Source organism: Phacochoerus africanus, chromosome 8 (genome assembly GCF_016906955.1).
Source record: "Phacochoerus africanus isolate WHEZ1 chromosome 8, ROS_Pafr_v1, whole genome shotgun sequence".
NCBI classification, from domain to species: domain Eukaryota; kingdom Metazoa; phylum Chordata; class Mammalia; order Artiodactyla; family Suidae; genus Phacochoerus; species Phacochoerus africanus.
In genome coordinates, this window is record NC_062551.1 from 165,473,181 (window position 1) to 165,734,895 (window position 261,715).

Sequence of the window (261,715 nt, forward strand, 5' to 3'; positions counted from 1 at the left end):
AGCTGGATAGCTGCATATAAATCAATGAAGTTAGAACATTCCCTCACACCATACATAAAAGTAAACTCAGAATGGCTTAAAGACGTAAATATAAGACATGATGCCATTAAGCTCCTAGCAGAGATTATAGGTGAAACATTCTCTGACATAAACTGTACTAATGTTTTCTCAGGTCAATCTCCCAAGGCAATAGAAATAAAAACAAAAATAAGCAAATGGGACCTAATCAAACTTACAAGCTTTTGCACAGCAAAGGAAACCATAAACAGAATGAAAAGACAACTTACAGAATGGGAGAAAATATTTATAAATGATGAAACCGACAAGAGCTTAATTTTCAAAGTACACAAACAGCTCATACAACTCAAAAACAAATACAACAAAAACCCAAAACCGAACAACCACATCACAAAGTGGGCAGGAAGACCTAAACTAGACATTTCTCCAAAGAAGACATATGGCTGGCCAGCAGGCACTTGAAAAGATGCTCAACATCGCTAATTATTAGAGAAATGCCATTCGAAGCTACAATGAGGTACCACCTCACACTGGTCAGAATGGTCAGTCACTGATAAGTCCACAAACAACAAATGCTGACGAGGGTGTGGAGAAAAGGGAACCCTCCTGCCCTGTTGGTGGGAATGTAAATTGGTACAAACACTATGGAGAGCAGTATGAAGTTTCCTTAAAAAATTAAAAATAGAGTTGCCAGATGATCCAGCAATCCCTCCTCTGAGCATATATCTGGAGAAAACTCCAAATTCAAAAAGGTACATGCATCCCCATGTTCATAGCAGCCCTATTTATGATGACTGAGACATGGAAGTCACGCAAACATCTATCAGCAGATGAATGGATAAAGAAGATGTTGCATGTATATGCAATAGAATATTATTCAACCACAAAAAAGAATGAAATGATGCCATTTGCAGCAATATGGATGTACCTAGAGATTATCATGCTAAGTGAAGTGAGTCAAAGGCACTAAGGATATCACTTATATTGGAATCTAAAATAGGATACAGAAAGTTCCCTGGTGGCTAGGTGGTGAAGGATCTGGCATCACTGTGTGGTGAGGGTTTGATACCTGGCCTGGGAACTTTTGCATCCCTCCCATGTGGCCCCTACAAGAAAGATACAAGTGAACTTATTTACAAAACAAAAACAGAGTCACAGATATAGAAAACAAACTTACGGTTACCAAAGGGGAAAGGAGGTGGGGGAGGAATAAATTAGGAGTTTGGAATTAGAGGATGCAAACTACTATATATAAAATAAATAAACAAGGTTCTGCTGTATAGCACAGGGAACTATATTTACTGAATTACTACCCCAAGTCCAAATTTATTTATTTTTTTGTCTTTTTTAGGGCCACACCCACAGTATACGGAAGTTCTCAGGCTAGGGGTGGAATCAGAGCTACAGCTGCTGGCCTACACCACAGCCACAGCAACAGGGAATCCAGGCTGAGTCTGCAACCTACACCACAGCTTGTGGCAATACTGGATTCTTTTTTTTTTTTTTGTCTTTTTTTTGTTGTTGCTATTTCTTGGGCCGCTCCCGAGGCATATGGAGGTTCCCAGGCTAGGGGTTGAATCGGAGCTGTAGCCACCGGCCTACGCCAGAGCCACAGCAACGCGGGATCCGAGCCGCGTCTGCAACCTACACCACAGCTCACGGCAACGCCGGATCGTTAACCCACTAAGCAAGGCCAGGGATCGAACCCGCAACCTCATGGTTCCTAGTCGGATTCGTTAACCACTGCGCCACGACGGGAACTCCTGCAATACTGGATTCTTAACCCACTGAGCAAGGCCAGGGATCCTACCCATGTTATCATGGACACTAGTTGGGTTCGTTATTTTGCTAAAAGTCTTTGTCTTGTCGATTCTCCTCACAAATTTACTGTTTGTGTTTGTCCAGAAGGTATAAAAATTGCCCTCTTTTGTTACGTCTTTGGGACCTATACTTATAAGAACTCTGCATGTAAAAAATTAATTTTTTTCCTCCTGCTAATTTGTTTTCTGTTAGTTTAATTATTATACCAGTCAAAAGAACCAAGAGGAGTAGGGGGGAAATTTCTCTTCCCTGACAATGGTATGTTAACATATTTAATTCTTGTTTTAATTTGCATTTTAATTTTCAGATTTATTAATTTTTTATTTCATGCTTAGAACTTTTGGAGTTTTGTTTAAAATCCTTACCATATACCCTGAGGTCAAAAATAATCTCCTGTATTTTCTTTCTTTCTTTTTTAAAATTTTATTGGCGTAGAGTTAACTTACAGGGTTGTATTCGTTTTGGCCGTGTAGCAAAGTGACTCAGTTATAATATACATATATCCATTTTTTTGCAGATGCTTTCCCCATGTAGGTTATTGCTGAAGAGTGTGTAGATTTTCCTGTGCTCTACAGCAGGTCCTTGTTAGTTATCTATTTTACAGACAGTAGCATGTACATGTTAACCCCTAACTCCTAACTTATCTCTCCCCCTGACACTTCCCCTTTGGTAACCGTAAGTTTGATTCTGAAATCTGTGAGTCTGCTTCTGGTTTGTAAATAAGTTTGTTTGTATTATTTTTTATTAGATTCCGCATGTAAGTGATATTTATCTTTCTCTGTCTGACTTACTTCATTCTGTATGGTAATCTCTAGGTCCATCCGTGTGGCTGCAAATGGCATTATTTCATTCTTTTTTATGGCTGAGTATTATTCCATTGTACATAACATGTCTTCTTTATTCATTCCTCTGTCGATAGACATTTAGTTGGCTTCCATGTCTTGGCTATTGTAAATAGTGCCGCTCTGAATATTGGGGTGCATGCATCTTTTTGAATTATGGTTTTCTCCAGATATATGCCCAGGAGTGGGATTGCTGTATCAGGTGGTAGTTCTACATTTACTTTTTAAAGGCATCGCCATACTGTTCTCCATGGCGGTTGTACAATTTACATTTTCACCAGCAGTGTAGGAGGGTTCCTTTTTCTCCACACCCTCTCCAGTATTTATTGTTTGTAGACTTATTATTATTATTTTGGCTGTGCCTGTGGCATACAGAAATTCCTGGATCAGAGATCTAACCCATGACTCAGCAGTGACCCGGACCACAGCAGTGACAATCCTGGATCCTTTAATAGCTAGGCCACCAGGGAACTCCAGTTTGTGGACTTTTTGGTGATGGCCATTCTGACTGGTGTGAAGAGATACCTCATTGCACTTTTGATTTGCATTTCTCTAATAATTAGTGATGTTGAACATCTTTTTATCTGCTTTTTGTCCATCTGTCTGTTTTCTTTGGAGAAATGTCTATTTAGAGCTTCTGCCCATTTTTTGATTCAGTTTTTTTTTTTTTTTTTTTTTTTTTTGAGAGAGAGCTGCAGGAGATGCTTGTATATTTTGGAGATTAATCACTTGTTGGTTGCTTCGTTTGCAAAGATTTTCTCCCATTCTGTGTTTTTTTTTTCTTTCTTTTTTCATGATTTCCTTTCCTGTGCAAAAGCTTTTCTGTTTAATTGTGTCCCATTTGTTTATTTTTTTTAAAGTTTTAATTTTTTAGGAGGTGGATCAAAAAAGATATCACTGTGATTTATGTCAAAGAGTGTTCTGCCTATGCTTTCCTTTAAGAGGTTTATAGTATCCATTTTGAGTTAGTTTATTTATTTAGGCCACATTCAAGGCATGTGGAACTTCCCAGGCAAGGGATTGAACCTGGGCCACAGCTAGCAGCGACCCAAGCCACTGCAGTGACAAGGCCGGATCTTTAACCTGCTGAAACACAAGAGAACTCCCAGTTTATTTTTGTATATGATGTCAGAGATTATTCAAATTTCATTCTTTTACACGTAGTTCAGTTTTTCCCAGCACCACATTTTTCCCCCCTTTTTTTGGCTTTTTATCTTTTAAGGGCCACACCTGAGGCATATGGAGGTTCCCAGGCCAGGGGTCGAATTGGAGTTGTAGCCGCTGGCCTACACCACAGCCACAGCAATGCCAGATCCGACCTGCGTCTGCGACCTGCACCACAGCTCACGGCAACATCGGATACTTGAGCCACTGAGCAAGGCCAGTGATCGAACCTGCAACCTCATGGTTCCTAGGCGGGTTTGTTTCCGCTGCGCCATGATGGGAACTCCCCCAGCACCACATATTGAAGAGACTGTCTTTTCTTCATTGTATATTCTTGCCTTCTTTGTCATGTATTACTTGGCCATAGGTGTGTGGTTTATCTCTGGGCTTTCTATCCTGTTCCACTTGTTTATATTTCTGTTTTTAGGCCAGTACCAACCTGTTTTGATGACTGTAGCTTTGTAGTATTGTCTGAAGTCAGGGAGCCTGATTCCTCCAGTTCTGTTTTTCTTTTTCAAGATTGCTTTGGTTATTCAGAGTCTTTCGTGTTTCCATGCAAATTAAAAATTTTTTATTCTAGTTCTTTGAAAAATGCCATTGGCATTTTGATGGGGATTGGATTGAATCTGTAGGTTGTATGTCAATAGTATAGTCATTTTGATAATATCAGTTCTTCTAATCCAAGAGTATGGTTTATCTTCCTATTGGTTTGTATCATCTTCGATTTCTTTCATCAGCATCAAGAACACCTTGTTACATACCAAGTTTCCATTGAGGTGTAGGGCTCTTTCTGGGCCATTAATTCTATTTTCTTTGCAGACATTTAATCCACATCTAGACTTCTTGGCATTTGATCCTGCTGAACATTATTCTCCTGACCTCAGTAATGGTTCTTGTCCTCTCTCCTTTCTCTGATTGCCATGTAATTGTTGGTTTTTCCCAGCGGCCATTCTCTGTCCACGACTTTTCTTACTCTACACCCATGGAGAAAAATCTTTTTTGCCTAAAAGCTAACTCAAGGGAAACACATTTACTGGCTGCATTCAAAAAATGTACTTTCTATTTTGCAATCGTTTTAGATTTGCAAAAAGTCTGCAAAGGTAATACCGGTTGTTCTTGTAGCCCTTACTCAGTTTTCCTACCACGAACATCCTCTATCACCATGATGCATTTGTTACCACGATGTAACCGACATTGGTACATTACCATTAACAGAAACTGTTTGTTTTCCACCACTTTTCCCCCAAAGCCCTTTTTCTGTTCTATGATCCCATCCAGGATTCCATATTGCATTTAATTATCATGTCCCTCTAGCCTCTTCTGGCCTGTGACAGTTTCTCATACTTCCCTGTCTTTGGTGACCTTGGCAGTTTTGAGAACTGGCTTGGTTTTCTTGTAGAATGTCCCTCAATTTGTGTTTGTTTGATGTTTGCTCATGGTTACAGTGAGGTCGTAGATTTGGAGGAGAAAGATCACAGAGGCCAAGGGCCCTTCTCATGACATCAGATAAAGTGTACGTGTTATTAGCATGACTTATCTCCAGGGCTGTTAACCTTGAGCATCTAGCAGAGGTAGTGTTTGACAAGTTTCTTTTTTTAAATTTGTATTCAAGTATAGTTGATTTACAATGTTGTGCCAATTTCTGCTGTATAGCAAAGTGATTCATTTATATATATATATATATATGTTCTTTTTTAATATTATTTTCCATCATTGTCCATCCCAGGGGATTGGATATAGTTCCCTGTGCTATACTGTAGGACCTTGTTGTAGTTTGCATCTACCAACCCCAAACTCCAAGTTTGTCCTACTCCTTCCCTCCTCCCCCTTGGCAACCACAAGTCTGTCCTATTTCTGAGTCTGCTTCTGTTTTGTAGATAGGTTCATTTGCACCATATTTTAAATTCCACATGTAAGTGGTGTCATGTGGTATCATATGTTGTCTTTCTCTTTCTGACTTAATTAGTATGAATGCTGCAGATGGCATTATTTCATTCTTTTTATGGCTGAGTAGCATTCCATCACATATATGTACCACATCGTCTTTATCCTGTCATCTGTTGATGGACAATTAGGTGGTTTTGATGTCTTGGCTATTGTGAATAGTGCTGCTATGAACATAGGGGTGCATGTACCTTTTTGAATTAGAGTTTCCTCTGGATATATGCTCAGGAGAGGGATGGCTGTATCGTATGGCAACTCTATGTTTTAGGGGTTTTTTTAAGTTAAAATGTTGTTGGTATTTCTAGTTTTTTAAGGAACCACCATACTGTTCTTCGTAGTGGTTGTACCAATTTACATTCCCACCAACAGTGTAGGAGGCTTCCCTTTTCTCTACAACTTCTTATGTAGACTTTTTGATGATGGCCATTCTGCCCAGTGTGAGGTGGTACCTCACTGTAGTTTTGATTTGCATTTCTCTGATAATTAGCAGTGTTGAGCATCTTTTCATGTGCCTACTGGTCATCCATATGTCTTCTTTGGAGAAATGTCTATTTAGGTCTTGTGTCCATTTTTCAGTTGGGTTGTTTGGTGTTTTGCTGTTGTTGGGTTGTATGAATTATTTGTATATATTGGAGGTTAAGCCCTTGTTTGTTGCATCATTTGCAAATATTTTCTCCCAATCTGTAGCTTGCTTTTTCTTTCTTCTTTTTTTTTTATGGTTTCTTTTGCTGTGCAAAAGCTTCTAAGTTTGATTAGGTACCATTTGTTTGTTTTTGTTTGTATTAGATGAATTTCAAAAACTCAAATGGAATGAAAACTGCAATGAAAGAATGAAATAAATCTTTGTTCAATACCATGCAGAAAAAAATCGTTTTGATTTACTCACTTTATTGACCAGAAGATCATCACGAAGAAATCAACATTCCTTTTTATCCATTAATATTTTAATTTCTAGGCATATTTGATTTATCACTTATTCTGGTCTCAACTGTACCTGTATGCTGGCGTCTTACAGATCTTTCCCAGTCCTGATCTCTCCCCAGATCTGCCACTTCATGTATTCAAGCTCCTGCTGAATATTTCCCCTTTGATGTCTCAGAGATACCTCAAATTCAATGTACCCTAAACTGAAGATTTCATTTCCCCTCCATCACTCCCACATCTTCTTCTTCGATGTTCTCTAGCTCGGTAAACGGCACCAAGTCTACCCATTTGCCCAGGCCCTAAGTCCACCTTCACCTCATAGCCTGAGAGGTCTCTATAGCACCTTTCTACAAAACCTGCCTATAGCACCACTTCCATGGTTTAATCCCATTCCAGGCTTCTGTTTCCCTCTTTGGTCTCATCTCTTAACCACTCTCAGCCTGGAGTTTACCCTTCATGAATAACGAAAGGCATGTAGATCTTTGCCCTTGCCCTGTGATTTTATGCCTCTGAGTTTTGGTTCAGGCTGTTACCCTGCCTGAAAGAGTTCCCTCCTCCAACTCTGCTGACTCTCCTCTAATCCTTCAAGACTCAGCCTAGATATTTCCTCTTTGTAAGCCTGAAGGCATCTTACTCCATTCAGTCTCTGGCACTAGCCTGTGAATCCTGAGGGTAGGACCGTATACGACTCATCTTTGTACCCATGCCCCTGTCAGCTCTGCCTCGTGTCTGCCAGTCAGGCTAAAGTCGTTCAGAAGATGTGTGTGCTTGAGCCGTACTTGCATCGTGCTCTCAAGACCCTTTGAGCAGTCGTTACCTTGTGCTGTAGTAATTAGCCAGGATGTCTGCTGTGCCACCGAGGAGATGAGCTCCAGGAAGACAGACTGTGCCTGATTCATCCTAAAGGACCAGTGTTTGGAATACACTAGATGCTTAATAAGTGTCTGTTGAATGAATGTTCAGAGTGGGAACATTAAAAATTGAATTGCTATGACTCTTCAACAAAACTTTGGCCAAACTTTGTACTAAGCGAAGTTTGGTCTTTGTCAGGAAGGCATGACCCAATATGCCTGACGAGTATCCATGAGGACGCAGGTTCGAAGCCTGGTCTCGATCAGTGGGTTAAGAATCTGGCATTGCCGTGAGCTGTGGTGTAGGTCGCAGATGCGGCTTGGATCTGGTGTTGCTGTGGCTGTGGTGTAGGCCAGCAGCTGCACCTCTGATCTGACCCCTAGCCTGGGAACTTCCATATGCCATGCATGTGGCCCTCAAAAAGCAAAAAGAAAAAAAAAATACATAGCTAAAAATGATGTGAAAATTGCTAAATAGATAACATAAGCCTCACTAGGTGAAAAAAGGTAAAGCTAGATTATTTCTAAGAAATATAACATTACAAAATAAATGTCAATTTCCCTAGCCAACTGGAGTAATATACAATAAGACAGTATTAATTCTATGTCTTTTTCCTGTTCAGAAAAAGCAAAAAGATAATTGAAAAATGGAAAAATTCAGCAACTGGAATCAGGAGTGCTCCAAGAACTGGGTTTAAAAGAGACTAAGAGTCCAGCACTCAGAAAAGGAGAGGCAGGGGAGTTCCTGCTGTGACTCCGCAGGTTAAGAACCCTACACTGTCTTTCTGAGGATGCGGGTTGGATCCCTGGCCTTGCTCGGTGGGTAAGCTGCAGTGTCGGAGGCAAATGCGGCTCAGAGCCTGTGTTGCTGTGGCTGTGGACGCAGCTGCAGCTCTGATTTGACCCCTGCCTGGGACGTCCATAGGCCCTGGGTGCAGCGGGGGCGGGGGGGGGGGGGGGAGCAAGAGAAAAAACAAAAGGAGAGGCAGGGCATGCATAGGAGGAGGTGAGGGTGGGGGTGATGCAAGACTAGAAGAAGGCCTGGCAGTCAGGAGAGGAAGGAAGTAGTTTGAGAGTGGAAAGTGCCTGGCAAGTAGAATGAGAACCTGGCAAGGGAAGGACAGGTGATGCATCAATTACAACAGACCTTGCCTGCTGTTGTCTGGGCTTCGGAAATAAGTTGATGAGGTTTGGATGGAATAAATATTAAAATTCTAAGAACACTTAAGAACTGCCAGGGGAGGCTGTGGAACCATCAACCTATGAGTGGATTTCTAGGCTAGACTAGACACCCATCTATTATGGATGGTTTGAGACCAATACTTCCATCCTGCTATACCTTAGAGATAATTTAATGACCCTGGCGGCCTTCTTTTTCAACTTCTGAGAGGCTGGGGTGGGCAGGGAAGAAAGTTAAATGCTGCTTCCGTTCTGCTGCTTTATCAGATCCCCTGCTATGATTATTATATTCATTCAGATACAACTGACAAGTCTTTTCTCTCTAAACAAAAGAAGAGAGTTAGTTGTTGGTCTTTATAGGAACATTGCTGTCCAGTCTTTATACACCTTGATGTATGGGCATGGCCCTCCATTTACATACCTATAACAGAGTGAGATTCCACTTGGTAAGTGTATTTGGAATTTGAAATAATTTGAACAGAGGCTGGGTTAGAGTTGAACTGTGCTTAGCAAACCCCTCCCATCACAGATTAAAATTCAGATTTTATTTTATTTTTATTTTTAGGGCTGCACCTGTGGCATATGGAAGTTCCTGGGCTAAGAATTGAATCAGAGCTGCAGCTGCAGGCCTACGCCACAGCAACACCAGATCTGAGCCACATCTGTGACCTATGCTGCAGCTTGCAGCAACGCTGTACCCTTAACCTACTGAGTAAGGCTAGGGATCAAACCCACATCCCTATGAACGCTATGTCGGGTTCTTAACCCTCTGAGCCACAATGGGAACTCCTGAAATTCAGATTTTTTTTTTTTTTGGTCTTTTTAGGTCTGCATCTGCATCATGTGCAAGTTCCCAGGCTAGGGGTTGAATCCGAGCTGCAGCTGCCAGCCTACACCACAACCACAGCAATGCTAGATTTGAGCCACATCTGTTACCTATGCTGCAGCTTGCTGCAACGCCGGATCCTTAACCCACCGAGTGAGGCCAGGGATCGAACCTGCATCCTCATGGATACTAGCCAGGTTCATTACTGCTGAGCCACAACGGGAACTCCTTGGCATAATTTTAGATTTGCAGAAAAGTTACAAAGAGAGTACGAGAGTTCCCACATACCCCTCAGCCAGTTCCCCGCATCGTCAAAACCTGATATCACCCTGGTTCATTTGTCCAAACGAAGGAACTAGTATTGGTACTTCAGAGTTAACTAAATGCAAGACTTTGAGTTTCACCACTTTTTACGTTAATGTCCTTTTTCTGTCCCAGGTCCAATCCAGGGTACCACACTGCATTTTGTTGCTGGGTCTTCTCAACCTCTCTGGTCTGTGATGGTCTCTCACGTTGTGTTTCTCGTGACCTTGAGGGTTTTGAGGAGGACTGGCTCATTATTCTGCCGAACGGCCTCCAATCTGGGTTCGTCCGATGCATTTCTCATGATCGGGCTGGGCTCATGGGCTCATGGGCTTTTGGAAGGAGTAACACAAAGTGAAGGGCCCTCCTCCTCACACTCCTTTGGGGTAAAGGATCCTCAGATGGCGTCTCTGAAGATGTTCAATTTCATCCCTTTGTGTCCCCACTGGGAGAGGTCAGGTTTGACAGCTTTCTCCACTGTAAAATTAACTATTTTTTCCTTTCCCTGCTCTGTCCTTTCATAGAGAGTTAGGAAGTATAGTCCACTGTCAGCGAGGAGTGGGCAGGAATTAAGCTACGCATCCTAAGGATGAGACATATGCAGCCACATCATGATTTGGAATTCTTCTGAAAGGGAGAGTGACCGTTATTTTAATTACTCTTTTCCCCACATCTAAAATTTCTGTGAAGGGCTTACCTTCACTTGTTTTTTAATTTTATAGTCCCCCAGAAGATGTTTAAATTCTTTTTAAATCATGTGGTAATTTGCAAATTCATATGACGACTGGCGAGGCTGGCCCTAACCGTACATTAAGCGGGGCAGGACTGACCTCGAGGCGCACGGCACCTTCTCCATTTAGTCGAATCCTCCTTTGACCTCTAGGAATTATCAGGTGCTAATCACTAGGTGGTGGAAGCACATAAGCAGATATGCAAGAATCTGTTTTGTAATCAGACACTGTGGTTCTGCAGCCTGACGCTCAGTCTGAAGAAGACTGAAATGACGTCCAGGCTGTCCCGGGGAAGAAACTTATCAGAGATACAAAGCTCGAGGTTGCTATTGAATTTTGCTACATCACAATAAAATGTACAGAAAACAAGATCATGAAATTCAGAATGAGGTGTGGGGAAAAAGCTGCCAAAACATGCGTTCAGTGAGGTCAAGGACCAGGTTTGATTCATCTTTGTATCCCCGCCTCCAGCACATACTGACCCACGCAAACACTTGCTGAATGTTGAATAAATGAATAAATAAGTGAAAGAACATTCACTGACAGTTCTGGCCTTAAATTCTTGACCACGACAAAAATATGTTTTGATCGTTATTATGATACACCGGCTTCCATGGATGATTCACTTTACGTGCTCATATTATTTGAACAGCTTTCACTAGATGTTTCATTTCACATTCAAGTTTAAATGATGATAGAATCACTATAAATGACATAGATTTAACTGCATTAAAAGTGTGCTTTCTATCAGTACACCATATTGAAACATAATTCTATGGAAGGTTATATTTATTTTATTTTATTTTTTTGTCTTTTTGCCTTTTCTAGGGCCACACCCATGGCACATGGAGGTTCCCAGGCTAGGGGTCTAATCGGAGCCATAGCTGCCGGCCTACACCAGAGCCACAGCAACATGGGACCGGAGCCGTGTCTGCAACCTACACTACAGCTCACAGCAATGCCAGGTCCTTAACCCACTGAGCAAGGCCAGGGATGGAACCCGCAACATCATGTTTCCTAATTGGATTCGTTAACCACTGCGCCATGACAGGAACTCCTAGAAGGTTATGTTTAAAAAGCAGAGTATAGAATCACATCCAAGCTGTGATTATAATGAAGAAAAAAAAAAATCGTTTGCACACATTACAGGCATATATTGTTTATACTGCTTAGCATCCATTTTCTTTTTTCCCTAAGAGCACATATGTTTTATTTCAAAGGAAACCACTTCTTGCTAGTTCTCTGCCCTGTGTTGGGACCTGATAATTCAAGTCGATCTGAACTTCACCTCCCTGCCCAAATGGCTGGCTCAAGGAGGGGCAGGTACCCCAATCAGAGCCCATTTGCTATGGCTTGGTGAGGTGTGAGGATGTGGGATCCAGAATTCTGCCTCTGTTTTCCTACCGCACTGGGAGGGCTTGGAACTTGCTAAGGTCACCATGTGAAGCCTGAGGATGAAGCAACACAGTAGCAGGAAGAATAACGTAGTTGAAAGAAACTTAGTGCCCACTCGGTGATTTAGTTCCGTCTGCTAGGTCAGGCCTCACCTGAAGCTGGACTTGTCAGCAATTCCTTTATTGTTTAGTCATTTGCAAGGAAATACCTGGTAGATATACAGGTGAGGACTTGAGGGGAACATGGGAAAATGAAGGTAGTTTTGATTCGTTGCTGTGGTGAGAATGAGAGCAAATTTCTCTTTCCTTGATTTCTTCCTAATGTTTATATCACTGTCAAGGGTTTTTGGATGTTGAAAAGAAATCTAAAAGACAAAAGGTGATCAGAAGCATAATATTATAAATGTTATGTATTTGCGATATTCCGTAATTTTGTAAATATACATATTATGACAGTTTTCTTAATCCTCTTCTGTGTTAAGCATGAACAGGTAGGGACTCCGTGGTAAAGCACATGTGCTCAGCTGTAAACCAAGTGTAATGGAAAAAATAAAAATCACTGAAAAAACCCAAACAAACCACACGCTCTCACAATGGAAGCAAGGCCCCTTCACAAGCGGGTGCAGTGATTGCATCGCTTCCTGGTGACCTCACATACAGCCCTTTTCAAATCATCATAGAAAAATAAAGACCATAAGCAGTAAATGTGGGCTGGTCAGTTCACCTAGTGTCAGGACGCTGGAAGAGCAGAATGCACCACAAACATTTCACAAGTAACCATGCGTCTTCATTTTCCTCTCAAATCCCTGTGTCGCCGCCACCTCCGTGGAACCCCAGCCCCAGTGCCCAGGAGTCAGGGGCTGAGCCCCAATGTCTGGCACCCCCTATGCAGTACGATGCAAGGTAGACCCTCACCTCCTTCACTGCGTTTCAAAGATCCTTTTGGTTTCTGATTTACTCGGGAGAAGAGAGAGAATACAAGACAGAAGAAAGACTCCAGGGACAGAGAGAGGAGCAAAACGTATCAAGAGCCTCTTTATGTAGAAATGCTTAAAGTGAAGGACACTAAGAAATGACAAAAATGCCTTAAGCCTTTGCAAAGACAAGGCAGTTTATAAAGACAACACAAGCATCTCTGAAGCGTTTTTGGAGTTTGTGAGCGCTCTTCCCCCAAAACACAGTATGCATAAATTCAACTGCAAGAAGTAACCTTAGGAGTGAAAAAGACAAGACTTTTAAATTTCAATTCCTCCACTTTGTGTGTGGACATTAGCCAAGGTGCCTCTGGACGCGCTGGGCAGCAGAGCCACGCCACCCGCTCTCTGGGCTGCGTCTGTCTCATTTATGGCCACCACGCTAGGCACTTTGAGGTTACATTTTGAGTCTGACTCATTCGATTTGATTCTAGCACCAAAGCCTTTATCACTTCTCCGTGAATCAATATTTCTATTAATATTTATGTTTCAAACTCAAATATCTAGGCCCTGTACAAAAACCACACTGCAAACTTGTACTCTCTTTGAACCAAAGCTTGACTCAAATAGTGCATGGTTTAGTGAGTCACAGAGTATGGAAGGACCTGAAAATGTAAGTTTTCTTCAAGTTTGTTTGTAGAAGTTTCACGTTTTGTTTTGTTTTGTTTTGTCTTTTTGTCTATTTAGGCCGCACTCACAGCACATGGAGGTTCCTAGGCTGGGGTCTGATCGGAGTTACAGCTGCCGGCCTATATCACAGCCACAACCACAGGAACGCCGGATCCTTAACCCCCTGAGCGAGGCCAGGGATCGAACCTGAAACCCCACGGTTCCTGGTTGGATTCGTTTCTGCTGTGCCACAACAGGAACGCCAACAAGCATTTTTTGATTGCCCATTTTGTCCAATCCTTGACTGCTAAGTATTTGCAGTCTGCTGAAGGTATGGTCAGGTAAGCAGACTATTTCCGTGCAAAGTGACAGAGATAGGAAAACTGTGCCCAGGGGAGGGACACCTTCCCAGGCCACAGGATTGGGTAGAATAAATGGGAATTACTGAAGGAAGGAAGGAAGCAGGGCCTTTGGAGTCAGAAGCAGCAGCATAGAGGAGACTTGAGAATTAAGTTCCCAGAACTCATGGGTGCTTGTTGCTAATTTAACAAGGCCAAATCATAGCTGCAGGAGTGGGGACAGGGTGGGTAGTGGCAAAAATTGCATTTTACTCATTGTTTTTTGAACTGCCCAAGACACACGAATGTGTCATTAAAATAATGTATATTTTTTCTTAGTTCCCATCATGGCTTAGTGGTAACCAACCCGACTAGCATCCATGAGGTTGCGGGTTCAATCTTTGGCCTTGCTCAGTGGGTTAAGGATCTGGCATTGCTGTGGCTATGGTGTAGGCTGGTGGCTACAGCTCTGATTTGACCCCTCGCCTGGGAACTTCCATATGCTGCAGGTGTGGCCCTAAAAAGACAAATATATATGTGAGTGTATATATATGTATATTTTACATATTTATATGTTTTTTTTGATAGAATAGAAAATATCAGAACACTTTCCATGCAGTAAGTGTAACTATTGGAATGTGAATTTGTGGTTTTATATTTGTGTGTGTGTGTGCGTGTGTGTGCACACACGCACCGGGTTGCAATGTAAAATATATTTCTTACTGTGGGACATGGTGAGAACAGTTTGGAAGTCCTTATGTACAGCATAGGACGTTTTATGAATGGTTTACAAGGTACTTTTAGCTATTCCATTTTTATTACGTGGCCCTGCCTCCATCTTTGTCATTTATTCACTCCTTGGATATTTCCCAAGTGCATATTTTATGCCCAGTGCTAGGCAGCTCTCTGAGAGGAATTCATAGCCTATGAGAGACAGACAAGTGAGGAAATAATAACAACAGCCACTGTTTATCACGTCCTCAAAGCGCATTTCGTGAACCGTCTACTTTGGAATCCCAGGGGGACGTGCTTATTAAAGCCTGAGAATGGGGCTGTGCATAAGGCCCACGGGGTCAGAACCTCTGAGTGGGGTTCAGGGATTTGCATGTTTAATTAGAGGTTCTCAAAAAACGTGTCAAACACATTCAGTTGGGAAAAGACCCATTTCCTGAGTTGCTGGAAGACCACATGCTGTCCAGCCAACAGGTCTTTCTTGGCTTCCTTGGAGAATCCAACACTTCCCTACTCGTTCTCTGTGTCTGGTCTGGGACCCTGTCAGGCTTCCCCGGCCAGTTTTAACCACCCAGCAGGCCTCATTCTAACTGTCACTTCCTTGGAGGTGTTTCTCATTCCCTTGGCTTTGGTGGGGGGCTTTTGTTATGTGCCGCCTCGTGGCAGACACTGCAATGGCGCTGCTCCTGCAAAAGAGGCTGTTAGGAGCAAGGCCAGTTCCTAGCCTCCAGCTGGGAACTCCTTCATGTCCACCTCAGCTTTTGAGAGGGGATTACACTCTTCTCTAATGGCCTCAGCCTGCATCTCCCGTCATCCTCCAAACCCAGATACTCAACTCTCTGCTTTATTTATTTGTCTTTTCAGGGCCACAGCCTCGGCATATGGAGGTTCCCAGGCTAGGGATCGAATTGGAGCTGTAACCACTGGCCTACGTCACAGTCACAGCAATGCAGGATCCTTAACCCACCACACCAGGCCAGGGATCGAACCCATGTCCTATGGATACTAGTTGGATTTGTTTCTGCTGTGCCACAACGGGAACTCCTTTAGACGGTTTTTGATAAGAAGAGGATATCAAATGCTGTCAAGTGTCCAAGCAGGTAAGGACTGAAAAATATTCTTTTGTTTTAGTGACCTGGAGGTCATCGTTGGTCTTAGAGCCATTTCAATGAAATGGTTCAGGTGAAAGCCAGACTGCAGTGGACCAGACAGTGAGGGAAATGGAACAAGTTGGAACAATAAATGTCACAACTTTTCCAGGAAATTTTGTTCTGGGAGTTGCTGTTGTGGCTCAGCAGTAACAAACCCGACCAGTATCCCTGAGGACGCGGGTTCAATCCCTGGCCTTGCTCAGTGCGTTAAGGAGCCGGCACTACCGTGAGCTGTAGTGTAGGTCGCAGATGTGGCTTGGATCCTGAGTTGCTGTGGCTGTGGCTTGTGGCATAGGCTGGCAGCTGTAGCTCGAATTCCACCTCTAGCCTGGGAACTTCCATTTGCCATGGGTGCGGTCCTAAAAAGACAAAAAATAAAATAATAAAATGAAATTAAGACATTAAAGAAAAAAGAAATTCAGTTCTGCAGGAGGAGGGCAGTAGTTAGGGGGAAATACAGAGACAGGGTTTTATGTTTTGCTTCGTTTTTAGGAGAGAGGAGATTTGAGTGTGGTTGAATTTTTTTTATCTCTTTCAGGTGGCCGTCTAGTGTTCTTTTTTGTTTTGTTATTTCTCCCAACACAATTTTTTTTCTACTGTACAACATGGGGACCCAGTTACACATACATGCATACACATTTTTTTCTCCCACTGTTGTGCTCTGTTGTAAGTATCTAGACATAGTTCTCTGTGCTACCCAGCAGGATCTCATTGTTAATCCATTACAAAAGCAATAGTTTGCATCCATTAACCCCAAGCTCCCAATCCCTCCCCCGCCTCCCCCCCTCCCCAGGCAACCACAAGTCTATTCTCCAAGTCCATGATTTTCTTTTCTGTGGAAAGGTTCATTTGTGCAGTATATTACATACCAGATATGAGTGATATCATACGGTATTTGCTGTTCTCTTTCTGACTTACTTCATTCAGTATGAGAGTGTCTAGTTCCATCCATGTTGCTGCAAATGGCATTATTTCATTCTTTTTCATGGCCGAGTAGTATTCCATTGGGTGGTTGAATTGTGATGGGAAGGAGCCAGAGCAGGAGAGAGAGGAGAAAGTGATAATCAAAGGCACAGGATCTCTGAGAAAGTGGGGTGGCGGTGGGGACAGGGCTCTGGGGCCCTGGCAGGGGGACTGACATTGGAGAGATGTGCACTCCTTTCTTAGGAACAGGAGGGAAGGAGAAAGGCGTGGATGCAGAGCTGGTGGAGCTGTAGGTTCAGTGGTGGGAGGTACCTTGGAAGCTGGAGGAGAGTGGAGGAGGAGGTTCAAAATAGTCTTTAGTGGGAAATGAGGTTTTTGAGGGACTACAGGGTGTCTTAGGAAATGTGGCTGCCTGGCTAATTTAAAAACTTTTAATTATGAAAAATGTCAAGTGTATACAAATAAACAGAATAGTAGAATGAATTCAATGTAACTATCACCAGCTTCAGTTGTTATTAACAGTCTACCCATCAAGCTTCATCTGTGCTTTCACTCACTCACTTCCCACTGTTGTTCCTATTATTTTGGGTTTTGCGGTTATTTTTAAGATTTATACATAGTGAAATGCAAAAATGTTTAATTATATAATTTTGACACAGAGATACCCCTGTGTAGCTCACACTCCTATCCTAAAACAGAATGTTAGATCTCCCCCCAAAGCTCCATCCTGTCTTTTCTCCATCAATCCCTCCCTCTGTCCCCCAGAGGGAACCACTGTTCTGATTATTTTCACTTTGGATGAGTTTTGCCTATTCTAGAACTTACAAATGGAGTTATACAGGATATACTCTTTTGTGTATACTTTTTTTGCTTAGCAGTATGTTTGTGAGATTTATCCATGTTTGTGTATCTAGCAGCAGTTGTCTTTCTTCATTTGAGTCGTTTGCTGTTTTATGCTATTGTAAATACAGCCGCTATAAACATCCTTGTACCAGTCTTTTTGTGGATACAATTTTTTTCTCTTGGCGAAATACTTAGCAGTGCATTTTCTGGACAAAGGCTAGATTTATGACTTTATAAGAAATTGCCAAACACATTCCCAAAGTGCTCCCTTCTGTATTTCTACGAGTTCTCTTTGGTCCACATCCTTCTCAACATTTGGCGATGACCAGTTTTAGAAATGTTTAGCCATTGTTGTGGGTGTCAGTTGCGTTTCCCAGCGGTTTAAATTTGCACTTTCTTAGTGAATGGTGAGGTCGAGCACTTTCACGTGTGCATATTGGCGTTTCATACATCTTCCTTTGTGAAGAATCTGTGCAAATATTTTGCCTACTTATAAATATTAATTTTTGGAATTCTTGATATATTTTGACTCTAAGGCCTTTGTCAGATATATGGCTTATGTATATATTCTTCCAGTCTGTGACTTGCCTATTTTTAAAAAAATTTTACTGAAGTAGAGCTGACTTCCAATATTGTATTAGTTTCAGGGATACAGCAAAGTGGATCAATTATACATATATCCATTCTTTTTTCCCATGTAGTTATCACAGAATATTGAGTAGCTTTCCCCAAGCTATACAGTAGGTCCTTGTTAGTTATCTATTATGTATATATTAGTGTGTGTATGTTAAACCCATCCTCCTAATATATCTCTCCCCTCAACGGTTATCCTTTTGGTAACCACAAGTTTGATTTCAAAATCTGTGAGTTTGCTTCTGCTTTATAAATAAATTCATTTGTATCATTGTTTTATTAGATTACACGTAAGTGGTATGTCACTTAGTATGATTATCTCTATCTAGGTCCATCCATGTTGATTGATTGATTGATTGATTGTCTTTTTAGGGCCACACCCGCAGTATATGGAAGTTTCCAGGCTAGGGTTCAAATTGGAGCTGTGGCCACCAGCCTACACCACAGCCACAGCATTGCAGAATCCAAGCTGTATCTGCGACCTACACCACAGCTCATGGCCACACCGGATCCTTTAACCCACTGAGCAAGGCCAGGGATCAAATGCATCCTCATGGATACTAATCAGGTTCATTACCACTGAGCCACAACGGGAACTCCTATTTCATTCTTTTTTATGGCTGAGTAATAGTCTATTTTATATATATGTATATATATCACATCTTCTTTATCCAATCCTCTGTTGATGGACATTTAGCTTGTTTCCATGTCTTGGCTATTGTAAATAGTGCTACAGTGAACATTGAGGTGCATGTATCTTTTCAAATTATGGTTTTCTCCAGACATATGCCCAGGAATAGGATTGCTGGATCGTATGGTAGTGGCAATTATTTTCTTAATGGCACTTTTGATGAATAGGAGTTTTACCTTTTTTCTTCTTCTTCTTCTTTTTTTTTTTTTTGCTTTTTAGGGCCACACCCACGGCATATGGACTTTCCCAGGCTAGAGGTTGAATTGAAGCTACAGCTGCCAGCCTACACCACAGCCACAGCAGTGTGGGATCTGAGCCACATCTGTGAACTGCAACATAGCTAAGGGCGATGCCAGATCCTTAACCCACTGAGCGGGGCCAGGGATCGAAGCTGCATCCTCATGGATGCTAGTCTGATTTGTTTCCACTGAGCCTTGATGGGAACCCCCAGAAGTTTTAAATTTTAGTGAAGTCTCATTTATCACTTTTTTCTGTTATGATGATTGATTTCTGTGTCATGTCTAAGGAAAGTTGCTTATTCCTATGTCTTTTTTTTCCCTAAAAGTTTTATCGTTTCAGGTTTTACATTTATGTCTGTCATAATTAATTTTTACGTATTGTGTGAGGTAGGGGTTGCGTTTCATTTTCTTCATATGGATATTTATATATTCTAGCTCTGTTTGAGAAAGGATTTTCTCTTCTTAATGGATTACCTTGGTGCCTTGACTCACCATAAACAGGTGTGTCTATTTATGTGTTCCATTGATCTACATGTCTGTTCATACATATTCATATATGTCTATGTGCCAACACCACTCTGTCTTAATATTGTATTTTTATAGTAGTTTCGAAGCCAAGTAGTCTAAGTTCTCCAGGTTGTTTCCTCTTTCAGGATTGTTTGGTCCATTTTAGGTTCTTTGCATTTCCATGTACATTTAAATGAGTTCTCAATTTCTAAATAAGAACCACCACCACCACCACCACCACAAAAGCCCTCCATAAATCTATTGAATTGATTGAATAGCTTGGGGAAAATTAGCATATTAACAACATCGAGTCTTCCTCTTTTTTTTTTTAAAGATTAACTTTTTTTAAATTTAATTTTATTTATTTATTTTTTTTGTCTTTTTGCCATTTCTTGGGCCGCTCCCGCGGCATATGGAGGTTCCCAGTCTAGGGGTTGAATCGGAGCTGTAGCTGCCAGCCTACTCCAGAGCCACAGCAACTCAGGACCCGAGCCGTGTCTGCAACCTACACCACAGCTCACGGCAACACCGGATCCTTAACCCATTGAGCAAGGCCAGGGATCGAACCCGAAACCTCATGGTTCCTAGTCGGATTCGTTAACCACTGCGCCACGATGGGAACTCCCATCGAGTCTTCTGATTCATGAACAAGGTTCTCTCTCCATTGAATTAGCTCTGATGTAATTTCTCTCAGAAGTGTAGGTTTCGGTGTACAAGTTTTGCACATACTTTGTTAAACTTATACCTAAATATTTCGTGTTTTTTGATGCTACTGATAATTCTTTTAAACCTCATCTTCTAATTACTTATTTCTATCACGTGCATGGAATTGGTCAGATATTCCCAACAACCATGGAATTTATACCGTAGGCTTGTTCCAGGGTCCCGCGGCCAAGCGTTAGTGGGTATAGTGGTGAGCATAGCTGCCTTCCAGGGTCCTCTGGCCACGTTCCAATTCTAGGAAGGTGGCCTAGAGATTGGATTCTCCCTGGCCAGCAAGGTATTCTTTCATGGGATTACATGCCATTGGGTCACCAGAATGGTGTGGACATGATGGTTTTGGGTGAAATAAATAGTTTCTATAGACAGGGGTCTTATCAAATTTTTTTCCCAGTCCCTGGAATTCCCTAAGGGGCAGCTCCGATAGGGGCATGGTTGTCCCCCTTCGAGGAGGGGAGAAACAGCATATCAGAGGCGTTCTCTCCTCTCCTATTGTGATATCATTCATTCTGACAAGAACCACTGCACTCTGGGTATCGCTGAGACCCGAGAGGAGGGTATTTCACTCTTGGCCGGCACCACCACTGCCCACAAAGCCTCTGAAATGGGTCATTGTGGGAAAATAATTATTCCAAGGTCACACGGCATCACTGGTTCAAACTTTACCCCTTATTTCTATTTAAGAACTCATGATAATATGGTGAAAGTACATTTCAGGAGAGCTGGGTTGTCACCTCTGCAGCATATGCCATCTGCTGCACAAGAACTAGTTATAAATCTGAAGTGTGGTTGGGCCCAGTTGAGTCTGAGTCTAACTTTCCCCCTAAAATAAATAACTTTCCATCACATTGAAATTTGGAGATGTTTTAAGTCTGTGAAGTTGAGGTGGGACCCATTATGAAAAGTTAATGCGACTGTTCTTTTTACTCATGGCTTTTATATAGTTTATTCATGCTCTTTTAGGCTAGCACAATTATTCCCACATTATTTTAGTATTTCTAATTAACCAAAGCAAACATCACTGGTAAGTGCCAGGACCTCTCCGCTAAGGATGCCTTTACGCTGAAATCAGCACCACTCCGGTAACAAAGAAAAAGACTCTAAGTCTGTTCTTGGGCACTGATGAGTACCTTTCTGGATTCTTACATGCTCTTAACTTTTGTTCCTAGGAGGGAAGAGCAGTTTTTTCCTATGTCCAAATATGTATTTTACCTGTATTTTATAATATATAAAATATATTGATATTAGGGTCCATTGATTCTCATGGAACTTGTGGCTACAAACAAACTGCATCTGAGATAACTACAAAGGAATTATCTGCCTAGATACTTTTTAGTAAGGAATCCTGATGTTCAAAATCAGTCTTCTTTCCAAACAAGGCACATGAGACAAGTGAAAACCTATGGGGTTCCCTCTTCTCAAATGAATCCCGTGCCCCCTTATATTTTCAGCATTTCAAATCATATTGATTTGGGATAGAGAGACCCAACACTCATGGGAACAACTGGCAAGAGTGGGTTCGTGTGTGTCAGTGGCAGTGAGAGACTGCTTCATGCTGCCTACTGCTTTCGGTGGTGGCCGCAGCCTGGAAGGAAGGAGCAGACAGAAAAACTTCCTGAGCAGTGTTCAGCCTCCTACCATCCCCTTCTTCCTCTGGCAGAGGGTGGGCAAAGCCTCAGGCAGTGAAATTTTTTTTTTTGTTTAATTAAAATTTTTTATTTTTAAAAACGTCTTTATTGAGTTCAAAAAGTGATGGACTTACAAAAAGCTGTATATATTTTTTGTTAAAAAGCTGTATGTATTTAATGTATACAACTTGATGAATTTGGAGATAAATATATACCCATGAAACCATTGCTCCAAAAAATGCCGTAAACATACCCATCAGCTCCAGAGAGCAGGACTCCGAGGTAACTAGCCCAGTTTTGCTTGAAAACTTGGCAATAACTTGACCAGGGACAGATGCGTTATAAAGGGATGTGCATTCCCTGCAAGAACCACCACGATCATACCTGGCTGCAGCCAGAATCATAAGTAGGGTCAAAACTCAGTCTGCTCTTGGAGTTCCCATTGTGGCGCAGCAGAAAGGAATCTGACTAGTAACCATGAGGATGTGGGTTCGATCCCTGGCCTCGCTCAGTGGGTTAAGGTTCTGGTGTTGCCATGAGCTGTGGTGTAGGCTCTAGATGCGGCTCAGATCCAGTGTTGCTGTAGGCTGGTAACAGTGCTCTGATTCGACCCCCAGCCTGGGAACTTCCACATGCCTCAGGTGCAGCCCAGAAAAGCAAACAAAACAAAATAAACAAACAAACGAACAAAACCTCAGTCTGCTCTAGGGAGTCTGGTGTTAGCTACTCCCAGAAAGAAGTAGCTAATACATCAAATGAATTATTACAAGGTCGAGCTAATATATATATTATAGTAGAAGCCTGAGAACATGTACAGAAGTGGATTCTAAGAGTATCAGGCCAAAGAAGGCAAAATTTAACTACATCAGGAAGAATTCATTGCTATGGGGCCGTTTGCTAGAGTTTCCAGGTTTTTTGTTTTTGTTTTCTAAATTATATACATCATATATACATGATATATATAAAATATATGTATGTGTTGTTGATGTACAATGTTTCAGGTGTACAGCAAAGTGATTTAGTTTCATATGTGTATATATATGTGTGTGTGTATATACATATTCTTTTTCAGATTCTTTTTGAGATTCCAGGCTTAATGTGTTAATTTTTGTAGAAGGAGGTGGCGCTAACAGCTCAAGGAGGGGGTGGACTCAAGTTCTGACTCACTGGTGGCCAGTGTTTACAATGTTTAAAGAGTTCACCAGAGCTTCAGGGCATGGAAAACAGAAGGGAATATAACACTTAAGGAGATTAGCAGAGTGGAGTGGGTTTATCATGTGCAAACTGCATACTCATCCCCCAACCATAACTCCTGAGAAGGCCTAGAAGGCACTCTTGTCACGAAGGCATTGAGAAATAAAAGAGAGAGGTCTGTGGTCGCTTTCCTTTGTGGAAAAGGTACAACCATGCACGATGCTGCCTTTGAGATGAACGGCCTGATTTCCCTAGAAATGATGGGCTCTCAAGCAGCAAAGGTCAAGTGGCAGCACTTAGCCGTAGAATACAAGGTATGTGTGTTTACTGCCAGGGGAGCCGAGTCGTAATAAGAATGCTTTGGCCCATCGGGACCTTTGGCTGTGGCTAGTTGATCATGATGTCCCTTGGAGTGAAACAATGAACAGCTGGTCTATGCGTGGTGGCCGCAAACCCGACTTGAGTTACCGCAATGGAGAGTCGTGGTCTCTTGTCCAGTTTCCCCCCTTACGCCGGCTGACTAGTGTAGAGTTCCTTAATTGACTGGGAGGATTCTTTCCCTTTCAGGAATGACCTTGCAGCATTGCTGCATGAATACATCATAAATTCTCCCCCAGGCCTTCTCCAAAGGGATCTTCACCTATTTGCTCAAGTGGTTGTGCACTGGGGAAAAAAAAAAAAAAAAAAAAAAAAAGGAATATCCAGACCTTTCAGACATTAGTGGACACTGCCTCTGAATTAATGCTAATTACTAGGGATCCAAAATGACACTGTGTCTCACAGCGGGGGCTCTTGTTGGTAGGTGGTAGATGGAGTCTTGGCCTCATGTGAGGTGGGACCATTTGGTCCACAGACGCATCCTATGGTTACTTCCCCAGCTCCTGAATGTGTAATTGGACCAAACGTGTTTATGGGCACCAATGTGATAGAAGGGATAGGGCTCTCTACTAAATCAGCCAACCAGAAATAAACTGCATCCCTACAGAAACTGAAGATACTATGCCACCATCAAAGACCTCAGACATGCTGGGATGCTGATACCTTTCACACCTCATGAACATACCTATTGGCCTCTGCAGAAGTTGGGTGGATCTTGGCAAATACTGGATCTTCAGCACTCTAAGCTCTGTTGGTTTGGAGATCTTTGTTCCTAACAGGGAATACAAACGCAAGGATAGTGCCATGGAATTAGAGGATGAAACTCCATTTGGGCTTTGTTTGTTAAGCTTTTTAGGGCTGCACCCATTGCATAAGGAAGTTCCCAGGCTAGGGGTCAATTTGGAGCTCTAGCTGCCGGCCTATACCATAGCCACAGCAATGCAGGATCTGAGCCATGTCTGCAAACAACACCACAGCTCATGGCAACACTGGAGCCTTAATCCACCGAGCAAGGCCAGGGATTGAACCCGCATCCTCATGGATACTAGTAGGATTCGTTTCTGCTGTGCCACAACAGGAACTCCCTATTTGGGCTTTTTTTTAAAAAAAATAGATTTTATTGGAGTATAGATAACTTACAATGTCATGTTATTTTCAGATGTATAGCAAAGTGAATCAGCCATACATATACATATATCCATTCCTTTTCAGACTCTTTCCCCATGTAGGCTATCACAGAGCCTGGAGTAGATTTCCCCAGATTTTTCCAGTAGGTCCTTGTTACTGATCGATTTTGTATACTGTAGTGTGTATAGGCCAACCCAGCCTTCCAGCCACCCCTCACTACAATGTTTCTCCTTTGGTAGCCATACATTCGGTTTTGAAATCTTTGAGTCTGTTTCTGTTTTGTGAATAAGTTTTTTTTTTTGCCTCATTTTATTAGATTCTACATATTAGTGATCTCATATTCTATTTGTCTTCCTCTTTCTGACTTACTTCACCTAATATGATAATCTCTAGGTCCATCCATGTTGCTGTGAATGACATTATTTCATCCTTTTTATGGCTGAGTAATATTCCATTGTATGTATGTACCACATCTTTATCCAATCCTTTTTTTTTTTTTTTTTGTCTTTTTAAGGTTATACCTGTGGCATATGGAGGTTCCCAGGCTAGGGGTCAAATCGGAGCTGTATCTGCTGGACTATCCTACAGCAACGTGGGATCTGAGCCGTGTCTGTGACCTACACCATAGCTCATGGCAAAACCTTAAACCACTTAAGCGAGGCCAGGGATTGGACCCACATCCTCATGGACACTAGTCTGGTTTATTAACCACGGAGCCATGACGGGAACTCCTCCAATGCTCTGGAGATGGACATTTAGTGTGGTTCTAATTGGGCTTCTTATGTCACTGAGCCAACAGGCAGATAAAAGAATTGCTCTACTGGGTGATAACTTCCTGATTACCACTGGTAAATCAAGTCGTTGCTATACTGTGGAGCAAAAAGAATAGTTCTGGAAACAGGGGAGTCCCTGGGGCCACTCTTTTTTTTTTTTTTTTAATGAATCCTTTATTTATTTATTTATTTATTTATTTTTGTCTTTTTGCCATTTCTTGGGCTGCTCTCGCGGCATATGGAGGTTTCCAGGCTAGGGGTCTAATCGGAGCTGTAGCTGCTGGCCTACACCACAGCCATAGCAATGCAGGATCCGAGCCGCGTCTGCAACCTACACCACAGCTCATGGCAATGCCGGATCGTTAACCCACTGAGCAAGGGCAGGGATCGAACCTGCAGCCTCTTGGTTCCTAGTCGGATTCGTTAACCACTGTGCCACGACGGGAACTCCCTGGGGCCACTCTTAACACTTCTACACCCAAGTAAAAGTTATGGAAGACTCTAGCAATAAAAAGGTGAGGACTATTGAGGATCCTTTCAGAATGAATGTTCAGATCTCCCTGCCTCATAAGAGACCCGAATGCTTAGTGGTGTCAGTGGCAGTCGGAAGTATCAGCTATGGCCTCATGGCCAGTCACCAAAATGGGGCCTGTGGTCGCTTTGCTGATTATGTGTATATTTATTTGTATATTTAACTTTTTTTTTTTTTTTTTTTTTATGGCTGCACCTGTCGCATATAGGAGTTCCTGGGCCAGGGACTGAATCTGAGCCGCAGCTGTGACCTGTACTGCAGCTGTGGCAATGCCAGGTCCTTTAACCCACTGCGCCAGTCTGGGGATCAAACCTGCACCTCCACAGTGACCTGAGCCGTGGCAGTTGGATTCTTAACCCCGCTGCACCATGGGGGGACCTCCTATTTAACTATTTTATTCTCTTCTATTCCTTTATTATTTTCTATACAAATTGGTGGAGGTTAACTTTACAGTTGCATCGTTAGGCAGCAGACGATTCAGTGAAACTGTGGCTGCGTTCGAGGAGTAATAACTATAACCAATGATGGATATGACTGATTAAACTAGGTATCTCCTCATTTCGGGGAGAGCGTGAGATTTTCACTTGTATGAAGAATAGCTGTTGCTTGAGAGCGTGAAGAAGGGGGCATTTGGAAATCCAAGGTATGAGCTGCCGCAGTTATTAATCTGTTCCTTCTCAGATCCAAATGCACTTGTCTTTGTCCTTGTGTTTTGTTTTTGTTTTTATTGTCTTTTTAGTCCATACCCATGGCATATGGAGGTTCCCAGGCTAGGTGTCTAATCAGAGCTGTAGCTGCCGGCCTACACCACAGCCACAGCAACACCAGATCCGAGCCGCATCTGCGACCTACACCACAGCTCACGGCAACAACGGATCCTTAACCCACTGAGCGAGGCCAGGGATCAAACCCGCAACCTCATGGTTCCTATTTGGATTCATTTCCGCTGCACCACAGTGGGAATTCCATGATCATCATAATTGATATTTGTTTCTATTTTTGATACTTAAATATTTGGCTCCTTGACATTTAATTTCTTTACTTTTTGTCATTTTATTGAACTGAACTTCCAAATCAAAAAGGATAATTTGGGAGCAAAGACAATGTTTTTCTGTTGTTGTTTTATTCAGTGCTTAATTCTTTGTCCGTAGCCCAGCAAGAGCTCTGAACTAACACTGCATACGTTCAAATAATGTCTCTGTCGTTTACCAACCATGTTACTTTTGGCAGGTTATTTAGCTTCCAAATGAGCTTCCTCGTCTGCAAAATACGTACAAAGAATTTAGCACCTTACCGATGCACAGTAAGGTCACAATTTATGTTAATTATTGTTCTTTTTCTCCACGTTTCCCATCTATCTCCAGCCTCTTATCTGCCACGAGGCATTTGAGGACATTGAAAAATGTTTCCAGCCCAACTTGGTGGTTCACTATAAGTCCAGGAATCTTCTGAGAACGAACTTGAACTCGGCTTGTGTTTGAGTTCTGGCATGTACATCTCTCTCTGCAGGGCAGGACTGGGGGGAAGTTCGTAGAGCTTCTGAGAGAAAAACAGTGAATGAAGTCTGGCGGGGGGCTAGGCAGAATTTCAAGCCCTGGAGAGTGGTGGCAGTAGTGGTTGCAGGTGTGGGGAAGGTCTGGGCTGATCAGGATTGAATCCAGCCCTCTCCAACCCCTCCGGGAGTGCCTCTATGTTCTGGAAAGGAAGGGGCTGAAGAGAAGAAAATCCTGCATAATAGGGGCCCATCAGCTCTGCTGAGCAGCTGGTCCTTGGAAGGACCAGCCTATTGAGTTGGCAAGGCAGGGACTGCTGGAAGTTGGGACATGGGCAGTGTTGTCTGGGCAGCTCGGAGGCTAGCAGTCTGAAGGAAGTCAGCTACCACGCAGACAACAGACTGCGAGCAGCAAACCGGTGGCGGATTAGGAGAATATAATCTTATCTTCTAAAACTATATGCACAAGCTTTTATTAGTTATTTGTGTTTACATGCCCTGTTTCTTCCCCTCATTCAATCCTTAATATACTAACATCTGGTGTATGGCCTACCGCAATGTTGAAACGGAATCTCTCTCTTTTTAAATTTTTATAGCTGCACTTGCAGCATATGGAAGTTCCTGGGCCAAGGGTTGAAGTGGTGTTCCCCAGCCACAGCCACACTAGATCCGAGCCACATCTGCGACCTATGCTGCAGCTTGTGGGGACACCAGATCCTTAACCCACCAAGGCCAGGGATCAAACCTGCATCTTCACAGAGACAACGTCGGGTCTTTCGCCTGCTGAGCCACAACAGAAACTCCAAAACTAAATCTCCTCATGGTCCAATCCAATTTTGTTTCCTGCCCTTAACCGATGTGATTTCTTTAATGCTTCTTTGTTTCGCCTTTTTCCTTCTTAACGTTAGTTCTTCATTTGGCTTGTACGAGCCCATTCTCTGCTCCTTGTATTTCTCCTCTCTCCTCTGCTTGTGTTCATGCCTTAATTATTGGTGATCACATGGTTTCATTCTAATTCCTCTCCATCTCCCCTTCACCTCCTGTACTTGTGCTGGGTGAAGCCCGTGTACTTATTCTGGGTGATGCCATTTCCTGCATAAGACCCCAGCTCCTACCCTCACCAAATTCTGCCTTGTCCGAAGTTATCCTCCCATCAGGTCGTTTACAACTGGATGTCTCCGAAGCCCCTCAAACCGAATACGTCCCAATGTGAACGCCTTATCTTTTCCTTTAAATTTCCTATTCCGGAATTTTCTATTTTTGCTTCCTGACTTTAGCTTTTCTTGCGCCCTCCACATTAGAAACCTGGAAAACATTCTCTTCTTTATTTTCCATCTCATTTGCTTTATTGCTCCAAGTCTACCTAGTCCACCTCCTAAACAGCCCTTAAATCTGCTTCAAGAGTCCTTTCCTAACCACCTTACATAGCTTTGGAACGGTCTGCATTGCCAATAGCCTTTCTCCTCTGCACACCATTGTTCATCCTACCACCACCTTTCCCCCGCTTAACACACGATCTAATCTGTTCATGTTCGACATGAAAATCTCTGCGGGCACCCAAGTGCCGGCAGGATAAAATTTTAGCCCCTTGGAGTGGCTTAAATGGTCCTTTACCCGGTGGTTCTGACCTTAAGCGCCAGTTGCTTCAGACTTTTTTGCCATGGCCTTTTCAAATCTAGAAATTCATGTACCTCAATTCTGGGAAATTTTCTTGAAACATTTCATCAATATCTTCCCCTCTGCCTTTTTCAAGCTGCCTATTATTCTGATGTTGTACCTTTTGTACTGGTCACCTGATTGTTTCATCTCTTCTGTCCTATTTTTCATCTCTGACTCCTTTTGCACTATTTTTAAGAGACTTCAAATTTATCTAGTAATATTGGATTTCAGTTATTACGTATTTAATTTCCAAGAGGTTTTTCTTTTCTTTTTTAGGTTTAACCGACATACCACATTCTGTTATTTTCAGGTACAGTTGATATTTGCATATATTGCAAAATGATCAACACAATAAATAAGTCTAGTTAACATCCATATCATACAGAGTTGTGGAACTTTTTCTCCTTGTGATGAGAACTTCTGAGATTTACTCTTAGCAACTTTTCAAATATGCAGTGTTGTTAACTGCAGTCACCGTGCTATACAGCACATCCCCATGACCCATTTATTTTATAACTAGACGCTTTTACCTTTTAACTTGTTTATTAATGATGTTCCTTTTTTTTTATTTTTATGGCTGTACCCACAGCATATGGAAATTCTCCGGCTAGGGGTCAAATCAAAGCTACAGCTGCTGGCCTACACCACAGCCACAGCAATGTGGGATCTGAGCCTCATCTGTGACCTACACCACAGCTCATGGTATTGCGAGATCCCTGACCCACTGAACGAGGCCAGGGATGGAATCTGCATCCTCATGGGTATACAACAGGAACTCTGATTCTTATTCTGATTCTGATTCTTAAGAATTCTGATTCCTATTCTTATTTTATGGATACGTCGTTCTCTCTTCTTACTGAGAAATTTTCTTCTCCATGCAGAGGCTTTATTTTCTTCCTTCCTTTTTTTTTTTTTTTATTTTTTGGTCTTTTCTAGGGCTGCACCTGCAGCATATGGAGGTTCCCAGGCTAGGGGTCTAATCAGAGCTGTAGCCACCGGCCTACGCCAGAGCCACAGCAACGCCAGATTCGAGCCACGTCTATGACCCACACCATAGCTCACGGCAACGCCAGATCCTTAACCCACTGAATGAGGCTAGGGATCAAACCTGCAACCTCATGGTTCCTAGTCAGATTTGTTAACCCATGAGCCATGGTGGGAACTCCGAGGTTTATTTTCTGAGAGGTGTTTTTTCTTTGTGTATTTGGTTGTTTTCGTCTATGTCTTTCATGTCAGAGGCTTTCTTCAGAGTGAGGATAATTCTTGGTTGTCTGCTCATTATTATAAGTTAAAGAGCTGATTGGAAGCTTGAGCATGAGGTAGGTTTAATTGACTTCAAGTCTCCCTGTGGACAGATCTGGACAAGACATTGGTTGGGGAAGCCCCTGATGTTCGTGTCTTTAGGTCTTTCTCTTGGGTAGTCAGATTCCCCAGAGAAGAATCTTATTTCCTGCCTCAGGAGTGGAGGTCCAGTGGCTGCAGGTGTTCTGAGAGCAGGGTGTTGTGTGTGTGTGTTGGGGAGGAGTGTGTGTGCACTAGAAGAGTCTCAGCATCTAGGATACAACACATGTGGTCACTTGACCCCCCCTGTTTTTTCAAGGAACCCAAGCCCTTCACTATCCCTGGCATCCACCAAGCCAGAGGTCCTCCCATAAGTTCTTCAGAAAATCAGCCTCCAGACTCCTGCTATGGCCAAGGAGGGACAGTTGTGCAGCTTCATGGAATTTGGGAGGAGGTCTAGGGAAGTAGTCACTTCTCAATTAGCTTTTAGCCCACCCTCCCTTATCCCTGGTTTCAGAAATACTTGGTGTGCCAAATGCCTGGACTCCAGGGCATTAAGGAGATAGTGGCGAGGTGGTAGGGACGTTAACTGTATCACATTTATTCAGAAAGTGTGATAATGAAAAGAGAGTGTGAAATATAGCAGAAGTTGGAGATAACTGAGGAGTCAAATTGTAAGCAGATACAATTTGGGGGGGTGGAGGTCCCCAGAGAAAGAGAACCAGGAATGGCTTTCTTGACATGAGAAAATTGATTTTGGCCTAAGTCATTTTGTGATCTAAACCTGGCCACAATGCTTGCCTTTGAACCGGTCTCAGTAATTAACACACTTAAGGGAACAAAGGAACGCAGGAGCCAAAAGAAGAATAAAAAAGGCAGTCGAACCGATAGCGCAGCGATAAACAGAGTTCTAGTTCCTCCTCAAGGGATATACATCATAATTCTGAGTTCTGCCAGAACCAAGACCCCCTCCCGGGTGGAGGATGGAAGGATGTTGATCCTTGTGCTTCCAGCAACTAGAACGTGGACGAAGTTGGCCTTTGCCTCAGTTCTGTGCTGCATTGTCTTCTGCTCAGTCCCCTTCATGAATATGCATGTACCCTTAGCTTAAAACTTCCCCAGTTTTGCTGTTAGGGAAACGCCGCTTTGGGAGAGATCCTGGGTGTTTTCTTTCCTTTTGCTGCAAGCAATAATAAATCCTTCCTTCTCCCGGGCTTTGGCTTGGTTGTGCTTATTGGCTCAATACCCACCAAGAGGCAAACGCAGATTTCGGGTAAAAATTGGGGGCTCCCTTCCCCTCTGAGTAAGAGGTTTTGTGCATATTTATAGAGGCAGAAAGAAAAGATCTGGTGGAGAGAGAGAAATGGAGAACACCTGAAAAATAGGGCATCATTGTGGCAGAAAGATCCTAAAGGATCCAGAGAAGGTAGGGTTTTTTTTGGTTTTTTTTTGTTTTTTTTTTTTTTAGGGCCACACCTGTAGCATAAGGAAGTTTCCAGACGAGGGGTCAAATCAGAGCTGCAGCAACCACATCAACGTGGGATCCAAGCCACATCTGCTATCTATACCACAGCTCACGGCAATGCCGGATCCTTAACCCCCTGAGCAAAGCCAAGGATCGGGTACCGGTCAGGTTCATTACCGTTGAGCCCCCTGGGGAACGTCCAGAGAAGGTAATATTGGGGACCTGAGGCAGAGAGCTTAAGCTTGGCAGGAAGCAGAGTGAAAGGAGAGCAGGATGCTGTAATCACTAGGGATGGAGAAGAGAAGAGGTGGGAGGCCAGCCCTATGTCCTGCTGTTTTTAGTAGAACAGGCAGAGAGCTCACCGTATGAGAACGGTAGGTTGAGAGATTTAAATAGAGTCTTGGCGAAGATTTGGAATGGCCACTGTGGAAAGCAGGTCAGAGAACCAACCAAGCTAAAAAATATTTTAAAGCACAAATCAGGGTTAAGAGGTTCTGCTTCCATGTCTGCACAGACTTTCTTAACATAGGGAGTGTAAAAGAAATGCCACAAATTTCAAAGATTCCCCCACCATTGCCATCTTTCAAGAAGACTGACTCTGCTAACTATGGTGGCAGTTCTTCCTGTTCCCTCATTGCAAGCAAGATCCTATTTGAGGAGTCACCAACTTAAAGGCAACATAATTGGGGATAGTGTTACCGAATTGGTTGACCGGACCCGAGTTGGTTGGTGTCCCAGCCCACTTGGGCCGAGACTCCTTGTCTCAGCCAGGGAGATTCTTTTTCTGATCAGATTCAGGCAGCCAATCATAAAAATGATGCTGAAACTGGAACAGCATAAGCTTTATTCAGTGGCCAAAGAATGGAGACATGGAAGCCTAGTTTGCATAGCAACCTCTCAACCCAGCTCAGGAGGAGACTCAGATATATAGAAGGGTTAAGTTAAAAGGGAGGGGACTGGAGGAGTTCCCATGGGGCTCAGCCGGCGAAGGATCTGGTGTTGTCACTGCCGTGGTGGGGGTTCAATCCCTAGCCCGGGGAACTTTTGCATGCCACAGGTGCGGCCAGAAAAAAGAGGGAATTTGAAAGCGTGGGAGAAATAGTCATTTCTTGAGTTATCTGGGAACAGGGATGTGGTTTGGACTCAGAACTGATGTAACGCTCCTTTTAAGTCTTGCATGGGCTTTTCTGGTTGTTATCATGGCAAGTGTCAATGGTCAAGGCTCTGGCAAGTGTGTCATTTAGCACCTATGTGTTACAATGAGTTTATAACGAGGCGCGAGGTGCGCTGGAAGTCAGATCTTCCGCCGTCTTGGGCCTAGTGGGTTATAACCAATTTTTGTTTTTTCTATTTGTAGCTTCCTTCTGAAACTTAGATAACAGTAACTGGTTGCTATTGGAGGGGCAGGGTGTGATTCTGGGGCAGCAGCCTTAATAATAGCAGTTACATTGGTAGTCCAAAGCAGGAACACAGCTATATGCCACTGGAACTTTTGGTGAAATGATCAGAAGGAAAAATAGAGAAATTTGAGATCTAAATTTTTCAGTTAATAACTGTACCACGCAGAAAGGAAGAGACAAGAGAGAGCAAGAAGAAGCCAGCATCCTTAGGTTTTCCCGGACAAAGGACTAACTCTGAGTACTTTTTTTTTTTTTTTGCCATTTTTTGGGCTGCTCCCTTGGCATATGGAGGCTCCCAGGCTAGGGGCCGAATTGGAGCGGCAGCTGCCGGCCTACACCGCAGCCACAGCAACACGGGATCCGAGCCCCATCTGCGACCTATACCACAGCTCACAGCAACGCCCGATCCTTAACCCACTGAGCAAGGCCAGGGATCGAACCCACGACCTCATGGTTCCTAGTCGGATTCGTTAACCCCTGAGCCATGACGGGAACTCTGTACTCTGGGTACTTTGATGTGATCTCTCCTTCCTTTCTTTCTCCTCCCTGGGTCCCTCCTGGACCAGCATTTTGTTCTCACCTGCTGGGCATCCTTCTCAGGCTGCCCTTTCAGCAAACAGAGCCCTCACTATTACACAGACTGTGGAGATTTCTGAGGAAGCGATGCCATGACAAGCCTGTGAAAACTGAACTTGACGTGAATAGGTGAGAATGTGGCTTAGTACTTCTCCAATGCTGTTGACTCTTGTCTTAGAGGCCTCTTGGATTAGCTTCTCAACAACAGTAACTGCTCAACCACTCTCCAAGTTGCAGTGGAGTTTTACACCACAGTGGGGTTGAGGGGATGTAAATGCTGTCCAAAGCAGAGGACATCGAGTAGAAGTCTTTGATGCTCTTTGAGATGCACGATGGGTTTTTTTGTTATTGTTGGTTGTTTTTGCCCGCCCTGTGGCATGTGGAGTTCCCAGGCCAGGGATCAGATCCAAGCCACTGTCACGACCTCGGCTGCGTCTGTGGCAACACCCGATCCCCAGCCCACTCTGCCAGGCTGGGGCATCGAACTCACATCCCAGCACTCCCAAGATGCCAGCAGTCTCGTTGCGCCACAGCGGGAACTCCCAGAAGACTTTTTTCATGGCGTGTTTGGGAGGTATACGATGAATGAGAGCAAAGGCTTGGAGTCAGACATGTAGTTGTGAATTTTAATGCACCTTAATTGTGTGTGATCTTGGCCAGGTCAACCTCTTCAAACCCGTTTCCTCATCTGTTATAGCTGAACTAGGCCGAATTAGGCTGCTGTATGAGATAACATTATGAGTGCTTAGTATATTGTATGACACACAGGAAGTCCTCAGTAAAGTCTAGCCGGTGGTGCTGTTTAAACCCTGTAGCAGAATCTTAACTAGTTAGCTGATATGAGGGCTTTTTTTTTTTCCTTTTACAGTCACATCTGAGGCATACAGAAGTTCTGGGGCTAGGGGTCGAATTGGAGCTGCAGCTGGGGCCTAGCCACAGGGCAACACCAGATCCAAGCCGCATCTGTGACCTACACTGCAGGTTGTGGCAACCGAATCCTTAACCCACAGGTCGAAGCCAAGGATTGAACCTGCATTCTCCCAGAGATAACATTGGGTTCTTAACCCACTGAGCCACAATGGGAACTCAATGGCTGGGGCCTTCTTTAGTCCACCTGTAAGTTCATCTATGCGGCAGCTCTCGGAACGCATCAGGTCCCAGGAGCTTTTACTGATTTAGGCCTGGGGTATCTTGTTCTTGATCTCTTTTTGTATGTGGTTCTGGTGATTATTCCTTACTCATTTTCAGAAACAGAGAAAGATCTAAGTTTTGTGTGTCCAGGAGCCTGTGCAATCTTAGGGGTTCTGTTTAAGCAGAAGAAAACAGGAGTTCCCTGGTGGCTCAGCAGGCTAAGGATCTGGCATTGTCACTGCTGTGGCTCGAGTCAGTGCTGTGGCACGATTCCCTGACTCGGGAACTTCCATATGCTGCAGGTGCAGCCAAATAAATAAATAAATAAACACCAAAATGAAATAAAAAGTAATGACGTTTTGCCCAATTTTTTTTTTTTTTTGGTCTTTTTGCCTTTTGAGGGCCGCTCCCGTGGCATATGGAGGTTCTCAGGCTAGGGGTCTAATCGGAGCTGTAGCCGCCGGCCTACGCCAGAGCCACAGCAACACGGGATCCAAGCCGCGTCTGCAACCTACACCACAGCTCACGGCAACGCCAGGTCCTTAACCCATTGAGCAAGGCCAGGGATTGAACCCGCAAACTCATGGTTCCTAGTTGGATTCGTTAACCACTGAGCCACGACGGGAACTCCTTGCCCAATTTTTAGACCTGAGCTAGTTTTGAGACCTGGAATCTGTTGACCGAAAGGTGATGAATTCCCAGGGAGAAGGTCTGTGCTACATCATAGCGAATATATATGGTCATGATTCTCCCATAGCCATTCTTCATAGCCCTTTATTTGAATAACTAGGGGAATATCCAGATAGCTTGAGGGCTTTGGGACACAGAATTTGAGCTAATGTTGATACTCAGAGATCTGAGGTTCATCATGATCCCCATGCCAGAATGAGGGCACATGGGGGCCAGGTAATCAATGGAATTTTGGGCAAGTTCCAGACGCAGCGGGGTCCTAGGGGACACGGAGCCATCCGTCACTTCTCGTCATCTCCCTGCTCCTCAAATGTATGACTGGAGTTGATACACTTGGCGGCTGGAGGAACACTCACATCGGGTCCGTGGCCTGTGGGATGAGGGTTGTCTTAGTGGGAAAGCTTCTGAAAATGCCCTACACCCCGCATCCTTATGGACAGGGATAGGGTGGGGGTGGATGGAAGAAATTAGTGCAGCCGAGTCACCACCTCCTACTGCACCATTTAATTGGCCAGTGTGGCCCTTGAACTAGAGGGATTTTACAGGATACGTGTAGATTATCACAAACCAAGACTGGTTTGTAGGTAGCAGCCCCAATTGCAGCTGCTATACCAGATGTGGTATCGCTAGCAGATGAAATTCATATGGTTTCAGGCACATACTGTAGAGCCATTGAGTTGACATATACATGCTCTTTCAATCAGAAAGGAGGATTAAAGGCGTATTCTTGTGGCACAGTGAGTTAAGCATCTGGGGTTGTCACTGCAGCAGCTTGGGTGGCTGCTGTGGTAGGGATGGGTTCCATCCCTGGCCTGGGAACTTTCACATGCCATGGGCGTGGCAAAAAAAGAAAAAGAAAGAGGAGCAGAAAGGGTTAAGTTCTTGGGAAACAGTTATGGTATTAGGGCTCTCCAGAGAAACAGAACCATTAGGATGGAGGATTTACGTATATATTTGATTTTTGATATATGTATATATATTTATATATATATCAATACATATCGATATATATATATATCATAGCGGATTTCATACAAGTTTTATCATAACGAATTAGCTCACACGACTGTGGATTTTGAGAAGTCCCAGGATCTGCAAGGTGAGTCAGCAAGCTGGAAACCCAGGAGAGCAGATGGTGGCATTCTCATCTGAACACGGCCAGCCGAGACCCAGGAAGAGCTGAGGGTTCAGCTGGAGTCCAAGGGCAGGGAAAAAGCCAGTGTCTGAGTTCAAGGGTGGTCAGGCAGAGAAGAACTCTCCTATCTGAGGGCAGGCCAGCCTTTCGGTTCTATTGAGGCCTCCCATGGTTGGTGGAGGCCTACACACCTTAGGGGGGACCACCTGCTTTGGTCGGTCTGCAGATTTAAACAGGAATCTCCTTCAAAACACCCTCACAGAAATACCCAGAATAATGTTTGACTAAATATCTGGACACTCAGTGGTCCAGTCAAGTTGACACCGAAGACGAGCCATTACAGTTGCGTCCGGTTTTGCTCTGGGACTATGCTGTTTCCTGCCTGCTCTCATGGTGCAGGGCGATCCCGGTGCTCACACAGAGTCACGCTGGTTCATCACGGTGCTGACATCGTGCCTATTGGACAGAATTGACGGGCTGCCAGGATGAGGGTAAAACAAAGGCTTGGAGACAAGCGCTGCTGTGAAGTAGGGACCTGCCATTTTGGTACGTGTTTAGGGGCCCAGTTGCAGGGCATCCCAGGGTATCTTTTCCAAGTGAAAGACGAAATTGCTGCCTCTTGTGTCCCCCAACACACAAGAAGTACAGTGCCTGGTAAGCCTCCTTAGGTTTTTTTTGTTTTGTTTTGTTTTGTTTTACTCGAATTTCTCACATCTGTAGTTGTATAATGATCATAACAATCTGATTTCACAGAATTTCTATCCCACAGCCCAAGCCCATCCCCCCACCCCCCAAACGGTCTCCTCCAGAGACCGTAAGTTTTTCCATGTCTGTGAGTTGGCATCTGTTCTGCAAAGAAGTTCAGTCTGTCCTTTTTTCAGATTCCACATGTCGGTGAAAGCATTTGATGTTGGCGTCTCATTGTATGGCTGACTTCACTTGGCATGATAGTTTCTAGGTCCATCCATGCTGCAAAAAATGCTGGTATTTCGTTCTTTTGATGGCTGAGTAATATTCCATTGTGTGTATGTACCATATTTTCTGGATCCACTCCTCTGTCAGTGGACATTCAGGTTGTTTCCATGTCTTGGCTATTGAAAATAGTGCTGCAATGAACATCGGAGTACATGTGTCTTTGCGAGTCGTGGTTTTCTCTGGGTAGATGCCCAGGAGTGGGATTGCTGGATCGAATGGTAGTTCTATTTTCAGTTTTATGAGGAATCTCCATATTGTTTTCCACAGTGGTTGCACCAATTTACAATCTCACCAGCAGTGTACTAGGGTTCCTTTTTCTCCACACCCTCTGCAGCACATATGGTTTGTAGACTTTTGGATGATGGCCATTCTGGCTGGTGTAAGGTGGTACCTCATCGTGGTTTTGGTTTGCATCTCTCTAATAATGAGTGATGTTGAACATCTTTTCATGTGTTTTTTGGCTGTCTGTATGTCTACATTGGAGAACTGTCTGTTTAGATCTTCTGCCCATTTTTGGATGGGGTTGTTTGTTTTTTTTGGTATGGAGCTGTAGGAGGTGTTTATAAATTTTGGAGATTAATCCCTTGTTAGGCCTCCTTAGGTTCTGAAGGTAACACAATTCCCCACCTAGGAATATTGCCCTGGCCCATCTACTGAGGTAACAGTGTAACTGAACGCAGCCAGATCTCGCTGGGGTCTGAAGTAGGAAAAGGCTCTGCAGCAGGTCCAAACTGCAAGGTGGGCAGCCTTGATGCTTGGGCTCTATGATCCAGTAGGCCCAGTTGGAGCTGTCCGTAGTGGGGAAAGATACAATGTGGAGTTTTATGGAGAGATCCAGTGCGAGAATCACAATGCAGACCCTGGGATTCTGGAGCGAGGCACAGCAGTCATAGGAGAGGATTATACCCCCTGTGAGAAACAGCTCCTGGTGCATTATTTGTCCACACATCACTATGGGGCCCCCAGTAGCTTTGAGTATGGAACGTCCCATTATAAGTTGGATTCTGTGGGGCCTGCCAAGTCATACATTCAGGCACACCCAGCATGTGTCTATCACAAGACGGAAACAGTACATCCAGGATTCGAGGAGCCTAAGGAGGAACAGAGGCCATGAGCAGGAAGTCCAGAGGGTCGTATCACCTCGTGCACCATTGCCCTTCTCTCAGTTTGTACCTAGGACTGTACAAAGGAAGTCTTTGGGGAAGGAGGTCTGATATGACAGCTGAAAGAAAAAGGAAAAAACCCCTGAGGTTTATGGGTGAGTCCGTTTGGAATGTGGGCGTAAAAGCTAAAAATGGATAGTCGTTTCATTATAGCCGTACTCAGTAGTGGCATTGAAAAACCGTGAAGAGGAAATATCTTCCAAGCAGGTAGAACTGGGAGCAATGCATCTGGTTGTTTGCTTTGTGAGGAAGGGAGAAGTGGGTGGATAAGTGAAAATGTACAGAGAGTCCTGGGCAGTGGCCTAGGCCTGGACCATCTGATCAGGAGCTTAGAAGGAAAACAATATTTGTACTACATGCTAATGCCCATGAAAGAGACACTGAACAGCCAAGCAGACAAAACGACTGGCTTTGTCATTAGCTACCCCAGAACTGGCATGATGGGGGCATGAAAGAGTGATCATTGTGGCAGAAGTAATAGCAGGACTTACCAAGACTGATCCAGCTTTTGCTTCCTTGAATGTCCAACCTGCTGGTAACCAAGAGGAATAATTAAGCCTCTGATATGGCACTGTTCCTCAGAGACCAGCTCCATCAGAATCATCTGGCATGGAGTTCCCATTGTGGCTCAGTAGGTTAAGAACCTGACAGTGTCCATGAGGATGCAGGGTCAATCTCTGGTCTCGCTCAGTGGATTAAGGACCCGGCATTGCTTCAAGCTGTGGCATAGGTCACAGATGCAGCTTGGATCTGGTGTTGCTGTGACTGTGGTATAGGCCTGCAGCTGCAGCTCCGATTTGATCCCTAGCCTGGGAATTTCCATATGCCACAGGTGCAGCCATAAAAAGAAAAAAAAAAATAAGAAAAAGAAGAAAAAGACTCATCTGGCATGACCATGGAATCCACTGGTCATATCAGATGACACATTATCCAGAAGCAGCCAGCCTCACACTATTGGTAAGGCCTTCTACAGGTGCATTTGAAGTGCTCAGCTCAGAGATAACATTCTAAAGGGATGGGTGCCATCCTTTGAGATGCTGTGTATGCATCAGATTAGGGATGTCTATTTAGTGCTGTGTCAGAGTTCCCATTGTGGCTCAGTGGGTCAAGAACCCAACTGGTCTCTATGAGGATGTGGGTTCGTTCGTTCGATCCCGGCCTTGCTCAGTGGGTTAAGGATCTGGCGTTGTTGCAAGCTGTGGCATAGGTCATGGATGCAGCTTGGATCTGGCATTGGCATGGCTGTGGTAGAGGCCTGCAGCTGTGGCTCCAATTCAACCCCCTAGCCTGGGAACCTCCACAGGTCGTGGGTGTGGTCCTAAAAAGAAACCCCCTCACACACAGAAAAAAGATTTAGTGCTGGGTCTCTTTTAGGCAAGAGACATAGGTCCTGAAACTAAGGAACAGAAGCAAGAGTGGTCTCATTTATCATTGTCCCCAGTGACCTTGTGGGGGGGTTTGTACTTCCTGTCTCCACGGTGCTATGTTCTGCGGGATTACAGGCCCCGGTTCACTATCCCATGTACTGCAGCAGCTACCAGGGCACCACAGTCTTCTTAGGCTCAGAGACTAGCAGGTGAGGAGCCCCTGACCTTTAAGCAGGAGGAGAAAGTGTTCCTTTTGCACAGTGGGGTCAGAGAAGAAACAGGTAGAACCCAAGAGATCAATGTGAGTGCCTCCTGGTGCTCCCTTGCGCCCTGTGACTGCAAATGCACATGAAACGATCCGGGCCTGAGAAAGACATAATGACCAAGGGCTCAGAACCCGAGAGACTGAAGGTTTGGGTCCCACACCAAGCAAGCTCTCAGAGGATCGCTGGGGGTGGGGTGCCTCGAGGATGGATAAGTGGAGGAGGAAGAAGAGGAGCCCTAGTGGCGGCCGCAGGGTCACTTGTAGCCATGAGGTCGTCACTCACCCACCAACCTTCCGCTTCCCAGTCTCCTCTCGGAAAGAGGACTCGGGAAGATCTGTCCCCTGACCTGCACGGAGAGGTAAACCACAGGTACAAGGGTGGACGATGGCAGCCGTGAACTTGCTCTTCTTGGGTGTCTGGTTGCAAGGAGCATACTTTATGGGCCATCTTGATCGCTCTACTGGGCTCTCAGATCCAACACTGCCTTCACCCAGACGCCCTGGTTTCCACAGGCTGCTCTTCTGACTGAATGCAGGAGAGAGACTGAGGCAGGCCTGTTCCTGGGACATGCAGGAACTCCTCTGATAGGTGACCAGTTTTGTATTTCTTTTACTTTTTTTCTTTTGGTCTTTTTAGGGCCGCACCCACGGCATATGGAGGTCCCCAGGCTAGGGGTAGAATCGGAACTGTAGCTACTGGCCTATGCCACAGCCACAGCAATGCAGAATCTGAGCCGGACCACAGCTCACGGCAACACTGGATCCTTAACCCACTGAGTGAGGCCAGGGATCGAACCCACAACCTCATGGTTCCTAGTCGGATTCATTTCCACTGCGCCACAATGGGAACTCCCGAGCATAACTTCTAACAACACCCTTGTACATCTACTCCTTCTTAACTAACACGCCCCCAGATGTCCATCAGAGGGAGAATGGATAAAGAGAATGGACACGTGGTGCATTTGTATAATGGAATTCCACTCAGAATGAAAACAGAACAAATGCTGATACATGGGAATAACATAGATGACGCTTAAAAACATGTCCTGTGAAAACAGCCAGACAAAAGAATGCATACGATCTGATTCTATTTCAGTGAATAATGTATATTTTGACTGGAAAGGGGTACAAAGGAACTTTCTGGAATGACAGAAATAGTCTATATTTTGATGTGTGCATTGGCTTTATGAGTGTGTACTATGTAAAGAGTCATTAAGTTGTACACTGAGGATTTGTGTTTGTTTTTTGCTCTTTAGGGCTGTAGCCGTGGCATGTGGAAGTTCCCAGCCTAGGGGTTGAATTGGAGCTGCAGCTGCCAGCCTACACCACAGCCACAGAAACGCAGGATCCGAGCCATGTCTGCGGCCTACACCGCAGCTCACTGCAATGCCAGATCCTTAACCCCACTGAGCGAGGCCAGGAATTGAACCATATCCTCATGGATACTAATCGGGTACGTTACGGCTGAGCCACGACAGGAACTCCAAAATCTACATATTTTCTTTCCCTTAAGGTTTCTAGTATATCAGCTTCAACCCAACCCTTGCATTCCTTGCATGCTACCAGCAATCTCCTTTTCCGTGTCAGAGCACTCAGAGAATTGCTTCCACAAGCTCTCTTAAAAGACAACATTTGTTTCCTGGAAATTGCCAGCAAACCACATGTCTCATTGGCCTAACGGGTTATGCTCATTCCTGAACCAGTCGCTAGGAAAGGGAAGTGCCATACACTGATTGGCTTACAGCTGCCTATCCCTGAATGAATCATTTTAGAATCAATCCATTAGGCAAGTTGCAGCTTACCATTTGAGCTAAATTCCTCTAATTTTATGGTTGCTCTCTACTGGAAGAAATATGGCAGAGTTGGGTAATAGGTCCAATCGATTTAATTTTTTGTTGTTGTTGTCTTTTTGCCTTTTCTAGGGCCACTCCTGTGGCATATGGAGATTCCAAGGCTAGGGGTCTAGTCAGAGCTGTACCACAGTAACAAGGGATCCGAGCTGTGTCTGCAACCTACACCACAGCTCACGGCAACGCTGGATCCTTAACCCACTGAGCAAGGCCAGGGATCGAACCCGCAACCTCATGGTTCCTAGTCAGATTCGTGAACCACTGCACCATGACGGGAACTCCCAATATTGTTTTAATCCTGGTTTTCCTTCCATTTCCCAAATATCTTTCCCTATCCTCAATTTATGCAGTATTTTGTACATACCCAAAGTTAGCATTTTCATTAAACATAAGCATCCATCATTTCCACCATGAAATGGAAACCAGAATAAAGTCCATTACTAAATAAATGACTCTGGATTGCGTGTGGTTTGCTTGCTAAGTGATAACTAAATCCTGACCTCTGGTTCTCCGTCTACCACCCCCCATCTCCTCACTGAGTTTTGATCTATTCCTGAGGGGTCGAGGATGTTGCACACATGCAATTTTAAAGATGTGTTTTTAAGGCTGGCTCAAAATTTTTCTGACATCAAAAGAGCTGTCATAAAATGTCATGTATTCTTCCCGGTCATTGATTCTTGTATTTGTGTTTTCACTCTGGATATTGCAGTGCTATAAAAGAAGTACCTTTTGACTTCCGTCTCTTTGAAATGGGTCAGTTCTCTCACAAGAGGAGAGAACAAACAGGATAATGCCCACCTAGGGTCACTGCCTATATGGCTCCTTGGTAAGAATTAGAAAGGCACCCAAAGGCAATGTGTTAGGTTCATGGCCAGGCAACTGGAGTGCAGGCTGGATTTCAGCCCCTGTGTCTAAATGTTGTGTGTCTTCTATAGGACTTTTCCACCTCCTTCTCACATATTGCCTTAGCTTTCTAACTCATCCTTGCCTCCAGGTTTTTAAGGCTGCACCTATAGCATATGGAAAGTCCCAGGCTAGGGGTAGAATCAGAGCTGCAGCTGCAGGCCTACACCACAGCCATAGCAACATGGTATACAAGCCACACCTGCAATGTATGCCTTACAGCAATGCTGAATCCTTAACCCACTGAGCAAGGCCAAGAATCGAACCCACATCCTCAGGGATACTAGCTGGGTTCTTAACCCACTAAGCCATAATGGGAACTCTTGCATCCAGATTCTTATTCTTCTCCCCATTGATCCTGCACACATCTGTCTGATTCATCTTCCTAAGACACTGCTTTTTTTTCCTTCCTTTTTGGCCACTCTGCAGCATTTGAGTTCCCAGGCTAGATCCAAGCCACAGTTGTGACTTACAGTGAAGCTGTGGCCACATTGGATCCTTAACCAGCTGTGCTGGACCACGATGGAAAGTGTTCCAACACTCCAGAGAGCGTGCTGATCCCCTTGCGCCACAGCAGGAACTCCCTAAAACACTGCCTTTTATCATCTTATTCTTCTGCTCAAAACACCCTTATCTGCTTCCCTCTGCCAACCTAAGAAACTCAGCTTTCTTAAGTTAGCAGAGCAGTTTAAAGCTTTTCCCAAGTCTTTCAAATCTCTTTTCTAGTCTTTACCTGCTACTTCTCACCACAATCTTTGTGTTCCATTTAAAGTTCCTGCTCTTCCCAACCATATTTTATATATTTCCTAAAGCCTTATATGCCATGTTATTACCATCTGCATTTATACGTTTGTTTAGTGTTTGTTTTCCAAACTAGACTATAAGCTCCACGTCATAAGTTGACTTTTACATTTAGAGTATTAGCACAAAAATGCAAACATCAGCAAACCGGTATTATTTTCATCTGAACCCAGCGTTTAGGCTGATCGAGAAAAGAGCTGAGAGATGTCACCAATGGTCTCATATCGTTCTCAGTAACGCTGTTTACTCCCCCCAAGCCATGTATCAACAAGGTCTGATTTGGGGATCTCGGTACTATTCCACTTGCCGATATTTCCAATGTATTGGGGTTTCTTTCTTACTGCAAGTCATGGCTGCTTTTCCTTTTCATCTTCTTGCTTCTCCTTCACCTTTCTCTTGTTCTGGCCCTCTCTCCTTAAGTTTCACGATTTGACTGTAGCCAGTGGAATAGTTCTCATGCTTTATCAAGCAATCCATTTGTTTATTCCTGTCTAAGTTAATTAATCTGAATTCCCTTTGCTGGCCACATTTGGGTCCCTGTCCAGAAGCGAGAATATGTGGTCAACTTTGATTCTGTTCTTACAAATACTTGGGTTCGTAGGTGAGACGATGATGGTATAGAAAGGAGATTCCACTGGACTCAGAATTCAGCAACATGGATTTGAGTTCTGGTTCTGTCCCTCACTTGCTAGGGAACCCCGATTATGAATTTTTCTGAGCCTTTCTTCATAGGTAAAGTGGAGAGAGAGAGGCTGGTCAGTTGGTGCATGTAGGTTCCACATAGAATTAGAATGAACTTAGTATCCTTGGCCAGCACGATTCAGTGAATTTTCTTCAGCAGTGCTTTATTTTCTAGCTGGAAACTGTAAAGCACTGCAGCAGATTGAAGTATCATGATTGTTAGACGTCCCTGCCGCCTTTGTAGTCCTACAACTTCCTCTGTATCAATTCCCAGGTTCCGGGTCCCAGCTCAGGCTCGTGTGTGGTTTCTTCCAGTCTCAATGCCCAGACTGTCTTAAGCAACCCCATATCCTACGCTGCATTTAACGTACAATGCCTTACAAATGGTAGCTAATTTATTTGTATCTGTTTAAAAATGGCAAATATACCAGAACACACAAAATGTAGCCTCGTGGTCTACTAAGAAAAAAAGGTACAGTATGGATGTTAATATTAATTGCTTTTTTTTGTCTTTTTTTGTCTTTCAAGGGCCACAACTGTGGCATATGGAGGTTCCCAGGCTAGGGCTTGAATCGGAGCTGCAGCTGCCGGCCTTTGCCACAGCCACAGCAACGCGGGATCCGAGCCGAGTCTTCGACCTACACCACAGCTCACGGCAACGCCGGATCCTTAACCCACTGAGTGGGGCCAGGGATCGAACCTGCAACCTCACGGTTCCCAGTCAGATTCATTTCTGCTGCGCCACGATGGGAACTCCAAATTGAATCCTTTTTTAGGAACAATAGAGCAGAAACATTTTATTCAAAGAAATTCCTCTTTTCCTACTGTCATCTGAAGTGTGGCCACTAAATTTATGACCAGATTATTGGAATAGGTACCTAAAAGGTTTTTATGTCTCCTTTGAATAGATTCTCCATATCACAGCTGGATCATGCATTCATTCATGAAATATTTATTGATCTATTATGTGCTAAGTATAAACCTCTTATTAATGGGAGAAAAGGTGAGGAAAACATAGGATATGTTCAGTGTTATCATGTTACATGGATGTCTAACCACCGTCACTGCCTCCATTCCCACTCTGCCCACACAGTACACTCACCTCTACCTTCCCTAACCGGCCTTTAATACTGTCCATAATTTGGCTGTAACAATTTTTTTTTAGGGCCACACCAGAGGCACATGGAGGTTCCTAGGCCTGGGGTCCTGGCAATGATTTTTAACCCACTGATCGAGGCTAGGGATCAAATTTGCATCTTCATGGATACTAGTTGAGTTCGTCAATGCTGAGCCACAACAGGAACTTCCATCATTTGGCTTTAAAAGACCTTTATAATTTTTATTACCCACTTCTATAGTGAAACAGATTTATTCATTCATTCATTCATTCTCTTTTTAGGGCCACACCCACAGCATATGGAAATCCCCAGGCTAGGGGTTGGATTGGAGCTGTAGTCAAATCCGAGCTGCAGCTGCTGGGCTACGCCACAGCCACAGCCATGTCCGATCTGAGCCACATCTGCGACCTACACCACAGCTTGTGGCAGCACCAAATCCTTAACCCAGTGAGCAGGGCAAAGGATCAAATCCGAATCCTTATGGATATCAGTCTGGTTCATTACTGCTGAGCCACAACAGGAACTCCCAAAACAGATTTATTTTTAACTGTTCTGTGAGGCTTTCGTACTTTTCAGCTTTTGTGTTTTTACTGAAGTTGTTCAACCCAATTGAAATTCCCTCCCCGAGCCCTTGGGCCTATTTGAATCCTATTCATTCTCCAAGATCTAGATGAAAAAAGACTATAGTAGAGCTTCCTCTCTCAATTTCTATTCAAACTGGTCTTTCTTCTCATTCCCCAAATAAATACTACTTCTTCAAATTACTTGACAATTCTCTGAAGCGATTACATTTTTTGGTGTTATTTCAGTCTTTTACTGTTATTTAACTTTTCATGTTTCATCTTAACTAGATGTGAGTTTGTATCTTGTTTCATGATATTTTGGGAAAGATCCAGCAATCACTAGGGTCACAAAATAAATATAAGAATAATAATAAAATATTTAGGAGTTCCCGACGTGGCGCAGTGGTTAACGAATCCGACTAGGAACCATGAGGTTGCGGGTTCAGTCCCTGCCCTTGCTCAGTGGGTTAACAATCTGGCGTTGCCGTGAGCTGTGGTGTAGGTTGCAGATGCAGCTCGGATCCCGCATTGCTGTGGCTCTGGCATAGGCTGGTGGCTACGGCTCCGATTAGACCCCTAGCCTGGGAATCTCCATATGCCTCGGAAGCGGCCCAAGAAATAGTAAAAAAATAAAATAAAATATTTAGTTCTTTTTAAAAAGGTTGGTAAAGAACACCCATCTAAATGAAGAGATGCGCAATTTATGAAGACAATCATAACTGTCCCCAAATTAATCTATAAATTCAATATAATTCCAAGAAAAATTCTCTGTAGGACTTTTGGGGATACATAGTAAAGTTGACTATAAGATTTATATGGAAGGATAAAAAGGTGCGTGGATAGCTAAGAAAAAATTTGGAAAACAAGGACAAAGGAGAATTCATCTTACCAGTCATCTAAATATTTCCAAATTTGATTACATATTACCAAATTTAATTTTTTTTTTATTTATAATTTTTTTTTAAGGCTGCACCCACAGCACATGGAGGTTCCCAGACTAGGGGGAGTAATTGAAGCTACAGCTGCTGGCCTACGCCACAGCCACAGCCACACCAGATCCAAGCCAAGTCTGCGACCTACACCACAGCTCACGGCAACACTGGATCCTTAACCCACTGAGCGAGAACAGGGATTGAACCTGCAACCTCATGGTTCCTAGTCCGATTCGTTTCTACTGTACCACAACAGGAACTCCTAATTATTAATTTAAAAAGTATATCATTGTAATGCAAAGAGATTAAAAAGTGAAACAGAAAAAAAGGCTTAGAAACAAATCCATGCATATAAGACAAATTGGTATATGATAATCACAGATCAATGGAGGAAAGGCTGAACAAGTGGTTTTAGAGCAATTAATAATTCTCTTTTAAAAAAGAATTAAAATTGGGAGTTCCCATCATGGCTCAGCAGTTAATGCATCTGAGTAGTATCCATGAGGACACAGGTTCGATCCCTGGCCTGCTTAGGGGGTTAAGGATCTGGCCTTGCTGTGAGCTATGGTGTAGGTTGCAGATGCAGTTCGGATCCTGCATTGCTGTGGCGTGGTGTAGGCCAGCAGCTATAGCTCTGATTTGATCCCTAGCCTGGGAAACTCCATATGCTGAGAGTGTGGCCCTGAAAAAAAAAAGAATTAAAAACATTCCAGATAGGAAAAAAACCTAAAACTTAAAAGAAATACTAGAAAAAAACCCATAGAATATGGAAGTCTTCCTTAAAAAAAGATATAATGTGTATAAAACGCAAAAGAAAAGTTAGGTAATTTGATTTAATCAAAATATAGCAAAAGAGTTGTTCCCATTGTGGCTCAGAGGGTTAAAAACCCAACTAGTATCCATGAGGATATGGGTTTGATCCCTGGTCTCACTCAGTGGATTAAGGATCCAGAGGTGCCACAAGCTGTGGTGTAGGTTGCAGATGTGACTCAGATCTGGTGTTGCTGTGGCTGTGGTATAGGCTGGCAGCTGCAGCTCTGATTTGATCCCTAGCCCGGGAACTTCCACATGCTGCAGGTGTGGCCCTAAAAAGCAAAAGCAAAAAAAATATATATATATATACATATATATATACATATATATACACATATATATATATAGACATAGTAAGATTAAAGGATAAGAGATGTATTGGAAGACAATATTTGCAATGCATATAACAAAGGAGTACTATCCAGAATATATGAAGTACTACAAATCAAGAAAATGTCAAACAATCCAGAAGAAAAAAAAGTAAATAGGCAGTTAACAGAAGAGGATGTCTGATGGCCAAAAACATGCAATGCTCAACCTCACCAGTAAGCAGATAAAAATAAATAAAAATGATGAAGCCTGACAATATTGCATGTTGGTGAAGACATGGGGAACCAGTACGCTTACTCAGTGCTGGTGGGAGTTGGTTGTGGGAGCCCATATCCAACATGGCTTCCAGGGAACCTTGCCTCCTCCTGGGGTTTATGCCTCTGTGGTCTTCTCCCACACTGAATCAGGGTTGGCCTGACAGGATACGGTAGAAGTGATGGTGTGTGACTTCCGAGGCTAGGTCATAAGGCGTTGCAGCTTCTGCCTTGCTCTCTGATTCCTCTGGGGGAAACCAGCCATGCCACAGGGTATGAAAACAGCGCATTGGAGAGGCTCGCCTGGAGATGAACCCAGGCCTCCTGCCAGCAACTAGCACCAACTTACCAGCCGCTGTGGGAGTTTAGCCCCAGTTGAGTCTTCAGATGATCGCTGCCTCTGCCAACATTTATTGCCAACTTCATGAGAGTTCCTGAGCCAGAACCACATGGCCACACTGCTGCCTAATTCCTTACTCATAGAAACTGCGAGAGAGAATAGATTACTGATGTTATTTAAAACTTCTAAGTTTTAGAGTTGTTACTCTGCATTAATAACTAAAACCCTGGGATAGCTACATTGGTACACAAATTGACAGCATTTAGCAAAACCAAGTGTTTGTATTTTATGATTGGTAATTCCATTCTGGCTATCTATACCACAAGAAAAAATTTCTAGAATATGCACACAAGGAGATGCTCATTGTAGTACTGTTTGCAATAATTTAAAAAATTGGAAACAAGTCTAAATGTCCATTAATATTTTTTTCTTTTGGCCACAGGCTGCAACATGTGGAAGTTCCCAGGCCAGAGATGGAGCCTATACCATAGCAGCAACCTAAGCCACAGCAGTGACAAATTCTGGGTCCTTAGCCCACTAGGCCATCAGGGAACTCTAATAAGAAGTAACACTTATTAAGTACTTAACCACGTGCTAGGTACTAATCCACATATACATACATATATTTTAATGTATCTTTTCTTTTACCTTTATTTATTTATTTATTTATTTTTGTCTTTTTGCCTTTTCTAGGCCCACTCCCTTGGCATATGGAGAATCCCAGGCCAGGGGTCTAATCCGAGCTGTTGCTGTGGGTCTACACCACAGCTCACCGCAACGCCAGATCCTTAACCCACTGAGCGAGGCCAGGGATCGAACCTGCAACCTCATGTTTCCTAGTCGGATTTGTTTCCGGGGCACCTGAAGGGTAACTCCAAAAGCAAATTTTTTTGAGCATATTCCATGTGCGTGCACTATGGCTCTCACTTAGAAACATTTTCTGCCCTTATGTAGCTCATAATCTAGTCAAGGAGAAAGGCATTAAAGGAATACTCATCCCCAAAATAAACTCTGATAAGTTCTAGGAAGGAAAGCAATGGGTGCCATGAAAGCCTACAATTGTACCGGATTTAAGGGGGTGTAGGGAGTATGCTACTTCACAATAATCCATTTAGATATCTACAGATACGAAAGCATTCACAAATATAAATATGTGTATTGAGTACATACTATAGTGAACACACACTAGTTTCTTTTTTTAATTTTTTCTAATAAATTATAAGTGTAGGCATTATTAGTAGCTCCCTTTTCCAAATGACTTGAGTCATGTTTAGGGTCACACAAGTAGCAAGTGCGATTCATACCCAATTCTGACTCTATAGTCTATGCTCTTTAATTCTGAGAATATAGCAAAACTAAATTACTTTGACCCCTATTTGTCTCCAATCATTTACTTCTTATCCTTAATTTTTATTTATATTATTTAAACGCAATACATTTTATTATACTTATAGTCTCACAACAATCATCACACCCCAACTTTACATCATGTCCATTCGGAACCCCCAACCCATCCCTCCCCCACCCCAACTTCTTGTCCTTATTTTATACTACGCTCTAGAACGCACTCGTTTGGAAGGGAGAATGCGTCTGAAGGAACTGGTCAATACACTTCTCGGAACATTTTAACGTTTTAGAGATTCGTTTGTGAGCAAATCTGAAATAATCCAAGTTTTCTTGACTCAGCAACATATTGTCACTTACAACTCATTCCTTTCTATGGAGGAGTTAGTGGTGAAGTTGCTGTAGGTCGGAGGAGAAATTATCAAGAAAATACACATGATCCTTGCTCTCAGGCTCTTGCTCTCTTACAGTCAGTTGGGCAGTCAAACATTACACAAATATATAAAAAGATGCGTGCAACTCGTTATCATTAATATGATGGTGTAGGCAGACTGAGGTAGGCGAGGGGGAAAAAAAAGACTGGAGGCAGGGGATCAGTGAATTCTACCAAAAACGACAGGAAAGGTGTTTTGTTTCCTAGGATGCAAGAAGGTGCTAAAACGCTCCAAAGCATTGCATCTGCCTTGGCAGTGAGACTTGGCGCCCCATTGTCCGAGGGCTGGTGGGACTTTGCCCGGCTCTGGAGGGGACCGCCAACTTTATTCTACATTGCCGTTGGGTGAGGAGCGTTTTCATCACTAAAACGTCCCGATTTTTTACGTGTCTTCCTAGCGTCTTCCTACCAGCTCCCTCGCTCGGCTGCCACCGTCTCCCGTCTCGTCCACGTATCAGCGGAGCCTGATTTGAGTTCTCTCTCTCCCCCTGCCCCGCCAGCCTCGCGCTTCGCGGCGGCTCCTCGCTGAGCCCGTGCTCCGCCGTTGCCCTTGGCCGCCCAGTCCACTCCCCTCCCTCCGGCGGCCGGCGGGTCGGGGGCGCGCGGGCTGGCGACGGCGCCCGGCGCTCCTCGCTCCTGGGTGGCCCCTAGGTGGCCGTCCGCCCCGCGCGAGCGCTCGGCGCGCGTCCCCGGCCGTGTGCGCCTGGCGCGCGCCGCCGGCCCGCGCTCGCTCCCGTGCCTCCTCGCTCTCGCGGCGGCCCGGACAGCGCGCGCCGCCTCGCGCTTGTCCTCCGTCCGCCCCCGTCGGCCGGGCCCAGGCGCCCCACTCGGGCCGGCCGGCTCGCGGGCTCGCTCGCCCCGCCCTCCAGCCCCCCTGCCCCCCGCGCCGCAGCTGGGCGCTTGCGCGGGGCGCGTGGCTGTGGCCGGGGTCTCCGCAGCCGCCGGTGCCGCCGTCGCTGCAGACGCCTCAGTCAGTCAGTCAGTCCCCAGCAATGGCGGAAGGAGGTGAGCGAGAGGAGCTGCTCTCGCCGCCGCCGGTCTCTCCGGCCAAGCGCCTGTGCTCGTGGCCCAGCCCGCAGGCTCACCACCCTCGCGGGGCGCCAGGGGCGGCGGGCGGCGGGGCGGGGGGCGTCGGCGGCAGCTGCCTGCCCCCGGGGGCCCGCCCCCACCTGCAGCCGGAGTCCTTGCTGGACTGCGCCGCCAAGACGGTGGCGGAAAAGTGGGCGTACGAGCGGGTGGAGGAGCGCTTCGAGCGGATCCCGGAGCCCGTGCAGCGCCGCATCGTCTACTGGTCCTTCCCGCGGAATGAGCGGGAGATCTGCATGTACTCCAGCTTCCAGTACCGCGGCGGCCCTGGCGCCGGCGCGGCGGGCGGCGCCGCGGGGGCTCTGCCGGCCGAGGAGGGGCCGCCGCCGCCGCCCCCCGGGGCCGCCGCTCCGGCCGGCTCCGCCCCCGGGGCCGCCGCGGCGGGGGCGTCCCCCGGGCTGGGCTCCGGGGCTGCAGCGGCCGGCGGCGGGGGCGGCGAGGGGCTCCCGTTCCGCCGGGGCATCCGTCTGCTGGACAGCGGCTCCGTGGAGAATGTGCTGCAAGTCGGTAGGTGCTCGCTCGGCTGCTCTCGGGTCCCCGGCCTCCTCTTCCGCAGGTGCCTTCCCCGGCGCGAGCCCTGGGCCGAGACCCCGGCTTTCTCCCAACTCCCTTTTCCCTGCCGAGGGACAGACGAGTCACACAAAAAACTTTTCTCAACATTTCGTTCGGGTCCACTGCTGCTCTTTCCCCCCCTAGTCCTCTTCCCCCCATTTCTTTTTGTTCGAAGAGCGAATGGGTCTCTTTTTCACTCTTCATTCCACCCCTCACCCCCACAGCCAAAAGGATGGGTGGGGAGGTGCGTGCCTTCTTGGATGTAATAATTTTCTGAAATGCGTTTTTCTAATTGAAGTTGAGAGAGGGGAGAATTGTTGGAGAATCCGGAGCAGGCGATCTTACGGGGGATGTTTGAGGGACAGGCTGTCAAAGGCAATCTCGAATTCGCAGGTTGAAGCTGGGTATAATTAACTTTGAAAATGGGAAACACCAGCCAAATACGGTGCATTTCAGGCAGTTTTCATGATTGGCTTTCCTGTTCCCCCCCCTGGACCGGTGATACTTGGGAATCCAGGCTGTGGACTTAACAATGACGGAAGATGGAAATGTGACAGCTCCTCGTCTCCACACCCCCACCTAAGGGGAAAAAAGGCACACAATCTGGAGTGGGGGTGGGGTGTGTCTTCCTTGTCAGACTGGGGCAGATCAAAAGCTGGTCACGTTGGGTGTTTCCAACGCTTCTCATTTAACAAGTCTTCATATTTGCTTTTGTGTTATCTTTTTGTTTCTGGGGAGAAGAAAAGGGGTTTCTTTTCCTTTTACTCCTTCAGAGCTCCTCGTCAGTTTGTTCGTCTTACTCAGTATAGAAATACAGTCGTCCTGATGCGTGGAGGGTTGGGGAGGAAGGGAAAAAAAAATGACATTGTTTAACATTGACTTGCTCTGTGGGAAATGAAAACACTGATTTTTTAAGAAAATTTGGATTATTATAGCATTCTGAAGTGCACATTACCTTTATGCATTTTCTTGTACAGTATATGCTGCTGTTTATTGAAAAAAAAATACTGATTTTTGAAAGGAGTTGGAGAGGGGTTGGTTTTAGAATTAAACAAGCACAGGCACACGCACACACACGAACCCCAACCATTTAGCTCTCTTCTTCCCTGGGAGAACTGACGTATGTGCAATGTTTTTCTTTTGAAGAGTAGTGCATTCTCGTGTTTCCTGTGAAGTAATCTACCTGTGATTATTGGGAATCATTGGATCCTGTGTTTCTCTTTAAAATAGCAGTATGCCACAATTTGTTTTGCAAAAGTAAAATGTAAATTTATCAAAATCTGTCCTGTGCCGGAATACAGTGACAGTGGATTTAGAAGGTTTTGTTTATTTGAGGCTAGTCCTTTGTGTATTTTTGAAATATTGAATGATCAGTTAATTAAGGTGTACCGCTTTAATACTGAAATACTGAAAACATGAAAATGAATGTAGGCCTGTCTTTTAAAGCCTGTAAACCTTATTCTTTGTATGATTTAGATCAGTTGACTTTTAAGATTCTCGTTTAAAATATTTTGAATTGAAAAGTGTCAATTCAAGTAGTCGTTTTGTAGTCAGCAATATTGGATTTGGAAGAATTTTCAAACTTTGGGGGGCAGCTGAGGGAGAGGAAGAGTTTTAAAGAGGTAGGTATTTTGAAAATGACTATGTCAGGTTCTGAGTAAAATCAGATTTTGTGGGTGATCCAGGTCATGTTTCAGTCAGATATTTTTCTTTCATAATGTATATGAAATATACATACATAATGCACGCGTATTAGGGCGATGAGCTCTTGTCTGATAGTTTTCGGGGCTGGAGAAAGGACACAGAGAATCACATTTTCTGATTCTCATTTCGCATTTCATAGATAAAGGTAGAATGAATTAATCACTTTGAGTAATGCTATTTGAGAACCATGAGCTGTGTAATCTTTATTTTTCTGAACTTAATTTATGCTAAGTGTGGAAGAGAAGGATATTCCATTCTGTATCATTCTGAGTTCTGTATCTTGGCATGAACCTTCTTTTAATATGTAAAATTAGAGACCCATCCCTCGTCACTTAAATTGAAAATGTGAGTATGTGACTTAATCTAGATGAGAGGTTTTATAAAAGTCTTGCCAAGAAATGAGTGAGGAAGTGATTTGTATATTGCAAGATAGCAGTCGTGTTCTTTATAACTTCATTTCAGACTCAATTTAATTAGTCAGTGGTACTATTAAAAATTCTGCATATTTCCTTACTGTGTCCAAGTCATAGTTAGAACCTCAGAATGGAGAAGCTGTTGAAGGCTGATGCTTTAGGAAGCAAGGGAAGTTAGGGGATTTTTTTATAACAACATCCTTTTAAAGAAAAGTTTCATAAGGGAATTTCGGTGAACAAAACAAGAAGACCTTAACATAAAAATAAATACATAAATTTTGAAATAAAGAAAACAGCACACCACCAAATCAAAAATGTGAAGGAAAACAAATTAGACCAACAACAAAAAATTGGTACAAAGTGTTGCTATTTTAAATTCAGTAACTTTAGATGCCTTTCTGCGTGGAATCTGATAATGGGGAGTCGTGGACGGATTGAAAAGCAAATGCTCTGTAGAAAACATCACATTTTGAATCAGAACTAGAACTTTCCTAGCTTGATGTAAACAAATGGGAGACCTGTATAGGTTGTTTTGCTCAAAGGACACATTTCTTTTACATGACAGTAATGAATCAGGAGCATTGTTCCTTTTAAAAGGGGAAAATTGTAAATTAGTCCTTTCATGGACATGTGTAAATCTGAAGCTCTGTGAATAGACTTAAAGTCTGATCTCTCAGTATTATGAAGGTAATAGGGTTCAGAGGTTTTAAGCATCTGCATTTCTAACCTGTTTCAGAAGCCCGTGGTAGTACAGACCTTGGGAAAATACGTATTCAGGAGTCTGCAGATGGTTTAAGAATGGTACAGCTAGAATTTACTAATAATTTTAAGATGTTGACCCTTTTTTGCTATCCATCCTATTTTAAATTAATTTCTCTGTGTTTGGTAAAACTTAAAGGATGTTTGTGCCTTCTCAGGGAAATCTGAATTGATTAAGGGAAAAGAAGCATTAACCGTGTTTCTCTTGTAAGAGCAGAGATATTATATTTATTTGACTATTTAGATTTTCAAAAATTGAGTAAAGTCGTAGGGACCTTCAGTGCTGCTGTATCTTAATTAAATAAATGTTTATCCAGAAATTATCATAGATTCTGACAGTTGAACCGTATTTTTATCTTTATATATATATATATATATTTTTTTTTTTGTCTTCTGAGGGCCGCAGCCATGGCATATGGAGGTTACCAAATTGAAGCTGTTGCTACCGGCCTATGCCACAGCCACAGCAATGCCGGATCTGAGCCGTGACTGTGACCTACACCATAGCTCCTTAACCCACTGAGCGAGGCCAGGGATCGAACCCATAACCTCATGGTTCCTAGTTGGATTCGTTTCCACTGTGCCACGATGAGAACTCCCTACATATTTTCTAATAAACACATAATTTGTATGTGGATAGTCTTTTTTTTTTTCTTCTGTCTTTTTAGGGTCACATCCATGGCATATGGGGGTTCCCAGGCTAGAAGTTAATCAGAGTTTCAGCTGCCAGCCTACACCACAGCCACAGCAACTCCAATCCTTTAACCCACCCAGCGAGGCCAGGGATTGAACCCACATCCTTAGGGATACTAGTCAGATTCATTTTTTTTTTTAAGGCATACTCCTTTTTATTCTATTTAAAAAAAAATTTTTTTTTGGCTTTTTAGGGCTGCACCCATGGCATATGGAGTTTCCCAGGCTAGGGGTAGAATTGGAGCTGCAGGTGCTGGCCCGTGCCACAGCCACAGCAATGCAGGATCCCAGCCGCTTCTGCAACCTACAATTCAGCTGATGGCAATGCCGGATCCTTAACCCACTGAGCGAGGCCAGGGATCGAATCCGCAGCCTCATGGATACTAGTCAGATTCCTTAACTGCTGAGCCGTGACCAGAACTCCCTAGTCAGGTTCTTAACCCACTGAGCCACAGTGGGAACTCCCTGGGTGTGGATAGTCTTGACTATGCTTAGTATTACTTTATGTGGAAGAAGTGTGATAATAAAGATGTCCATTTCAGGAAGTTATCCATAGCTGACATGTTAAATAGTAAGTTTATAATTATGAGCATGTGTATGTTATCAATAAAAACATATCACTCATATCTGTGAAATTTTTCTATAGTATAACTTTTGTGAAATGCAGCAGTAACAAGTATTACAGTTGTTGATTTTTGTATGTAATTTGTTTTTAATCTGTTTTATTTGGGGGAACAAAAGATATCCTCACCTAAAAAGCCTTATAGGTATAGGTTTTTTTGTGTGTAGGTGAGAATAGATATAAAATCATAATAAAATTTCATTGTGGGAAAAAATGACTTAATTTATACGTAGGATGAATATCCTACAGCCGTTGCGTACTTTTAAGGGATAAGTGGTAACTTTTTTTAAAGTATAAACTTAACCAAGTTTTAAAATCATATTGCTCTTTTTAAAAGAAGGCAGTTCTCTCCTTCCTCCTCCATCCCAGTGCATCACACACACATCTTAATATTTAATAAATGTTGGTTAATTTCCAAAACATGCAAACAGCTCATGCAGCTTAATATCAAAAAAACAAACAGGCCAATCAAAAAATGAGCAGAAGATCTAAATAGACCTTTTTCCAAAGAAGACACACAGATGGCCAGTAGGCACCTGAAAAGAGTCTCAATATTGCTAATTATTAGAGAAATGTGAATCAAAACTCGAGTGAGGTCTTACCTCACACAAGTCAGAAGGGCTCTCATTAAAAAGTCTGCAAATAACAGATGCTGGAGAGGGTGCAGAGAATAAGGAACGCTCTTGCGCTGTTGGTGGAAATGAAACACAGTAGGGACGTTCCTTAAAACACTAAAAGCAGAGTGACCGTGTGATCCTGCAATCCCACTCCTGGGTGAGTATCTGCAGAAAACTCTAATTCAGAAAGATACGTGACCCCAGTATTCACAGCAGCGCTGTTTACAATAACTAAGATATGGAAGCCGCCTAAATGTCCCCTGACAGATGAGTGGATAAAGGAGATGTGGTGGTAGTTCCCATCATGGCTCCGTGGAAGCAAACCTGACTAGTGTCCATGAGGATGCAGGTTTGACCCCTGGCCCCACTCAGTGGGTTAAGGATCTGGCGTTGCCGTGAGCTGTGGTGTAGGCCGGCGGCTACGTTTCCAATTTGACCCCTAGCCTGGGAACCTCCATGTGCCAAGGGTGCAACTCTAAAAAGACCAAAAAAAAAAAAAAAAAAAAAGATGTGGTACACACACACTGGTGTGTTACACAGCCCTAAAAGAGAACAAAATAATGGCATTTGCAGGAACATGGATCGTCCTAGAGATTCTCATACTGAACGAAATGTCCGACAGAGAAAGACAAATACCACATGGTATCACTTATATGTGGACTCAAAAATGATGCAAATGAACTTATTTACAAAATAGAGACAGACCACAGACATAGAAAGAACGGTTTCCAAAGGGGATAATCGCAGGGGGATAAATTAGGAGCTTGAGATGAACACATACACACTGCTGTGTATAAAATAGGTTAACAACAAGGACCGACTCTAAGGCAGGGAACGATACTCAATATCGTGTAATAACCTATAATATAAAAGAGCTTTAAAAAAGTATGCAGATACATACACACCTGAATGTCATTGTACGTTTGAAACTAGCACATTGTAAATCAACTATAATTTTTAAAAAGTTTGTTGAATAGTGTATGTTTAGAAGTTTTTTTGCTGCAGCTGCCAGCCTACTCCACAGCCACACCAGATCCGGGCCTTATCTGCAACCCACACCATCGCTCTCGGCAACGCTGCATCCTTCACACCCTGAGCAAGGCCGGGGAGGGATGCTGCATCCTCACAGATACTGGTCCGCTTCTTAATCTGCTGAGCCACAGTGAGAACTCCTAAGTTTAAAACAGACTTCTCAGTGTTCTAAGACTAAAAGAGAGAGAGAGAGAGGCTTGAAGTTTTATAATGAATGCGGTGTTAGAAGATATGGGGAAAACGGCGTACTTGTGCATATAATAAGCTGATAGCAGTAAGTAGTGGTATGAGTGTTAAAACGTATATATCTTTTATGTTGAGTATCTGTTTTGTATGAAGAATGGTGGTTTGTCGGTTTCTTCACATCAGAGCTTTAGATGAATCCTTATTAAAGGTGACTTTTTTTTTTTTTACTTTTTAGTGCTTTAAGCATTATTTCATTTTAGTTGATTCATTTTGCATGGTTGATTATTTAATATTTTTAATACACAGGGGACTTTTTTTTTCCTCTTGACAAATAAGTGGTCATTTAAAGGTTAAATGGGAATTTCCAGGCTAGGTGTTGAAACTGAACTGCAGCTGCTGGCCTGTACCACAGCCGCAGTCACAGCAACACCAGATCTGAGCCATGTCTGCAACCTACACCACAGCTCACAGCAATGCCAGATCCCTAACCCACTGAGTGAGGCCAGGGATCAAACGAATCTGTGTCCTCTTGGATACTAGTCGGGCTCATTACCGCTGAGCCACAACAGGAACTCGGAAGGTGACTTTCTCAAGGATAGAGCTTTAGATTTTAAAGATAATGAATAAACTAAAGATAGTGGACTTTTTTTTAGAGGTTATCTATATTTTAGGATTTTAAAAATGTGTTATTGAAGTGTGAGTAGAGTCTAAATAATGAAAGGGCTAGAAATTTACTTATGCCTAAGTCAGTTTCATTGCTCTTGTTTTAACAATGGCTATTAAAAATCAAGACATTAACTGTCAGTATCTCATGATTGATGGTTATATGAGTATAATATACATGTGTTAAAATGTATAGAACTGTACCCAAAAAAGCCTCTATTATTTTAGAAAATTATTTTTTATTTTTTATTTTATTATTTTTATTTATTTATTTATTTTTATAAAAAAATTTTTTTTTGGTCTTTTCTTGGGCCGCTCCCATGGCATATGGAGGTTCCCAGGCTAGGGGTCTAATCGGAGCTGTAGCTGTCAGCCTACACCAGGGCCACAGCAACACAGGATCCGAGCCGCATCTGCGACCTACACCACAGCTCATGGCAACGCCAGATTCTTAACCCCCTGAGTAAGGCCAGGGATCGAACCCGCAACCGCATGGTTCCTAGTTGGATTTGTTAACCACTGCACCACGACGGGGACTCCAAAAATAATTTTTTAAAATCGAATATGTCGACAGTAAATTAATGTACAAAAGAGATACTGAAAATTCTGTATTAGTTTCCTATGGCTGCTGTAACAATCTGCCACAAACTGGGTGGCTTGAAAAAACAACAGAAATGTACTGTCTCAGAGTTCTGGAGGCTAGAAGTGTGAACTCAAGCCATCAGCAGGGCCATGCTCCCTCTGAAACCTAGAGGGGAACCCTTCCTTGCCTCTTCCTAGCTTCTGGTGGTTTGCCAGGAGTCGTTAACATTCCTTGGCGTATAACTACTTAACTCCAGTCTCTGCCTTCGTTGTCACATGGCGTTCTTCCTATGTGTCTGTCTTCACATGGCCTTTTTATAAGGACAGCAGTCATGTTGGATTAGGGGCCCACCCTGTTCCGGTATGACCTCTTTTTAACTAATTACATGTGCAATGACCCTCTTTCCAAATAAGGTCACGTTCTGGGGTCCTAGGGGTTAGGACTTCAACATACCAATCTTGGAGGGCACAGTTCAACTCATAACAGCTTCTCATACTTGTTTCTTGTTGTGTAACAGAGTTTCTTATGTATTTTAAACTTTTATACCTTGAATATGGCTTAAATTAGAAATCACCACTACAATCAGGGAACTATATGTAGTCACTTGTGATGGAACATGATAGAGGATAATGTTAGGAAAAGAGTATATATATATGTATATATATATATATATGTATATATATATATATATATATATATATATATATATGAATGATTGGGTTACTTTGCTGTACAGCATAAATTGAGAGAACATTGTAAATCAACTATGATAAAAAAATGTGAGAAGAAAGAAATGACCCAGTAAAAATAAGTAATCATGGGGGGAAAGGAAGAAATCACCACATTCACTCTATTAGGGAAGCATTATTTCAATTCAGTTGATTCAGTTTGCATGATTGATTATTTAATATTTTTAATACACATGGGACTTTTTTTTTTTTTTTTTACAAATAAGTGGTCATTTAAAGGTTAAACCTGTTATTATTCTTAATAGGAAAATGATGACTGTGCAGTACAGCACTCAGGGTATACATGCGTGGATGAACAGATTACTGTGGGATTTTTTTCCCTTGCGTACCACTTATAACTCATCTATAGAAACAGGTAACCCTGTTGTCCACAGTCTCTTTAGCATTTCCCCCTTCAGTCAGGTTACCTGTGGCCTGAGTGTTCTGCCAGTTTCACGTAATTTGCTGTATAAGAAGGTAGGAGACCTCACCGATAGTTTATGGGCACAAAGATCACAGTGCATGAAGCTTATTGTGGAGAAACAGGAGGACAAGCTGGAGATGCTGTTCAGGCACATCCCAGGGGAAGACAAGAGCCTGAGCAGGGGGCATCCTATATGGACTTTCTCTGTCATATGCACGGGGAAGTTCAGCAGCAGCTGAGCTAGAGCAAGTGGATAAACAGCGCAGGGTCCCAAGCCAGCTTCCAGAAAATACCCCAGGAGAGCAGAGAAATTGGGACAGTTGCATATCTTATAAGTCATGTAAGCTGACTGAGTTTCTTTGCAGGGAATGGGAGGTTTAAGGAGACACCTTCTTTCTGGGCTTAAGTATCCTACCTTTTGTCATGCCCTGCTGATGGAAGATGCCCCTACCTCCTGACTTTACCTTCATTTTCCTGCTCATCCTCTGGGAATGAATGTAGTTTCTCAGTTCACTTTATTTGATCAGTGTTGGGGAATTTGGAGACACCCAGACTCTGGCAATATTATGTGTCCCTTTGGGCCAGCCTCCAAGAAGAGAGGGGTAGGCAGGAAGGAGTGGGTGGCATTCCAGAGTTACCACAGGGGGAAGGGCTTCTAATTCAGCTTACTATCAGCAGCAACTTTCTACATTAGGGATAAAACACCATGTGTGTAAGAGCTGAGGTATAGACCATAGGTGATGGATGGAAAAGTGGTCAGTTCTTCTTGGGCCTGGAAGTCAGCAGCCATGTCGAAGTTACTAAGGGTGGTTGATTAGCTTTCTCTCCCTCCTTCCATTGTTCTTTCTCCTGCCGTGCTTGGTGATCACTCCATGGAGAGAGTTGTAAAATATTTTAAGACCTGGGAGAAGTACCAGCCTTCTTTCCAGCTGGGGAGGCCCCAACACTGAATGGTTCTATTCAGAGCCTGATCATCGACTTGCAGTACCTCACTGAGACAGCCCATATCCCACTCGGAGCTCCCACTGGAAACACTGCTTCTCCACCCTGGGGATTGTTGGGGAGAGAGGCAGAGGTGGCTGGAGCTGGTCTCCTTTTTTTTGGCCACACCCACAGCACAGGGAAGTTCTTGGGCCAGGGATTGAACCCACACCAGATCCTTAAGCAGTTAGGCCCCTCGGGAACTCCTGGTGTCTTCTGATGGGACATTACTTGGGCTTTGGTATTGACAGAGTGGCTGACAGTTATCCTCCAGCCCAAACTGACTGGGACAGGACAAGGGCTGGGCTTGATGGTGACCAGGCTTGCCTTCGCCCAACCTGGAGTGTTCCTGCCCTGGACCTCTCATTTCCTTTCATTGGTTTATTTTTGATGCATCTTTAATTTGTAAAGAAATAAAGTAAACTAGGGTTATAAAAAAAGAAATAGGTAACTTCGAAAGCATATGCACCATGTCTTAACCTGTTTACAAACCCCATGTTAATGTGTGGTCTGGAATGGTGTGTGATATTAAAAATAGACTACAATCTATTCCACATGGCTTTTATGTGAATTTTCTACCTTGTGGCTTATTTATAGGCTTATTTTTTTCCTCATATAAGCAGCATGCTTTTTGGCCACTTTTAGCCTGTCATGGAGTTGGTATGCTAAGAAAATCACACTCATTTTAACATTAGTTTTAGCATTACATGAGCATAAGCTAAATTACTCTGATACTTTTTAAAAATATGTAATGATTTTTTTTAATTATAGCTGGCTTACAGTGTTCTGTCAATTTTCTACTGTACAGCAAAGTGACCCAGTTACACATACATGTATACATTCTTTCTTCTCACATTCTCATGCTCCATCATAAGCGACTAGATATAGTTCCCAGTGCTACACAGCAGGACCTCATTGCTTATCCATTCCAAAGGCAATAGTCTGCATCTGTTAGCCCCAAGCTCCCAGTCTGTCCCGCTCCCTTCTCCTCCCCCTTGGCAACCACAAGTCTACTCTCCAAGTCCATGATTTTCTTTTCTGTGGAAAGGTTCATTTGGGCCATATACTAGATTCCAGATATAAGTGATATCATATGGTTTTTGTCTTTCTTTCTGACTTAATTCAATTAGTATGAGAGTCTCTCGTTCTATCCTTGTTGCTGCACTTGGCATAATTTTGTTCTTTCTATGGCTGAGTAGTATTCCATTGTGTATCTATACCACATCTTCTTAATCCAGTCATCTGTCGATGGACATCTGGGTTGTTTCCACGTCTTGGATATTGTGGATAGTGCTGCAGTGAACATGTGGGTGCATGTGTCTTTCAAGGAAAGTTTTGTCCGGATATATGCCCAAGAGTGGGATTGCTGGGTCATATGGTAGTTCTGTGTATAGTTTTCTAAGGTACCTCCATACCGTTTTCCATAGTGATTGTACCAATTTACATTCCCACCAACAGTGCAAATAACACTCCCTCCAGCATTTGTTATTTGTGGACTTATTGATGGTGGCCATTCTGACTGGTGTGAGGTGGTATCTCATGGTAGTTTTGATTTGCATTTCTCCAATAATCAGTGATGTTGAGCATTTTTTCATGTGCTTGTTGACCATCTGTATCTCTTTTTTGGAGAAATGTCTATGCTGGTCTTTTGCCCATTTTTCAATTGGGTTGTTGGCTTTTTTGCTGTTGAACTCTGATATTTTTTATAATCACTTATAGTCAGCTGATTAATTTTTGGTTCTCAGTATTGAGAAAAAAATTTTTGTCCTCTCACAATATATAATGTGACATGCCCTAAACTGTTGCTTAGTAAATCCTAATCCTTGCTTAGTAAATCATATATATATGCATGCCACATCCATGGCACACAGAATTTTCTGGGCCAGGGATGGAACTCTTGCCACTGCAGTGACAATGCTGGATCCATAAACCTCCTGTGCCACAGGGGAATTCTCCTGTTATATATTTTAAACAATATTTATGTAGTTGAGTTCCCACTGTAGTGCAGTGGGTTAGGGTTAAGCTCAAGTTGTTGCAAAGGTGCGGGTTCAATCCCCAGCCTGGCATAGTGGGTTAGTAGTTGTGCCTCAGATTCCATTCCCTGCCCAGGAACTTCCATATGCCATGGGTGTGGCCAAATACGTAAATAAACAAATAAAATATTTATGTAGTATCAGCATCTCTCTTCATTGATAAATGTGTAATTGGAACCTAGGAGATATACTGGCAGTTTGTAGTTTATGCATGTTTTTGATTTTTAAAATGTTACATAGATTTAAAAAATACCATTGAAGCTTATCATTAACTAATTCTTTTTTTTTTTTTTGCTATTTCTTTTTTGTTGTTGTTGTTGTTGTTGTTGTTGTTGCTATTTCTTGGGCCGCTCCGTGGCATATGGAGGTTCCCAGGCTAGGGGTCTAATCGGAGCTGTAGCCACCGGCCTACGCCAGAGCCACAGCAACTCGGGATCCGAGCCGCGTCTGCGACCTACACCACAGCTCACGGCAACACCGGATCCTTAACCCACTGAGCAAGGGCAGGGACCGAACCCGCAACCTCATGGTTCCTAGTCAGATTCATTAACCACTGTGCCACGACGGGAACTCCGTAATTCTTGATTCATTCATTGAACATTTAGTCACTTGCTTTATGTAAGACTCAGTAAATAATCGTTTACTTCTTTTAGGTGGAAATCATTCTAAAATACTTTGTGTTTTCCTACCTTAGAATACAAACCCAAGTTGGACACTAAAGCCTGTGCGTCCAAGAACTACATTGTGTTGCCATCTTTATGTGGGGGGTTGTAAACTGAGTGGGTACTTGACTCCAAGAGAGTCTCTGAAACCTGTTTGGCAAAGTTTTATATGTACATGTTTTTGGTCATTTGCTTCTTTCTCATTATAAAGGAGTGATGAATGTGCTATGGCTGGCAGTGTAAGTTTGTTGCCTTCTTTAAACATAGATTATCGAATCAAAAGATGAAGTACTCTTCTCCCTCATGCTTTTCTTGCCTTAAAAACAGTTGTTTATGGGAGTTCCCTTGTGGCACAGTGGGTTTAGGATCTGGTGCTGTCACTACAGTGACTCAGGTTGCTGTTGTGGTGTGGGTTAGATCCCTGGCTCAGGAATTTCCACTGCTGCAAATGTGGGGAAAAAAAAAAAAAAAGGAACATGAGTTCCTGTCGTGGTGCAGCAGAAACAAATCCAACTAGGAACCATGAGGTGCGGGTTCGATCCCTGGCCTCACTCAGTGGGTTAAGGATGCGCGGCGTTGCCATGAGCTGTGGCGTAGGTTGCAGATGCGACTCGGACCTGGTGTTGCTGTGGCTGTGGTGTAGGCCAGCAGCTACAGCTCTGATTAGACCCCTAGCCTACCATATGCCGTAGGCGCGGCCCTTAAAAGACAAAAAAAAAAAAAAAAAAAAAGGAATAGTTGTTTGTATACTTCTATCATTTAGTCATTAGGGAAATAAAAGTTATAACCCAAGGAAACACTATACATGTAGTAGAATGGCTAAAACTAAGAGACTGGTAATACCAAGTGCTGACAAATATGTGGAGCAGGTAGAACTCTCTTCCATTGCTGGCAGGAATGCAAAATGATACAGACACTTTGGAAAACAGTTTTTTATAAAGTTATTTATATACTGAATATAATCATGAGACGGAGTCATGAGATTCAGCACCCTATTCCAAGGTATTTATTTTAAAGAAATGGAAACATGTGTTCCTATGAAAATTTATACTAGAATATTCAGAACAGCTTTATTTAGAATAGCCCTAAATTGGAAATAAACTAAATGCCTATGAAATGGGTGACTGATAAAAAAATGGTATATTCACACAAAGGAATACTATTCAGCAATAAAAAGAGCAAACTGATAGCCTAGCAACATGGGTGATGCTCATAAGCATTATGCTGAGTGAAGGAAGCCAGACCAAAAAGAGAACATGCAATACAATTCCATTTTACAAACTTTAGAAAGCCCTAAGCTATATCGACAAAATGTAAATCAGTGGTTGCTAGGGATAAGGAAGTGGGGTCTGAGGACACTCTGGGTGATGGAAGTGTTGTATATCATGATTATGGTAGTTGTTACATGGCTGTATGCATTTGTCAAAACTTACTGAGTTGTACACTTGAAACTGGTAAATTTTATTTACAGTAAATTATGCCTCAAAAAACTGATTTTAAGGGAAAGGATGGTGGGTCCACTTCTGATTTCACATTAAAATCACCTGGGGAGGAGTTCCCGTCATGGCTCAGTGGAAATGAATCTGACTAGCATCCAGGAGGATGCAGGTTCAATCCCTGGCCTCACTCGGTGGTGAAGGATCCGGCGTTGCCATGAGCTGTGGTGTAGGTTGCAGACACGGCTTGGATCTGGTGTTGCTGTGGCTGTGGTGTAGGCCGGCAGCTCTAGCTCCGATTTGACCCCTAGCCTGGGGACCTCCATGTGCCATGGGTTCGACCTTAAAAAGACCACAGAAAACCAAAAAAAAAAAAAAAAAACCCAAATCACCTGGAAAGATTTTTTAAAGACAATGCCAAGGTCTTACCCCAAATTAATTACATCAGAATCTGTTGAAAATGGTGCCTGACCTTCAGAATTTTAAAAATGCTCCTAGGTTTTATGTGACGCCAAGTTTGAAAAACATTGTTCTGGAAAAATGATTACCTCTATCAGTATTGTCAATGTCTTAAAACTTACTGTAAGCAGTCAAAATATTATGTAATATTTATTACACAAATGCTGTGGACTCTATAAACTTTCTTTCCTACTTTGACAAATTCTCTTACGCCTATCTTTAGGTTTATTAATGGATCTCAAGGAAAAGTCTTCTCTTATTTAAAAAAATGTGTGTCTGTTTTGAAAAGGTCTTATGCAAAAGTATATAAATTCTTTGTCATTGTTACCATCGAAACAAACTTGTATAAATGTAATGTGAACATACAGTTTTATTCATGTTTGTTCACTCATTTGTTCATTTATAAAACTTATATTTAACATTACAAATATTCTTTGCAGAACAGAACATACTTTCTGCATTTAAACAGTATACAGTTTAATATAGGATACACATTAAAATAGCATTTAATACATGTTTTGTAATAATAGAGGTAGTTACTATGGAGACAAAGAGTAGAAAGTGATTAACCAGAGAAATGAGGACAGCTGGATAATTGCTCTTTATTTAATATAATCCTAATTACAAGAAATATGAAAATTATGTTTAATTTTAGAATAAATGTTGAAAACATTAGTTATTACTCATAAGTTAGACTAATCCTTCATGAAATTCTTTCTGTATTGACATTTCTCTGCCTTGTAATACGCTAGTCCATAGTTGGTTCAGAGGAGTGATATTGGCAGGTAGGAAGATGACAAAATACTGCTAGATGCTCTTGTTTTTTCTCAGAATAAATTTTACAGATTTCTGTCTTTAGAAGAGCTGTTATATCTTCATAGAATCATGTTCCTTTTTCTTTTTTTAAAATTACTTCTTTTTTAAAGTACGGATATATGATAGAGCTAATGAGTAAAATAGATTTTGGTCCATCCATCCATTCATTCTCTCGCATTCTGTAAGCCACAGGAGAATGTATTATGCCTTTGAAAGCCTTTGGAGATAATTACGTTTTTTCCTATTCGTTCATGATTTTATTGAATGGAAGCCTGCCAAATTCATACATTTAAGAAAAGCCAGCCTATTTTTATTTTGCTTAAATCTATCAACACCTGATAAACTGACATGACTGTCAGGCATCACCAGCATACATTGAGGTTAGCGGTATAAAATCCTTCCCCATGTCATGGCTCCCTATTGTAAAAAAAAAATAATCTTGCTAATCTTTTCTCTCACTCAATATATTATATTATTATTTTAAATTAAAGTATAGTTGGAGTTCCCCGTCATGGCTCAGTGGTTGACGAATCTGACTAGCATCCATGAGGACACGGGTTTGATCCCTGGCCTCGCGCAGTGGGTTAAGGATCCTGCGTTGCCCTGAGCTGTGGTGTAGGTCGCGCACCCACGGCTCGGATTCTGTGTTGCTGTGGTGTAGGCCAGAGGCTACAGCTCCGACTCGACCCCTAGCCTGGGAAACTCCATATGCCGTGGGTGCGGACTTAAAAAGACAAAAAGACAAAAAAATAAAATAAAATATAGTTGATTTACAGTTTATATTAGTTTCAGGTACACAACACAGTGATTCAGTTTTTATAGGCTATATTTTCAATATTATTGTACTTTTTACTGTCACATATATTTGCATGTATCTGCCATATATATTACCTCGTATATTATGATATATGTAAAATGGTTATATTATACATTATCGCGTATATGTAGGAGTATCCAGCAGGTGGCCTCAGAATCCTGGCTCCTCACTATGTCTCCGTTTCCTCAACTGTGAATAAAATGATGGTACTAATGGTCGTTTTGAGGATAAGTTAATTAATATGTTAAGTATTTAGAACAAGGCCTGGCACTTACTAAGAATTATGTAAATATTCCCTATTATTGGAGTTTCCTGGTGGCCTGCTGGTTAAGAATCTGGCCTCCTCACTGCTATGGCTCAGATTTAGTCCCTGGCCCCAGAACGTCTACCTACCATGGGCATGGCCAAAAAAATTCAGTTATTTTACCAAAATTGTTGGGTATTTCATATATGTTACTTTTCCTTCTTCAGCCTTCTTGCCGTCACTGGAGGCTTTTCGCTCAGTGTATTAAAATTGGTCGCTTAAAGGTTACCAGTGACCTCATGGGAAACACCGTGTTCTTTTTCCAGTCCCTCATCCTTCAGGACCTCTGTACAGAATCTTCTGTAGTCGACTGAATCTTCCTCTTGAAATTCTTCTTCCTAGATTTTTGTTTTTCTTTCTGCCTTCTTTTTTCATTCTTTTATCCCACGAAATTAGGATTACCTTCTTGCCTCAAGTTTTCTAATTAAGCAGTGTTATTTCTAGAGCTTCAATTACTGTTTTGTGAACATAAGATAGCATCATATAATATAGTGGTTTCAAATTTGTTTAAAGCAACTCTGCTTATCTTTTTTTTTAAGTTTTATTGAAGTATGGTTAATTTACAAGGCTGTAATAATTTCTGCTGTACAACAAAATGACCCAGTCATCCATAGACACACATCCATTCTCTCTCAGATTCGCTTCCCACATAGATCACCACAGTCTGCTTATTTTCAAAGGGAGTCATAGATGATATTCTAGTTTTTGCAGCAGAAAAATTTGAGCTGTTTTGGGAATTGGGATGGGGCCCAGAACTCAGTCAGCTTGGACAGCTTCTTACCTTTGATCCCTGAGCCACTTCCAAATAATTTTAATCTTGGGGTTTGAAGTCAGGAGATCTGTCTGAGTTTTCTCATCTGTTAAAGTGTCAGGATTTTGGGGAGATCCTAAATTAATATATATGAAAGGACTTTTAAATGTCACTGTGCAAATATGACAGTTAAACCACATTGCTGTTTCTCCTGCTTGAATTCAAGATAAGCACTTTCATTTGCCTGTTGGCTATTTTTAAATGGATACCCTACCAGCCACTCAAAATTAGCATGTCTGATCAGGGATTAATGTCCAGAATATATAAAGAATGCCTATAAACTCAACAACAAAAAGCAAACAACCTGATTAAAAAATGAGCAAAGGACTTGAATAAACATGTCTACAAAGAAGATATGCAAATGGCCAATAGGCAGTTAAAAAGATGCTCGACATTACCAATCATTAGGAAGGGGCTAATCCAAACCACAATGGAACATCGCTTCCTATCCACTGAGATGGCTCTTATTAAAAAAAAACAAACAAACAGAAAACAAGTGTTGGCAAGGATATGGAGAAATTGGAACCCTGTGCCTCTCTAGTGGGACTATAAAATGGTGCAGCTTCTGCAGAAAAGAGTATGGCAGTGCCTCAAAAAACTAACGTAAAATTACTTGATCCATCAATTCCACTTCAGGGTAAATAACCGAAAGAGTTGAAAGCAGGAACTCGAACAGATATTTGTATACCCACATTAGAGCAGCATTCGTCACAATAGCCAAAAGGCCCAAGCAACCCAAGCTTCCATTGACAGATGAATGGATAAACAAAATTTAGGGTATGCACACAATGGAATATTATCCAGCCTTGGAAAGAAAGGAGATCCCAATACATGCTACCACATGGATGAACCTTGAAGACATTATCCTAGGTGAATAAGCCAGACACAAAAGGGACAAAAAGTATATGATTCCACTTATATGAACTCCCTAAAAGAGGCAAATTTATAGAGATAGAGGTAAAATAGAGGTTACTGGAGGCTGATGGAAGAGGCGAATGGAGAGAGATTATTTAATGGGTACACAAGAGTTGTTGTTTTCTCTTTTTTGGCTGTCCCACGGCATATGAAGTTCCTGGGCCAGGGATCAGTTCTGAGCTGCATTGCAACCTCTGCCACAGCTGTGGCAATGCCAGAACCTTTAATCCATTGTGCTGGGCCAGGGATTGCACCTGTGTCTTGGTGCTGCAGAGACACTGCGGATCTCCTTGCCCCACAGCAGGAACGCCCAGAGTTTTATTATGGGATAATGAAAAAGTTCTGAAGACGGATAATGGTCTGGCTGTATGGCAGCGCGTATGTACTTACTGCCACTGAACTGTACACTTAACATGGTTAAATAGTCCATCTTATTTATATGTTACCGCAAGAAATCAAAGCCACATACCATATAATTCAGTTTACATAAAAAGTCCAGAATAGGCAAATCCTAAAGACAGAAAGTAGATTAGTAGTTTCCAGGACCTAGGGGTAGTGGAAGTAGTTGCTAATGGGGATGGGGTTTCCTTTTGGGGTTATGGAGATGTTCTAAAATTAGATAATGGTGATGGTTGCACAGATCTGTGAATATCATAAATACCACTGAACTGTACACTTTTTTGAAAGGGTGAGGTTTATGGTATATGAATTATATCACAATAAAGCTGTTACAAAAAAAGCAAATAGTCCAAATAGAAACAAAAACAAAAACAAAGCAAAAAAACCTTCAAAGATGTTCACTTTCTTAGGAAATGATGTCTGAATCCCTAAGCCTTATTTTTGGGGGTGGGGTTCAAATCTCAAATCTCATTACTTTCTAGCTGTGTAACCTTGGATGACAAGTTACCTAACCTCTCTGTGCCTCAGTTTCTTCTTCTCTAAAACAGAGACACAATACCATCTCAGAAGGTTTATATCATAGTGAAATGAGATAATGCCTTCAAAGGCAACTTGGAATTTCTTACACATGGGAGGGGTCCTGTGAATACTAGTTCTCTTTCTTTATCCTTACCTGCCTCTTAATAATCTATACATCTATTTTTTAATGTGCCATTTTCTTATCCACTTAGTGGAAATAAAAACTTTTCTTCCATTTTAGTCCTGTGCGTTATTCAGCACTTGTTTATTGAGTACCTACTATTTGTTAAGCTCTGGTCCAGCCACTGGAGATGTGGCAGTGACTAAAACAAAATTCTTGCTTTCATGGAGCATACATATTAGTGAGGGGACAGACAGCATTTTCTCCTTTCAGCTTGTGTTATAATTGTTTGTTTTAGGCTTTATTTTCTTTTCCAGTCCATAAGCGCTTCCAGAGCAAAGACCGTATCCTACAATATATTCAGCATTCAACACAATACCTACCTAGCAGGTTTCATAATGGAGTTGTTTGTTTTTGTTTTTGTCTTTTTGCATTTTCTAGGGCCGCTCCCACAGCATATGGAGGTTCCCAGGCTAGGGGTCTAATCTGAGCTGTAGCCACCAGCCTACGCCAGAGCCACAGCAACGTGGGATCCGAGCCGCATCTGCAACCTACACCACAGCTCACGGCAATTCTGGATCCTTAACCCACTGAGCAAGGGCAGGGACTGAACCCGCAACCTCATGGTTCCTAGTTGGATTCGTTAACCACTGCGCCACGACGGGAACTCCTCATAATGGAGTTTTTAAGAGGTCTTTGTGGAGATGAATTGAAATCATTATCTTACTAATTTCTATGATTTTTTTTTTTTTGCTTTTTAGGGCCTGCACCTGCCCTAAAATATGGAGGGTTCCCAGGCTAGGAGTTGAGCCAGAGCTGCATCTGCCAGCTTATACCACAGCCATAGCAACGCGGGATCCAAGCCATGTCTGCGACTTACACCGAAGGTCACAGCAACACCGGATCCTTTACCCACTGAGCAAGGCCAGGGATTGAACCTGCAACCTCATGGTTACTAGTCAGATTTGTTTCCACTGCACCTTGATGGGAACTCCACTTCTATAATTTTTATAATAGTGATTCCCAGAATGGCTGCTTTATAATTTACTGAACTCATTTGAGGTGCTTTGGTAAAATACAGATTCTGGGCCTCCATTTTTGGAAATCCTAACCAAGCTTAGAATGGACCTCAGGAATCTATCTTTGACAGGCTCTCCAGGTTTAAATGTTTGGGATCCACCATTTTATACCACTTAGCACAGCGATTGACATAGAATGTGCTTAGTAGATGTTGGTTAAATTCGTTTATTGATTGACTTATACACTAGCTTTTTCCAAAGCAGATTTGAAACTTGTGAGTCAAATTGAGTTAAATGGATAGACTGGTTTCAGGAAAGAGTTATATGAAAAAGTCATTAGTCTCAGCAACACTGCAATTTGCTATTAGGGAAATCACTAGTATCTACCCCTTGTCATTTTAAAATGATAGTTCTTAAGATAGTTTATCCAGGAGTTCCCATTGTGGGGCTCGGCGGTAACAAACCCAACTGGTATCCATGAGGACATGGGTTCCATCCCTGGTCTTGCTCAGTGGGTTGGGGATCCGGCCTTGCTGTTAACAGTGGTGTAGGTTGCAGATGTGGCTCAGATATCACATTGCTATGGCTGTGGTGTAGGCCGGGAGCTGCCACTCCGATTCGACCCCTAGCCTGGGAGCTTCCATATGCCACAGGTGCAGACCTAAAAAGCAAAAAAAAAAAAAAAAAGTTTATCCAAAATAATTCTCTACATTTTAATAGGTACGTACATTTTTGAAAAGGCATTGAAAATCTGGAAGGATTTATATCAAACTGATAAATAATCTCTGTGAAGAGAAAGGAGAATGGGTGATGACCAAGAGGAAATTTAGTTTAATCTGTATTGTTTGAATTATGTTATGGTGAGAAGCTATTTACATATTTATTATATACTAATGTAGTTAAGGTAAGTTAAAGATAATATGGTTTATTCAGCTGCATTTTTGGTCTGCATCTTCTGTCTTTTTTTTTTCTTTTTTTCTTTTTTTTTTTGTTGTTGTTGTTGCTATTTCTTGGGCCTCTCCCGCGGCACATGGAGGTTCCCAGGCTAGGGGTTGAATCGGAGCTGTAGCCACCGGCCTACGCCAGAGCCATAGCAACGCGGGATCCGAGCCGTGTCTGCAACCTACACCACAGCTCACGGCAACGCCGGATTGTTAACCCACTGAGCAAGGGCAGGGACTGAACCCGCAACCTCATGGTTCCTAGTCGGATTCGTTAACCACTGCGCCACGACGGGAACTCCATGCATCTTCTGTCTTTTAAATTAACCTGGGTTGGAGAGATGTCATTTTACCTTTTATACACGATTTAGGTAAGGAATTCTTTACATGGCACTTGTAAATGGCTTTCAGGGATCTGTGAACTTCTGAAACTATTTTCAGATTTTATAAATGTGTATGGACATTTTTCAAAAAAGATAGTCCTTACTGACTTTCATTTGATACCCAGAGGGATCCAGGACTCAAATAAATTCAGGAACCACTAATTTATGCAGAAGAATCTTCATTTGATAAAAATTCCACAAGTTTCTCTATTGTCTTTGAGCCTTGATGCATACAATATGGGTAGATGTGTTTCATGAACCTTTTTTTTCAAAATTTCTTTAATTTTTAAATTTTTTTTCTAGGGCCGCGGCATATGGATATTCCCAGGCTAAGAACCCAGTCTAATCGCCAGCCTACACCACAGCCACAGCAGCGTGGGATCCAAGCCACATCTGAGACCTATACCACAGCCCATGACAACACCAGATCCTTAACTAGCTGAGAGAGGCCAGGGATCCAGCCCGCAACCTCATGGTTCCTAGTCAGATTCGTTAACCAGTGAGCCACGGCAGGAACTCCTCATGAACCTTTTTTTTTCCTACCCATTTTCAGGTTAAGAATGGAACAGTTATGTTATTTTTTTAAAGGTTAGCACAATTCTATTATTTGCTATTTCCGCTAGTTAAATATTTCAGTTTTGCATCTCTGATATATTTATCCTGTTTTGCTACTTATTCTAAATGCTGCTGTGTAAGTTCCTTTTTGTTTGTTTGTTTTTAACAGAATGATAGCTTGATGTTATTTGTGCCATAGACAGCTAAGTTTTCGTGGTTTGCACTAGCTGAAATAAAATAATAGCCTGTGAGGTTACTGAATAGAGTAGGTCATAGCTGCTGCTTTATTGAATCTTCCTATGGAATCAGGTTTTTTAGGTTGTGTTCCCTGGGAAATAGACTCTGAGAAGGAGATTTGCTTGCAAAAGGCTTGTTGAGAAACAACCCTTGTAATAGAGTGAGGGAAGCAAGATTAGGAGGGCAGCGAGGTTGAACCGATGGGGTTGCAGCAGAGGCTCGAGGCAATCCTTTTGAGAACCCTGGAGCTTGGATGATACTTCGGAGCCGTCTAGAATTAGATGTGGGCTGAGCTGAGAGGGCAGGGACATAACCTTGGGTCGGCCTGTTTCTTTCTGCGGTAGAGATGGAGCTACATGGTTCTCCTCCCAGCGACAGGGAGTTCTTTCAGCAGGTGGTGTCCAGCTGTCTGCTTCTTCGGGGTCCGCCTCAGCTGCAGTGAGCTGCTTCACCCGCGGTCACAGTCTTCTAGGGGCAGCTTGCAAGTGGCTGAGCAAGGTGAGAGTATAAAGGTCCAGCTACCTTTGACCACGATGGAACTCTGGGACAGGCAGTGCTTGTTCCAGAGGGCCATACGTGGATGTGAGGCCTGCATTACAGTTTTACTTCTTCCTTGTCTCAGTCCTGCGTCTGCTGCCTTTCCTTCACAGGTATTGACGTCTAAGACGTATCTTGCATCCCAGACTCCATCTCTGTGTCTGCCTTCAGAGAATGCAACCCATGCGACTCTGATTGAGAGCAGTTTGTGGCTGTAAGCTGCTAGCAGCCAGCCCCCTAGTCTATCCAGGAGGTTCCCGTTGTTCCCGTTGCGTCCGGGAAGTTAGAGGAATGACTGTTTTGGTCTTGAAGGGAGTATCTGGACACTGTACTCCTTGTGCCTCTTGGATTCATTTTATGGAGTAATTTCACGCCGTATGGGAACAACTTCTCCAGCCTTCTGGTTGGTCTCTTATAAAGTGTGGGGAATTTACAAGAGTGAGATTAGTGGACAAATTACAATCTCTGCCACTACAGCTAGTCTCCAGATCACAGCTGACACTCACTGTCTCTCTCCCCTCATCACCCGTCTAGACTCTTAGCCAGAATCTCTACTTGTCCAGGTGGCTTACCAGATGGGTGGCTGTCATGACTGAGGAGTTTGAGCCTAGTTACCATGCCTTTTTTAGGTCTTGGTCACTCTACTTGTTCATTTTCTGTCGGCACTGGGCAAGGGAGGACCAAGAGATGCCCCAGTGAGAACCTTGGCGCTAAATGTCATCTACTTCCTGATGTTACATTTCTTTGTGTTGGTAAGTCTGCTTTATTTCATAAACATCGTATGTTGCTAAGGTAGCACCCACATTATGCAACATTAAAATCAGATCTATTATGTAGGTTTTAAAGATCAAATATAACCTTGTTGAATCTGCTTCGTTAATGTTTCTTTGGTACATTGTGGGGCTGCTAATTGCAGAGCTGTGTAGATTGCCACCTCTTGTCGCTTGCAAATATTTTTAATATATCATTAGGATAATTAGCAACAAAAATCACTTAATCAAAATCTTATGTTTTTATTTCTAGTGTTTTAGTGTAGTTTTATTTAGAACTTTATTTAGGCATGAGTGGTTTTATTTTTTATCACCTACTCCCCATTACCTATTCACTTAGAGATTAGAATTGAAAAATTGAGGAGTTGAATTTTAACTTACTCCAGTTATATAGCCATGTGATAATTATGTCATTTAGCAAACCATCATGACAAGTTTGTTTTGCTGGAAGGTTTTAGTAAGGAACGTTCCTTCTGCTTTGAGCCCAAGGCTGCTCGATGAGGCCTTGAAGATGAGAGAGAATCAGCGGGGTCCCTGAAGAGACTTAGTATTTTGAAACTAGAAGCTCTCTTAGCAGACTTTCTTTCTTCTTCTTCTTTTTTTCCCTTAACACTTTTGGTAAGATATAACTCGCACATCATACAACTTACCCATTTTAAGTGTAGAATTAGATCTTTTTTAGTATATTCACAGATGTGGGCAGCCATCACCACAGTCAATTTTAGGCTATTTTTATCATCTCAGAAGAAAACCTGTAGGAGCTGTCCTGGGGTGCAGCAGGCTAAGGATCCGGTGTTGTCATTGCAGGCTCACTGCTGTGGTGTGTGTTCGATCTCTGGCCCGGAAACTTCCACATGCCGAGGGCACAGCCAAAAAGCCTCCCAAAAACAAAGAAAAAGGAAACCTCTACTCTTCACCATTGCTTCCCAATCTTACTGTCCCCTGTAGCCAAAGCAACAACTGATTTGTCTCTCTGCCTATTCTAGACATTTCAAACAAATAGAATTGTTTAATATGTACATAGTCTTTTGGGACTGGTTTCTTTCACTTTTTCAAGATTCATCTGTGTTGCAGCATGAATTCCTTGTTTTGGTTGGATAATATTCCATTGCATGGATATACTACATTTTGTTTATCCATTCATTAGTCGTTGGACTTTTGAGTTGTTTATCTTTTGGTTGTGAATGATGCTGCCAACTTTTGTGTGGACTTACGTTTTCACTTATTTTGGGAATAGAATTGTTGCATCAAAGGATAACTCTCTGTTTAACTTCTTGAGGAACTGCCAAACAATTTTTCAAAGCGGCTACACCATTGTACAGTTCCCCCCAGCAATGTGTAAGGGACTCAATTCCTTTACATCCTTGTCAACACTCGTGGTTTTCTGTCTTTATTCTTGCCATCCTGGTGAGAGTGAGGCGGTAGTTCATGGTGGTCGATTTTTTCTTTTCTTTTTTTTTTTTTTGCCATGCCTGTGGCATGCAAAAGTTCCTGGGCCGGGGAATGAACCTGCACCACAGCAGCAACCCAAGCAACAGCAATGACAATGTGGGATCCTTAACCTGCTGAGCCACCAAGGACTTCCCATTATGGTAGATTTTAATTAGCATTTCTCTGATAACTAATGATGTTGGGCATCTTTTCATGTGCTTATTGATCACTTGTATATCTTCTTTGGAAAAAATGACTATTCAGATCTTTTGCCCATTTATAAATTGGACGTTTTTATTGTTAAGTTTGGAAGAGTTTTTTATTTATTCTAGATAGTAGTCTCTTAGTAGAAATATGATTTGCAAACATATTCTTCTAGTTTGTGTGTTGTCTTTTCACTTTATTGGCAATGTCCTTTGAAACACAAAAGTTTTCAATTTTGAAAGTACAATTTATTTTTTCTTCATTGCTTTTTTTTGATAACATTTCTAAGAAACTATTGCCTAACACAAGAACATGAAGGTTTATGCCTATGTTTTCTTCTATGAGTTTTATAATTTTAGCTCTTCTGCTTATGTCTCTGTTCCATTTTGAGTTAATTTTCGTATATGGTGTCAGAAAGGTCTCCAACTTCATTATTTTGCATGGGGCTAACCAGTTGTCCCAGCAGTATCTGTTTAAATGATTATCCTGTCCCCATTGAATGGTCTTGGCACACTTACTGAAAGTTAATTGATCCACCTCTTAGAGTAATGACAATAAAACAAAAATAAACAAATGGGACTTAATTAAACCTAAAAGTTCCTGCACAGCAAAGGAAACCCTAAACAAAATGAAAAGACTACCCACAGAAGGGGAGAAAATCTTTGCAAATGAATCAACTGACAAGGGATTAATCCCCCAAATTTATAAACACCTCCTACAGCTCAATACCAAAAAAACAACCTCATCAAAAAATGGGGAGAAGATCTAAACAGACTATTCTCCAAAGAAGACATGCAGATGGCCAAAAAACACATGAAAAGATGTTCAACATCACTCATTACTAGAGAAGTGCAAATCAAAACCACGATGAGGTACCACCTTACACTGGCCAGAATGGCCATCATCAAAAAGTCTACAAACAATAAATGCTGCAGAGGGTGTGGAGAAAAAGGAACCCTAGTACACTGTTGGTGGGAATGTAAATTGGTGCAACCACTGTAGAAAACAATATGGAGATTCCCCAGAAAACTAAACATAGAATTACCATTTGATCCAGCAATCCCCCTCTTGGGCATCTATCCAGAGAAAACCACGACTCAAAAAGACATGTGTAATCAATCCAGTGTTCGTTGCAGCACTATTTGCAGTAGCCAAGACATGGAAACAACCTAAATGTCCATCGACAGAGGAGTAGGTCAAGAAGATGTGATACATACACACAATGGAGTATTACTCAGCCGGTAAAAGGAAAGAAATAACTGCAATTGTAGCAACATGGATGTACCTAGAAATTAGCATGCTAAGTGAAGTCAGTCAGACAATGAGACACCAACATCAAATGCTATCACTTACATGTGGAATCTAAAAAAAGGACAGATGAACATCTTTGCAGAACAGAAACTGACTCACAGACTTTGAAAAACTTATGGTCTCCGGAGGAGACAGTTTGGGGGGTGGGGGGATATACTGAGGGTTTGGGATGGACATGCCTTAAAATTTGTTTGTGATGGTTGTTGTACACCTATAAATGTAATAAAATTCATTAAGTAATAAAAAAAGGCCAAAAAAAGGAGAAAGTTAATTGAAAATTAATTACGTTTATTTCTGGACTCTCGATTCTGTTCTATTGGTCTATACATCTTTCTTCTTCTTCTTTTTAGGGCCACACCTGTGGCATATGGATGTTCCCAGGCTAGGGGTCAAATTGGAGCTATAGCTGATGGCCTATGCCACAGCCACAGCAATGCCACATCTAAGCCATGTCTGTGACCTATGCTACAGCTCCCGGCAGTGCCTGATCCCTAACCCACTGAGTGAGGCCAGGGATCGAACCCACATCCTCATGGATCCCAGTCAGATTTGTTTCCACTGTGCCACAACGGAAACTCCCTGTATGTCTGTCTTCATGTCGGTATCACACTGTTTTGCTCTCTCTGGCTCTGTAGTACGTTTTGAAATTCATAAGTATGAGTTTTGAACTTTGTTCTTTTATTTCTTTTTCTTCTACCAGCTTTATTGAGATAGTTAACCTATGACATCATTGCAAGTTTAAGGTATACAGTGTGATTATTTGATACAAGTATATATTGTAAAGTGTTTACACAGTAAAGTTAATTCACACATCCGTCACCTCACATAATTACCAATTTATTCTTGTTACGGTGAGAACGATAAAGGACTTTTCCCATCGCAACTTTCAAGTATACAGTGCGGTATTAACCATGGTCACCCTGCTTATGTTAGATTTCTAGAGCTTATACATCTTATAACTGAAAGGTTGTTTGACTGACATATTCCTTTTCCCTCACCCCTTAGCCCTTGCATCCACCATTCTGTTCTCTGTTGTGTGTGTGTGTGTTTTAAGTTATGGCCTACTATTTTATTCTCTGGTTTTTGTTTGTTTTAAATTTTATAGTCACACCTGTAGCATATGGAAGTTCCTAGGCCAGGAATCAAATCTGAGCCGCTATGGCATCTGAGCAGCAGGGTAAGTTGGAGCTGTGGCTTAACCCACTGCACTGGGCTGGGGATTGAACCGGTTGAACTGGTGCTGCCACAGAGATAAGCTGGATCATTAACCCAGTGTGCCACAGTGGGAGCTCCTCTATTCTCTGTTTCTATGAGATGATATTTTTAGATTCCACATATAAGTGAGATCATACAGTATTTGTCTTTTTCTGTCTGACTTAATTTCACTAAGGATAAGGCTGTCACGGTCCATCAGAGTTTTCACAAATGGCAGGATCTCCTTCCTTTTTTTTTTTTTTCCCCATGGCTTCATCCATGCCATATGGAAGTTCCTGGGCCAGGAATCAAATCCGAGCCAGAGGTGTGACCTATACCACAGCTGTGCCAGTGTTGGATCCTTAACCCCCTGTGCCATAGTAGGAACTTTTAGATTTTTTTCTTTCCTATGACTGAATAATACTTCCATACACACACACACACACACACACACCTCACATTTTCTTTATCTGTTCATCCCTTGGTGGACACTTAAGTTGTTTCCATGTCTTGGCTATTATAAGTAATACTGCTGTGCTAATATCCCTTCAAGGTAGTGATTTCGAAGTTCCCATCGTGGCACAGTGGAAACTAATCCAACTAGGAACCATGAGGTTGAGGGTTCGATCCCTGGCCTCGCTCAGTGGGTTAAGGATCCGGTGTTGCCGTGAGCTGTGGTGTAGGTCCCAGACTCGGCTTGGAGCCTATGTTGCTGTGGCTGTGGCTCAGGGCAGCAGCTGTAGCTATGATTCGATCCCTAGCGTGGGAATCTCCATATGCCGCAAGTGCGGCCCTAAAAAGCAACAACAACAACAAAAAAAGGTTTTTTTTAAAAAAAGATAGTGATTTCATTCCTTTGGATATACACACCGAAGTGGGATTGCTGGATCATATGGTTGTTCAGTTTTTAATTTTTTGAGGAACTTTCATATTGTTTCTTGTGACTGTACCAGTTTACATTCCTACCAGCAGTGCACCAAAGTTAAAGTTCCCCTTTCTCCACATCTTGGACAGCATTTGTTGTTGATTTTATTTTGATAATAGCCATTTTAACAGGTTGGGGGGTGATATCTCGTTGTCATTTTGATTTGCATTTCCTTGATGATGCTGGATGCCTTTTCCTGTATTTGATGGCCATTTGCATGTCTTTAGAAAAATGTTTATTCATGTCCTCTACCCATTTTTTAATTATATTGCTTGTACTTTTGCTGTTGAGTTGTATGAGTTCCTTACACATTTTGGATATTAATCCCTTATCCAATATATGGTTCGTAAATACTTTACCCCATTCCATTAGTTGCCTTTTCATTCTGTTGATTATTTCTTTTACTGCACAGAAGCTTTTTAGTTTGATATCGTTCCAATTGTTTATTTTTGCTTTTGTTGCTTGTGCTTTTGGTGTGATACCCAAAAAATCACTGCCAAGACCAGGTCAAGGAGCTTTTCCTCTATATTTTCTTCTCAGGGTTTTTTAGTTTTAGGTCTTAAGTTTAACCTAAGTTTTTTGTTTGTTCGTTTTTGTTTTTGTCTTTTAGGGCCGCATGCTCAGCATATGGAGGTTCCCAGGCTAGGGGTCGAATCAGAGCTGTATCCGCCAGCCTACGCCACAGCCACAGCAGCGCAGGATCCGAGCTACCTTTTGACCTACACCACAGCTCATGGCAACACCGGATCCTTAACCCACTGAGCAAGGCCAGGGATCGAACCCGAACCTCATGGTTCCTAGTCGGATTCGTTTCCTCTGCACCATGACGGGAACTCCCTAACTCAAGTTTTGAGTTAATTTTTGTGAGTGATGTAAGATAAGGGTCCGATTTTTCTTTTGCATGTGGATATTGTTTTCGCATTACCATTTATTGAAGAAACTATCTTTTTCTCACTAAGTAATCTTGGCTCCCTTGTCAAATATTAGTCTGTGCATGGGTTTATTTCTGGGCTTTTGATTTGGTTTCATTGGTCTGTATGTCTGTTTTTATGCCAGTGTCGTATTGTTTTTATTACTGTTGTTCTTCTTTCCCAAGATTGTTTAGCTATTCTTGTTCCCTTGAGTTTCTGTATGAATTCTAGGATCAGGTTGTCGATTTTTGCAAAAAAAAGCCACCTGGGATTTTGATAAGGATTGCATTGAACCTACAGGTTAATTTGTACAAATCAGTATTGCCATTTGTATTAGTTTTCTCTTGCTGCTGTAACAAGTACCACAAACTTGATGACTTAAAACACCACATGTTTAATATCTTACAGTTCTGAAAGTAAGTCTGAAATGGGTCTTTCTGGACAAAAATCAATTTGTTGGCAGAGCTTTGTGCCATCTGGAAGCTCTAGGGGAAAATCTCTTTCCTTGCCCTTTTCCAGCTTCTGTAAACTGCACCCACATTTTGTGGCTCATGGCTTTTCCTCCGTTTTCATAGCCTGTCACCCCAGTCTCTGCTTCCACAGTCACATTCCCTCTCTCTGACTTCAGGCCTCTTGCCTCTCTCATAAAGACCCTGTGATTGCGTGGGGTCCATTCAGATAATCTAGGGAGTCTCTGCATCTCAAGAACTGTAATTTAATCACATCTGCAAAGTCTCCTCTGCTAAGTTCAGGGAATCAGGATGTGGACATGGATGTGGACATACTTTTTTGGGAGGAGGACATTATCCTTTTCATCAAACTATTTTAACAGCATCTTGGGATATTTTCCTATTTATTTGGACCCGCTTTAATTTTTTTTCAGCAAGTTTTGTACTTTTTTTTTTCTTTTTAGGGCTGCAGATGTGACATATGGAAGTTCCAGGCCAGGAGTCAAATGGACGCTGTAGCTGCCAGCCTATGCCGCAGCCACAGCAACTTGGGATCCCAGCCACATCTGCAACCTAAGCTGCAGCTCTCAGCCTTGCCAGATCCTTAACCTGCTGAGTGAGGCCAGGGATTGAACCCCGCATCCTCACGGATACTAGTCAGGTTCTTAACCCACTCAGCCACAATGGGAACTCCTGTTTTATAGTTTTCTAAGTACAAATTCTCTCCTTGCTTGGTTGAATTTACTGTTAAGTATATTTTTCACTTTTATGCTATCATAAATGGAACTGTTTTCTTAATTTCATTTCCAGATTGTTCATTGCTAGTATATTTAAATACAATTGGTTTTGGTATATTGATCTTGCATTTCTAACTTTGTTGAACTCATTTATTAGTTCTGTCAATAGATATAAACTTTCTTTTTCCTTTCCAGTCTAGAACCTGTGGTCCTTTTTTTTTTTTTCCCTATGGCCTCACCTGCGGCATATGGAAATTCCTGGGCCAGGGGATTGAATTCAAGCTGCAGCATCAACCTACACTGCAGGTGCGGCAACACCAGATCCCTTAACCCACTGTGCTGGGCCGGGGATTGAACCTGCTTCTCTGCCGCAGTCCCCGCCATTGCACTCAGGTTCTTAACCCACGGCACCACAGCGGGAACTCCATGCGACTCTTATTTCTGCAAGTCACAAAACACAGTGTTGTTTGTGCCATAGAATTCATTGAACTAAGGGAGATTTCCTGCTTTTTGTTGCATTTGGAAAGGCTTTTTAGTGTAATAATAAATCATGCTATTAGAGAATGGAATCCTAGGGATGCCAGAATGAAAGAAAAGTAAGACAGGAGAGGAAGGAGAGGCAATGTAGGTGTGTTATAAAGCTAGTTACCATTTGGTGTCGAGTGGCCAGTGACTGCACGGGCTCCCTGAATTGCCTTAGAGAAAGGGCAGGGAGAATATCGTTGGGGTTCCATTTCTCACTTAACGAGCTCAAAGTTGGGAAATGTTTTGCTATTAAAGGTATATTTTGCGAATCCCTCTCTAACTGTAACTGTTACTGAGTTTACAGTTTGGGTTGTAGGGAATTGTAGGGTTATAGGAATTTCTCTATTGCCGTTGTTATTCTGCATAGCCTCCAGACTTAAGTACCTTAAATTAACTGAATGCTTAGTGTGTTTTTTTCAATTGCAAGATGAGAAAAAAGGGATTGGCCATAGTTCATAGCCTTATGATAATAATCTATGACAACTCTTAATAGCTGGGGGCATAACATAAAGTAAGATTTTGTAAGATTTTTTGGCTGCACCCATGGCATATGGAAATTCCTGGGCCAGGAATCAAATCCATGCCACAGCAGCAACCAAGGATGCTGCAGTGACAACGCTGGGTGGATACTTAACCCACGGCACCAAAATTCTGTTTTTCTTTTCTTTTAGATTCAATACTTTTTAAAATTTTTTTTGATTTTTTGATTTTTAGGGCCACACCTGCAGCATATGGAAATTCCCAGGCTAGGGGTTGAATCGGAGCTGCAGCTGCCAGCCTACATCACAGCCACAGCAATGTGGGATTGGAGCTGTTTCTGCAACCTACACCATAGCTCACGGCAATGCCAGATCCTTAACCTACTGAGCGAGGCCAGGGATCAAACCTGCATCCTCATGGATACTAGTTGGGTTGGTTATCGCTGAGCCACGACCAGAACTACTAGATTCAATACTTTTAACAAATTTTTTTTTTTGTCTTTTTGTCTTTTAGGGCTGCACCGGCAACATATGGAGGTTCCTAGGCTAGGGGCCGAATTGGAGCTGTAGACGTTGGCCTATGCCAGAGCCACAGCAACCCGGGATCTGAGCCGCATCTGCAACCTACACCACAGCTCACGGCAACGCCAGATCCTTAACCTACAGAATGAGGGGAGGGATCAAGTCTGCGTCCTCATGGATGCTAGTTGGGTTCATTAACCACTGAGCCACAATGGGAACTCCCAAAATATTTTTTTCCCAAAACTTTTCAGTAGCATATTCTTTTCTCTTCCCTATGATTTTTCTGTACTGTGTGTATTTTCTATTTTTGAGATAGGTTTTGCGAACATAAAGAATTGTAGTATAGCAAAATTGTACAATACTGTAAGATGATACTTGCTCTTCCTCTTTCCTCTTCTGTCTAGTTCAAACCCTGAACCATTTCTCTCTTCTGCCTTCTTTTCCTGAAAAATTCAGACTAAACCTTTCGGAAGCAAATGAGAAAGTGAGACAGGGTAAGAGAGAAAGTGAGACAGAGTAAGAGAGTATAAGCACCAAGTGGCAACAGCCTCAAAGGTAGTGGTGGAGCCCAGCCACTTCCTCTCAGATGGGCCCCTACAGGCCATAGATTATTTGGGAATCTAAAAAACTCAGACTCATAGAACCAGAGAGTAGAATGGTGGTTGCCAGGGGCTAAGATGTGAGGGAGCAGGGAGATGATGGTCCAAGGAGACAAATTTTCAGTTATAAGACGAATAACATTTACAGATCAAACATACAGCATAGTAAGTATAGTTAATAATACTGTTTGTGTGCTTGAAATTTCTGAGAGAGTAGACCTTGTGTTGTTACCACACACACACACACACACACACACACACACACCCCAGTGGTGCTCTGTGAGGTGATGGATGTTAATCGGTATGACTGAGGTGGGCATTTCGCAGTGTACGTAGGTATTAAATGATAACATTGTGCATCTGCAAACACGTTGTACAACCTAAATACGTACAATCGTTGTCAATCACACTTCAATAAAGTTGGGGGAAAAAATGAGCAAATATTCCCTTCTCCAAAAAATAATTTAATTGTGCTTGCCACTATTTTGCAAGTTTGTGATTGTTTCAAAAGAAAAAGTAATAAATAAATATGACATTTAATCTCCTACGAACTTTATTGAACAGTGCATGCTTTCCTATTACTTATTTTCATATGAGCTCCTTAAGAGAATTTTTTTTGTTTCTTACATTTCAAAACTCCAGAGTTACTTGAATAGGAATCATTTTAAATACTTTAGTTTTATTTCATGTTCTTTTTTTTTTTGTCTTTTGTCTCTTTTTTTGTTGTTGTTGTTGTTGCTATTTCTTGGGCCGCTCCCGGGGCATATGGAGGTTCCCAGGCTAGGGGTCGAATCAGAGCTGTAGCCACTGGCCTACGCCAGAGCCACAGCAACGCGGGATCCGAGCCGCGTCTGCAGCCTACACCACAGCTCACGGCAACGCCGGATCGTTAACCCACTGAGCAAGGGCAGGGACCGAACCCGCAACCTCATGGTTCCTAGTCGGATTCGTTAACCACTGCGCCACGACGGGCACTCCTATTTCATGTTCATTTTAAAGGTTAAATTACCAACACTATAAATACATATCACTCATCGCTTACTTTAAGTGGTACTTGGTTATTATTCAAATGACAAGCTAAAGTTTTGAGCTTAAAAAATTACGTCTTTCTTGGAGAGTTCCTGTCGTGGAGCAGCGGAAATGAATCCAACTAGGAACCATGAGGTTGCAGGTTCAATCCCTGGCCTTGCTCAGTGGGTTGGGGATCCAGCGTTGCCGTGAGTTGTGGTATCGGTCGCAGATGTGGCTCGGATCCCGTGTTGCTGTGGCTACAGCATAGGCCAGAGGCTACAGCTCCAAATTAGACCCCTCGCCTGGGATTCTCCATACACCACAGGTGTGGCCCTAAAAAGACAAAAAGACAAAAAAAAAATATGTCTTTCTTGATGTCTGAACTTATAGTCTTCTAATTTTTTTTTTTGTCTTTTTGCTATTTCTTGGGCCGCCCCCGCGGCATATGAAGGTTCCCAGGCTAGGGGTTGAATCGGAGCTGTAGCCACCAGCCTACGCCAGAGGCACAGCAACGCGGGATCCGAGCCGCGTCTGCAACGTACACCACAGCTCACGGCAATGCCAGATCGTTAACCCACTGAGCAAGGGCAGGGACCGAACCCGCAACCTCATGGTTCCTAGTCGGATTCGTTAACCACTGTGCCACGATGGGAACTCCAGTCTTCTAATTTTTAAAGCTTTGTAAATATTGATATTTAATACAATCTCACTTATTTTGCATAGCAGTGGCAGCAACAGTAATATTAATAGCTAATGCATATGTAGCGAACATTTATATATATGCCAGCACTGTAAATAACATGTTTTAACTTATTTAAGTCTTAAAATGGTCTTTTGAGGAATGTACTTTTATTATTCCAGTTTTACAGATCAGGAATTGATGCCTATATAAGAAATTTGTCTGGGAGTTCCTGTCGTGGCACAGTAGTTAAAGAATCCGACTGGGAACCATGAGGTTGTGGGTTTGATCCCTGGCCTTGCTCAGTGGGTTAAGGATCCGGCGTTGCCATGGTGTAGCTTGCAGATGCAGCTTGGATCCCTGTTGCTGTGGCTCTGGTGTAGGCCGGCGGCTACAGCTCCGATTCGACCCCTAGCCTGGGAACCTCCATATGCCGTGGGAGCGGCCCTAGAAAAGGCAAAAAGGCAAAAAAAAAAAAAAAAAAAGAAAAAAGAAAAAAAAGAAATTTGTCTGAATACACATAACTAGGTAAGTGGCAGAGCTGAGGTTAGAACCTAGGCAGTTTGATACCTGTGTCCAAAATTTTAATCATTATGCTATATATTCAGTTATGCATAGTAAAAAATAAAATGAACAATTTAAGTCCAAAAGAATGTTTGGGAAGAGCAAATCAGTTAAGTGAAGTCATTATGTACTAAAATTATTTTTCTTTTCCTGTCCATAAATACGATAATTCAGACATAGATGTTAAATATAGACTGAAAAATTTTTGTTGCGTTTAATAACATACATTCTTGCCTTCTACATTATGTCACATCTTTAATGCATAGACTTAAAAAACTGTCCATTGCTGTACTAGAATAATAATTCTGTTATTGAGCCTAGTATATTAAATTACTCTGTCATGGATTGGTTATGTATTCTTACAAGCTTAGGTTTTTCTCCAGTAGTATAAAATGACTTCAATTAATGATGATTGTAATTTAAACCAAGGAAATAATCCATTCTGCAGTACAGACAGAAAAACAGAACAAGTGACCTCATAAAAGGGGAATATATTTTTGATTTTACTCGTTTTTAATTGTTTTCATGGTTTACCTATAGCAGTTGATAAAACGTTTTCAGAGTGATGTGCATGACGGTTGTAATCTAAACATGGGGTTCAGGTGCGACTGCGCTAGACCTTGCGGTCCTACCTAGAGGTTCTGGGAAGATTATAAGGACATGCCACGGGAGAAAGAGGTGTGCAGCAGCCTCTGTAGCTCCTTTTATGGGAGAATATTTTCTTCCAGAGCTCAGCTGCAGGAGGTAATCCGAAGTGCTCGTTGAAGTAGAAAGTTCTGGATGAGTGTTAGTAGTGATGCGTCTAAGATCATGTGTGGTAGATTTGCTGCAGAACTGTAAATTAACAATTTTCTCAGTTTTTTGCATAGTAAAAATATTTTTTAAGAACATATTTTGTTCATTTTAGCTCACTCCACAAAGAATATATTTGTAGGACTAATTTGGCACCAGGTTCTTCAGTTATCATAACGTTGCTTTTAAAGAACATATATGCTATTTATTACAACTGAAGTTGGCATTTCATCTCCTTTTTTGGGGCAGATTAGAGAGTAAAGCATGGTCAAAGTGAAGTATAGGGTATCCCCTAAACAGAATCCTGTTTGTTCATTTTCACAACTGGGTGACATTTTGGATTCAGAAATGAATCATCTTTCTTTTAACTTGAACCTTACGTCTGAGTGCACACCTATAAGCATTCTTATACTATAAATAGATACAGCAAATGAGTGGAAAAGGTTAATTGTTACCTCAACAGCCTCATTTAAATCTCAAATATCAGGGTTCCCATAGTGGCACAGCGGAAATGAATATGACTAGGAACCATGAGATTGCAGGTTCCATCCCTGGCCTCACTCAATGGGTTAAGGATCTGGCATTGTCATGAGCTGTGGTCCTAAAAAGCAAAAACAAAAAAACTCAGATATCTTTTACCTTCTTTTGTGTTATAGAAACAATTGTAATTTCTAATAATTGTGTAAAAGTTTTGCTAAATAATGTGCCAGGCAGTTGGTTAAATTTCTTTTAAGGTATGTGTGTTGAATTTTCATAATGAACAAAAATTGGTTACAGCGATATGTTCCATACAGCATGTAGTATTTCTCAGCATTCTTCTTCGTAGTATTAGTTAATGTTCATGCTCATGAAGCCCTTTAGATTATGCTTTTATTTCTTTGTAATCATAGTTTCTCACTTTTGTGATACAGGGGTATGCAATATAATAATATGACCTTCTAGCTTGTAAGAGTAGATTGAACTGTTTCTGAAAGAAGTGTAATAGCAGAGCTGCAGCAAGAGAGGCTTTCACATGGTTGATAGGCTGTGAAACTGTTCAATGGACTTTGGTTTCAGAGACATCTGTTTTAAATTAATCTTTGTCAGATACATGCCACTGTAGACAATTCTAATGCAACTGACTTTCTGATGTTAGAACAAAGAAATACCATACAATAATTTTTTCAGTATAAAATAATTGTTTGAGTCATAGTTGCTCTGTTATAGTCCTAGAGCTTGTTGAAAAGATAGTGGAAGGGGGAATTTGGCATTTTATTAGTTTTTTAAAGAAAATTTGATTTTAGGGAATTGAAAATGTATATGACAGAACATGGGCCATGCTAGAAGCTAGTAGTTCTGCTGGCAGAATTTTTCGGTAACTGATACAACAGTTAATTGTTTGAGTTAATACTTGTGTTGAAATTTCTTAGTTCTACACCCTGTTAAATGTGTTTTTTTTTTTAAACATTGCATCTAGAGTAGATGTGAAATATATGTGATCTCTGAAAACGTGGTTGTTTCTATTGTGAGATAATTGTGATTACTTTTGTTAAATACTGTAAATTCAGTACTATACTATAAATACTATGCTATAAATATTGATGACTTTCCAATCATTTTTAATATAATAAGTTATTTCAGGGCTTTCGTTTGAGTATGTAACATATCTTTCTAAAATGAAAACTCTCTTCTAATTTATGTAGTTACCTATTCTTAAGACTTTAATATTTACTTCCCAAGTGTGGTTCAGCATGTTTTTGAGTGGGGTGGGAGGGATTGTGATTAATCCCTTTACTGTTGAGGGTTCAAAAATAATTATTTCTTAAAATAGCTTGAGCTTCGTTGTTTTAAAAAATTACGTACTAATTAATTACAACAAAATATAAACATTCAGAGAAAAAAGGTAAAATTCATCTAAGCATCTTTCTAGACAATTCTCCCAGCATATAGGGACAGAGATACATGTGTACAATTTTTTGTAAATAAGTTCATATAATAGGTGCAATCTTTAAGGTCCTTTAGTACTTTTTTTTTTTTGGTCTCACCGTGTGGCATGTGGAAATTCTCAGACCAGGAATCAAACCTGTGCCACAGCAGTGACCTGAGCTGCTGCACTGACAATGCCAGATCCTTAACCCACTGTGCTACAAGACAACTCTTTAGTACTTTTTTTTTAGGGCTGCGCTTGCGGCATATGGAAGTTTCCAGGCTAGGGGTTGAATTGGAGCTACAGCTGCTGGCCTACGCCGCAGCTTGGGGCAGTGCCAAAATTGAACCTGTATTCTCGTGAATACTAGTTGGATTCTTAAAGCACTGAGCCACAACGGGAACTCCAGTACTTTTATGTTTAAAATGGAATAAAATACTTTCCATACACACACATATATGTCTATACACATAGATGCTGCTGAGTTTTAGTATTCTATTTAGTATTAGCTTAGAGATAATAATATCATGTGTGGGGAGAGTAAAAGCTGATAGTGCTTATATGTATATCACAGATTTTAATACGTTTTTATTTGTGCATGCTGTGCATTAAGATTGATGATTTGGGAAATGCTAAAGAAACCACTGACCCTGTCATTTAATACAGATTATTAATACAGTAGAAGTTCTCTCATCTATGTATGTATTCATTCCTTCTATAATACGAGTTGAATTAGTTGAGACCACATTAAATTTGTATTGTGGCTGAATTGTGGTAAGCAGTTAGGAATATAAAGTAGAATGATTTGGGTTTGTTGACAGTAGGGAACTATTGGAGGTACTTGAATGGACAAGTGACATGATGAAATATATTAGGAAAGTTAATTTGGCAGTTCTGTATCATTTGAGTCAAATAAAAAGAGATAGTATAGCCTGGTGATAATAGCATGGACCTCAGAATCAGAACGATTAGGACTCAAATTCTCTATGTCGAATAGAGAGCCCAGAAATAAACCCACACACGGAAGGTCAATTAATCTTTGACAAAGGAGGCAAGACCATACAATGGAAAAAAGACAGTCTCTTTAGCAAGTGCTGTTGGGAGGGTTGGACAGCCACATGTAAATCAGTGAAGTTAGAACACATCCTTACATCATACACAAAAATAAACTCAAAATGACTTAAAGACTTAAATATAATAGATGATACCATAAAACTCCTAGAAGAGAATATAGGCAAAACATTCTTTGACAAAAATTGTAGCAAGGTTTTTGTAAGTCAGCCTCCCAGGGCAACAGAAATAAAAGCAAATGTAAGGAAATGGGCCTAATCAAAATTAAAAGCTCTTGTACAAAAAAGGAAACCATAAAAAAAGCCCAAAAAAATAATCTATGGTATAGGAGAAAATATTTGCAAATGATGTGACTGACAAGGGCTTGGTTTCCTAAATATACAAACAGCTCATACAACTGAATAACATAAAAACAAACAACCCAATAAAAAAATGGATAGAAGACCTAAATAGACACTTCTCCAAAGAAGACATATGAGGGTCAATAGGCACATCTTGCTAATTATTAGAGAAATGGAAATCAAAACTACAATGAGGTACCACCTTACATCAAAGATGCTCATCATCACTAATTATTAGAGAAATCCAAATCAAAACTATAGTGAGGTACCACCTCACACCAGTCAGAATGGCCGTCATTACTTACGTCCACAAATAGCAAATGCTGGAGGGAGTGTGGAGAAAAAGGAACCCTCCTGCACTGTTGGTTGAAATGTAAATTGGTACAACCACTATGGAGAACAGTATGGAGGTACCTTAGAAAACTATACGTAGACCTACCATATGACCCAGCAATCCCACTCTCGGGCATATATTCGGACAAAACTTTCCTTGAAAAAGACACATGCACCCGTATGGTTATTGCAGCACTATTCACAGTAGCCAAGACATGGAAACAACCTAAATGTCCATCGGACAGATGATTGGATTAAGAAGATGTGGTATAGGTACACAATGGAATGCTACTCAGCCATGCAAAAGAACAAAATAATGCATTTGCAGCAACATGGACAGAACTAGACACTCTCATACTAAGTGAATTAAGTCAAAGAGAAAGACAAATACCATATGATATCACTTATATCTGGAATCTAATAATATATGGCACTAATGAACCTTTCCACAAGAAAGAAACTCATGGCCTTGGAGTATGTATGTACTTGTAGTTGCCAAGGCGGAGGGGAAGGGACTGGGAATTTGGGGTTAGTGAATGCAAACTATTGCCTTTGGAATGATTAAGCAGTTAGAACCTGCTGGATAGCACTGGGAACTATATCTGGTCACTTATGGTGGAGCCTGATAATATGAGAAAAATAATGTATATATTATGTATATGTGACTGGGTCACTTTGCTGTACAGTAGAAAACTGGCAGAACACTGTAAACCAGCTATAGTGGAAAAAATAAAAAACATTTAAAAAAATTTTACAAATTGGAGTTCCTCTTGTAGCTTAGCAGGTTAAGAACCCGACTGGTATCCATGAGGGCGTGGGTTCGATCCCTGGTCTCACTCAGTGGGTTAAGGATCCAGTGTTGTCCCAAGCTGTGGTGTAGGTTGCAGATGTGACTTAGATCGATGTCTTGCAAGCAAACTATATTTATTAGTAATCGTATTACCATAAAAGTTTAATTGCCAATTATAAGTGCCTGTAGGCATAATTATGCCTACTGCATTTAAGTTGATGCAATCCTAGTTCATAGTAAACAAAACAAATCTAAACCTGAAGTCGTAATTAGCTTTTGTAATCTTAATGTAGGTATAACTACAATAAGGAAAAGTGAGTGTATATACTTTTTATTACTACTCAAATTAAATCTAGACAAAGAAGGGAAGATAAATCAAAGAAATATACTTTGAATCAGGAGAGTTCTGATTTTCTAATCAGTTCATTATGTCAGTCTCAAACATTTTGGTCTCGGGACCTTTTTACATTATGAAAAATTACCGAGGCCTCCCCAAAAGCACTTGTTTATGTGGGTCATATCTATCAATATTTACCGATTAGAAGTTAAACTTTAAACGAAGGGCCTGTTCTGGAGAGTAGGTCTCTCTGAGAAAGTGACGTTTATGCTGAGCTCTGAAGAATGCAAAGCATATAGTCTGTCAGTGTTTTCCAGTCAGTTTGGCAGATGAATCATTATTTCAGTTAACTCTCTAAATTGGAAAATATGAAGCCCAGACTAGTCACAGAAACTTAGAAAAAAACTTGACTAACATACTTGGGCAGCAACTATAACAAATACCTAATATTTACTGACGCTTACTACATGCTGAAAGTATTCTGTGCTCAGGGCATCATAAGCTTATCTCATTTAATTCTCACAGCAATGATATAAAATAGATATTATTATTATTTATTATTTTCACTTTACAAATGAAATTTAGACAAATTAGCTAACTTGTCTAGTAAACTAAGGGGACAAAATTCAGATCCAGAACCTGAACTTTTTTATAACAACAAATAATATAGGGACAGAAAATAATAAATCACATTCTGTACTGCATAATAACAATTACAGTAATTACCATAACATATACTAACCTATAGTAAGTTATTAGCACAACTCACCTTTAAAGTATTATTAACATGTTGAAGTTATTCCCTAAAAATACTTTTGGGTTAAGCCTATTTTTCTTTTCGGCCACACTTGTGGCATGTGGAAGTTCCTAGGCCAGGGATTGAACCTGTGCCATAGCAGCAACTCAAGCTGCTGCAGTGACAATGCCAGATCTTTAACCCACTGAGCCACAGGGAACTCCAGGTTAAATCTGTTTTTATATGTGAATTTCTATAAGAGATGAAATACAGCTAACTCTGGTATAGATAGGATTCAGTACAATTGTATTGCAATAGCATGTCATTTAAATTTTCTACATGCTGTAACAGATGACTCAGCTCAACACAATTTGAATTTTCACCCTTTTCAGATGAAATTTGAGTTTTTCACCTGTTTCTTTTCAATTTCACCTCCAGATGAATTTCATTTCATTTGACTACTTTTAGGTTCAGCTTTGTTTTGAATGTATTACTGAACTAGAATAATAGACACTGTACTCACTTTCCAGGAACCCTAATTTTTTCTGGTCTCCACTATTGCAGTGATTTTTACCATTGTGAAAATTCAAATTTTTATAGAGTTTTATAGTGTAAGAATTGCAGTTCAGCTATTTAAGGCAGCAACTGCCATATTATTGTAGAATTAAAGTCAGAAAAGAACAGAACTAACATTTATTGAAACCCTTTGATGTGCCAGATATGTGATGATATAAATCATCACAACAACCCAAAAAGGTAAGCGTTATCTCTGTTTTACAGATGGGAACATGCCCTCGAAGTTAAATACCTTGCTCAAATTCTAGTTTTAGGTAGTGTCAAGATTTAAATCCAAATCTGTTTGATTTGAAAGAGAGACGTTCTATAAATTACTTAAAAACTGTAAGCAATTCAGTCAATAAATACTTGTCACTTGGGATAATATTTGCCAAATAAATGCTTAACTAAAGATTGGTATCTAATACTTACCTGGCAGGGGAGATACCATGATCATGAAGGTTGGTATCTAAGAGATATAAAAAAGTCTTAACAATTCAGTAACACCCAATGTAATATGGGCAAAAGATGTAAACAAACACATCACCAAAGATTATGCTATGCAGATGTCTAGTAAACATATTAGAAAGCACTCAGCATCGTTAGTCATCAGGGAAATGTAAATTAAAACCACAGTGAGATAGTTCACTCTATGCCTACCAGAATGGCTAAAGTTTAAAAGCGGAATGTTGGTTAGAGTGTCAGGCAATGAGAACTCTTACACATCCTTGTTGGGAATGTACACTGGTATAGCCACTTTTGGAAAACGATCTACAGATTCACCTACGCCACGATCCGGAAATTCCACTCAAGTATTTACTCAAAATAAATGAAAGCACACTTCAACAATATCAACAAAAAACAATGCACAAGAATGGTCATGGCTTTAGTTGTGGAAGCCTGCAAACTGCAACCAGCTTGTTGTACATAAACAGAAGAATGGCTGCATCAGTGGGTACTACTCAGCAATAAAAAGAGGAGACTCCTGATACAAGCAACACCATGAATAGAGCTCAAAAATATTATGCTAAGTAAAAAAGCCTCACTCAAAAGAGTACATGTTGTTTGATTTCATTGCAGCAAGTTCCATTAAAAAAAAAATCAGCACAGTAGTTGCCTCTGTAGGGGATTGACTAGTAAGGGGCATGAAAAAACTTTCTGGGGTGATGGAAAGGTTCTAGATCTTTGATTTTTTTTAAATTGTTCATTGCAAGTGCAACTCATTTTTATATGTAGCATGTATAATTATGTACATATAAATAAGTATAACTGACTTTTGTATATTGATCTTGTAACCTTGCTGAACTTGTTTGTTTATCTCTAGTAGATTTTGTGTAGATTCCTTAGGATTTTCTATATATAAGATCATGCTCTCTGTGTGTAGAGATAGGACTTTTACTTTTTTCCTTCGGTTTGGATGCCTTTTCTTTTTTCTTTTTTTCTTTTTTTTTTCCTACTTGCCTTTTCTCGGTTACCTTTGCCATCTGGTTCTATTCTGTTCAACCTTGGTATAATTAACTGCCTTCTGGGTATGTCCACTTGCTTATCTTCTTATTAGATCATCCAACTCACTTTGTCCAAGACTGAAACTCATCTTTTTTTTAATCAAAGTCTTCTTCTGGAGTCCACTGTCTTGGAAGTGATAACATCTAACTAATTGTTCACCTGGGAAACAGAATCATCCTTGACTCCTCGTTTTCCTTACCCATCATCTGATCCACCACTAAGTCCTGATTCCTAAGTATTTCTTTTTTTTTTCTTTTTTTGCCTTTTCGCCATTTCTTGGGCCGCTTCTGAGGCATATGGAGGTTCCCAGGCTAGGGGTCAAATCAGAGCTGTAGCCTCCACCCTACGCCAGAGCCACAGCAACGCGGGATCCGAGCCGCATCTTCGACCTACACCACAGCTCATGGCAATGCTGGATCCTTAACCCACTGAGCAAGGCCAGGGATCGAACCCACAACCTCATGGTTCCTAGTCGGATTCGTTAACCACTGCGCCACGACGGGAACTCCCCTAAGTATTTCTTGAATCAGTCTAAAACTTACTCTTCCTATTACCACTACCCTTGGCCAAGCTATTTTGTTGGGATCATTGCACTTACTTAACTGGTCACTCCAGAAGCAACTCTTGACTTTCTCTTACCTATTCTTCACATTTCTGTCAGCATAATCTTTCTGAAAAGACAAATGGGATATGTCACGGCCCTACTTAAAACTTTCGGGGGAGTTCCCGTCTGGCTCAGTGATTAACAAATCCGACTAGGAACCATGAGGTTGCGGGTTCGATCCCTGGCCTTGCTCAGTGGATTAAGGATCCAGCGTTGCTGTGACCTGTGGTGTAGGTCACAGACGTGGCTCAGATCTTGTGTTGCTGTGGCTCTGGCGTAGGCCGGTGGCTACAGCTCCGATTCGACCCCTAGCCTGGGAACCTCCATATGCCGTGGGAGCGGCCCTACAAAAAAGCAAAAAGACAAGCAAAAAACAAAACAAAAAAAAACCCTTCTGATGGTGTCCTGTTCAAGTCCAGCATGGCTCACTTCCTGTTACTTTTTGTATAAAGATCAAAATACAGTCTGCAAGGCCCTGCAATTAATGGCCTCTGCCTACTTTCCTGGACATTGTTACACAGGCTTTCTTGAACTAGACACCTATTGAACTTAAAGTACCAAAGGGCAGGGATCATATACCAGTGAGTACTCAGGCCTAACTAATTATTAGTTAAGCAAGTACAGGTTATGTACCAATATGGAGGTGGATATGTTGATTCCCTTAGTTGTGATGATGGTTTCAGGTGTGTATGTCGGGACTTAGTCAAACTTAACACATCAAAACGTAACCTATTGTACACTTTAAATAGGTACCATTTATCACATGGCAGTTTTTGCTCAATAAAGTTGCTAAAAAAAAACGGCTGTTCCTTTTTAGGGTCTTGGCACATTCTTTTTATCTGGAATCTTCTTTTGCTCTTCTTTGCCCACCTAATTCCTACCTATTCTTTAGTCTTTGCTTACATATATTTCCTCAGGATGAAGCTTGGAATCCCCTTCACATCCCATTAGATTAGTTCTTCCTGTTATATATCCTGTACTTTCCTTCAGAGTATTTCTCATAATTATACATATGTATGTAATATTTGTTTAATGTCATCTTTCCCCCTAAAGCTTCATGAGGTTTGGGACCCTGCCTTTTTTTTTTTTTTTGTCTTTTCTAGGGCCACTCCTATGGCATATGGAGGTTCCCAGGCTAGGCATCTAATCGGAGCTGTAGCCACTGGCCTACACCACAGCCACAGCAACTCGGGGTCCGAGCCGCGTCTGCGACCTACACCACAGCTCACAGCAACGCTGGATCCTTAACCCACTGAGCAAGGCCAGGGATCGAACCTGCACCCTCATGGTTCTTAAATATTTGTTGACTAAATTAACATAAAATATGTATCCACTTATTTATTATATACACATCCATTGAGCCCCACCAGGAACCAGGTACTATTCCAGGTTCTGGAGCTACAGCAGTGAACAAAACAGACCAAAAAAAAAAAAAAATCTCTGCACTCGTGGAACTTATATTTAAGGGTCAAGATACATACAGATGGTTAGGTGGTGGTAAATGCTCTGGAGGAAAATAAAGCAGGAAAGAGGAAAAACTGGTGCTGAGGCATATAGGGTATTTATCTCATTGCCCATAGTGACATACAGGTGTTAGAATCTGGGCAAAGAGGGATGATCTAGGCCTTCTGGACTCTTTGTTGGGGCATGAAGGGGATTATGAGATTGGTCCTGAAGGTCTCAAGGAAATTAGTTTAAGTTATGCGTGTCCAGCAGTGGGAGGAACAGGAATTCCTCTGGTTCATCCTGTGCTGGTGATGTGAAAGTTTTGGTGTTTTATCTAGAGCACATAGAGTGCTGGGTGTTTCCCTTGATTGCCGCTGATAGATTCAGAAAGTACCAACCATCCGCAAGATCCTGCGGGAAAAATAAAAATAATCTACCTGGCTTTCCTCTCTCTCTGCTCTCAAGGAACTCACCATCTAGTTGGCAAGACGTACATGTGGAAAAGTAATTATGCTGTAAAGCAGAATGTAGTTAGAGTAATAGCGGAGTATAAATGTACCGAAGGATTGACGAAGGGGAATAATTGCAAGGGGTGTGGGGGCACAGGGAGTTGGATGGTAAAACCAGGTAGAGGAAGGACAAGATTTCAGCCAGCAGAAAGGACAGGAAGCGCATCTTAAGCAAATGAACATCATTTGGATGCCTTTGTTCTACCCCCAAACTCAGCATACGTGTAAAGCCAGTTATTTCCCACAAGCTCAGATCTTTCTTCTCATTCCTTGTTCGTGGTCCTTCTCCCTCATCCTCAGACTGCACCTGTTGTGACCCCCTTTGCGTCTCTCTCCCTCTAAAATAACAACCACCACAGCGACTGCCGTTGCAGTGAGCCAGACTCTGTGCCAAATCTTTTACATACATGATGCAGCTGGTATGATCTACTTCATAAAACTGAAAGTGAAAATGCATTTCTCTTTTACTCTCTAAATTAAAGCCAGTCTAAGGCCCTTTACGCTATATTTAGCAGAAAATCAATATCACCCTTTCTCACGGAATATCTGAAATATAGACATTTCCCTTTCCACTGTGTATCTGAAAGCTTCAAAGGGGTTGTTCAGTCTAAACAGAAGATATATCCGATTCCCACTTCTAAGCAGGGGCGAATCTTTGTGACTCCCTGGTATGACTGTTGTGCTTTGTTGCTAAGTGGTGCAAGTGTCAAATACTCTCTTCCATCACCTGGTGCTGCTGGTCCCCAAACAGCAAAATTTCACTGGCAAGAAGCTTTTGGGAAAAGCTGGTGAGGTCCTCTAAATGACAGTGATTCCGTGGACAGAGTTACCTCTCGGTGCTCAGCTGACCGAGGCTACCCTCGCTATGCACCTTTTGTTTCCGATCCTTTCAGGCGTGCACCACAGTCCATTCTCTTCTGAGGCTCTGTTGTCGCAGAGAGGTTGTCCCCTAGCTGGGTTTGAGGCTACTGTCGGTGCAGAGCCCACAATCAGCGTCTTTCTTTGAGACTCTCCCTATGCATTAAGCAGTTTTCTTCCCTACCATCCAAATATGCCAAGGCCTCTTACGGAGTCTCTCCTAGAAAGTCTTGGTTTGTTTAAGCCAGTTAATCCTCCCAGGTAACCCAGGGGTGGAGGGAACTAGACTGTGGTATATCTGTTGCTGAGTCTCAAGGTATTTTGGTAAACTCGAATTAAGCAAATCTTCCTGCTTTCTTGACATTTACATAAGAATTAAATTACTGTTTTTAAGGATAAAGGTCACCTGCAATTCTTAAGGTTTGATGTACATAAGATCTTTTGGATTGCTGCCCACGAGTGCCCCCAACTCTAGTAGTGATTGATTAAACCTGAGATGAGGCCTAGAGAGCAGCGTATTTTAGCAAGGGCCCTTGGGAAATACTGAACACTGTCTCACACTCTTGCACTTGATGCCACTATAATACGGGATTACCTGTCCTTGACCTCCCTCCTTCAAGCCTTCTTCATGCCTCATGCATGTACATGTTTATATATCTGTTTGTACACTATCCTTTCACATCTTTCTCTGTGTGTTTTTGGGGGAGGTCATTTCGCCAGACCTCTCTGCATCCTTTAAAACTGTGCAGGTGTCACCTCTGTGAGTTCCAGGTAAGGAAAAAAGGACTCCTTTCTTGTGTGTTTATTTTCATCAGATTGTAAATTCCTTGAGGTCAGGGACCGTATAAGGAGGAAACAAGTGACAGCAGGCTCTTAACTATTCTCAGAAATAAGATAGAGCCTAGAGTAAGTGATGTTGAATTTGAGACCTGAAGGTTGAATGAGGGTTAGCCAGATGACGAGATAGGAAGAAAGTATCTCAAGTGGAGAGAAGCGTGTTTGCGAAATCCTAGAGGTGAGAGAGCAACATCTTTGAGTCTGAAAGAACTTTAGTAAAATTGAAAAGTTTGGCTAGGGTCACAGCAAAAAGGATCTTGCAAGAGTCTTCAGCCAATTAGAAAGGGAACTGCAGTTTGGAGAAAGAGTTAGAATTAGGGTAAGAGTAGCGGTAGGAAGAGTAGGTTTTAAAAAACTCTAAGCTGTTAGGAAATACTGTTTATCTGGGCTCATGGAACCCATGAAAAGAGTGGTTGGAAAACAGTGACCATGACTTGATGATTGGTTAGGGCCCCTGGTAAGGTGGCAGTTGGAGACAAGGATGGCTGCCGGGTTTCTGGCCTTACGGTGGTGCCATTTCTACGGTAAGGGAACTGGAGAAGGGAGGGGAGGTATTTGATTGGTTGAGGGCAGTGTTGGGTGGGAAAGTTATTAAGTCTTCACCATGTTGAATTTGAAATACCTACAAGACTTCCAAGTGTAGATAACAAGTGGAGTTTAGAGGAAAGAGGAAGAAGTTTGATGCTGAAAATGGGAGAGCAGAGTGACAGGAAACAGTAGGAATGTCTGACAATGCCATGGGCCCAAATAGAATTGGTGAACCTGAATTTTCAAGAGCACCAGTCGACCTAACTGTGTGATTTTTACTCTACAGTGTTTGTCAGGCTGGGTGCAGGTATGGAGAAGGTGAATTGGTTTAGGATTAAGTTTTTGCCAGGTAGTTGTCAGTAAAGATAACTTATTTTGGATATTTTGTGTGAATGGAATTGTACTATATGTGACCTTTTGTGTCTGGCTTCTACCTCTTAATGTTTTTAAGGTTCTTCCACGATGTAGAATTGTGCCTTTTTATGGCTGAGTAATATTACATTGTATGGGTTATACCACAATTTATTCATTAGTTGATGGACATTGGGTTATTTCTACCTTTCAGCTACTATGAATAATGCTGATGTGAACATTTTTGTACAGGTTTCTGGGGGATAAATATTTTCATTTCTCTTCAATGTATAACCTAGGAGTGGGATTGGTAGTCATACGCTAATTCTGTGTTCAACTTTTTTTGGGCTGTGCCTGGGGCATGTGGAAGTTCCTGGACCAGGGATGGAACCCGTGCTACAGCAGCGACCCGGGCCACTGTAGTGACGATGCTGTGTACTTAACCTGCTGAGCCGCAAGGGAACTCTTCACTGTGGTTTTGATTAGTTTTATTTGGTTTTCCTAGTGATCGATGGTGTTAAACATCTCTTCATGAGCTTGTTGGCCATGCGTGTATCTTTTTTACAGCAGCTTTTCTGTGGTAGTCTAAAAGTTCTATCATTAATTTGTCTTTTTAAAATTTTATGGCCATACCCACGGCATATTCCTGGGCCAGTGACTTAATGTGAGCCACAGCTGTGGCAATGTGGGGTCCTTCAACCCAATGTGCTGGGATGGGGATCAGACGCATGCACCTCTGAGGCCACTTGAGCCGCTGCAGTCGGATCCTTAACCCACTGCACCGCGGCAGGAACTCCTCGTTTGTCTTTTAACATGATTTATATGGGAAAATGAACAAAATATTGTTTTGTAAAGAATTTTAAAAACTTGAAATAAGTTTATTATACAGATACATATCATTTTTCAATATAAACAAACATTAACTCTTAATTTTCTATACTCTCATGTTGGGCCTTGGATAAGATTTACTTGTAAGATTTAACTCATACAACTGTTTTATATGTTCTTTTATCCTTAAATTCTTGATTTAATTTGATTACCTTAATACATTTTGTTGGAAAGATTTTAAAAGACTGTATGTTCAGTCTCCTGTTTATATAGATATTGCTATGTGGCATGTGCCAATATGTAAAATTACTTTTACCCGTAAATTACATATTTAACATGGTCAAGTGTTTATGTATGGGTTAGTTTATTCTTTTTTTTTTTTTCTTTTTGGCATGTAGAAGTTCCTGTGACCTATGCCACAGCTGTGTCAATTCCAGCTTCTTAACCACTGTGCTGAACCGGGGATTGAACCTGTGCTGCCACAGAGACAACACCAGATCCTTAGCCCATTGTGCCACAGTGGGAACTCCTATGTGTGCCTTATATGAGCATCGTCACTCCATAAAGATTTATGCTAAATTGTATATTCAGTTGATGACATTTATCTTTAAGCCTGATAAATTAGTGTTTGTTTTCAGTTAGCCTTATAGATTATTGTATTTGTAACAATTACATATTTTGAAGAGTTTGGGTTTTTGTGTCATTCCGCTAAGCAGGGAAGTGGTATGCTGATGCAAATTGAAGATAGAAAAAAATTAGAATAAATATTATAAGTCAAGTACTATAAATATTATAAGGAAAAATGTCTATTTGGTGTATTATAAAAGCTTTCAGTGTCTACCTTTGACCATCAAGGGGCTTCTAAACACTACCTATCCAAGGAAGCTATCACTGTCTATCGCTTTGTCTGCTCCTTTTAGAAGAACCTCATGATGCTTTAGGATACGCAGTTAGCAAAGCTTTGGATCTCACAAAAGCCTGAATACATCTTTGATTGGTTATATATTAAAGGAAATAGCCCACAGCATGGTGCCAGACAAGTGTAGAGCCCAACCAATTTGATCCTTAAGCAGGGAGAAGAATTCTATTCATCATTAGGCGGTTAGGTTGTAACATGTTGTAATTATTTCAGCTTAAATTGGTTTAAAGCCTTTTTTTTTTTTTCCAGTAAAACTTCTCTTCTAAATTTTGGGGCAAGAAGACAGTTTTCATTCTGACGACCTTTTCTGCATTATGTTTGTCTTCAAGTTCTCCCACCCTACCCTGTGGCCTCCTCTGTTTGCTGTTTGAATCATAATGTGCATCTGGAGGGATCCTGATCATGTGACTGACTGAAGTGTTTCTTGTCACTTATTAACATTCTTTGAATATCTAATTTTGACATAGTATTTGGCTTTATCATGGGGGAACTTGCTCCTGCTCTTGACTGTTTCAGAGGTGGGTGAATATGTACAATTGCTTTTCTTCCTTTTTCATCTAGACACAATTTTTTTGTTTTTGTCTTCAGTTACAAAATGGAACAAAGAGTGACAGCCACGTTGGGCCTTGACAGGGATCCTTTTACTTGAAGGCCCACTCCTATAATGAAGGATTTTTTATTCAAGTGAATATTCATATATTTCTCGGGCTCTAATTTGTGTGAAATGACAGCCTGCAGACCATTTCATTTGATTACACTCCCTTCACCTTCATTAGCTTTTCTGTTTCTTTAAACTCTAGACTTGCCACAGCCATCTTGACCCTCCCCCACATCTCCCTGTTTGTATTTTCTTTCATTGCAATTTTCCTCTTTTCTCTTCTGTGGGCATTCACAGATTGTTTTTGGAGTTCATTAAAAAGGGAGTGTGTTGTCTGGGTAGAAAATTACATTTGCATGCTTGAGAGAGGCCTAAGGGTTTTTGTGGGGTTTGGCAAGGATCCTGGCTTTTTTTTTTTTTTTCTTTTTCTTTTTGGGAGGGAGGAATGAGAAAAGAGCGTAATAATAAGAAGGGATTTTTGGACAGGAGAAAAGTAAGAGTTGTTGAGGTGATTTTTCTCCTCATTTTTTCCCCTTCCATGTTATATACATCTAGCTGATTTTCTTTTCTGTTTTTCTGCATGTATAAACCACTTGACTAACAATGGAAGAGATTGCAGACCTTTCTGAGAACTGTTTTTGAAAGCACGGGAGAGTTCTGCAAAGCAGAAACCTCTCCGATGATGGTAATTGTACATTCTCTAGTGAAGCTGGCAAGTTGCAATATGTATACATACATATAAATTTTCCCCCTTTTCTTCATGGTAATTAGAGGGGGTTTTATACAGGAAAATTGTTTCTTGAATTAATATGACATTTCATTTAAACGGGTATCCACATAGACTAGTCACATTTTGAATTAAAACTTCCCACTTTCAAAATTTGGATTTTCAGGTATAATATGTAACCCTTTTTGAAGTTGATAATGTTTTTTCTTTTTTAATTAAAGGTGTTGTCATGTGCTACCTAGAACTTGACACTTGTATGCATTGGGACAGGAGGAAACCGTAGAACGTTTATAATAAAAGGACTATATTTTATAGCAGTGAAAACTCAGAAGGCGATGGCCGAGTTCATAGTTAATATCAGAAATGTGGGTGGTACAGGTCTGAGGTTATTCACATGGTTCAGGAGTCATCAGGGAAATCAGGAATTTACTTTGTCCTGTGTTAGATAGTCATAGGAAAATAAATCGATTTATTATAGAGCTGACCAATACAGCTGAATCTTTTTTCTTTCCCCGCACCACGGCATGTGGAAGTGCCTAGGCCAGGGATCACACCTGAACCATGGCTGTAACCAGAGCCATAGCAGTGACAATACTGGGCCCTTATCCTGCTGAGGCACAAGGGAACTCCCAAATATTTTTCATTTAATACTGACTATCTTCCATATACCCTTCTAGGGACTCGGACTAAAAAGGTGAGTAAGATACAGCATTTGTCTTCAAGGAGCTTATAGTCACTGTGACAATGTATGTTTGCAACTGTGTACGTGATATCCATAAAACCTGGAAACAGATACTTATATGTATAGATATATGTGAAGATCTATATCTGCATCTATATATAAAAGACCCATGAAGTCCTTGAGGAAAGGTATATTTGTCTGTGTTTCCAGACTTTAAGGTTACCATGTGATGATGAGTGGGTGTACAATTACTTGTAGTTATACGTGCCGAAAAAAAGCCGTATGCAAAATAATTTGGACGAGGTCATCACCTTTCCAGTCTCTGTTGGAGAGTCTTGTTGGCGTAGAAGCATACTCTTTTTCTCACTTCTTAAAAAAATCCCTAACTCTGCTGACTTCTGTCAGCTATTGTTCTATTTCTTTCCCTTCCTCTGTACGTGTCGACTCCAATTTCTCTCCTTCTGTTTTCTCTTAAACCCGTTTCTATTCCACATCTGTCCTCGTCAAAGTCACTGATGACCTCCACGTGGCTAATGGTCATTTCTCAGTCCTTGTCCAACTTGACGCTCAGTAATAGCTGACACGGTTGATTCCTCGATTCATTTTCTTCATGAGGTTTCCTGGATACCACATCCCCTTGGCTTTTCTCCTACCTTGTTGGTACTTCCTTTTTGGTCTCTTTTGCTTGTTCTTCCTCTTCTCTTTTGTCCCTCAATTTTAAAAAAGTATTTTCCAAAAAAATCACACAGGACCTGTAGGATATAGCAGAGGGAACTCTGCTCAGTATTCTGGGATAACCTATGTAGGAAAAGAATCTGACAAAGAATGGATATGTGTATATGTATAACGAAGTCACTTTGTTGTGCAGCAGAAATGAACACAACAGTGTAACTCAGCTATATTTTAATAAAATATTTTTAGAAAATGTAAAAAATTACATAGAAAAAAATGGACTGTTCATTCTTTTGATGTATAGAGGTCTGTGAATTTTAGCAGAAGCATAGATTTGGGTAACCAGTACCATAATCAGGATATAGAACAGTTCTATTACCTCAAAATCTCCCTCATGTCAGCCCTTTATGGTCACACTTTTATCACCTGGAAACCATGGCTGTTCTCTCTCATCACAGTTTTGTTTTTTAGAGATTATCATGGAACTATACAGTATATATATAACTTTTCTAGACTGGCTTCTTTTACTCAGTGTAATGCCTTTGATATTCTTTTAAACTGTTGCCTGTATCTTTCGTTTCTTCCTTCTTTTTGGTGAGTGATATTCTTTGTACGGATGTACCGCAAATTGTTTATCCATTCCCCTGGTGTAAAGGACATTTAGGTTATTTCCGTTTTGTGTTGTTTTTGGCAGTCATGAACTCTGTAAACATCGATAATCAGGCTTTTGTGTAATGCAAGTTCCTTCTCTAGGGAGAAATTTCTGGATGATATGGAAAGTATGGGCTTATAAGAAACTGCCAGATGCTCTTCCAGAATGTCTGTACCATTTTCATTCCCACTCAGCAAAGCATGAAAATAAGGTTGTCGCTCTGCATCCTCACCAGCACTTGGTATTGTCAGTATTTCTTTTCTTTTTTCTTATTTTGTTAATATTTTTTATTTTATCCATTTTCATAAGTATGTTTCTCATTATTTTAATTTGCATTTCTGTAAGGGCTAATGATACTGAACATCTTTTCATGGGCTTACTTGCCATTTGCATGTTTTCTTTGGAGAGATGTCCAAAACTTTTGCATAGCTTTAAATTTTGCTCTTTGTTTGCTAATTTTGAGTTTTGAGAGTTCATTATGTATTCTGGATGCAAGTTCTTGGTTGGATATGTGCTTTGCAGATATCTTCTCCCAGTCTTTGGCTTATTTTTCCATCCTTTTAACAGTAGTTTTGATAGAGCAAATTTTTTTTAACATTAAAGTCCAGGAGTCCTGTCGTGGTGCAGCAGAAATGAATCCGACTAGGGACCATGAGGTTGTGGGTTCAATCCCTGGCCTTGCTCAGTGGGTTAAGGATCCCGCGTTGCCATGAGCTGTGGTGTAGGTTGTAGATGCGGCTTGGATCTGGTGTTGCTGTGGCTGTGGTGTAGGCCAGCAGCTACAGCTCCGATTAGACCCTAGCCTGGGACCTCCATATGCTGTGGGTACGGCCCTAAAAAAGACAAAAAGACCAAAATAAATAAATAAATTAATTAATTAAAAAAAGTAAAATCCAACTTATCAGTTTTTTTCTTTTGTAGATTGCACTTCTGCTGATACATCTAAAAACTCTTTGCCTAACCCCAGGTCACAAAGATTTTCTGCTATGTTTTGTTCTAAACATTTTCTATTTTGCATTTACATTTAATCTGTAATAAATTTTGAGGTAATCTTTGTACAAAATGTGAAGTTTAGTTTATGGTTCTTTTTTTTTTTTGCATGTAGATGTTCAGTGTCCAGCCCTCTATGTTTCTTTTTTTTTTTTTTTTAGGGCTGCAGGTGTGGCATATGGAAGTTTCCAGGCTAGGGGTCAAATCAGAGCTGCAGCTGCTGGCCTACGCCACAGCCACAGCAACGTGGGATTTAAGCATCATCTGTGACTTAAACCACAGCTTGGGGCAACACTAGATCTTTAACCCACAGATCGAGGTTAGGGATCGAACTTGAATCCTCATGGATACTAGATGGGTGCATAACCTGTTGAGCTACAATGGGAGCTCCCAGCCCTTAATGTTGAAAAGACTTTTTTCTCCATTGACTTGCTTTTGCATCTTTGTCAAATATCACTTGATCATATTTTTGTGGATCTATTTTTAGATTCTGTTCTGTTTCATTGATTTATGTGTCTGTCCCTTTACTATTACACAGTATTACTGTGTCTTTATAGTAAGTCTTAAAATCAGTTAGTGTGATTCTTCCTATTCTTCCAGAGTAGTTTTAACCATTTCCATTTCCTTTGAGAATCAACTCATCGGTATATATTTTAAATTAATTAATTAATTAAATTAGTATTATTTTTTTAAGCCGCATCCACAGCATGTGGAAATTCCCAGGCCAGGGGTTGAATTTGAGCCACAGGTATGTCACATCTGAGGCAACACTGGACCCTTAACCCCCCGTGCCACAGTGGAAACTCTTGTATATATATATATTTTAAAATTCTGTTGATATTTTGATTGGTATTATATTAAACCTGTATATAACTTTGGGGAAAATTGAAATCTTTAGAATGTAAATCATCAATCTGTGAACAACAGTAAGCATCTCTGTTTATTTAGGTCTTCCTGGACTACTTTCATCACTCTTTTATAGTTTTCCTCATACAGATCTTGTACATGTTTTGTTAGACTTATACCTCATGTTTTACTTTTTTGAAGTTATTATAATTGGATATTTAAAAAATTTTTAATTTCCATTTGTACGTTGCTAGTATAAAGAAATTTGATTTTTTTCGTACATTGACATGTATCTAGGTCCTTGCTAATTGCACTTATTAGTTCTAGGAGTTTTTTGGTGAATTCTTTGGGAGTTTCTATGTAAACAATCATGTCATCTTTGAATAGTTTTATTTCTTCCTTTCTAGTATGTATACTATTTCCTCCCAGTTTTGTTGAGATATAATTGACATACAGCACTGTAAGTTTAACATATACAGCATAATGATTTGACTTACGTACATCATGAAATGATATCACACTAAGTTTAGTAAACATCCGTCATCTCATATAGACATAAAATTAAAGAAATAGGAAAAAATTTGTTGTGCTAAGAACTCTTAGGATAGATACTCTTTTAACTGTTTTCACATATAACCTTCATCAGTGTTAATTATATTTATCATGTTGTACATCACATCCTTAGTACTTACTTACAAGTGTGAGTTTGTACATTTTGACTGCTTGCATCCAGTTCCCCCTCACCCCATTCCCTGCCTCTGGAAACTACAAATCTGATCTTTTTTTTTTTTTTTTTTTCCTGTGAGTTAATTTGCATATTTGTTTGTTTGTTTTGAAGTATAATTGAACTACAACACCATGTTAGTTCCTGTTATGCAACATACTGATTTTTTTCCTTATACATTTCTTTTTTCCTTTCTTTTTTTTTTCATCCACACCTGCAGCGTATGGAAGTTCCTGGGCTAGAGAGTGAATCTGAGCTGGAGTTGGGACCTATGCCACAGCTGCAGCAATGCTGGATCCTTAACCCACTGCACCACAGTGGGAACTCCTATACATTTCAAAATAATCACAGTGGTAAGTCTAGTTTTGATTCCTCACCCTTCAAAGATAATACTTAGTTACCAACTGTATCCCCCACAGGTACCTTTCCTACTTGAAGCTCCTTTATTTTGCTGCTGGAAGTTTGTACCTCTTTATCTCCCTCACTTGTTCCTCCCACCCCCGCACCAGGTGGCTGCCTGTTTGTCCTCTGTATGTATAACTCTGTTTCTGTTTTGTTGGCAGTTGTTCATTTGTCGCACCAGGTGGCCGCCTGTTTGTCCTCTGTATGTATAACTCTGTTTCTGTTTTGTTGGCAGTTGTTCATTTGTTTTATTTTTTTAGAGTCCACCTGTAAGTGAAATCATACAGTATTTGTCTTTCACTGTCTTACTTATTTCACTTAGCATGATATCCTCTAGGTCCATCCAAATTGTTGCAAATGGCAAGATTTAGTTCATTTTATGGATGAGTAATATTCCATTGCATGCGTGTATATATCTATATAGATATATGTACGCAGTACCTTCTTTACACATTCATCTGTTGATGCTCACTCGGATTGCTTCCGTTATCTTGGCTATTGTAAATAATGCTTCAATGAACACAGGGGTGCATATGTCATTTCCTATTAGTGTGTTTGTTTTCCTTGAATAAATAGGAGTGGAATTGCTAGGTCATATGGTAGTTCCATTTTTATGTTTTTGAGGAATCTCTATACTGTTTTCTATAGAGGCTGCACTAATTTACATTCCCATCAATAGTCCTCGAGGATTCTTTTTTCTCTAGATCTTCACCAACACTTGTTATTTGTTGTCTTTTTGATAATAATCATTCTGACAGGTGGGAGGTGATACCTCCTTGTGGTTTTGTTTTGTGTTTCCCTGAGGAGTAATCATGTTGAGCATTTTTTTCAGGTGCCTGTTGGCCCTTTCCAATATGTATGCTTTTTATCGCATTTTCTTACCATATTGCACCAGCTAAGACTTTCAGTATGATGCTGAATAGGACTGGTGAGAGTATCATCTTTACATTCTTGCTTTGTTCTAGATTTTAGGAGGACGGCACTGAATCTTTCATCATTTAGTATGATTCTAGCTGGAGGATTTTTGTAGACAGCGCCTTCATCAGGTTGAGGAAATTTCCTTCTATTCTTACTTTGCTAGAAGTTTTATTTCATTCTTTTTTAAAATCATGAATGGCTGTTGTATTTTATCAAATGCTTTTTTCTGTATCACTTGATACGATCATTTAAAAAAGTCTAGACTGTTAATATGGTGGATTACAAAGGTTGATTTTCAGATATTGAAGCAGCCTTGCATTTCCAGGATAAAGCCCATTCTGTTGTGATATATTATTCGTCCGTATTCAATATAATAACTTTTTTTTTTTTACCACCTCCTGTGGTATGTGGAAGTTCTCAGGCCAGGGATTGAATATGAGCTGCAGCTGAGATCTACACTGCAGCTGCACCAACACCAGATCCTTTAACCCACTGTTCTGGGCTGGGGATTGAACCCCAACCTCTGCAGTGACCCAGGCTGCTGCAGTTGGATTCTTAACCAGCTGCACCGCAGTGAGAACTTCAGTATATTATCATTTTAATGAGAATTTTGTGTCTATCTATGGGGGATATTGGTCTGTAGTTTTCTTCCCTCTCTCCCCTTTCCTTATCTTCCTCCCTCCCTTCCTTTCTCTGATTTTGTTTGGTTTAAGTACCAGGGTAATGCTGGCTTCATAAAATGAGTTTGGAAGTATTCCTCCCTGTTCTGTTTTCTGGAAGAAATTTTATAAAACTGGTGTTATTCTTTAAACATTTGGAAGAATTTGCCTGTGGAACCATCTGTCCTTGGAGATTTATTTTAAATGGCGCATTCACTTTCTTTAGTAAATATAGGACTACGGGACTCATCTATTTAATATTTGATGAATTTTGGTAGTTTGAATTTTTGAGAGAGTCATTTATTTAATAAAATTTGTTAAATTCGTGTGGAGGAATCTCTGCTGTGGTGCAGTGGGCCAAGGATCTGGTGTTGTCTCGGCAGTGGCTCGGGTCCCCAGCCCAGTGCAGTGAGTTAAGGATCCAGCGTTGCCACAGCTGTGGCATAGGTCTCAGCTATGGCTCGGATTTGATCCCTGGCCTGGGGACTTCCATATGCCATGTGGCCAAAAAAATGTTGTTGAATTTGTGCATATAGAGTTATCCCTAATCATTGTTTGTTATCCTTTTAATGTCTTCATTGTTCATGGTGATAATCTCTTTATTAAATTGGTAACTTGTGTCATTTTTTGTCAGTCACAGTGGAGATTTACCCCACCCCCTTTTTTTAATAATGATATTTATTTTTTCTATTATAATTGGTTTACAGTGTTCTGTCAATTTTCTACTGTACAGCAAAGTGACCCAGTCACACACACACACACACACACACACACACACATATTCTTTTTCTCACATTATCCTCCATCAGGCTCCATCATAAGTGACTAGATGTAGTTTCCAGTGCTAGACAGCAGGATCTCATTTCTTATCCACTCCAAAGGCAATAGTTTGGAGTTCCCGTCGTGGCTCAGTGGTTAACGAATCCGACTAGGAACCAAATGCAATAGTTTGAATCCTTAACCCCAAACCCCTGGTCCATCCCACTCCCTCCCCCATCCCCTTGGCAACCACAAGTCTGTTCTCCAAGGCCATGAGTTTCTTTCCTGTGGAAAGGTTCATTTGTGCCATATATTAGATTCCAGATATAGGTGATATCATATGGTACTTCTCTTTCTCTTTCTGACGTACTTCACTTAGGATAAGGGTCTCTAGCTCCATCTATGCCTTTTTTTAAAATTTTTAAATCTTTTTATAGTGTTTTTCTGTTTTTTAAACTCACTAAGAGATTTTAGTGAGATATTTTATCTTTCTATTATTGATTTCCAATTTAATCCTATCATGACCCCAAAACATACTTTGTATAATTTAATTCTTTAAAAACTGTTGGAGTTTCTATTGTGGTGCAGTGGAAATAAATCTGACTAGTATCCATGAAGACTCAGGTTTGATCCCTGACCTCGCTAAGTGGGTCGGGATCCAGCATTGCTGTGAGCTGTGGTGTAGGTTGCCGATGCAGCTCGGATCCCACATTGCTGTGGCGTAAGCCAGCAGCTGTAGCTCTGATTTGGTCCCTAGCCTGGGAACTTCCTTATGCCATGGGTGTGGCCCTAAAAAGCAAAAAAAAAAAAAAAAGTTGGAGTTCCCATTGTGGCATAGCAGTAACAAACGAGTACCCATGAGGATGTGGGTTCAGTCCCTGACCTCGCTCAGTTGGCTCAGGATCCAGCATTGCCATGAGCTGTGGTGTAAATCACAGACGTGGCTCAGATCTTGTTGCTGTAGCTGTGGCGTAGGCTGGCAACTGCAGCTCCAGTCGGACCCCTCGCCTGGGAACTTCCATGTGCCCCAAGTGTGGTCCTAAAAACCAAAAAAAAAAAAAAAGTTGAAGTGTATTTAATGGATAATGCCCTGGATAGGTATTATCTTTCTGAATGTTCCACATGTGTTTGGAAAGAGTGTGTTTTGCTGTTGGGTGATATTTTATAAATCTCAGTTCCATCTGGTTGGCAGATAGTGTTATTCAGTTGTCTCTATCTGCCCATTCTCTCTACTGTTCTATTTATTACTGACGGGAGAATGTGGGAATCTCTGATCATAATCGTGAACTTGTGCCTCTTTCTTCAGTTTCTGCTTTGTGTATTTCGAGGCACTGAAGTTTGGTGAATACACACTTAGGATTGTTATTTTCTTGTTGAGCTTACTCTTTGTTATTCCATAATATTTTCTATATTTGTGGTATTTTCTTTGTCCATAGTCTACTTTGTCTTGTATTATTATAGTCATTCCAGGTTTATTTTGATTAAATGGTTTTTTACATAATGTATATATTTTCCATTCTTTTGCCTTTTTTTTTTTTTGGCTGCACCTGTAGCATATGGAAATTCCCAGGCCAGCGATGGAATCTGAGCCACAGCTGTGATCTACACCACAGCTGTGGCAGTGCTGGATCCTTTTAACGCACTGTACCAGGCCAGAGATTGAACCCTCGCTACCTCAAAGACAATACCAGATCCTTAACCCACTGTACCACAGTGGGAACTCCTCCATTCCTTTACTTTTAATCTTCTTTTGTCATTATGTCTGAAGTGAAATTTTTTTTGCTTTTTAGAGCCGCACCCGCAGCATATGGATGTTCCCAGGCCAGGGGTCTAATCGGAGCTGCAGGTGCCGGCCTACACCACAGCCACAGCAACGTAGGATCCAAGCCACGTCTTCGACCTACCCCACAGCTCACAGCAATGTGGAATCCTTGACCCACTGAGTGAGGCCAGGATCAAATCTGCAACCTCACGGTTCCTAGTCGGATTCGTTTCTGCTGCGCCACGATGGGAACTCCTTGAAGTGAATTTCTTATAGTCAGCTAGATCTTGTTTAAATGTTCTGGAGAATGTTGATAGCCTAACCTAGTTAGGTTCAGGCCCGAAGTTCCAACCAGGATTGTCTGGAATCATTTGACACAGATTCCAAGGTTAGTTCCATTTTTATTTTTTATTTTTTAATATTTTTAATTTTTTTTTTTTGGTCTTTTTAAGAATGCATCCACATCATATGGAAGTTCCCAGTCTGGGGTCGAATCCGAGCTGCAGCTGATGGCCTACAGAACAGCTAGGTAATGCAGGATATGAGCCACGTCAGCAACCTACTCCACAGCTCCTGGCAAGGTCGGATCCTTAACCCACTGAGTGAGGTCAGGGATCGAACTTGCGTCCTCATGGTTGCTAGTCAGGCTCATTACCACTGAGCCATGATGGGAACTCCTAGTTCCAATTTTAAACCAGTACGTAGGCACTCAGTGACCACTTGGGACTTGGGCAGTGTTCCATTTGTTAGTTCAGTTCTCGGAGTCTTTGGTATGCTGAGGGGCATCAAATCTGTATGTTTTTAGCTTGGGCTGAGCCCATGAGTTCATCCATGGTTTTATGGGGTTGTTCCCGAGTCCCTCCATGTCTTTGATCTTCTTGGTACTTTCTGGCTCTCTGGTGCTCCTCTTTTCTGTTCTCCAGCCAGAGCTTTGGGTACTCGTTCGCCCTAGTACACTGTAGACAGTGTTTGACTGTGTACTTCCATATCCAGATCCAAGCAGTGTGAGAAACAGAGCGAGGATAAAAACAAACAGGGTCGTTCTCACCCTCTTAGAATCAGGTATTTACCAAACAGAGAGGCAAGTTCTTTGGAGTTTTAGCTTCTGAGGAGTCCCATTACCGCAGGTGTTGCTGCTGCTTCCTTCTCTGCCATCGCTGTAGGATTGCTTGGGGGTTAGGATGAAAAAGGTTGGAGACAAGAAAGAAAAAAGTGAGGAATTTTTACACTCTATTTCTGAGCATTAGGGGTTCTCTTTACTTACTCTCTGAGTCGGAACAAGAGACCCTCTCCTGGAGCTTTCCCTGTGTGTGCCCCAGTGTGCACTGCTAGGTCTTTTGATGTGTTGAATTCAGGCTATAGGATGCTAGAGAGGAAGAATAGATAATTTTGAATTCTGGTCTTACCCAGTCTGCTTGCTAATAACGACCTCTCAGAATCCTCAAATACCACTCTATGCGCTCTGTCTAGGTTTTAGAGGTTTCACTAGGAGATAGAGCGAAGTGTTCCTCTCCAGAACCCTGACCATTTTAACCTAGTCATGCCTTTCTATTTTGAGTGCGTTCTTGTAGGCAGCATATGGTTGGGGTCTTGTTTTTGTTTGATTGTTTTGTTCTGTTTTTGCTGCGCCTGCAACCTGCAGCAGTTCCTGGGCAAGGATCAAATGCTAGCCACAGCAGTGACAACACCGAATCCTTCACTGCTAGGCAACTAGGGAGTCTCTGGGTCTTGTTTTTTATCCATGCTAATACTCTCTGCCTTTTTATTGGGACTTTTTTCCTTTTTTGTCTTTTGTCTTTCTAGGGCCGTATCTGTGGCATTTGGATGTTCCCAGGCTAGGGGTCAAATTGGAGCTACAGCTGCTGGCCTACACCACAGCCACAGCAATGCAGGATCTGAGCCATGTCTTCGACCTACACCACAACTCACGGCGATGCCGGATCCTTAATCCACTGAGCGAGGCCAGAGAATCAAACCCGAGTCCTCATGAATACTAGTCGGGCTCGTTAACCACTAATCCAAGATGGGAACTTCTTTACTGGGATATTTAGACCGTTTATTGAAGATTATTGATATGGTTGAGATTAAATCTACACAATACCATTTGTTTTCTGTTTGTCTTATCTATATTTTGTTCTGTTTTTCTTATATTTCTGCCTTTTTGTCTTTTGTCTTTTTTTTTTGTTGTTATTGTTGTTGTTGCTATTTCTTGGGCTGCTCCTGCAGCATATGGAGGTTCCCAGGCTAGGGGTGGAATCGGAGCTGTAGCCACCAGCCTACGCCAGACCCACAGCAACGCGGGATCCGAGCCGCGTCTGCAACCTACACCACAGCTCACGGCAACGCCGGATTGTTAACCCACTGAGCAAGGACAGGGACCGAACCCGCAACCTCATGGTTCCTAGTCGGATTCGTTAACCACTGCGCCACGACGGGAACTCACCTGCCTTCTTTTTGGATTATCTTTTATGATTCCATTTTATCTTTTTTTAAAAATGATTTTTATTTTTTCCATCATAGCTGGTTTACAGTGTTCTGTCAATTTTCTACAGTACAGCAAAGAGACCCAGTCACACATACACATTCCTTTTCTCCCATTATCCTGCATCATGTTCCCTCATAAGTGACTAGATACAGTTCCCAGTGCTATACAACAGAATCTCATTGCTTATCCATTCCAGAGGCAATAGTTTGCATCTATTAACTCCAGGTTCCCAGGCCATCCCACTCCCTTCCCCTCCCCCCCTGGCAACCACAGGTCTGTTCTCCATGTCCGTGATTTTCTTTTCTATGAAAAGTTTCATTTTATCTTTTTTGTTGGCATATTAGCTATATGCCTGTTTGAGGGTATACAGTATATACCAAGAGTCAGCAGACTTTTTCTGTAAAGGTCCAGAGGGTAAAGTTTTAGATTTGGTGGACTATACTGCCTCTGTTACGACTATTTGCCATTGTTGCCCAAGAGCAGCCAGAGACAACATGTAAGGGAATGACTGTGTCTGTATTCTAATAAAACTTTTAAAACAATTTTATTATGGTTGATTTACAATGTTCTGTCCATTTCTGCTGTACAGCAAAGTGACCCAGTCATACATATATATACATTCTTTTTCTCATTTTATTATCCATCATGTTCTATCCCAAGAGATTAGATATAGTTCCCTGTGCTGTGTGGTAGGACCTCATTGCTGATCCATTCTCGATGTAATAGTTTGTATCCACTCACCCCAGACTCCCAGTCCATCCCACTCCCTCCCCTGAGGTATAGAATTCAAAGTTAAATTTTTTCTCTTCTTTCTTCCTTCTTTCTTTCTTTCTTTTTTTTTTTTCTTTTTGCTATTTCTTTGGGCCGCTCCCACGGCATATGGGAGGTTTCCAGGCTAGGGGTCTAATCAGAGCTGTAGCCACCAACCTACACCAGAGCCACAGCAACGTGGGATCCGAGCCTCGTCTGCAACCTATACCACAGCTCACAGCAATGCCAGGTCCTTAACCCACTGAGCAAGGGCAGGGATCGAACCCGCAACCTCATGGTTCCTAGTCAGATTTGTTAACCACTGCGCCACGACGGGAACTCCACTTCCTTCTTTCTTTTGTTTACTTTCAGAACTCTCTTCATTCTCTTCTGGCATGTATGGTTTCCATCAAGAAATGGGTCATCCTTTTCTTTGTCCCTCTGTATGTATTTTTCTTCTCTGGCTCTTATTAGGATTCTTTCTCTCTCTTTTTATAAAAATAAAACCTGTCTGGAGATATAATTCAAATACTGTAATACTTAACCTTCTAAAAGGGTGTATAATTTGTGGCTTATGGTGTATTTACAAAGATGCACAACTATCACCACTGATGGTAGAAGACTGCCGTCATCTGAAAAGGAAGCTCTGTGCTTAATAGCAGTTCCTTCTAATACCCCCGCCCCCGGCAACCATTAATCTGACGTCTGTCTCTATGGATTTGCCTTCTCTAGACATATCATATACATGGAATGATAAAATATGTGGGTTTTTTGTGATGGGCTTCTTTTAGTTAATATGATGTTTCCAGGGTTCATTCATGTTGTAGTAGTGTTTCGTTTCCTTTTATTGACAAATAATGTTCCATTGTATGGATTTATCCCATTTGTTTATCTGCTTATCAGCTGATGAACATTTAACTTGAATCCATTCCTTGGCTTTTGTAGAATAATGCTCATATAAAAGTTTCTGTGTTGACGTATGTTTTTATTTCTCTTAGGTAGATACCTAGGAGTGGGATTGCTAGGTCAATAGGCTAACTTTGTGGTTAACATTTTCAAGAACTGTCTCCTTTTCAGAACTTTCTAGGCTATGTTACATTTCCATCAGCATTCCACTTTCTCTACAAGCTTGTCAACACTTGCCGTGGGCTCTCTTTTAATTTTTGTTTTCCTGATAGGGGTGAAGGTGGTATGTTGTGAGGTTTTTTTTTAATTTATTGTTGTTTATTGTTACCACTACAAACACTGCAACGGTGCGCATTTGTGTGCATGCCTCTGTCATTCGCAGATTCTCAGTGAAATCTCAAATAGTGGTTTTGCTGGGACATAGAATCTGTAAATTTTTTTTTTCAATTCAATTTAACTTTTTTTTTCTTTGTTGGCCGTGCCCATGGCATATGCAAATTCCCCCCGGGCCAGGGATCGAATCTGAGCCTCAGCTGTGACTATGCCACAGTTGCGACAATGCCAGATCTTTAACCCACTGTGCCTGGCTGGGGATTGAACTTGTACCACTGCAAAGACAACATCGAATCCTTAGCCACAGCAGGAACTCCTAATTTAATTTTTACTTCTATTGGAGTATAGTTGATTTATAATGTTGTGTTTGTTTCCTCTGTACAGCAAAGTGATTCAGTTGTACATATACATATATCCATTCTTATTGATTCCTTTCCCATATAAGTTATTTCCAGTGAGTAGCGTTCCCTGTGCCATACAGTAGGCCCTTTTTATTTATCTGTTTTATATATAGTAGTATGTATATGTTAATCCCAAACTCCTAATTTATCCCTCCCCTCCTTTCCCCTTTTGGTAACCATGGTTTTCTGTCTGAGAGTCTTTTTCTGTTTTGTAAATAAGTTCATTTATATCATTTTGTTAGATTCCACATATAAGTGATATCATATGATAGTTGTCTCTCTCTCTGTGACTTACTTAGTATGATGGCATCTAGGTATTGCTGCAAATGGCATTATTTCACTTTTTATGGCTAGTATTCCATTTGTGTGTGTGTGTATAACATCTTTGTCCATTCATCTATCAATGGATATTTAGGTTGCTTCCATGTTTTGGCTATTGTAAATAATGTAGCTGTGAATATTGGGGTGCCTGTGTCTCTTTGAATTAGACTTTTTGTCTTTTCTGAATATATGCCCAGGAGTGGGGTTTTGCTGGATCCTATGGTAACTCTGTTTTAAGTATTTCAAGGAACCTCCATGCTGTTTTCCATAGTGGCTGCAGGTGGTGGCATTTCTTGAGGTGGAGAAGATTGGAGGAGGAGCAGATTTGGAGGGAAGCTATGTCAGGAATATAGGTAGGAGAAGGCCGAGGTTGAGATCAAGAGTATAGATTTGTGAAGTATGATGCGTTTGTGAGGCCTCTAAGTGGGGACATCAAGTAGGCAGTTGAATATAAGGATTTCGAGTTTAGAAAAATGTCTTAAAACTATAAATGTAAATAGCTCTGGGGGGAAAGTCAGTGTATAACCTGGGGCTTCAGTTTAAAACATACAGTTCAGAGCACAGTTGAATAAAACATCCCAGCACATGTGTATACTTCATGATCAGAAAACTTCCAGTCTTGTAGTTTAACCTTGGCTTTACTCTGGTTTAACAATAAATCAACCTAACTTTTCTTCTTACTTGTAAGGATGAAAAGCTAAGGAAAACTACTACTCTTAGTTGTTCTTCTACAACCGGGTCCCACTAGAGGCTGTTTCTGTTCTGCTGCCTTAGCTCAGGTTTTGCTTGCCTCTCTGCATCTTTCAGCATCCTGCTCTTTTCCAATTTAAACCAAAAAGAAAGGAAATGATTTTGCTTACGTATGCACTGTTTTCCTAGGATTACCCTCTCTGCCACTTTTTCCAGTCTAGATGGAAATTCTCTCTTGAATTCTTCTCTGCTGCTTCCTGTCCTTTGAAGGCTGGAACTGTTATAAAAGCTAATTGGCATCAGACACAAAAGATTATTCATTAACTTTTCTCTAAGACCTACAGCTCCTTCCAAGCCTGATTCTAATTTTTTTAAAGGACCCGTCACTTTCTTTTTTTCTGAACAGACATTTTAGAATATATTTGAACAGAGCATGCACAATTTTTAAACAATTGCTTTATATGCCATATTTAGTTTGAAAGTTATTTTGCCATAGAAACAATGTTATAAATGGTTTGGTTTCCCCAGCTAACTCCAAAGCCTTTTAAACTTGTGTCATAGCAGTATTTTCATTTATAATTGAATTGATAACAGCTATACCATTGTTTCTTGGACACGGTGACACGTTTCCAGCAAGTTATTGTAGTACTTCATCGCGGCAACGACTATACCTACAGGGCCCCCAAAATTTAACTTTGTGCACTAGCAGGATAGAATCATAGGCTGTATGAGCTAGAAGGGATTTTAGATATAACACAGTTCAAACTACTTATTTTATGAGGACGAAAACTGAGAGCTAGGAACCTAAATGACTTCACCTTCGTGGCGTCTTCTTGCATCACTGAAATTTGCACATGTTGATTCGTCTGGTTAGAATTCCATATAAACGTCTTAACATCCATCTAGATGCAGGTCTGTGAAACTTTCTGCATCAACCTTGGTATCTCGGATGTAGTCGCTTACTCCAATCTCTGTGTTCTCGCCATACATGGTCGACAGCTTCTACAGCACTAATTGGCTACAAGTTGCATGAGCTTGTGTAAGTCACCAAGTATTTCTGTACTTCAGTTTGTTCATCCATAAAGTGATGATAGTACCTATCTTACAGGGTTTTTATTAAGACAAAATGAGTTAGTGTATGGGAAAAGCTTATGACAGTGTTTGGTGCATAGTAAATGGATATAGCTACTAATACTGTCATAATGAATTGTGATTTTTTGCTTGAATGCTTGTCTTACCTACTGGCCTGTGAGCTCATCAGCTCACCAAATCAGAAATGTTATATATTACTCATTTTTTAAGCATTATATAAGTTTTTAATGAAACTTAATTTTGAGGTGATTGTAGATTGGTATACACATGTTAAAAAATAATACAAATAATCCCCTGTGCCCTTTACCTAATTTCCCCTAGCAGTAAACCTTGGGAAACCATAGTCCAGTATCACAGCCAGCGTATTGACATCGATAAAGTCAAAACTCAAAACACTTCCATCACCCCAAGGATCCTGTACGTTGTCCTTTGATAGCTATACTCACTCCCTTCCTATATCCCTCTCCAAACAACACCCTTAATCCCTGGCAACCATTAATCTACCCTCTGCTCCTATAATTTTGTTACTTCAGGAGTATTATATAAAAGGAATAACATAATATGTAATTGAGCATGATTCACTGAAAATTCACCCAAGTTGTTACATGAATCATTTTAAAAATTATTGTTGTGTAGTTTTCCATAGTAGGGTTGCACATGTTAAACATGGTGTGGATGGTACATGGTATGGATAAATATAAGAAAGAAAGTTTAACTCTTCATCCATTGAAGGACTTATGAATTATTTCCAATTTCTAGACACCAGCAATAAGGCTTTTTGGAACATCCATGTCCAAGTTTTTGGGTGAACATGTTTTTATTTCCCTAAGATAAATGCCCAAGAGAGCAATCGCTGGATCATACTGGATATGGTAGTTGCTTGTTTAGTTTTAGAGAAACTGCCAAACTGTTTTCTAACATGCCATGCTGTTTTACATTCCCACAACAGCTTAATAAATGATCGTTTCTCTACATCCCCACCAGCATTTGGTGGTATTGCTGTTTTTTTGTTTTATACAGTCTGATAGGTGTATAATGATATCTCATCGTGATTTTAGTTTGCAGCTGGGAGTTCCCGCTGTGGCCTAGCAGAAACAAACCCAACTAGTATCCATGAGGATGCAGGTTCAATCCCTGGCCTCGATCAGTGGGTTAAGGATCCAGCGTTGCCATGAGCTGTGGTGTAGGTCACAGATGAGGCTCGGATCTGGTGTTGCTGTGGCTGTGGTGCAGGCTGGCAGCTACAGCTTTGATTCAACCCCTAGCCTGGAAACTTTCATATGCTGCGGGCATGGCCCTAAAAATATGGAAAAAAAAAAAAAAGATGCACAGATGGCAAGTAAGCATGTGAAAAAAGGCTGCACATCATATGCTATTAGGGAACTGAACATTAAAACAACAAGATACTACTGCAGACCTGTTAGAATGGCTAAAACTCAGAACACTGACGGCAAATGCTGACCAGGATGTGGGGCAACAGGAACTCTCATTCGTCGCTGGTGGGAGTACACGTTCAATGACGTTGGAAATGTGGGAGAACGTTTCTTACAAAATAAAGCGTAGTTCTGCCGTACAATCCAGCAGTTGTTCTCATAGGTATTTACTCAAGTGAGTTGAAAGCTTATGTCCACATAAAAACTAGTACAGGAATGCTCATAGCAGTTTTTTCATAATTGCCAGGTTTTGGAAGCTAACAAGATGTCCCTCAGAAGGTGAGTGGATAAATAAACTTTGATACATCCATACAATAAAATGTTATTTAGCATTAAAATGAAATGAGTTATCAAGCCATGAAAAGACAAGGAGGAACCTTAAATGCATATAAGTGAAAGGGCTTGTCTGAAAGGGCTATAAACTGTGTGATTCCGAACACATGACGTTCTAGAAAAGGCAGTGCTATAGAGACAGTTAAAAAATATCAGTGGTTGTCAGGAGCTTGGGGAGTGGTGGTGGTTGGGGAAGAAAGGGTGAAAAATTACTCTCTATAATAGTATCGTGGTAGATACATGACATTATGCCTCTGTCAGATTCAGAGACCTACACAACTCAAAGAGTGAACCCTAATGTAAACTGTGGATTTTAAAACAGACAAATAAATGTCAGTTGGGCATATTTGTGTTGGTCTATTCCTGGGTTCTCTACTCTTGATCTATGTATCTCTCTCTCCAGTACCATGCAGTCTTGATTACTGTAGCTAGATAACAAATCTAAAAATGGTGTAGACTATTTCTTCCCAATTTATTCTGCTTTTCAAATTTGGTTTTACAGGTAACTATAGTTACTTATGGTGGAACATGATGGAGGATAATGTGAGAGAAAGAATGTGTGTGTGTAGAGGTGGGGGGAGAGAGAGAGAGACTGGGTCACTTTGCTGTGCACTAGAAAATTGACATGGAGTTCCCGTCGTGGCGCAGTGGTTAATGAATCTGACTAGGAACCATGAGGTTGCAGGTTTGATCCCTGGCCTTGCTCAGTGGGTTAAGGATCCGGTGTTGCCGTGAGCCATGGTGTAGGTCGCAGACGCGGCTTGGATCTGGTGTGGCTGTGGCTGTGTTGTAGGCCGGCAGCTGTAGCTCCGATTGGACCCCTAGCCTGGGAACCTCCATATGCCAAAAGTGCGGGCCTAAAAAGCCAAAAAAAGAAAAGAAAAAAAAGAAAATTGACAGAACACTATAAACCAACTATAATTAAAAATAAAAATCAGTAAAAAAATTTGGTTTTAGCTATTTTGGTTGCTTTGCCTTTACATATAAAATTTAGAATAATCTTGTCCATATTCATAAAAATCCTTGCTGGGATTTTGATGGGAATTACATTAAATGTGCTTAAGGAGCATTGACATCTTTACTGTGTTGAGTCTTCCAGCCCAAGAACATGGAATCTCTTTCCATTTATTTAAGGTCTTTTGTGTTTTCTTTCCTCATTGTCTTACAGTTTGCATCATACAAGTTCTGCACATGTTTTATTTTTATTTTTTTTAGTGTGAATAGTATTTTACTTAGTCATTTGTTTACAACTGCATATGTTTTATTAGTTTACACCTAAGTGTACCTTTCTTCCTCCCTTTCGCCCTTCCTTCCCTCATTGCTTCCTTCCTCTCTCTCTTTCTTTCTTTGCCATGCCTGTGGCCTGCAGAAGTTCCTGGGCCAGGGATCGAACCTGTGCCACAGCAGTAACCAGAGCCACAGTAGTGACAATGCCAGGTCCTTAACCCACTGAGCCACCAGGGAACTCTCTTCCTTCCTTAACTTTCCTTTCCTTTCTTCCTTTGTTCTCTTCTTCCTTCTTCCTTTCTCTCTTTTAGTGATTATAAGTAATACTGTCTTCAGTATTTTATTGTTTATTTGCTAGTGTATAGAAATACAGTTGATTTTTGTATGTTTATCATTTGTTGTGTGACATTGCTGGACTTATTTATTCACCATTACTTTGTGGAGTAAGAGTAGTGAGAGCTGACATCTCTCTTTGTTCCATATCTTAGGGGAAAACAATCTGTCATTATTAAGTACAGTGTGGGTTACAGGTTTCTTGTAGATGCTCTGTTATATTTCTCCTCTGTTTCTTTGTTTTTGCTGTGCATTTTTATCAGGACTTTGTGTTGAATTTTGTCAAATGTGTTTTCTTCATCAGTTGATATGATTGGGTGACTTTTTTAGCTTGTTAATATGGTAGATCACATTAATCGATTTTCAGATATTGAATCATTTTCAAATATTGAATCAGTTTTGCATCCCTGGAATTAACTCTGCTTGGTCATGGTATATAATTCTTCTTTCTTTTGGCTTTTTAGGGCCGCACTTGCAGCACATGGAAGTTCCCAGGCTAGGGGTCGAATCCCAGCTGCAGCTGCCAGCCTACACCACAGCCACAGCAACATGGGATCCGAGCCACGTCTGCGACCTACACCGCAGCTCATGGCAATGCCAGATGCTTAACCCGCTGAGCGAGACCAGGGATCAAACCCGCATCCTCATGGATACTAGTTGGGTTCGTTTCTGCTGAGCCACAGCAGAAACTCGTACCTGTATCTGTCTTAATTAGACACTTAGGCCATTTATATTTAATGTATGATTTGTATGTTATGACTTCATTCTTTCATTTCATGTTTTAGTTTTCAGTTCTCACAGTTTCCCATTTCTTTCTTTCCTGAATGTTACTTGGTCATTTTTAGAATTCCATTTTTTTAATTTATAATTTCTTTTTAGTGTATCTCTTTGTATAATTTTTGTAGTAATTGGTCAAGCTTTTACATTATACATACATAACTTATCATAGTCTACTGATGTCAACATTTTATCACTTTGAGTGAGATGGGGCAACCTTACTTCTCTTTATGTCTCATACCATCCTCATTTATATTATAATTGTCTTAAATATTTCCTCTACATACACTTAGAAGCACATCAGACAGTGTTGTAATTTGGAAAATTCAACAGAAAGAAGGCGAGCCTTTTTCATTTGCCCATATTTTTGCTTGCTGCCTTCTTTATTCTTGGTGTTCCAAGGTTCCTTCTTTTGTCATTTCCTTTCTTTTTAGAGAACTTCCTTTGGGTAGTCTTTCAGTGTAAGTCTGCTGGTTATAGATTCTCTTAGTTTTGCTTCACTTGAGAGTGTCTTGACTTCCTCTTCATTCTTGAAGGATATTTTTTACTGTATATAGAATTCTGCTTTTACAGTCATTTCCTTTCAACAGTAGAAAAATGTCGTGCCACTTCCTTCTGGCCTCTATGGTTCCTGATGAGAAATCTGGTGTCATTTGAATTGTTTTTCCCCTGTAGATAATGTGTTACTTCTCTTACTGCTTGTAAGATTTTTTTTTAAGAAGTCTGACTCTGATGTATCTGGATGTGAATTTCTTTGGGTATAATCTTGTTGGAAGTTTATTCAGTTCCTTAAAAATGTAGGTTTGTGTCTTTTGCCACAATGGAGGGTCCATCTATGTTGTTGCAAATGGGAGGATTTCTTTTTTAAGGATTTCCATCACACACACACACACACACACACACCCCATCTTTAATAGTTGAACACATAAGGTTGTTTCCATTTCTTAGCTATTTTTTTAAAGTATAGTTGAGTTACAATATTGTTAGTTTCAGGTGTATTGCAAAGTAATTCAGTTATATTTTTTTCAGATTGTTTTCCATTATAGGTTATTATAAGATACTGAATATAGTTCCCTGTGCCATACAGTAAATTCTTATTGCTTATCTTTTTTATGTATAGTAGTGTGTATCTACTATATCAGTCCCATATCCCAAATTTATCCCTCCCACCTTTCCCCTTCAGCAACCATAAATTTGTTTTCTATGTCTATGAGTCTGTTATTGTTTTGTAAATAAATTCATTTGTTTTATTTTTTAGATTCCAACATATAAGTGATATCAAATAATGTTTGTGTTTCTGTATGACTTACTTCACTTAGTATGATAATCTCTAGGCCCACCCATGTTGATGCAAAGGGCATTATTTCATTCTTTTTATAAAGCTGAGTAATATTCTATTGCATATACATACCACATGTTCTTTCTCCATTCATCCGTTAACACTTAGCTTGCTTTCATGTTTTGGCTATTGTAAATAGTGCTGCTATGAATACTGGGGTGGATGGATATTTTCAAATTAGAGTTTTCATCTTTCCCAGGTGTATGCCCAGGAGTGGGATTACTGGATCATATGGTAACTTTATGTTTAGTTTTTTAAGGAACCTCCGTACTGTTTTCCATAGTGGCTGCACCAGTTAACATGCCCACCAACAGTGTAGGAGGGTTCCTTTTTTTCCACATCCTCTCCAGCATTTATTATTTTGTAGACTTTTTGATGATAGCCATTCTGACTGGTGTGAGGTGATATCTCACTGTGGTTTTGATTTGCATTTCTCTAATAATTAGCAGTATTGAGAATCTTTTCATGTGCCTACTGGCCATCTGAATATCTTCTTTGGAGAAATGTCTGCTTAAGTCTTCTGATTATTTTTTGATTGGGTATTTGTTTTTTGATATTGAGTTGAGATTCCTATACTGAGTTCATATTAAGCTGTTTGTATATTTTGGAAATTAAGCCCTTTTTGATCATGTTGTTTGCAGATACTTTCTTCCATTCTATAAAGTTGTCTTTTAGTTTCATTTATGGTTTCCTTTGCTGTGCAAATGTTTATAAGTCTGTTGGGGTCCCATTTGTTTATTTTGCTTTTATTTCTATTGCCTTAAGAAACTGACCTAAGAAAACACTGCTACAATTTATGTCAGAGTGTGTTTTGTCTATGTCTTCTAGGAGACTTATACTTAGGTCTTCAATCCATTTTGATTTTATTTTTGCATATGATGTGAGATAGTGGTCTGATTTTATTGATTTACATGAGGCTGTCCAGCTTTCCCAGCACCACTTGCTGAAGAGACTGTCTAGTCTTATCATATATTCTTGCCTCCTTTGTCAAAGATAATTAATTGACTCTAGGTGTGTGGGTTTATTTCTGGGCTCTCTATTATGCTCCATTGATATATATGTCTGTTTTGTGCCAATACTATACTGTTTTGATTACTGTAGCTTTGTAGTCTTGGAATACTTCGTCTGAAGTCTTGTATACATCCAGCTTTGTTCTTTTTTCAAAATAGCTTTGGCAGCTTAGGGTCTTTAGTAGTTCCATATAAATTTTAGAATAATTTGTTCTAGTTCTGTGAAAAATGTTGTGGATATTTTGGTAAAGATTGCATTAAATCTGTAGAGTATTTCAGGTAATATGGACATTTTAACAATATTAATTCTTCCACCCAAGAGCAAGGAATATGTTTCCATTTTTTATCATCTTCAGTCTCCTTCATAAATGCTTTATAATTTTCAGAGTATAGGCTTTTTACTTCTTTGGGTAACTTTGTTTCTAGGTATTTTATTCTTCTTTCTTTCTTTCTTTCTTTTTTTTTTTTTTTTGGCTGTGCCTATGGCATATGGAAGTTCCCAGGCCAGGGATTAAACTCCTGCCACAGAAGCGACCTGAGCCACAGCAGTAACTTGATCCTTAACTCACTAAGCCACCAGGGAACTCCTGGTATTTTATCCTTTTTGATGTGATTTTGAATGGCATTATTTTCTTGCTTTTTCTTTGTGAGAACTCATTATTAGCATATACAAAAGTAGCAGATTTATGCATATTAATCCCGTGTCCTGTGATTTTTCTAAATTCATTTATTAGTTCTAATAGTTTTTTGATGGAGACTCTAGAGTTTTTATATATAGTATCGTGTCATCTGCAAAGAGTGACAGTTTTGCTTACTTTGGATGCTTTTTATTTCTCTTTCTTGTCTGATTGTTGTGGCGAGGGTTTCCAATACTATGTTGAATAGAAGTGATGAATATGAGCATTCTTGTCTTATTCCAGAATTTATTAGGAAGGCTTCCAGCTTTTCACCACTGAGTATTATGTTGGCTGAGGGTTTGTCCTTTATTATATTGAGATTCGTTCCCTCTAATAAACATGAGGGGAATCATGTAGTCTTCTGAGTTAATGTTTTCATTTTCTTTGGATAAATACCCAGAAGCAGAATTGCTGGGTATTTGGTAGTTCTACTTTTAATTTTTTGAGGAGCCTCTCTACTCTTTTCCGTAGTGACTGCACCAGTTTATATTCCTACCAAGAGCCTACAAGGGTCCTCTTTTCTCCCCATCCTTGCTAATACTTATTATTCCTTGTCTTTTTGATAATAAGTGGAGGTTATTCTAACAAGTGGAGGTGATATCTCACTGTGGTTTTGCTTTGCAGTTCCCTGATGATTAGTAATGTTGAACACTTTTCCATGTATTTATTGGCTGTTTGCATGTCTTCTTTAGAAAAATATCTATTTAGGGCTTCTGATTTTTTAACCAGATTGTTTGGGGGTTTTGCTATTATGTTTCATGAGTTCTTTATAACTCACCTCTTATCATATATATATATGACTTGCGAATATTTTCTTTCATTTATCAGGTTGCCTTTTCATTTTGCTGATGGTTTCTTTTACTGTACGTAAGCTTTTTACTGTGATGTAGCCCCACTTGTTTATTTTTGCTTTTGTTGCCTTTGATAATGGTATCAAATCCAAAAAATCATCACCAAGACGGATCTCACGGAGCTTATTACTGCCTGGGTTTTCTTCCAGAAGTTTAGTGGTTTCAGGTCTTATGTTAAGTCTTCGTATACAGTATAAGAAAGTGGTCCAAGTGGTCAGGAAAGAATGATCACCTTATTAGCATCCTTCTGGACACAGACCAGGTCACTTCTATCTCTGCGTCTTTGATCATACCAAAATAACCCTTGCTGGCAGAGCGTCCATGCCTGCCTACTTGCATCTCTCACAAGCGTCATATCCTAATAAATCTATTTCTTGCCTATCAGAAAAAAAAATAGCCCTGTCTTCCTCTGTCAGTCCAAATTCTCTTCATCTCTCTTGACCAGTTCAAATCCCACTACCTCAAATGCCGTCTTCGATGACATCAAATTATACTGACTTCTCCCTTTGCTAGCTTGTTTAGCGTTTACTATCTGTATTACACAATCAGTTAATTAATTCTGTGCCACACCCACAGCATGTGGGCGTTCCCAGGCCAGAGACTGAATCTGCACTGCAGCAGTAACGATGCTGGATCCTTAACTTGCTGAGCCAGAAGGGAACTCCTACATTCTGTCTTGTTTGTTAATTTTACTTAACAGTTTTGTAAGTAATGTCAGTATACAAGACTGGTGCCCAGAAAAATAGTATTACAAAGCGTTAAAAGAAACAAGCTCTGGAATCAGACCTGGGTTCAAATGCTGGCTCTGTTACTTAGAGCCAATTTGTTTGACACATTTTATCCCACACAATTTGTGTGTTGAGAAAGCTGCTTGACCTTTCAGTACCTTAGTTTCTTCATCTTGTAAAATGGTAATAATAATCCATATTTCATATGGTTATTTGAGGTTAAATAAGCAATTACATGCAAAATGCTTAGACTAATGCTTATCATATAGAAACCACTCAGTGACAAATTATTATAGTTAAAACTATAACTTCTGCTACTGAGAATATAAAATGGATATATGTACTTTTTTCCCATGAAGTACAACAAAAACTCTAGATATTATATATAAAACAAACATAAAACTCTGAAAAATGGGGAACAAGAGACAGACTGACTAGAGATGTTGGAACCCAAGGAATGACCGTGCTGTTGTGTTCCCTGGGTTTTCTTTTTGCTTCCTATCACCCAGACTTAGAGCTGAAGAAGCCGGCAATCCAGAAATGCCCATAGAGGACAGACAACAGAAAGGCTGCAACAAGCCTGCCCCTCTAGTCAAAGAGTCAGGGAAAGGACAGCTGGTAAAAGACACATCACTTTCAGACAATAACTGCTCTACTCCAGACAGACATCGTAGAGAAAATGGTGATCCTACTCCCACCAATCGCCAATGCCAGCGGAGGCTGAGGCTACCAGTGCCATCCATCAGGCTGTAACAAGGTGTCCCCACCTGCAGTGTACCCTCCTCTCCCTGCTGGCGTGGTATCCCATGAAGCATAGTGGAGAGTCAGGACTTTAATCACAACCCAATGTGACGTGACCACCATCCTCGCCACCTCAGCAGAGGCCACGTAGGGAACAGTAATGGGGCATTCCTGTCCTCTGTGCCAGCATGGTATCGGTGGAGGCCAAGTGGGGAACTTGAACTTCTGCTCCCATCTAGCAGTGATGAGGCAGCTCCCTTTCCTCCTGTTGCCATAGCAGTGTCAGAAGTCAGCAAAAACAGAAGGTTTAAATAAAATCTAGACCCTTATAACACCCCAAATGTCCAGGTTTCAACAGAAAATTATTCGTTATACCACAAACCAGGAGATCCTCAACTTGAATGAAAAAGACAATCAGTACACACCTACACCAGAATGGCAGAGATATCGCAATTATTTGACATTCGTAAAAGGAACCAACAGAAAAAGTGAATAAACAATCATAAATACCCTCGAACAAATTTAAAAAATACAGACTCTCAGCAAAGAAGATGAAGATGTGGAGAAGAACTGGGAGTTCCCATTGTGGCTCAGCAGAAATGAACCCGACTAGTATCCATGATGATGCAAGTTCGATCCCTGGCCTCACTTAGTGGGTTAAGGATCTGGCGTTGCCGTGAGCTGTGGTATAGGTCACAGACACAGCTCGGATCTGGCACTGCTGTGGCTTTGGCGTAGGTCATCAGCTGTAGCTCCAATTCAACCCCAAGCCTGGGAATTTCCATATGCCGAACCTGTGGCCCTACAAAGAAAGAAAGAAAGAATTGAATGGAAAGTTTAGAACTGGAAAATACAACTGAAATTTAAAAACTCCATTTGATGAACTCAACTGGAGAATGGAAGAGAGAGAGAAAATAACCAGTGGACTTGAAGAGAGAATAACGGAAATTACCCAATGTGTAAAACTGAGAAAATAAACAAAACAAAATTAAAAACAAACTCCAATATACCAGTCTCAGATAACTGCTGGCCTACAGCAAAGAAAATATAAAATTATTGCGGTTAAGACTGGGAACTAACTATTGAAGAGGGCTACACCGTAGCTCATGGCAACGCCGGATCCTTAACCCACTGAGCAAGGCCAGGGATCGAACCCACAACCTCATGGTTCCTAGTCAGATTTGTTTCCACTGTGCCACAATGGGAACTCCTAAGTATTCCTATATTTCATATTTCAAGTGCTTGGAATACAGACATGGTTATTCCAAGTTGATGAGGCTGCTCTCTAACAGAGAAGATAGTCACATAAAGAAATATGGGATAAATGCTCTTTGAAAATGTTCGTTGTAAACACAGAGAAGTGGTCATTTCCTGAGGCAGCCAGGGTAGGTTTCATCAAGCAGTGTCTGCAAAGAACATAGTGTTTAGGATAATACTAAATGGTGAAGTATAACTGGAGCACAGAGTAGTCACAGGTGATGGGACAGTGCTGGGAATTGAGAACTAAGAATTGAGGTTATATCTTGATGGACAAGGATATCACCTGTTCAAGAGCTGAAACATCTTGTCATCTTTTTACTCCAGCACAATGCTTGGGGCATAGTATATTTTCAGTAAATACATGGTGAACTGAGGTTTTCTCTTCCATGGTAAGGAATTTGGGTGCATCTTCTAAGATTTTATTTCTCAACCTCCGGGGTATGAATCCTCTGGATATTGGATATGACTGTGTGCTAGGAGAGTATGCAAAGCCACAGGGTAAGCAAGGCACAGTTTTCACCAGTTTTACTTCACTAGATGCAAGAAAAGTGTTTATTACTTTAGTTGATAAGACATTTAATACCTAATTTTTTAAAAAGTTATATCGTGGAGCTCCCACTGTGGCACAATGGGGTTGGCTCTGTCTTAGGAGCTGCTGGGATGTGGGTTCGATCCCTGGCCCAGCACAGTGGGTTAGGAATCTGGCATTGCTGCAGCTGCAGCTGCAGCTTAGGATGTGACTATAGCTCTGATCTGATCCCTGGCCTGGGAGCTCTATATGCCACAGGGTGGCCAAAAATGACAAAGAAAAAAAAAAAGATATATCATATAGTACATTATTCCTATTTTAAACATCTTTATTGAGATATAATTTATATATCATAAACTTCACCCATTTGAATTGTGCAATTCAAGGTATTCCTATTGATTTTAAAGTAAAACCTGAAATATCAAAGTTTATGCTTGCAATGAGAGTTTTGGGTCATTCCTTTTACACCTAATGAAAGGTTTTTTTGCTGGAAGAGTTGAAGACTGGCAGTGGGAAGCTTTTAAAGAATTTTAAGTAGGGAAGTAACATGATCAAATTGATATTTTATAAATATTACTGTGGAGACTCTAGAAGACAAATTGGAGAGAAATACCAGCTGTGCTTTCCTAGTAGCAGAGGGAAATAACAGGAGGTGTATTAAGAAACATTGAGGAGAAAGAATTTATGTGCCTGATGAAATCAAACTCATCTCCCAAAGCCCCACTCAAAAAAAAAAACCTATTTTATGAAATTTTCTATAATTCTCCTCCCACCCCTTAGGCAGAGTAATTGCAGTGTTACTTTTTCACATGCTTGATGATAGTTCTTAGCATCATAGCCTTTCTCGGTGTCCATCCACGCTTGTCTTAACTGCTTGCTCTCTACAGCCCATGTTCTTTCTGCTCTTCTTCAGGACTCAGTTGAAATCTCACCTCTTTAGTGAAGTCCTTGTCATATATTCATTCCAAAAATATTTGCTAATCACCTCTTTTAGTCAAGTTCTGTGTCGGCACCTGGGTGTACAGAAATGAATAAAGTGGTCTAATCTTCGCCTTTATATGAAAGAATAAGTTATAGTACAATGATTTCAAGAGACGTGTACATATAACGTATAAACACATACCTATATGCTTAGTACCGAAGTGGGAGTGATTGATATCTAAAGTGAGTGTAGCAGAATTAATAGAGGATAGCACATTTCGAAAGAGCAGAAGTTAGAGGAACTATGTAAAAGCTAAGGGGTATGAAATAGCATTATGTATTTGGAGGGAACCTTAAGCTGATCGGTTTTTCTTTCCTGTGCAGCACAATGGAAAGAGAAGAGGCCAGCGGAGTGAGTGGGGATGAGGCTATGATCTAGGCCATGCACAGAACGTGGGGATCTGTGGCTGTGATGACACAGAAAGCTTTAGACAAAGAGGTTACGTGATCATCATCTTGATCTTATGAAAGACTGGAGGGAGGGAGGTGCTTTCACCTCGTGTGTCAACCCTGAAGAAATGGTAGTGGCTGCCAGGAGCGCCAGGTTTGATGGATTCTGAAGCTGTGTTTGGGCCCCAACGGGGAGGATGTTGACATAGTTTTTGTATTTTCTCCATGCCTGGACTAAAGACTTGGAGACTAAATAGGAGGCTCTTGAAATAGTTCACACAAAAAAAGGACGAGCGCCTGAACCAAGGCAGTAGCCGTGGGAATGGTGGGGACCGGGCTTCTTTGAGAACTTCTGTATTTAAGAAGAGAGAAATAGAGGACTTGGTAACCCGTTAGATTGGGGGATGAAAGAGAGAAGGGAGTCTAGGCTGACTACCAGGTTTCCGAGTGAATGGTGGTATTACCAACTGAAAGAGCAATTCGTTTGCCAAACTGTATGAAATTGCCAATTTCGTAGGTTAAAAGTTTCGTGTAGTTCACCCTGTTGTTAGGATTATGTTCAGGTGAGATGTAGGAAAGGAAAGGATAGATGTGTAATGACTAATGGATATTTAAGAGGGAATGCCTGTTCGGTGGTTACCTATTTTCATTCATCTTTGGCTCATTTAAGACGTCTGTTATATTGAGAATGCCTACGTAGGTATTTTGTTAAAGTCACCCAGAGAGAGGGAGTAGAATAAACAGATAAGAAGTTTGTCAAGGACAAAATTTGAAAAAAAAAAATCTTTATTTAAAGGGTGAATAGAGGGGAATGGTGCCAAGAGAAAAACAGAAGGGAAAAAAAAAGAGTCAGAGGTGAAGAAGCAGAACAAGGTGAGAGTGGTATCATGGAAGTCTAGGAATAAGAGAAGTTATGAAGAAGGGGAGTTGGCAGCAGTGCCAAGTGCCGTGGACAGATCTAGAAAGGTAAGGGTTGTGGAAATGACATATTTTTATTTAGAAAGAGACACTGTTAGTGACTTTTGCCAATAGAACAAAGTGGGATGATTGGATGCCAGACTACAGTTGATTGAAAAGTAAATGTGAGGCGAGGAATTGGTGGTATCACACACAGAGTACTATTTTAAAAAACTTTGTTTTTTTCATTAAAGTAACATGTATTGAGTTTCTGGTTATAATGGGCACTGTGTTAAGCACTAGAAATACAAAGATAAATGAAATATGGTTCCTGCTGTTCAGTAGCTCAGTCTATTTGAGAAGATTGAAGCAATCAGATCATTTCAGAGCGACACGAATGTAAAGGTAAAGATGCACAAGGTTTTTTGTTTGTTTGTTTTTGAGCACTAGTTAGGTGAGAGGTGGGGGAGAAACATTCAAGAAAAACTTCCAGGAAGCGGTAACACCAAGCTGAATCAAGAATAGGAAATAGCAAGGTGGAGAAGAGGGAAAGGATAGTCTGGGAAGAAGGAAAAGCCTAAACAAAGAGGTATAAGAACAAGAAACAACATGGATAATAAGGGAGAACTGAAAACAGATGTTGGGACGTTAAAGTGAGCAGCAAAAAATGAAGTTGCGTAAGCTAAAGAGCAAGCGAAGGTCCCTGATCATAGGTCCCTTGAGTTTAGACTTTATCCTGAAGGCGATAGGGAATGTTTCAGAGCTTTAAGCTGGAGGATGAAAGGTAAATCTGTGTTTTAAATAAATCATTTGGGGAGTTCCCATTGTGGCACAGTGGTTAACGAACCCGATTAGGAACCATGAGGTTTCGGGTTCAAAACCTGAGCCTTGCTCAGTGGGTTAAGGATCCAGTGTTGCCGTGAGCTGTGGTGTAGGTCACAGACATGGCTCGAATCCTGTGTTGCTGTGGCTGTGGTGTAGGCCAGCGGCTACAGCTCGAATTGGACCCCTAGCCTGGGAACCTCCATATGCCGCAAAAGACAAAAGACTAAATCAATCAATCACTTGGGTACCTTTGTGAAGAATGAAGTCGAGGAGACAAGACTAATTTCAGAACTCTTACTATAGTTTTAGCAAGACAATGAGTGATTTACCTACAGAAGTGACATTAGAAATGGAGAAGAGGGGGTGGATTTTAGACAGACTTGTGCGATTGACCATAGAGGATAAGGGAAAGAGACCTTTAAAATAATTTCCAGATTTCTGGCTGGACGCCTAGATGCTACCAGCTGAGGTAGATGTACCAATGGAAGGAAATAGGGAAATGAAATAGGGAAATGAAGAATCAAGGTAAGTATTTTTTTTAAAGACAAGAAAGAGTCTTAAGCCTGTTTCTAGGTAGAAGAAAGAGCCAATTGAAGCAGCAAGATTGAAGTTGCCATATGAGAGAGGATATAATTGATGGAGCATCGTCAATCAGAGAATGAGAGGAGAGACCTAGATTTCAGGGATTGATTTTTGATCTAGATTGGGTGGGGGCATGTGCACTTTTTCGTTTATTTCTCACGTACATAATAAAAAGTAATGCTGTCTACCATGTAAACCAGATGTAAGTACAGCTGTGAACAGGAGAGAGTCTTTGCCCTTATGGACCTGTACCAGTCTAGTGCTAGTGGTATGATAGGGGGTGAGGGCTGATGATTAAAAGCAATTATAAAATATAAAATTGCCATGGTAGTAGACGTGCAGGATACAGTGGAAGCACATAATAGAGGCGTAATAGAGACGACTAACCTTATTTAGGATTCTGACGTAGCTTCTCAAAGGAAGTGACATTTAGTCAAGACTTGAAGAATTAGCTCAAATTACCTAGTGAAAGGGGTGGAGAGAGAGAATTTTTCAGGAGAAGAAATAGCTTGTGTGATAGCATGGAAGCAAGATAAATAGTAGGGTGTTCAAGGTACTGAAAAATATTCCATAAGCTGGAGCATTGAGTTTTAGGGAGGGAGCAATATGGGGAGATAACTAGGGAAAGGTCAGGCATTTGCAGCTCTCACTTGAAAGATTTTGGACTTTGTCCTAAGGGGAAGGTTTTGAACAAGAGACTGTTGTCAGATTTTCCTCTGAGAAAGCGAGGTTGGTAGAAGAGGGGGACGCCAGACCAGAGGCAAGGAGACCTGTTAGGAGAGGGTTAGTGCCACAGTCCAAGCAGGAAATAACGTCTGCCTGAGCCAGATTATTGGCAGTGAGAATGAAGAGAAGAGGTCAGACTGGAGAGAGACCTGACCTGGTTACTGATTGAATAGTGAAAAATAAGAGAAAAGGGCATCAAGGATGATTCCTATCTATACGCAATTGAATGGATAAACAAGTTTAGGCTGAGAAGATGTCAGTTTTGAGACGAAGTCTGTCTTTGTAAGTTTAAGTCTCTGTGGAAAAAGCCAAGTGGTAAGGAAGTTGGTGATACGGGTTTGGACTAATTCCATGGTAAGTGAAACCACGGATCGTGAGAGCGCGGATAAGAGGAAAGGATGGCTTAGGACAGACGAATAGTAAAGAGATTAGGCAGAGGAATGGCGCCTAAAGAGGAGACTGTGGATCAAAAGCCAGTGAACTCGGGTAGCTGACTATATGAGAGGAAATAATCCATAAAGTGAGTTCCGAGCAGAGGAGGAAGGGTTGGCTTTAGCTGGGAAGTGGAACATCTATTTTAATAAAAGGAAAAGTGAAAAGACGATCTGAGGATGGAGAAAACTTTATAAGTTTAGAAGCAGAAAGCTGGTGACTACTGTTTCTCTGTGAAGTGTGAAGTAATGTCCCTTGTCACAGTTTGAGATAGGATGTGGAGGGGTTGGAGGTTCGAGGATGGTGGGAATGTTCGAAAGAGCCACTGTGGAGTAGGATGGAAAGCTGGGTATGGAAAACAGAACAGGGAAGGGTTTGCGGTTGTAGCTGTCATTAGTATTTCAGTGTCAGTTTGCACAACCGTCTGATTTTTGACAGCAATGTTCAACAACTCTGAGTGGATTTAGAAAGGCCAAGCAATTAGATTCGTCTAGAGCTGGAGTTTTATGAGTTAGGTAAAATAAGAGGATGGTCCTGCAAAGGAGAGCTCAGGGAGAACAGAAAAGGATGGATGTCATGAAGTTAATTTTGTGTTTAGAGCAGTGGGAAATGATTGTTAGCCTCTAATTTCTCTGAGAACCAGGAGGTGAAAGAATTAGATAAAAATGAGAAGCTAGAAGTCTTGAGGTTCTGAGTGATCACTACCCGCTTGTGCTAGGGATGGAAATACAAAGGTGAATAGTAAGACAGTTCCTTCTCTTGGGTAATTTATAGGTTAGTGTGACCAGGTTTGAGACAGCTGCTGAGGAGAGTGAGAAAAGAAGGGATTTCAAGGGAAGTGCAAAGTGAAAGACCAGCAGAGCGAGCTGAGACTGGAAACTACATTGCCACAGGTTGACAAGTTCGTGGCATTTTTTCAGCATGTTTCCTAGGCCTGAGGAAACTCAGCCACTTGGCTGTCCTCAACCTTACACATCTATCCCCCACCAAGATAATAGCACTTGAAATGAGGCACACAGCTAGTTACTTTGGGTATCTTTAAAGAAGAAATTTTTGAAATTGAATTTTAATGATCAAGAATTAAATGCAATAACTGAAAGTTTCTTCGGTCACTGCACAGTAAAATGCATTGACTGAAGGGATGGGCTTAGCTTCTGTGCTCAAATGTAGGCGCATCAAGGGTGGATTATGCAGTCACTTCCCAGGGACTCCTGTGATCCAGTGAACATTACTGTAAGTAAGATTTGGGATAAGAACAAGGGGTTTAGGGTGCTGATGATGTAAGGAGGGGGACTGTAAACTTGGAGAAAAAGATGGGTAGGAAAAAAATGGCCTTAACTCCAGATTCAGATTTTCCCGGGTCATGATAGGTGCTAAAGGTCCACGGCATTTGCCTGCTTAGCATACTCGAGTGGCTTTCTTTTGAACCTGTTGGGTATTTTTCTTCTGGTTTCAGTTAAAATGTCATCCCTTAAGCTGTTCTTCAACTTTCTAACGTGGTTACTCTGCTCTCTTCTACTCTCTCTGTCTCTCTAAATATACAGCACATGACTTCTTTTTAAAAAATTTTTTATTATGATTGATTTGCAATATTCTGTCCATTTCTGCTGTACAGCAATGTGACCCAGTCATGCATTTATATACATTCTTTTTCTCACATTATCCTCCATCATGTTCTATCACAAGTGATTCAATATATAGTTCCCTGTGCTATACAGCAGGATCCCTTCGCCCACCTACTCCAAATACAACTGTTTTCACCTACTAACCCCAGACTCCCAGTCCATCCCACTCCTTCCCCGTTCCCCTGGCAAACACAAGTCTGTCCTATGTGTCCGTGATCTTTTCTGTTTTATAGATAGATCGTTTATGCCATATTTTAGATTCCATGTATAAGTGATAGTATATGGTGTCTGTCTTTTTCTGACTTACTTCACTCAGTATGAGAGTGAATAAATGGCATTATTTTGTCCTTTTTAGGGCTGAGTAGTATTCCATTGTATATATGTAGCATATCTTCCATATCCATTCATCTGTCAATGAGCATTTAGGTTGTTTCCATGTCTTGGCTATTGTGAATAGAGCTGCGATGAACATACAGATGCATGTATCTTTTCAATGAAAGTTCTGTCCAGTATATGCCCAGGAGTGGGATTGCTGGGTCATCTAGCAGTTCTGTATTTAGCTTTCTGAGCTATTTCCATGCTGTTCTCCATAGTGGTTGTACCAGTTTACATTCCCACCAACAATGTAGGAGGGTTCCCTTTTCTCCACATCCTCTCCAGCACTTGTCCTTTGCTGACTTGTTAATGATGGCCACTCTGACTTGGTGTGAGGTGATACCTCATTGTTGTTTTGATTTGCATTTCTCTAATAATTAGTGATGTTGAGCATCTTTTCATGCTTCTGCTGGCCATCTATCTTCTTTGGAGAAATGTTTATTTAGGTCTTCTGCCCATTTTTTAATTGGGTTGTTAGTTTTTTTGTTGTTGAGTTGTTTGTATATTTTGGAGATTAAACCTTTGTCAGTTGAGTCATTTGCAAAAATTTTCTCTCATTTTGTGGGTTGTCTCTTTGTTTTTTTAATGGTTTCCTTTGTTGTGCAGAAGCTTTTGAGTTTAATTAGGTCCCATTGGTTTATTTGTCTTTATCGTCTTTATTCTAGGAAGTGGATCAAACAAGGTATTGCTGTGATTTATGTCAAAGAGCATTCTGCCTATGTTTTCCTCTAGGAGTTTTATTGTACCTGGCCCTACATTTAGGTCTTTAAGCCATTTTGAGTTTATTTTGTGTATGGTGTTAGGCAGTGTTCTAATTTCATTCTTTTACATGCAGTTGTCCAGTTTTCCCAGCACCATTTATTGAAGAGACTATCTTTCCTCCACTGTATGTTCTTGCCTCCTCTGTCATAGACTGATTGACCATAGGTGTTTGGGGTTATTTCTGGGCTTTCTATCTTGCTCCATTGATCTATATTTCTTTTTTTTTTTTTTTTGTGCCGGTATCATACTGTTTTGATGACTGTAGCTGTGTAGTAGAGTCTAAAGTCAGGGAGCCTGATTTCTCCAGGTCTGTTTTTTCTTTTCAACATTGCTTTGGCTAGTCAAGGTCTTTGGTATTTCCATACAAATTTAAAAATACCTTGTTCTAGTTCTGTAAAAAATGTCACTGGTAATTTGATAAGGATTGCGTTGAATCTGTAGATTGCCTTAGGTAGTATTGTCGCTTTGACTCTTCTTTTACGGAACTTACTACAAGAGGAAATTATTTCATTTATCTGTCCATTTATTGCCTGTCCCTCTCTCTCACAATATGAGCTGCATGAGCCCAGGACACCATCTGCCTTATTTATTTCTACGTCCTTGGTGCCCAGAATGGTGCGCGGCACATAGTTGTGCTCAGTAAATATCTGACAAGTGATTAATCCATTAATTCCAGAAAGTCGACAACGTTTTGTCTGAGTTTTAACTATCTTTTAGTACTGAAGTAGGGTCTTCGTATCAAATTAAATGACTCAGATTCAGTATATCCTCATTTCTGTGTTTGCATCGTCTATAAATTACTGTTACATTTAGCAGTGTTATAGCCACTTAAACTTAAATCACTTTGCTTATTGTTCTAATGAATAAAATAATCTTTGACTAAACTTTATTTCTTAATGGTTGTTCTGACAACACCTGTGGGGTGGCTTAGTTGTACTTTAAAGCCTTTAATATAAATATGTCTTCACATGCAAGTATCATAAGACGGATATTGATTTAAAACTTTAAAATAAATGGTTACATAGACTTACAACAAGAATTTGAAGAGATTTAATGCTGCAGGTGCTGGCCGAGGAGAATAGTAGTCTGAGTATTTAAACAAATATGTTACTAGCATTTGGGTTTTTTTTTTTCCCCAGCAACATGTAACAGTGCAAGTTACAAATTGATGGTAGCTAAGAGCCCCTGGGGAGCACTTCATACTGCACCTTCTCATTCACATAAAAATGTTCGATTGACCACAATGAATAGTGTCATCCTTTTCTTTAAATAGTTCTAGACAGAGCTGGAAGATAACCAACCATGTATGTATGTATTTAACTTCCCAAGGACACTGCTTATTATTTTCAGAGGTTAGACTATTTGTCCAGTGGTTTTTTCCTACCATACCTCAGTGCCCTAAGTTGTATTCTGGCCTAGTTAGAGATATTTCTTCTGCAGCTTAACAGTGCTGAAGAGAAGCTTGTCAACAGACCTGAAAACAATTTTGTTTTGTTTGCTTTTCTCATTAGCGCCTGCTGTCTATACTCGCAGCTTCAGACTCTGTACGTATGTTACTAAATAAACATTTACTAGTAAGGAGAAGAAAGAAGATAGCTGGTGAGGTGTTTGTCTGGGTAAAAAAGTAATTGCTATACTGACAGCTCAAGTGCCAGGTGCAGATTCAAATCTATGTTCTCTTGGAGAAAAATCTGAGAAATTGAAACTACTTCCTTATTTCTAATTTTATGTCACAAAAGCAGTAAAACTCGGTGGTGTGGTATGCAGGACTTCACCGAACAGATACAGAATTAATGTTTGGCTACAGTAAGAAAAGACAGGGAATACAAACCTGCTTTGTATAACACTAAACAAGCCAGCAGTTGAAAAGAGCAGAACTATGCATTCTTGTTCTACCAGTTATTGATAAAAGAATATTGAAATATCTAGCTAAAGATTTTGATTTTCCCACAATTTCAATTCTATTGGGTTTTGCTTCATCTGCTTTGGAGTACTATAATTAAGTGCATATACATTTATGATTTTTATATTTCCTGTTGTATTGATCTTTTTGTCATTATAAAATGTCCTTCTTTATTTAGTAGTACTCCTTGTCTTAAAGTCTATTTTGTTTTGTATTAATTTAACCATTCCAGCTTCTTCATAGTTATACAGAGCAGTAGGTATAAGTCCACCTCTACCTGGCAAACTGGTTTCTCTTATTACAGTGCTTTTGGTGCATGATTCTCCCACCCCAGGAATGATGGTCTCCTAAATGTTCCATGCAGAGTAATGATTTAGGTTGACTTCGTGAGAAGCTGGCGTCATATGATTCGCTTAACTTTCATGACTCTGGACTCACTCGCTACCACATCCAAGAGAAATAGGTCACGGGTCGCTGGAGTGTTTACCTCTGTACCTGGGAGTACAGATGATTCACATCAAGGGAAGCCCCAGTCCTGGAACGCCAACATTCTGCCTGCGTCTTTACTTTCAAGGATATGTAGTGGCTTTTGAATATTTCTTATTCTTTTTGTTTGTTTTTGTTTTGTTTGTTTGGTTGGTTCTTTACCAAAACAAATCTTTCGGTCGGCATTCATTTATTTATTTTTGTTTAACTTTTTCTTATTGTTCATGTGAAACTTCTCCATAATTAACACCACCCCGGACTGATGTCCTGAAAACGAGGTAGGACTTCTCTTGGATTCCATCTATAACTGACACACTCAAGATGCTGATGGTCCTTGTTATTTCTCCCCTCCTGAGCTTATTGGGTCCCAGAATACCTGCAGATATTTTGTAGATGGATATTTTTAGAGATCTGGGGAGAGCAGTTCTTTCAAACGACTTTCAGAACAAGGGCCTATCGCCCCTTGCATACTTCTCTCACTAATTGTTGTGACTGAATCAGTTATTCTCAACCTATCACATACAATATGCTCATTTATGACAAATACTATATAAGGCTCTCTTTGCTCTTTTAAAATGAAATTCAGGAGTTCCTGTCATGGTGCAGCAGAAACGAATCCGAGTAGGAACCACAAGGTTGCAGGTTTGATCCCTGGCCTTGCTCACTGGATTAAGAATCTAGCATTTGCTGTGAGCTATGGTGTAGGTCACAAACGTGGCTTGAATCTGGCGTTGCTGTGGCTGTGGTGTAGGCCAGCAGCTGTAGCTCCGATTAGACCCCTAGCCTGGGAACCTCCATATGCTGCAGGTGTGGCCCTAAAAAGCAAAAAAAAAAAAAAAATTTTCATAGATATATAAACTAATTCATAGATATATAAACTACTTATCACATAACTTCTAAAAAATAAGTATAGTATCTAATAATATGTACAATAAAAAAGAATATTTATAGCAAGATGATACATTTCAATATATAAATGCTTGGGTATTTGAAAGACATTAGAAAACATGATAAAGTGTTCACATATTTGTACCTATTTATAATTTAATTCATTAGTAGTATGTTTAGCACTTACTATGTGCCATGTACTCTGTGCTAAGAATATAGCAGAGAACAAAAGAGATTTAAAAAAAAAAAAAAAGGCGAAGCAACCCTGTACTCATATAGCGCACATTCTGCAGGGGAGAAAGAGGTAAGAGAGCCCTAAAAAGAAAATGAATTTGTAGTTAAAATCATCCCACTAAAAATTTTGGGTGAACACAAACATTCAGCCTATAGCAGTCCTCAAGAAAACTGAAAACACATGTTCACGTAAAACCTTCTATGTGGTTAATAGCATCATTATTCATAATAACCCCAAAGTGGAAACAACCCTAATGCCCATCAACTGATGAATGAATAAGTAAAATATGGCCTGTCATTACACTGGAATATTACTTAGCAATAAAAGGAATATATTCATAAAATATAAAGAATTCATACAACACAAAGCAACAAACCAAAAACGACCTAATTTTGTTTATTTCATTTTTAATTGAAGTATAGTTGATAAATATTATTATATGTTACAGGTGTATAGCCTAGTGATTCACAATATTTAAAGCTTATTCTCCATTTATGGTTATTATAAAATATTGGCTGTATTTCCTGTGTTGCACGATATATCAAAACAACCTAATTTTAAAGTGGACAGCTGCAGTAGCCCATATTCTGTGGAGTGTGTTTCTCCCAGGGCCACCCTGTTACCTTTTAAAACAGGTTGAATTCTGGAGTTCCCATCGTGGCTCAGTGGTTAATGAATCCGACTAGGAGCCATGAGGTTGCAGGTTTGATCCCTGGCCTTGCTCAGTGGGTTAAGGATCCGGCATTGCCTTGAGCTGTGGTGTAGGTCGCAGACAAGGCTCGGATCCCGAGTTGCTGTGGCTCTGGCATAGGCTGGTGGCTACAGCTCTGATTAGACCCCTAGCCTGGGAAAAGACAAAAAAAAAAAAAAAAGCAGGTTGAATTCTGTCTATGCAGTGTGTATCTTCCAGGCCACTCTCACCTTCTGAAGTGGCCCACACTCTATCTCTATCAATAAATCTTCTTCTTACCTAAAAAAAAAAAAATAAAGGATTTTGTAGCATATAGAAGTTCAAAGCTAGGGGTCAAATCAGAGCTGCAGCTGCTAGCCTACACCATAGCCACGCCAGATCTGAGCTGTGTCTGTGGCCTACACTGGAGCTGGCAGCAATGCTAGATCCTTAACCCATTGAGCAAGGCCAGGGATTGAACCCACATCTTCGTGGATACTAGTCGGGTTCATTTCCACTGAGCCACAGTGGGAACTCCAAAGTAAAGGATTTGAATAGACATTTGTTCAGAGAAGATATGCAGATGGCCAATAAGCAAATGAAAAGATACTCAACATCATTAGTCCTTAGGTAAATGCAAATGAAAACCACAATGAGCTACCACTGCCACCCAGGAGAATAGTGGTAATAATAATAACAATAATGGAAATATAAGTGTTGGTGAGTATGTAGAGAGATTTGAACACTAATACGTCACTGGAGAGGTTATAAAATGGTACAGCTGGTATGGAAAACTGTTTTTCATTTTCTCAAGAATGTTAAACAGAATTATCATGCAACCAGGAATTCCGCTTCTGAATATTCCACTTCTACCCCAAAGAATTGAAAACAGGGACTCAGATTCTTGTATGTCAGTGGCAGCATAATTCACAATAACCAAAAGATGGAAGCAACTCAATTGTCCATCACCTGTTGAATGGATAAACAAAATTTAGTATATCCATGCAATCAAATATTATTCACACATAAAAAGAAATGAAAAAAAAGGAGTTCCCTATGTGGCTCAGTGATAATGAACCCGACTAGGATCCATGAGGACGTGGGTTTGATCCCTGACCCCGCTCAGTGGGTCAAGGATCTGGCATGGCTGTGAGTTGTGGTGTAGTTTGCAGATATGACTCGAATGCTGCGTTGCTGTGGCTGTGGCGTAGGCCAACAGCTGTAGCTCCAATTTAACTCCTAGCTTGGGAACTTCCATATGCCACATGTGCAGCCCTAAAAAGGAAAGAAAGAGAGAGAGAGAGAGAGAGAAAAGAAAGAAAAGAAAGAGAGAGAGAGAGAGAGAGAGAGAAAAGAAAGAAAAGAAAGAGAGAAAGAGAGAAAGAGAGAAAGAGAGAAAGAGAAAGAGAGAAAGAAAGAGAGAAAGAAAGAAAGAAAGAAAGAAAGAAAGAAAGAAAAGAAAGAAAGAAAAGAAAGGAAGGAAGGAAAGAAATAGAAAGAAGGAAAGAAAGAGAGATTGATAAATGGTACAGTGTGGATGGACATTGAAAACGTTATGTTAATTGAAATTATTATGCCAGACACAAAAGGACAGATATTTTATGATTTCCACTTATTTGAGGTGTCTAAAGTAGGTGATTTCATGGAGCTAGAAAGTAGAACAGAGATTACCAGTGGCTGAGGGGAGTGAGGAAAGACGAGCGAGCTGTTGCTTAACGGGTACGGAGTTTCTGTTTGGGACGGGAAAAGAGGTAAGGGGATGGTTGCACAGCATTTTTAACGTCGTTAATGCCACTGAACTCTTCACTTTAAAATGCTTAGTTTACATTATTTGAATTTTACCTCAATTTTTAAAAAGGAAAAAAGGAATGAAGTATTATTACATGTTAAAACAAGGATGCACCTTGAAGAATTATGCCAAGTAAAAGGCACAAAAAGCCACATATCGTATGATTTCATTTCTATGAAATGTCAAGAGTAGGCAAATATATGGAGACAGAAAATGGATTCGTGGTTACCAGAGGTAGAGGCAGGAGGGAATTGGGATTGGCTGCTCCTATGTACAGGGTCTCTTTTGGGGGTGATGGAAATGCTCTAGAATGAATTAATAGTGATCACATAACCATGACTATACTAAAAACCACTGGACTGTACGCTTTAAATGGTTCATTTTATATTCTATGAATTATATCTCATAACATTTTTAAAAGAATACAAATTATAAGCCAATTGAAAATATATGTAAAAGTTTAATCAGTGTAAATCGCCGCTTTAACAAACCAAAAAAGGAAAACTACATGATCATTGCAACAGATGCAGAGAAAGCATTTGACAAAATTCCACATCTATTCTTTAGTAGATGCACACACACACAGAAAACTAGGACTGGAAGAGAGCTTTCACAGTTAGTTAAAGAACATCTCTTTAAAACAACAACAACAACAACAACAAAATCCTACATATAGGTTTGCACTTAACAGTGAAAGCCCTGATGCTTTCCTCTCAAGATCAAGAATTTCTGCTCTCAGCTTTTATTTAACATTCTATGGATGTTCTAGCATTGTAATAGGCAAGGAAAAAAGACTTTGGAAAGAAAGAAGTAAAACTTTTATTTGTAGATGATGTTATCGCCTAGGTAAAAATCTGGTGGAATCTACAAAAATGCTATACTAGAACTAATAAGTAAATTTAGCAAGATTAGAGGATGTAAGATCAATATACAAAAGTCAGTTGTATTTCTATATACTAGGAATGAACAAAGATTGATATTAAAAATAATACCATTATGGAAGTTCCCATTGTGGCTCAGAAGGTTATGAACCCAACTTGTATCCATGAGGATGCAGGTTCAGTCCCTGGCCTCACTCAGTGGGTTAAGGATCTAACGTTGCTGTGAGCTGTGGTGTATGTTGCAGATGCGGCTCCAGTCCCGCATTGCTGTAGCTGTGGTGTAGGCTGGCAATTCAGCCCCTAGCCTGGGAATTTCCATGTGCCCCAGGTGCAGCCCTAAAAAAAAAAAAAAAAAAAAAAAGAAAGAAAGAAAAAGAATACCATTATCATCATTAATAAACTACTTAGGAATAACTCTGACAAGAGATGTAAAAGACCTGTGCAGTGAAAACTGCAGTGTATTGCTGATACAAATGAAAGATCCAAGCAAATTGAGGGATATACTATGTTCATGGGTCAGAAGACTTGATATTGTTAAAGTTTCAGTTCTCTTAAGTTGATCTAGAGAGTCAGTGCAGTCTCCGTCAAAGCCCAGCAAACTTCTCGACAAACTGAATCCAAATTTCCTATGGAAGTGCAAAGGACCTAGAATAGCCAAAATTACCATGGAGGGGAAAAAGAAAAGAAAAAAAAAAAAAAAACAATGTTGGAAGACTAACACTACCCCAAATCAAAATTTATAGAGTTACTGTTATCAAGACAGTGTGGTGTTGGTATCAAGATATAAAAATAAATCAGAGGGCTGTGGGCCAAGATGGCGGAGTAGAAAGATACCTGGTCTCACCTCCTCTCACAGGCACACCGTAATTTCATTCCTTTTTTTTTTCTTTTTTTGTCTTTTGTCTTTTTAGGGCCAACCCGCGTGGTTCCCAGGCTAGTGGTCTCATTGGAGCTAGTTCTCCAGCCTGTGCCACAGCCACAGCAACGCAGGATCTGAGACACATCTGTGACCTACACAAAGCTCATGGCAACACTGGAGCCTTAACCACTGAGCAAGGCCAGGGATTGAACTTGCGTCCTCATGGATGCTAGTTGGGTTCATTAACTGCTGAGCCATGATGGGCCTAATTTCATTCTTTTTATGGCTTGGTATTCCACTGAAGATGGATTATATCATATATATCATATATACATATCACATATATATCACATTTCTTTATCAGTTGATCCATTGACAGACACTTAGGTTGTTTCCATATAATGAATAATGCTTGAGTGAACTTTGGCTTAAAAATTATTATCGTTATTTCCTTTGGGTTTATTAAATAGCCAGAAGTGTGTTTGCTGGATTATGTAGTGGTAGTTCTGTTTCCAATTTTTTAAGGAACCTCCATGCTCTTTCCATAGTGGCTGCACCAATTTACATTCCCACCAACAATACACAAGGGTTCCCTTTCTCCACATCTTTTCAATACTTGTTAGCTCTTGTCTTCTTGGTGATAGACATTCTAAGAGGTGGGAATATATGTCTCATTGTGGTTTTGATTTTCATTTCCCTGATAATTAGCGATGTTGAGTATCTTTTCATTTACAGTATGGACATTTAGATGTCTTCCCTGGAAAAATGTTTAATCAGCTCCTCTGCCCATTATTGAATCAGATAAGTTGTTGTTGTTGCTGTTGTTTTTGAGTTGTGTAAGGTCTTTACACATTTCGGATATTAATCCCTCATCCAATGTATGATTTGCACACTCCTCCCATTCTGTAGGTTGCCTTTTCATCTTGTTGATTGTTTCTTTTGCTGTGCAGAAGTTTAGTAGTTTGATATAATCCCACTTACTGATTTTTGCTTTTGTTGCTTTGCTTTTGGTGTCGTATCCAAAAATTTATTGCTAAGATCAATGTCAAGGAGCTTCTTTCCTATGTTTTCTTCTAGGAGTTTTATGGTCTCCAGTCATACATTTAAATCTTTACTCCATTTTGAGTTAACTTTTGTAAGTTGTGCAAGATAAGTGTCCAGTTTCATTTTTCCATATGTGGTTATTCAGCTTTTTCAACAACATTAATTGAAGACACTATCCCCACTGGGTGTTCTTGGCTCCACTGTCCAATATTAATTGACTGTATATTCAGTTGTTTATTTCTGGGCTTTCCATTGATCTAGGGTTTGTTTGTTTTTAATGTCATATTGATTTAATTACCATAGCTTATAGTCAAGTTTGGAATCAGGAAGTGTGATGCCTCCAGCTTAGTTCTTCTTTCTTAGGATTGTTGTGCTTATTTGGGAGTCTTTAGTGGTTCAGTACAAATTTTAATACTGTTTGTTCTATTTCTCTGAAAAATGCCATTGAAATTTTGATATGCATTGCATCAATCTATAGATGACTTTAGATAGAATGGAAATTTAACAATATTAATACTTCTGATTTGTAAACACAGGATATCTTTCCATTTGTTTGTATCTTCAATTTGTTTCATCAAGTTTTTTAGTTGGCCCCATCCATAACGTGGGAGTTCCTGGACCCTGGATCGAACCCACACCACAGCAGCAACCCACGTTGCTGCAGTGACAATGCTGGATCCTCAAGCTGCTACACCACAAGAGAACTCCCAAAGTCTTTTGGTTTTCAGATCTTTCAACTCCTTGGTTAAATTTATTCTCAAGTATTTTATTGTTTTTGATGCTATTGTGAATAGGATATTATTCTTTCTTTTTTTTTGCAGATGTTTCATTGTTAATGTATAGAAATGCAACTGACTTCTGTGTGTTGATTTTTTTTATCCTGAAACTTTATTGAATGTGTTGATTAATTCCAACAACTTTTTGGTTGAATCTTTAGGATTTTCTCTCTATAAGATCATAGCACCCTCAAACAACAATTTTACTATTCCTTTCCAATTTGAGGCTTTATTTAAAAAAAAAAAAAACTGGGAGTTCCCACTATGGCACAGCAGGATTGGTGACATCTCTGGAGCACTGGGATTCAGGTTTAACCCCTGGCCTGGCACAATGGGTTAAGGATCCGGTGTTGCTGTAGCTACAGTGTAGGTCACAACTATAGCTTGGACCTGATCCCTGGCCTGGGAACACCATATGCCATGGGGCAGCCAAAAAAGAAAAAAAAAAAATCTTGTTTTATTGCTCTAAGATTTCTAGTACTATGATGAATAGCAGTGGTGGAGTGGGCCTTGTTTTGTTCCTAATATAAGAAGGAAAGCTTTCAACCTGTCGTCAGTGAGTATGTATGATGTTAGTTGTGGCTTTTTCGTATATGACCTTTATATATTCCTTCTCTACCCAGTTTCTTGAAGGTTTTTATCATGAAAGAATGTTGTATTTTATCAGATGCTTTTTCTGCCTCTATTGAGGCGATCATATGATTTTTGATCTATAGTCTGTTAATTTGGCATATTGCAAGTATTGAGCCATCCTTGCATCCTGGAAATAAATACCCAGATATTGGGTATGGTGTATAATCGTTTTACTATGTTGTCAAATTTGGTTTGCTAATATTTTGTTGAGAATTTTTACATCTGTATTTATCAGGGAAATTGGTCTATAGTTTCTTTTCTTATAGTGTTCTTATCTGTGTTTAGTATCAGGGTAAAGCTGGCCTTGCAAAATGTCTTTGAGAGCGTTCCCTCCTCTTCACCTTTTTTGAAGAGTATGAAGAGTATTGCCATGAATTATTCTTTAAGTGTTTGGTAGAACTAACCAGTGAATCCATCTGATTCTGGGCTTTACTGTGTTGGGAGATTTTGATTAGTGATTTAATCTCCTTATTCATTATTGATGTGTCTACGTTTACTATTTCTTCATGATTTAGTCTTGGTAGGTTGCATGTTTCTATAAATTTGTGTTTCTTCTAGGTTATCCAATTTGTTGGCATATAATTATTCATAGTAGTCTGTTATGATCCTGTGTATTTGTGTGGTATGGGTTGTAATTCTTCCTCGTTCATTTCTGATTTTATTTGTCTTCTTTTTTTCTTATTTTAACTAAAGATTTGTCAATTTTGTTTATCATTTTAAAAAATAGCTCTTAGTTTCCTTTGATCTCTTCTATTATTTTTCCAGTTTCCATTTCATTTATTTCCACTCTGATCTTTATTTCTTTCTTTCAGTTAACTTTGGGCTTCATTTTTTTCTCATTCTTTTAGGTATAAAGTCAGGCTGTTTCCTTGAGATCATTCTATTTTTTTACTATATGTATTTATAACTGTAAAATTTCCTCTAAGAATTGCTTTTGCAGCACTCCATAGATTTTGATGTGTACTTCCATTTTCATTTGTTTCAAGTTTATTTTTTATCCCTCTTTTGATTTCTTTTTTGACCCGTTGGCTGTTGGGGAGCATGTTAGTTTTTACATAACTTGTAAATAATGTAAAATTTGATACTGGTTTCCTTTCGATATTGATTTCTCGTTCCGTGCCATTGTGGTCAGGAACAATATTCAGTATAATTTCATTCTTCTTAAATTTACTAAGGATTTGTTTTGTGTCCTATTATGATCTATCCTGGAGAATGTTCTGTGTGCACTTAATGTGACACCACTGGTTTTGATAGAATGTTCTCGAAAGGCTGTTTGGTCCATTTAGGCTAATGTATGGTTCAAGTTGAGTTGTTCCTTGTTGATTTTCTGTCTGGAAGATCTACTCATTGCTGAAAGTGGTATTACTGTCTGTTTTTCCCTTTAGATCTCTTAGTATTTGCTTAATATATTTAGGAACTCCAATATTGAGTGTGTTTGTATTTATGATTGTTATATCTTCTTTTTGAATAGACTCCTATATTCTCATACAATGATCTTTTTTGCGTCTTGTTACCTTTTTGCATTAAATCTGTTTTGTCTGATGTAAGTATAGCTACCTCTGCCTTCTTTTGATTTCCACTTGCATGGTATATTTTTTCCATTCTTTCACTTAAAGCCTATATGTGTCCTTAGCCTGAAGTGAGTCTCTTGTAGTAGTATTATAGTTGGGTGTTGTATTTTATTCATCCAGCTACTCTGTGCCTTTTGATTGGTGGATTCAATCCATTTAGATTTAGAGTAGTTATTGATATGTAAGGACTTACTAATACTGTTTTATTCATTGCTTTCTGGCTGTTGCATACTTCTGTTCTTTCTTTTTTCTCTGTTTCTGCCTACTTTAATAAATTTGTGATTTTCCATGGTGGTATGTTCTGATTCCCCTTTCTTTATCTTTTAATGAATCTACACTAGGTTTTTGCTTTGTGGTTACCCTGAGGCTTATATAAAACATCTTACAGATCAAACAGTCCATTTTAAGTTGATAGCAGTATAACTTTATCACTTAAAAACTCCATCCTTATACTCCACCCTTTTACATTTCTGATGTCACAATTTACCTCTTTCCATATTGTGTATTCCTTACTAAATTATAGTAGCTATAGTCATTTTTAATACTTTTTTAACTTTATACTGTAGTTAAGTGATTAACACACACCTATTACAGAGTTAGTTTTGTAAATCTGACTCAGTTTGTTGTATATTTTTGTATGTTTTCATGTTACTAATTAGTGACTTTTCATCTCAGCTTGAGGGAACTCCTTTCAGCATTTCTTATAAGGCAAGTCTGTTGGTGATGAAGTCCCTCAACTTTTGTGTGTCTTGGAAAGTCTTTATTTCTCCTTTGTATCTGAATGATAACTTGGCTGAATGGAGTATTTTTGACTGGCAATTTTTTTCTTTCAATTACTTTGAATATATCATTCCACTCTCTCCTAGCCTCTAGGGTTTCTACTGAGGAATCGTTTGATATCCTAAAGGGGATTCCTTTGTATGTTGTAATCTTTTTTCTCCTTGCTGCTTTTAAGGTTCTCTTTTTGGGAGTTCTGTCGTGGTGCAGTGGAAATGAATCTGACTAGGAACCATGAGGTCGCGGGTTCAATCCCTGGCCTCACTCAGTGAGTTAAGGATCTGGCATTGCTGTGAGCTGTGGTGTAGGTTGCAGATGTGGCTCAGATCCAGCATTACTGTGGTTGTGGCAAAGGCCGGTGGCTGTAGCTCCAATTAGACCCCTGGCCTGGGAACCTCCATATGCCACAGGTGTGGCCCTAAAAAGACCTCCCCCCAATTTTTTTTTAATTCTATTTTTGTTTTTTATTTTTGCAAGTTTTATAATAATATATCTGGGAGAAGGTTGTTTTGCATTGAGATAATGGGAGGCCCTATTAACCTTATGAAACTAGTTGTCCAGTTTTCTCCCAAAGTTTGGGAAGTGTTCAGCTATTATTTCTTAGAGTAAACATTTTATCCCCATTTCTCCGTTTGGTACTCCAGTCATTTAATAATTGTACATTGTTGGTATTATATAGATCACATAGGCATTCTTTCTTCCTTTTCTCTTATTCTCCTCTGACTGTCCTCAAGATCATTTATTCTATCTTCTCTTTGGTCTCTTCTGCTGTAGATGCTCTCTATTGCATTTTTCCTTTCATTCATTGAATTCTCCAGAATTTTTTTTCTCTTTATTATTTCTCTTTGTTAAATTTCTCACTTTGTTTATGTATTGTTTTCCTGATGTTACTGAATTATGTTTCTGTGGTTTTTTTGTAGCTCATCAAGTTTCCTCAAAATAGCTTTTTTGAGTTTTTTATCAATTAGATTGCAAAATTCTGTGTTCTGTTGTTGCAGCATTATTGTTATCTTTTGGTGATGATGTTTCTCCTTGATTCTTTATCTTCCTTGGAGTTTTGTGTTGCTGCTTTCACATTTGAAGTAGCAGATATTTCCTCAAATCTTCAATTGCCTTTAGGTGAGTTGTACTATTCATTGGTCCTGTTATATCTGGGGCTTTAACTGACCTTACATGGATACACCTGTTTCACACTTATTGCTCATTCTTGTGGCAGAATTCTTAAGCTTTTTGTCTTTTCTGGTTTTAACAGCTCACTAGGCTGATTGCTGAAAACCTCACTATTTTCCAGAAGGTGGTGCTGCTGCTTAATTTTGTGGTTTCTCTTGCCCACAGACCCTGGTCTGATTATCTGAGTGAATTCCACTTACTGGAGTTCACTCTTACTATCACATTTGGAAGTGTGCAGAAGAAGCTGGCTGCAGGGGTTGGAGGTAGGGGTTTAGTACTTGGGGTTTTTGGGTGCCCATGGCCAAGCGGGGAGATCATTAAGTGAGGTTCTCCCAGTAGCTCATGGCTGGGAAAAGTAGTCCTCTGAGTGAATAATTTGGTTTAATTGATATCCAGTCTTATCTATATGTCTTTTTACCTTGAGCAAACCCTTTATTCATCAATTAGTATTTAACAGTCTTATTTTATAGAAAAAGAAAACTTAAGTCTATGATTTTTAAAATTTGTGGCTTTTTTTCTTCTTATTTGACTGCGGCATATGGAAATTCCTAGGTCAGAACTTACATAAATGAGCCAGAGCTGCAACCCATGCCACAGCTGTAGCAATGCTGGATCCTTTTTTTTTTTTTTTGGTCTTTTTTTTCCCATTTATTTATATATATATTTTTTTCCTACTGTACAGCATGGTGACCCAGTTACACATACATGTATACGTTCTTTTTTCTCACATTACATGCTCCATCATAATTGACTAGACAGAGCTCCCAGTATTACACAGCAGGATCCCATTGCTAATCCATCCCAAAGGCAACATTCTGCATCTGTTTACCCCAGGCTCCCAGTCCCTCCCACTCCCTCCCCTTCCCCCTCAGCAACCACAAGTCTATTCTCCAAGTCCATGATTTTCTTTTCTGTGGAAAGGTTTCTTTGTGCTGTATATTAGATTTCAGATATAAGTGATATCTTATGGTCTTTGTCTTTCTCTTTCTGACTTACTTCACTCAGGATGAGCGTCTCTAGTTTCATCCATGTTGCTGCAAATGGCATTATTTTGTTCTTTTTTATGGCCTAGTAGTATTCCATTGTGTATATATACCACATCTTCCTAATCCGATCATCTATCAGTGGACATTTGGGTTGATTCCATGACTTTATATGGAACCACAAAAGACCCAGAATTGCCAAAGGAATTCTGAAGAACAAAAACCAAGCAAGAGGCATCTCTCTCCTAGACTTCAGGCAATATTACAAAGCCACAGTAATCAAGATAGCATGGTACTGGTACCAAAACAGACAAACAGACCAATGGAACAGAATAGAGAACCCAGAAATAAACCCAAACACCTATGGTCAATTAATCTTTGACAAAGGAGGCAAGAATATAAAATGGGAAAAAGACAATCTTTTCAGCAAGTACTGCTGGGAAACCTGGACAGCTGCATACAACTCAATGAAACTAGAACACACCCTCATACCATGCACAAAAATAAACTCAAAATGGCTAGATCCTTAACTCACTGCTTTGGGCACTGCCACAGAGACAAGCCTAATCATTAGCCCACTGATTAGCCCATTGTGCCACAGCAGCATCTCCTGACTTACAGTTTAAACCAGTCATGCTAGAGATTATATATATATATATATATATACATACACACACACATACACACACACACACATATATATACACATATATATATATGTATAATTGATTTACAGTGTTCTCTCAATTTCTGCTGTACCTCACAGTGACCCAGTTTATATTCTTTTTCTCACATTATCCTCCATTGTATTCCATCACAAGTGATTAGATATATAGTTCCCTGTTAATACAGTAGGATCTCATTGCCCATCTTCTCCAAATGCAGCAGTTTTCATCTACTAACCCCAGACTCCCAATCCCTCCCACTCCCTCCCCTTCCCCCCCGACAAACACAAGTTTAAAGTCAAATAAACTATTTTTCTTTTGTTTGTGAAAGTAATCAGTTTCCATGACTTGAGTGTGAGAAATATGAGAGGAGTTTAATACTAGATTAAATATTTGTCAGTGCACTTTATATGCTGTTATACTTTGGGTGAAAACAGAAAATACCTAGTTACATTTTTTTGGCTTTTATTCTTATTTTATTATTTTATAAGCTACCATGTTCTTTTAATGTGTTATAACAAGCTGATAATATTTTTTTCCTTTTTAAAAATGCTTTTCTTGGAGTTCTCATCGTGGCTCAGTGGTTAACGAATCCGACTAAGAACCATGAGGTTGATCCCTGGCCTTGCTCAGTGGGTTAAGAATCCAGCGTTGCCGTGAGCTATGGTATAGGTTGCAGACGCAGCTCGGATCCCTCATTGCTGTAGCTCTGGCGTAGGCTTGGCAGCTACAGCTCCAATTAGACCCCTTGCCTGGGAACCTCCATATGCTGCGGATGCAGCCCTAGAAAAGGCAAAAAGACAAGAAAAAAAATGCTTTTCTTTTTTAAAATTGAAGTATAGTTGATTTACAGTGTTACGGGTGTACAGCCAAGGGAATCACAAATAGATACATATAACCATTCATATTCAAATTCTTTTCCCATATAAGTTATTACAGAATATTGAGTAGAGTTCTCTGTGCTATTACAGTAGGTTCCTGTTGTTTATCTATTTATGTAAAATAAATATAATAGTGTATATCTGTTAATCCCAAATTCCTTAATTTATCCCCCACCCCTTTCCCCGTTGGTAACAGTGTTTGTTTTCAGTGTCTGTGAGTCTCTTTCTGTTTTATAAATAAGCTCATTTGTGCCGTTTTTAAATTGCACATGTAAGTGATATATATTTGCCTTTGACGTCACTTAATATGATAATCTCTCGGTCCATCCATATTGCTGCAGATGTCATTATTTTACTCTTTTATATTGCCTAGTTACGTTTTTAATAGAACTTTCTGAAGGCTAATTAGTGAATCAAGAGCACGTTCTTAAATATGGCAACAATTTGCAGAGGACAGAGCATTTTCTATTTTTAAATGGTTTTATAAGCCACTATTTCTTTGAGATTAGGAGATGAGAAGAGCTTGTTTAAAATATTATTGAAATACGTTACGGTCAAGTGTATAGAAGACTGAAAGACTCATCTACAAACTGGACTCTACCTTTCACCAAAAACTAAGCAAGTTTGTAAAATGAGTTGAGAAAAAAAAGAGAGAGAGAGATGAGGTGAGGTAATTGGCCCAGGATGATATTGCTGCAGCTAGTTGCAGAAGCAGAACTAGAGGCTGCCAGTATTCCTTGGCTTAGCTTACTTCCTCCAGTTTTAGAGCCAGCAGCATTGTAGTCCTCTGACCTGTCTTCCTTAGTCTCCCTCTCTGTCCACTTCTCTTTCACTGTTTACTTTTAAGGACCCTCTTGATTAAATTGGGCATACCTGGATAATCTCCTGATTTCAAGGCTCTTACCTTAATCACATTTACAGAATCCCTTATGCCATCGAAGGCATATTCACAGGTTCCAGGGATTAGTAAATGGGCATTATTTGGAGGAAAGGGGCATTATTTTACCCACAGTGTTCATCACTGTCCTATACTTTGTCTTCTTTGATGTCTTAGACACCAGTACATTCACCTCAAATTCATTCCATTTCAGCTACCCACTTACATATTCGTTATGTTTAACTCTTCCTCTGAAATCTAAGTTTTCCATTGTTGTTGTTGTTGGCCAGATCCTTAACCTGCTGCATCATAATACAACTCCAAAATCTTAAGGTTTTAATAGTCATGCTCTCTGGCTGTTAACCCCATCCTTCTGTCTTTTCTTTATTTACTCTCACTAATCTCTTGTACACTTGGCTAGAGGCACAGGGTTATAACGGGGAAAGGATGGGCTTTCTGGAAGAGTATTAAAAGGTGTCCTTAGGTTTGATCCAAACGCTCCAGTTTACAAATTATGTGGCCTATGGAGGTCAAAAACTTTGGAGAAAATACTAAATACTAAATAAATACTTATTGACCAACTAATTAGGGTTTCTATATATAGTATCATGTCATCTGCAGTCAGTGACAGTTTTACTTCTTCCTTTCCAATTTGGGTGCCTTTTATTTCTTTTTCTTATCTGATTGCTGTGGCTAGGATTTCTAATACTATGGTAAATAGAAATGGTGAGAGTAGGCATCCTTGTCTTAGTCTTGATTTTGGGGCAAAAGTGTTGAGCTTTTCACCACTGAGTATGATGTTAGCAGTGAGTTTGTCATACCTTGTCTGCTATGTAGAGATATGTTCCCTCTGTACCAATTTTGATGAGCGTTTTTATCATGAATGAATGTTAGATTTTGGTCAGATGCTTTTTCTGCATCTATTGAGATAGATTATGTGATTTTTATCCTCCTTTTGTTAATGTGGTACATTGCATTGATTGATTTATGGATATTGAACCTTCCCTGGAATAAATTCCACTTGATCATGGTATGTGATCCATTTTACATATTGTTGAACTTGATTTGCTAATATTTTGTTGATGGTTTTGCATCTGTATTCATCAGAGATATTGGCCAGTGATTTTCTTTTTGGTAGTGTCTGGTTTTGGTATCAGGCTAGTGGTGGCCACGTAGAATGTATTTGGGAGTGTTTTCTCCTTTTCAGTTTCTTGGAATAGTTTGAGAAGGATGGGTATTAGCTCTTTTTTGTATGTTTGGTAAAATTCTCATGTGAAGCTGTCTGGTCCTGGACTTTTGTTTGCTGAGAATTTTTTGATTACTAATTCAACAAGAGCTTAAGTTTATTCTACTTCTGAGGAGCCATCCATCATCAAGGGCTCCTTCCAGCCTGTTTTCCCCAATGTTCTTATTTCTTCCTTTACTTTAAACTTTTTCCTTCTATGTCTTTAAGGTGAAGAAGAAGCAGTGCTAGACTAAGTTCACATTCTGGCTCAGCCGCTTACTAACTGTGTGACCCCAGGAGAGTTCTTTAATCTCTGTAAACCTTAGTTTTTTTTCATTTGTGAGATGAAAATAAAAACAGTGCAAGTACTATTTATGTTAGTTCCTTTCTTTTATTTCTGCCTTGCCTTTTTTCTTCTCTTTTCTCTTCTATATTTACCTCCTAACCTCTTCCCAACCTATAGTTGTGAGACTTACCCATCAGTTTGTTCTCCAGATTGTCATTTATCATCCTTTGATTTATAGAAGAATAATGTAACCCATATTTAGAAGACATCTTGGAAGTCATCTAGACCAGCCCGATCAGCATCAATGCTAAGAGTAGGAATTGTTCCTGTCTTATTTTTTTTCTTCAGGTTTATATGCTGAGTATTTTTAAAGGGTTTAGAGAGCATGCTCAATCAGCATACAGCTTTTTCTCACTTACTTAACAGAGGCATTTCTGTTTGCTTGTATATAGCAAAGGGTAAGAATATGAATCCACTTGCTTACAATTTCAGAAATGTATTCCATGAAATTTGCTTCACTGCTCCTGCCACTGATTCTTCAAACAAGCCAAGTTCAGAGAGTCTCATCCCTTGAAATTACTTTTAAACACTCGCCATTTAAATTGAAAAATAATAGGTAGAAACCTAGCGGTTCCTGATACAGTGCCTGGACGTAGTCTTGTTTAATGTAAGAATTGGATTGTACAACAGAAAATTTATCACTTTTTCTTTATCCTTGGGGGAGAGGGCAGGAAAGGTGGGGACACAGTTGCAATGTTTAAGAGTGGAATAGAGCAATGAACCTTTCTTTCACAATGCTGGCAATGAATTGACAGTGAAGAACCACCATGAACCTTATACATTTTTTAGTTCATGCTGAAGTGACAATTTAGATTTCTTTCTTGTATGTCATTTAACTCAAACTTCATATTCTCCAAAATACAGAGATTAATACTACAAGATAAACTCCAGCTATAATAGGCATTTCCTAAGTAGGAGACCAAACACCAAAGGGAATCCTTTCTTCTAACATCTTTTGGTATATTTCACCACACCGGAAATCGGACGCTTAAATATGAAACCTCTTGGCTGTCTTGCTGTATAGCACTGGGAAGTATGTCTGTTTGCTCATGGTGGAGCATGATAATGTCTATGTGTGTGTGTGACTGGGTCATCTTGCTGTACAGTAGAAAACTGATGGAACACTGTTAACCAGCTATAACGGAAAAAAATAAAAATCATTAAACTTTAAAAAGGGGGAAAAATGAAATCTCTTGGCCAAATAAGAAATTACAGCTATTGTGGTTACTACCTTACATAGTCACTCCATGTATTACATATTAAATTAAACCCAGCATTAAGTATGCCTGCACAATTACACTGTGAACAATAGCTGTGATGACAATAGTGAAAAAGGACCATCTTTAGCCCAAGAAGAGTTAAGAAGAAAAAATGTGAAAAGTAGAAAACAGAGTTGGGCATTTTCTGATCTGAAAACAATGTTTCAAACATAGGAATAATAAAAAGTATTCCCTTATGTCCTATGATATGAAAGATTTATTTTAGCTATCAGGCAAGAACAGAGCTAAGTAATCCAGTTCTACTGCAACAGGATTATAAGACGCATCCCTTCACCACAGTGTAAGATTTAAAAGCCTCTGCACTAAGTTGCATATTATATAAAGTGTAGTAAGATTGCTGCTGTCCCTACCCATGTCCTACTGCAGTATTGGTGGTCCCAGTAGTTTTATGGAAACACGTCATTAAAAAAATAATAAAGCAATTAAAATACAAGTCCAAATGCCTCAGTAGCCATATATCCAACGTAGACTATCTATTTAAATGTTGTGTTTGCTTCCCACTAACTCTTCATTTCATGCAAACTGTCTTCCATACTGAAGCATTTTCCTTGCCTAATTAATTCAAAGGAAAAAACTGAAATGGTTCGTAAAGAAAAATGTAGGGATTAGCATACTCTTTTGAGATATTATATATATATATATATATATACACACCCACCCCCACCCACCCCCCCCACATGTATATATATATATATATATATACTTTTTTTTTTTTTTTTGCTTTTTGGGGCTGTACCTGCAGCATATGGAAGTTCCCAGGCTAGGGATCAAATCAGAGCTGCAGCTGCTGGCCATAGCCACAGCCACAGCCATGCCAGATCTGAGCCACAGCTTCAGCCTACACCACAGGTCACAGCAACGCCAGATCCTTAACCCACTGACTGAAGCCAGGAATTGAACCCATGTCCTCATGGATGCTAGTCAGGCTTGTTACCACTGAACCACAACAGGAACTCTCTGTTTAAAATCTTTCTAAGGTTTAAAAATTGTTTAAAGTTTTAAATTTCTAGTAGGAAAACATTATCTGCATGAATATCCTGATGGCAAATCACTGTAAATGTTTCAGCGTCACTTGGGGCAGCGGGGTAGGATGATCTTCCCCAGCTATTTCATGAGAAGGCCAGAGGGACACTGGTTTGTATTGCTGCAGCCTCCATCAGGTGATCCAAATTGGTTTTCCTTCAGCAAGGGCTTTACTTCTCAGAAGGACATTATGCTTGACCTCCAAATTTGGCCGACAATTTACCAGTGAGATTCATAACCTTTGCGTTCCTCTGATATTTCGACATTTTCTGGGTTCTGAGCCACATCCTAGAAGGCCACCATAACTTCTGGATCCTGCATGGCTGCAAAAACCTCTGGGTCACTAATAATTTCCTTGAGTTCGGGCAATCCTGCCATTCCAGATATGCCCCCCTCCCATTCCAGGCATTCCTCTAGGAAAATTACCAGGCATTCCCCCCAGGAAAGCCACCTGGAAAAGAGCCATACTGACCTTCTGATTGTCATCTGGCTTCTTCCTCAGCCTTTTTAACCCTTTTATTCTTTCAATGATCTCTTGCTCTTCCCATTTTCACTCATACTTTCTCCGATGTTCAGCAGTTTTCTGGGCCCTTGGTTGAACTTTTCAGCTTTGCACTCGCATCTTCGTCATAACCTGCTCTACACACAAGGGTAAGATCATGGGCTGCTTCTTCCCAATGGCCCAGAAGTCTGTGTGCTTTCCCTCGCCACTTGTATACCTGAGCTGAACCAGGATTTATTTCAGTAGCTCTGTCACAGTCTCAGATGGCAGCATTTGGCTTCTGTAATTTGATGAAGACACTGGCTCTCTTGGCATATAGAATGGCCAAATGAGGATTTATATTGATGGCATCTATGGACAAGTCAGTGGCTTTCTGCAGTTCCTTTAGGGAATCAGTGACAGCCACTTTTTTTTTTTTTTTAATCGTTTGCCTGATCCATCATCTCCTCTGTTAATCTCTACATTTTCATCTCCCTCTTCTTGGGGGGCACCAGTGTCTGGTTCAATCACACCTTCATTGGTAATTTCTAGATCAGTTTCCTCGCTCGATGGTTCATCTGTCTTTGTTTTCCTCTGCCTTCTTACTGTCTGCTTTTAATTCCTTGGCATTTTTCTTCTGACTTAGTTTTATGAGTAGTAGATGGTATTTTAAGCCCCCTCCCCCCCCAATGCTCTCTGCCCACTCCCTCAGGGAGCACATTTCCTCAGTGTGCAGAAGGCCCAGGTCCTGCATACATATTTTTTACGAAGGCTCGAAGCTTGCTTGCTTTACAGGGGTCCGTGGTCCAGAGGTGGCAGACACATTGGACTCAGTGGAAGCCATAGCCTGATTCCAGGCCCACGCACTGGCTCAGCATCACTGCGTAAAGGGTTCTTGTCTTCTTTCTTATTGCATTCTCACAGTGGCTGGTACAGAGGACACAGTCAATAATGTAATTTAAATGAATGAATGAATGAATGAAAAAAAACTTTATCATATGATTCACCAAGTCTCATTTACCAGTCGAAACTTACTATATCCTCTTCAACTATTAGACCCTGAGATTAGTGCCAGGGATTATACCTTACTCATCACTATATTTTTAACACTAAGCATTGAATCTTGCATGCAAATGAATGATTGAAATGAACAAAATAGATGGTCATATTTTCTTTAGTATCGCCAATGACAGGGAACTTTTTTTGTTGTTGTTGTTGTTGTTGTTGCTATTTCCTGGGCTGCTCCCGCGGCATATGGAGGTTCCCAGGCTAGGGGTCTAATCAAAGCTGTAGCCACTGGCCTACGCCAGAGCCACAGCAACGCCAGATCCTTAACCCACTGAGCAAGGCCAGGGATTGAACCCGCAACCTCATGGTTCCTAGTCGGATTCGTTAACCACTGCGCCACGACGGGAACTCCCGACAGGGAACTTTTAATATTTTAAGGTAAATAAAACACAACCAACTCTTTGATTCATTCAGTCTGACATTTCAGACAGTGATGAAGTGATCCATTAGTGTCCGAGTGAAATATTATGAGGTTTATCGATGGTCTTACAACTTCAAGACTCCCAATCATCTTGTACCACAGAATTGATCGTGAGAAAGTCTGCAATTTATGTAGAAGACAGCTTGACGCAAATAAAAACTGTGTAGCAGTTGATCATAAGCCAAAAGCTGAATAGGCCAACTATGGCAGTGAGGCTCGGGGTCAAGAGATGCCCCTAGACCTAGAATTAAGATGATTATTAAAAATTGGAGAATGCTAAATAATGATATAAAGCAGAAGATACCTCTGACTTCTAAAGACTTAGTGTCCAACTTGGGTTCTTAGAATAGAAAGATGAGGGATTATAGGAAGAATAGAGCTAAAATAGCACCTATAGAACTTGATCGAGCAATTGGAAGGATGAAGTTTGCCATCCGTTGTGATGGCGAGGGCGACAGGTGAAACACATTTTGGATTTGTTAAGTTTGAGATGTTTACTAAGACCTTCAAGTAGGGAATTGGATGTGTGAATCTGGAGTTCGGGAGAGAGATCTTTATCTGAGATGTAAATATGAGAGTCAGTGGCCTATAGATATTATTTAAAGCAAAGGCACTAATTGAAATCACCAAGGAAATAATTCTAACTAAAGAAAATGGCCGAGGCCCAAGCCCTGGAGCATTCTAACATTGAGCTGGGGATAAGAGGAGGAACCAACTAAAAATATTAAAAAGGGGAGCCCAGTAAGATCAAGGGAAAACCAAGAAGGTGTGGTATCCTAGAACCCAATGAAGGAAACGTATCAAAGATGAGGGAGCGGTTAACGGTGTCACATGGAAGATCTGAGAAATACCTATTTAATTTAGCAATATGGAGCAGAGCCAAGACAGGTTCTGCCGTGACGTCATTTGAATCACTCCGTCCAGCCATGCCTACGGTGGGAGTTATCCATTGTGAACTTCCTGGTTGAATGAGCCAAGCCAGTCCCTTTTTTTGGTAGTGTGAGTTGAATGTCTGTCACTTTCAATGAAAAGAGTCCTAACCTGTCTTGTCTTCAAGATGGTCTTCATATTATTTTTAAAGTGAATTTTTTCTGGGTTTCCATTTTTATTTATGTTTATAAATACTTGCTGTTTATTACTTATATTTATATATATGCACATCTTCTTGTAAACAAATGTTTTGCAGTTTTACACATTGAAATCGAAGTTATTATAGGAAAACTTGGAAAAAATCAACTCTGCATTTTATCATGGTTTTATTTTGTATAGCTCGGTGTTTTATTACACAGGAAACACCCATTTAGCCACTCCCAGAACAAGAAACAGAATATTGCCAGCAGCCTGTCTCGCTCCGTCAGTCTCCACCCTCCACACAAATATAACTACTACCCTGACGCAATGGTAATCCGTTCCTAGCGTTTCTTTATTGTCCCACTTAAGCACATATACCTAAATGCTGTAACTTCAATTTGCATGTTTTTAAACTTTACGTAAGTGTTATCATGCAGTATACTTTTTTGTCTAACTTGACTCACTATTACGTTTATGAGATGAATCTATACCATTAAATGTAGTGACGTGGCAGCGCAGTCCACAGGTACCATAACGGAGTAGTTTCAGGCCTCCAGAAAGTTCTCTCAGGTGGCTTCTTGTCAATTCCCCCACCTTCCAAGAGGCAATGATTGTTTTAATATTTTTCACCTTAGACGAATTTTCCTGTTCTAGAATGTCATATAAATGGGATTATGGGTCCACATTGGGCATTTGTGAGATTCATTTGTAAGATTCATTATATTATGGGTATTATGTAAATTTCAAGTGGTTTTTGAGTATATGAATATACCACAATTTGTCCATTTTTATTTGAATAATCTTTGATTTTTTTCAGATTTTTTTGCTGTTGTGACTATAACTGCTATGAACATTTTTATACAAAGTTATATGGACTTTCCCTCCCCCCCCCATTTCTCTTGGCTACATACCTAGGAATGGAATTGTTGGGTCAAATTATTCAGAGATGTAAGTGAATATATCGTTTTGGAATTCATCAGTTTATTTATGGTTATTTCCACTTGCAGTATATGAAAGTTCTAGTTGCTCTACTTCTTGGCCAATATTTTTTTATGTCAGTTTTATAAATTTTAGCCATTCTAGTGAGTGTGTCATTTTGGGTTTAATTTACATTTCTGTAATAACTAATGATATTGAGCACTTTTTCATTTATTCATTAATCATTTGTATATCTTCCTTCATGAAGTGGCTGTTTAAATCTTTTTCCCATTTAAAAAAAAGTGTGTGGGTATTTTTGTTTTGTTTTGTTTTACTGTGTTGTAGATATTCTTTATATATTCTGGATACAAGTCCTTTAGCAGATGTTTTTGTCAGATATTTTCTTCTTGTCTGTAGCTTGCCTCTTCATTTTCTTAGTGTATTTTGTAGAGAAGAAAATTTGATGAAGTCTGATTTATCTTTTTTTCATGATTATTACTTTCTCAATAATGTTTTTATAGTTTTTTGGGCAGCCTCGTATACATGTTTAGTTAGATATATTTCTAAATATTTGAAATTTTTATGCTGTTATAAATGCTATAATTTTAAAATTACATTTTGTAATTGCTGGTCTATCAAAATACAACTGGTTTTTGTGTATTAAATTGTTATCCAGTAACCTTGTTAAATTCACTAATTTTAATAATTTGTCTGTAGATTCTTTTGGACTTTCTGCCTCCACAATCATATCCTCTACAAATAATGGGAGGGGTTCTTTTGTTTGTTTCTAATCATTACAGCTTTTCTTTTCCCTGCCTTTCTGCACTGGTTTGGACCTCTAGCACAAAGTCAGAGAAAAATGGTAATGTAGCATCCCTATCTTGTTCAGTTATCTTTTAAAAATAACCATCACCAAAACCAAGAAATTTTCAGCATTTAGTTTGTTAAATTACAGATTGAATATTATCATTAGTTTTTCTAAACCAAGAAGTTTTATCTGGGTGTTTAATTTTCTGTGTTGCAGAATTACTTAACTAATTTTTAAGTTGTCCTCATAAAAACTCTTTTTAAGCTGTCCCTCCAGGTATTGACATGGGTAAATACCTAGAGTGGGTTGAAGTCTCTAGCCTTTGTGATGTTTTGGTGTGTCTAGGGTTTTGCTCCTTCTAGGATGTTGCTCCAGTGCAGCTTATTTTTAATCAGGTGTACTCTGTGTTATACTTTATTTATAGCTTATTGTAATCCAGTGAAGCAAATGGATTAGTATCATAAGATGGGGATAGTATGATGACAGGATCAGGGCTTGCTTAAGATAACCCAGCTAGTGAGTGGCAAGACCCAGACTTAAATCCATAGTTTTTGATTTAAGATGTAGTGTACTTCCCATCATACACAGCCACTTCTGCTTGTGCCTTGGTGTTGGTTAGTTTGGAGAAAAGAGACTAGCTTAGAGACTGCTGAGGTGATGATCTAGACAGGCAGTAATGTGAACCCGAACTGGGGGTTACAATAATTAAAAAGGGAAATAGCATGCAGTTTGTGCTTTGCCATTCCCTTCACTATTTTTCTCTATTTTGTCTCGGGTCTATCCTGGCAGCTTTGTGTTGCCACCATGTGTTGTAACTGTCTGTCTACATGTCTCTCTCTTTTCAGATTTTAATATACTCAAGGACTGTGTCTTATTTATGTATCTTTATTGCTCAACCTTAGCACATTGTTCTGATGATGTTAGTGTTTGTTTGCTTAACTGAGTGAATGAATAGATAGATAACAGAACCGTTTTTGGAGAACTTTGTCAGCTTTGTATGTAGGAGACAAGGAATAGAACAAGTTGTAGAACATTTGACCACAGAGTTCAACACCAAATGACCAAGATGTTTTCTTTAATCAGGCCTGAGAAATCAGAGAAGCATAATTTGGGGAGAGATGATGAGTCCTTTTGAAACATGTTAAATTTAAATGACTCACTTAGGAGATGTTCAGAAGACAGTTGCAAATGTAGATCTGAAGCCTGGAAGATTTTTAGAGATATCATTTTAAGCTGTTCCAGCAAAAACTAGCCACTGAAATTACTTGAAACTGTCTCACCATCACTTCTCTCCTATCAATAACTTTAACAGCCTCCTAATCTCTGTGCTTCTGTTCCAGCCTCTCTCTTTTTTTTTAATTTTATTTTTATTATTTTTACAGAATAAAATACATATATAAATAAAACACAATTACATTCACACAGATTATTGTATCATGGATCCTAAGAAACAGATTAAGTGACCCCCTCTGGAGAAGTGGAATGGAAAATATGCTGAGACAAATAGGAAATTTATTCTATACTTTATCCCATTTTGTATGGCTTTCATCTTTACTATTTAGTATTATCTATTACATTTCAATTTTTCTTTAAATATTAGCATTATATTAAAATTGTGTATATTATACAACTAAAATTTATAAAGAAGAAAGCCTTGTATACCATTAACTATTTTATATAGCACAATAAAAAGAATAACTTAACTGGTAAGAATAACAAAAATAATACACCCTCTGAAAATAAGTAAAATATAAAATGCATAAATTGGCTAATAAACAGTGTGACTATATAAATATGTCCTCACAATTTGTTCCATCTCACTGATTCTTCAATAAAGGCATTACACCATTCTAGGTGATGTGATAAACAAGACATTATAGACTTTACATTGTACCATGGAGAGAAATGGTTATTAATAATGCAATTGTAGAACTATATTATTAATTGTACAGTGGCATTATTATAATTATCATAAATTCTTTGATGGTGAGGAAATCAGAATCAGATGTAAGAAGACTTTAGCATTCCAAGAATGATGTCAAATGACCCCCTTCATGGTGGATTATGTAGTTATCTACTATGAGATATATTTCTTCTCCAGAGATTCCTTGTTTGTGTATCAATTGTAGATTTTTGGTTTGCAGTTATTCTGAAGTTTTGATATAAGAGTCTATATGTATATGAGATTGTTTTAAGTTGTTGTTCTCTTAACTGCAAGTTCATCTCCAGTGTCCTGCATTTGTACCCACCTTTTTTCATGATTTCTGATTTTGGTGGTATAATTGTGCATGGATGATTTCATATCTTTACTGTATATATACCTTTACTGGTGAGCCTTGTCGTTTGTGGCATTTTTGTTTCCTGTTGCTGTCCTTTCTTATCTGCCTAGAGAAGTTCCTTTAGTATTTGTTGTAAGGCTGGTTTGGTGTTGCTGAATTCTCTCAACTTTTGCTTATCTGTGAAGGTTTTGATTTCTCCTTCAAATCTGAATGAGAGCCTTGCTGGGTAGAGTATTCTTGGTTGGAGGTTTTTTTCCTTTCATCACGTTAAGTATATCATGCCACTCCCTTCTGGCCTGCAGAGTTTCTGCTGAAAAATCTGCCAATAACGTTATTGGGGTTCCCTTGTATGTGACTTGTTTCTTTTCCCTAGCTGCTTTCAAGATTTTCTCTTTGTCTTTCATTTTGGTCAGTTTGATTAATATGTGCTTCGGTGTGTTCCTCCTTGGGTTTATTTTACATGGTACTTGTTGTGCTTCCTGGATTTGAGTGAGTGGTTCCTCTCCCATGTTAGGGAAGTTTTCGGCTGTTATCTCTTGGAGTATGTTTTCTGTCCCCTTCTCTCTCTTCTCCTTCTGGCACCCCTATAATACGAATGTTGGTGTGTTTCACGTCATCCCAGAGTTCTCTGAGACTCTCTTCATTTGTTTTCAATCTTCTTCCTCTTTTCTGTTTTGCATCCGTAATTTCCACTAATCTATCCTCCACCTCGCTTATTTGTTCTTCTGCCTCCTGTATTCTGCTGTTAGCTGCTTCTGGTGAATTTTTTATTTCAGTTATTGTATTTTGCATCTCTTCTTGTTTAAGTTTTGTATCTTGTATCTCTTTGCTCAGTGTTTCCTGTAAGTTATCCATCTTTGCCTCCAGTTTATTTCCAATGTTTTGAATCATCTTCAGCATCAACAATCTAAAGTCTTTTTCCTGGAGGCTAAGAATCTCCTCATCGCTTAGCTGATTTTTCTGGGGTTTTTCCTTTCTCCCTCATCTGAGTTGTAGTTCTCTGTCTTCTCATTTTATAAGTTTTTGGCGTGGTAACCTTTTTTACAGATAATAGAGTTGTAGCCTCTCTTACTTCTGGTGTCTGCCCCCCTTGTGGCTGAAGTTGGTATGGGGGGCTTGCTGTAGGCTTCCTAATGGGAGGGGCTGATGCCTGCCCACTGGTAGGTGGAGCTGATTCTAATCCCTCTGGTGGGTGGGGCTTAGTCTCTGGATGGGATTAGAGGCAGCTGTGTGCCTGAGGGGTCTTTAGGTAGCCTGTGTACTGAGAGGTGGGGCTGTGATCCCACCAGGATTGTTGTTTGCCCTGGGGCTTCTCAGTGCTGACTGACGGGTGGGGCCAGATTTTCCCAAAATGGCCACCCCCAGAGAAAGGTAGCTGCTGAATATTCCCGAGAGCTTTGCTTTCAATGTCCTTCCCTCACAACAAGCCACATTCACCCCTGTTTTCCCAGGATGTCCTCCAAGAACTGCGGTCAGGTTTGACCCAGATTCCTGTGGAGACTTTGCTTTGCCCTGGGACCCAGTGCACGTAAAAGTCCGTGTGCACCTTTTAAGATTGGGGGTCTCTGTTTCCCCCAGTCCTGTGGAGCTCCTGCGCACAAGCCCCACTGGCCTTCAATGCCAGATGCTCCAGGGGCTCTTTCTCCCAGTGCCAGATCCCTGCACGTGAAGGTTTGATGTGGGGCTCAGAACTCTCACTCTTGTAGGTGCATCTCTGTGAACCAGTTAGTTTTCAGTCTGTGGAGCTTCCCACCCGGGAGATATGGGGTTGTTTATATCGCAAAATCACCCCTCCTACCTCTTGATGTGGCCTCCTCTTTTTCTTCTGGAGTAGGGTATCTTTTTTAAGGTTTCCAGTCCATTTGGGTAGAGATTGCTCAGGCTTTAGTTGTGAATTTTGTTGTTTTTAGGCGAGAAGTTGAGCTCCAGTCCTTCTATTCCGCCATCTTAATCCTCTCTCCCAGCCTGTCTTTCAGTTCATTCGCCACAGTCCTACCAGAATGATCTTTCTAAAACATAGATCAGATCATGATATTGTCTTATTTCAAATAATCTTTTAGTGGCTCCTCTTGTTTTCAGAAGAGAATCGACACTCCTGTTTCCTTTATATTCTCATCCCTCCCCACCTCTTTGGGCACATCTCTCCATCCTCTTCTTACATTCCACCCTTCGGCCATGGAAAACTGCTCGAAGTCACATGTAGAGGCCACCATTACAGAAGTATAGGTGGGGGGGGTGATACTGCTACTAATAACAAGATTTGTTTCAGCAAATGTAAGATTGTGCCAGTCATTATTTAGAGCAATTTATATATAATAGCTAACACCTAATATGGCACATACCATGTAACAGCACGTTTCTCAGAGCTTAACACTTTGCCACACCAACCAGAGACACGTGGCTTCTTAGGTTCATTTAAACATTCAGACTCAAGACTGCAAAAGGCCTCACTTGACATCGGTCTACTCAAAAAACTATAGGATATTTCAAAACTTAAGTACAAGCTACAGTAATCAAAACGGTATGGTATTGACATAAAAGACATATAAACGAATGGAATAGAATACAGAATCAAGAAATAAACCTTCTCATACATGATCAAATGATTTTTGACAAGGGTACCAAGACCATTCGTTGGGGGAAAGTCTTTCAGCAATCAGTGCTGAGAAAACAGTGTCCACATGCAAAAGAATGAAGTTCTTTACTTAATACCGCATACAAAAACTGACTCAAGAATTCCCTTGTGAAGCAGCAGGTTAAGGATCCAGCCAAAGTTGTCACTGCAGCAGCTTGGGTCACTGCTGTAGCATGGTTTGATCTGTGGCCAGGAACTTCCATATGCAGTGGGTGCAGCCAAAAAAAAAAAAAAATTGACTCAAAATGGATCAAGGACCTAAATGTAAGACTTGAAACAATAAAACTCTTAGAAGAAAACATAGGACAAAAACTTCTGGACACTCTTTGGATTTGGCAGTAATTTCTTGGACATAACACCAAAGGCACAAGTAACAAAAGAAATTGAATTTCATGAAAATTAAAAATTTTGTACATCAGAAGATATTATCTACAGAGTAAAAAGACAACACAGAGAATGGAAGAAAATATTTGCAAATCATGCATTTGATAAGAAATTAATATCCGGAGTATATAAAGAACTCCTAAAACTCAACAACAAAAAACCAAACAACTTGATTCAAAAGTTGGGCTAAGGACTTGAATACACATTTCTCCAAAGAAGATACACGAATAGCTAATAAGCACATGAAAAGATGCTCAACACCACTGATCATTAGGGAAATGAATGCAAAACAAAACTCTAATGAAATACCACCTCACACCCAGTAGGATGGCTGTTATTAAAAACAAAAACAGGGGGTTCCTGTTGTGGCACAATGGTTAACGAATCTGACTAGGAACCATGAGGTTGTGGGTTCAATCCCTGGCCTTGCTCAGTGGGTTAAGAACCCAGTGTTGTCGTGAGCTGTGGTGTAGGTCGCAGACACGGCTTTGGATCTTGCATTTCTGTGGCTGTGGCCGAGGCCTGCGGCTACAGCTCTGATTAGACCCCTAGCCTGGGAACCTCCATGTGCCGAGGGAGCGGCCCTAGAAAAGGCAAAAAAAAAACAAAAAACCAGTATGGAGTTCCCCTCGTGGTGCACTAGAAACAAATCCAGCTAGGAATCATGAAGTTGCAGGTTCAATCCCTGGGCTCAGGGGTTAAGGATACGGCGTTGCCACAAGCTGTGGTATAGGTTGCAGACACAGCTCGGACCTGGCATTGCCGTGGCTGTGGTGTAGGCCGGCAGCTGTAGCTGCGATTAGCCCCCCAGCCTGGGAACCTCCATATGCCGAGGGAGCAGCCCAAGAAATGCAAAAAGACCAAAAAAAAAAAATGTTAAAAATACAGAGTTCCCGTTGTGGCACAGCAGAAACAAATCCAACAAGTATCCATGAGGATGCAGGTTCAATCACTGGCCTCCCTCAGTGGGTCAGGGATCCGGCGTTACCGTGAGCTCTGGTGTAGGTTGCAGATGAGGCTCGGATCCCATGTTGCTGTGGCTGTGGCATAGATCGACAGCTGTAGCTCCATTTCGACCCCTAGGCTGGGAACTTCCATATGCCATGGGTGCAGCCCTACAAAGCAAAAAAAATTTTTAATTAAAAAAAATAAAAATAGAATTACACATGGCCCAGCAATTCTGCTTCTGGGTATAAACCCAGAGGAATTGAAAGTAGAGTTTCAAAGAGATATTTATATATCCATGTTTATAGCAGCATAATTCACAATAATTAAAATGTGAAAGCAACAACAGTGCCCATTGATGGATGAATGGATGAGCAAAATGTGATAATACATAAGTTGGAGTATTATTCATCCTTAAGAAGGAATAACGTTCTACAGTATGCTACAGTATGAATGAGTACATTATGTTAAGCAATTATGCCAGTCCACAAAAGACAAATACTGTTTGATTCCACTTACATGAGGTACTTAGAGTTGTTAAAATCCTAGAGACACAAAGTAGAATGGTGGTTGCCAGGGACTTGGGGGAGGGAAGAATGAAGAGTTATTTTTTAATAGGTATAGAGTTTCATTTTACAAGGTGAACCCATTGTGGGGTTGGATGAAGATGATGTTTGCACAGCGGTGTGAATGTATCTAAAACCACTGAACTGCACATTAAAAATGGCTCAGGTGGAATGTTATGCGTATTTTAACGCTATTTTTAAAAAAAATAAAACAAGGTTATAGGATAGGATCCAAAGCTTGCTAGCAAGACAGCATCAGGCATTCTTCAGTGAGAGCTTGTGGCATTTTGTAGAGCTGTCCACACAGCTGTCCAGGAGCAGCTCTTTTCCCCATTGCTCTAGGTGATGCTCGAGTAGAAAGAAATGAGATCCACATAAGACGGGTCTGGGAGTTGCCCTGACTTAAAACGCTTATGTCCCACAGGAGTCAGCATCTCTTATAGCAGTACCATAGGCATGATATTTAGGGTCCCTATAAGGTTTTTCCAAGTTATGGGTCACCACTCAAGGGAGCCTATAGATTTGGCATACAATAGGTATTTATAATTCTTCCAGTTTTAACCAGTCAGGTGTCTTTGTAAACCATCGTGTTGCTTAAGAACATAGTTGAACTTCTGCCTTTATCAAGTTTTCAGGGGAACATCATTAAAAAGATAATCAAAAGTCAATGTCTCGTGAAGAAAGGGAAGAGTTTTGTTAACCCTTTACCCACACACATTAACCCGTTTATTCCTTACTACAACAAAATAAGGTAGTGAATATTATTATCCCTTTTTATAAATAAGGAAGCTGAGGTACAGAGAAGTTAGGTTCAAGGTCATACAACTATTAATACAGATGCTAGAACATGAACCCGGGCAGTACGACTTCTAGCACGTACTCTTTTAACCCTTGTGTTAGGCAGAATAATAGCTTTCCAAAGATGTCCACACCCCTGTCACCAGAACCTGTCCGTATGTTATATTATATGGCAAGGATGAATTAAGATTACAGTGGGGATTAGGAGTTCCCGTCGTGGCACAGTGGTTAACGAATCCGACTAGGAACCATGAGGTTGCAGGTTCGGTCCCTGCCCTTGCTCAGTGGGTTAAGGATCCGGCGTTGCCGTGAGCTGTGGTGTAGGTTGCAGACGCGGCTCGGATCCCTCGTTGCTGTGGCTCTGGCGTAGGCCGGTGGCTACAGCTCCGATTCAACCCCTAGCCTGGGAACCTCCATATGCTGTGGGAGCGGCCCAAAGAAATAGCAAAAAGACAAAAAAAAAAAAAAAGGATCACAGTGGGGATTAAATTTACTACTAATCAGTTGACCTTAAGATGGGGAGATGGAGGCAGAGGCAGGTGATGCAGTGTCAGACTGCTTTAGTGGAGGCGTAGCCGTGACTGATAACGAAGATGGAAGGGGTCACCAGCCAAGGAAAAGCTGGAAAAGGCAGGAAAATGGATTTTTTTCCTCTAGAGCCTCCAGAAGAGACAGCCTTACAGACATGTTGATTTTTAACCCAGTAAGACCTATTTTTGGACTTCTGACTTCCAGAACGACGGGACAGTAAATTTGTGTTGTTTTAAGCCACTTGTTTTGTGGTATTTTGTTATGGCAGCAGTAGGACACTAATACAATCACTATACTGTACTGCATCTCAAATTATACTGTACTTCGTACTGCCAGGCTTCCTCACATTGCTGGTTTGCTTCTGCATGTGACATTCTGCCTCCCTTCCCCACTTCTGGAAGCTCTTGTATGCCCCCCACCCCTCAGTCTAGACTGGTTATTTCACCCCTGTGCTTCTGATTCTCTCTATAGCACGTCTCATGTTGCGTGCCAGATGACGGAGATCTCGCTACCTGTCCACCACCTCACCTTGATGTCACCACTGCCTGCAAGTCATCCCCTCAGCCTGGACTCGTTGTTCCTGCTCTGCTTTCTTATAATACCACTTGCTGACCCTTGTTATAACATTTACCTTCCCAATTATAAATATTTACTTGCCTGTTCTCCCATTAGACACTGTTCCTTCTTATCTTGGTATCCTTGGTACCCAGCCTGGTACCTAGCACATTTTAAGCACTTAAATAGTTTGATGAATGAATCAATTATTCTGTCACTTAGAATTGCTGTTGGAATATTATATTCATCCTGAGGTTAAAAATCAAATTTTTTTCTCTTCATCAGAGTACAAAAAACAAGAAAAATAACTTACTGTGGCCACCATCAAAAATATGGTAATAAACCTGCTGATCTAAGGTTTATCCCTTTCAGCATTCATTATCTCAAGTGATCATTAATTTTCAGCAGTATTTCCCTAGATAATAGCCTGATCATTTTTCCTTTTCCCTTCAATTTTGCATGAGAAAAAAAATCAAATATTTCACCTGGTATAATGTTTTGGTCCAGACTGGGATTCCACTATGTAGTCCTGGACCTTTGAGCCAAAGAAACTTCTTTGGCTTTTGGTCTTCCTGGACTTTCTAGATTTTTATCTTTTGTTTTTACCTTATCTCAGGTAAGAGCATTTCCATTCGCCTTCCAGGACGCTACACGTTCATGCCTACAAAATATTCTACAGGCTTCTTCACCACATTCTTGATCTCGGGGGTGCCTACATGAACTACAGAGGAACTCTTGAATCTAGACCTGGGGTATTAGAGAAAACTCATCTAGCTTTGTCTCTTTCTCCTATAGGCTCCTTAGTAAGCAAATTTTCTGACTTAGCAGAAGGAAACTTTTCTTTTCCTTGATGTCACTACCTTCTGAGTACACGTGTACTGTAATTCTGAGACTAGGGCCAGAGTAAATTGAACTTTGAATTGATCATGACTGTTTATATACAAAAATCTAAACTCAATTTATAGATGAGAAAAATAAATTACATCACACAGAGCCTGGGAACCGATAATGCACAGTTCACATCTTAGATATTTCAAAGGTGATTCAGGGAATTTTTCTAAAGAATATGCATGAGGAGAGGAATATTCTGTTTAGCAGTTTTGTTCCCTGCCTTTGGGGTTGGAGCAGCAAAGGAGTTAAAAGCCACATAAGAACAGGGGGCACAAGGAAATACTAGCTGGTTGATGGGATTGTACAGTAAGAATGTAATTTTGGTTCGGAAGAGTTGCTGACACTGGAGATTTTTTCCAGTGAAGAGCTGCTCTTTGGATCCAGTGGATGATGTGAATGCATTTAGAACCCCGAGTGGAGACCTAATGAGAATATCTTCTGTTCAGTGGGTGTTTGCATAGAATCAGGTTACTGTAGAACGTGGAAAAATGGTTTGCTCCAGTTTCTAAACAAAATGAAAAGCATTGTGCTAATTGAATTTGTTTTGACATTCTTGCTGCCCCACACAGGTCAAGTTGCAGGATAGAACAAAAGAATAAAGCTAAAGGGTAATGTGAGGCCTTGACCAAAATGCAGTAAATGTTAGGAATGGTGTTCCTGCGGCCTTTGAATCCTTTAGATAAAGAGTGTCAGAGGATTAAGGTTGCCTAAAACTTAGTCTTTTGATTGCTATATGAATTTGATTGCAACTCATATGATATCTATGCATAGGCATTTTTCTTTAAATCTTCTGAGGTCAAGGCGCTGCTCAAAATGAGTGGCTCTTTAGATATTGGAACAAAGAAGTTAACTGCAGTTAAAGTCAGAATACTAGCATAATAATAACATTTTTGAGTACTTATGATATGCCAGACACTATTCTAAGGGCTATATATTAACTCATTTAGTATAATTTCAGTATTTCCTGATGATTTGATTCAGTGCGTACCATCTTGAGAAGTAGCCAGTTTTTACTCTTGGAGAAGGGTACTTGGGTAATTTTTAATGCTTTAATATAAATCTGAATATTATTTTGAAGGCTCTCAAAAATAAGCATTTGATCCCTCAGTGTTTTGGTTGATCAAAAACAGCTATGTGTATCCTTCTTTTTTTTTTTTTTTTTTTTTTTCCCCACACCTGTAGCATGTGGAAGTTCCCAGGCCAGGGATCAAACCCATGCCATGACAGTGACCCAAGCCACTGCAGTGGCAATGCTGGATCCTTAACCCACTGCACCACAAGGCAGCTCCTCCTCTTCCTTTTGAAAAGGAGTTTATTGTTTAGGTTTTGTTTTCTCCCATTGATGAAGACTGCTAAAGGGAGCAGGGTAATATCTGAAATCATTTTACAATTATATCTTGCCCTTTTCTCTGTTCAAATCCGTAACCCAAGTGGTAGTTATTACCCTGTAACATCCATTTTGGCAGCATGTGTACCTTATATGTGTGCACTTTGCTTGTGCAAAGAACTGCTTAAGGAGCAAGGTATTTTTCCCCAATCTGTGTTCACATTTGTGAACTGAGGAGCAGTCATCTGATCTGCAGTTCTTAATAGATTGGTTATCCATCAGTACACAACTTGTTCTGTAAGTATTCTGATCCACAGAGTGGCAGGAGCAGGGGAGGGGGGGATGAATTTATCATTTTCAAAGTGATTGTTTTATGCATATTTGACTTTTTAATGAATTTTTCCAACAAACCCTTTCCATTTTACTTTTTTCTACATAAACTCTTTCTAAAGTAACGGGAAAAGTAACTCAGTCCTTTAAAATATACACCTAATCCCCTTAAGAGAGACCCAAGTAAAAGAGCCCTGGAAAACTGGGTAATGCAAGGGTATCTCTAAGTGAATGCCTGGGCTTGGGAAACCTCATTGTTCTTTAACCGCGTTGCTGGCACAGATGGGGAGCGGAGACCATAGCTGCTGAAGCTTGGTGCTGAGACGGGCCTGTGGCTGCTCTTCAGAGGTTAACACAAGGAAAACCTTGATTTGCCAGAGGAGTCTGGGATGGGAGCAGATGGCCGCAAGAAGGGCCCTCCAGCTTACTCAGCTGCTCTGAGAAGCTTAGGGTGACCTCTCTAATACAAACAAGCCAAATAGCTCTCACGGTAATGGGGCCGCATCATTTGTATTCGCGAATAACAATCCTGCTCCTCACTTTGCAACCTCTCGCACCCTCACCCAGTGTGTGAGCGCCATCTGCTTCCTGTGAGCTTATATAGGCTCTGGCTCTGGCCAGTTGGGATTGCTGTTGAACGATATATCTGGGAAACGTGCTCTTTCCACATTACTCTCACATGAGTCCGATAGGCATACAAGTATCATTATGTCTGTTAGCATAATCAAGAAACTGAGGCAAGGAGGCGTTGAGGGGTATTGGAAGTAGAATTGAAGCACCCTGATTCCCCAACTCTGTATGGAATAGTATGAGTCCACACACCCACTCCAGTGCTCTCATTTAGGCCGTGGTTATCCAGCTTTTGAATAAGGCTTTCTGGAAGGGAAATTAGTTATTTTGAGGCTATCACTTTCACTGTTTTAAGCCTTTGTGTGGCTAACGTTTTGCTAGGTGACAGAAAGGAAACAGAGTGGCTGCTGGTATACTGCCATGGCCTTCCAGGAGACAGGAATTAAAGGTCTAATTTATACTATAGAGTTTCATCAAAACCAAATTTACTCAAGAGGAACGCTCTCATTCAAAGGAGTTACCTAGTTTATATATCTGTGTGTGTATACACTGAAACTGACTATAAGAAAAATTATTCTCTTTGTAAACCACAGCTCTCCTTTTCCCTGCCATTGGCGGAAGCTACATTCATTTTCATGCATTAGCACCTGCTCAAGGGTCTGAAGAATCAAAAGAGCAATGAGCAAAGTGGTTTTAATTGCCTAAGCTTTCCTAAAGGCTGTCTTGCACTCAGCAACACAAAAGACTTTGAATGGTGTCAGAGGGCTGTACTTAGAAGTGCTTTCTCGTCGAACTTTCAGATGATTCACACACTGTCCTGAGATGTGTGGTACAGATGAGTTCATGAGCCCATCTTCATTCCAACCGCCAGCATCACAGAGCACTTGTCAGTTTCAGCTGCCTTGAACAATCTCCCAGGAAGCCAAAGCAAAGTCAGAGTTTACTGACCTGTCATTAGTGCATCTTTGTAGAACTGTGCTTGCTGATTACTTTTATAAAATTGTGTACAGGAGTTCCCGTCGTGGCACAGTGGTTAACGAATCCGACTAGGAACCATGAGGTTGCGGGTTCGGTCCCTGCCCTTGCTCAGTGGGTTAAGGATCCGGCGTTGCCGTGAGCTGTGGTGTAGGTTGCAGACGCGGCTCGGATCCCGCGTTGCTGTGGCTCTGGCGTAGGCTGGTGGCTACAGCTCCGATTTAGCCCCTAGCCTGGGAACCTCCATATGCCGCAGGAGCGGCCCAAGAAATAGCCAAAAAAAAAAAAAAATTGTGTACACATAATTTATAAACTGTATAGTTGTATTCGGTCTGTTGTAGGAGTTAAGAGTACAGGTTCTGGAGCCAACTCTGTTAAATCCCAACTCTGCCTTTTACAAGCTGTGTGATCTTAGACAAGCTCCTTTACCTCTCTGAGCCTCAGTTTCCTCATCTTAAAAAGGGCAATAACGGCAACAATAGGAGTTCCTGCTTTGGCACAGTGGGTGAATGATCAGGTATTGCTGTAGCTGTGGCTCAGATTCGATCCCTGGCCCAGGAACTTCCTTATGCCACGAGTGCAACTGAAAAAAGAAAAAAACGGGGCGGGGAGGTGATAATAAACAAACCCAGCTTGTGTGCTATTGTGAAGATTTAATTTGTTAGTACATGGGAAGTACTTAGAACACTCTCTGGCACATAATAAATATCCAGTAATTGTTAGCTAAAAAACTGCTCATATTTTACCTTTTAAAAAAATGCATTGAAAATTAGAAGAATAGCTATCCATTTGAGGCATAAATATGAATTATAGAAAATAATCTTGATGCTTCACCATTATTAGCTTTGCTCACTATCCCAGTAGAATTGTTTAATTATTATTATTAGGAGTTCCTATCGTGGTTTAGAGGAGACAAATCTGACTAGCATCCATGAGGACACAGTTTCGATTCCTGGCCTCACTCAGTGGGTTAAGGATCCAGTTTTGCCGTGAGCTGTGGTGTACGTTGCAGACGTGGCTCATCTGGACTTGCTGTGGCTGTAGTGTAGGCTAGCAGCTGCAACTCCGAATCGACCCCTAGCCTGGGAACTGCCATGTGCCGCAGGTGCGGCCCTAAAAAGACAAAAAACTATTATTATTATTATTATTATTAATTTTGGCCACGCTTGTGGCATGCATAAGTTCCCTAGCCAGGGATCAAACTTGAACCACAGCAGTGACAATACTGAATCTTTAACTACTAGGCCAAACAGGAACTCTAGAATCGTTTAATTAGGCTGATTTTATTTTAATTATAAAATCAGGGATTTTATAAGCCTGATTAGTTAATTCTCTGTAAATCATGAATGTGGATATATAAATTAAAGCTTTGGCTTAGTGTTCATTTATTCATTCATCCGTAAGTAAATGCTTTTTAAGCCCTTATAGTGTACCTGATATGAAAATACAGAGATGAAGATGACGTAACCCTTCTTTCAAGGAGTTTAAATCTAAAAGGAAAAGGCAAATATAAAAGCTATTAATTACACTAATATCAAGTGCTGTAAGAGAGATATGACTGATAAAGTAAAAGCTCAAAAAGAAGTATTTAATTCTCCAAGGAGATCAGAGAAGATTCCCCAGAGTAGGTATCACTTGAGTTGAGAATTACGGATACGGAGGCGAGAAGATCACACTTGGTACAGGGGACATAGAGACTAAGAAAACCCTGCATAGTCGAGTCTGCAAGTAATTTATTGTGTTGAGTGTGTTGAGAAATGGTGAGAAGCAAGTCTGAAGCGATAAAAAGAGGCCACATCGTAAGTTAGAACTGTACCCTATAATCAGTGAGGAACTGTTTGAAAGAGTTTAAGCATTTCAGGTCAACAAACATTGTCATAGTTTTTTGTTTGTTTGTTTGTTTGTTTTTTTTGCTTTTTACGGTCGTACCTGCGGCATATGGAAGTTCCCAGGCTAGGGGTCGAATCGGAGCTGCAGCTGCAGCTGCCAGCCTGCATCACAGCCACAGCAACACCAGATCCAAGCCACGTCTGTGACCTACACCAAAGCTCACGGCAATGCCGAATCCTTAACCACTGAGCGAGGCCAGGGATGGAACCTACATCCTCATGGTTCCTAGTCAGGCTTGTTTCCGCTGCACCACAATGGGAACTCCCATAAATGTTTTTTCTATGCCAGATTCTGTGTTAGGTACCAGGACTATAAAATGAATAGGTCTGTTCATGTTGCAGAAGATAGGTAGAGGGAATAAGACTTGGAGGCAGGAAGATTAGTTAATCCAGGCCGGAGATTATTATGGTCTTGGGCTGAGGCGGTGTTAGGCCAGTGAAAGGGAAGGGGCTCGAATGGAAAGATGCTTAGGAGACAGAATCCACGTCATTTTGTGACCCTCGTGGATATGGAGCAGAGGGAGGAGCTAGGATGCCTCCCCGAAGCCCTGGCTCCCACCTGCTTCTCCACCCTCACTGCACACTGCTTTCTTTACCCTCTCGCAGCTGCTAGTCCTCTTTACATTCTGTGAACATTCCATGTTCCTCCTGGCCTTAGCACTTCTGCATATGTGCTTTTTTTTTTAATTTTGTTATTGTTATTTCCCCAATACAATTTTTTTTTTGCTGTATAGCATCGTGACCCAGATACATATACATATATAGATTCTTTTTTCTCCCATTATCATGCTCTATCATAAGTGACTAGACATAGTTCCCAGTGCTACACAGCAGGATCTCATTGCTAATCCATTCCAAATGCAATACTTTGCATCTATTAACCCCAGCTCCCAATCCATCCCACTCCCTCCCCCTAGGCAAAACCACAAGTCTGTTCTCCAAGTCCATGATTTTCTTTGCTGTGGAAAGGTTCATTTGTACAATATATTAGATTCCAGATAAAAGTGATATCTTATGGTCGTTGTCTTTCTCTTTCTGACTTGCTTCACTCAGTATGAGAGTCTCTAGTTCCATCCATGTTGCTGCAAATGGCATTATTTTGTTCTTTTTTATGGCTGAGTAGTATTCCACTGTGTATATATACCACATCTTCCTAATCCAATCATCTGTCGATGGACATTTGGGGTTTTGTTGTTGTTGTTGTTTTAGGGCTGCACTTGTAGCATATGGAAGTTCTCAGGCTAGGGGTCAAATCGGAGCTGCAGCTGCCAACCTACACCACAGCCACAGCAATGCCAGATCTGAGCCACATCTGCGACCTACGCCACAACAACACCAGATGCATAAACCACTGAGTGAGGCCAGGGATCAAACCTGCATCCTCATGGATACGAATCAGGTTCTTAACCCACCCAGCCACAACTGGAACTCCTGCTTTTTTTTTTTTTCTACCTGGAGTTTTCTTTACCACTCTTCTGCCATTCCCCATCCTTTCGCCTGGTTAATTCTAATTTATTCTATAAAATTCTGCTCAAAATGTTATTTCCTCAAGTATCCCATCCCTCACCACTCCTGTCCCTAAACCAGGTCGGTGCTTCCATGTTATACACGATCCTAGCATTCTGTACTTCTTCACAATTAGAATTAAATAATTACCTGTGGACTTAGTTGTTGAATATCTGTCTCCCCAGCTAAAATATAAACACCATAAAGCTGGGATCATTTGGTCTTTTCACAGATGTATCCTTGGGAGCGAACATAGCAGATCTTTAATAGTTATTGGTTGAGGAGTTCCCGTCGTGGCGCAGTGGTTAACGAATCCGACTAGGAACCATGAGGTTGCGGGTTCGGTCCCTGCCCTTCCTCGGTGGGTTAACGATCCGGCGTTGCCGTGAGCTGTGGTGTAGGTTGCAGACGCGGCTCGGATCCCGCGTTGCTGTGGCTCTGGTGTAGGCCGGCGGCTACAGCTCCGATTCGACCCCTAGCCTGGGAACCTCCATATGCCGCAGGAGCGGCCCAAGAAATAGCAACAACAACAACAACAACAAAAAATAGTTATTGGTTGAATGACTTAACTAACCTTGATTTAAGATAATTTTTAAAAGATCAAAATTAATATCTTTAGATGTTTTGGCTCTTCGAATTTCTTGTGGTCTCTAAAGAGAAGACATGGACTGTGACGTTCTGGTTGCTGGATTGAATCTGACTGGGGAGACCATGTATTGCTATTCTCTGCCGTTTTCCCCTGCCAGGATTCCAGTTTGCTGTCAGTTTGGTGATTGGGTGTCATGGTAACTGACTGTATGTAAACAAAGGATGAAAATTGAGTTAGTATGATTTAGCCATGTCCTAATTAAAAAAAAAAAAATTCTTTTTTAAGGAGCAGTGCCAAACATCACTCTGATTTTCCTAAGCCACAATACGAAGTTGGAGTTTGGGAAGCATTATAGTAGAAATAAATTGCTCGGTGCTTAGACTCTAAAGCCAGACTGCCTAGGTTCAAATCCTCACTCTGCCCCTTACAGGCTGTGTAAAATTCGACAAGTTAAATCATTTCTCTCAGCCTCAGTTTCTTTACCTGCCAAGAATGGAGATAGTAGCACTAAACACGTACCATTGTGGTGAGGCTGTAAATGATGTGATGTTGGTAAAAGAACACATGGTCAGTGTGCAGAACTGAAGTGATGAGAAGCTGTTTTCTTTTTAAATCCAAAGAAGCAATTGGGCTGTGTTCCAGAAGTCTATTAATTTGAAGGCAGCTCTTTACGCATTTACTTTTCCTCCTTTTTATTTCTTTCTTTTGTCTTTTTATGGCCACACCTGTGGCATATGGAAGTTCCCAGGCCAGGGGTCCAGTCGGAGCTGCAGCCACCGGCCTTCCCCACAGCCACAGCAACCTGAGATCCAAGCTGCACCTGCAGCTTGCACCACGTGAAACTCACGGCAATGCCAGATTCTTCACCCACTGAATAAGGCCAGGGATCAAACCCACATCCTCATGGATACTAGTTGAGTTCATTAACCGCTGAGCCACGACGGGGGATTCCTACTTTTCCTAGTTTTTAAAGCCTAAGATGTGTCACTATGTGAATTTGAGGTCATTTTAATTTCTGTTATCATGAGTGTAATCATGCAATAAAGTTGGGGCAAATTGTCTAACTTGTCTGAGCCAGTTCCTCATCTGTGTAATTATTTCATTTTCTCTTCTGCCCCCTACTATTTGATTCTGAGTCTTGGCTTTGCTGCTTCCCGGCAGAATGACCTTGAGCAAGGTACTTAACCTCTCTGTGCTTGTGTTTCCTCACATGTGAAATGGGAATAATAATAGTCATCAGTCAGGGTTTTTCAGAGAAATAAGGAATTGGCCGACACAATTATGGGAGCTGACAAGTCTGACCTCCGTAGGGCAGGCCATCAAGCTGGAAATTTGGGGGTAGGATCTGATGCTGCTGTCTTGAGGCAGAAATTCTTCTTTCACAGAGAAACCTCACTTTCACCTGTGAGGCAAGTGCTTGGATGAGACCCACCCACATTATTAGGGATAATTTCCTTTGGTAAAAGTCAGCTGGTTGTCGATGTGAACCACATCTGCAGAAGTCCTCCATGGCAACACCGATCAATTAGGTGTTGATTGAGGTAACTGAGTTCTGTAGCCTAATCAAACTGGCATCCAAAACTTAGCATCACACCTACTATCACATTCATAGAAATTGTGAAAATTTAATGTGTGGATGCATGTAAAGCACTTAGAGTCTAACACCTAGGAGGCACTCAAAAAGAGAAGCTATTATTATATACTCTTTAAATCCTCAGAGTACTCTGGCTCTAGAAAAGATGATAAGATTCAGTGATAGTCGCTATGAAATTCTATCTGTGCTGGATTGAACCTTGAAGGTCTTCTTCACCAGCCTCTCATCTTAAAAATATGCTTGCTGAGGTCCAGTCAGTTTTCATACTGCAACAGAGTGATTTTGCTTTTTTTTTTGTCTTTTCTAGGGCCACACCCGAGACATATGGAGGTTCCCAGGCTAGGGGTCTGTCTAATCGGAGCTACAGCTGCTGGCCCACAGCAACATGGGATCCGAACTGTGTCTTCGACCTACCCCACAGCTCACGGGCAACGCCAGATCCTCAACCCACTGAGCAAGGCCAGGGACCGAACCCGCAACCTCATGGTTCCTAGTCGGATTCATTAACCACTGAGCCATGACAGGAACTCCCTGATTTTACTTTTTGATAGTGATGAGCAATACACAGAGTAAGCTCTGCCCTTGTGGAGCTTACATCTTAATAAGATACCCATTGTTTCTGTCCCAACTCTAACCAGTATTCTTACTCGTTTTCATGTAGGAATGAAAGAATTGGGTTCAGAGACTGTCCCTGAGCAAGCAGAAAGGTTTATACTCACCTTTTAGATTCAGAGACTTGGAAGCCATGCTTTTCTCACAGAAGCACCATTGTCTTATTTGAAATTTTAAAGTAGTCCTTCAGGGTCTCTTCTCACCAGGACTTAAATCATTGCCTAAATACTCCTGAGGGCCTAAGGGGAAACAAAAATGAACTTTCTTAGCACCGGGTTTTCAACCACTCTAAAACTCGGCCACTGGGGAGTTGTCTCCAATTTCCTTGACATGGCGACCCAGTAACAAAAACTGCATGAAAGCATGAAGAATAAATCTTTAGGACACGTTACAGTTTGATCAAGTACTTTTAAGAGACAGGCAGAGCAAGTATTATTATCCCCACTTTATTAAGGAGGAAGCTTAGGCTCAGCGTTGCAAAGTGAGTTGACCCAAACTACATAGTAAGTAGCAAGCTCTGGCTGCCTCCGTCCCAGTGTAGTGCGCTCTCTGTTGTGTCATTTTGCAGGCCATCTCTAGGGGATAGCAATCTGTTGAGCTGCTTCTCAATCCTGCAGTTCTCTTTCTTCATTTTAAGGTGAAGACGGTCTTTGTCCATACGTAATTACATTTGAATGCAACTTTTTTTTACTTTGCTTTAAACAAGTGACAATAAATATTTTTAAACCTGCAACTTCGTTGAGAAAAAGCCTCTGGGAACTTTTAGCTATATATCCGAAGGCTATGAAGTTAGCCAATTAATGTCGATACTTTTCTTGCTCTGGAAATTCATCTTAACTTTTCAAGTAATGTGCACCTTTCCTAGGATTGGACCTACATGTGCCTTTAATAGTGTTAATTTTGCTAGTTTTTATGAGTATGTTTATATATTTAGGTCTTATTCTGTAATTAACCTTAATTATCTGAAACTTAAACTTTGGAACATTTTTTCCTTCTCATTTTAAAATTCTTAGTATACATGTATGTGTAACAGGTCACCTTGCTGTACAGTAGAAAATTGACAGAACCCTGTAAACCAGCTGTAATGGAAAAAATAAAAATCATTATAGAACAAAAAAATAAATAATTAATTAAAAAAATAAAATTCTGCCAGGTCACAATGGTAGCTCTGAAACTTATATATGCACCTTTCACCATTTGCAGATATTTCTCTAATAAATACAAGATTATTTAAAAATTGCTTTTTATATTCATAAAGCAAAGTGCCTTAAAAAAGGAAAGTCTCTGGAGTTCCTGTTGTGGCTCAGTGGTTAACGAACCTGACTACTCTCCATGAGGACGAGGGTTTGATCGCTGGCCTTGCTCAGTGGGCTAAGGATCTGGTGTTGCCATGAGCTGTGTAGCTTGCAGAGCAGCTCAGATCTGGCATGGCTGTGGCTGTGGTGTAGGCTGGCAGCTACAGCTCCCGTTGGACCTCTAGCCTGGGAACCTTCATATGCCTCGGGCACAGCCCTAAAAAGACAAAAAAAAAGGAAAGTCTCTAAAATTAGCCTCACCTCACCTTTGTTCCCCTCTCTGCATACCATTTGGTGCAACATATCACGTATGATGTACCAGTGGGGAAGTTGTCTCCGATTATTGTCATTTAATCATGTGCTATGACTTTCGAGGACTTTGTCCAGGACTTTGTCATGGAGTCTTTCAGAGGTAGGGTGATAGAAAAAAAAAGAAAAGAAACTTTGGAATCAGTCAGACCTGTTTCCAAATCTTAGATATATCATTTGCTAGCTGAGAGGCCTCAGGCAAATTATTTAACTTTTGAGCCTCAGTTTACATACCTTTAAGGAAAAAATAAGACCAACTTCATAGGATTGTTATGATAAATTAGTAAATGTACCCAACACAGTTCCAACAAATATTTGATATCCCTCTCCTTTTTCCTGTTAGCATTCCTCGGCCTAGCCATCTGATACTCAAGTCTTAATAAACTTGGGTTGAATAATTGTTTGAAGACATGTTTTGTCAAAGGAGAAGAATCGTATTTAGAGAATTAACAGTATTATGGGATGAATTTGCTATTGAATTTGACCTTTTTTTTTTCCAATTTAGTTATAAGTTTAAAATGTATTCTCTAGGAGTTCCCGTTGTGGCTCAGTGGTTAACGAATCCGACTAGGAACCATGAGGTTGTGGGTTTGATCCCCGGCCTTGCTCAGTGGGTTCAGGATCCGGCGTTGCCGTGAGCTGTGGTGTAGGTTGCAGACGCGGCTTGGATTCCACGTTGCTGTGGCTGTGGTGTAGGCCAGTGGCTATGGGTCCGATTGGACCCCTAGCCTAGGAGCCTCCATATGCCACAGGAGCAGCCCAAGAAAAAAGACAAAAAAAAAAATGCATTCTCTGTACATTTCAAAATTGTTGGCTCCGTGTGCTGGTGAGCAGAGGGGTAAAACTGCATCGTCTCGCTGCGCCAAGCTCTTTGCTTTCTACGTCGTATGAGGCTTCTTGCCTTTCAGCTAGTCCTCACTGTCACCACTATGGGAATCTTTGTTCTGAGGAGGTAATGTGGCCCTGTCTTCCTTGTCTTTCCTCGGGACGTTCTTTTGGCTCCTTTCATTTATAGCACTTACCTTACCCTAGATTGTACTGACATTATTTGTAGACTTGTCTTTGGCCACAAGGAGCTCAAAATCTACTACGGAGGTTCCTGACTTCCTCAAGCCTTGTGATTAACCTTGTCGAGACTATGACGGAAACTATGAAATGTGCCCCCCCGAAGAGTGTACATATGTCCAAACAAAAGTCTGCTTTGGGGAAACTTTCAGGGATTCTTTCTCAAGATTGTTCGTTAAGAGCAGCACCTGGGTGTCACTGACCTTTGGCAGAGCCTCCCCTGGACGTAGGAGTAATCGTTTTTGAATGGACGAATTGAAATGCAAAATGAAAATCTTCAGGTGTCTTCCTACAGAATCTCTAAACACATCTTCTTTGTTTCCATAGGCTTCCATCTCAGCGGCACAGTAACTGAGCCGGCCACTACTTCTGAACCAGCAGTGACTTATAAAGTTACCATCAGTTTTGATCGATGCAAAATCACTTCGGTGACCTGTGGCTGTGGGAACAAAGACATCTTCTACTGTGCGCACGTGGTGGCGCTCTCGCTCTACAGAATCCGCAAACCAGACCAAGTCAAGTTGCGCCTTCCCATCTCAGAAACCCTTTTCCAGATGAATAGGGACCAGCTGCAAAAGTTTATTCAGTATTTAATCACGGCACACCACACCGAAGTTCTTCCTACTGCCCAGAAACTGGCAGATGAGATTCTATCCTCCAACTCCGAAATCAACCAAGTCAACGGTAACTGTACAGTATTTCTGTTGCTAAAAACTGTGTTGTCGCTTTGTTGCATATTTAGAGATTGGGGTACTTTTGCAGTTGTATTCACTTAACCCGAATCAGCTCATCCTATCCAAACTATTGATTCAGTCTGTTTCTTAAAGCAGTCCAGTTGTCTTCGTCATAAAGGTTTGGTAAAAAAAAGGACGGAGGATGTTAGCGTTACACATTGATTTAGTTTATGGACGTTATTTGTCCGTACAGTCCCTGCCCATGGGAGCCTGGAATACTCAGGAGTGAGAGAAAACATGAAATGATTTGTGTCATCCAGTGAACTGAGATGGATATGAGGATCTCGCCACATTTCGGGATCCTGCGTAACAGGGTTGTTCTGCAGAGCATCTGTTAGGATGGTGTTGATGAGCGTTGTAAGAGGAGGCCGTGTGAAGGAGAGAGTCTATTTACCTACTCATTCAGCACCTGCGCTACGTACAGGGCTGATGGTGGCGGGCGTAAAGCAAGCATGGTTCCTGCCTGCAAGTAGCTTATAATGTAGTAGAAAAGCCGACTAACTCTAAAATAAATGCTTGCTTTTATTATGAATCCAGGTTGTAGACATTTAATCATAGGAAACCACTGAAGAATTTTGATAAGAGGGGCCTTATGAGCCACCTTTTCGTGTGTTTGTTAGGTCCTACTATGTTCTAGGCATCATGCAAGGGACTTTATGTATGTCTATATATGTTAATTCATTTAGTTTTCAAAACTCTCCTGCAAGGTGGGCATTAGAATCATTTCCACGTTATAAATAAGGACATTACTGATAACCTAGGCTCACCCGACTTCAGAACCCAAGTGTTTTATGCTTCTCTCTACTTTTACTTTTGTTTATTAGAGTAGAGTTGGTTTTCCATGTTGTGTCCATTTCTGCGGTACAGCAGAGTGACCCAGTCGTCCATATGCGTATACCTTCTTTTTCTCATATTATCTTCCATCATGTTCTATCCCAGGAGATTGGATATAGTCCCCTGTGCTGTACAGTGGGACCTCTCGTCTCTGTCTTTAGACGAACTTTGGTGTTAGTGTGAACAGGACAATGAGACCAGGTGGATGGTCTGTATGGTACTGTAGTCTGTGTGCCAAGGGGCCTGCCTTCCCCACTTGTGCCGTAGAGCTAATCAAGTCCCGCATAGAACCTCCCCACTCCTCAGAAACAGGGATAGTCAGGCAGGCTTCCAGGAACTTGTGCTAACCAGCGGAGATAACCTTCTTTTGCTTTATCCTCAGAGTTGTAGAGTTTACTTGATAACTGAGCTCTCTCTATTTGAGAGATACTGTTAAAGAGTAGCTTTATTGGAGGTCCTATCACAGAGCAGCAGAAACGAATCCGACTAGGAACCACGAGGATGCAGGTTCAATCTCTGGCCTCACTCTGTAGGTTAAGGATCTGATGCAGCTGTGAGCTGTGGTGTAGGTTGCAGACGCAGCTTGGGTCTGGCGTTGCTGTGGCTGTGGCATAAGCCAGCAGCTGTAGCTCCGATGAGACCCCTAGCCTGGGAACTTGCATGTGCCATAAGCACAGATCTAAAAAGGGCAAAAAAAAAAAAAAAAAAGCTTTTTTTCTTCCTATCCTACATTAGGAGGCTCTTCTTCTCTGGCCTCCTTAAGTCTAGAGTTCTCAGGAACCTGAGTTCAGCTCCATCTCCAGGTCTGTAGCACCACAACTAGGCTCTGGTTTCCTGCCTCATTCCCACAGATATGCCTTGAATTCTTGGCTATATCCAAGCTCTCTTGCCTTCTCTTGAACTAACCATCTCGGTTGAGGACCTTTATTGCACCTGTTTTGTTCATCACCAGAATCTTCCTCTTTTATCACTGCTAAAGCAGCCTTTATCCCTTGTTACACCTCCTGTCTTGGCATCTTATTATTTGTCTGCAGTTAGACGTAAGTTGCCATAGTGAACCTGAGATGTTATCCTCAACCTTCCCCAGGAACTACTACTTCTGTACCTGTGTTCATCCAGGTGTTTCTCCCAGACTATTACCCGCTTTCTCTCCCAGGCCCCCTAGCATTCCCCAAGGTCTTCCCTAATATATTGCTAATGACCAGTGCTGATAGAGGCAATGATACTGAAAATGATGGGGAGGGAGGAGTGGAGATAGGTTAGAGGCAACATGGACTGGATTCAACATCCGAGTGCATAGGATGAGTGGGCAGTGAAGACAAGGAAGGTGAGAGAAGACTGAGCTCTAGAATGTCCAGCTAGGACGGCTGGACTTGATAACAATATTGCCATTCACTTAGGGAATGCAAAGCGAGGAATAAATGTAGGAGGAAGGTTAATTCAGTCTGAATTTGTAGTGCTTGTAAAGCAGTTAGGTAAAGATTTCTGATACACAATTGGATACCTGGATCTGGAACCAAGGACAAAAGTCAGAAGTTTGGAGTTACTAGCATGGAGATGGTCTTTAATGTCATGTTTCTGGTCCCTGCCAAATCTCTAGACACTTAGAACATCTTTTCCTCTCTCTCTCAGGCCCTACTCCTTACCCAAATGGACTTACAAGGCAGGAATAAGATTTCTAAAGCTGCTAGCTACCTGCTTTTAATCCCAGGAATGGATCCAGACATGCTCTCCTCTCCACATCCCCGAAACTGTTACTGTTATTAATCCCTATAAGTGGTTTTAACTAGACTTTGTCTTGTCCCCTTTGGATTGATGACTTAGTTTGGACTCTCCTTGCAACTCATCATTTAGCATTGCTCCATTCTCTGTTTGTGATTTGCCCTGCCAACTCCATACCCGGAGATGCTCCGGCATACAGCATCCTGGCCAGGGCTTCAGTTGCTGCTTATCGTAGAGAGAGTTCGGATACCAAGAGAAAAGTAAGATAACTTGAGAAGTCAGGTCAGGAGCCATGCCTTACAAATGTCTGAGTTTCCGTCACCAAGCATGGTACATGGTGCTTGGAAAATAGGAAGGATTTGCTGGATGAATACAGCCATGCGTATGCAGTACAGGAATTAAGCCAAATAGAACTCCCTATGTTGATATTTCTTAAAGATTAATCTTGCGTTTTCTCCTTTTATTCTGCATGATCTCTACAGGCACTCTCAGCCACATCCTAACCCTAATATCATCTGTGTGCTATGACTCACAGTTGGTTTTCTTCCATATCACAGACATCCCCAAGATCAACGTATCCTAAAGATGAGTTTATCTTCTTCCTCCAAACTTGCTCCATAAATGGCACCAACATTAGCTCCTGATCCTGATAGAAACCTGGGGGTCGTCTCTAACACTTGTTTCTCAATTCACGTGCATTCCAGTGCAAGACCTGTTAATGTTACCGCCCATCATTCTCCACTTCTCTCTATTGTTAGAGGCAACATTGTAGTCTCCCGCCCGAATTGCTAATATATCCTTCCAACTGATCTTTCCATATCTGCTGTTGCTCCCTCCTGTCCCGTGCTCCACACAGCCATCCGGAGTAACTTCTCTAAGGCAATGCCACACTTCATGCTTGTGGGTCAGCTTGGTAAAGAAGAGGAAGATTAATGAATGGGCCTTGCAGATGGCCACCCGGGATTCTTTTTTTGGCCACCCCATGGCCTATGGAGTTCCCGGGCTACGCAGCAGCTGCAGCAACACCAGATCCTTTAATCCACTGTGCTGAGCAGGGGATCAAACCTGCATCCTCCTGGTGCTTCCAATCCCATTGCACCACAGCCAGAACTTCTCACCCAGATGCTTTAGTGACTTTGTGAAGCTGATACAATGTGTGCAGCTTATCTTGTGGGAGCATGATTGAGAGCAAAGCTCTGGACATCCTCAGCTCACGTCCCACCTCTGCCACTTCCTGGTTATGCCACCTTCGTGCATTCTTCAGCCTTTTTAAGCATCAGTTTTCCCATGTATATAGTGGAGACATAATGCTTATCTCATAGCATCATGATGAAAATTAAAGAAGATGTGAATAAAAAAAGTAACTTCTCTATAACTATAGATTTTGTCCTATCACTTCCCTTTTTTTTTTTTTTTTTGGTCATTTTTGCCATTTCTTGGGCCACTTCTGGGGCATATGGAGTTTTCCCAGGCTAGGGGTTGAATCAGAGCTGTAGCCACCGGCCTACGCCAGAGCAACAGCAATGCGGGATCCGAGCCGCGTCTGCAACCTACACCACAGGTCACAGCAACACTGAATTCTTAACCCACTGAGCAAGGCCAGGGATTGAACCTGCAACCTCATGGTTCCTAGTCGGATTCGTTAACCACTGCACCACGACGGGAACTCCTATCACTTCTTGTTTAAAATCCTTCAGTGGCCTCCTGTTGCTCTTAGAGCAAAATCCAAATTTCAAAACTTACATCATCTGGCTTTTGCCTTCATTTTCTTATGATACTCCCTGTCTTTGGAGTACTCTTCCTATTTTCTCCCCCTTATGGTAGATGTACTTAATCACCAGAATAACTTATGGCTCCATGTTTTTTAAGCAAAAAATGCACACACGTTTCCTCCAATCTGCCGGGCTAACTCCTCTTCACTCCTTAGGTATTCACTTAAATGTCACTTTCTCAGCAAAAACTGATTTGACCTGTCTTTCTTTACATACACATATGTACATGTGTGATTATTTGCTTGGCGTCCCTTCCCCAAACTCATCTATCACCTTTGCAGGAATGGGGACTGTATCTATTTATTTAAGCCTGTGTATCCAGGTCCTGGCGCATAGGAGGCTTTCAGTAAATATGGAACAACGGAAATGTCAGGAAGTCCTCCTCGGGGCCTCCTGCCAGTTTGTGCTCTCCCATGTGACTCTAATTTCCTAAGTAGTCACACCAACTCCTTAACGATTCGTTACCTGAGTGCCTCACATATTGACTTACCCCCTTTTTTTCTGCAACCACACATCTTGGCAGCTCAGTTTCTTATCTCCTGCATTCCTTGTAGACCAGAAAACATTTACACAGTTTATCTTCCTTTCTCTGCTGTCAGATAAACCCTTTTGAAATCTTAGGTAAAATTTTACTGTGAGTAACTCTCTGGGCTTTGCCTTAACCCTAGCCCTGTCCCAGCAGCTTTCCACTCTATACTAACAAACTGTGCTTCAGTTCTTCCACAGCTACTGCTACACCTCCACCTGGGCTCAAAAGAGTCACCAGCTTTCTCCATGCTCCTTCAGCTCCTTAGAGGGAGTGTCATTCCACACCTCTTACCAGTTGACTAAGGCCAGCTGCCCTAGGAGACTGGGTCCTGCTCCTGATTTTTCATAGCCTAATGGAACTACCCAAGGGTCAGAACTGGTAGACAGTCAACTCTGCCCTTGCTTTTGGAACACCATTGCTGCTCTTTCCTCACCAGCAAGATACTCAGAGGCCCAATCCTTGGTTTATACCTAGTTTATCTCATTTTATTTTAGTCCTGTCTCTGTAGAGCGACTGAAAACTAGAATCAGAAGTGAGACTCTGTAATCTGCATTTTTAACACGAACCCTAAATGATTAACATTTGTGAATCCCTGTAGTGGTGAGAACTCTATTCTCACTGGGGAGAAAGTTCATTATTCTGACCTAACCTACATTCTGTGTGGTAGACGGGACCAAGAAAGGATTCTGCTATTTTCAGACACACCATCCAGCTCACACTCAGGGCCCGAAGCCAGATGGTAGATCCCAATAATATAAGGCTAGAGGCCAAGATACAGCCTCGTGGTGAAGAACACAGACCTTGAAGAGAGGCCAACATGTAGAACCCAACTCATATTTCCTTCTGTTTTATTACTTACCTGATTAAGCTTTAGCTATTTTCATTTTAAAGTTGGAATGATAAAACACAACGTTGTAAATCAACTGTACTCCAATATAAAATAAAAATTAGGCGTTCCCGTTATGGCTCGGCAGTAACAAACCTGACTAGCATCCATGAGGACGCGAGCTCGATCCTGGCCTCGCTCATTGGGTTAAGGATCCAGGGCTGCCGTGAGCTGTGGTGTAGGTCGTAGACACGGCTCGAATCCTGCATTGCTATGGCTGCGGCATAGGCCAGCAGCTGCAGCTCAGATTTGACCCTCAGCCTGGGAACTTCCATATGCTGAGGGTGCGGCCCTAAAAAGAAAAACGAAATAAAAATCACACTTAAAATTTACATAAAAATTAAAAAATTAGGATTGCCGTACCACCTCATAGAATTGTTAGGAGGCGAGTTGATTAGAATTTACTCTAGGGATATTCCTTGAGTGCCTATTACATTCCAGGCACTATTCTATACGTTGCAAATATGCCAGCAAATAAAACCGTTTATACCCTCAAGGAGCATACATTCTAATGGGGATGTGTAGAAAAAGTGCTTAAGCTCTGTCCTGTAGGAAGCTCTCTCTCATTAACAAATACTTAAGGATAGGGAGTATATTTCTTTTGCTTTGCCACTTTTAAGTTTACAGAAGAAGCATGGGATATATTACTTGCCCACCTGGAGCTTAAATCTGGATGTTCCGTAAGACATATATTTGTTCATCCTATAAATATTAACTCAGTGCTACAACGAGCCAGACACGATGAGGTAACAAAAGTGAATCCCTGCTCTTGAAAAATTTCAATGTAGCTGGGTCTGTATGAGAAGTGCATTGTTCCAACGTAAAGCAAACTGCGACAGGTCTCTAAGAGAAGTCATAAAAAGTGTTCAGGAGAATGGTTCTGCCTTTATGTGCACATGAACATAAGGCAGGCTTACCTTTGACAGGTGGCAACGGGACATATGACTAATTCAGACAGGAGGTAAAAAAAAAAAAAAAAAACCTTCTGCCAAGTGAACGAAGCATTACAAGAATTTGGCAGCATTTAGCCTCTCTGTATACTTATTTTATGACTTTTCTCTCACTGCAGCCCTGACTGTAAAGCTGAGGCAATATTGACCATGAAAAGCATTGCTTTTTGGCCAAAGAGCAAACAGGTTGTAGGGAGAGGAAGGGACGTAGAAGAAAAAGCGTAAGTCAAGTCATAAGAAGATGTGGTTGACTTCTGGTTCTGGGAGCACCAGGGTACTAGCTGAAACATAGCGTAAGTACAGGAAAGACAAGGCTAGAAATGAACCGGCCCGAGCAGAGTGCCCTGAAGGCCAAGCTAAGGCATTTGGGCTTAATTTATGAAGAAGAGTTTATCCCTGAGGACTTCTGAGCAGGGAAGTGATATGATCAGAGCTGTACTTAGAATAATACATTTGAAGAAACGTAGCATGGAGTAGATACCATAAACTAGATGCTCATAGTGTAAGTACTATTTTGTAGAAAAAATTAGTGTGTGAGCCCTCCTGACTCTCTGGTGAATAAGGTGCTCTAAAAAAGCTTCGCAGAAGAAGCAGCTTTTCTCTGCAGACCTGAATTTCACTTAAGCAAGGCTCTGATATAAGGAGACAGGAGGGGTAAACTGACTGATTAAAATAAACATGCTAGGCATTTATAACCAACTGTACCACCACACCTCTAGAGTATTAACTTACAGTCTTTTGTCACTTGAAGACAAGGTTCTAAAAACTTATCGCAGGGCTCTGTTTTCGAGAAAGTGAGAAAAGGAGATTCATTTTCATTCCACAAATATTTCCTAGAGGCCTGTCACATTACCAGCACCCTGCTACAGGTGATTCAGCCATGAGCAAGGCGCTAATAGGCTACTAGGGAAGAGGATGCATAAACAGCTAAAACTGTGTTTTAAGCAGTTTTGTTGAGGTGAGCCTAGATGTGAAAGATATTTTGAGTATAAATATATAAAGTGTATATAACTGTGCCTGGGCAAGTTTGTAGAAATTTAGAATTCTCTTTATTTGAGAAGTTACAATTTTATAATGAACTTTAAAAAGAGAACTTTTTGTTTTCTAAGGAAGTATTTTTTAATTTTAAAATAATATGTGTTGGCGTTCCTGTTGTGGGGCAGCAGAAAGGAATCCGACTAGTAGCCACGAGGTGGTGGGTTCACTCCCTGGCCTATCTCAGTGGGTGAAGGATCCTGCATTGCCATGAGCTGTGGTGTAGGTTGCAGACGCGGCTTAGATCTTGTGTTGTAGGCCGGTAGCTGTAGCTCCAATTCGGCCCCTGACCCAGGAACCTCCATATGCCACGAGTGTGGCCCGAAAAAGCAAAAAACAAATGAATAAATAAATATGTGTACTATAAGGGCTTATTTGAACGTCAAAAAAAAAAAAAGAGGGGAAAAAGGTCGTTCTTATTCTCCTAGGGAAAAAAAATACATCACTATTTTCATGTTTGTGTATTTCCTTCTGGGGTTTTTTCCCCATGAATGGTATCTGTAGACCTGGACGTGGCTAAAAGTGAGACTTAAGTGAAAATGAAACTGTCGTTAGATCTCTGACATTTATTTAGGACCACACAATTGACCAAGTCCAGATGAACGCAGAAGACCCATCTGTTTCTGAATAGACTCACAGAGGGCCCCTCCTGCTGATTGGGTGGCCGAGGAACCCAAAGGAATCGTTTCACCGTTCCCATTCCCCACAGGTGCCCCTGACCCCACAGCTGGGGCCAGCATTGATGATGAGAACTGCTGGCATTTGGATGAAGAGCAAGTGAAAGAACAAGTGAAGCTCTTTCTCGCCCAAGGTGGTCACTATGGCTCTGGAAAGCAGCTCAACTCAATGTTTGCCAAGGTAAGACGTGAAAAGGTTTTTTAAAAATGTTTCTTCAGTAAAGTGGGCTCACCACACTTCCGGCTTCACGCATTGTGACTAGCTCACTTGACCTACCTACCCTGAGTGCTTGAAAACTAATGGGGGTGGTGTGGGGGGGATGCCCTGAGCAGAGCAGACCTGAGCAGGTTGCATCCAGGGAGCCCTACCACGTCACCCCATAGTCCTCTTCCTTCTAACTCGGCTCTAAGGGGTTAGCATTGCTGGGGAGTTAGGAATGAAGCTGTTTTCCCTCTGCTTTGAACTCAAGGCTGCCGATGAGGCCTTAAATTAGAGACATAGTAGTTTGAAACTGGGGGCTCTCATGGCAGACTTTTTCTTTCTTTTTTTTCCTTAACACCTTTAGTGAAATATAATTCCCATAAAATTCACCCTTATTTAAATCAGTATGCATGTCAGTGGTTTTTAGTATATTCACCACAGTCGACCTTAGAATGCTTTCATTGTCTTAAAAAGAAACCCCATGCCCTTTACTTATCCCTCCTCTATTTCCCGCGTCCCCCTCCCCCAGCCCTGAGCAACCCCTAGTCTATTTTCTGTCTCTATAGATTCCCCTATTCTGCACTTCCACAGAGATGGAATCATATAGCATAGAGTCTTTTGTGAGTGGCTTCTTTCATTTAGCATGGTAATTTAAAATATTTAAAAACAGGCATCCCTGTGTAGCACAGGGAACTATATCTAGTCACTTGTGATGGGGGAAAATGTGAGAAAAAGAATGTGTGTGCATAGGTATGTGCAAAGTGACTGGGTCACTTTGCCGTACGGGAGAAATTGATAGACCATTGTAAATCAACTATAACAAAAAAAATAAAAATCTTAAAAAAAAGAGGTATCCATGTTGTAGCGTAATTGTCAATACTTCATTCTTTTTTATGGCCAAATAATATTCCATTGTACAGATTCCACACATTTTGTTTATCCATTTGTCTGTTGATAGGCATTTGATGGTTTCCACCTTTCAGCCATTATAAACAATGCTGTAAGCATCCCTATGTAGTGTTTCTGTGTGGACATATATATTTTCCTTTCCAGAAGTGGAATTGATAGGCCATATGGTAGCTCTGTGTTTTAATCATTTGAGGAACTTCTAGACTGATTTCCAAAGTGGCTGCATCATTCTACATTTCCCACCAAACAGTCTGTGAGGGTTCTGATGTCTCTATATTTTTGCCAACAGTTGTTATCTGGCTTTTTGACTAACCATCCTTGTGAGCGCGAAGCGGTTATCTCATTGTGCGCAGCAGGCTTTCTTGACAAGTGCGAAGAACTTGCTTTCAGAACAAGAGGCCTTCTTTTTGGTTCTTTGGATAAGCTGTGCTTAGATACTTCGTCTTCTCCTCCCTTTCCTTCGCCTCCTACTTTTTTATGATGTGCAGTCACCAACCCCTCGCCCCTCCTTATGTGTCAGGTTCGAGAGATGCTGCGGATGAGAGATTCCAATGGAGCCAGGATGCTGACGCTAATAACTGAGCAGTTTATGGCCGACCCACGACTCACACTCTGGAGGCAGCAAGGAACAAGCATGACAGATAAGTGCAGGCAGCTCTGGGATGAGCTAGGTAAGTCCTCCCGTCTCAGAGAGGAGCTTTGACTATCCTACCGGCTTGCCCCTGGCAGCCGTGTTAGTGAACACTTGCCATCACTTATTACATGGCTCTTGCTAAGTGAACTTTAGCCTAATTGGTAGAAGATTTAGGCTCTACAGAAGCCACCCAGAATAATTCTCAACTCACTTGTGCTTTGCTGTCGACATGAGCATTCCGTTCCAGATGTTACCACGTAGAAGCCTTTGGTGAGAGAAAACCTTTTCCCTTGGCTTCCGTCCAGGGCATCAGTCTGGCTCTCCACATACTTACCAGCCCCACACGTCTCACCTTCCCTGGGTCTGCTCTTCTTCGTCACTCCCAGACAGACCTCTTAGACATAAAGCAGTTTCCGAGACTTGAGCTTTGGACTTGTATTTTTCTTTCTGGATACTCCCTTGAGAATTGTGGTTGTTTTTTTTAATATTATGGCTTTCAGAGTTACCTCTATGGTAATCTCATTCTTGTCTTTTTCCACTTATCAGAGTTTCAGTCTCATATTAGCAGCTGCCCCATGAAAATCTCCTGATCACCTCAAACTTGAGACCTCCAAAAATGAAATCAAACCTTCTTGGAAAAAAGGTTCCCCTGAGCCTGGCATGGGCACCACTGTTCCTTACTCTACCAAATTTATCGTCAAGCATTCCTGCGTCTTTCATTCCCTACATTCAGTCACCGAGTTAATTTGATTCCTTGACCTTCAGAATACCATTTAGTGTCCACCTACACTCTTATTTCCCATCGCCATGATCTGGTCGAGAGCCTTGGGACTTACAGATTAAATTAGACCCCCTGAATGGCCTTTCTGTTCTAGAGTCTCCGCATTAAGGCCTTTGGTCATTGTTCCTCTTTAGCGTTCCCTTGCTCAAAGGCCAGTTTTGCAGGGCTCCTCCCCAGCTCCTCTCCCTCGTTGCAGAGTCCTCTGTACCCTGAACTCACCATCCAGTCATGGCCCCCCTTTGGGGTTACACTGGAAACGTTCTACATGGCATACTCTAAAAGTTTTAATAAAGCTCCTCCGTACTTCCTCCACCCCAGAAAGCGACAGCAAGCTTTCTACTCATACACAAGAGCGCAAGAGAGAAACTGCAGCTTAGGATTTTAGTGACTCCCCCAAAGCATATACATTATAGTCTTAGGGCTGAAAGCCTTGGAGAATGAGGCTTAATGACTCTGAGACTGTGCTTGGTTACTTCGGGGCTGGGGGTGTGGGGTTTGGGTTTGGGTGCCGAGGCTTTTTGATATCACCTGGGGCCCTGATGGCTTCAGAGTTCTCGTTAGTAATGAACACCTGCGTTACTGAGTGCGATCTGCCCGCCTCTGTGTGCGAGCCTGCACTCACATTGCTTCATTTGATTCTCGCAACAAACTCATGAGGGAATTCTGTGTGTGTCGGAAAGCAGCAGAGACGGCTCTGGTACAGAATAAAATAAAGAATTTTAGAAGACGGTCTCTGCCGGAAGCCAGTCACACTTTCCGAAGCACAGGAACGTTGCACGATTAGTCTGAGGTTACTAGTCCACCAAGTTGTGACCAGGGTCACGTGACACAATACATGACAACTTGGGAACAGCGTCTAGACGCTTACCTCAGAAGGGGTCGGATATTGGCGTCACCGTATTTTTAGGTGAGAAAATGAGCTCAGAAAAGTATTTTAAGATCACACACTCATAAGTGGTGGTTCCTAACACCAGAACCCCAGTGTGTCTGACCCCAAATCAAACATCCTTCTGCACCACCTCCTTCAGTTCCACCTCGTGTTCTCTTTTCCCCCAAAGTGCACGTTTCTTAAGAATTTGAAATTAGCCTTCAGAGAGTCCGTTTCATCTAAGGTCTGAATCTCTTGGGAGTAATTTATGTAACAGTCATGGACTTGTAGGCTCGGGCTTGGCCTTTGGGGCAAAGGTAGGTAAGAGGAAGGAAGCAGAGCTGGCTCCCAGTGCTTCTAAAGCTCTGTCATATACTTAGGTTCATTATGAAAAGCTCTTGATTCTGACATTTTCATATCTAGGAAATTGCTGTATCACCCTTCCAAGAAACTCAGCATTCTGCAAAATGTCTCAAAATCACCTGGAGTACTTGTTTAAACATGTTCCTGGGCCCTATCTCCAGTGTTTCTGATTACATGGGTTGAAAATAGGGCCTGTTAGTTTGCATTTCCAACCAAATTCCCTGAAGATGCTGATGCCACAGTTCCAGACACCGTATTTTTAAAACACCAAACTAAAGGGAAGCTTTATTGGGTCCAACTCGAGAGCAAGTACACTGATGCTTCCCCTGACTACTCCGAGGGCTCCTTACTGATCGTGCAGGCTGCTCCCCTGCAGGAACTCGGCGGCGTGGGCTCACTATTTTCAGCTCCTGAACCAGAGATAATAGCAGCAATCAGACATGACCGTCTCTAGGTCCGAACGTGAAGTTTTTTTATCTCCCCCATCTGTACACATAAGCTTGTGCTCTCTCTCTCTCTCTCTTTTTATGGCCACACTAGCAGCATATGGAAGTTCCCAGGCCAGGGATTGAATCTTAGTCACAGCTGAGACCTATGCCACAGCTGTGGCGATGCCAGATCCCTTTAGCCCACTGTGCCAGGCCAGGGATTGAACCCACGCCTCCACTGCAACCTGAGCTGCTGCAGTCGGATTCTTAACTCACTGTGCCGCAGCAGGAACTACAGCTTTCTCTTCTTTTAAAATCTATAAAGTACCTCTGCTCTCATTAAAAAACCAATCCTAACATAGTTTCTCTAGGCCCTGGGCCGTTTCCTTTTCTCAAGAATTATGCTCCTATAATTCCTCCTTTCTCTGGCATCATTAATTTCTTCGTCAGCAGGGAGATTGCTGGATCAATCTCATCAGCATACCAATATGCTCTAATATTTTCAACCTCAAAAAAAAAAAAAAAAAAGTGCCTTTGGAGTTTCCTGGTGGCCTAGCAGATAAGGATTTGGCATTGTCACTTCTGTGGTTTGGGGTCAGTTCCTGGCCTGGGAACTTCCTCATGCAGCAGCCATGCCCCCCTCCCAAAAAAAAAAGAAAAGAAAAATGCCTTTGATATTTCCATCCCCGTCTAATTACTACCCCATTTCTCTTCTTCCCTTCAGAACAACCCTTCCTGATGGAGTTCCTGTCATGGCTCAGTGGTTAACGAATCCGACTAAGAACCATGAGGTTGTAGGTTCGATCCCTGGCCTTGCTCAGTGGATTGAGGATCCGGCGTTGCCGTGAGCTGTGGTGTAGGTTGCAGATGCCGCTCGGATCCCGCGTGGCCGTGGCTGTGGCGTAGGCCAGCAGCTGTAGCTCCAATTAGACCCCTAGCCTGGGAACCTCCATATGCCTCGGGAACGGTCCTAGAAAAGGCAAAAAGACAAAAAAAAAAAAGAACAGCCCTTCCTGAAAATCTTGTCTGACGTCACTCTTTCCACTGCAATTGAGCTTCCACTGCTATAGCTGCCACTCTGTGGACAGGGAGCTCTTGTCAGAATCACCAGTGACTTCCATATTCGCTAAATACAGTGGTCACTTCACAGTTGTTATCTTATTTGACCTCTTTGCAGTCTTTGGTAAAAGTGACCATACCCTTCTTGAAACATGCTCTCTGGGTTTCTATCACCCTGTATCCTCTTGGCTTCCCTCCAGCATTTCTGGCTACTTTCTGTCAAGCTGCTTTACAGGCTCCTCTGCTCTCCCTCCCCCTTCTAAATACTGAGGATTCTGCTCTACCCACTTCCCTGTCTGTGTATTCAGACCCAAGGCTTTAAATACCATCTAGCTGAGGTTAAGTCACAGACTCACCCCTGACCATTCTCCTCAGCGGTGGACTCACTGTCCAGCTTCCCACCACTTCTAAGAAACATTTCAAACTTAACATGACCTCACAGACTCTTAATTTTCCCACCAAAGCCTGATTTTCCCCTCGCTTCCCCTGTCTCAGTATATGGTAGAAAGATGTATCTAGTTGCTCCAGAAGAAGATCTGAGTCATGCTGGGTTCCCTCTGTGCTCTATTGTATACCCAGGGCAAGCCCTATTGCCCCGCAGAGCCAGAAGACTGAATAGTATCTATAAAGTGCTTAATAGAATGCATAGCCCATTAAAAGAAGTAAACTATAGCTATTATTTTATGTTTATATTTAATGTATTATCATTATGTAAAATTTTAACTTCCATAGTAGCTGCATTTGGTTAGAGTTTTTGACACTTTTTTTTAAGTCAGTAGAAAATAGTTTTTGGATACTGCAGCATTCCTCATGAGTGCTATTATGTGTAGATACCAGTAGGGTTTTTCACCTTGCCTCTTTCTTCAAGATGGAACAATCTCAGAGTTGTTTTCGAAACAAATCCATGATGACTTAATAAAGCAGAAAACTCACTTTATTTATTTATTTCGTCTTTTGTCTTTTTAGGGCCGCACCTGTGGCATATGGAGGTTCCCAGGCTAGGGGTCTATTCATAGCTATGGCTGCTGGCCTACACCACAGCCACAGCAACGCCAGATCCAAGCTGTGTCTGCGACCTACACTCCCAACCTTGTGGTTCCTAGTTGGATTCTTTTCTGCTGCGCCACAACGGGAACTCCAGAAAACTCACTTTAAAGTGAAAGTACTCACTTTCTAGGGATTCCTCTTTTTAATATTTCAGGGCCTAGGAAATAAGAATTCCTGATGACTAAAGTTAGATCCTGCTGCAGTTCTCATCGTGGCTCAGTGATTAACAAGCCTGCCTAGCATCCATGAAGATGCGGGTTCAATCCCTGGCCTCTCTCAGTGGGTTAAGGATCCGGCATTGCCCTGAGCTGTGGTGTTGGTCTCGGCTTGGCTCCAATCCAGCATTGCTGTGGCTGTAGTGTAGGCTGGTGGCTACAGCTCCAATTCTGCCCCTAGCCTAGGAACTTCCATACGCCGAGGGTGCAGCCCTAAAAAGACTCGTTAATTAATTAATTAGTTGAATTAAATAAGTTAGCTTCTGTTTCTTTTCACCTTAAGCTTTTCTCAACTCACTCAATTTGTTTTTCTTTCCTATTATCCTGTTGATTTTGCCATTCATAAAGGCACTAGAGTCCCCCCAGTTGCCAAATTTAATGGCCTCTTTTTGGTTCTCATTCTACTTTATTTATTTATTTATTTATTTATTTTGGCCACTACATGGCATGTAGAAGTTCTGGACCAGGGATCAAACCCACACCACAGCAGTGATAATGCTGGATCCTTAACCTGCTGAGCCACCAGGGAACTCTAGTTCTTATTCTCCTTGTGAAGATTAAACATGAAAATCTTTTACTTCATTATAAACAGAAAGCTCTTTTTTTTTTTTTTTGTCTTTTTAGGGCTGCACTGGTGGCATATGGAGGTTCCCAGTCTAGGAGTGGAATTGGAGTTACAGCTGCCAGCCTATGCCACAGCCACACGGGATCCAAGCCACATATGCAACCTACACCACAGCTCATGGCAATACCAGATCCTTAACCCACTGAGCAAGGCCAGGGATCGACCCTGCATCCTCATGGACACTTGTCAGATTTGTTTCCACTGAGCCACAATGGGAACGCCAGAAAGCACTTCTTAAGCTATAAAGTAAATGTTTGTTACTGACATTCTGCCACATTAAACATTGCTGATCGGCTTGTGTGTCACTAATTTCTGATGGTTCTTCTACCTCTTCTTTCTTTCTCGTTTGCTTATTCTTCCTTCTCTTCTGTTCACAACTTAAATATTGATGTTTCCTCAAAATTCTGTTCTTAGTATACTCCTTTTCTCTCCTCTTAAATGGTGAGGTTTTCTTATCTTTTTTGTTTGTTGATGGGTGGGGCCCTATCTCTACATTAATTTTATTTTATTTATTTATATATTTATTTATTGCTTTTTAGGGCTATACCCTCAGCATATGGAGGTTCCCAGGCTAGGGGTTGAATCGCAGCTGCAGCTGCTAGCTTACAACATGGCTACAGCAACGTAGGATCCAAGCCATGTCTGCAACCTACACCACAGCCACGGCAACGCCAGATCCTTAACCCACTGAGCAAGGCCAGGGATCAAACCCACAACCTCATGGTTCCTAGTCAGATTCATCTCCCTGCACCATGACGGGAACTGCTCTACATTAATTTTAGAAGTACAGCAAACAGTGTAACACACACCATAGAAGAACTACAATGTGAAGAAAAATAATTTTTCATGAGTTTTATACAGGCCTTTAGGATTCTTAAATTCTTGAAGTGGAGAAGATACCTGAATATTGCATCTTTCTTACTGCCACAGTTTCAATTTTTTTACCTCCTATATCTACATACTAAGGATTTCCTGCCACCTGGTGTTCAGAACGTACACTGTAGTTGATAGGAACTCATGGATCCTAAGGGACTGAGAAGTAATATCCTAGATTACAAAACTTTTATACCAAAAGGAAAAAACACCCAATAGACTAAATATCCAGAGGGACTAAGATGACCCCTGAAAGCATCTTTGCCTTTGCTTGTGTCCTTGCCCCTGTTTGGGAAACCCTCCCTCCGTCTCTCTGCCCAAACACTTCTATTTCCCTCTTGTTCTTTGAAAACGAAGCAATAGATGTACGTAGGTTAAAATGTCAAATAGTTCTACAAATTTTATAATTAAAACACACTGTTTTCCTGCCACATTCCTTCACATTGTCAGTTCCCAATTCTCAGAGCAATTTTTAGTTCTTTTAGCTGCTTTTTCTAACATGCCTCCACATTTATAAATAACTGTTCTTTTGGAGTTCCCTTGCAGCACAGCAAGTTAAGGATCTGGCATTGCAGAGGCTTGGGTTGCTGCTATGGTGAGGATTTGACCACTGGCCTGGGTACTTCCACAGGCCCAGGTGCAGCCAAAAATAAATAAATAAAATAAATAACCGTTCTTTCTTGATTTTTGAAAGTCTAGGTATTCGCTTTGTCTTCCTATAATGAAAGATGAGGCTTTACCTCTCTAAGGGTCACACATGCTTAGTATTCTCTCCCGTTCTTTTCTGTATGGATAGGCTGAGAATGTTCCAAATCTTTAAGTTCTGCTTCCTTTTTGATTAACTTTATGTCATTTCTGCCTTTATGTCATTTCTCTCTTCTCTCATTTAATCGAAGCAGTCAAGAGGAACCACGCTGCTCCTTCAACTCATTGCTTAGACAGTACTTCAGCCAATTTTATTACTCCCAAGTTCTACAAAGCACTAGGACACGAACACAATTTAGCCAAGTCCTTTGCCATTTTATTTTTTATTTTTTATTTTTTGTCCTTTTGCCATTTCTAGGGCTGCTCCCAAGGCATATGGAGGTTCCCAGGCTAGGCATCTAATCGGAGCTGTAGCCGCCGGCCTTCACCACAGCCACAGCAACGCAGGATCTGAGCCACATCTGCGACCTACACCACAGCTCACAACAACGCAGGATCCTCAACCCACTGAGCAAGGCCAGGGATCAAACCCGCAACCTCATGGTTACTGGTCAGATTCGTTAACCACCGCACCACGACAGGAACTCCCCTTTGCCATTTTATAACAAGGACCATCTTTCATCCAATTTCCAGTGACATATTCCTCATTGCCATCTGAGACCTCATCCGAATGGCCTTTACTCTCCATGTGTCCACCAACGTTGTTTAGGGTTACTTAGAGAATACCTGAGGACACTGAGACGTTCTCTGGGGCTCTCCTCTTTTCTTTCTGGGACCTCATCAGAATCTTCTTTAAATTTCTGTTCATAACAGCTTAGGCTTCTTCTGACATGGGGCTCAAGACTCTTCCAGCCTCTACCCTGTATCCAGCTCCAAAGTTGCTTTCACGTCTTTAGATATATGTTAGAGTAGTACCCATTTCTTGGTACCCATTTCTCTCCTAGTCTGTGGGCCTGCTGTAACAGAACACCATAGACTAGGTGACTTTTAAACAACAGAAGTTTATTTCTCAGAGTTCTGGGGCTGGGACGTCCAAGAGTAAGTGACTGGCAGATTTGGTGTCAGGTGAGGGTCCCCTTCCTAGTTCACAGAAAACCAGCCTTTCGCTGTGTGCCCATGTGGTGGAAGGGACAAGGGATCTCACTGAGACTGTAACACCCGGTACACACACACGTGTGTGCATACCATAAACTCCTCCGTCGTTCTCCCAAAGTAGTGACATTAAGATTTGGGGCTAGGAGTTCCCGTCGTGGCGCAGTGATTAACGAATCCGACTAGGAACCATGAGGTTGCGGGTTCGGTCCCTGCCCTTGCTCAGTGGGTTAACGATCCGGCGTTGCCGTGAGCTGTGGTGTAGGTTGCAGACGCGGCTCGGATCCCGTGTTGCTGTGGCTCTGGCGTAGGCCGGTGGCTACAGCTCCGATTCGACCCCTAGCCTGGGAACCTCCATATGCCGCGGGAGCAGCCCAAGAAATAGCAACAACAACAATAGCAACAACAACAAAAGACAAAAAAAAAAAAAGATTTGGGGCTAAATGAGTATATGTACATTATTGTGACTATATAAATATTTTTTATATCACAATCATTAGTATACTAATATTACATTTACTTTTTTTTTAATTTTTCTTTTTACAACCACACCTGCAGCATATTGGAAGTTCCCAGGCCAGGGGTCAAATCAGCTGCAGCCGCCAACGTCTGCCACAGCCACAGCAACACCAGGTCCAAGCTGCATATGTGACCTACACTGCAGCTTGCAGCCAATCCAGATCCTTAACCCACTGAGCTAAGCTAGGGATCAAACCCTCATCCTCATGGATACTAGTTAGGTTCATAACCCACTGAGCCACAGCAGGAACTTGCTGTGATCTCAGTCTTATAGTTCAAGGATTAGAAGCTCAGAAAGTTCAGTCAGCTCACCAGTAACGGAAACCTTTTCTGAGCCCCTTCCTCAGTGCCCTTCTTCTGTGATGTTATCATACCCTGTGCGTCCGCACACGCACGCACACATTTTGTTTGTTTGTTTGTTTGTTTGTTGCTACAAACCGTGGCATACGGAAGTTCCCAGGCTATGGATCGAATGTGAGCTACAGCTGCTGGCCTACACCACAGCCACAGCAACACGGGATCCGAGTTGCATCTGCAACCTACACCACAGCTCATACCAACGCCAGATCCTCAACCCGCTGAGCGAGGCCAAGGATTGAACCTGTGTCCTCATGGATGTTAGTTGGGTTCATAACCACTGAGCCACAACGGGAACTCCCCCTGCACATATCTTTTATCTTAATACTTATCATATTCAAATGACATTTTACTTATCTATCTTCCCCACTGGCCAGCTCCTCAAGGGTAAGGAACGGTGTCTTATTCTCTAATACAGTACCTTGAACAAGAAAGCGCTCTGTAAATATTTATTGGACTGCAGATCTGAGCTCAGAATTCATGTCCAGCACTGTCTTGTTCATCATCGCTGGCACATGGCCACATCTCGGAACAGTCACTCTGCTTAAGAAACCTTTGAGGAGGAAAAAATAAGCATTTCTGAAAACTTCAGCAGATCTGGTTTTTTATATTGAGAGAAGCTGATGTTTTTGAAACGTTTCCTACCAACTAAAAATGGAAGAAAAGAATAAACTGAAAAATTAAGGCTTAGACATCAAAGGAGAGATGTCAAGAATGCAGGTTGCTTTCTTTTCCAGGGGCCTTATGGGTGTGCATTATTTTAAACCCCCATTGCAAATTGGAGGAGAAATCTTGTTGGCTGCAGCAACTGCAGAAGTGGAATGACCTGGACGTCTGTCCCCTGGAGGATGGGAACTACGGGCATGAGCTGCCCAGCATCACCAACGCGCTTCCCCAGAATGCCGGTCACAGCTCAGGTGAGCCAGGTACCTTTTTAGGGTCTTTGTGCCTGGAATTCCAAAAGGTTGGAGAGTAAAGTCATAGAACAAGGGTGGCTGGACCACTTTTTGGCTGTCAGAATTGTCATCCTAAATAGGAAAAGCCTGTCCTTTATTTGTCTTGAGAGGCCAAACCTTAAATAAGGATAAGCCTTGATCTTAGACGTTGGGAATGCTATCCTTTTCCCTGCCTGTCCTGTCCTTACCGCACCCAGCAGAAATTCCTAGGCCTCTGCTTGAATCGTCCACCCTTCCAATTCTTCATGACTGCTGGCCTCAGCTGGGCTTGGTTTTAGCTCCCAAGACCTACCTCAGCGGAATGTAGGAAGACCTGTTTCAAACAAACAAACAAACAAACTTAGAACAATGTCCTGAAAATTGCCTTTCTTACTTTTCTCAGTTTTCCTTAAATTTTTATACGGCAGATAGCTGGGAGGGGGTCACCCGTCCAAGATAGAGCTAGGACTCTCTTAAGACAAGTCCAGTGGTACTGGACCTTCCCGCCTTTTGAGCCCACTGGCCAGATATCCGGGGGCGTCAGCATTCGCATCAGCATTAGTTCATCTAACGCAGGCCTTCTGCTGCTGCCTATTGATTGCTATTTAGCCCCTTGGGATCCTTTATTGGTAGATTTTATCAGACATTGATTTGACATGTCCCTCCCTTTTATTTTAAGTGATAAATCTACTGATATTTTTAACCTCAAGGAGGAGCTCCCGTTAGTGTTCTTACGTGGTCTTCATCTCCATTGTACCACAACTGATTGTCAGTGTACTTAAGGCCGTCAAGGTAACGAGGAATGAAGAGCCTTCTTGAAGCTCCCCTTTACTGACCCTTGTGTAACCTCCATAGCACAGAATCCATCCTTTTAGTACTGGCTTTCAATTGGCACAGAGAGAATCAAATGCATATAGACATGTGAATCCAATGTGGCAGTTTCTTCTGTGTCTTAATGTATTGGTTACTCATTGTTGCTGGTCCTCGTGCGAGGATGCTGTTTCCTCTTAAGTCTTCTCAAGTTGGGGCGGGTTTATCTTTCACGTCTCTTTACCTTTGGGCCCGATGGAGCAGTAGGCAACCTGCTTATTCGTCAGTGCCATTTCTACATCCCTGGCCTTCTTTCCTTCCTGAAATACTCCCACCTTTAAAGTTGATGCTGTTAAAATATACCGCCTGCTACCCTACTGGTGTGGTCACTTGCAGAGCCCTGGGTCATTCCCCCTCGTTCCTTCAAGATTTTTGACTGATGGATCGGTAGCACTACTCTCTGTCGCTACTTCTTTGGTAACTCTTGAACATTTCAGTAGCCACATAGATGATTTTTCCAATATTCTAATCTCTCAGTTCTTTGACCTGTTCTATTTTAATAGTCTGTCTTCTACCATAACGTAGCCATGCAACCTTAAGATCATACCCTAAACCTTGTCATTACCAGTAACTGCAGCTTCTTCACAATGGCAGTTTCAAGCAGCTCTGATTGCTACCAGCAATCTTATGAGGTTCTTTTCTCTAGAACCCCAATTCCAGAAATTCTTTTACCCACTAGGAATTTTGATCCTATCCCTTTTTCGTTCTTATGGTGGCCTCATTTTCCTCCCTGTCCAGATTAGATTCCTTGGTGCATCATGAAAATCACGACCTTGCATCCATACTCAACCCTCTCTTTCCCTTAGGCACATTCATATGGTAAACCCCTGACGGTAGTAGTTCAGACTCTTTCTTCCTTTCTTTCTTTTTTTGGCCTCACCCACAGCATGCAGAAGTTCCTCGGCCACAGATCAGATCTGTGCCACAGCAGTGATAACACCAGATCCTTAATCCACTGAGCCACCAGCGAACTCCAGTTCAGTCTCACTTTCTAAATTATCCAGGGCTCACACCCACGCACCCCAATGTGGTGGAGAGAAACGTGACCGTGTTAACTGGTCTTAAGTTTACGACGACTGATCTCAAGTGGGTCCCATAATACTGTCCAGACATCAACTTCCTTTCCCTAGTCTGTGCCTTCTTCCACTCTTCTAAATGACTGTTTCACGCCGTCTTTTCCCTAAAACATTCTGTACGTTCTCCCCTTCCTTGCTTTCAGCCTCGCTTCCTGTTCGCTGAGAATGTAGAAGCAATCAGAAAATTTCTTAAACTCTATCTCTACATCTGTCTGCCTCAGTCTATGCCCATCTCCTCTGCCTCTTCCCCAGCTTTTTTTTTTTTTTTCTTTTTTGTGGCTGTGCCTGCAGGATATGTAAGGTCCCAGGCTAGGGGTCAAATCAGAGCTTCAGCTGAAGCCTGTGCCACAGCCACAGCAACACCAGATCCTTAACCCACTGAGCAAGGCCAGGGATTGAACCCACATCCTCACAGACACTACCTTGGGTTCTTAACCCAATGAGCCACCCTGGGAACTCCCTTTTCCCCAGTTTTTGTTGGTGCTTCTAATTCTGAGTCCAGGCCCTCCAGTTATTCTCTAGACCCTGTTCCTTCGCTTTTATCCAGGACCTCACCCCGGGAAATATCTCCTCTCTCTCCTGCATCAGAGGTGTTTGTGGATTATTCCTGTGAGTATACAAGCACGTTGTTTAATCTTTCATTTCAAAACAAAAACAAAGTGAAACAGAAACATTCTTGTTGACCCCACAGGCCTCTCTAGCACCCTGTTTCTCTGAAGTAGTAGAAAAAAGTGATGGAATTAAGCAGAATGCTCAGGAGTTCCCATCGTGACTCAGCGGAAACGAATCTGACTAGTATCCATGAGGACGCAGGTTCCATCTCTGGCCTCGCTCAGTGGGTTAAGGAGCCGGCATTGCTGTGAGCTGTGGTGTAGGTCGCAGACATAGCTTAGATCTGGTATTTCTGTGGCTCTGGCATAGGCCAGGAGCTACAACTCCAATTTGACCCCTAGCCTGGGAATCTCCATATGCCTCAGGTGCAGGCCTAAAAGGACCAAAAGAAAAAAAGAAAAAAAAAACACAAGAATAGTACGTTTTTATCTTCTGTACTTCGTCTGCTCTTTTTCTCCCTTGAACTCTCTCCAGTCAGGCTTTCATCCCTCCAGTAGGGAAACAGCTCTTGTACTGGTCACTAATGCTAACCATTGCTAAATCTAGTTCTGAGTCAGAATTTTGCTTGACCTGTCATAAGTATTTGTCCCAATTGATTTCTCTCAGAGTTCCCCAGCGGCCTAGCAGTTAAGGATCTGGCATTGTTGCTGCTGTGGCTTGGGTCACAGCTGTGGTGTGGGTTCAGTCCCTAGCCTGGGAAGTGCCACATGCTGCGGGCACGGCCAAAAAGAAATTGATCCCTCTCTCCTTCAAACACCTTTTTTCATCATATTTCCAAGACACTGCTCTCCTGATTCTCTTCACTGCCCCTCCTGCTCAGTCTCCTTTTCTGTCTTCTCCTCCTTCCAGTCTAAAATGCCAGAATACCCAAGGCTCAGTCGTCAAACCACTTTTCTTTCTATATTTACCCCTTGGTAATTGCGTTGTTTTAATAATCACCTGTATACTAACAACATCCAAATTTTGCCCAGATTTCCCTCTCACTCTAGATTTATATGTTCAGCTACCTTTTCAGTATCTTCACTTAGGTATTAATAGGCATCTCAGTAGGAATTCCTGTCTTTCAAGCCCCAGAACTACTCCTCCAGCTGTCTTCCTTATCTCCATATATGGCAAGTCTGTCCTAAAAACCTGGGGGTCATTCTGGAGTCTTCTTGTTTTCACCCCAGATCTAGTCCATGAGAAAATCCCATTGTATTACCTTTACCTTCAGAATATGTCAAGTTCATTTACTCTCATCACCTTCTCTGCTTGTTAACTCTGAACGGATTACCATCATCTTTCACAAATCAGGGCAGTGGCCTCCTGTTTCTCCTGCTTCTGCCCTTCCATCTTAAAGTCTGTTCTCAGTAAATTGTCCTTTTAAAATGCACATCAGATCATGTACCTTCAACAGCCCAAAGCTGTCCAGTGGCGTCTCATCTTTCCTTCAGGGCCTGGAAGGCCCTCCACAATCTAGCTCCCTGGTATCTCTCCGACCTCATCTCAGGACTTTCCTCCTTGCTGATTCCGTTCTAGCTACACCGGCCTCCTCTCTGCCCTCAAATACTCCAGATACGCCCCCACCTCAGGTTCTTAGCACTTGCTGTTCCTTTTGCCTAGAATGCCCTTCCCTTAGTTGTATCTAAGGCTTGCTCTTCAGTACCTTGAGATCACTGTTCGAATATTACCTTATTAAAGACCACGCTGCATAAAATAATAACCCCCATCCACCACTAGCTTGCCTTTCTCCCCAACTTTGCTTTAGTCTTTTCCATAGCATCCATAATCAGTGTTTGCTGTGCTATATATTCATTCAGCTGTCTCTCCCCAAAAAGAATATGAGAATGTGTGTGTGCATAACTGAAACACTGCTGTAGACCTGAACCTAACATGACATTGTAATCAATTATGTGTCAGTAAAGAAAAAATGGAAGAAAACTGTCTCATCTCTCCACATTTGAATGTAAAAATCCATGAAGACAAGGACTGCTTGTATCCTCAGCACCCAGAAGAGCACCTGCAATGGGGTGGGCACTCACTGTTTGCTGACGTCATGAAATACAAACCTGTTGGGAGCCCGATAGCCACTGTGGGCTGAACAGACCCATGGTGGATTCTCAGTTGAGCAGGCGAAGAGAGGGGCTTCACCTGTAGCCAGTAGAGGGACCGTTGTGCTTCAGCCAAAGGGCAACATGGAGGAGAAGCCGTTTCAATAAACCTCGCCACTGCTGTTCTGAGGGAGGTCTGTACGCTAAGGAGTATGTCAAATTCCAAAGAGATGGCCGGATTCCAAGGGCTTTTGCTTAGTAGATGATAGGTTCGTTTCTTTCATGTTCAGTTTGAACTCTCTGACTTTCCCTCCCAGTATTTTTGCACAGGCTCCTGGTAGATCCGCACCTGATTTGAGCATCTCTGAAAATATCTGTATTTCAGTTCTCAATCCCAAAATGGTTTTAACTCTTCTGGAAGAAAGTCAGTTAAATGAGTCTTTATGTTTTTTAAAAAAACAGTTTCTTTAAATGTCACTTCCACGAGTCCTACTCTACGTTCATTTTATGACTGTATCTTCTGTTTGCTCTTCCCACACACCACCCTAAAGAATGGAGCTTACCTTGTCTGCTCTTTCCCTGCAGCCCTTTTCCTGAAGAGAGGCGGCTTGGCAGGACTCCACGGCGAAAGCACTTTAATTAGTCTTTGTCACCATCAGGTTTTTCTTATTGGAGAACAAGGTTGTAAGCCTGCAGATATCAGTGTGATAAGGGTACCAGAGTGCCTCGGCTCTTGCATCACTGTCACAGAAGTACTCAGTCTGATAAAGGGTCGTGCTGTCAATGGGACAGGTAGTGGGTTGACCAGGGAAATGACCAGCCTGCTTCTCTCTTCCTCTGGCTTCTGTAGAAGCAGTTTGTATCCTCATAATTGAGCACCTGAGCGCCACTGTCTCCTCTCTCTTTCATGCGGCTCTGGTCCTAAGAGAAATTGGTCTTCTGTGGGAGTAGAAAGGCTCTTCCCACTGAGGGCACAGACACCCTAAAAGCGATCCGATAAAAAAGCAACACAGCAGACACCCAGACACATGGCAGAGTGGGTGCTCTCGCTAACCACACACTGTTCTTCTGCCCACCTCCCACCCTGAAAAATACACTGGAGTGAAAGCTTCAGCTCACCCATCATTGAACCTCTGCGTTTCTTTCTTTCCCCAGATTCTTTATCCAGACCAAGACGGACAGTGTTCACTAGAGCCATTGAGGGCCGTGAATTGCATTGGCAGGACAGCCATTTACAGCGAATAATTAGCAGTGATACATATAGAGCTCCTGCCTGCCAGCAGGAGAGTGAAAGACTGCTCTTTAATTCCCAAGGCCAGCCCCTGTGGCTTGGTAAGTGTGCCGGTCCCACTCTAAGAATTTTAGAGCCCAGTCTCACCTCGTGCCAGGCCTGAATGAGCCATCTGCCTGGGTACAGCAACACAACTACAGTTTGGGCAATCTTCAAACAAATATTTGGGGGCCTTGACTAGAGCCTCAGTGTGTGTGTGTGTGTGTGTGTATATATACATATATCCTGAGCCATTTGCATATGTATTCAGCTGAGGTACAGTAACCTCAGAGAGCGGGATTTGCGTTCTGCTTCCCAAGTCTGGGAAGAGGAAAGGAGTTATAAGTCTCGAGGCGTACGCACGAAGAGCACCGCCGGGCATCAGTCCACAGGCTCTTCGCCAGCAGTTACGAAGCGACAGTATCGTCTGCCCTGAAAAGTGTGTGCGAGAAAGGCATAAACTTTGAAGCTTAAATGACCCTGTGCTGGTAGCTAAGGCGCTGTCTGCATTCGCCATCAAGCTCTCTTCCCTCCTCCATTCCTGCCTTCGTCAAAACAGACCAGAGCTGGTCCCTTATGAATGTAAACCCTTCTCTGGCGTCTGTCCGTCTCCTCTTGACTTTCTCACGGAATCCCCCTTCCAAACGAGACCCATTTTTAAAATAGTTGTGTTCTGGGTCTGACCAGACGCCATGCATTTGTATTACCCTCTCCCAATTCTGTACCTCTGTCGCTCACCCTGTATCTTTGTCTTCCGCAAGATCTTGCTGAATCTGGACACGTGCCTGTCTCTCTCTTAAAACCTTGGCAAAACTCACTTGGTCACTACCTGCAGTTGCCTTGGATGATAGTTCCTCTCCTCCGATCCTAACACTTCTGAGACATAACAAGTATGAAAAAATACACACCTCCTTAATAAACAACGACGCGACTCAAAACAACACTGCGTATCATGCTTTGATTGTCAGACGGCCAGGAATTTTTAAATAAGGATGCTTAGGTTCTGGCGTGGGAGAGGCTGCCTGGAGATTGTCCTCTCACCCAGTACTGGTAGGAATGTAAGTGCTTACAGCATTGTAGCAACACTTATCCAAAGCCTCGAGAGTACATTCAGACCCTCTGATCTGGGAATTCTTCGTCTAGGAATTTATCCTGCGCTATAATTAACTGAGAATATGCATAAAGTTATGAGGCTTATCAGAGCAGGGACATAAATAATGTACAGATGAGAGAAACTGGGAACAGCCCCCAACAACATGGGACTGACTGACTCAGTGGATGGCCTCCCTAGTCGGTGGAATGATGTGCAGTCATCTTTATCGCTATGGAAGTATATTTAGGAGTTCCTGTTGTGGCTCCGTGGGTTAAGAACCCGACTAGTATCCATGAGGATGTGGGTTGGATCCCTGGCCTTGACCAGTGGGTTAAGGATCTGCCGTTGCTGCAAGCTGTGGCATAGGTCACAGATGCAGCTCGGATCTGGCATTGCTGTGGCTGTGGTGTAGGCCAGTAGCTGCAGCTCCAATTCAGTCCCTACCCCAGGAACTTCCATTTGCCTTAGGTGTGGCCCCAAAAAAGGAAAAGGGGAAAAAAAAAAAAAGAAGTATATTTAATGATATGGTAAAATATTTACAATGTGCTATTAAGTGAAAAACCCCTACGAAACAATAATTATAATATCCCATTTTTATTAAAATTAAATAGAAAAGTCTGGAGATATATATGTTTTTTTTTTCGTAAAAAGATATAAAACTGGAAATAATGGTTATCTCTGTTTTGGGGGGGCGGTGTTTGGTTGCACCCACAGCATATGGAAGCTGCTGGGCCAGGGATCAAACCCACACCACAGCAGCAACCCAAGCTGCTGCAGTGACACAGCCAAATCATTTACCTGCTGCACCACCAGGGAACTCCTGGTTATCTCTGATTTTTATTTTATACTTTGTTTTGATGTATTTTTAAATTTTCTGCAATTATTTCTATAAATGTTTATGTCGTAGTAAAAGACATCACAAAATAAACCATAAATCTCATTCTGGTCACTTCCCCATTCATAAGCCTTTGGAGTCCTCTCTTCGGCCTAAAGTAAATCCAAACTCCTTGGTATGACATTCCAAGCTCTTAACATGCTAGACTCAGCCTCTGCAGACTGTCTCTAGCCACATAACCTAACTCTACCTGGAACTATTTCCCATACGCTGAAGATGTGCTGTATAGAATTTTCTGATGCTCTTACTCAACTGCCTTTCCCTGTTTGCCTACCTAGTTAAAATTGTGCTTGCCTGCAAAGCATAGAGCCCAAATATTATTTTTTTCTGTCTCCATTTCTACCACATCGTTTCCTTTGAACTGTTTTACAGTGGCCTGTGTATGTATCACTTGCAAGCTATTTGAGGGAAGTGACCATTTCTTACTCAAGTTTATACTCCCTTTGAGCAGCATGCTACCTGGCATTCAGTAGGTTCTCAGGAAACAAAAGACAGATGAAGGAAGGAAGGCTTTCCCTTTATCAAGGCAGTTAGTTGCTACATTGGGTTCCCCTAGTACGAGTTCCTGGTTGTGTGTCCCTTTCTCCTCCAAGCTGTGGCACCGAGGCTGCAAGGTGTCTCCTTGGAGACAGTGCCTGTGACTTCTTCAGCTTTATATCCCTAAAAGGTAAAATACAGTTTCTGCTACACAGTAAATGTCAGGTCGAATTTGAGGAGCTGAACTGAACACAGTCTCCCTTTGTCAAACATGAATTTTCCTAATTTAAAAATGTATCTCAAACAAAAGTATTTTCTTCTCATCTGGTAGAGCATGTGCCTACAGCCTGTGCTCGGGTTGATGCCCTGCGTTCCCACGGTTACCCAAAAGAGGCTCTCAGACTCACAGTGGCCGTTATCAATACTCTGCGGTTGCAGCAGCAGCGACAGCTGGAAATCTACAAGCATCAGAAGAAAGGTAGAGTGATCAGGAGCCATCGTAACGCCTTAGGCTGAAGCTGACAAGGACCCTCTGGGGCTGCAAGGCCTAGTACTTAATTTTCATTGAGTTTCACGGTGTGGCAGGGGCTAGGGATTCCAGGTCCTTCTCCCTGCTGTGTGGAATGCCTTGGTTTACGTCTGTGAATCTCAGTTTTCTTATCTGTAAAATGGGAGTGGTAATGCTGGCCTGCCTCTCTCATAGGGCAGTTAGGCCCACTAAGATCTGGTATGAGAAGACCCTTTTTAAACTCAATGCTGGAGTTCCCGTCGTGGCACAGTGGTTAACGAATCCGACTAGGAACCATGAGGTTGAGGGTTCGGTCCCTGCCCTTGCTCAGTGGGTTAAGGATCCGGCGTTGCCGTGAGCTGTGGTGTAGGTTGCAGACGCGGCTCGGATCCCACGTTGCTGTGGCTCTGGCGTAGGCCGGTGGCTACAGCTCCAATTCGACCCCTATTCTGGGAACCTCCATATGCTGCAGGAGTGGCCCAAGAAATGGCAAAAAGTCAAAAAAAAAAAAAAAAACTCAATGCTATGTCTAAGCGTTGAGTGGGTGCTGTCAGCAGGCAGTCTAAATGCATGCCACGTGGCCTTAAAGCTGGCTAAGAGCTTGTGACCAGCCTCATCAACCCAAGGCAGGACAGTGAGGGAAGCTTTACTTTGAGTCTCAGGGCCAGCGCCTGAAAGAGACTGATGAAGAGCCCGGGCAGGGACAGAGAGCATTGTGTCACTGTCACTCTCTAAAACTTTGTCCTGCTTGTTTCCAGAACTGTTGCAGAGAGGAACCACAACCATCACAAACCTGGAAGGCTGGGTGGGCCACCCACTGGATCCCATCGGCTGCCTGTTTCTCACTTTGACGGAGGCCTGCCGCCTGAATGATGATGGTTATCTGGAAGTGTCAGGTACAGGGGGCAGCCTGAAGCAAGCTACAACTGCCCTTTGGAGCCCTCTCCTCCCTGACAGAGGCTGCTTTATCCCTCCTGCAGCCTCTTTGTCTCTCATCCAGACTAGCGCTTTCCTTGGGCTTGCTCTTTCCCACCCTGTGGCCTGGCCCTGTCCCACTCACCCGTTTTACTTTGCCAGCCTCAGCCTTCCTTCGTGCCTCTCACCTCTCCACTGGGTGAGTGCCTGGAGAGTCATCCAAGGGGAATAAGAAGAGCTAGAGGGGTTTGAGGAGTCAGAGGCCACATCCTCAGGGCATCTGGAAGTGGGAAAGAATTTCCCTCAGGAGTGTGTGTGCATTCCCTGCAGTCACATAATACTGTCGTGTTTCCCTTGAATGTTCTCCTTCTTGGTGGTCTTGTACCAGTCTTACAAATGTGAAATCAAAGGAAAGCAATTTGATAGCTCCTCAATGTAGCAAGGACCTGAGACAGAATGGGTTCCTCCTTCCTCCGTGCCATCACTATCTTGCATACATACATCTGTTGTATGTAGGACACTGCACTGCGGCTTATTTACAAGTGAGTAGCTCTCCCTAGAGGGTCAGGTCCCTCGCAGCAGAAACGATGGCCTCCTTGTCTTTGGGATCCCAGCTCTTAGTGTCACACTTCTCATTTAGTTGTCTTCCGTACATATTTACCAGATGGATGAAGGCAGACAGGAGAGAAGTTGAGCCTGACTTTTAAACCTGTGCTCTCTTCTCGAAACTTTGATTCCAAAGGTGGAACATACAAAGTAATAATAATATAGAAGTTGCAAGTGTCACAAAAGTAATAGTTCAACTGAATGCATTCCGATTTCTCCAGGTAGAGATACAGGAGTGGCCCCAGTGCAGGCCAGGACGGCCCTGTCCTCCCTCTCATCACCTGAAGAGGGAATCCGCATCCTTGGCCTGTTTCATATGCACAGTGGCACTTACGTCTTGAAAACCTGAGGTGGTTTGGGATTATTCACCACAGACATACACTCAGCTCTTGCCATATTCCAAGCCCTGGAGGCACCTAGGGCAATAGGATAATGTCTCTTTCCTTTAAAGTACTTATGTTCTAGTGAGAGAGATAGGCAAAGACATAGATAATTAGAGTATTACCTAACATTCTAGCAAAAGATTAGTATAATGTATACTTCCCCAACTGGCCTAGCCAGTTCATTTGTTAGGAAGGAGCCTGGGAATCTTTGTAACCCTATGTAACCTTTTTTCAGTATATTTCGTTTTTCTTACTGTTCTGGTGTTTGATTCAGCTTCCCTGTGTTAGCCCTTGACCATGCTGTATACCAAAGTGGGAGGGAGAGAGAGGCTGAAAAATCCATGGGCTCTGACTTAATGTGTCTGGTGCCCTGTTGTCCTCAGATATGAATGAAAGCAGACCCCCTGTGTACCAGCATGTGCCTGTGGCTGCAGGCAGCCCAAACGGCAGTGAGTCCTACCTGTCCTTGGCCCTGGAAGTTGCTCTAATGGGGATGGGTCAACAGAGGGTGATGCCCGAAGGCCTCTATGCACAGGACAAGGTCTGCCGCAATGAGGAGCAGCTCCTGAGTCGACTTCAGGAGCTGCATCTGGATGATGAGCTCGTGCAAACACTGCAGAAACAGTGCATCTTACTACTGGAAGGTAAGCAGAGAAGAAGCTGTGGTCCCTTGTGTCTTTAGCCTGTGACTCTGGGTTCCCCTCTCTGAGTGCAGACACAGCAACATTTTTGACAAAGTGTAGTGAAGATTCCATGGCCAGCAAACACAAATGGGATCCTAGGACTCAAGTCCAGGCAGGCAGATGCAGGCATACAGATAAATGACTGGCTGGCTTATCTTCTTCCTGCAGGAGGCCCCTTCAGTGGTCTGGGAGAAGTCGTCCACCGAGAGAGTGTTCCCATGCATACTTTTGCCAAGTATTTGTTCTCAGCTCTGCTTCCTCACGATCCAGACCTGTCCTACAAGTTAGCCTTACGTGCCATGAGGTGGGTAGCCCTTTCCTAGCCCACATGCCTCCACCATAGCAGAAGTCTCCCTTGGTCTTTTTCTTTGTTTATCTTACTTTCTTCTCTTTCCCTCTTTCTCTATGCTATTGGACCTGCCACCAGTCTGCCCTAAAATGGTTCAGATATGTTCATATGATCTAGGATTCCTATCTGGGATGCCTTGCTGGTGACACACTTGCTCCCTGGCTGTATTCTCAGTGGGTTGTCTGAGGAAGTTCCCGAGACTTTACCAGATATGGAATACCCAAGACCTGAGTCTCTTTGTTCTGGGGCCAGTTTGGCAGCCTCGCAAAGGGCTCGAGCCCTTCCAGGCCTGACTGAGTCATGGTTCCCAGGCGTAGGTCACCAGATACATCTGAGAAGGAGAAATGAGTCTCTGTCAAAATTTGAGAACAGTGAGCTCTGGGCATCCTGTTTCCAAACCAGACTAGGATCCTGGGTTCAAGCAGGTGGACCTCTAGGATGCAGCAGACCACACAGAAGAATTTCAGTTAGACTGTAAGACCGAGAGAGCTCCTCAGCTCAACCAGAAAGCACTGCGCAGGATTACTTGGCATATATTTCTCATACTTTTAAAATCTTATGACTTTCGAACTGCCTTTCAAACCTATTTGCAATAAGAACTATTCAGCTTGAGTTCTACAAGTGCCAGGAACCCACCTCATATAAAGTACAGCACCATAGGTTTGAAATCCTTCCAAGTTCTTCGTTAACCCTTTCCTGCCAAGTTCCTCCCCAGTAAAGAGAACAAGCTTCTCTAAGGTGGCTCAGAATGGCAAGGGTCTGGGTGGTAGCTGATGACTCTCCCTGGGTCTTCTAGGTTACCTGTTCTAGAAAACTCAACTTCTGCAGGCGACACTTCCCACCCTCACCATATGGTATCTGTGGTGCCCAGCCGTTACCCTCGCTGGTTCACGCTTGGACACTTGGAATCCCAGCAGTGTGAACTGGCCTCCACCATGCTGACTGCTGCCAAAGGTGAGCATAGAGAGACCTCAGGCCCCAGCACCCCCAGGGCTGCCCAGTGGTGGCCTGTCAGAGGCTTAGCCTGCAGTCTCCCGAAGAAGAGAAGCTGTTTGCCCTCCTGTGAGCACCAAGAGCGAGAGGGATCCCCGCTTTGATTGCTGCCATTAGAATGAATACCTGAGGGAGTTCCTCTCATGGCGCAGTGGTTCACGAATCCGACTAGGAACCATGAGGTTGCGGGTTCGATCCCTCACCTCCTCAGTGGGTTGGGGAGCTGGCATTGCCGTGAGCGGTGGTGTAGGTCGCAGACGCCGCTCAGATCCCACATTGCTGTGGCTGTGGCATAGGCCAGCGACTACAGCTCTGATTAGACCCCTAGCCTGGGAACCCCTGATTAGACCCCTCGCCTGCAGGTGCAGCCCTAGAAAAGACCAAAGAGAAAACAGAATGAATACCAGAGTCCCAGCTGGAGCTTTCCTGTAGTTACTGTTTGTAGGACTCTGAGTACAGAGCGTGAGGCCGTCTTTAAGGTAACTTCCAATCTGCTTTTCCGTAAGGTCACTTTACCTTTTGAAGCCTCCGGTTTAGAATCTCTAAGACGAAAATCGTTGTCAGTGGCCTGTCAGCTTCCAGGTGATGGGACGATCCAGTGAAGTGATGACTGAGATGGCGCTCCACATCCCTGTACGGGTTGAGAGTTTAGGGCTTTTCCAGGACCCTGGGCCAAGAGATAGGCAGTCCAGCATGACTCAGGCCTTTAAAAGCTCTCATACTCCAAGTTGTCTATGTAGGTTTCATCACAAAGAAAAGTGAAAACAAGCCCCTGAGGAGTTACAGTAAAATACTAGCTGTTAAGTATAGACTGTGAGTGTTTTTCTCCTACCAGGAAATTACATGGATTTTTTTAAAGCATTTTTAAAATTTCAAGTAACTTTTATATGTCTTCTTACTGCAAAAAAAAAAAAAGTATGCTCATTGTAGAAAAGATAAAAAATACAGATAAATCGTATAAAAGAGATCAATAAATTGGAGTCGCTGATGTGGCACAGCAGGATCTGCGGCATCGTGGGAGCACTGGGACACAGGTTTGATCCCCAGCCCGGCACAGTGGGTCAAGGATTTGGTGTTGCCGCAGCTCCAGCTTAGGTCACAACTTCGGCTCAGATCTGATCCCTGGCCTGGGAACTCCATATGCTGTGGGATGGCCAAAAAATTAAAAATTTTTAAAATAAAAAAATTGTAAAAGTGATCAATAAGCCAGTACAAAAACTGAACAAAGAATATGATCAGACAGTTTACAGAAAAGAAGATGCAAAATACTTTTAAATAATTTAAATGCCTGGCCTCACTTGAGAAATACAAATTAAATTACCCCAAGATAACATTTTCACAGATCTTTTTGGCAAAAATAGTTTGACAGTAGGCATCCACGTAGGAAATGGAGGTGGCAGTGGCCTGGCATGGGGTGTCAGATTCTGGATAAGGGTAAGATTCAGGATAAGGATGGCTGCAGATCTAAGATGCTTAGTGAACCTCAAGTACAAGAAATAGGAAGAAAACTGTATCAAGACCCATAATCAGACTGCTTAAAACCAGTGATAGAAGAGAAAATCTTACAAGCAAAAGAGGGAAAAAATGCACATTATATGCAAAAGACAAAAGATACGTATGAGAGCAGGTTTCTCATTAGAAGCAATGTAAGCCATAAGACAATGGAGAAAAATCTTTAAAGTACTTTAAAAAAAAACTTGACTTAGAATTCTGCACCAATGAAAATCTTTCAAAAACAAAAGTGAAGATATTGGTAAAAAAAATTACCAATATCAAGAATGAGAAAAATGACACCCCAACACAAAGAATGAAAATGATAATAAGGGAGTTCCCATTGTGGCTTAGCTGTAGCGAACCCAGCCAGTATCCATGAGGGCACGTGTTCAATCCCTGGCCCAGCTCAGTGGGTTAAGGATCTGGCATTGCCATGAGCTTCAGTGTAGGTCACAGATGCTGCTCTGACCTGCTGTTGCTGTGGCTGTGGCATAGGCCAGCACTTAACAGCTCTGATTTAACCCCTATCCTGGAACTTCCATGTGTCTCGGTTGCGGCCCTAAAAATATAAATAAATGAAATGATAATGAGGAGGTCCCGTTGTGGCTCAGAGGGTTAGGACATTGTCTCTGTGAGGACGCAGGTTCAATCCCTGGCCTCGCCCAGTGGATTAAGGATCCTGTGTTGCCGCAAGCTGCAGCATAGATCACAGGTGCAGCTTGGATCTGGTGTTGCTGTGGCTATGGCGGAGGCCTCAGCTATAGCTCCAGTTTGACCTCCAGCCCAGGAATTTCCATATGCTGCAGGTATGGCTGTAAAAAAATAATAATAAGGGAATATTATGAACAACTTTATGCTAATAAATGAAATAGACTAATTTCTTGATAGACACAAACTACCAAAGCTCACTCAAGAATAAAGAAGATAGAAGCCTGTTGTAGCTGAGTAGTAACAACCCCAGCTAGTATCCATGAGGATGCGGGTTCTATCCCTAGCTTTGCTCAGTGTGTTCCAATCCAACATTGCCGAGGGCTGTGGTATAGGTCACAGATGTGGCTTGGATCTGGTGTTGCTGTGGTTGTGGTGTAGGCCAGCGGCTGTAGCTCTGATTCAACCCCTAGCCTGGGAACATTCATATGGCACAGGTTCGCCATAAAAAGAAAAAATTTTCAAAAAGAATAAGACAATGAAGAAGTGCAAAAAAAGAATAAATAAGAATAAGCTCAGTATATACCCAAAAGAACTGAAAACATGGACTTAAACAGATAGCTGTTTACCAACATTAATAGCATTATTCATAGTAGCCAAAAGTTGGAAGTAATTCAAGTATCCATCAACAGATGAGGAGTTCCCATTGTGGTGTAGTGGTTAACGAATCCAACTAGGAACTATGAGGTTGCGGGTTCGATCCCTGGCCTTGCTCAGTGGGTTAAGGATCTGGCGTTGCTGTGGCTCTGGCACAGGCCGGTGGCTACAGCTCTGATTAGACCCCTAGCCTGGGAACCTCCATATGCCGTGGGAAGCAGCCCTAGAAAAGGCAGAAAGACCAAAACAAAAAACAATCAACAGATGAATAAACAAAATGTAGTATGTACATACACTAGGATATTCTTTGGCCATGAAAGAGGAATGGAATTCTGACACATGCCACAACATGGATGAGCCTTGAAAACATTCTGCTGAGTGAAACAAGCCAGATGCACGAAGACAGACGTTGTATGAGTTCCTTATATGGGGTGTCGAGAATAGTCACGTGAGTAAATTTGAATGGGTGCTGGGCTAGTGGTTGAATATTTGATGAGGAACAGAATATTTACATGTCTTAAAGTATCTCTCCACAAAATATTATCCGTCATAAAGGGAAGAAGTGTAACTCTACCATAGAGTGGATAAAAATGCCAGACACCACTTGAATGTAGTGGTCACAGTTAATATCACAAATTCATAGAACCAGAACGTAGACTAGAGGAGACGCGCAGAGCAGAAAATAGGGTAGAGACGCTGGGGAAAGATGTTACTATTTAATGGGATAATGAGGAAGTTCTGGAAATGGACAGTGGTATGGTTCCCTGACAATGTGAATGTATTTAATGTCACTGAATTGTATCCTTAAATGGTTAAAATGGCAAGTTTTATGCGTGTTTTACCATTTAAAAGAATAAGTAGAAATCAAGTTGGTAGTTAAAAACCTTCCCACAAAGAAATTCCAGGCCTAAATGGCTTCACTGGTAAATTCTACTAAAGATTTAAGGAAAACATAACAGTTCTGTAAAAAAAACTCTTGAAAAAATTGAAGAGGAGGAAATATTTCCCAGTTCAGTCAATGAAGTCAGCATTATCCTGATACCAAAGCCAGCTGAAAATCATATGAAAGAGAAAACTCAGATGAATATCTCTCATGAGCATAGGTGTAAAAATTCTCAATAAAAAATGTTGCTGTGGCTCTAGTGTAGGCTGGTGGCTACAGCTCCGATTCAACCCCTAGCCTGGAAAACTCCATATGCCGTGCGAGTGGCCCAAGAAATGGCGACCAAAAAAAAAAAAAAATCAAAACTCAATCACTGTATTTCACCATACTGATAGAGTAAAAAAAGAATACCCACACGATTTTCTCAGTGATACAGAAATAGCATTTGATCAAATCTAACATCTATTTCTCATAAAAACAATCAAAACTCTCAACAAACTAGAAGTAAAAGAGAACTTCCTCAGATGGTGAAGGGCATCTATGATACGGCTGCCCCCATACTCAGTGGTTAAAAGAGTAACTGTGTCTTCCTAACATCAAGAACAAGGCGAAGAGGTTTGCTTCCACCTCGTCTCTTTCTGCATCATACTGATGGCTCTAACCAGTGCAGTAAGACGCTAAAAAGAAGTAAAAGGTATTCAAATTAGAAAGAAGCAGCAGCACTGTCCTTATTCTCTGAAAACATGATTGTCTATGTAGAAAATCCTATGGGATCTGCAAAACCTATTAGAACTAACAGTAAGTGTAGCAGTGTTTCAGGATACAAGATCAGCATGCCAAAATCAATGGTATTTCAGTATACCAGCAATGAACAGTCAGAAATTGAAGTTTTTTGAGTTATCATTGTAATAACATCAAGAGAACATGAAATACAAGAATAAACCTAACAAAAGATGTACAAGACCAATACGGTGAAAAACATAAAACGTTGCTGAGAGATATTAAAGACGACCTAAAAAAAATGGGACACACTGTGCCCATGGATTGGAATAGGATTAAGATGTTGATTCTCAGAGTTGCCACTGTGGCACAGCGGGTTAAGAATCCGGTATTGTCTCTGCCGCAGCATAGTTTCAATCCCTGGCAGGGCACAATAGGATAAGGATCCAGCGTTGTGGCCGCTGTGCAGCTGCAGCTCAGATTTGATATCTGGCCCCGGGAACTTCCTTATGCCACAGGTGTGGCCAGGGGGGAAAAAAAAAAAAATGTTGATTCTCTTCATATTGATGTGTGATTCAGTGAGATCCCAAACAAATTTTGGGTGGAAATCGATAATCTCGTTCTGAACTTAGCATGGAAATTCAAAGGACCTAGAGAAGACAAAAACAACTTTGCAAAAGAAATATAAAGTGGGAGGACTAACACCTCCTGATTTCAAGATTTATTATAAAGCTGTAGTAATCAGTACAGGGTTATTCGTATAAAGAAAGATAAATAGATGAATGAAAGAAAGTAGAGTCCCAAAATATACCCTCACATGTATGGTCAGTTTATTTCAATAAAGGGGCCAAAGCCAATTCAGTTGAGAAAAAGGATGGTCTTTCAGCAAATGGTACAACCTAAACAAAAATCCCCTCTTGATGATGGTTCAAGGATCTAAATGTAAAAGCTAAAACTGGAGTTCCCGTCGTGGCGCAGTGGTTAACGAATCCGACTAGGAACCATGAGGTTGCGGGTTTGATCCCTGCCCTTGCTCAGTGGGTTGCCGATCCGGAGTTGCCGTGAGCTGTGGTGTAGGTTGCAGATGCGGCTCGGATCCCGAGTTGCTGTGGCTGTGGCGTAGGCTGGTGGCTACAGCTCCGATTCGACCCCTAGCCTGGGAAATTCCATATGCCGCGGGAGCGGCTCAAGAAATAGCAAAAAGACAAAAAAAAAGCTAAAACTATAAAACTTTTAGAAGGAAACACAGGATAAAATCATTTTCATTTTTAGTTAAGCAAAGATTTCTTAGATATAACAGTAAAAGCACAATCCATAAAAAAAGTCTTACAACTTAGCAAAATCAAGAACGTCTGCTCTGTGAAAGTCCCTATGAAGAATGAAAAGAAAAGATAGAGGAGTTAGGTAGTGGTCTCGTGGTTAGGACTCAGCATTTTTACCACAGTGGCCCGGGTTCAGCCCCTGGTCTGGGAACTGAGATCTCACATCAAGCTGCTTCACACAGCGGCAAAGAAAAGAAAAAGAATGCAAAGATAAGCCACAGACGGGGAGAAATATTTGCAAAACATATCTCATGAAGGACTTGCCTTCAGAATATGTAAAGAACTCTCACTGATAAGAGAGTGAACAGCACTTTTTTTCAAATGGACAAATATCTGAAGAAATATTCCACCAAAGATCCTCTGCTGGGAAGAAAGCACATGAAAACCTGCTCAATACCATTAGTCCTTAGAGAAAGGGAAATTAAAGCCACAGTAAGAGAAAGGCTAAAATTTTAAAAGCAAAAAAACAGGGGTTCCTGTCGCGGCTCCGTGGAAATGAATCTGACTGGCAGTCCATGAGGACTCAGGTTTGATCCTGGCCTCACGCAGTGGGTTAAAGGATCCAGTGTTGCCGTGAGCTGTAGTGTAAGTCACAGATGTGGCTTGGATCTGGTATTGCTGTGGCTGTGGCGTATAGGCCAGCAGCTACATCTCCAATTCAACCCCTATCCTAGGAATCTCCATATGCTGCGAGTGCAGCCCTAAAAAGACAAAAATAATAATAATAATTTTTTTTAAAAAAAGCAGCCATGTCAAAGACTGGCACGGATGTAGAGCAGCTGGAACTCTCATACACTGCAGGTAGGAACATAAGTTGTACAACCACCTTGGTAAACCATTTGTCAGTTTCTTAAAAAGTTAAGTAGACACTTACACATTTGGTCCTGCCATTCCACTGATCGGGTGTTACCCGAAAGAAAGGAAAGTATACACCCATACAAAGACTTTAGCATGAATGTTCATAGGAGCTTTGTTTTTAACCACAAACTGGAACCAATCCAAGTATCCATCAAGAGGTGAATGGGTTAAAACCTGATACAACCACACAGTGACATCATACTTGGTAATAAAATGGAATGACTTATTGATACTGCAACATGAATGAACCTCAGAATAATTATACTGAGTGAAAGAAGCTAGACCAAAGGAAACAGTGTCTACTGTGTTATTCTATTTATGTAAAATTCTAGAAATGCACACGGTAGTGACAGGCGGAAGATCAGCAGTTTCCTGGGAATGGGGCCTGGGCAGGCCAGGACCGAAGGGAAGGAAGAATGACTAAGGGTGACAAGGAAGCTTTGAGGGCGATTAATATGTTCGTTATCTTGATTGTGATAGTTTCTTAGAGGCGTACATTTGTCAAAATTGATCAAATTGTGCATTTTAAATATGCGTTGATGATTGTATCCGTTACATACCTCAGTAAGTCTTTAAATAAATACATTGATTAGTAATGATAGCAACTGTTTATAACCCATTGAATAAAATAGGTACCCATGAGTTTTATGCTGATATGAGTAAATAAATGAGCAGAGTGGAATGCCAAATGATGATTACAGAAGGAATGATCAAATGAGAATATAACATTTGGCAACTATATAATACTTAATTCAGCCTAGAAACATAAATGGACACTAAAACTAGCTGATGAACTTTTGATGAGGGACATTTACTTAGTCTCAAAAGCATCTCCCCACAGAGTTCCCATCATGGCGCAGCGGAAACAATCCGACGAGGAACCATGAGGTTGCGGGTTCGATCCCTGGCTTCGCTCCGTGGGTTAAGGATCCGGCGTTGCCGTGAGCTGTGGTGTAGGTCACAGACGTGGCTCGGATCTGGCGTTGTTGTGGCTGCGGTGTAGGCCGGCAGCTGTAGCTCCGATTAGACCCCTTGCCTGGGAATCTCCATATGCTTCAGGTACAGCCCTAAAAAAAAAAAAAAAAAAAAAAATCTCCCCACAAAATACTTGTCCGTCATAAAGAAAAAAATGTGTAACTACAGGAGAGAAAGCTAGCAGGCATCACTTTTGATCAGGTGATCACAACTAATATCCAGTAATGGGTTAAGTCAGAATCACTTATTACCTAACAGGAAGCAATAAAGAATCAGTTATCACTTCTCTGATATTACATCAAAAATGTGAACCTCCATCTAATCACGAGGAAATATCAGGCATAATCAAATTGAAGGACATTCTGCAAAATAACCAGTCTGGGGAGTTCCTTGCTGGTCTAGGAGTTTGGACTTGGTGCTTTCACCACTGGTGGACCAGGTTTGATCCCTGGTCTGGGAACTGAGATCCCACATCAAGCCGCTGCCTGCTGTAGCCCAAAAGAAAAATAAAAAATAGAAAATAACTAATATGCAAAGGTATCAAGTCATGAATGCCAAGGGAAGACCGAGGCATTTTTCCAAATTGTCAGAGGCTGAGGAGACATACTAATATTAGACAAACCACGTGTTTGATGGTTCTGTTGCAGATATGGAGAAAAGTGTCCTTATCTGGCAGAAACAGACTGCAGTATTCAGGGGTGATGGGTATCAAAATCAGTTACTTTCAAATGGCTGGGCGGGGCAGAAAAATGATGCTTGTAGCCGTCTTGAAAGTTTGAAATTATTTCAAAATAAAACATTTTTGGTAAGACACTGTGTTTGCAAAGGTGTAGAGTGGGAGTGTAGATTGGTAATCCTTTGTGGAAGGCATTACAGCATATGTATCAAAATTACAATGTGCACCTCCTTTGATCCAGCAGTTTCACATCCAGGATTTTACCTTAAACTTTACATTTGTACACATGTACAAATTTATTCACTCCAACCTTGTTTAATTATAAAATATTTGAAACATTCTAAATAGCCATCAGTAGGAAGCTGGTTGAATATGTTGCTTTAGGTCCAAAATCTCTTACATGGAATTCCAAAATCTGAGAAGCTCTGAAAATCCAAACTTTTCTTTTCCTAAGGTGGTAGCAAAACCTTGCCTCAGCTCACATGAGGCGTTACTTGTTTCTTAACACTCTTAGTCACAGACATCTCTGCTGCTCACTAATATTGTGTTGCCTTTTTTGTTTAGGTGGTTGTTATTTTGTCAATTTGAGTTTAATTGTCCTGTAAAAATGTCCAAAAAACTGAAGATACTCCCATGGGTAAGAATAAGAAAGGGAAGCATCTGTCATTATCAATAGTACAGAAAATAGAGTTAGTACAGAAGCTTGATCAGGTGTGTCTCTGAGACATCGTACTAAAGCATCAGGTGTGGAGGAGCTCCCTTGTTGAGGATTTGGTGCTGTCACCGCTATGGCTCTGCTTACAGCTATGGTGCAGGTTACCCCTAGCCTGGTAACTTCTACATGCCATGGTCATGGCCAAGAAAACACCTTTGGGAATTGACACCACGTGTGACTTAAAATAGCAGAAAGACAAAGTCTTCACGTTTTGTAGGGGTAACAGTGACCAGGACTGATGGAGAAGAGAAAGTTTTTCAGAGGGCAAAAAATAATATGGACATGAGCGTGATTGAATGGATTCCACAGTGAAGCAGTGTGAATATGCCACTGCCTGGTTTGTTTTGGAAACAAGCTAGATTACGCCATGAAGTACCCAGTCTTTAAGGTGACTATAAAATTTCAGAAGATCACTGGCTGCAAACGTTTCAGAAGCGTCATGGTGTAAAATATCTGGACAGCTATGATTTTTAAAAAAGCTTCTTTTCATGATGTAGATGAAAATTATATTTCCAATATAAGATAATTTTTAATTATTGGAAACATGGGTACACTGCTGATGAAACAACTCTATTCTCTTTTAAAATAAAAAAAAAAACATTAACATTGGTTGATGAGCAAACAAGAGGTTTTAAGGACTCTAAGCACAGCTTGAAAGTTATGGAATGTGTTAATGCAGCAGATAGGTAAAGCTAAAAAAAGCCAACATCCAGAGTTCCTGTTGTGGCTCAGTGGTTAACGAATCCGACTAGGATCCATGAGGTTGTGGGTTCGATCCCTGGCCTTGCTCAGTAGGTTAAGGATCCGGCGTTGCCGTGAGCTGTGGTGTAGGTCTCAGACATGGCTCGGATCCCGTGTTGCTGTGGCTCTGGCGTAGGCCAGCGGCTACAGCTCCAATTCAACCCCTTGCCTGGGAACCTCCATATGCCGCAGGAGCGGCCCAAGAAAATGGCAAAAAGACAAAAAAAAGAAAAAGCCAACATCCAGGATATTTCCAAAGTTGTTTATGGGAGTTCTTTGTAGCACAGTGGGTTAAGGATACAGCATTGTCACTGCAGCAGCTCAGGTCGCTGCTGTCGCACTGGTTCCATCCATGGCTTGGAAACTACCACATGCCACAGCTACAAGAAAAAAGTTGGAGTTCCTGCTGTGGTGCAATGGGATTGGTGGCTTATCTGGAGTGCTGGAATGCAGGTCCGATCCCTGGTCCAGCACAATGCGTTCAAGGATCCGCCGTTGCCGAAGCTATGGTATAGGTTGCAACTGCAGCTCAGATCTGATCCCTGGCTTGGAAACTCCGTATGATGTGGGGCAGCCAAAAAGGGAAGAAAAAGAGTTTACAGTTTATTTGTCAGTATATAAGCAAGAAATGATGAGTAATTGAAGAGCTATTTGTACCCGGCTCGAGAATCTGTACCAGCGGCATGAGCTTGTCTCATGTTAAGCTAGAGTGGAAGACACCCATGCTTGTTCCTGGACCACTGTGCCACACATACCCGTCGTGAACGTCTCCTGACCAAGAAACTATGCTGCCAATGAAGAGCAACTCTAATTTTTTTTTTTTAATTTTCATACTGTATCCTTGCAGCAGGTAACTTCCAGGTCTTCCTGAAAGAGTTATTGCAGAAGCTTGATCAGGTGTACCTTGGCAATGTCATTCACATACTTGCTGCTACTCGGGATGATTGATAAATACTGGGCAGAGACTTCGGCTTACAGTAATGTTTGAAAGTGAACTTGTACAGAAAGATTTGGAATGGTTTTGTGTCATTCATGACAAGATACGTAGTCTCATTATTTACACTGAAAGTCATTTGGGTAAAAGTCTAAATAAGTCAGAGCCTTGCTACTCAAACTGTGGTCAGTAGACGAGCAGCATTAGCATGACTTGGAAGCTTGTTAGGAAATGCCAGTTCCCAGACCCAACTCCATACCTTCTGCATCAGAATCTCTGTGGCTGTTGTTCAGGAATCTTAGGTTTTAACAGATTCTTCAAATGATTGTTATGACTACTAAGGTAGAAGCACTGAGTTAGAACAAGCTGACAATGAAAAAATACTGAATGCTATAACGTGCATACCTGTTGTACATTCCTTGCAAGGTAGAAAAATTGTTAAAAGAGTATTAACCCAAATAAGGCTGGTGAGGCTAAGAATGATGCCAATGATGAAATGTTACACAGGTGGAAAAAAATCTCTAGACAATACGGGGGGATGTTTAAGCAGTCAACTGGCCTTGAATAACATACATTTACCAGGAAAAAAGACATTGTGCTTACTTCCTTAATCTGAAGAGACTGCTTATATAGAAATCTACATGAAAGAAACACATTATCCTAGATCTACACCTTTTTCATTTTTATTATTTTTTGGCCGCACCCACGGCATGTGGAAGTTCCCAGGCCAGGGATCAAACCCACACCACAGTAGTGGCCTGAGCCACAGCAGTGACAACACCAGATACTCACCCACTGAGCCACCAGGGAACTCTGATCTACACCTTTTTTAAAGCCATCTCTTGTAGTTGCTTCATCATTAAATAATCCCTGTCACTAAATGCCCAGCTCTAATCTTTGGGGACAATAATAGCAATGCAAATGAAGCCCCTTGTCCAATACCCTAAAGAAACCAGGTGGAAGAATTATTTATTGTTTGCGTATGTACAGATACTTAGCTTGGTTTGAGGTTTTATGGAATATTTTCCTTAGAAACAAAGAGTACCAAGTATTTATGGTCTATAGCATACTATTTCATTTATCAGTTTATTACTGTATCAAAATATAATATTAATTTTGCTATTTATTATGGCTAGTGTACAAATAGTAAAGTGTTTAATTATGGGGTGCTGCCCCAGACTTTAAAAATAATGAATTCCAAATGCATTCAAAATTCAAGGATTTTGAATAAGCAGTTGTGGACTTAGACATCTATAAATGGGAGGATATTCATGCAGCCACTTAAAAGAACCAGAAGCTCTTTATGTACTGATGTGACATGATCTCCAAGATACATGGATATAAGTGGAAACATGATATACAGATCTGTGTATACTATGCTGCCATTCGGGAGGGCATTAAAGTATTTCCTTATTATGCATAGAATATCTCGGAAGGTAAAACAAAAACTGATAATATTGGTTGCATATAAGGTTAGAACTGGGTGAATGAGGGTCAGAGGTGAGGAGAAAGAATTTTTCATTATTTACCTTTTATATCTTTTCAACTTTGAATCATGTGAGTATCTCCAAAATCTTACATTATAAATGTCAAAAGAAACCTCTCAGGAGCTCCCGTGTGGTTCAGTGAGTTAAGGATCCAGTGTTGTCACTGCAGTGGCTTGGGTTGCTGCTGTGGTGAGGGTTTGACCCCTGGCGCAGGAACTTAGACATGCTGCAGGCACAACCAAAAGAGACAGAAACATCTTAAATTGAAAGGCAAAAAATGATAAAATGACAAACAAGGAAGAGGAGTGGGGAGACCCAGAACGGAGTATCTGAGAACTGAGAGAGTATCTGAAAGTCTCCGGTGCTCCACCTGTCCCTCCTCATTCTTCTGAGACCACTCATCTTTTCACTGTCGCCATAGTTCTGCCTTTGCCACAGTGTCACAGATCCGCAGTCACCGTATGGAACCTTAACATGCTGACTTCCTTCATGAAGCAATGTATATTTAAGGGTCCTTAAATGTCTTTTTTTGTGGCGTGGTAGCTCATTTTTTTTAATTTAGGTACAGCTGATGTACAATATTATATAGAAGTTTCAGGTGTTTCCGGTGTACAACACAGGCATTCTGGTTTTAAAGGTTATACTCCATGTAGAGTTTTTGTAAAATACTGGCTGTATTTCTACAATGTATCCTTGTAGCTTATTTCTTTTATATGCAGTAGTGCCTGCTGGACTTTTTAACAGTAATGTCCCCAGTGTTGGTTCATCAGATGGACGACACGAACATAAGACGTTAATAACCGGGGAAGCTGAAAGGGGGGTGGAGACATGAGAACTCTGTGCTGTCTGCTCGATTTTGTGTAAACCTAAAACCACTTAAAAACATGCAGTCCACTCATTTTTAGAATTGTTTTTAAGGATGAAAGAAGGGGGAAAAAGGTAATCTCTCTTATAATCCTGGCACCCAAAGATAAGTACTGCTACAACTACTAAGACAGGGTTATAAATATTCCCAGGTATTTTCTATTCATATATGTGCACACGCATATGCTCTATACACACATCGTGCTACTTATCTTTTTTACGTAAAAATAGAATCATAGGAATTCCCATTGTGGCTCAGCAGAAACGAATCTGACTAGAATCCATGAGGATGCAGGTTCAATCCCTGGCCTTGCTCCATGCGTTAGGGATCCAGTGCTGCCGTGAGCTGTGGTGCAGGTCACAGGTGAGGCTCAGAGTCCGCCTTGCTGTGGTTGTGGCGTAGGCTGGCAGCTGCAGTTCTGATTCGACCCGTAGCCTGGAAACTTACATATGCCGTGAGTGCGGCCCTAAAAAGCAAAACAAAACAACAACAACAAAAGCATAAAATATTAACTATATACAAGTTGTTCATAATTCTCACAGCCTTAAAAGGTTATTTCCGTTTTCTAGATGAAGTGACTGATCTGGTAAATGGCCGGGCTCGGTTTAACTCCCCATGTATTTCACTCCGAAGCCTTTATAGTCTTAGCACTGCACCTCCTTGTAAAACATAAAGGCGACCTTTTGTTATCTTTATGTCACATATCACCCTCCCTAAGGTGCGCCCGTCTTTCACACACTCCGCTGCCTTCATACAGTGACCGTCACATGGTACACGTGGCATGCCTGCCGTGTGTCGCTTAACTTACACGTGCCTACTGAATAGGAAGTAGTGGCCCAGCTCCTTTTTGCTCAGGGAGCTGTACTGAGAGAGGCGAACTATGGGACCAGCATACCTTTTTGACAATAATATGGCTTCCTTCTCCTTTCTAAGCAGCTCTCAAAATTCAGGTGTTCTAAAGATCCTGAGGGGAAAGAGGGTGAAAGGTAGAAGCAGCTGAAAAGGTGGAGAGAAGTGAATTCATGTGGGTGCCTGGGGAAGGAAGGGGCCTCCAGTGGGTTTGGTGGAGACAGAGCTTGACCACCCAGAAGGGATGGGTGCATTCAGAAAAATTCGGTGAAAAAAATAAAAAGAATAAAAGGAGCTCCCATCGGGGCTCAGTGGAAATGAACCTGACTAGCATCCGTGAGGATGCAGGTTTGATCCCTGGCCTCGCTCAGTGGGTTAAGGATCTGGCATTGCCGTGAGCTTCAGTGTAGGTTGCAGACTCGGCTCGGATCTGATGTTGCTGTGCCTGTGGTGTAGGCTGGCAGCTGCAGCTCCGATTCAACCCCTAGCCTGGGAACCTCCACATGCCACAAGTGTGGCCCTAAAAAGACCAAAAAAAAAAAAAGAAAGAAAGAAAAGGCTTTTGGTGCATTGATGGCAGCCAGTTGAACCAGTACCTGTTGTGATCAGTTGACTGTTCGGGGAAGCTTTAAAGAAGACCTTGTCCCTGCCCCTTCTCTCAACGCTTACAGGGGACACTCTGAGGCTCCGAACAATCCTAGAAGCAATACAGAAGCACATCCATTCTTCCTCCCTCATCTTCAAACTGGCCCAAGATGCATTCAAGATTGCTACGCCCACGGACAGTAGTACAGACAGTACCCTGCTCAACGTGGCCCTGGAGCTGGGGTTACAGGTATGGAGGAGGAGAGGGCCACCCCTGCCTTTAGGCATCTGACCCAGTGACAGTTGGTAGACGATAAGATCCCAGCGGGACTAAACTGGGCATGGGCCAGGTCTGGCTCTTTCTGTGTGCTTAGAACACAGTCTTAGGCTAGACACGAGGGAAGGACTCGGTTTGGGGCTCTGTTTTGAACTTAAGGCCACCATTGTAGTTTTCGGCTTCACAAGGTCCATCTTCTCCCTTCCCCAGCTCCATTTCTCCAAGTCAAACAAGATGTGGCAATACAGGCTTCATTCGTTACAGGTCGTCAGGGGCGTCTGTCTGGCTGCTAGAAGGGGTGGGGCAGAAATTAAACCAACTAATGAGGGGAAAGATGGCTGTTTAAGGCAGCAGTAAGTGCTTGTTGATTAAAGGAATGGCAAGGGGCAGTCTGGGGGCGCAGGGGCGCAGTCATGCCTAGCGCCCTGGGAATGCTGCTTCTTTCCCCAGGTGATGAGGATGACTTTATCAACCCTTAATTGGAGGCGCCGGGAGATGGTGCGGTGGTTGGTGACATGTGCTACAGAAGTGGGTGAGTCTCCCACCTCCCTGTACCCCCAGGGGCAAGGATTTCTAGGCCCTACCCTTGGGACAGGACAACGAATCCTTAGAGCTATTACTGATGCCCTAGGAAAGGATGAGGCTGCTGGTAGGAGAGAATGGCCTCTGTTCAGCCTCAGCAAGCTCTGCCCTCCCCGCTTGGACCACACCCTGATGTCAGCAGCACTCTGACCCTCTGATCAGAGACATTCCGAGGGAATGAGTTTTCAGCCACCCGTGTTCAAGTGCAGTCTTGGGAGGTAGTTGTCCTGGCGGTTTGGTCCCAGTCCCTGTCCATGCTTCCGAGCAACCCCAGACAACGCGGAGGCTCAGGACCCCATCTAGAGCCCAAAGCCCCAGCACAGGACTCTACCCTGAGAGGCCCCACTTCAGCTAGAAGCCCCAGACAGATCTGCGACTCCTGCCTTGGGGCAGGCAAACTACAGGCTCTCTTGCTCTGTCCTTGTGCGGGGCTGAGAGCACCTGCAGAGACCTTCAGCCCTCTGACCTGGGGGAGGAAGGGATGGGGAGAGACCCCAAACCAGGCCTGGCCCTCTGGGGTGCTCCTTTGTCCTGGCTGCTCATCTCACGGCTGCCGAGAAGGAGGGAGCGCTCGTCTGTGCAGGCCACGTTCTGACCCCCACTGGCAATCTGGGCGGACCTGGAGCAGGCCCCGGGTGGCCACGGCTGAGCGCGGGCTCTCCCTGACAGGTGTGCGGGCCCTGGTGAGCATCTTGCAGAGCTGGTACACCCTCTTCACCCCCACGGAGGCGACCAGCATCGTGGCTGCCACAGCCGTATCCCACACCACTCTCCTGCGCCTCAGTCTTGACTACCCACAGCGGGAGGAGCTGGCCAGCTGCGCCCGCACTCTGGCCCTGCAGTGCGCCATGAAGGATCCGCAGAGCTGCGCCCTGTCCGCCCTTACCCTCTGTGAGAAAGACCACATCGCCTTCGAAGCAGCCTACCAGATCGCCATTGATGCCGCCGCCGGGGGCATGACGCACTCGCAGCTGTTCACCATCGCCCGCTACATGGAGCTCCGCGGCTACCCGCTGCGTGCCTTCAAGCTGGCCTCCCTGGCCATGAGCCACCTCAACCTGGCCTACAACCAGGATACCCACCCAGCCATCAACGATGTGCTCTGGGCCTGTGCCCTCAGCCACTCCCTGGGCAAGAATGAGCTGGCAGCCCTGATCCCCCTGGTGGTGAAGAGCGTGCACTGTGCCACGGTGCTGTCAGACATCCTGCGGCGCTGCACGGTGACGGCGCCCGGCCTGGCCGGCATCCCGGGCCGCCGCAGCTCAGGGAAGCTCATGTCCACCGACAAAGCTCCCCTGCGCCAGCTGCTGGATGCCACCATCAATGCCTACATCAACACCACGCACTCGCGCCTGACGCACATCAGCCCTCGGCACTACGGGGAGTTCATTGAGTTTCTGAGCAAGGCCCGGGAGACCTTCCTGCTGCCCCAGGACGGCCACCTGCAGTTTGCCCAGTTCATCGACAACCTCAAACAGATCTACAAAGGCAAGAAGAAGCTGATGCTGCTGGTGCGAGAGCGCTTTGGCTGAGAGAGCAGGCGGCTCCCGGCCGGGCAGCCTGGGCTCCCGGGTGCCATCAGGTCAGGCCAAGGACACAAACATTTGTCCACCCTGAGAGGACTCTGAGCACCTGTGGCTGAAGCCAAAGGACCACAGGGCTACACATGGGGAGAGTCCAGCTCTAGCCAACATGCCCGCCTTGGCAGTGTTCTCACAACAGCCCACTGTTCCTGGAGGAGCTGGGCCCTGCAGACCGATCAGAAACCCCACAACGTGCCACCTCACACCCCGCATCCTCTGTGTCCCGGGCATTGGCCCTCTCTCCCTTGGCAAACACAGAACCGCTGTTCCGTCTCAGGGATTGCTTAACCAGAGAAACAGAAGCATTTATGATACTGTAAATACGATCGTATATGTGTTGCCAATGACGTTGTAAAGTTGTAACTATTTATAACTCGGGTTCTAATTTGATGGGTACTTGAAGTAGCTGTGGGTGGGAAGAGGGGCCTGTTTTCTGAGGAGACTCACCACCATTTCTCAGGTTCCCCTTGCGGAGTACATGCTGTTGGCAGTGGAAGAGCGGGGGGGCAGGGAGGAAGACGGCCAGTTCGAGTCGGGCCGAGTCTAGTCTATGCAGAAACCCCGGCTTGCGGGTGGGCATCTGTAGCCCGGGGAAGGGTGAGGGGCAGGGCCCGGGCTGGGCTTCGACTCTCACCTCCCGAAGCCGTGAGGACGCGGACGCCCGGGCCGCGGCCTCACACGCCTGCTGCGCGCCCGGGAACCACGGGGGACCACGGGCCGGGCCGAGGCGGGGGTCCGGGAGGCCGCGGAGCTGGACCGGCTCCTCCGCCCCGGCCGCCTGTGCGTCGGAGAGGGTCTGGTTTCATGGCTGCGTGCGGGTGTGCGTGTGCGCGCGGGTCTGTGTGGGCAGGCGTGTGTGTCTCTGTGCACAGATACATCCGCGCCCGTGTGCGCGCACATGTCTGTGAATAGGTCAAGTCTGCGTCCCTGTGAAGACCTGTGTGCTGGGCGGTGGGTTCTTTGTGAGGGAGACGCGTTGTGAACGCAGAAGACTACGTGTGTGTGTGATGTTTGTCGATGCATCGTGAGTGAGTGTGTACCATGAGTGCACGTGTATAAGTGTGTCTGTGTGTGTCTTTCTCTGCATGTCCACCGTCGCTGCGTCTGTGCATTCGTATTCGAGGTGCCCCTTCTCCTCCCGCCGGCGGCGCCTCTCCGGCCCTCTTCTCCTCTCTCCCCAGCTCGGCGCCTCCTTTCTTCCCCGTCTGGCCAAACCAGCTTCCAAACCCCGGTCTCGCTCTGCCCCGAGCGGCTCCTCCAGCACCACGTTTCTCTTCTCACCCTGTGCTTGCTTTTGCTTCCCCTACCGCCTTCTACCTCAAGCTTCCTCTGCCTGCTTTTGTCACAGTCCCGTTGGTCGCTGACTTGGAGGCTGCCGCTGGATGGCGTGTGGCCTCTCCCTTTCCGACTAGTTTGCAGCCCGAGGGGCAGCTGGTCTTAGCCCCGGCTGACTTCCACGGTGTATCGCCTCCTGGCCCCTCTTGCCCCGCCTGGACGTGTCGTAGGAGGCAGCGAGGGCGTTCCCAAGAGTCGTCTAGATGCCAGTGTCTTGGTGTTTGCTGTTTTCATGTTTTAGTTCCCCGCGTAGGGTGGGTTGCCATAGGAAGGGGTGTGTAGCTAGAGTGTGAACTAAGGGCCTCTGTCTGCTTCCTTTTCCTTTCTCTGACAAACTGTGTCACTTTTTTTTTTTTCCCCTCCACACTAACAGATAAGTTGTATTTGCTGTTTGTGGCTACTGAAGTCTTACTGTCCAGCCGTGGGCCCTACAACCTCTCAGCCCAATAGGTTGGTTTAAAAAAAAAAAAAAAGCCGCCACGCCCATTTCTGTATCACAATTGCTGTTTTTTAGCAAGTGTGTGAACTCACAGTGCTTTTCTATGAATAAATCATGGGTCACAGAAAAGATCATTTTCCTAAAATTGGAAATTGTGTTCTTTCAATAAATGGGGCTCTTTGGAGTTCTCGCTGTGGTGCAACCAGATCAGCAGCATCTCTGCAGTGCCAGGATGCAGGTTCAGTCCCTGGCCTGGCACAGGGGGTTAAAGGATCCAGCGTTGCCACAACTGTAGCATAGGTCGCAACTGTGGCTCAGATCTGATCTCTGGCCCAGGAACTCCATATGCTGCAGAGTGGCCAAAAAAGAAAATAATAACAAACAAATGGAGGCGTTCCCATTGTGGCTCAGCAGTAATGAACTCGACTAGTATCCATGAAGATTCGGGTTTGATCCCTGGCCTCACTCGGTGGGCTAAGGATTCGGTGTGGCCGTGAGCTGTGATGTAGGTTGCAGACAGCTTGGATCTGGTGTTGCTGTGGCTGTGGTGTAGGCCAGCAGCTGCAGCTCCGATTCCACCCCTAGTCTGGGAACCTCCATATGCTGCGACTGCGGCCCTAAAAAAGCAAAAGTAAAATAAACGGGGCCCTTCTCTCTCTTCTGCATCGCCTTGGCTGGAACAGGGAACTGGTCAGGGCCGTTGCATAGTGGGTTCCTAGGGGTCCAAGATGTGCAACAGCAAATGAATTTCCTGCTGCACCAGACCTCTGTCCAGAGCTCACAGGCACGTCACTGCCTGGTCCCAGGAAGAAAGTACCACCCTTGGGCAGAAGCACCAAGATACTGAGAAAATTTGAGGGGATGCGCAGAAAAGAATGAACATGAATGCCATGGGGCCTACTGGCTTCAGAAGCCCTCTTGCCCCAGTGACGCAAGTCTAAGGCTCTGATCCTAAGCAATTTCGCTGTGAGTCTTTATGCCTTCCCATCTTTTGGTGTCACAACTGAAGGCCTCTCCGTTTTCCCTGTTACCTAGACTCCCATCTTCCTCAACAGGCCTTTCCAAAGTATTCTAGCCGTTTCTATGTCCCTCTCTATACACCCCTCCCTCCCCAGACACAAAGCTCTGTCACTCTGGCCTCATATGGTATAAGGACTGCATTTCCCTCCACCTGCCACAGCTCCAGCTCCTAGGAAGGTCTCCTCAACCCCGCTCTGGAGCTCTGGAGCCTGGAAATCGGAGAGCAGAGCAGTGGTGAGGCCCTGACACCTGGGCTCCTGTGACTTGTGGGAAGGGACGCCAAAAAGGCCCAGGGAAGGAAGAGGCTAAGAAGGAACTGAGGATAAGGGCACAGCTCTTTCACAAGCAAAGCCACACGAGAGACTCCACCTCTGGAACTTTTATTCTCCTGAAACAATCATCTGTGTTAGTGGCGCCTCAGGGAAAAGATGTCTGTTCAGTTCTGTCGAAGCAGACGTGAGTGTCTGTGCACGGCGTCCACAAAGGCCCCCACGCGCTCTGGGTCCATGTCAGGGTAAAGTCCGTGGCCCAGGTTGGCAATGTAGCGCTGTGGCCCAAAGTCACTGAGCATCTGCTGCACCAGCTGTCCAATCTCCTCCTGGGGGACCAACAGGGCGCTGGCTAGAGGGGGCCAGCATGCCTCTGTCCTCCCCGTACCTAACAGTGACCCACGTGCATGCTCCCACTCAGTGTGACTCATTCGGTCATTCAGAACACCTTACCGGACGCCTGGTATAAGCCAGGCACTAAGAAAACACAAACGAACAAAATCAATAAACAGAAATCCCTGCCTGCCTTGAGTTCACAGGGTGTGAATGGAGGAGGGGGGAGAGCCAAACAGATAATAAAGAGACGCACACACAGCAATAAACACAACCATATCACAACCGTGGAAGTGCAAAGAGACAAACTCACAGACATACATACACAGGGACCTGGTTGTTACCTCAGATGCATACAGGGCACAGGGGTCCAGGTTGCCCTGTAGGGTCACTGTCTTCCCCACACGGTCCCTGGAAGCAGAGCCAGTGCCATGTTCCGGTAACTGCACATGTGGCAGCTGCTGCACCCTCTCCCCCGACCTCACCTCCCATCACTCACCGGGCTTTCTCTGGAGCCACTGTCCAGTCAAGCCCAACCACCTCGTAGCCAGCCTGGGCCAGTTCCTCCAGGGCAAAATGTCCATCCTTAGCAAAGATGATCTGGGGGAAAGGGCAAATCCGAGGCTGCAGAGGGCCTTGCTCTGCCTGTCATCTCGCCGCTGTGTCTCTGCTGCCCTCCAGTGGTCACTTAGGTCCACGCAGGACTTAGCCTGAAAGTTCCACAGACCTGCCTTCACTCACCCCATCCTCATCCTTACCATGGGCACTGGTGCCAGGCCTGCCTCCTGCAGCCCGGCCTTCACTCGCTTGGCCACATCACGGATGTAGGGCAGTGCAAATTTATTGAAGAGCTGTGGGCCAAGATGCCCTGCATGGGACTCAAAGAGCTGCAATGCCTGCAATGAGAGGGGTGGTAAAGAGAAATAGGTAACATACAAAGAGGAAGTGTGTCTAACCCCACACACAGAAGGTCCCTCAATCTCCCCCAGGTGACTTCAACCCCTGATACTGCCTAAGCCTATCAACCCAGTTCCATTCAAAAAGTTTTGCCTTCTCCAGATCTCAGTGCTGGCTTTGGTCTTTGAACACACACAGCATTAAGGGTCTAGGCTTAGCTGCTCCGGCCCCATTATTTCAGAGCAAACTTATTTTGTGCCTGGCATGAAGACACCTCTCCTCTCCTTAATCCTAAACCCCAGCCTGTCTGTCTCTCCCTCAGGACTTACCTGGGCACCAGCAGCCACCTGTCCCACCAGGTACGGGACAAGAGCATCAGTGAGGATGCGAAGCAGCTGGTGACTGGCCTGCGGCCTCTGGTAAAGCCAGCGCTTGGCCTGAGCCATGGTGTTTGAGCCGCCACCCTCAACCATGTATGTCATCAGAGTCCACTGCAAAAGGGTGCAAAGAGAACGTCACAGGTATAGAAGCCAGATTGACGCTTCCTTCCCTTGTCTATACCCAGACCTGCCAGGGTAGTTTCCCCAAGCCCAAGTCCCTGCCCTGGTCCATATTACCGGGGCACCAGCAAAGCCAATCAGTGGCACTCGCCCAGCCAGTCGTTGCCGAGTAAGGGTGATGGCCTGGAACACATAGTCCAGCTCAGAGGCCACTGTTGCTGGGTCCCGGAGGCGCTCTAAGTCTCGCTCTTCTCGTAATGGCTCTGGGAAGCTGGGCCCTTTGCCAGGCACCATAGTCACCTCCATGCCCAGTGCCTGGAGGGGAAGAAAAGATCTGGGTTCCCAACGGGTACCTCCAAAGGAAGAGCTCTGTTCGACCCATGCCAGGAAGGAGGAAAGGAGAAAAAAAAAACTCAGCCAAACTCCATCACTTCCAGCCTATTTTTCCCTCTGTCCAGTAAGGATAAGTGCTCATCTTGAGCCTTGACTGTCTTTTCCCTTTTTCACCTGTTCAAAGTTTGAGCAGGTACCTGGGGTACAACGAGGATGTCGGAGAAGATGATGGCAGCATCCAGGGGGAAGCGACGCAGTGGCTATAGGGAAACAAAGACAGGTTGCTAGGTGGCAAGTTGAGGGCATAAATCCCTCTCCTCTTTTGTGGACCCCTCACCTGCAGCGTCAGTTCACAGCACACCTCTGGAGATCGACAGGTGCTGAAAAAGTCCTGGGCAGCCCTGGTTTCCCTAAACTCTGCAGACAGAAAAGGGAGGGCAGGGATCAGCTTTGAGGAACCTCTAGCGCCCTTCTCTGCCTCTCAAAAACTTTTCACCTTTCGGAGTTTCACCTAGACTCTGAGGCCCCGATCCTGACCTGGTAAGTAGCGGCCTGCCTGCCGCATGCACCAAACCGGAGTGTAGTCTGTTTCTTCTCCCCAGGCTGCTCGCAGGAAGGTGTCATTCTTCAGCTCCGGAAAACCCTGGGGACTGGAGATCAGAGGGAGTGGGGTAGGTGTCAGTAAACTGAGCTAGGAGTTGGGCAAGGCTAAGGTGCTTAAGGTGGACTCAGTCTGGCACCGCTATCTGCCTTCTCCAGGCCAGCTACCAAGCTGTGGCTCCCCGCCGATTCCGCCTCCTCTCTGCCTATCTGGTGGTGCACAGAACTAGAAGGGCTCGTGCTGGGGCCTCTACCCTACACATAGGCCCAGCTTCCCCAACCTCAAAGCCAATGGAGAGACATGGAGAATGGGGGCGGGGGGGTGAGGGGATGAAAGGCCAGTGAGGATAGTTTGGGGATCTTTGGGCCAGAAGAATCTCAGGAACAAGAATACCAGTGGGCTGTTTCAGGGCTGGAAGAACCCCAGGCTGGGGGACAGTCATGGAGGGATCAGAGATGATGGTCCGAAATAGGGATCCTAGTCGAGGATTAGAAAGTCGAGGGGGTATCCCCTAAATGAAGGTCTGCGGGACGCAGTCCAGCGAGACATTCCCTGGGATGAATGTCTCAGGAATCCTGGTTGGAGGATTTGGGATTCCAGCGACTTGGGTTCAGGTTGAGAGCTCTCCGGGGCTGGGGAAGAGGGCTATAGGGACAGATTCCTGAGCGGAAACGTTCAGGTCAGAAGCCCCGCCGGCCATACTACGTGGTAAAGGACTCACCCAGACTCGCTCGCCTCCATGATCAGCTGTCTGTAAACGCGAGCCCGGTCCCCACTAAAACCTGAGTCTGAGCCCGCCCCCTGCTCAAGCTCCGCCCCTTCCTGGAACGGCCCGAGGCCGCCGCCATGTTGAAAGTCACATGATCAGATTCAAGCCGCTGCTCCTGGGCTGCCCCGGCCGCTGCCGGTAGGACCGCCTCTCTCTACATCGTAAAGTCCGCTGTAGCGACGCAGCCACAAATACCACCCCCGAAAGAACCTTGCTGTAGCTACACTTAGCGTGGCAGGAGGAATTTGCCCTCCTCCGATGGCCTGAGAATCCCGAAGACTCAGCCCAAGTCTCACTTTCACGCCCACGCCAGGATTCCAACAATTTTATGTCTGGCTCGACCAAGCATACTGTGAATTAATGGAACTAAGTTGTACAGGCAACTGAAATAATGAAATATTTCTATTACCTAGTAAGAGGTGAGCACTACAGTAGATGCAGACCTCACAGTGATGTGCAAGACAGTTCCGTCCTTTAAGATGCGGAAAGAGAAACCTTTACATTTACAACAGTAAATGTTTTTAAGGGGAAAAGCTAGAAGCAACGAGCAAGCGCGCCATCTAATTAGGGAGAGCTGGAGTTCTTGTCGTGGCGCGGTGGTTAACGAATGCCACTAGGAACCATGAGGTTGCGGGTTCGATCCCTGGCCTTGTTCAGTGGGTTAAGGATCTCGCATTGCCGTGACCTGTGGTGTAGGTTGCAGACGCGGCTCGGATCCCACGTTGCTGTGGCTGTGGTGTAGGCCGGTGGCTATGGGTCCGATTGGATGCCTAGCCTGGGAATCTTCACATGCCGCGGAAACGGCCCTAGAAAAGGCAAAAAAGACCCCCCCCAAAAAAAAAAAAATTAGGGAGAGCAATGGGGGTGTTCCACGCAGAGGGAACAGCATGTGCAAAGAGAAGACAGCAAAAGAGGAAGAGGTTTAATGGGAACCGGGAGACAAGTTGGTGGAATTTAAGAGGCTGGAGACTTCTGCAAAGTCCAGGTTATGCAGGCCCTTGTTAGCTACACTTGTTCACTTTATCCTGTAGTAGTGTGATCGTGTACAAACAGCTTGGAGTCACTGTGTCCTCAACTTCCTAAGGAGAAACAAATGGAAAACTGTCAAAATTACATGGGACCATTTATTATTTTTTTCCTGATAACGTCACTTATTTGAAAACAAGACAAAGTTTCTACCCAAGTGTCCATCAAGTTATGAACGGATTTTTTAAAATGTAGTGTGGGTGTGTATACACACACAATGGAATATCATTCAACCATAAAAATAAATGTATACATGCTATGACATTGTTGTAACATTATACTGAGTGAAATGACAGACACATAAGGACAATACTGTATGGTTCCACTAATATTAAGTATCTAGAATAGGCAAATTCATGGAGGCAAAAAGTGGATCAGAGTTTACCAGGGGCTGGGGAATAAGGGCAATGAGGAGTTACTGCTTAAAGGGTACAGAATTTATGCTTGGGTTGATGAAAAAGTTTTGGAAATAGATAATTGTACACTTTAAAAATTGGTTAAGATGGCAAATTTTGTTACATAATTTTATCTCTTTTTTTAAAAATTAACATATCAAAACCTATTGAATTGTACTTTTTTTTTTTTTTTTTGCTACTTTAGAGCCACACGTGCAGCATTTGGAAGCTCCCAGGCTAGGGGTTGAATCAGAGCTGCAGCTGCCCACGGAAGCCACAGCTCACAGCAATGCTGGACCCTTAACCCACCGAGTGAGGGTGGGATGGAACCCGAATCTTCATAGACACCATTCGGGTTTGTTGCTGCTGAGCCACAGTGGGAACGCCAGAATTGTGCCTTTTAGACTTGCGTATTATGTGGCCTGTAAACTTTTGAAAAGTGGGTGGGGTAGGAGGACAGTTTCTTTTTCTTCCGTGACTGCGCATCACCAGCTGCTCCTGCCCTTTTTGGTTGGTTGGTCGGTTGCCTCCTTGGTCCCCATCTTGGTCTTTCCTCTTATCTGGCTCAGAAGCACTGGAGGAAAGTGGATAATGATCACCAATGCCCTGAGATTAGGAGTAGCCACCATGATCAAGCCCGAATGACTCAAGACTCCTGTCAGCAGCTGGACTGTGGGACTGTGGAAAGGGTCATTTCCCAAACATTTTAGTCACACTGCCCCTAGGGTGAGAGCCTGAGATTTTTTAAAGATTCTTCTTGTTGGAGTTCCATCGTGGCTCAGTGGTAATGAGTCTGACTAGTACGCGGACTAGTAGGACTAGTACTAGGAGGACAGGGGTTGGATCTCTGGCCATGCTCAGTAGGTTAAGGATCCAGCGTTGCTGTGAACTGTGGTGCAGGTTGCAGATCCGGCTCAGATCTGGCAGTGCTGTGGCTTAGGCCGGCAGCTGCAGCTCTGATTCGATCCCTAGTCCGGGAACGTCCATATGCCACAGCTGGGGCCATAAAGGGAAAAAAAAAAAAAGGATTCTGGTTGTAGTGTGGCTCACTGGAGCAAGGAGGCAAAACGAGGCTGGAGGATCTGAGAAAGAAATAGCTGTTGCAATGACCCAGGCTAGATAGGACGGGGCTTGAATGAGGATAACAGCGGTGGGGAAAAAATGGTGGTAGCAATGGGGATTGAGGGGGTAGACAGATCTAGCAGAAAGTCCTGAACTTGGGTCTCACTGGCAGAAGCAGCAGCACAGAAGTAGGTAACACCACTGAGGATCTGAGTACACAGAGCAATACGGCGGGACTCTGAGGCGCTCTTAGTCCAGAACATACGGCGAAGGCTGACGGAAGGCGGGGCTGCGCGTGGTGGGAAGCCCGGTCCGCGTTCCCGGCCGCTGCTTCTGGGGCCGCCTCGCCTCTGGCTTTCCCCGGGACAATTCGCTATGGCGGGGCCGGGCCCGGGCGCGGCTCTGGAGTCCCCGCGGCAACTGCTGGGCCGCGTGCGCTTCCTGGCAGAAGCAGCGAAAAGCCTCCGCGCCGGGCGGCCGCTGCCGGCGGCTCTGGCTTTCGTGCCGCGCGAGGTGCTCTACAAGCTTTACAAGGACCCGGCGGGACCGTCGCGCGTGCTGTTGCCAGTGTGGGAGGCGGAGGGCCTGGGGCTGCGTGTGGGAGCCGCGGGCCCGGCCCCCGGTACCGGTTCCGGGCCCCTCCGTGCCGCCCGTGACAGCATCGAGCTCCGGCGCGGTGCCTGCGTGCGCACCACGGGCGAGGAGCTGTGCAACGGCCACGGGCTCTGGGTGAAGCTGACCAAGGTGCGAGAGACCCCGGGGCCAGGGAAGTCCTTGGCTGCGCCTCTCCCTTCCCCCACACCGAGCGGGTATTGCGTTCGGTGCCCTTTGCCCTGGGCTGGGCTGGGCAGGCAGGCCGCTGACAACTGTTCCCATCCGGCTGGTCCCGGCAGGAGCAGCTGGCAGAACACCTAGGCGACTGCGGGCTGGACGAAGGCTGGCTGCTAGTGTGCCGCCCGGCGGAGGGCGGGGCCCGCCTCGTACCCATCGACACTCCGGACCACCTCCAGCGGCAGCAGCAGCTCTTCGGAGTGGACTACCGCCCGGTGCTCAGGTCCCGCACGGGAAAGGGGCGGGGACTTGCTGTCGGAAGGCCGGCTCCGGGTCTGGCACTGCCGGGCGGCACCTCTGGAGCCGAGTCGGGGTTTAGAGCAGGAAGGGGCGGGACCTGAAGGGAGCTGGGGTGGGGCTCCTGGAGGCGTGGTTTGGAGGAGCTAGAGATTTGGAGAAGGCTCCAGGGTCTCCTGCTACCTGCTCTCTTGCTACCTGCTGATGCCTCCCCAACCGCGTATCCCGTTCTGTGCGCACAGATGGGAACAGGTGGTGGACCTGACATACTCGCATCGCCTGGGATCAAAGCCTCAGCCGGCCAAGGCATACACAGAAGCTGTACAAAGGCTACTGTGAGTGAGCTGGGTGGGACGGGGAGGAAGGCCCTCCAGGCCTGGGCCCGTCCTAATTAGGGGCTTGGGGTTGCTTAGCTACGTGCCCCCGACGTGGACCTACGAATGCGACGAGGACCTGATCCACTTCTTGTACGACCACCTGGGCAAGGAGGATGAGAACCTGGGTAGCGTGAAGCAGTATGTGGAGAGCATAGACGTTTCCTCCTACACGGTGGGTGCTGGGACTCCTCCACCCCGAGCGGGAAGGAGTCACATCTTGCTAGATCCAGAGCTCTCAGGTCTCGGCCAGGGCCAAACCTGAATCCCCACAGACCAGACTCAATCCAACCCCCCACCTCGGAAGTTCTGGAGGAATCCCTAGACACCTCCACCCATGCCAGATGTGCTCCCACCTCAGCTCCACGGCTCTTTCTCTTCTGTGTCCCCTGGCCCGAAGCACAGCCCCAGTGGAGACAGTGGAGAGAAACGCTGATGCCGCTTCTCTACCCTCCCAGGAGGAATTCAACGTGTCCTGCTTGACAGACAGCAATGCGGACACCTACTGGGAGAGCGACGGGTCCCAGTGCCAGCACTGGGTACGGCTTACCATGAAAAAAGGCACCATTGTCAAGTGAGTGGGCTCTGGGTAGGACGCGGTAGGGGAGCCCCGTGCCTGCGAAGGTAAAAGGCACCCGCGCTGCTCCACCCTCAGGAAGCTGCTGCTCACAGTGGACACCACGGATGACAACTTCATGCCCAAGCGGGTGGTGGTCTATGGGGGCGAAGGGGACAACCTGAAGAAGCTGAGTGACGTGAGCATTGACGAGTGAGTGAACCGGCCCGAGGCGGGCGGTGGGACCCGGCCCAGCTTGGAAACCTACGGTTGAGTGAAACCCCAGCAATCCCTGTCGGCACGGGGTCCCCAAAGTGCCTCACGCTCCTCTCCTCAGGACCCTGATCGGCGATGTCTGCGTCCTGGAGGACATGACCGTCCACCTCCCGGTCATCGAGATCCGCATTGTCGAGTGCCGAGGTGGGGCTTCAGGCTGCTCGGCGGGACGGGGGCCCTGGCTGGAGGTGGGGGTGGCTGGCAGCGAGTGTGGACAGGAGGAGAGGGGCTTGGCACTGGGGTAAAGCGGAGAGCTAGGAGCTGAGGCTTTGGGGCCCAGGGCGGGTGGAAGGTGCTGGGTCTCGGTCTGCCTCAAAGCCACCTGGGAGAGGAGTGGAGTCGGGACCCTCAAGCGTTCCCGAATCATAGTGGGGAACAGAGGAACTAGCAAAGAGTCGAATCAGCTGAATCCAGTGAGTCGAAGGAGATCCCAGAGGCCCCAAGTTTCTAGGGGCGAAGGGTGACGAATGGCTGAGCCACGGAGGCAGCCAGCGCAATAAGTGACCTCACGCCGACTCGTTCCCTCAGATGACGGGATCGATGTGCGCCTTCGAGGGGTCAAGATCAAGTCCTCCAGACAGCGGGAACTAGGCTTGAATGCAGACCTGTTCCAGCCGACCAGTCTGGTGCGATATCCACGCCTAGAAGGGACGGACCCAGAAGTGCTATACCGCAGAGCTGTTCTCCTGCAGAGGTGGCTGTGGTCCTGGGCCACTCAGGCCCTTCCTTGTCCCCCAGCCCAAGCCTTGTGTGTGTGGAAGAGGTCGCCAAGGTCTTAGACCCTGGGCAGTTCCACTTCAGAGTCATCGCAGGCCCTAGACTCTGCCTTCTCCTGTCCCCGTGTGTTGGAGAGCAAGGGGGTCTTGCCTGCATGCCACGCTTCAGCTGCAGTTATCTTTACCCACCACTCCAGGTTCATAAAGATCCTAGACAGCGTCCTGCACCACCTGGTACCTGCCTGGGACCACACGCTGGGCACCTTCAGTGAGATTAAGGTGAGCCTGACCCAGGCAATGCTGGTCTTTGCAGTGGGCATCTCCTTTCTGCTCAGCCAGTTGTTCATTCTTCATCAGAGCGTTCTTGGACCTCCGCTAGGGCTGGACCTTTGCTGGGCTCTGGGAACATAGGCAGAAAGCCAGACACAAAGAGTCAAAATTCAGTGGAGTGCTCTTCCCCAGAAGGTGTGCAAAATACACAAGAGCTCAGGGAGGAGAGGTGACAGCGTGGACAGGGCAGGTGGCATAGAAGGTGTACGACTGGGGGTTACCGGCAGCTGAGGAAGACGAGAGAGGAGCGCGCCCACAGACGTCTGGTGTGGGGCTGAGGCTGGGAGGGGTTGTACAGGAAGCAGGGGCTTCGTTCCTGGTCAGCGGGCCACTGGAAGGGTTTTGTGTAAGGTGATGACAAAGGTGGCTTTGTTTGTTGTTTTAGAAAGCTCTCCCTGGCGGCTAGACTAAGGGAGGGACTGGAAGCGAGGATCCGGGATGGATTAGGCTGGAGCTGGAACTGCGGGATCGGGTCCAGGAATGGTTAGAAAGGTTCCAGGCCTTGGATAGAGGCTGACCGCCTGCCGGTCCCCTTCTGGCCACCTCTCCTCCCCAGCAAGTGAAGCAGTTCCTGCTGCTGTCTCGCCAGCGGCCGGGCCTGGTGACCCAGTGCCTGCGTGACTCAGAGAGCAGCAAGCCCAGCTTCATGCCTCGCCTGTACATCAACCGGCGCCTCGCCATGGAGCACCGAGCCTGCCCCTCGAGGGACCCGGCCTGCAAGAACGCGGTCTTCACCCAGGTCGGGACGGCGGGCCAGTAAGGGGCCTCGGGGGCTGGGCCAAGAGGGACCGGAGCGAGGTCTTTGGCCAAGAGCGGGGCCCGGTCTCGACAGAGACTTTCCCACAGCTCCCTCCCCTTTCCGCTGCCCCCAGGTTTATGAAGGCCTCAAGCCCTCTGACAAGTATGAAAAGCCCCTGGACTACAGGTATGGCATGGGGGCGAGGGACTTGCTCAGGGCACACATGTACACATGGAACCCCACACACTGCCTCTGGACCCCTCACCGTTACCCACTCCGTGTGAAGCCCTTACACCTGGCTGCTCTCTGGGCGGGTGGGTCATCCTGAGCCCTGGCCCAGCACGATGACAGCGACCCACCCACCTACAGGTGGCCCATGCGCTACGACCAGTGGTGGGAGTGTAAATTCATTGCAGAAGGCATCATTGACCAAGGTGAGACCCTGCAGGAGGATGTCAAGAGTCCTGCTCTATTTAGAGGCGCTGGGGTCCCCAGCTAACCAGATGGGGACCTGCTTATTATTCCGTTATAACCTCTTGAGTGCCCCAGCTGAAAGCATCTGTCATTTCAGGGGGCGGCTTCCGGGATAGCCTGGCAGACATGTCAGAGGAACTGTGCCCTAGTTCGGCAGACACCCCTGTGCCTCTGCCCTTCTTTGTACGCACAGCCAACCAGGTAACCTCCCACCCCTACCTCCCCAGTTGTTTTTTCTGTTCTGTCTCTGCAAACCTCCCAGGTACCAGGCTCAGCCTCAGAGGGGGCAGAGGAGACTGAGTCGCCTGGGGCAGCCTCTGGGCAAACAGGGAAGGAGGAGCCACTGTACATTCAGAGGGATCATTCAGGGCCCCCCGTGGAAGGTGTTCAGGGACGTCTTCGGGGAGTCTGGGGCGACAAGCTAGGGTCTACCCCATGCCAAGCTGACAGCTCTGTTTCGGGGGCAGGGCAATGGCACGGGTGAGGCCCGGGATATGTATGTGCCCAACCCCTCCTGCCGAGACTTTGCCAAGTACGAGTGGATCGGACAGCTGATGGGGGCTGCCCTTCGGGGTAAGGAGTTCCTGGTGAGTAGCCTACTCTGCCCCCCACCAGACTGATCCTGGCTCTGGGAGAGAAGACGAGCCAGCCAAACTGGGCTGTGCAGGGCGAAAAGACAGTGGCATTTGTCCCGCAGGTCCTGGCGCTGCCTGGTTTTGTGTGGAAGCAGCTCTCTGGGGAGGAGGTGAGCTGGAGCAAGGACTTCCCAGCCGTGGACTCCGTGCTGGTGAGTTGGGGCCTGGAGCCAGTGGTTCCTCGGTCCAGCCCCCACAGTTGCTGCTCCCCAAGGCTGTCCTGAACCTTCTCTACGTACACGTGCAACCTCTCGAGACCCATCTGCTCCCATGGCTTCAACCACCATCCCACTCTTCTGGTGGCCCCCCTTCCTCCCCTCCAGCCCCAGGCTCTCTCCTAAACCTGGGGTCTTACCTGCATTTGTTGCTGGACGTCTGTCCCAAGGTTGCACCTGGGCTCGGCACCCTCTTCATCCTCTCCCCAGTCTACTGCCCTTAAGGGGTCCCTGCCTCAGAATGGCACCACCCACCCCTCCCCAGGCCAGGCCCCTCAGAGTCATTCTTCACTCCTCCTTCGTCCTCACCTCTGTCACTTTGTCCTCTAGAAGCTGTCTGCTTCTCCCATCTCACTACCGTTACACTGGCTCAGGCCACCTTCCTTGGGTTTTTTTTGGGTTGTTTTTGGCCACCTTGCGGCATGTGGTGTTCCTGGGCCAGGGACCAGATCCAAGATGCCATTGCAACCTACGCAGCAGTTTCGGCAATGCCAGATCCTTAACCCACTGTGCTGGGCCAGGGATCAAACCTGCATCCTGGTGCTGCTGAGACACCACTGATCCTGTTGCACCACAGCAGGAACTCCCTACTTCCCTTTCTGACCCAGCCACGGGCTGCAAAAGATGGTGTCCCTGTTTCCATTCTTACCCATCTGATCGCCGGCAGCCAGAGTAAGTCACTTCACTCACCTCGTTTAAACTCTTCAAGGCTCCGCCCCAGGCTTAGGATACAATGCAGAATCTGGAGAGGCCTTACTTGACCCGCGTACTTCTGGACACTTAGTTCATGACCGGGCTCCAACCAGACGACTCCTCAGGCCTCTTGCTCCTTCCACTTTTTCCCAAGATGTTCTCTCTCCTGACTTCCAGGAGCCCAGCCATCATTTGGGTCTGAGCTTAGATGCCACTTCCTCCAAGACAGCTGCCCTGGTCTGCAAGCCGAGTCAGGCATCACCGGGATGCTCTCACGGCCCTTGGCCTAACCCCCTCCCCACCCTCATTGCCTGCATGGGGACTGCCTGCCCGGCCGCCTCTCCTGCTTCCTTGTGAGCTTCTCGAGGAAAAACAAGGACTGTCTCACAATGAAAAACTGACCTTCCCACCTCTTCCACCCCCAGGTGAAGCTCCTGGAGGTGATGGAAGGAATGGACAAGGAGACATTTGAATTCAAATTTGGGAAGGAGCTAACATTCACCACTGTGCTGAGTGACCAGCAGGTGGTGGAGCTGATCCCCGGGGGTGCAGGCATCGTGGTGGGATATGAGGACCGGTCCCGTTTCGTCCAGCTGGTGCAGAAGGCGCGGCTAGAGGAGAGCAAGGAGCAGGTACCACCTAGAAGCTGGCAGAACGGAGAGCTCTGGGCAGTTCCTTGTAACCAGAGTCCAGCCCGATAGGCCCCTAGAAGCCAGTCCGAGAACTCTGGCCTCCACTATCCCTCGGCCCCTCAGTCCTGCTGATCAGTGGGATACAGAGATACCCCCAGTGCTGAGCCAAGACTGTGTCCCCCATTAGCTCCATGAGTGGAGGCCGAGTGTCCCTACCACACACTGAGCTGGGAGTTGTGCCCTCCTCTCCAGCCAGGCCTCTGCCCTCCTCCCCAGGTGGCAGCCATGCAGGCAGGCCTGCTGAAGGTGGTGCCGCAGGCTGTGCTGGACTTGCTGACCTGGCAAGAATTGGAGAAGAAGGTGTGCGGGGACCCAGAGGTCACTGTGGATGCTCTGCGCAAGCTCAGTGAGTATGGGACAGGGCAGCAACAGCCGGGAGTGGGGCTTGAGGACCTAAGCGTGACTTCTGTCTGGCTTTGTCCCCACCAGCCAGGTTTGAGGACTTTGAGCCGTCTGACACTCGGGTGCAGTATTTCTGGGAGGCGCTGAACAACTTCACCAACGGTCAGTGGAAAGGGCAGAGTAATGCCTGGCTTCCAGCTCCCGTCCTGGGACAGAGACAGGACGGAAGCTGTGGAAGGTCCGCCACCGTCAGCCCGTGGACACGGATTTCCTTCTGCTCCACACAGAGGACCGGAGCCGCTTCCTGCGCTTTGTCACGGGCCGCAGCCGCCTGCCTGCGCGCATCTACATCTACCCTGACAAGCTAGGGTGAGCGCGGCTGCCCCCTGCCCCCACCCCCATATCCACGTGTGCGGCCCCTGCCCTGCGGCCACGCTTCCTGACCTGTGGTCCCTCCGCGCCCGCAGCTACGAGACCACGGACGCGCTGCCCGAGTCTTCCACCTGCTCCAGCACCCTCTTCCTGCCGCACTACGCCAGGTGGGTTTCCCAGCTTCCCGCCTGGAGAGTCGGGGGAGCGCTGGCATCCTCGGGCGGGGGAGGCCCTCCGGTCCTGACGGGCGCTGACGGGAGCCCCAGAGCCCCTGGGCGCGGTGGAGGGGCCTCCACGCCTGGCGCTGACCGGCTCCCTGCCCCCCCCCCCCCCCGCAGCGCCAAGGTGTGTGAGGAGAAGCTCCGCTACGCGGCCTACAACTGCGTGGCCATCGACACAGACATGAGCCCCTGGGAGGAGTGAGGCGGCGCCAGCGGGCGGCCGCGGGCGGCGGGACTGCGCCCGCGCGGGTCCCCTGCGGGTCCCGGGGTCCCGGGGTGAAGGTGCCCTCCCCGGGGGCGGTCTTTTTGCGGAGGTCTGGACAGAAAGAGTCGGTGCGCCCCGCCCGTGGGCGTGGTTGGAGTGGGAGCAGGTGACCCGGGTGGCCTCCATCCTCAGACCCTCACGCCCTGCGCGTGCTGGGGTTTGCTCCCCGAGTTCTTTCGCCTCCGTGAGAGGCATCTTCCACAAGCCCCGCACAAGCTGCCGGGCCTGAGCTACTTGAAGGGGGCCTTCTAGCTCCCCCTCCCGCGGACTTGGCTTCCGTTTTTTTCGGCTCCTTTACCCTCCCCCTTTCTTTTTTCTCTGGCTTCAGCCTGGATGTAAAACTAAGAACTTGGAGAGGGGGCCGCGGGGGCGTGGACAGGGAGTGACGGCCACCCTCCCGGTCAGCTGAGCCAAGAATGAAGCCGCAGCTGAGTACCCTCTCCCTCACTTACTGGTCTCTCCTCCTCTCCCTGCACCCAAGGCCCGAGCCCCCGCTTTCTTTCTCCAACTCAGTCTCACCTGACAGAGCGCCGCCGCCTTCCCTGGCTCAGAACCTGCATCCGCTCGACATAAATTTCCCCCCTTATTCATCACTTCTGCATCACCTCCAGCCTGACTCCCTGCCTGCTGTTTTACCCCCAAGGTTTTGCACAGGTTAAGACCAGTTATGTCCTCTCTGAGATCTTCAAAAGCTCCTCTTCACCCAACTCTCAAGTAAAGCCTAGACTTTACACCAGCTCCTAGGCCTTATGCTCATCCCTGCCCCAGCCCTCCCTCCCTTAGGGGCCTCCATGACACTCCATCAAAGAAGCTCTTGCACATGGGAAAGCTGAATAAAGGGATGCATTCATGCCTTCAGAGCGCGTTTATTGGGCCCGCGGGAGATGTTGAAGAAGGCTGTTCTGGGACTTTAGGGTCCTGCCCGGAGCCAGAGAGAGGCATGTCGAGTGGAAGTGGTTAGGCTTCTCAGCGGCAAACGTTCAAATCCGGAGCTGAGCAGGGAAATAAGGACCCAACTACCCAGAAGCGGGGCGGGGGGTCCTGGCATCTTCCAGGAAGGATGTGGCGATTTGGAAGATGGGAGTCCGTGTTCACGATCCAAGTGGGCTGAAGAATCTGACGTCCTAGAGGCCAGAGCCTTGCAGGGCTGCTACATCGCCCTAATCAGGATCTGATAGACGAGGCGGCAGCCCTGCTACCCACCCCCAAGCTGTCCCCGGTTGTCACACGGCTCAGGTGCGGTCTTTAAGCACAAGTACCCTTCGAAAGCCCTTGGGCGGAGGCGGTCCGCCCACAGTGGGCCGTCACCCTCGAGCGCGGTGCCCAGAGAAGTCGCGCTCCCCACCCCTTGCCCCAAACGGTCCTCCAGGGCGCGCCCTGCCGCTGCCCGGGCCGGAAGCCCCAGCTCCGCTCGCGGTCGAGCCCCTGCCCCCTCCCGCCCCCCCCCCCCCCCACCAGCCCCGCGAGAAGGACCCGGCCAGCAGGCGCCGGCAGCACGTAGCCCATGTCTGCCAGTCCTGGCCGCGCGAGCCCTTGGCCCCCTTTACCAAACTGGAACCACACCGTAGAGTGTAGGGCTTGCTTCTCGTTCATTGGTTCCTTCGTTGAGAGACTGCGTGAAGCCTGCATGTCACGCACCGCTGCTAGGTGCGGCAGATAAAATGATGGGTGACATCATTTTTGCCCCCTTGGGATTCAACCTTTAACGGAGGAGACATATCTTAAACAGATCCTTTTATAAACAACATTTAATAACATTTATGTAAGAGCAAAGGAGGAAGGAAGGGTTTTGTTAGAAGACAACAGACACACACACACAAAAAAAGGAGTTCCCGTCGTGGCGCAGTGGTTAACGAATCCGACTAGGAACCATGAGGTTGCGGGTTCGGTCCCTGCCCTTGCTCAGTGGGTTGACAATCCAGCGTTGCCGTGAGCTGTGGTGTAGGTTGCAGACGCGGCTCGGATCCCGCGTTGCTGTGGCTCTGGGTTAGGCCGGAGGCTACGGCTCCGATTCCACCCCTAGCCTGGGAACCTCCATATGCCGCGGCAGCGGCCCAAAGAAATAGCAAAAAGACAAAAAAAAAAAAAAAAGACAGAACAGGATAATTCTAACCAATGTGGCTCTGAGAAACGCGGAATCCTCAGGGAGAATCACCGCACGAAGACCAGCTGAGAAGCGTGCTGAAGCCCGTGTTACTGGAGTGCGAAGGCAAGAGAGAGATGAGACCCCAGCCTTGGAGGCTCATTCGGGGTTTTACACTGAGCAGCCGTGAGGGCTTAAGCAAAGACTAGCTTCGCCTTTGGCAGCCTTACAGAAAATGAGTTGAGAGGGAGAGACTAGAGGCCAGGAAATATCCCAGCAGGAAATGATGGTCACTGGAACAAGGGGAATACTCACTTTAGCCATCATTTTTATTGGCTGCATGGTGTTACAGTATAAGGAATTTCATAACGTGTATTCATTGAAAGCCCTCTACAGGCAGACAGTGAGGTTATTTACAAATTTTCTATATTGAAAACTACAAAAGTTGTGATAAACATCCTCATGCATATATTTGCATACCTATTTTTGTAAAACAACTTTTTTTTGTCTTTTGTCTTTTTAGGGCCACACCCGCTGCAGATGAAGTTTCCCAGGCTGGGGACCCAATCGGAGCTATAGATGCTGGCCTACACAACAGCCACAGCAATGCCAGATCCAAGCTGTGTCTGCGACCTACACCACAGCTCACAGCAATTCAGATCCTTAACCCACTGAGCAGGGTCCGGGATCAAACCTGCACCCTCATGGCTTGTTTGTCAAATTTGTTTCCACTGAGCCACAATGGGAACTCCAGTTTTTCTAGAACAACTTCTTAAAATCACTTCATCAAACTGCAGATTTGGGAGTTCCCTTGTGGCTAGCAGGTTAAGGATCCAGCATTATCATTGCTATGGCTCTGGTTACAGCTGTGGCACAGGTTCCATCCCAGGAACTTCCACATGCTGTGGGCGTTGCCGGGAAAAGAGTAAATTAAAAAAAAAAAAAAAAAGATGTTTTAAACTGCAGAATTGACTTCTAGAAAGGATGTATCAATTTTCACTCCCTTGAATGTCTATTTCCTAAACTCGTACCAACCTTGGGCATTCAATTTAGTGTGCAGAAAAATTGTGTGAAGGTTATTTTATTATTATTTTTTTTTGTCCTTTTGCCTTTTCTAGGGCCACTCGCGCGGCATATGGAGGTTCCCAGGCTAGGGGTCGAATCGGAGCTGTAGCCACCAGCCTACACCACAGCCACAGCAACTCGGGATCCGAGCCACGTCTGCAACCTACACCACAGCTCATGGCAACGCCAGATCCTTCACCCACTGAGCAAGGCCAGGGATCGAACCCAAAACCTCATGGTTCCTAGTCAGATTCGTTAACCACTGCGCCACGACAGGAACTCCTGAAGGTTATTTTAATTTGCATCACTTTGGTTATTTACTGTATTGAGCAATTCTTTTTCTTCTTTTCGAATGGTACTTTATGTATTTTTGTCCATTTTTCTATTGGTTTCATTATACTTTTCTTATTGGCATAACAATCTTTGTGTAGTACTAGAGTAATAAGCGCAAGGCACTGTGCTAAGTGCTGTACATTGGTTATCTTGTTTTATCTTCTCAAAAACTGTATGAAGCAAGGGTTATTATATATGCCCACTTCCAGATGAGAAACCTAGAGCAAAGATTAATTAAGTAACTTGCTCAGGGTCATGTTAATTGATGAAGCTTCAATTTCGTTGTGGGGGGGTCTGCCAGCTCCAGCGCCTGCTGATGTGACAACTAAGGCACCATATCCTGTATATTAACCCCTTTGTTGTGTCAGGCGTTATGAATATATTTGCCCAGTCTATACTTTGCCATTTAATCTCATTATTTCCTAATGTGCAAAATTTTAAATGTTTTATGAATTAAAAATCTTTTCCCTTTTTTTTTTTGGCCTTTTTTGGGGGCTGCACCCGTGGTATACGGAAGTTCCCAAGCTAGGGGTCCAATCCAAGCTGTCGTTGCCAGCCTACACCACAGCCCCAGCAATGCTAGATCCGAGCCAAATCTGCAACCTACACCACGGCAACACCGGAGCCTTAACCCACTGAGCAAACAAAGTCAGGAATTGAACCTGGGTCCCCTTGGATCCTAGTTGGGTTTGCTGCCACTGAGCCACGATGAGGACTCCCTGAATTAAATGTCTTTTTCCTTATGGAAGAAACCACATATTGTATACACACCTCGGGAAGGTGGCATAGTGACGTGGTACACTGGTCAGAAGGAATCCTCTGGAGGCAGCTCGCCTGGATTCATGTCCTGGTTTACCGCTTACTAGAGGTTGACCATCAACAACAGTTGTGGGTGTCCCAAACCTTTTGCCGCTTTCTTTTTCAAAGTACCTATCCTTTACCATTGCTTTGAAATGCCAAATTTTCACACACTTATCATCATTGGAGGCTAAATTTTCATATGTGAGAAATCCTTTGCGCAGTAGTGCCAGACTGTAAAAACGACCCTGTAGTTTGAAACCATGCAAAGAGCTCTTAATCAGTGAGGGGAGTGACTACTGTTCCATGACAAAAGTTTTGCCAAAACATTAAAAGCTCTCTTAGTGTCAATTATAAATGAATAAGAAAATGAAAAAATAGTAAAACCAACGTTTATTTAGTACATTGAAATCCAAAGCGTTTAGAAGATACAAGAATTAAATTGTTTTCTTTGTAAAACACTTATCAAGAATAGTTTGAAGAGATCCCTGGTGGCCTAGTGGTTAAGAAATTGGCCTTGTCACTGCTGTGTTTTGGGTTCAATCCCTGACCTGGGAACTTCCACATGCTGCAGGTTCAGCCAAAAACCAAAAAACAACAAAAAAAGAATAAATAGTGTTTATTTCTTTTTTTCAATATGGAGCACACATCTCTAAATCTTGCTGAAAGACACTCATACACTAAGTTTCGGTCTGCATCCAACATTTTATTCTTGAAATATTTCTGAAAATTCCGTTCATAGGAAGTTTTTTGCAGGCATCCCTTCCTCTGAGACGTCTTCACCCTTTTTTGTTACCACCACTTTCCTCATTTCTGTGGATAAGGTTGCCTGCACTAAGTCCTTCTCGCTGCATATCCATACTCTTTCATGACAGAGGTGTTAACTTTCCCATGATATAACTCCATTTACGCTCAACTTGAATTTCGATTTCAGCATTATCGCTTCTCATGTATTTGCTGCACTTTCATTTTGTTGGCCAGTTCTCAACTACCCTTGCTTTTTTTTAATGTCACATGGGTTTATCACTGGGAGACACACAAAGTGTGGAGGCAACACAACTATTTGCTTTACTGTCTGTGAATTAATTGAATAAGAAATGTGCACTGACCAATCACCAACAGGCTGGAAACAAGTGACGTGATTCTTCACTCATGATGCACGTCCATCACAATCCAAGTTGATTCTGACAATTTTTTTTTTTAGTGGCCACTCCCACAGCACATGGAGGTTCCCAGGCTAGGGTTGAATCAGAGCTGTAGCTGCTGGCCTATGCCACGTCTGTGACACTGCAGTTCACAGCAACGCCGGATCCTTAACCCACTGAGAAGAGGCCAGGGATTGAAACTTCATCCTCACGGATGCAAGTCAGGTTCACTTCCACTGAGCCATGACGGGAACTCCGATTCTGACAGTTTTTGACAGTATTCCATTACTTTCATGGAGGAAAGAATTTTTGGACAGACTTACTCCGCTATTTTTTACTATTGTTACCTGTTCCTTTTAAATCTGTTTCTAAATTTATTAGCTAGAAAGTTGTGGGAAGATTTAAATGAGACATGGTTGCCAAATTTCAATAATCTCTAAAACACTTTAAGACTTTATGCCGTCAGGCAGTCCTTCTTGTGGCACAGTGGGTTAAGAATCTGGCTGTACAGAGTTCCAGTCCCATTGGCTCAGCAGGATAAGAACCCAACATAGAGTCCATGAGGATGCAGGTTTGACCCCTAGGCTTGCTCTGTGGGTTAAGGATCCAGCATTGCTGCAAGCTGCGGTGTAGGTCTAGCTCGCAAATGCGGCTTGGATCCTCAGTTGTGACTGTGGTGTAGGCTGGCAGCTGCAGCTCCAATTGGACCCCTAGCCTGGGAACTTCCATATGCCCCAGGTGGGGCTCTAAAAAGAAGAAAGAAAGAAAAAAAGAATCTGATTGCAGGGGCCAGGGCCCTGCAGATTTGATCCCCAGCCCAACAGAGGGGGCTAAAGGATCTAGTATTGTCACAGTAGGTCCTTAGATTCAATCCCTCGCCTGGGAACCTCCATATGCCGAGGGAGCAGCCCAAGAAAATGGCAAAAGACAAAAAAAAAAAGAATTTATGCTGTCAATGTGGTGTTGTCCCTCCCTAACTTTTTCTTATTCCCAAAGTACTTATCACCTTTTAATATACGGTATGGTTTACTCATTTATTATTTAAACTTCCTTAGGATTTGTGCTGCTTCTCCCTGCTAGGATGAGGGCTGGATCCTTTTTTGTTCAGTAATATATCCTGAGAGCCTAGAACTGTCTTTGGCACATAGTAGTCACTCAATAAACAGTTGTGGTTTTTTTTATTATTTTTTTTTTAATTTTTTTTGGTATTTCTTTGGGCCGCTCCGGCGGCATATGGAGGTTCCCAGGCTAGGGGTCTAATCAGAGCTGTAGTCTCCAGCCTACGCCAGAGCCACAGCAACGCAGGATCCGAGCCGCGTCTGCAATCTACACCACAGCTCACGGCAACGCCGGATCCTTAACCCACTGAGCAAGGGCAGGGACCGAACCCGCAACCTCATGGTTCCTAGTCGGATTTGTTAACCACTGCGCCACGACGGGAACTCCTAAATTGCTTATTTTTAAAGTTGGCCATCAGCTTAGAGCATAAATGTCCAGAAATTGACCTTCAAAACCACCAACAGTGAAAATTCTGTGTGCTTAAAAGGAAATACTGAATTCCTAATTAATGAAGTTTCTTTCCAAGCTCTTTATGTAAACACTGTAGCATCATTTGCTCTCTAGCTTATCATGAATCTATTAGACAACTGCTGGGCTTATGTACAAAAATAAAACACAAATATTTTAGGACCCGCAATTGGTTGCCAAAGTAGAGTTTCTCTTTTCATTTTTTATCTTTCACTCAGCACTCTAAAAGTAATCATCGCCTGCCCCACACTGACGAATCCTCAGCCAGATGGAGTAGATGGGTATTGTGATGTGGCCAGTAAACTCCCAGAGAGAGAGTTCTTGCAGACCGTGGGAAGGGTATTTCGGAGCCAAGGCTCAACTTTTGAAAGGTTTCTTTTGTCTCCTACAGTTCAAGGAGACATTTAGAGCTTGGCCTTCTTAAACCATTTCCCCAGCACATACAAACACATACACATAAATGTCCCTTGGGGAAGAAATGCGAACAGGAAATAAACATCAAAGGGAATAGCCTGTATTCAACAAGCATTTATTAAATACGTCCCACGTGATTAAAAATAAATAATAAGAATGAGGCTAGGCATGAAGATTAATAACGTGGGCTGACTTAGTGAAAAGGAATGTTCAGGAGAAGAGAGATTGTCAGGGACCCAAGTCCTCAGCCCAGTTTTCCAACCACCAAACAGAAGGATAAGGGAAATACTATGGGAAATTTCTAATTTTTCAATATTATTTCCTTAGCATGTCCCAGATCTGGTGCTAGGCTCTGCAGTGAGGGGGGCAAATAAGACACAGCCTTTGTCCTCAGAGGGCTCCCAGTGTGAAAAAGGAGATGACAGTCGTTTGTGGTGAGTGCTCTAACGTAAGTACTGGAAGCAGCGGGAGCCTGAAAGAACCGTGAGGCAGCAGTTCTTAAAGAATGCTCCACGGGGAGCTCCTGTCGTGGCGCAGTGGTTAACGAATCCAACTGGGAACCATGAGGTTGCAGGTTCAATCCCTGGCCTTGCTCAGTGGGTGAAGGATCTGGTGTTGCTGTGAGCTGTGGTGTAGGTTGCAGACGTGGCTCGGATCCCGAGTTGCTGTGGCTCTGGCGTAGGCCGGCGGCTACAGCTCCAATTCGACCCCTAGCCTGGGAACCTCCACATGCCACAGGTGCGGCCCTAGAAAAGGCAAAAAGACAAAAGCAAAAAACAAAAAACAAATAAAAGAATGCTCCATGGACCTCAGAGTCCTCAAGTCTCTTTCAGGGGCTGTATCAGGTCAATCTCCTTTCATAGTAATACTAAAACACTATCTGCCTCTTTCATTGTATTGGTATTTGCACTGATGGTGCAAAAGCAATGGTGGATAAACTTGTTGGTG

The 261,715-nt window shown here is 42.8% G+C and overlaps 3 protein-coding genes and 1 pseudogene across 3 annotated transcripts; 2 read left to right on the plus strand and 2 right to left on the minus strand.

Moving 5' to 3' along the window:
- Positions 1-51,840: 51,840 nt before the first annotated feature.
- ZSWIM5 (zinc finger SWIM-type containing 5) lies at positions 51,841-238,413 on the plus strand. The gene is made up of 14 exons (XM_047789264.1): positions 51,841-52,545; positions 186,421-186,777; positions 195,265-195,413; positions 196,864-197,014; positions 206,647-206,826; positions 212,588-212,764; positions 215,499-215,645; positions 216,434-216,571; positions 217,963-218,223; positions 218,431-218,566; positions 219,408-219,565; positions 234,100-234,263; positions 234,741-234,822; positions 235,542-238,413. Exons 1-14 carry the CDS (start codon positions 51,945-51,947, stop codon positions 236,402-236,404), a joined length of 3,564 nt encoding a protein of 1,187 aa, XP_047645220.1. The 5' UTR covers positions 51,841-51,944; the 3' UTR covers positions 236,405-238,413.
- On the minus strand, positions 159,870-183,559 carry LOC125132200 (hsc70-interacting protein-like; annotated as a pseudogene).
- A 1,200-nt stretch (positions 238,414-239,613) lies between the features above and the next one.
- On the minus strand, positions 239,614-242,985 carry UROD (uroporphyrinogen decarboxylase). The gene is made up of 10 exons (XM_047789265.1): positions 242,904-242,985; positions 242,119-242,231; positions 241,919-241,998; positions 241,779-241,841; positions 241,366-241,563; positions 241,078-241,239; positions 240,610-240,747; positions 240,351-240,451; positions 240,196-240,262; positions 239,614-239,847 (listed from the first exon to the last, which is right to left on the minus strand). Exons 1-10 carry the CDS (start codon positions 242,921-242,923, stop codon positions 239,686-239,688), a joined length of 1,104 nt encoding a protein of 367 aa, XP_047645221.1. The 5' UTR covers positions 242,924-242,985; the 3' UTR covers positions 239,614-239,685.
- A 2,739-nt stretch (positions 242,986-245,724) lies between these two features.
- HECTD3 (HECT domain E3 ubiquitin protein ligase 3) lies at positions 245,725-254,260 on the plus strand. Its single transcript, XM_047789266.1, has 21 exons — positions 245,725-246,178; positions 246,328-246,488; positions 246,745-246,837; positions 246,916-247,051; positions 247,335-247,450; positions 247,532-247,645; positions 247,770-247,852; positions 248,237-248,402; positions 248,622-248,703; positions 249,311-249,493; positions 249,627-249,679; positions 249,863-249,927; positions 250,065-250,168; positions 250,435-250,554; positions 250,665-250,754; positions 251,936-252,142; positions 252,419-252,548; positions 252,632-252,706; positions 252,832-252,913; positions 253,012-253,083; positions 253,255-254,260. The coding sequence occupies exons 1-21, from the start codon at positions 245,810-245,812 to the stop codon at positions 253,337-253,339; spliced, it is 2,586 nt and encodes an 861-aa protein (XP_047645222.1). The 5' UTR covers positions 245,725-245,809; the 3' UTR covers positions 253,340-254,260.
- Positions 254,261-261,715: the final 7,455 nt, after the last annotated feature.

Bases quoted from the DNA above. Each gene is read 5' to 3' on its own strand.
- UROD (XM_047789265.1), bottom strand. From the start codon at position 242,923: ATGGAGGCGAGCGAGTCTGG. The intron at 241,240-241,365 runs GTAATATGGACC...ACCCTTTTGCAG, and splicing joins TTGGCTTTGCTGGTGCCCCG to TGGACTCTGATGACATACAT. The intron at 239,848-240,195 runs GTAACAACCAGG...TTGGTCCCCCAG, and splicing joins GTGCCCTGTATGCATCTGAG to GAGGAGATTGGACAGCTGGT.
- ZSWIM5 (XM_047789264.1), top strand. From the start codon at position 51,945: ATGGCGGAAGGAGGTGAGCGAGAGGAGCTGCTCTCGCCGCCGCCGGTC. The intron at 216,572-217,962 runs GTACAGGGGGCA...TGTTGTCCTCAG, and splicing joins TGGTTATCTGGAAGTGTCAG to ATATGAATGAAAGCAGACCC. The intron at 234,264-234,740 runs GTATGGAGGAGG...TTCTTTCCCCAG, and splicing joins CCCTGGAGCTGGGGTTACAG to GTGATGAGGATGACTTTATC.
- HECTD3 (XM_047789266.1), top strand. From the start codon at position 245,810: ATGGCGGGGCCGGGCCCGGGCGCGGCTCTGGAGTCCCCGCGGCAACTG. The intron at 247,646-247,769 runs GTGAGTGAACCG...TCCTCTCCTCAG, and splicing joins AGTGACGTGAGCATTGACGA to GACCCTGATCGGCGATGTCT. The intron at 253,084-253,254 runs GTGGGTTTCCCA...CCCCCCCCGCAG, and splicing joins TTCCTGCCGCACTACGCCAG to CGCCAAGGTGTGTGAGGAGA.